The sequence below is a fragment of the Schistocerca gregaria genome, chromosome 7, assembly GCF_023897955.1.
Source record: "Schistocerca gregaria isolate iqSchGreg1 chromosome 7, iqSchGreg1.2, whole genome shotgun sequence".
Taxonomy (NCBI): domain Eukaryota; kingdom Metazoa; phylum Arthropoda; class Insecta; order Orthoptera; family Acrididae; genus Schistocerca; species Schistocerca gregaria.
The window spans coordinates 265,766,944-266,055,301 of NC_064926.1; the positions used below are offsets into that span (position 1 = coordinate 265,766,944).

The window sequence follows — 288,358 nt, forward strand, 5'->3', positions numbered from 1 at the left end:
GCAGTAATCCGAGCACAGAGACGGAAAAAACCTCTAAGGAACGAAATGACCAATCAACAAGACGAGTTCTTATTTGTATCTGTGTCTCCATGCAAACTTCGTAAGCCACCGTACGGTACGTGGAGGATACCCTGTACCCCTTTCCCCTTCCAATGGGAAAAAGAGCGAGGGAAAACGACTGTCTATACGCCTCTCCATGAGTCCTAGTTTGGCAGCAGCATAATCATTTAGCAGTCAGCTTCATTCTCTGTTTATTCAAAGCACGTACACAGCTGTGGTATGTTCCTACCGACATCGTCCCCATATAAACAGCGAGTTTCCTGTTGTATGATAGTTAAAGGTTCTGTAATTATCTCGTCGTCGACTGAACGCCAAACTCTTATCTTCCTTAGTTTGCTGACGCTTTGTAATGATACATAAGTTTCTGTTCGCCATCAAAAAGCTTGATGTGCAATTCTGATGCAACTGCAGTTTTTTATAGATATATTTAAAACTATCAATGAAGTGTGTGAGATACTGAAGACGACCTGCACTACAGTGAGAGCAACGCCGGTAAGCTAAAGTTACGTGCAGAAAACAGATACTGTCTGTCTCAGGCATCATGCAAAATCGACCCATCAGGAAACTTAAAAGAGACATATTTTTCTGTCGTTCCTATAGGAGGAGCGTGTCTCTGGCATCAACTGGCCTCAAACTGGGAGGGGCAAGTACAGCTAATTCACTGAAATCAAACCGTGCAATGTCCATATGAACGGTGGGCCTCAGTTTTCGACCCCAGGTGTTTGCGCCATTGAGGTCACAGTCACCACATCAAACGATGTTGAAGTATTTAGGTACCCTCATCATGCGTAGCGACTTCTGGTATCGTTCTTCCTCTCGTTTCTTTCACGCTCGCCATAATTCTGTGCGTTTATATCACTATTATTTGTGCACTGTAATCAGAAAAATATAGGCAGCTTTTACGTGGATCTCTCTGTTTATAAATCCTTTTACGTGACCAACCCAAATAATAGATTGTGTGTTGCCAGTGTCAAATCATTTTGCAGCTATAAAACCGGTCCACGGTCAAAACATTGCTGCCCAACTGTGCAAGTATGATGTGATCGATCCCCTTTGACCCATAACATTCCTATTTCGATTAATGTAAGTGCTTCCTCTTTCAGAGGAATCGCTGAGTGGTATTAATCTTCTTCTTCATCATCTAGTTCTTATGCACTTCAAGGATTAGACAATGTACCGCTTTCCGACTTCGCATAATTAACACAATCTCTTTCTTTGCCGTCCAATATCTCTCCTTCCTGAGGGCTTGTATCTGATTTCAGCGACTGGATTTCTATCTACATCCATCTGTTTGAGGCGTTGTTTCCATTCTTTTCTGTATTGTTTAGTCGTCTGATTTAAGTTACAAAATCCCAATTCTGAACGAATGTAATTATTTTTATGTGGTTCCTCCTTGAACAACCTTCGATTCTTCTTAAAAATCTTATTTCTGCTAACGTTATGCTCTTTTTACATCTTTTTCTCTCCATTTAGGATTCGCTGCCACTGTTTCATACAGTTTCAATCTTGAGGCTTTATTAATTTTCTTATTTGAAATCCACATACAAGCTGAAATTTTTTGGTTTGATTTTCTGTGTCTCTATTTACGTCCTGAATTATGTCACTGCCTAAATAACTAACTGCAGACTTGCTCGAGTACCTTATTTTGGATAACAATCTCAGATAGATTCATGTGATATGAATCTGTTGACCGTGTTAACGCCTATTACAGTTCTAACATGAATGAGTACACTACCAGCAGAGTTTTTATAGACTGGCAATATAATTTATATTCAATTTGGTAACAGTGTATGACAATTCACGGTTTTATCATCTGACGCTAATGATTTTATATTTCGCCTAACATGATGCTGTGAATACCTTTATGAACCTGATGATGGTCAGGCTACTGATACTGGTTGTGTAAATAAGGAATTTTATCCGCAACTCAGGGCGGTAACACGACATTTTTTCAAACATATGAGAGCTGTGGGGCACCATCTGGTGAAAATACACTCCTGGAAATTGAAATAAGAACACCGTGAATTCATTGTCCCAGGAAGGGGAAACTTTAGTGACACATTCCTGGGGTCAGATACATCACATGATCACACTGACAGAACCACAGGCACATAGACACAGGCAACAGAGCATGCTCAATGTCGGCACTAGTACAGTGTATATCCACCTTTCGCAGCAATGCAGGCTGCTATTCTCCCATGGAGACGATCGTAGAGATGCTGGATGTAGTCCTGTGGAACGGCTTGCCATGCCATTTCCACCTGGCGCCTCAGTTGGACCAGCGTTCGTGCTGGACGTGCAGACCGCGTGAGACGACGCTTCATCCAGTCCCAAACATGCTCAATGGGGGACAGATCCGGAGATCTTGCTGGCCAGGGTAGTTGACTTACACCTTCTAGAGCACGTTGGGTGGCACGGGATACATGCGGACGTGCATTGTCCTGTTGGAACAGCAAGTTCCCTTGCCGGTCTAGGAATGGTAGAACGATGGGTTCGATGACGGTTTGGATGTACCGTGCACTATTCAGTGTCCCCTCGACGATCACCAGAGGTGTACGGCCAGTGTAGGAGATCGCTCCCCACACCATGATGCCGGGTGTTGGCCCTGTGTGCCTCGGTCGTATGCAGTCCTGATTGTGACGCTCACCTGCACGGCGCCAAACACGCATACGACCATCAGTGGCACCAAGGCAGAAGCGACTCTCACCGCTGAAGACGAAACGTCTCCATTCGTCCCTCCATTCACTCCTGTCGCGACACCACTGGAGGCGGGCTGCACGATGTTGGGGCGTGAGCGGAAGACGGCCTAACGGTGTGCGGGATCGTAACCTAGCTTCATGGAGACGGTTGCGAATGGTCCTCGCCGATACCCCAGGAGCAACAGTGTCCCTAATTTGCTGGGAAGTGGCGGTGCGGTCCCCTACGGCACTGCGTAGGATCCTACGGTCTTGGCGTGCATCCGTGCGTCGCTGCGGTCCGGTCCCAGGTCGACGGCCACGTGCACCTTCCGCCGACCACTGGCGACAACATCGATGTACTGTGGAGACCTCACGCCCCACGTGTTGAGCAATTCGTCGGTACGTCCACCCGGCCTCCCGCATGCCCACTATACGCCCTCACTCAAAGTCCGCCAACTGCACATACGGTTCACGTCCAGGCTGTCGCGGCATGCTACCAGTGTTAAAGACTCCGATGGAGCTCCGTATGCCACGGCAAACTGGCTGACACTGACGGCGGCGGTGCACAAATGCTGCGCAGCTAGCGCCATTCGACGGCCAACACCGAGTTCCTGGTGTGTCCGCTGTGCCGTGCGTGTGATCATTGCTTGTACAGCCCTCTCGCAGTGTCCGGAGCAAGTATGGTGGGTCTGACACACCGGTGTCAATGTGTTCTTTTTTCCATTTCCAGGAGTGTATATTAACAGTAGATATTTCTAGAGTGAATGTTTTCGTCCCAAATTACGTAACTTCTACACGGATTGTTGTAAGTCTACCCCTGTCTTTTGTAAAACAGCTACATCATCTGCATAGGGCATAACATTTAGAGGGTAGTTCCTTTCCAGGTTTATGCCTTCGTGGACTTCCAGTTCCTTATGAAGTCTTCAATACAACCGTTGAAATGTGTCGGTGACATACCACATATCTCTCTGACACCTTGATATATTATAATCTTCTCTGTTTGTGAAATGCCTAAAGTTATGATTATTTTGATGTCATCATATTGGCTTTTGACTATCAGTATCAGGTGCCTGGAGTATCCTCCCTTGTCCATTATTATCCAGATATTAATCTGGTGATCGTTATTTATGTAATTGTTTCAGCTAGCTATACAGTCGCAATCGATCGAAGTAATGAGTCATTGGGAAGCAGTCTCATGACAGAGATAAGGATCTTTCGTACTTTCGTCACTAGTCACAGTCGCACTATGCTCTGCTGCATGTTGTGTCCGTGAGGCTATATTGTCGCTGCTAGAACTGCAGTCGATTCTTCAGTCTTTCAAGTAACTCCACCAGCAGGAAGACACCAAAGGCCGCTCATGTACATCCCTAAATAGCACTGCTTCTAAGGCGATGCGGCAGAGCCCTTTTCTGGAGGAGGAAAAAGGAAAGACGGTACGAGTTCATTCATCACCTCGCAACTCTGGCATCAATTAAGCCCGGAGGAATTCCGGCCTCTGGGGAATGACAACCATCAGTGTTTCGTCAGGCCGAGGTGCGGCAGAGGGAACAGCATTTCTTGTCGCACCTCCCTCATTCTTTGATGTGTTCCTCGGCAGCCGAGCAAATAAGAAGCATGCCGGGCATTTCTGGTGCCGGCTGGCGGCCGGGCCGGGTCGGGGAACCCCCGCGGCGGGCAGGAAGCGGGACGGGCGCTGGTGCCGCCGCGCGCGGCTAAAGATAACAAACGGCCGCCGCCAGCCCCAGATTTACGGCGTCGCAGCCTAAACACGACCGCCCCCCGCCCCCCGCCCACGGCTCTCTTCCGCCGTCTGGCCCCGCGGTCTGTTTTAATAGGCACGGCTTGCCGAGCAGCTCCGGAAAGTGTCACAAGGAAAAACAGTGCGGCAGTGCCAAAAAGCAGCGCTCCAGTCTAACAATAGCCGAATATTGTAGAGGTCAGTGCTCCAGGAAAGGTGGACGAACTGATGAGGATACGTCGTCAGATGCGTATATAGTCGTATTTCACCACACATGAAAAACACACCAAAAACAACACATACACACAAGAATGATTACGAAATACGTACGTCTCATATACAGCACTAACGAAACACTACTGGATCCTTCGGTACAAGGTGCGATTCAGCGCCACATACACAGTTACACTACCGGCCATTCAAATTGCTACACCAAGAAGAAATACAGATGATAAACGGGTATTCATTGGACAAATATATTATCCTAGAACTGACATGTGATTACATTTTCACTCAATTTGGGTGCATAATCCTGAGAAATCAGTACCCAGAACAACAACCTCTGGCCATAATAAGGGCCTTGATACGCCTCGGCATTGAGTCAAAGAGAGCTTGGATGGCGTATACAAGTACAGCTGCCCATGCGGCTTCAACACGATACCACAGTTCATCAAGAGTAGTGACTGGCGTATTGTGACGAGCCAGTTGCTCGGGCACCATTGACCTGATGTTTTCAGTTGGTGAGAGCGTTGGAGAATGTGCTGGTCAGTGCAGTAGTCGAACATTTTCTGTATCCAGAAAGGCCCGCACTCGATCTGCAACATGCGGTCGTGCATTATCCTGCTGAAATGTAGGGTTTCGCAGGGATCGAATGAAGGGTAGAGCCACGCGTCGTAACACATCTGAAATGTAACGTCCACTGTTCAAAGGACCGCCAATGCGAACAAGAGGTGACGAGACGTGTAACCACCAGCACATCACGCCGGGTGATACGCCAGTATGGCGGTGACGAATACACGCTTCCAGTGTGCGTTCGCCGCGAGTCGGCAAACACGGATGCGACCATCATGATGCTGTAAACAGAACCTGGATTCATCGAAAAAATGACGTTTTGCCATTCGTGCACCTAGGTTCGTCGTTGAGTACACCATCGCTAGCGCTCCTGTCTGTGATGCAGCGTCAAGGGTAACCGCAGCCATGGGCTCCGAGCTGATAGTCCATGCTGCTACAAACGTCGTCGAACTGTTCGTGCAGATGGTTGTTTTGCAAACATCCCCATCTGTTGACTCATGGATCAAGACGTGGCTACACGATCTGTTACAAACATGCGGATAAGATGCCTGTCATCTCGACTGCTGGTGATACGAGGCCGTTGGGATCGACCACGGCGTACCGCATTACCCTCTTGAACCCACCGATTCCATATTCTGCTAACAGTCATTGGATTTCGACCGACGCGAGCAGCGATGTCGCGATACGATAAACCGTAATCGCCATAGGCTGCAATCCGACCTGTATCAAAGTCGGAAACGTGATGGTACGAATTTCTGCTGTTTACACGAGGCATCACAACTACGTTTCACCAGGCAACGCCGGTCAACTGCCGTTTGTGTATGACAAAGTGGTTGGAAACTTTCCTCATGTCAGCACGTTGTAGGTGTCACCTCGGCGCCAACCTTGTGTGAATGCTCTGAAAACCTAATCATTCGCATATCACAGCATCTTCTTGCTGTCGGTTAAATTTCGCGTTTGTAGCACGTCATCTTCGTGGTGTAGCAATTTTAATGGCCAGTAGTGTATTATAATAAAAGAGATCGGCCGGTTTACTTTAGAAAGCTTCACATGAAATTGCGTGAAGCCGAATTTTAGAAGGCTGCAATACATCGTTGCAACTGGACTATCACAGTCATAAATATAGCAACGTTGTCAAGCATGATGGGATAGTGCAGTGGTTATCGTATAAATCCGACATGATGAAGATCGTAGGGCCGAAACTCGTCAAAAGTAGTAACATTTTTTTACTTCTACACCTGATCAAAACATTTTGATCATTCTTTATTCAGTTAATTGATTTAAACGTATTTTTTATTTCCAATACTTTCTCGTGTCATATTCATCGTCGTATCGTAATTTTTTTTCGCTGTTATTTTATTCCCATAATTCTGTTTTCGTTTGGCATCTACCTGTGTCGCTATCTGTCGCTAATGCATATCGTGTATCCAGTGTGAGGGTAGTTTCAGATAGTCAATCACAGCGAGAAATTACGATTTGCTTTTAGGGTTGAAACTGAAACTTTTTTGTCTTGAGTAGAGGCTAGCTTTACTCGCCGTGACCAGACCGATCGCTGTTTTGGTTTTGCAGGAGATGGTTGACCGCCGTTTTCTCTAATACATTGCAGACGAAGAGGTTGTGGTTAGGTTAAGACGTGAGTTTAAATTCAGGGCTGCAAAAGCGTAGTCTGACGTAGTTTAGTTACTGGTCACTTTATGTCAGCTGTAGACAGAGCAGCTCGCATTTCTGTCACACCTTGCGGCATTGCTCTACGTTCTACTGTGACACCATTTGTGAAGTGATAAGCCCTCTTTATGTGTCGCCCATAAGCGAGCGGTGGCAGGCAGCCGATGTGCCAACACTAGCAGCATTTTGAATAAACGACAAAGTACTGGTGACAAGCAAGACTATAAACATGATTGCCCATGTTCTACTCGCGAGATATGAAAATAAACAACCAAATATGTGACAGGCAAGTTTTACTTGCAACAGTTTAAACTATACTCTTAGATTCATGACTAACCACGTCCTCGGAAATAGCGACATATTCGGGGAAAACGGACGAATATTTGTGACACGGAGAAATATAAATGTCATTGCTGGTTGTTTCACTTGCACCAAATTCATCTTTAGTGTTTTAATCAGACTAAAGTTACAAGAGAGTTCGCAGTCTTAAATACAAATAACATCGAATATTGTAGATCAGACTTCCCTCACGTGAAAAACAAATTCTCAGGATGTGTTACAAACGTTAATATGAAAAAAAAAAAAATCCGCATGTACTTAATTTCGAACCTAATTGTTTCGAGTCTTCAACATTTCTTGAAGGACAGGACCGCAGCGAACATATACAATAAATTGTTTTGAAACTATTCATAGAAAATTTTCTTACGCCTTTTACAGACAGCTAATTATAACAAATCGCACCTAGAGTGCTGAATCTTCATTGCGCGTTTACCTTAAAACGAAATACTGTCGTAAGACGTAAGTTATAATACAGAAACAACCGAAATTGATTTACCCAGAGTGGCGTCTCAAAACAGTGGCGAGCGAGGTGCGTCACGTAACCGATTTCCGATTTCAACTGAATGCCAGACTCACTTCCGAATACTTGGTCACTCGTCACCATACATGATGGACTTTTACTTAGGAACTGACCTTTTGTTTTGGAGTTTGATTAAGCTCCACTACGTTAATAATAGTGGGATATTGTAGATACCAGTACTCCAGGAAAAGCTGACAAACTAATGGGAATATATACTCAGATGCGTAGATTATTATTCAAACCAAAAGTGACGGAATTCCACTAATGAATTTACCATTTGTATTGGCTTCAGAGAGATTTAGTGGCAACCACTGTCTACATCGTCCGTACTGCTGTAAGGGTATTTTGATTATTCATATGGTATTTCACGTTATGAGCAACTAGTAGGTAAAATGCATCACAGCTTACACTGTTTTGTCACGTGATTAGATTATGACCCACAGTGAAAAGAAATGAAATGTGTGTGAAATCTTATGGGACTTAACTGCTAAGGTCATCAGTCCCTAAGCTTACACACTACTTAACCTAAATTATCCTAAGGGCAAACACACACCCATGCCCGAGGGAGGACTCGAACCTCCGCCTGGATCAGCCGCACAGTCCATGACTGCAGCTCCTGAGACCGCTCGACTAATCCTACGCGGCTGACCCACAGTGACAGCAACGAATAAATATGGGTTGTTCCACCTGAAGTGCGCACTCGTGAAATTTCGACAACAGTTACAGATATTGAAATTATATTAATTATTCTCATAATCCTCGCAAATTAACCCAAGTACATATTGCCTGTAGCTGCTAACACTTGACTGTTCAGTGTGCTTCGGGACAAATATTATGCGAAAGGACTTGCTCCCCTTCCAGCAGCATTTTTTTTCAAGAAAGGTCGTTGGATAGATGCACGTAATTATAGGCCTATATCGTTGGCGTCAGTCTGCTGTAGAATTGTGGAACATGTTTCATGCTCAAGAATTATGACTTTTTTAAGAACGAAAACTCCTGTATAGAAATCAAGCTGTTTTCCTCAAACAGAGATTTTCTGAAACTCAGCTCGCTCTATTGTGCCACGAGATTCATAGTGCTGTATACAACAGCGGTGATATGACGTATTCGTTCACTTCAGGAAGTCATTTGACACTGTCCCGCACTGTCGTTTAGTGAAAAAATACAAGCTTATCGGACCAGATTTGCGACTGGATTCTACACTTCCTTGCAGACTGAATTCAACATGTCGCTCTTAACGGAATGAAATCGACAGATGGAAAAGTGATTTCCGGAGTACCCCAAGGAAGGGTGTTGGAACTACTGTTGTTTACAGTATATATAAACACTCTAGTAGAAAGCGTTGGATGCTCCTTAAGACTGTTCTCAAATTTGGAAATTTGTGGTAATATCTTATGGGAGAAGAATACTGAAGATAAGGTGGATAGATCACGTAACTAATGAGGAGGTATTGAATAGGATTGGGGAGAAGAGAAGTTTGTGGCACAACTTGACTAGAAGAAGGGATCGGTTGGTAGGACATGTTTTGAGGCATCAAGGGATCACAAATTTAGCATTGGAGGGCAGCGTGGAGGGTAAAAATCGTAGAGGGAGACCGAGAGATGAGTACACCAAGCAGATTCAGAAGGATGTAGGTTGCAGTAGGTACTGGGAGATGAAGCAGCTTGCACAGGATAGAGTAGCATGGAGAGCTGCATCAAACCAGTCTCAGGACTGAAGACAACAACAACAACATCTTATGGGACCAAACTGCTGAAGTCATCGGTCCCTAAAATTACGCACTACTTAATCCAAGTTAAACTAACTTACGCTAAGGGCAACACACACATCCATTCCCGAGGGAGGGCTCGAACTCCAACTGAGGGAGCCTGAGACTGTGCTGCTATCCCACACGGCAGGTTTTTCTCAGATGATGTGGTTGTGTATAACAAAGTAGCAACTCTTGAAGGCATACTCGATATGCAGAATTGCCTGTAGAGGATTGACAAATGGTGCATGTTCTGGCACTTGACTCTGAACGAATTAAATGTAAAATATTTCGCATTCATAGAACAAGAAAGCCATTACTGTACAACTACGCTACTGAAGAGAAACTAGTGGAAACGGCATCTACCCTAGAATATGTAGGAGTGACTGTTCACAGCGACCTTGGAATGACAATCTACAACAAAAAGAAGGGCAAGCATTTTCCCGACTGAGATTCATAGGAAGTATGTTATGAAAATGTAACTCATACACGACGGAAGCGGCTTATTTAAAATCGTCCACCAATCTCGGATCTTGACCAGGTCGGAGTGATAGAAGACATAGAGAAGGCCAACGAAGAGCGGCGCGTTTCGTCACAGGATCGTTTAGTCGGCAGGAAAGCGTTACAGCGATGCTCAATAAATTCCAGTCACAGACGTCAGGAGAGAAGCATTGCGCATCACGGAGGGATTTACCATTGAAATTTCTAGTGAACACTTTCCAGGAAAAGTGGGACAACATATTACTTCCTCCCACATATGCCTCGCGAATTGATTACGAGAAAATGAACGAAATTTGAACCGTACGATGGCTTAGCCCCGACAATCATTCTTTCCAAACGTCATTCGCGAATGGAGCAGGGTAAGGAAATCAGTTAGTGGGACCAAATACACCCTTCGCCACACACGTTAGGAGGCTTGCGGAATATGAGTTACATTTAGAATGTTAATGTTTTCAGCACAACGGAATTTGTATGTCTTCCATATTTCACATTCTGACTGTGTTTACTGTTGGAATCTGACCGCAATGGCAGTTATTTACCACTCTGCAGCATACAAACTAGTAACACTTCTACCTCGTTAACGCTTCGTTTGCCAGAAAGATCCCCCTGCATGCAATAATATCTCTGCAGCATACAAACTAGTAACACTTCTACCTCGTTAACGCTTCGTTTGCCAGAAAGATCCCCCTGCATGCAATAATATCTCGTTCTTTGTTACCTTGAATGTGGTGGCGTCGATCCTGTCTGTAGTGCGATATGTAGGTAAATAATATATTCAGATAAGAGAGACCTACGCACGTCCTTCTTATATCATAAATTATTATATCGAATTATATTTTGGGACACCAACAATTATCTTAAGCTGGAATGTCCTACAGCACCAACTTTGCACAGTTCTTTGCACTTCCGCAAAATTAAACTTGTCCGAGCACTTCTGTATTCAATGTTCAGAACTACCTACCTAGTGACTTAGTATTCTGTCTCAGCACTGTCATTATCGCCCAGCTTCTTCCCATAATTCTACATCATACCTTTCACCTCCACTCTCTCGGAGTCCGATGCCGTCGTCTCTGTTCTCCCTGCTGGTCCGTCTTGCTTGACGTTGCACTCAAGAGGTATCTCCTTTGGCTGACGCTCTGGATAGCGTCCCTACGTCATCGGTGTCGTTTGCCATGTATTACACCGTATGTTCTCACAATTTTTATGTATGAATACAACGTTCTTTCAACGATTTCGTTCTCTGAGTAATGATCTGTGCTAATCATATTACTGCAATCACTGGTATTCCTCTTCATGTTTACTTTATTTGTTACCTTAATCCTACAATGCTTCATTGTTAATCACTAAATGAAATGGAAGACGACATTGGAAATTATTGTGAATATCGTCACCATGCAAAATAAAGTTTTCGATGGACTACACGAGGGCGTGCTGAAAAGCAATGCCTCCGAATTTTTCATTCTGTTCTCAATATCTGTTGACGTGTTACTTGTGATGCATATTGCCCAGTAGACTCTCCCGCTTCGCTAACGCAAGATACAACCCTCTGCCTCCAGCAGGCTCCGAAATGCACTGTGTAGCATGGCGGTATGTAGAGTAACAACGTTGGTACGTGGGAAACAGCGTGATGTAATCGAGCTTCTAACCGCAGAAAACGTGTCTTCATTTTAAATCCATAGAAGAATAGAAACTGTGTGTAACGACGATTGTATAGACAACAGTAATGTACGACGTTGGGTTGTTCACGATCCTAATGAAGGAAACTGTAGTGCTAACCTCAGCGTGTGTGACAAAGCTCGGAGTGAGCGACCGCGTTCAACTACAGAAGAGACTCATCGGAATCAGGTTGGTTAACTCATCAGAGAAAATGGTCGGATTACAAAGAAACTTGTAAGTTTGGTGTTATCACAAGAGCGAACGGTTATCATATCAGAACTGCGGTACAGAAACCTCAGTATTTAGTAGGTGCCTCGAAAGCTCAAATTCAAATGGTTCAAATGGCTCTGAGGACTGTGGGACTTAACTTCTTAGGTCATCAGTCCACTAGAAGAACTACTTAAACCTAACTAACCTAAGGACATCACGCACATCCATGCCCGAGACAGGATTCGAACCTGCGACCGTAGCGGTCACGCGGTTCCAGACTGTAGCGCCTAGAACCGATCGGCCACTTCGGCCGGCTCGAATGCTCATTTCAGCGTGAATCACAGGAGACTGAGCATCTATCAACAATTTCTTTTGCGTTTTCAATGTGAGGGTAATAGGTTCTTAACAACACAGCGACAGTTGGTTAATGCAGGGTTCATCATTTTGACCCCGAAAACAAGAAAGCATCTGTGGAGTTACGATACAAGGGATCAACGCCGCTGACAAGGTTCAGGACCATGTAATCAGAAGGTAAAGCTATGCTCACTGTGCGGCTGCTCCCGGCAGAGGTTCGAGTCCTCCCTCGAGCATGGGTGTGTGTGTGTGTGTGTGTGTGTTTTCCTTAGGATAATTTAGGTTAAGTGGTGTGTAAGCTTAGGGTCCAAAAAATGGCTCTGAGTACTATGGGACTTAACATCTGAGGTCATCAGTCCCCTAGAACTTAGAACTACTTAAACCTAACTAACCTAAGGACATCAAACACATCCGTGTCCAAGGCAGGATACGAACCTGCGACCGTAAGCTTAGGGCCTGATGACCTTAGCAGTTAATTCCCATAATATTTTACACACATTTGAACCTATGCTCACAGTGTTCTAGGCTGCTCAAGGTGTAGTGCACTCTGAATTCGTGCCTGAAGGTACCACCATGAACTCTTCAAGGCACTACGAAACCGACAGCAAACTAAAAGCACGCAGTGAAAGAGGTGGGCCACACAGGGATCACCCACTCGCTCAGCGTGACAATGCCAGACCACTCACGAGCGCTGCACATCTGCAACAATCCGATGACTCGGGCTCACTGTCGTCGATCATCTTCCATACAGTCCCGATTCGGCCCCACCCGATTTTCATCTGTTTCCAAAGCTTCAAGAACATCTTCGAAGACTGCACTTTGACAGTGCTGATGCGGTGCAGTCAGAGGTGACGTTATGACTTCGTCTTCTACGTCAAACATTCTATACTGACGGTATCAACAAACTGCCTTCTCGTTGGTAGAAATATATTCACCGGCAGAGATGAAAAATGGAGACGTACGATGTAAATCAAGTTTGTTCTGTTCAAAAAGATTTAAGAGATGTTAGATAAAAAATTTCGAGGCAGTACTTTTCATTACGCCCTCGTAGTAACCAGCAAAGCGAGTATTTTGAACATATGAAATCAGTTTATCTTTCGCTACGTATTAAAAAAAATGTATATTCTTTGATTTATGTATTCTTCACAGAATTAGGTAACTGGAGAAGAGGGGAGTATAGTAATATAGCATGTACCTCACAAGTACGAGCCTACAGTAAATTCTAATGTATGACGTGCCGAAACAATATTGTACTTCTTTTCAACAGGCCATGTAATTATGTGTCAGCTACGAAAAAAATGGATATGTGTGAAGCAGAATAACTTTCGTATTTTGCGTCGTTCGGATTTTATTTATTTCAGTTTTGTGACTGCTTTCACGCGGCCCTCCACGAATTCTTCTTCTGTATCAACACTTTAATATAATAATAGCACTTGCAGCCGACGTCCTTACTTATTGGATATGTTAGAATCTCTTTCTTCCCCTACCCTTTAAACATCTATCAAGTACCTTATAAATTATTTCTTTATGTCTTAATACATGCCCTATTGTCCTGCCGTTACTTCTTGTTAAAGTTTCGCGGAGATTCATCTCCTCACTGATTTTGTGGAGAAATTCCTTAGGTGTTATCAGCCCAAGCAATTTTTAACATCCACCTACGAGTACAGCACCACATCTCAAACGATTCGATTCTCTACTTCTGAGTTTTCCCACAGTCCGTAATTCACTTTCATATAATGCTGTGAACGAAACCTACAGAAATGACTTCCTCGATTTAGGCCGATGTCTCACACTTTTAGGCTTCCTTCGACCACTTACGTCCTCTTTGCCTGTGCTGTGCTGTCCTATCTGCTTCGTCCGTCATGTGTTATTTTGCCTCAAAGATAAGACAATTTTTTCACTCCGTTTACTTTGTGGTCCACAATATCGATGGTTAGTTTATTACTAATCTTACTTCTGCTATTCCACGTTACTTCAGTCAGTCCATAGCATGTTGTCATTAGACGGTTAATTCCGTTTACAAGGTCCTGAAATTCATCACTTTCTTACTTAAATCCTGTCAGTCATTACTTTAATCCAACTCGTGAAGCGTTCTGTTGCTTCCATCATTGCTTTTTAGACGTATAGATTAAGCGGTAGGGGCGAAAGATTACATATCTGTCTTACATGCTTTCTAATCCGAGCACTCCTTCTTGGTCTCCCATTTTTATTTTCGCCTCTTAGTTCTCTTTTAATTCTATATTATCCATCTATTCCCATAGCTTACAGTACCAGGGTAGCGAATATCCCACTACTTCCGAGGGACCCCATGAAAAACGAATGATGGTTGCGAATGGAACTTTCTGAAAACACATTTTTGAGGACATGTGGAAGAGAAATGACGAACAAACCATCGAAAATCACATATTTTGATTTCCACATGTGAGTGTAACATACGTCAGTTGCGTCCCATGTTTACGTTCCATTTTACAAACGTTGCTCAATGTGACGACCATCCCCGACCATGACAGCCTGGAATCGCACTAGAAATTGCTCCACTGTTGCCCGAAACATCTCAGGTTGGAAGTTGGCCACCTTCCAATGGTCATCTTCAACGTCTAACGTGTGTTTTGGTCTCCATAAGCCATGTCCTACAGGTAGCCCCTACAGCCAGAAATCAAACGGGTTCAAATCTGGTGATCTTGATGACAACGCAGTTTGGAGCAATCGGCCAATGATTCTCGGTTCTTCCACATGTGTCACGGAGTAATCGAGTGACCTCACAAGCAATGTGACGTGGAGCTCCATCGTGCATCAAAATAACTGAGTCCAAAGCAGCTCTTTACCGTAGAGGCGGGATCACGTCTTGGCGAAACAGACCACTGTGACGTGTGCTGTTCACGTCGCATATCCTCGAGATCCGAGAGCCTCAAAGAAAAATTAGCCAATTGTGAACTCTGCCATGAAGCCATACCACACAGTGACCTGTTCACTATGCAGGGGAACTTCACGAAAGTTCCTTGGCGGTGACAATCGCCAAATGAGACAACTGTGCGTGTTCACTGCCCCAGTGAGCATAAAGATTCTTCACGCCACAAAATGTTTCAAGGTCACATCTCAACTTCAACCCTTACAAGAACCCTAAGAACAAAGTCTACTCGGTACTCGAATGCCTGCGTCACGTGGCGAAAGTCGGTGAGTAATGTGAATTTTTCACTGATACCATGGGACAATCGTTTGCAGCACTTTTCGAACGGTGAGCTATGGAATGTTCAATAGTCGTGCTACAGCTCGTGCGCTTCTTGAAGACTGCACATTGCTTACAGCATTCTGCGCCGTGGCAACAGTAACTTCTTCAGCAATCTTTGGCGAAATCGGACGTCGGCCTCTCCCAGGAGCGCCGGTCGGAGTGGCCGTGCGGTTCTGGGCGCTACAGTCTGGAACCGAGCGACCGCTACGGTCGCAGGTTCGAATCCTGCCTCGGGCATGGATGTGTGTGATGTCTTTACGTTAGTTAGGTTTAATTAGTTCTAAGTTCTAGGCGACTGATGACCTCAGACGTTAAGTCGCATAGTGCTCAGAGCCATTTGAACCATTTCTCCCAGGAGCAGTTTCTAAATCGGCATTTAATTCGAACTTCCGAATCATGCTCTTCAAGCCCGACGTGGAAAGAGAAGCTCTTTGTATTCCTTGAATGCGGCCACATTCGTGAAGACCAGCAGCAATATTGCTGTTGTTTTTATAAAACAGCTTTACAGTTATGCCCTGTTCACCCTATCCGAACCCATGTTGCCTGTCTGCAACTGTAATTCACACTGATTCTGCAGCTTCGCAGGCTCTTCATGATACCGTATTTTATTCCCGATGCCGGCGCTCCGTATCTGCGAATGCTGTAGAACTGAGCGTCGCGTAGGAGGCAGACGATCGTTAAATAGAGCTCAACTGTCAGCGTGAAAGAGATCCTTCAGGGAAACACAATACATCGACAGGGCACCTTACGGAGACTTGTTACTTTCCGCTAGAGGATTTCATTATGGTCTAATTACTTCTATACCTGGAAGTTGATAAATGAAGTTCTGTTTCAGGTTTTCGTTTCACAGGAAGCTACTCATTTCTCGCGCTCCAGCCAGACTGTAATTACATGAAACAGATACTGTCTCCTTTTTCTTATTTGAATTCGATCTTTTTCATAGAACAACAAAATTGGATTAAATCCTATGAGCATTGCTAGAGTTATTTCCTTTCTAGAGCACAACCATTACAAAATAAGAAGAATGAACTCTGTTGCATGACTGGAAAGATCCCATCAGCTGCTGTACAAGCATAAAATTTATTACTAGTTTCGGATTATACGGATAATCTTCTGGCACTGGTCAAGAATTCAATATGGTAATTTGCCTTTTGGTATACTATGAGTATAGTTGCTTAATTTTTGATTAAACAGACAATCTTCAGTACTTCATGTAATTAGTAAAATATTGCATATCACAATAATCGTTCCGAGAACCGATCGCGGTCCTCTGGTTTGGAGCCGAGTGGAAGGCTTAAACCAGAGGCTCAGACGATTCTGCGGAGAGCTGGGGTGCAAATTTCTCGACCTCCGCTATCGGGTGGAGAAATGTAGGGTCCCCCTGAATAGGTCAGGCGTGCACTACACGCCGGAAGCGGCTACGAGGGTAGCGGAGTACGTGTGGAGTGCACATGGGGTTTTTTTAGGTTAGAGAATTCCCTCCCTAGGCCCGACAAGACGCCTCCTGAGACGCGGCAAGGCAGGAGTAGGCAAAATGCAACAAGGAAGAACAATATTAATGTGCTAATAGTAAACTGCAGGAGCGTCTATAGAAAGGTCCCAGAACTGCTCTCATTAATAAACGGTCACAACGCCCATATAGTACTAGGAACAGAAAGTTGGCTGAAACCAGACGTAAACAGTAATGAAATCCTAAACTCTGATTGGAATGTATACCGCAGAGATAGGCTGGACAGTGAAGGGGGAGGCGTGTTTATAGCGATAAGAAGTGCAATAGTATCGAAGGAAATTGACGGAGATTCGAATTGTGAAATGATTTGGGTGAAGGTCACGGTTAAAGCAGGCTCAGACATGGTAATTGGATGTCTCTATAGGCCCCCGGGCTCAGCAGCTGTTGTGGCTCAGCACCTGAAGAATAATTTGGAAAATATTTCGAGTAGATTTACCCACCATGTTATAGTTCTGGGTGGAGATTTTAATTTGCCGGATATAGACTGAGAGACTCAAACGTTCATAACGGGTGGCAGGGACAAAGAATCCAGTGAAATATTTTTAAGTGCTTTATCTGAAAACTACCTTGAGCAATTAAACAGAGAACCGACTCGTGGCGATAACATATTAGACCTTCTGGTGACAAACAGACCCGAACTATTTGAATCAGTTAATGCAGAACAGGGAATCAGCGATCATAAAGCGGTTATTGCATCGATGATTTCAGCCGTAAATAGAAATATTAAAAAAGGTAGGAAGATTTTTCTGTTTAGCAAAAGTGACAAAAAGCAGATTTCAGAGTACTTGATGGCTCAACACACAAGTTTTGTCTCAAGTACAGATAGTGTTGAGCATCAGTGGACGAAGTTCAAAACCATGGTACAATATGCGTTAGATGAGTATGTGCCAAGCAAGATCGTAAGAGATGGAAAAGAGCCACCGTGGTACAACAACCGAGTTAGAAAACTGCTGCGGAAGCAAAGGGAACTTCACAGCAAACATAAACATAGCCAAAGCCTTGCAGACAAACAAAAATTACGCGAAGCGAAATGTAGTGTGAGGAGGGCTATGCGAGAGGCTTTCAATGAATTCGAAAGTAAAGTTCTATGTACTGACTTGGCAGAAAATCCTAAGAAATTTTGGTCCTATGTCAAAGCGGTAGGTGGATCAAAACAAAATGTCCAGACACTCTGTGACCAAAATGGTACTGAAACAGAGGATGACAGACTAAAGGCCGAATTACTAAATGTCTTCTTCCAAAGCTGTTTCACAAAGGAAGACTGCACTGTGCTTCCTTCTCTAGATTGTCGCACAGTTGACAAAATGGTAGATATCGAAGTAGACGACAGAGGGATAGAGAAACAATTAAAATCGCTCAAAAGAGGAAAGGCCGCTGGTCCTGATGGGATACCAGTTCGATTTTACACAGAGTACGCGAAGGAACTTGCCCCCCTTCTTGCAGCGGTGTACCGTAGGTCTCTAGAAGAGCGAAGCGTTCCAAAGGATTGGAAAAGGGCACAGGTCATCCTCGTTCTCAAGAAGGGACGTCGAACAGATGTGCAGAACTGTAGACCTATATCTCTAACGTCGATCAGTTGTAGAATTTTGGAACACGTATTATGTTCGAGTATAATGTCTTTTCTGGAGACTAGAAATCTACTCTGTAGGAATCAGCATGGGTTTCGAAAAAGACGATCGTGTGAAACCCAGCTCGCGCTATTCGTCCACGAGACTCAGAGGGCCTTAGACACGGGTTCACAGGTAGATGCCGTGTTTCTTGACTTCCGCAAGGCGTTTGACACAGTTCCCCACAGTCGTTTAATGAACAAAGTAAGAGCATACGGACTATCAGATCAATTGTGTGATTGGATTGAGGAGTTCCTAGATAACAGAACGCAGCACGTCATTCTCAATGGAGAGAAGTCTTCCGAAGTAAGAGTGATTTCAGGTGTGCCGCAGGGGAGTGTCATAGGACCGTTGCTATTCACAATATACATAAATGACCTGGTGGATGACATCGGAAGTTCACTGAGGCTTTTTGCAGATGATGCTGTGGTGTATCGAAAGGTTGCAACAATGGAAAATTGTACTGAAATGCAGGAGGATCTGCAGCGAATTGACGCATGGTGCACGGAATGGCAATTGAATCTCAATGTAGCGAAGTGTAATGTGATGCGAATACATAGAAAGATAGGTCCCTTATCATTTAGCTACAAAATAGCAGGTCAGCAACTGGAAGCAGTTAATTCCATAAATTATCTGGGAGTACGCATTAGGAGTGATTTAAAATGGAATGATCATATGAAGTTGATCGTCGGTAAAGCAGATGCCAGACTGAGATTCATTGGAAGAATCCTAAGGAAATGCAATCCGACAACAAAGGAAGTAGGTTACAGTACGCTTGTTCGCCCAATGCTTGAATACTGCTCAGCAGTGTGGGATCCGCACCAGGTAGGGTTGATAGAAGAGATAGAGAAGATCCAACGGAGAGCAGCGCGCTTCGTTACAGGATCATTTAGTAATTGCGAAAGCGTTACGGAGATGATAGATAAACTCCAGTGGAAGACTCTGCAGGAGAGACGCTCAGTAGCTCGGTACGGGCTTTTGTTAAAGTTTCGAGAACATACCTTCACCGAAGAGTCAAGCAGTATATTGCTCCCTCCTACGTATATCTCGCGAAGAGACCATGAGGATAAAATCAGAGAGATTAGAGCCCACACAGAAGCATACCGACAATCCTTCTTTCCACGTACAATACGAGACTGGAATAGAAGGGAGAACCGATAGAGGTACTCAGGGTACCCTCCGCCACACACCGTCAGGTGGCTTGCGGAGTACGGATGTAGATGTAGATGTAGATAAGCATAAATACTGACATTTGCCTTTTTATATCAGTATCAAAGGACGTATGTCTATACATAGGAAAGCAATATGCTATAATTAATTTTTTATTACTCTCGGAAGATGGTCCATACATAGAATGTTCCAGGAGGAATTGTCAATATTCAGCGATATGGCAAGAACAATCATTCGAAGCAAAAATATCTATTAAACACGGCCTCTAAAATTCATAGCTTAAGAAGTATCAGCTCTTCTTCATCTTCTGTACTGTGAACCAAACTATCCTACTGTTAGCTCTTTGCTTTCCACATTTTGAGAGGTGGTGGTGTGGGTCAAAACAAGAAACATTTTCTAGGAAACGCAGGTTGAAAAATTGTACCTTCAGCTCTCAGAGCACTTGTTCATTAGGAGAGAAGCGAAAATGAGAAATTGCTCATAGCTGTTAAGGTATGCATTTTAGAACCCGTGTTTACAAGAGATTTTTTCCTTGCTTTGGTCAATACTACAATATCTCATAATATGGAAGGGAAAGAGCTTGCAGTAGAAGAGATTTATTTCATACTACAGAAGATGAAAGAAGTGCTCATAATTCCTAAGGTATGCATTTTAGAGCCCATACTTACAAGACATTTTGTTTAGAATGATCGTTCCTGGAAAATTCTTGAATATTCACAACTCCTACTGGGACACCCTGCAGACTGAAACTAGTAGTATATGTTAGTAAATATCCCACAGCAGCTGTTCATAAAAATATCCTTCACTGACCATATTACAGATGTGGAACATTACATTACAAAAAAACATCAAACTTTATGGTTATACGTAGCTCGGTACGGGCTTTTGTTAAAGTTTCGAGAAGATACCTTCACTGAAGAGTCAAGCAGTATATTGCTCCCTCCTACGTATATCTCGCGAAGAGACCATGAGGATAAAATCAGAGAGATTAGAGCCCACACAGCAGCATACAGACAATCCTTCTTTCCATGAACAATACGAGACTGGAATAGAAGGGAGAACCGATAGAGGTACTCAGGGTACCCTCCGCCACACACCGTCAGGTGGCTTGCGGAGTATGGATGTAGATGTAGATGTAGATGATTCGATAAGTACGTCGAACAAAAGGATAAGAAAGTTTGAACATCAATGTGGATAAAGAAACGCATTTGTAGCGATCCACTTAATTTCTTATGTCAGTACTACAACTTGTAAAGTGGCCTACAGGAATTATGTGCCGTGTTATTGCTTCATATAGGATGCGTATTGAAGGCAATGATGGAAGCAAAAGGATGTTTCAAGAGTGGGATTGAAGTTCACATTGATAGGATTTAAATGATGAAGTGAGGAAAAATTGCAGGACCTTGCAAATATAATGAACCGCCCAAGGAGCATCTGCAGTACAGTAGGCCTAAACCGTAGAAAGTATATAGTATAACGGGACATCCTCCTCTAGCATTACTTTTCATCAACAGTAGTTGTCGACACAGTTATTATTTTTCGAGTTTTGGACAGGTCAATATTAAATCAGCTGCTTTTCTGAAAACTTTCATTTTTCTTTGATATAGAAACTGTTGTTACAACAGCGTAATTTTTTCCTCGACTTTTGCTTTTGCTTCAACTGTATTCTCAGTGTCGTATTCCAATTTTTCGACTACACATTTCTCCTCAGCCTTCCGTACTCCATGCCAAGAATGGCTGTACAGTCTATGGCCTTTAGCACTGGTATCTCAGATATTTGCTCTTATATTTCTCTTTAGATATTTTCATTCATTGCCTTGATTCGTATGAACAGCATTACACTGAACAATCAAGCTGGAAGGCTGTAACTTAGAGGTGGGCCCTTCTGAACATGAAACTGCCTATACTTGTTCTTCATATTTTATTACTTCTTTTGTAGATACAGTAGCTCACTCATATAGGGCTTTGAAAAACCTTCAGATTATACTGTTGAACGCTTCCTCTATGTGCAGAAGTTTTATGAAAGTATCATAAAGCCTGATGAGCACTGACATCACGTTTGTTAAAACTAAATGGCAATAATTTTTTTCATATAATTTTATAAGCTCGCTAAATCACGACATACACTTTCTATGAACTTTATGAATTTCGCACAAGACTTATACAGTTAGTCACGCGTCAAATAAAATACTACATACAGACATATAAACCTGAGGATGATTGTAACTGGAAGAAACAGAGGATGACATAATTTGGTGTTGCGATATAGACATCGAAAGAATTTTCATGTTATTTATTCTTCCTTCCATTATTACTACAGGTGAAATCAAAATTACTCCTCCGGTACCATTACTTTTACTACATTCAAAGTTATTATTTATTTATTCTTTGTATCAAATCTGATCTAGTATGGGCACACATAAAAATTACTTATTAGCTATTTCCAGTGGTGTCTTTATCATTCATCCCACACTATTCTTCATTTTTTCACATTGATGTTTCCTCTGTTCTTCGGTGAAGATTATTCTGCGCTTGTTTCTCTCTCTCTGTCTCTCTCTCTATCACTCTCTCTCCAAATCCAGTAACTTCTTGTATTTGGTTGTGAAGTTTCCTCTGTTTACGGTATTTTCTTCAGAATTATTAATTTTTTGTACTTCTTTTTGAGTTTCATGGTTCATATGTTTTTGTATTTAGTATTTAGTTTTCCACCATTCGTTATCTTTACTGTTACAGATAGCTTTTGGAAGGCCGCGTGCAGGATGGAAGTTGGTGGGGGGGAGGGGGTCTTGTGTCCAGTTCCTTTTTGAGGAAGGAACATCGGGTACAAAGTTTTTGGTCCTTCCTGGACTAGCGGTCATTTGTATAGCCATTCTAACATACCTATTACTGTGCTATGTCGTGGTATTGTAAGCATAGTTTGAATGATGAACCGGAGCTGGTACCCAGGCAGATTGTGCGAGTCGGGTAATTCCCTTTCCAAAACATGTTAATTGGTCTGAAGTTAATGCTCAACTAATGGCACCATTTGTATGAGGAAAGTTCGGATTTTACGTTCAAGTACGTACAAAAAACGCGTTATTCTGAGAGGTTTTCGAAGCGCGCTGCTCTACTTTAAACTTGTACGAATGGTTCAAACTTCTCACTAAGGTAGATAAATGGAAAAACAGAAAAAGAAACTTTTTATCTAACAATCTGTATCCGGTGACGAGATAAGATGGTTTAAGGTCGAGGTAAAACTATGACGTAAAAATCATTCTTACGTGAAATGAATGGGCGGAAACGGTTTAAAGTGATTAAAATAAATAAAAAAGGATAAATAAATAAAATAAAAAATAAATAAAAAAGGATAAAATTGAAAACTTGCTTTCGAAAATTTAGCTTGATTCGGATTTTATATACAGGAAACACTGTTTTTTGTGAGGTTCTCTACGCGTGCCACATCTCTATTTCAAACTTGGGCGCATCGGATCAAATTTTGTAAGAAGGTAAAGTAATACAATTAATGGTCGTCTTGTTTTGTTTTAGCCTTATCCGTTGCCACGAGGTACGCAACACGTTTCAACAGGCGATAAGAAAACCTATTCGGGGTCAGTCGTCTTCCGAGTGAAGAAAGATTTCCATCGGTTGCGAGCTATCATGGTTTAATGTCAAAATTATGGTAAAGTAAAAGCTGGAAATCAGAATGACAAATGCTCCTATCATAGCACAAAAAAGCGAGCATGTCCTGGGCAGAGGTAGATATGTAAAAAAAGGGAAAGTGCTTTTCGACTTATATGGCAGTTTCAGAGTCATTTAAATCGAAACATCTGGGCACGTTCGCTCTTTTTCAAGTGTTAACCCTACTTTCCCAGCACAGTGAGTTCTCTTCGCTGTAATGTGTTGGCACACCTGCATTTTGCAATTTATAATCTGAAGTCCCTGGTCCTGCACTCAAAATCTAGGAGAATCGTCAGCAATTGTAAACAATATATTATCTCATATGACTGAAGAACATACATGTAACCACAAAATTTTTTTCTGAAGGATAAATTTTCTGTAGCTGGATTTTTCACTTGGAGGAGGGGGGAAATCATATCATGTATCACATTATTTTACATGATATCGGTATTAATGCAAACAAGCAAAAAAAGTGTCAGTATGTTTTGATTTAAATGTCTTTGAAGCTGCCAAATTAGTTGAAAAGCTAGTTCTCTTCTTTTACATCCCTAACACTCCACAGGAAATATTTGTCTTTTTGCTGCTGTGATAGACAGTTTCTCATTCTGGTTCCATTGTGTACTATATTGTTCTGTAATTGAAAAGCTTACTCCTTTCTGTATTTTCGATCATTAAAATGCACTTTGGTAATAATGATGGCAACCCAATTTTTTTATACATTTTTGAGACAGAATCAAAGTTTTATCCAGTTCGATTAGCTTGTTCACCTAATATTCTGATGGACATATCTTTCTTGAATATTCTAAGAACTGTATGTCGATAACCGGTTTATATTAGCGAGCGCAACATAGTGGAGGAAAGTAAGTGGAATACGACGATGTAATTATTAACATGAGAGCAGCGTAGCTTCATTAAGCGGTTTCCCACAAATTCATTACACGCCGTGATATGCATCTCCTACCGATGGTTGATCTGGGAAATACTCGAAGTGAAATACTCTCTTTCGCTATCGAAATATTCATCCACATCTATTACTTGACAAAACCTTACAAGCAATATTCAGTTCACTTGCCGAGGGAGTAGAGGAAGAAGTCATTGGTTGTGCTGTAGCAATACTGAGACAAAATTTCATGTTCCAAACCAGCCGCATACATAACTGTTGTGAAGAATGTGCTGGCTCCTTCCGCGCCACAAACGAACTTTTTTGGTCATCCTCCAGTGCTGTGTTTGATTGATAATCTCGTATCGTCATCTGCGAAACATTTTTCAGTGGCTTTTTGCACGTTAGTCTGTTAGTCTGTTAACAATGAAGCATGAGAATCTCCAATCAGAGAGTTCATCTTTTCTGATGGCGTCTTAACCTTCTTCCTTTCTCCGGCGGCAGTGTTCTATATGACTTAATGGGAAGCGTCGTAAGTTCCAGTAAGACATTAAGCGGGACAAAGTTTTTAGTAACGGACCCACATTGGCCTGACGCTACGTAACATCGTAAAATAATTAGTTTTTTTTTAACTGTTGTAACGACATATCGAAAAATACACTCTAAGAAGGACCACGAAGGAATTATTCAAATGGAACTGAGATCGGTAGATGTAACGTACATGGACAGACAAACAATTACAACTTCAGAAAAACTGGATGATTCACTGAAGAGAAAGTGTTTCACAAATTCGGCAAGTCAATAACCTCTGGCATTTACGCAAAGTTATTCGGCTTGGCATTGTTGAATTTTCTCCTATAGGATATCATGCAAACTTTTGTCCAACTGGTGTATTAGAGATCGTCAGATTCCCAAATGAGCAGGCCTGCGTGACCGTGCGATTCTAGGCGCTTCAGTCTGGAACGGCGTGACCGCTAAGGTCACAGGTTCGAATCCTGCCTCGGGCATGGATGTGTGTGATGCCCTTAGGTTAGTTGGGTTTACGTAGTTCTAAGTTCTAGGGGACTGATGACCACAGATTTTAAACCCCATAGTACTCAGAGCCATTCCCCAGATGGCTGAAGGACCTTGCAAGTAATGCTGCAAATTTTCTCAATGGGAGAGAGATTCGGTGACAGACAAGCAGTAGAAACACTAATCGTATATGGGCGGGCACTACCTTGCTTAATGGTAAGCCCACGATAGCTTGCCATCAAGGGTACAAAATGGGGCGAAGAATATCATCGACGTGTTGTAAGGGTGGCAAGGAAGACAACCAAAGGGGTTATGTTATGAGAAAAACTTGCACCCCAGACCATCACTCCTGGCTGTTGGGCCGAATGGCCGCCGACAGTCCGTTTGGTACCGAACCACTGCCTGGAGCGCCTCCAGACACGTCTTAGATGTGGAGTCTCACTATCTGGAGTAGAATGATCTTTAGTGATGAGTCCCGCTTCGAGCTAAGCCCGGATGACGTGCGAAGACGAAGTCCTGTCTGGAGTCTCCCTGGACAGCGATGTGATACAAACCTGACTTCGCCTGAAGATGATGGATAAGCAACCCATTGAAACGTTGCGACTAGGAGACGACGCCACTCAGCTGATAACCCGTGAAGATTTCATAGCTGAACAAACCTGACTGTCACCCGCCATATGGTCCGACGACTGAGAGTGATGGTCTGGGATGTTTCTTCTTTTTAAATACCTGTTTCCAGTGTATGTATTGCTTTTTACAGTCAAATGAGGATACTGCTTAGATACGTCTATGCTTGCAACTGAAACAAAACGGATGTTCTCGTAATGTGCATAATCTTTTACGAAACAATACAAACAAAACTAAAGTTGTCAAAATTCCAACACTTCTTCTCCATGCTTTGCAAATAACAAAAATAAAGCATTCGCTTTCAATTCACTATTATTTTGATTTAAAACCTGCGCCGCCCATGAAAACCGCTTTTTGAGATGGAACAAGTGTCACATATTTTAAGACGATTTAATACAATTTTAATGAGGTGTGAATAATTACAATGAAGCAACTCAGTGTCTACAATTTGTGGAACTCGAAACAGCTTGTGATGGCAATATTTTTGATTTACTGTATGACTGGTTCTGATGCATGGTACCTGATGTGTGTCGCTTCCTAAACTAGTATAAAGAAGATAAAAAACTTGTAGATAAGATGTTTTGTTCACCAATTCAGCAAGACATACGTATCTAATGATGCTCTTGGTATATTGAACGTGCTCTCAAAATAAAGGAAAAAAATTACGGTCGAAGACTGTTTCGAATTTCACGAATTTTATATCAATAACACGTTTGTTTGTGTGGCCATCTTCCGCAGCAAGCATATAAATAATTGTTTTGCAAATCAAACTGCCTTTTCCTGCTGCTATTTATTTTATTTAATCCATAAGGGGTTCGGCTTCTACTGTTTTAAGGCATCATCAGTGGGATCTATAATGATAGAGTTTTGTTAGTTACAGATTACCAAACAGTTCATTTCGCGATTTTTTTGTAAAAAAAAATGTGATTATTTACGATTTTCTGATCTGCGTTTCCTCGCATCTGGTCTGGAGGTAGCACTATCACTTTTATCACTGTTCTATATTCAACTCTTCGGTGTGTGGATGGCGAAAACACGAAGAGGTGAATATAGAACAGTGATAAAAGTGATAGTGCGACCTCCAGACCAGATGTGAGGAAACGCAAATCAGCAAATCGTAAGTAATTGCATTTTTTTACAAAAAATCGTGAAGTGAACTGTTTGATAATCTATAACTAACAAAACTCTATCATTATAGATCCCACTGATGATGCCTTAAAACAGTAGAAGGCGAAACGCGTATGGATTAAATCAAATAAATAGGAGCAGGAAAAGGCAGTTTGATTTGCAAAACAAGTATTTTACAAATTTCCCACATTTTCAACTGATTTCTGTATATTCTTCCTACTGTAGTTCACAGATCAGTTGAAAGTTTGTCAGAAAGTCTCTTTTCATCTGTATTACACTTCGAATCTCGATGTACTAACTTACGATCCTGACCGTCTCTGGCGAGAAAAAATAGGAAAACGAATAAGAAGGTAGGTTCATAAAGTTGATACATTGAATTGAAAAACAACTGGTGCATCGAACTGACTAAGTATTAACAATACATTCCAATTCGATGCATCGATACTAAACATCGATGTACACCATATCGTCTATCCCTGCCCGACGACCAGTGCACGACAGTATATTACAAATAGCTTTAAGTTGTGGGCAACCGCAATTCAAGTAATCCATATTAGGCATATCAACGGCTTCCAGATGTATATAAACCTCTTCATAGGAACACCACGGATTTCGTGATGTCAAAGCACATCCATAAGCGTACTTACACCGTTAAAAAACTGAACGCACTAGATGGGATAGACGGGAACTCAACCACCTGTAAATAAAATGGTGTCACCCGCAACAGGCAGGGCGTCACGAATCAAATTCACCACTTGGAAGAGTTGACGTGGTTTGATGTCACGAAATCGCTCGTGTCCCTGTAAGTAAAGGTTCATTCGTAGCTGGAAGCGGTTTTACTCGTCAAATACGAAAGCGTATGTTAGTAGTGATGAAGAGTAGGCTGAAGTTCAAGAGATTAGTCAGGAAGAATGAATACGCAAAGAAGTGGGATACGGAAGTTCTAAGGAATGACGAGATACGTTTGAAGTTCTCTAACACTATAGATACAGCAATAAGGAATAGCGCAGTAGGCAGCACAGTTGAAGAGGAATGGACATCTCTAAAAAGGGCCATCACAGAAGTTGGGAAGGAAAACATAGGTACAAAGAAGGTAGCTGCGAAGAAACCATGGGTAACAGAAGAAATACTTCAGTTGATTGATGAAAGGAGGAAGTACAAACATGTTCCGGGAAAATCAGGAATACAGAAATACAAGTCGCTGAGGAATGAAATAAATAGGAAGTGCAGGGAAGCTAAGACGAAATTGCTGCAGGAAAAATGTGAAGACATCGAGAAAGATATGATTGTCGGAAGGACAGACTCAGCATACAGGAAAGTCAAAACAACCTTTGGTGACATTAAAAGCAACGGTGGTAACATTAAGAGTGCAACGGGAATTCCACTGTTAAATGCAGAGGAAAGACAGATAGGTGGAAAGAATATATTGAAAGCCTCTATGAGGGTGAAGATTTGTGTGATGTGATAGAAGAAGAAACAGGAGTCGATTTAGAAGAGATAGGGGATCCAGTATTAGAATCGGAATTTAAAAGAGCTTTGGAGGACTTACGGTCAAATAAGGCAGAAGGGATAGATAACATTCCATCAGAATTTCTAGAATCATTAGGGGAAGTGGCAACTAAACGACTATTCACGTTGGTGTGTAGAATATATGAGTCTGGCGACATACCATCTGACTTTCGGAAAAGCATCATCCACACAATTCCGAAGACGGCAAGAGCTGACAAGTGCGAGAATTATCGCACAATCAGCTTAACAGCTCATGCATCGAAGCTGCTTACAAGAATAATATACAGAAGAATGGAAAAGAAAATTGATAATGCGCTAGGTGACGATCAGTTTGGCTGTAGGAAAAGTAAAGGCACGAGAGAGGCAATTCTGACTTTACGGCTAATAATGGAAGCAAGGCTAATGAAAAATCAAGACACGTTCATAGGATTTGTCGACCTGGAAAAAGCGTTCGACAATATAAAATGGTGCAAGCTGTTCGAGATTCTGAAAAAAGTAGGGGTAAGCTATAGGGAGAGACGGGTCATATACAATATGTACAACAACCAAGAGGGAATAATAAGAGTGGACGATCAAGAACGAAGTGCTCGTATTAAGAAGGGTGTAAGACAAGGCTGTAGCCTTTCGCCCCTACTCTTCAATCTGTACATCGAGGAAGCAATGACGGAAATAAAAGAAAGGTTCAGGAGTGGAATTAAAATACAAGGTGAAAGGATATCAATGATACGATACGCTGATGACACTGCTGTCTTGAGTGAAAGTGAAGAAGAATTAAATAATCTGCTGAACGGAATAAACAGTCTAATGATTACACAGTATGGTTTGAGAGTAAATCGGAGAAAGACGAAGGTAATGAGAAGTAGTAGAAATGAGAACAGCGAGAAACTTAACATCAGGATTGATGGTCACGAAGTCAATGAAGTTAAGCAATTTTGCTACCTAGGCAGTAAAATAACCAATGACGTACGGAGCAAGGACATCAAAAGCAGACTCGCTATGGCAAAAAAGGCATTTTTGGCCAAGAGAAGTCTACTAATTTCAAATACCGGCCTTAATTTGAGGAAGAAATTTCTGAGGATGTACGTCTAGAGTACAGCATTGTATGGTAGTGAAACATGGACTGTGGGAAAACCAGAACAGAAGAGAATCGAAGCATTTGAGATGTGGTGCTACGGACGAATGTTGAAAATTAGGTGGACTGATAAGGGAAGGAATGAGGAAGTTCTACGCAGAATCGGAGCCGAAAGGAATATGTGAAAACACTGATAAGGAGAAGGGACAGGATGGTAGGACATCTGCTAAAACATGAGGGAATGACTTCCATGGTACTAGAGGGAGCTGTAGAGGGAAAAATCTGTAGAGGAAGACAGAGATTGGAATACGTCAAGCAAATAATTGAGGACGTAGATTGCAAGTGCTACTCTGAGATCAAGAGGTTAGCACAGGGGAGGAATTCGTGGCGGGCCGCATCAAACCAGTCAGCAGACTGATGACAAAAAAAAAAGAAAGTTAGTACAAGGCAGTAGCGTCGTAACCTCGTCAGTTCACACCCATATGGCAAAAGTCATGGGATAGTGATATACACACACACAGAGGCTTTTAACGCAGAATGGTACTTGGAAGTAGATGTGTGGTTCATTCCATTTTGAAAGTCGTTAGGGAATTCAGTATTCCGAGAAACACAGTGACAAGTGTGTGCCGAGAACACCAGATTTCAGGCATTAACTCTCACCACTGACGACGCAGTGGCCGACGGCCTTCACTTAACGACCGAGAGCAGAGGTGTTTGCGTAGAGTTGTCAGTGCTACGAGATGTACGGCGGACGTATCTGTTAGAACTGTGCGGCGAAATCTGGCGTTATTGGGATGGCAGCAGACAACACACGCGAGTGCCTTTGCTAACAGCACGACGTCGCCTGCAGCGCCTCCCCAGGGCTCGTGGCCATATCGGTTGGACCCTAGACAACTGGAAAACCGCGACGTGGTCACATAAGCACGCTCTGAGCTGGCAGGAGCTGATAGTAGGATTCGAGTGTGGCGCAGACGCCACAAAACTATGGACCCAAGACGTCAACAAGGCACTGTGCAAACTTTGGTGCCCCCATACTGATGCCGGCTGTATTTAAACGGAACAGACTAAGTACTCTGGTCCAGCAGAACAGGTCATTGACTGGAAATGGTTTTGTCCGGCTACTTAGAGACAATTGGCAGAGATTCATGGGCTTCATCTTCCCGAACAACGTTTGAATTCTTATGGATGAGAATGCCCAATGCCACCCGACCACCATAGTTCGCGAATTGTTTGAAGAACATTCAGACAATTCGATCGAATGATTTGGCCACCTACATCGCCTGACATGAACCTCAACGAATGTTTATGAGACACAATCGATACAGGTTAGTTCGTTCACAGAATCCTGGACTACAATACTTTCGCAATTATGAACGGCTATAGAGGCAAAAAAAGTTAAATGTTTCCAACAACTTGTTGTATTCATGCCACCTCAACTTGTTATACTACGACACGTAAAAGATGTTAGGAGTCATCCTATTGATTTCTGTAACCTACATCTACATCTACATTTATACTCCGCAAGCCACCCAACGGTGTGCGGCGGAGGGCACTTTACGTGCCACTGTCATTGCGTCCCTTTTCTGTTCCAGTCGCGTATGGTTCGCGGGAAGAACGACTGCCAGAAAGCCTCCGAGCGCGTTGGAATCTCTCTAATTTTACGTTCGTGATCTCCTCTGGAGGTATAAGTAGGGGGAAGGAATATATTCGATACCTTATCCAGAAACGCACCCTCTCGAAGCCTGGACAGAAAGCTACATCGCGATGCAGAGCGCCTCTCTTGCAGAGTCTACCACTTGAGTTTGCTGAATATCTCCGTAACGCTGTCACGCTTACCAAATAACCCTGTGGCGAAACGCGCTGCTCTTCTTTGGATCTTCTCTATCTCCTCTGTCAACCCGACCTGGTACGGATCCGACAATGATGAGCAATACTCAACTATAGGTCGAACGAGTGTTTTGTAAGCCACATCCTTTGTTGATGGTCTACATTTTCTCTCCCAATGAATCTCAACCTGGAACCCGCCTTACCAACAATTAATTTTATTTGACCATTCCACTTCAGATAATTCCGTATGCATACTCCCAGATATTTTACAGAAGTAACTGCTACCAGTGCTTGTTCCGCTATCATATAATCATGTAATAAAGGATCCTTCTTTTTATGTATTCGCAATACATTACATTTGTCTATGCTAAGGGTCAGTTGCTACTCCCTGCACCAAGTGCCTATCCGCTGCTGATCTTCTTGCATTTCGCTACAATTGTCTAATGCTGCAACTTCTCTTTATACTACAGCATCATCAGCGAAAAGCCGCATGGAACTTCTGACACTATCTACTAGGTCATTTATATATATTGTGACAAGCAATGGTCCCATCACACTCCCCTGTGGCATGCCAGAGGTTATTTAACATCTGTAGACGTCTCTCCATTGAGAACAACATGCTGTGTTCTGTTTGCAAAAAGTCTTCAATCCATCCACACATATGGTCTCATATTCCGTAGGTTCTTACTTTATCAGGCGACAGTGCGGAACTGTATCGAACGCCTTCCGGAAGTCGAGGAAAATGGCACCTACCTGGGAGCCTGTATCTAATATTTTCTGTGTCTCATGAATAAATAAAGCGAGTTGGGCCTCACACGATCGCTGTTTCCGGAATCCATGTTGATTCCTACAGAGTAGATTCTGGGTTTCCAGAAATGACACGATACGCGAGCAAAAAACATGTTCTAAAATTCTACAACAGATCGACGTCAGAGATGTAGGTCTATAGTTTTACGCATCTGCTCGACGATCCTTCTTGAAAACTGGGGCTACCTGTGCTCTTTTCCAATCATTTGGAACCTTCTGTTCCTCTGGAGACTTGCGGTACGCGGCTGTTAGAAGGAGGGCAAATCCTTTCTCGTACTCTGTGTAGAATCGAAATGGTATCCCGTCAGGTCCAGTGGAGTTTCCTCTGTTGAGTGATTCCAGTTGCTTTTCTATGCCTTGGACACTTATTCCGATGTCAGCCATACTTTCGTTTGTGCGAGGATTTAGAAAAGGAACTGCAGTGCGGTCTTCCTCTGTGAAACAGCTTTGGAAAAAGGTGTTTAGTATTTCAGCTTTACGCGTGTCATCCTCTGTTTCAATGCCATCATCATCCCGGAGTATCAGAATATGCTGTTTCGAGCCACTTACTGATTTAACGTAAGACCAGAACTTCCTAGGATTTTCTGTCAAGTCGGTATATAGAATTTTACTTTCGAATTCACTGAATGCTTTACGCATAACCCTCCTTACGCTAACTTTGACATCGTTTAGCATCTGTTTGTCTGAGAGGTTCTGGCTGCGTTTAAACTTGCAGTGAAGCTCTCTTTGCTGGCGCAGTAGTTTCCTAACTTTGTTGTTGAACCACGGAGGGTTTTTCCCGTCCCTCACAGTTTTACTCGGCACGTACCTGTCTAAAACGCATTTTACCATTGCCTTGAACTTTTTCCAGAAACATTCAACATTGTCATTGTCAGTATGTAGTGAAGCAGAAGGAAAGATCGTTTACTGAAACTTGGACGGCTGGTGAAAAATCGACCGTATCGAGGAACGGCAGCAGGATCGCTGTATTGTGCTAGTGCTGGCCGGGCAGTATTTCACAGTCCGAGCGCAGCGGTGCACTATGGGAGCGGCGCGGGGCAGCGCTCCGGCCCCGGGGCAGCAGGTGCGGCGCCGCAGCCAGCGCTCGGCAGGTGCGTTCCCAGCTCCGGCCTCGTGGCGCCGCCGGCCCGGATTTGTGGTCCAGATAAAGTGGAAGTGCCGAGCCTTCGACACCTGCCCGCCCGTGGGCGACGCCCTCGCCCCGGCCGCTACGGCCAGCGGAACGCCGCCGTAAACACTTCCGAGACACGGCCGTTCCGCCGGCTCCGAAGCCATACCCATTACGCTGTTGCTTTACTGCGGCTGCGTGCCGGTGCTAGCACGATCCCGCGGGGGAACTGCACCGCATTTTCTCCAGTGACAAGTTTATCTGGTACTGCTCTATTAGGACTCTGACGTCTCGATCAATTTTGTCAGTTAAATACTCTCCTGAGGCCCATATCTATTACCACTTCCTAATTGTGACATACAGCTCTGAGCTTTACAGGCATCCAAAGCAACATCCACTCACTTGTAGACAAACAGGGCGAACCAGAAGTGCCATATCATTACGTCTGGGCTGCTTAATGTAAAGTGTGCACTACGAAAATATTAACTAAATGTTTTGTCAGTGCTTGGCCGAACATGACAACAACATTAAACATCAAATACTTCCTAATGTTCTGCAAAATGTCATTTACTGTCCTTTTCCCTTCACTTTATCAGCTTATGGATTTGATATGTGTATTGAACACCTCCTCCTCTCTATATCCACCTTCACCTGCTCTGCCTTTCCACTTCATCCTCCCAGTTAATCAGTTCTCCTTGTGCTGATGGCTATATTAAGGTAAAAAAATTATAAGTTGTCCCACCTCCAACATGAATTGAATTTTATTATGTTGGGAGTTACAGCAAAATTTAAAGTAAACATCGTGTAATTGTATAGAGCCCTCAAAACTGAATATTCTTTCATCTCGTAGTCAGCTTCATGTAGTGGAGTCGATTCGTTGATCAGTAAATATTCTTAGCATTGTTGAGATACGTTTTACGAAGTAAATAACAAAAATAATTTCTACGGAAAGATAATCCTTTTCCATGTCATGATCACAGCCAGGAAGGTGTATTGACGATGCGATGAATACTTTACAAGAGAAGTAAAGTATTCTGTCTTAAAAACGTGTTTAACAATGTTATTTTGTACGATTTCTTTCTCCAGCTTAAAACAAGGGCGTGTCTGAAGCGGGTTGAAGTCAAGGAGCTCATGAGAAAAGAAGAACTGATGGAGAAGTCGGCAGGAAGTGAAGCCTCACAATTATCAACGATTAGGAAGTGCTATATCCGGGTTTCTCAAAAACCAATTAATAGCATAAGAAGTGGGGAGGGGGATAGGGCGTTAGACAGTTGAACAGTTGAAGCGGTTACGCACTCATCTAGAGTCAAACAACAGAACAAGTACATCAAGCACAAATGTTACTTTAGGCCTGTGTGGATGCTTTGGTGTGTTAACATTCTACTGTGAAGGACTGCTTCTTGGAAAGAAGAAACAAGTGTGGATTGCGAACATTCCATGCATCTTACGATCACCCATCAGGTAGTGTACTTGTTATATTCCTGTAATACATCTTTCCAACAACAAAATATGTGGAAAATGATCTGTACATAATTTTGTAATTTAGTCAAGTTATTAATTAAACTTTGTATCTACGATGCAAAAACTAACAGCATGAAGAAATCATAAGCACCGTTTCACAAACAAGAAGAAATCAAAGTCCCTAGGTCAAGAATACTATGATACAGAGAACTGAAAACAATTCGGCAATTGTTTTCATAACTGAAGGTGGAAGTGGTTTCAAATTGCTAACAGAAAGAACGCTAAGGTTTAAAAGCAAAGAAGGCTGTATGGTAAATTATAGGACTATCGTAAATACACGTCTTTGGAACATCGGAGCTCCACAGGCCGATTTGTTCCAAAGGAAAAAAAAATGGTTCAAACGGCCCTGAACACTATGGGACTCAACATCTGAGGTCATCAGTCCCCTAGAACGTAGAACTACTGAAACCTAACTAACCTAAGGACATCACATCCTGCCCGAGGCAGGATTCGAACCTGCGACCGTAGCAGTCACTCGGTTCCGAACTTAAGCGCCTAGAACGGCTCGGCCACCACGGCCGGCGTTCCAAAAGAACTTCGACCATGCCGAAGTTCATGAACACCAATTAGCGCAATTCGGTGGTTCAGCTCACCGTATCAACCAGAAGGAAACTAAATACTTATCTACAACAAGAGTGCAAAGAAGCTTTGTGCCCACAGGGTTCCGAGAGTAACGATGTCTGCATTGGTACCATCAGTGTAGCACCGACAGAAACTATTTGTTGATTGCTGACTGTAACAAAACTGGATTTTAACTGATCGGCCATAGGTCATGCACGATCCGAATGCAAATTCATTGCCGCAACACTGTGCCATTTTGCATAGTTCTAAGCTCCGAGCCCATTTGCAGTTTTTCCAGAGTAGTAACTACAAGTTTCACCTTTTTGCTTCACTCAAGTTATAATCGGCCAACGCAAAGACGACACCATACTCCTTAGGCACTTTCCACAGATACTATACAGTTATGTACCTGACATGTCATTCATACTATACACAAACATGACACTGTCGATATGCTACCTTTTTCTGAATCTGCATCGATACTCTGCAGGCGAGCATATGAAGTGGGTCGGAGTGTACTTCGTACACCACTGTCACTCTTCCCTCCTCCCCCCCCCTCCCCCCCCCCCCCCGCTCAATCTCCTCGTGGAAAGAACGATGGTTGAACTCTAATCTCTACCAACGTAACAGATGATTCATATAAGAATGAACGCTCCTGGAATTTTATCAACAAATCAGACCGTAATGCATAGCGCCTCTTTTGTAACATCTGCAACTGCAATTGGTTGAGCAATTCCATGATGCCTTCGCGCCTACTAAATGAATCTGTAACGAAACGCACAGCTCTTCTTTCGATTTTCTCTATTTCCTCAATCAGCCTTTTCTGCTTTTGTAAAGACAATATATCACATTTGTTAATACTGTCAGCAAACAGACCGTCGTTGCATCAAGTGTTACTTAAAAACCGTCTTGATTGCAAATATTTTTATTCATATGACCGGTTTCGGTTCATTCAGAACCATCTTCAGACCTGATATTTCAGTTACAGGAGTAACCCGTCCAAATCCAGCAGCTTTCACATGCTACGTAGCATTACGTTTTAAGTAACATTATAATTTCACTGATTGCTGTTGTCCCAAAAGACATTATGTCTGTTTTTGCTGAATCAAGTGTCGATCCTCTACAGGTTTTCGTGCATTTCGCTGTAGTTTTCTAGCACTGCGGCTTCTGTGTATCCAGGACGTTAGGGGTACAAACGCTAATATTTTGTTTGGTGGCAGAGGAAGCGTACTAAGCAACATTGCAGCGACATTTTCTTCATTTGCAAAGAAATAAATATAGCTATTATGATTAATATGTTTTTAGGCTGGTTAGTATCTCTAAGTACATGTGGCAAGGGAAGCAATTGTTTCCACTGGGCAGTAGGTCATGTGCCGAAGCGTGGAGTCTATACTGGCAGGTGTAGTGGTGCAGTTATGACCATGCAGAAAACACAGGTAGTGAATTATGCGACTTGTTTGTGAGAAGACTGTTAGATGCAGGAAAGAAGCAACACTGAACTGGGTACGTATTAAGGTATCAATGTTCACATTATCTGCAGTTATGCCCTATATAAAACCATCAGCTGCGGAAAGCCTCATGAAGCTTCCGACGCTATCCACTAGAATACTGGTCATGTAACTCTCCCTTGGCGTTAACACCCACCCCCCTTCGTCCCCATCACCCTCCAGTGACACAGCGTAGTGGTTAGCACACTGGACTCGCATTCGGGAGGACGACGGTTCAATCCCGTCTCCGGCCATCCTGATTTAGGTTTTCCGTGATTTCCCTAAATCGCTTCAGGCAAATGCCAGGATGGTTCGTTTGAAAGGGCACGGCCGATTTCCTTCCCCATCCTTCCCTAGCCCGAGCTTGTGCTCCGTCTCTAATGACCTCGTTGTCGACGGGACGTTAAACACTAATCTCCTCCTCCTCCTCTTCCAGTGACACAGCTGGCCTAATGTTCTGCACCTCGTATTAGACGACAGTGGAGAACTGTACTAAACGCGTTCTGGAGGCCAAGGAACACGGTGTCGATCTGCCAGCCGCTATCTACTGCCTTGCGCCACGCAAAGAACCCTTGGGAAAGTATGTTAAGTTCCTAAGTACGTATATCCAACGTTCTCCCACCACGTGCCGGCGACGAAGAAGGAAACAAAAGGCATAAGACTGTATTGTAGCCCTCGCCGCCAAAGCCGTTGTAAGCCCAGCCCGGGGGCGTTCCTTTCTTTCTCTCGCTGCCCGCCTCTCTCTTTTGACTCCGGCAGCCGCAGCCGCCGCCGCCGCGGCAAGGCGCCTGAGGGCGTCACGCCGGTGCGTTCCTTTTATGAAGCGCTAACGGAGCCGCCGGCCGCGATGCGTGCCTGCGTGTGACCATGCGTGCGCGCTTAATAAGCCATGTGTATGCGTGGCGCGCGGTCCTCCGGCTCCTCCCTGTCCAGGCAGTGGCCGAATGCGGCAGGCTCTACGCTGCTATACGACGCGACGGCGGCGCGCCCAACGGCCGTTTCTGAAAACATCTGCCATCCCGTTCATGAGTGCTAAGTTGGCGATCGTTCCCTAAACGTTTTCTCTCTTTCAACTCGAAAATGTAATTACGTGTGTTTACCGAAATAAACGGTTTTTATTCTTTTGGTTTCCAAAAGACCTTTTGACAAGGAGATCACACAGCAATGGATTTTTGTTATTTTTTACACTGATGATAACTCGAGTTCAGCACTCAAATATCAATATGTCAAAGCAGTCTGATGCAACTCTAAAATATTCTCGAGAAAATCGACTTTCAAGTTTACTGAGCGCCTTTGATACCCTAAAGCAGGCCTGCAAAGCGTGGCTCGCGAGTTACTCCCTCCAGTGATGGCGTCTCCTTCAGGTTACTCGCAGTGTACCCTCACTGCCAGACCGCAGCACACGATTGGCTTGTTTATCAGTAGTCGGGAGGAGCAGCGAACCTTCCACTGTTTCCTCAAAGCATAGTCTTTCTCACCTTAGCTAGGTGTCTACATCTACATCTACGTGATTACTCTGCTATTCACAATAAAGTGCCTGAAACAGGGTTCAACGAACCACCGCCTAGCTGTCTCTCTACCGTTCTACTCTCGAACGGCACGCGGGCAAAACGAGCACTTAAATTTTTCTGTGTGAGCCCTGATTTCTCTTATTTTATCGTGATGATCATTTCTCCCTAAGTAGGTGGGTGCCAACAGAATGTTTTCGCAATCGGAGGAGAAAACTGGTAATTGAAATTCCATGAGAAGGTCCCATCGCAACGAAAAACACCTTTGTTTTAATGATTGCCACTCCAATTAATGTATCATGTCTGTGACACTATCTCCCCTATTTCGCTATAATACAAAACGAGCTGCCCTCCTTTGTACTTTTTCGGTGTCATTCGTCAGTTCCATTTGATGTGGATCCCACACCGCACAGCAATACTCCAGGACAGGGCGGACAAGCGTAGTGTAAGCAATCTCTTTGGTAGACCTGTTGCACTTTCTAAGTGTTCTGCCAATGAATCGCAGTCTTTGGTTTGCTCTACCCACAATATTATCTATGTGATCGTTCCAATTGAGGTCATTTGTAATTGTAATCCCTAAGTACTTAACTGAATTTACAGCCTTCAGATTTGTGTGGCTTATCGTGTAATCCAAATTAAGCTGATTTCCTTTAATTAAAAAAAATGGCTCTGAGCACTATGGGACTTAACTTCTGAGGTCATCAGTCCCCTGGAACTTAGAACTACTTAAACCTAACTAACCTAAAGACATCACACACATCCATGCCCGAGGCAGGATTCGAACGTGCTACCGTAGTGGCCGCGCGGTCCCAGACTGCAGCGCATAGAACCGCTCGGCCACCTCGGCCGGTTTTCTTTTAGTACTTGTGAATAATTTCACACTTTTCTTTATTCAGGGTCAATTGCCACTTTTCGCACCATACAGTTATAGAATCTAAAGCATTTTGCAAGTCGTTTTGATCTTCTGATGACTTTACAAAACGGTAAATGACGGCATAAGCTGCAAACAATCTAAGACGGCTACTCAGATTGTCTCCTATGTCGTTAATATAGATCAGTAAAAATAGAGGGCCTATAACACTTCCTTGGGGAAGTGTCTGTTTTACTCGATGACTTTGCGACTATTACTACGAACTGTGACCTTTCTGACAGGAAATCACGAATGCAGTCGCACCACTGACGCGATACTCCGTAGGCACGCAGTTTGGTTAGAAGACGCTTGTGAGAAACGGTGTTGAAAGCCTTCTGGAAATCTAAAAATATGGAATCAATTTGACATCCCCTGTCGATAGCACTCATTTCTTCATGAGCATAAAGAGGTAGTTGTGTTTCACAAGAATGATATTTTCTGAAACCGTGCTGGCTATGCGTCAATAAATAGTTTTCTTTGAAGTACTTCATAATGTTCGAATGTAGTATATATTTCAAAACCCTACTGCAAATCGACGTTAGCGATATAGGCCTGTAATTCAGCGGATTCCTCCTACTTACCTTTTTGGGTAATGGTGTGACTTGACTTAAGGTATCGGTTGCTTTCGGCGATTTACTCAGATGTGCTCTCCTTAATACTGCGCTCTCATTCAGGTTGTCATTTTGCTTTTGCCTGTGGCTATTATTCTGGCTTCGTTCTGGTTAATACTGTGACCTTTTCTGTTGTAGTTCTTGAGAGAGCAGAAACGAAAGAGCGCTGAAAACAATGTTTTGAATGAGGTCAGTAGCATTAAGTTTTTTGTACATAATCCCAATGAAAAATATTATGTTTAAGACGTAAAAAAATATGAGCCGTTTTGACTAGGTACTGACAGCGCACTTTTACTTGTGCCACACTGTGATCGGTGGAAGTCGGCTGACTTCGTGCCGCTCCGGAATGTTTACTGTCGCTGCCAACATTAGCTACGTTACAGTAATGTGCACTGAACAATAAGCAGCCGTTGTGAATTAAGTGTTGATCACCGTGCAGTGTTGTACCTAGTGACAATATTGTTTACAAAAGTGAGCGAAGAGGCTGCAACTGGGCCAGGTACCGACTCGTCATCAACTTTCGTGTCACTTCTGCGGCGTATTAGTCCATTACACGTTCATTTCTTCTGTACGCTGTGGGCTGGCCGCTCTAGAAGAAGGAGGCGGGGCTTATCTCAGCAGCCACTGTGCTAACGAACCAATCGCAAGCTTCCACTCCCTGCATCCTCCGCTCAGGGTCAAGTAAATGTAGTAATCTAGGTCGGCAATTGTCATCGCTCCTTGAAGCAACACACAGTCGTTCCTATCATGAGGAACTATGCGTTTTAGTGCACAGCAATTAAAAAATACAAAAGATATCGGAAACACCAAATGTTAAAGCAACCTGTTTAACTGCAGGTGTGTTGTGTGTTTTAAAATTAGCTAACGATCAGAGATGCTTCAGTGACGACATACTCGTGAGAGGATCTGCAAACAGATATTCCAAAAGCATTTTGGTTACGGCGATGCTGCTCAACGTTTAAAAGCACCTACTTTGTAATGTAGCATTCTAAAAACTCGATTTCTTGGTACGGTCCACTACATAAAAAAGAAACTAAACAGTTCAATAGTGAATTTTTGGTGGACGCCACTGGTCTAACAGATCTCAGTCAACCATAAATTTTTATTTGCATTACGACAGAAGACTTTCTGTGCACTAAAAATTACTAGGTGTAATTTCGTTGCTTGGAATAACCACTATGGATATTTTTAATTCATTTTGAATGTATGTTAACAGAAGTGGTGGTTTTCAAAAGTGGTCTGTCATCTGTACCCGTAGTGCACAAGCCACGGGCGGTAGCGAAAATGACATCGTTGGCCATTTTTGAAAAAAAAAAAAACCGGAATAAATTGTTTAACTTTTCACTGTATTATTCATCAGGAATCACTACGAGGGAAAAGTGTTAGAATTATGTCCGCAACGAAAGATACAACGAAGATTACAAATACAATGCGCTGAGGAAATCGATTACTATCTCATCGAAAATTTAAGCAGTTTTTGGGAGAAGCTGACACAGAGGATGGAGATATACTTCTTCATGGCAGAAATCGTTACTCGACAGCAGGAAAGTAATTTTCAGGTTTTCAAGTAAAGAATTAAAAATAAGATATTTCGGAATTTCAAAAGAAACTGAAGGATTCACTTTTTCACCAGAATCAGCATTTCTAACATATTTTACAAATCTGGTAAATAATTCGAATGCACTAGGTAGGACTCACCATCTGCGGCGACTGGCAGTTGTCACTGCAGCCGCGTGGCTGTGGCTTTGGAGGGGCCGTGAAGGCACCTCACGAGGGGAGGTGAAGGGAACATGAACTTTTGTTTAAGAACTTACACCAGATAGAGATAGAACCCTGACCCCCGCGTGGCAGGTGAGCATTCTACCGCAGTGCCACGCTGCCTGTCCTGTCAAACCAGCGTTCTTACCTTGTGGTATTAAAGACACTCAGAAGACTCCAAAGTCAATTTTCTCTTGAATTTTTGAGAGATCCATCGAAGTGCTTTTGGAAATTCCTATTTGAGTTCTGAACTTCGCATACCACAAATATTAAAGCAAATTACAAAAATCCGTAAGCTCTGTGGTCTCCTCGTGAGCCCAAACGTGGTTTTAACGTTCTGCCTTCTCGGTTTCTGTGAGTTCATGAAATAAAACATTGTGCCTCTATGAGCATCGCATATCGACGAAAATATTTTAAAAAAAATTAATTGGTGTACGAGGCATTATTACTGTACGCCTTCAATATTGCAAGACAGGTCGACATGCTGTAGACGAAGATTAAGAGAATGATTTAATGTTTTTTTTGTCATAACCAGATGAGCATTTAAAAACGCGGTAACGGGTTTTGATCTTTTGTGGCCCAGCCCTGCACTTACCAAAACTTTGGACGAAATCGGAGCTGACAAATAAGTGCGGTAGCCTTGTTAGTCATTTTAGAACAAAGGGACATTGATGTTTCGCGAAGGAAATCTCTGCTAAACTGTTGAACGCACAGTACGACTTCGCTACTGGTGCGTGTTTTAACACCTACAACAAACCGTTCACATGAAGATCGCTGCGCTGCCTTCCTGACAACATGCAGTACATTATACTGCCTGGTGCCCAGCTGCAGTATCCAAATGCTGTGTACTGTCCTCTCAAGCCCAGTACGCTACGAGGAAACAGTGCCCTCAGAGATAAACTCCATTTCAGGAGTCCAGTGTGACCTAGACGTCAGTGTGTACCTCCCCCAGTCGGAGGTTTGATTCCTCCCTCGGGCATCGGTGTGTGTGTGTGTGTGTGTGTGTGTGTGTGTGTGTGTGTGTGTGTGTGTGTGCGTTGTCCTTAGCGCAAGTTAGTTTAAGTTAGAGTAAGTAGTGTGTAAGCTTAGGGACCGATGAGCTCAGCAGTTTGGTTCCACAAGATCTTACCACAAATTTCCAATTTCAGTATGGACCTCATATTCATTTCTAGTAATGATCATGCCCTAATGAGCCAGAACATTATGACCACCGACCTACTATCGATAAAGACCCGTGCAGGTGATAGCAGCGTCACGTGGCGAGGAATGGTGCTAGTCAGACACACGCACGATGCTTGTGGTATCAGTGTGCATGTTGGCCGTGAGTAGAATGGGAAAGACGCGCAATCTGTCTGAGTTTGACCAACAGCAAGATTGTGACGGTCCAGAGGGTCGACACGACAATTTCGAAAACTGCGTGACTTGTCGAGCGTTCGAAGAGTGCTGTGGTGAGTGTATGCCACACGTGGCGAAACGGAGGTGAAACCACGTCCAGACGTAGTAGGGTTGGGCAGCCATCCCTCATTACAAATGCCGTCCCAGACGTCGTAGGATGGCCAGACTGGGAATTCAGGACAGGGGGCGAACTGTAGTGGAACTAATAACAGACGTTAATGGTGGACAGAATAAAAGTGTATCTGAACATGCAGAGCACCGAACACTCTTAACGATGGGCTTTCGCAGCCGACGACCCATACATGTGTGAATGTTAACACCACGACATGGGCAACTACGACTGAAATGGGCTCGTGAACATCGGCACTGGATGTTGGCGCACTGGCAGAGCGTTTCTTGGTCTGACGAATCCCGATACTTTCTTCACCATGTGGACGGTAGGTCGCGAATCTTCGTCTTTGACGTCTGTACTGGTGGTCGGAGACAAGCTAGCCGCGGCTCCATTATGCTCTGAGGAACATTCACGTGTGCATCTGTAGGTCCATTGGAGCTCGTCCAAGGAGTATCGTACATGAGTTCCAGACCACGTAAACCACTTCATGACGATCATTTCCCTAATGGCAGTGGCATTTTCCAACACGATAATGCGCAATGCCACAAGTCCAGGAGCGTGATATAGTGGTTCGAGGAGCACACATACGAGTTCCAGGTGATGTGCTGGCCACCCAATTCGCCAGATCTGAACTCGATCTAACGATTCTGTGATGTGATTGATCTTAGCGTCAGAGCTCATCGCCCCCTTTACAGGAATTAGGTGACTTGTGCGTGTAGATGTGGTGACAACCCCTTCCAGCGACCTATCAAGGCCTAATTGCTTCCATGCCACGACGCGTCGCCTCTGTAGTTCGTGCGAAAGGCTATTAGGCAGGTGGTCCTGATGTTCTGGCTCATCAGTCTAAATGCAACAAATTACTTTTTTCTCTTTTGTTATGCTGATTTGGTGTATTTAATTATTGCGCCTATCCTATAGTGCCTTATTTAATGTATTCACATCATCATGTGTCTATTGAGCAGAGATACTAAGGCTCCATCTTCTTGTGAGATATAGAATCATAGCTGATTCTGCGCTAAGGGGAAGCATGGCTAAGTGAGTATTATTGACGCTCCCAATTCGAGGTGAAAATGCATCCTACCTTGAACTGCTATGTGAATGTCTTGTCAATGACCAAGTCAGTTAGCCGGCCGCCGTGGCCGAGCGGTTCTAGGAGCTTCAGTCCGGTACCGCGTGACTGCTACTGTCTTATGTTAGAATCCTGCCTCGCGCATGGATGTGTGTGATGTCCTTAGGTTAGTAAGGTTTAAGTAGTTCTAGGTTCTAGGGAACTGATGACCTCAGATGTTAAGTCCCATAGTGCTCAGAGCCATTTGAACCAAGTCACTTCGCACTAAAGCCGGGTAAAAGGTCATCTTGCTGAATTGTTCTCTGTTCTCATTGCAGAAATGTTTATTTTCTCTATTTATCGATAATATAATGGAAACAGTTCACAATAACCATTTTCCAATATTCTGGAGGTGAATCAGCATGTGTCTTTGCTGCAGAAGAAGCGATTTTCTGGATAATTAATCCTTTCAGGAACAGAGTGGGCTGTTTAAGATGTGTTGCGTTACGTGTCAGTTTTTCCACTAAACTGCCATGCAACATATACCGTGATGTTATATGCTCATCCTCTTTGGTCAATGTAATCACACTCTTGCGTTGCATCATAACTGAAAATGGTTCAAATGGCTCTGAGCACGAAGGGACTTAACTTCTAAGGTCAACAGTTCCCTAGAACTTAGAACTACTTTAACCTAACTTACCTAAAGACATCACACATAGCTGCAGACAGCATTCAGTAACTCCAGCGACTGCCTAGCTAACTACCTCTTCCCTTCTCTTTCATTATGGTTAGGGTTTGTTATTTTTCTGTAGATCTGAAAACTTCCAGGTTGGCTGGGACGAGATAGGAGGATGTTTACTGGAGCATGCGGAAGCGTCACAAATATGTTAGAGCTAAAGGCTGCGTTTCATGCAGGTGGCGAAGAACAAAAATCGCTTCGCCCATCCCCAGTATTGCAGTGGGATACGGAGCCAGCTACGAAACAGTATCGCTCGAAGAATCGTTTTAGATAAAAATTTGGGCCAGGTACAAGCTTTCAGAGATGTTGCAGCATGAGAAATGCTGTTTCGTACTATGGGGCAGGAGAGGATTCTGGCCTCCTCCCGACACCATAGCATTATTGGTTAATCATAACGAAATACGCAGCAGTTATTACTGGATGAAACTCACCATGCCACCCACTACTGGCTGGCAAGATTCTTGCTCTGGCGGAATGAACCAAGTTTCTGAGCCTTAAGTTAGAGAACGCCTACTGATTGGCACTGTAAAGAGAAAACAGTCACTGCTGGGCCATCGTAGAGAACACTTTCTACTACAGAACGGAAGAGTAAAGACTTGTTGCTACACGAGAGCTGATGTACTGTAGAAGGATGTCCCACTTTAGTAGTGCGCATAGAGAGCGATCTGAATTCAGAACCTCCAGATGTCCCTACAGCCGCCTTCTGTATTCACGCAGTACCCTACCGATTCGGTATGGTCGTGATGTTAGTTAGCTCCCATCGGAAGCCACCTGTGCAGTCTTGAAGTGAGTTCAGCATGCTCTTTGCCTGTCTTACTGGTGTTTTTACTCGTCTTTCTGCTCTTTCTTTAACCATTAACATCACTCATTGGTAAAATCGTTGAGTTATTCTCATGATTATGCTTTTATTGTGTTACCCACATGTGTCAAGGTTCGTAATATCAATTACTGTTTACTAAATGTTCGTTCATTTATCTCAGCGGATAATTCATATACTAATGCTGTACGATAATAAACCTAATTGTTAATGAGGATAGTCGTTTCTTTTACATAAAAACGGTCCCTCCTATCATTAATATATCTGTATTTGGTGTGGTACCCATATTTTCATGCATGATTGTGTTACCCCTCCTAATTATCATTCGATGTTTCCATTCGTGCATCATTATCTTTTCCTTAAAATTCGTATGACCTTATGGACTACTTCCTTTTCTGAAGGTTACAAGAGATCAGGCCATAACATCTCAGGTATGTGCTAAATAGCACAGCCGACACCCCGCAATTTCGCTCCTCGAAAGACGCACAGTGTCTTTGGACGTACAAAAACATTGACAGGAGACTATGCCGTGTTCAAAGATTTGGATGTCAGTACTTCTATTTGCCATTATGCTCCCCACACGATAACAACTGGACCTACAAAACCATCATGTTGAACGATGTTCGTGGGTGTATCATGTCTCCTCACTACTCGTCAAAATCACTACGTTGGCGGAATCTGCTCTAGTTTGGGAAGAGCAACTGATCCCACTCCTCAATGGTACAGTCCGTATGGCGTCACGTTTGTGGATCACAATGCGCGTCCGTATCGAACCTGGAAGAGCTCTTGAAATGGGGAACGGAATGGTCTGCACGTTCCCTCGATTTAAATCCCATAGACCACATGTGGGATACATTGGGATGACGTATTGTAGCACGTCCCGTGCACCAACGACCATCCTACAGTCTTTAACTGCAATGGTGGAGGGAAGGGACGCCCTACCTCAGGAATTCCTCGCCAACTTAGCGGCCAGCATGGGAACATATTTCTTTCAACTACCTTGTGTACTATCCTGTAGCCGATCTTTCTATGTATGGTCCAAGTTCCATCGAGCTATGTTACTTTGCAGTGACATCATGCGGAAGTTAGCTTCCGTCCTTAGATTCTGCAAACCAGTGCGCTTTGTGGATAGTAATTACTGAATGAACAAAGCAGTCTGTTTGAGATCACGATTTCTTTTTAATCGTCTACTTGGTGAGGGGTTCCATATCGTGAAATACTGCCTGGGGTATTACCTGCACTACCTTCGAGAAAGCACCTAACATCGTAGCGGACATACACCTCAGGGAGATTCCTAAATAATTCTAGATATCATACATACCAGTACAGCAAAGAACAGAAAACATAAAAAACAACTTACTTAGATATATAGAAACCTCCACTACAGGAACCTATTAAACCACAGATCTACTAAAAATAGCTCTAAACCAAAATTAATTTGAATTTAACCACAAAATTTACACACAAGCAGATGGAGTGGCAATGAGAAACACCATTCCCGGCACAGTTGCAGAAATACGCACCCTGGAAGAAAAGTTTTTCTACTGAAAACGTCCATTACTTAACAAAATTATATGTTATCATACATATGTAGATGACACTTAGGTAAAAATACGTGGAAACGATGAAAACATTTTATCATTTCGTCAAGATCTCAACAACTTGTCCGGCCGCGGTGGCCGAGCGGTTCGAGGCTCTTCAGTCCGGCACCGCGCGACTGCTACGGTCGCAGGTTCGAATCCTGCCTCGGGCATGGATGCCTGTGATGTTCTTATGTTAGTTAGGTTTAAGTAGTTCTAGGGGACTGATGACCTGAGATGTTAAGTCTCATTGTGCTCAGAGCCATTGGAACCATTTTTCAACAACTTGCATCCAGAAATTAAACGCACCATGGAAACCGATACAAACAAACCGATAAAATTTCTCGACCTTAAATTCAGCAACATTAACAGTCATCACGTACTTGAAATCTACAGAAAATGTAATACTGTAGACAAAAAAATTAATGGATGAACTTGTCACTCAAAATTGACAAAAATCCCTATTTTAACTCAATGATCAATAGGACAATCAATTTACCACTCGAAAGCCCAACCGAGCGACGTGGCACAGTGGTTAGGACACTGGACTCGCATTCTGGAGGACGACGTTTCAAACCCACGTCCGGCCATCCTGATTTAGGTTTTGCGTGATTTCCCTAATCGCTTCAGGCAAATGCCGGAATGCTTCCTTTGAAAGGGCACGGCCGACTTCCTTCTCCATCCTTCCCTGATCCGATGGGACCGATGACCTCGCTGTTTGGTCTCCTCTCCCAAATCAGTCAAAAAATCGAGCGCCAAGCAATACAAAAAGGGCCTACAATACTCCAATATATTGACCAAAAAAATAATTTCATTCCATGTATAGTGTACAAACTGTGTGAAAAACACACGAAACCAAAAAACCAGACCATACACTAGGACACAAAATGAACAAAAGAAAACAAAAAGAAACAGACGTACCGACAATATACTCGAGACTAATAACGAATAAAGTAAACAAAATCTTAAACAAAACAAATATAAAACTAGCATTATGAACAAACAACAATCTAAAGAAGAAAATTCGATCGGGGAAAAGCAAAATTCCTGATTTTTCCTGTCCAAGAATATAGAAAATGTCGTGTAGCGACTGCGGTAAATTCTATATTGGTCAAACGGGACGAAACTACAGAATTACATTTAAAGGACACACAAGAAATTTTGATAGCAATCAATGAAGCTTTTACCCACATCTAAAAACCAAAATCACGAAGCAGAGCATATCGAAAATGCATTACAAGTTCTACACAAAATACCAAATGGATATGCTATGAACATTCTGGATGAATCTGAAATATGTACTCACACGAAAAATCATCCAAACGATATTCTCAATGAACAAATCGACCTTAAACATAAAAATTATGTAGAATATTTTATAGACATTTTTGAAATAGAGATCGAATAAACACATACAGTAAACGAAAACAAAAGATAACCATACAGTAGATACTAACATGGAGGGAAAAACAGAGGGGATTGGTGCTGTAGGTGCTGTACTTTGTTTTAAGTGAGTGGACTAAGGCTGTCGATATCTTAAGTAGCCCAAAACATTGGCAGACAATTGTTTACGACTGCTTCTTGTGCTTTACTACTTTCGAGTGTTCGTAACACCTGTCTTAAACGTGCTTGCATGAAGAAAATAGTGTCAGATAGGCAATTTCGGTCGTTTTTCGGTTCTTGAATTGGCATTAAGTCTAGTGATACGACACATTTGGCCACAGGAAAACTTGTTTTTTGATTATATGTTTCGAATAACCAAGAGAAGTAGCATGTAATTTGAAAAGGATGGTTTCGTAATATATTTAATTTGACTTATACTGTATTTATATCGATAGTTAATGAAACTGGAACTCCGAAAGCAATGCTTATTTGCTTACTGGTACTGTTTCTTGTTTCTTTAGTTTTCAGCATTCAACTAGTACGCGCAAAATGTTTAAGGGTCACTTTTGCACAAAAAAAAGAAAAAAAACTTACCTACACCTTATTTGTTAGCCCATAAACGTGTAGAATGAAGAACGAAGCAAGGCATGCTATCGTATCTTGTGCATATCAACAAAATGAACGAGTACTGAAATGTAAAAGAAGCACAACAGTACAGAGGAATATCTCTAAGCAAAGTAGAGTTCTTGTTTTATTGGATCGTCAGTGCATTAGTCTCAAGGCAGATTACACAACTTCTCATTTTGAAACATTACTTTTGACGGGTCGTTCCATGTGTGGCCAATAATAGCAAACTACAGGGTAAAAAACCACTAAAATAAAAGTGAATAGTGCAACCACAAATCATGCAAACAAAAGAAAATATCACTTAAACGGCTCCACTAGCGAATGAAAAATGATTCCTTTAAACTTTATGATTATGATCGGGTCTATCATCACACCTGTAAACGACACAATCTGGCTTTTTTTTATGAAGTAACAACGTCTCCACACAATCAAAGCGCCACATGCTGTTTGGGTTACAACCACGAAGGCGACAGATATCCCCAACGGTCGAAACTTGGCACGGTCGCGTCAGAGTGACCTCTTGGGGGAGTAACATGTTGGTGGACCATAGAGGTATAAGTACGGTGAACCTAATGCTGTGAGCTAAGATGGACGTTGGCTTCAAGTTTGTGATGTCATGACAACTCTCTTCGTTTTTTACCCCTATGGACACAAATCAAACAAAATTGTAATTTCAATGCACAGACATACATTACTAGACTGGCAATACCCTATACAATATCGCTGGTGTCACAGAAGCCAGCAGTTTATAACAGCAATATGGCGGCGAGGGCAAAAGAGTGTAAACTACTGTTTATTTACTGATTAAACACTAGTAATAAATTGGAATAAAGTGGTTTAACTATGGTACCCTTAGAGTTTTTACATAATGGTCAATGCATGCGTCGTGTTTGGCTGTAATTTTTCTTACAGCAGACGGAAGATACAAGTAAAGGAACATGTCTCAATTCAAGCATAACTAGGAACGTGTTACGTATGTTTGCTTTAGTACTGAATGTAAGCCTAAATAATTACATTACAGTTTGTATTATCCGAAATACCGGCAGTTTATGCATATTTTATTGGTTTTAATAATGATATGCTTTTAACCAATTTTGATCAATTTCGGTCTTTCTTCGAACAGTATGCTCGTTATGAAAGTGCTCCTATAAGTAGAATGTGCTATTTGGTGTTGATAGCAAGTGTCTTTATTCATTTGAGTGTTCTTGAGAATATTATATTCTGCTTTAAACGTGTATCTATGTAACCTGAAGCTCTTCTCATAACACGATTCTACACTGTGTGTGTGAAACTCAACTAGTATGCAGATATTTATCAAGTGCAGAAATTTTTTAAACCTTCTAGTGAAATTTACAGCGCCATTGCTTTTCATTAAATCGTGTTAGGACCACTCACAAACTCTCTGATGTCGCCCTCTGACCTCACCTAGCGTCAGGTTTCAGTAAAGCTACGTCTTTGCCAGTCTCGTAGTGTATGTCTGTGTATCAATGAAACACAACTAAAATCACTGACTAGCAAAGATTTCACTGTAAACATAAAGCATCCAATAGAATAAACTGTCAATCTAGGTGTCAAAAGTACTTCTTGAAAAAATCTACACAAATAGAAATCACAAGACTTACAACAGTCTAGCAATAGACAGGCGACAGTCTACTCACTGATGCAATATGAGCGTCTATTCCAACTAGACAGAAGTATACATTTAAACTGACTTTTATGTTCAACTTTTATAAACGTAAGTAGACTCACCAACTGTAACATCTACAGGATTACTAGAGATTAGCGCTATAGCCGCTTGCCTGAAATAATTTGTTATAAAATGTTATATTATGACTATTCTATGCTGCGGATCCGGCCGAAAACATAAAGAAAAAAAAAAGGAAATAGAAGACTCTGTAATTCACCAGGCAATCGGCTGGAGAGGCGAGATACCTCACCGTTCAGTGAATGCACCGATCGAATCGACGACGCTGTGGGATGCTTGTATAGCGATATGCACCAGTGGTAATGCAGTGAGATTAGCCGTCAACGCAGGCGCGTCGGCCGTGGACTGTAAACAGCGTGACAGCCGTCCCGTCCCTTAGAGCACAAACTGAAAATGCGGTGCAAGACAAATACTTTTAATTTGAAATTAACTTCCAGCGCGTTATGTCGCCTGACACCTTCGGTGACAGAGTCCATTACGCAATGTCAACAACATTTCCCCCCCCCCCGTGTTTTATGGCATGCTGAAAATAACAGCAATGCCCGTAACGGTTAAATTTTTTTCCACTTGGAGACAAACTTTGTTACATGCACTTGTAATGTAATGGTGCAAAAGCTTCGATCGTTTAACGGAAGCAGCGATACATCCACGAAAAAAGGTATTCCGTGCCTGTAGTCCAAAAAGAAAAGAAAATGCTGCAGTTCGAATGAGAGACTACAATCTTCTTCTGAGGGTCGTGTAAGTATCTTTCGGGAATAAAATAAAAGATAACTCATCAACGACCTCGTACTGTAAAGTGCTGCTTCCAACCTGAAACACTAGGAAGCAATGTGTGTGTGTGTGTGTGTGTGTGTGTGTGTGTGTGTGTGTTGAACTGAAAATACAGTACCTATACAGTAAGAGTTTGAAACAGAACTTCAGTTCCAATTTAATGAAAAAATTATTGCAATATCTTCCACTCTATGAAGGTAACTGGAGCGGCAGTATGTAGAATATGACCGAATTTTCTCAAGTTGAAAAATCAGAGGGAGCAATCTTTCCTATTTGATTAAAGCTTTCTGCCCAGTTTGCATCAATACTTCTTTAGTTATAACAACCAATTTCGGCAGACTTTGTTGTCATCTTCAGATCTTCAGATTCTTTGTTCTTGGAAAACTTGTTTAAGGTTGTACATTATGCGCCATTTAAGGTGAATCTTCAATGATTAAAACATGTCCAGCTGATTTAAAAAGATGTGCTACTGTGCATTTTATTATGTAATGAGATTATTATGACAAAACAGTAATATGTGAGCGCTGACGAAACAGTTATATGTGAAAGCTAAATATATACGGACACGGCCATGTGCACAATGTACTTTTTCATTTTAAATGTTTTCTTTAATGACAGATCTTCTACAACGTGCTGGGTTTTAGCCATTAGCATGACAACTTGGCGTGAGGATCCACCTCAAAACGAAAATGTTTTTCCACAAAAATTTTGAAGACCTGGAGATGGTTTTGATAGACTATATCAAAACCAGTTGCTGTAAATGAAGAAGAGTTTATGCGATTTTTGCTTTAGAAAATTTTTACACTGTATGTATAGTACTCGAAATGAAAGCAGTCTTGGATGCAATCTATTCTTTTACGAAAAATGCTTTTCGGCTTGCTGAGGGGAAGCCATAAAACGGCTCTGTGCTAGATAGAAGCTCGCGTCAAATCAGATGGCTTTTGGTGCTTAAGAGGTAAAAGGAAAATTCAGAGATAATTTGAAGGTGCTCCATGAAGGCGGAAAGTGTTGTTAATAAAAGAATAAACTGCAACGCAAACTGTTTCTCATTTAGATAAGGTACATTATTAATAATATAGGAAGGTTTCATTAAAATTGAAGAGGGTATTCTGCGTGGTATTCAAAGCATCGATTTTTTGCAATTATTAAAAGATAGTAAGGATATGAGGAAAACTGAGAAACTAGACGTGATTAACGGAGTACTGCTAATTAAATCGCTCTGCATGAGAACCGACACGTCAAGATTCAGAAAACAGTGTCCAGGATGACTAAGATACAAGACTGCCAGATCGTTCTAAAGCCAAACACTCAGTAGAAACCAGGAACTTCGTGCTTTACGTGTAAGATTTCCATGAGAGAACTTGAGAAGATATCGTTTAAGTAGGTTCAACATTCCTGAATATTAAATGACACTGATGAAAGCCGGAGAAGATCCCAAATACAACCAGGAAAAGAAAACAGATTCTTTGCCCATATACTGCTCATAAACGATAGCAAGAAAGAAATGATGTTTGTTGGCTGCAAAGGCACGACTGACGATGCGCCAACACTTAGTTCAGAATGAAATACACAACAACTGGATATCAGCGCCTTTGACGAAAAGCAATAACTACAATATGCTAGCGGTTAAATGAATTAATCAAGTGCCTTTTTGTCAAGAAATACACATGGGGAAATAGAACTTCCTACTCTTAATAAAGGCGTATGGTGAATAATAAATTAATAAAGTCATAAAGAGAAGTAAATATTGTTCAAAGATACTCCAGGAAAAGCTGCTTTGTGTAGGATTCCGGATAATAAAGTTGACGCTTCAAATCTCCTCTTCAATTTCTTACATCGCAGCCTACACTCTATATTTTAAAGCACTTGCTGTGTTAATGTTTTACCGTTCATGATACCAGTGAGTAATAGGGAAGCAACATCGCAATTGCAATACCTCACTTCTGATTCGCGATTAACTTTGAGTCATCAAGTCAAAGATTAGCGTGAAGCGGAAAAGCTTTCGGTAGCATTACATCTAAGTTCCTCCACTCATTATCTACATTGTGATCACCCGTTAGAAGTATGAGTCAGATATGGACTCGAAAGAAGACACTTCACTCTCACGAACAGTTTCCTTTCAAGATGGTTAACAAGGCACGCATTACTAACATGGTCCGATGTTATTAGCTGAAGTTGGTGATCAGAACGCTAGTTTATGTTTCACATGACTGCTATGCGGAACACAAGCACTATCTCATCAGAATCTGAAAAACCTTAATTATTTTAGCGGCGAAGTTAAACACAGACCGTCTTTGGTTCGATGAGATGCTCACTACGTCCTGCTTCCACAATCCGAAATGGGAGGCCTGTTTGCGGGTAGCCAGTCAAATCTGAGATGGTTAGGAGTAGGAGAGTGATGTGAAACTCATTATTATCAAACTCTGGGCCGGTGTCTTGGATTACATTCATCTGTCCGCACTTTCTCTTGGGGTGAGGACATGTCACCTTCTTTATAATGACCCGTAATTTGTACGGTAAGTTATGCTTGTCATCCAATTTTTCTCTCTGCGAGGAGACAAGCGTAGGTGAAGGCAACGAGCTACACGTTTCATTATGTTCACAAGTTTGAAAAAGATACTGCTCTCTACTTGCAGACATTACAGTCGACCATACAGAATAGTTTCACTTTAGATTGTAACACAGAAACTGGTAAGTGATTAAAAGATATTAAGGTACGCAAAATAAACGAATGACTATAATGTCGAGCTTTGGAGAAAACCATCCGTAAATAGTTTGCATTCGAATGACAACTAATAGCCTAATTAGTGGACTTTTCACATTTACGTTTGTTTTCACCGCTGAAAATGATAATGGCTTGAAACATTTTTCGTATGGTACCACAATTTTCTAATTCATGTAAACTGATGATAATACTGCAGTCGGACCCCTCTGGCAAAACCATATACAGGATGAATCACCTAATACTTGTACAGCAAATACTGCGGAAATGTTTGTGCTGTTGATATGCGGTTTTCACAGCATGAATGGGCAGAAAGCGGCTCGTACTATAAGCCGATTTGTAATAAATCAAATGGTTCAAATGGCTCTGAGCACTAAGGGACTTATCATCTATGGCAATCAGTCCCCTAGAATTTAGAACTACTTAAACCTAACTAACCTAAGGACATCCCACAACACCCAGTCATCACAAGGCAGAGAAAACTTGTAATATTCTTACAAAGTGTTCAAAAATGTGTGTGGAATCTTATGGGACTTAACTGCTAAGGTCATCAGTCCCTAAGCTTACACACCACTTAACCTAAATTATCCTAAGGACAAACACACACACCCATGTCCGAGGGAGGACTCGAACCTCCACCGGGACCAGGCGCACAGTCCAGGACTGCAGCGCCTGAGACCGCTCGGCTAATCCCGTGCGGCTTACAAAGTGTATTTTTTGTGCAAACATAACCCTTTTTAAATGGAACAATACCTATTGACATTAACTAACAAAAATTAGGGTGAATTAGAACGTCAGGGACGTTTGTTGGAGGATTCTAATGTGAGTCGCTTACGAGATATCGTATTTTGAAAAATTTCCACACCGACGCTTGTTTGTGCCATTCAACCTGCGCAGTTGCTAGGTACGATGTTGTCATGTTTGTCCAGTGGGCTTGCGTGTGAGTGCACTACGTCTTGCTAGTCACTTAGTGTGTAAGAGTCCAATCACTAGGTCGTGAGTGGACGATGGGATTTACCAATGCAGAATAAGCCGACATGCTTATGATGTATGGAGAGTGTACGAAGAACGCAATCCGTTCTTGTACGGTGTGTGCGGCAAAATAGACGTCAACCATCTAAGCAATTATTTATCGACTTCTCCAACACGTTACGTGAAAGTGGTAGTGTAACAGCTAGACAACAAGGAGACAAGCGACGACAGAAGACGAGGAAGTTAACGTACTTGCTGCCGTTGCAGTTGATCCGCGCGTCAGTACCTGCGCAATCGCACGAGGAAGTGGCCCGAGTCAGTTATATATCGACATAGGTTCCGTCCCAGTCACATTCCTCTCCATCATGTGCTGCATGGAAACTATTATGAGAATCGTGCTAACATCTGTACATGGGCATTAAGACAGGATACTCCAGATGGATCACGTACACTGATCAGACAGAACTTTGTGACCACAAGCATGACCACCTTTGGCACGGACAATAGCGGCGACGTGTCGTGGCATGGAAGCAATGAGGCCTTGGTAGATCGCTGGAGGGAGTCTGCGTACACTTTGTCACCTAATTCCCGCAAATTCCGGTGGGAGGGGTGGGAAGGGGGGGGGGAAGTGTTATGAGCTCTGACGCAATATTCAATTGCTTCGCAGATGTGTTCGATCGGGTTCAGATCTGACGAGTTGGGAGGCCAACATATCAGTTGAAACTCGTCACTGTGTTCCTCGAACCACTCCATCACACTCCTGGCTTTGTGATATGGAGCATTATCCTGTTGGAAAATGCCACTGCCGTCGGGAAATATGATCGTCATGAAGGGGTGTACGTTTTCTGCAACCAATAAACGATATTTCTTGGTCATCATGGTGCCTTGGGGATGGGTTGTTTGTGGGAAGAGACCAAACTGGGAGGTCATCGGTCTCGTCGGACCCGGGAAGGATAGGGAAGGAAGTAGGCCGTGCCCTTTCAAAGGAACCATCCCGGCATTTGCCTGGAGCGATTTAGGGAAATCACGGAAAACATGCATCAGGATGGCCGGACGCAGGAATGGTGCCTTGCACAAGCTCCACTGTACCCATGGATGCCCATGCGAAAGTTCCCCAGAGCGCAATGGAGCCGCCGGCAGCTTGTGCCGGTCCTGATGTACAGATCTCAAGAAGCTGTTCCCCTGGAAGAGGACGGATTCGCGCCCTCCTGTCGACATGATGAAGAAGGCAGTGCAATTCATCAGACCGTGCAACGCTTTGTCAGTGCGCCAACGTCCAGTGCCGATGTCCCCGTGCCCATTTCAGTCGTAGTTGCCGATGTCGTGATGTCGTGGTGTTTACATTGACACACGCAAGGGTCGTCGGCTGCGGGGGCCCATCGCTCCAGCATTAAAGTCTACTATTAGTACCGCCACAGATCGCCCCCTGCCCTGTTTTACCAGTGTGCCTTGTCTACGACCTCTGACATCTGTAGTGAGGGGTGGCCGCCCAACGTAATGACGTCTGGACGTAGTTCACCTTTGGTTCGCCAAGTCTTGCAGACTCTCACCGCAGCACTCATCGAACACCGACAATTCGTGCAGATTCCGAAACGCTCGTGCCGAGCCTCTGGGCCATCACAATGTGCCCTCGGTCAAACTCAGACAGAAGGCTCGCCCTCCCCATTCCACATTCCACATACGGCCAGCACGCTCCCTGATTATACTTCATGCACCGTGCTTGCGTCTGACTAGTCGTCGTTCCTCGCCAGGCGCTCGTTGGATTCATCAGGTGGAACGTCAGAGTACATGCAGTGTAAACGTGGAATAGTGAACCATCAGCTCATAGGCCTGTGTTTCACAGACGGTACACTGATCGTGCGCAAGAGGCGCAGCCTGCTAACACACCATTTTCCACAAATACTAGAAGGCTTTCCTCTGCTGTCCAGCCCATACTGCACGAAGTGCTACAGCTGATCTTCACGAATTGTTTGCAGATAGTTGAATTTGCCGCAGAAGACTTGTACCTTGGCTGGCCTTTTCCCCGAGATTTAACGCCTCTAGACTTTTTTCCTGTACTGAAATCTGAAAGACGCCGTCTACAAGGACACAGCAACAAAACTCGATGATGTGCAGCGACGTATTACTGCAGAGTTCTCGGACATCTCCGCTGAAATACTAGCATGTGTTGAGCAGTCGGTCCACACTAGACTGGAAGCGGTTGTTGTCACTATAGTACTTAACATCTGAGGTCATCAGTCCCCTAGAACTTAGAATTACTTAAACCTAACTAACCTAAGGACATCACACACATCCATGCACGAGGCAGGATTTGAAACTGCGACCCTAGCGGTCACGCCGTTCCAGACAGAAGCGCCTAGAACCGCACGACCACACCGGCCGGCAGTGCGGAATAGTATAGTATACTGTAATCCTAAATAAAGGTAACCTACTTTCAGAAAAAATTATGTTGCGTTACTTATTGAACGCTCCTCGTATTGTATTTGGTGACGTCTTTGAGAACGCTTGAAACTGACCAAGTGTCGAAATGATTTCATTCCGTACTGAAGTTATACCCTGCCTTTCAAATTAAATAGCTGAACCGCCACAAACTGTTAGGGGCCTTTTCACTCTTAACAACGCCATTCTGGTTGTCTTGCACCTTCTGTAACAGCAGTATCTCCTCTTAGGATCCAGTCCCTAAGGACTTCGACGGCGATATTAGCAGATTGTTAGCGTTCGTGCTACGTCAAAAATGACAAAATAATTACTTGATCAGGGAACTGAAGTCCCTGAGAGTACGATTTTGTGACCGGGGAGGAAGGATGTGAAGCTGCGTTTTATCACGTCGTTCTGGGCCAGATAAAGAGAGACGACGACATGACACCAGCGTGCTCATCGCAGCTGACCACAGGCGCCAGCAGAGAATGGCAACGTGAGGTCGCCGCCGGTGGCCGAACGCGCCGTTCGCAACAGCTGCGGGCGCGGCAGAGAGCGCACCCGGCCTGGCCCTGCGGGCTGGTGCGGCAGGCAAGCTTGTTGCCAGAACCGCACACTGTCAACTTTACCAATTTACGCCGCCATACACGCCGTACCGGCCGTGCTTCGTACAAAATGTTATTGTCCCGCCGAGAATTTTCCGCAAACAGGCGTTGTGTTGGCGCGGGCCCCGTTGCAGTTCGCGGTTTCCCCGTGCCGGCGCCCAAATTTCCTGGCGCCGTCGCCGTCGATACATGCGCCCTAGGTGTGCGTGTTAACACCGCCGGACAGCACGCGAGCCGGCGTTTCAATGGGCCCTTCCCTGCCGCTCGGTGCCATTTTGTAAAAGGGCAAGTGCTAACCAAGACCACGCCCGTGCCATTCTCTGTTTTTTAAAGGGAGATTTACTACCTTTTTGGCCCGAAAAAAGCATGTTCTTTGAGAATTTTTTCTCAATATTTGTTATAGATATCAATGTCAAATTTAGTCAAAATGTTTATTGATATTTCCTCTAAAAACTGGAATTTTTTCGCCCGGAAATGCCGAAGAGCAAAGGCACAAGTGACGTCGGAACGAAACAAAATTTCGATGTAGACCTACACGCGTGGTATGTCTGAGGTCAGCCGGCTCGTCTGAAATCAAAATTGAATTAACGTTTGCGAAGTATGTAAGATTCTTTAGGAGTTGTACCTCGCTTAAGTTATTTGGACCATAGGAAACAAAATGGCGGCCATATGAAAAAGATAGGGTTTTCATCGATTTTTCGACATCGTGGGCCAAGTAAAAATATTATTAGTTGATGGATCGGAATAAAAGTGATACAACACCTAGACAATTTAGTTAGCTTCGTCGGGAACAAAGAATCATGCCAATTGGTTCAGTAGATTTGAATTTACCATACCGCGCGATAAAAAATGTCATTTCGAGAAAAACGCGTTTGAAGTTCTGACTACACATAAAAGCAATATTATCCAACTAACGTTCAATCTGCTATGCCAGGTCCATAAACTAGTCCTTCCTCTTCCTTATAGATGGCTCTCTCCTCGATCTGGGCCATCCTGCGCTGCTCCAGAGTCGCTCGTACAGCAGGTGACAAGCTGTTTTCGGCCGCTTGAATCCGGTGGTCGTCCGAATGCTTGGGGAACTGCGTCGAATAGAGTCCCACGGTAACGTACACCGTAGTCACGGTTTTCAGAATTGCTCAATACCAGGAAAGTCGCAATCTCCACATTCTTCGCACCAGAATGCAAATGCTTGGGGGCTAACATCCAAACACACGCGTTCACACTTTCATTTGAATATTGTGTGTTTCCTCCCAAGCACAGGTACAATAACTCGTCCTCCGAAAGGGCCTCGTAGATCACTTTTTGAACTTTTTTGGAGAGCGGCTGGTCGTATTGACATTCGTCCAGATGTCCGGCAGCCTCTGCAATATGCCACTTGGACCAACTAGTTTCCCCAGCCGGACAATTTTGATGTGGTTGGTCATCCGTCGAACACTGGTGGAAATACGTTGCCCAAATTGCCTTCTTCATCTGTCCCACCGAATTGAAATGGCGTCGGATTGCCAAGCCATAGTACGTCGTACGCTCCGTGATCACTTTACCAGTTTTAGTCATTGGCAAGCACATAGAATAATGTTTCGCGGCTACAAAGTCGAAATTCTCGAAAATAACTTGTGCGTGAGAAAGGCCGATTTCAGGCAGGTGCATTTTTTATTCAATAACAAACATTTCCGTTCCGTATTCGGAAAAACCGTTTCACGGGTCAATTTTAAACACTTTTATGAATCCAAAAAAGAAATTTAAAAATAATCGATTTTTTGAACCAAAAATAGTAACCCCCCCCCTTAAGCGAATACTGTAGTTAATTGGTAATTTATTGTAAAAAAGAAACTATTTACTTGCTCACTCACCATTCAATTAAAAAACTGAGATTTTTGTACAGTTCCGCGATTATGGTTCACCAGTGCAGACTATACCGCAATCACACACATCACAAAATGTATGTCTTTTTCACAGCTACTCGTAAACCAATGGATCGATTTCAACCAAACTTGGTGCTCCTACTACTTACTATCAGGAAAGGAATACTATACGTGTAAGAACCAGGAACCTCCTAGGTAGGAATCACAACGTGTAGTGACAAGGGGGTAGGAGAAGGACGAAGATAGAGGTAATAGGAGTATGGCGAAAGTGTGGAAAGACGAGGAAACAGACAGAGAAAAAAGCACAGGAGATGGATAGATAGAGGAGAGGACAGCACGCGAGGGGGCATGAGATGGACATAGAGTGGGAGAAGGAGATGGACAGCGAGAGGGGAGGAGCAGATAAAGGAAGAGGAGATAGAGAAAGGAGGAGAGGTAGGGGGAAGGAGGGAGATGGGATCAGAGGGGTGAGAATGTGATAGGGAGCAGCAGATGGACAGAGAGAGAGAAAAGACGAGATATATAGGAAATGGGAGGAGGAGGTGGATAGAGATGGGGAGGAAGAATTGCACTAATGGAAGGTATATGTATGTATGTTGTTTGAGGGGGGAGGAATTGTGTATAGGAGAAGGAGCTGACGAACAAAAGGAGGGGGAAAGAGCAAATGGACAGAAGGCGAACAGCAGATGGACAGACAGAGGAAGGAGGGGATAGATAGTGAGTGGGATGGATGAGATGGCCAGAGACAAGTGAAGGAGGCGCTTGACTCATAGAAGATTTGAATAAATACATACCCGGGAAACGTCAGTTACTTAGCTAGTGTATTAATGAAGCAGCATAGATGGAATAAGAAATTATTTTATCTTTTGAAAGGCTGTGGAACCCAGCAAAAAGAATCTTTGTAATAGAATCGAATTATGATTAACATTTAAACGCATTAAGGCCTGTCTTCAGATCTAAAGGAAAATCACTATGTACGAACACTTGTTAATGGTAATGTTACGTGGTAGTCTGACAAGTTACTTCGTACGCCGGCCGGTGTGACCGAGTGGTTCTAGGCGCTTCAGTCTGGAACCGAGCGACCGCTACGGTGGCAAGTTCGAATCCTTCCTCGGGCATGGATGTGTGTGATGTCCTTAGGTCAGTTGGGTTTAAGTAGTTCTAAGTTCTAGGGTACTGATGACCTCAGATGACAAGTCCCATAGCGCTCAGAGCCATTTGAACCATTTTTTTAGTTTGTACCTCTTCGCTTTATTTCGATTCTGGAGATAGCTGTTGGTCGAAATTCATGAAATTTTTCTTATTAATATATTACGGCAGAGGCTGAACAAATTTTTTTGATTTGTTACACGCGAGTCTCAGTTCCTTTTCGTGGCTACAAATTATATAGTATTGGTCGTTGCGCAGCCTCAGACTTGTAGCAGACCTCTATAGCGACATAAAACGTTTACCAGTATCTAATAGGCCAACTAGCTAGGGCGGGAAGTGAAATATTGGGTTCGCATGTGAGCATCCGCATTAATATGGTGCGGGAAAGATCCATACTATTCTCCAAGTTCGCCTGTAGACAGTTGGGCTTGAAAGTAAACGTGAGGTCAACTGCAGATTTGTAATGGGCCTTGTATTCAAGGCAAAGGAAAGACGACGGAAAGATTGATCCTAGAGACAATAAACAGGATGGTGGTAAGCCACAAGTGCCAATCTTAAGTTATGATTAACCCCAACGCAAAAAGTAGGTTAGAGTTTTTTAGTGCATTGGTGACAAGTGCTATGCCCATCACTAAACAGAAGTTACGGAAGATGTTGATGGAAGGCCGTGACATTATCAGAAACTGGATTTGACCAAATTTTATAAATATGGACTGTTACCAACGGTATTAACAAATAGAAACGCTTAAACCCCTAGACACATGTCAGTGTAAACTGGTAATCCTGTTTCGAATGCGTGTAACATTGCACTGCTACTCAACGTATCCGAAATTTTCAACTCGCTTAAACCCCTAGACACATGTCAGTGTAAACTGGTAATCCTGTTTCGAACGCGTGTAACATTGCACTGCTACTCAGCGTATCCCAAATTTTCAACTCGTTGAACAAGTGCCTCCAGCTGTAACCAGGAAGTAGGCCTAGAGACTAACAGTACGCGTGGCCCACCATGGAGCCCGATACCCTCCGGTATATTGTATGTATGTATGTATTGAACTTGGGACCTAGAAACGACGGAGAGGCTTCGTCCCCGCCGTAGCCCTTAGTTGTACCCAACCCCTGAATAGGCTACAGCAGCCCACTGACGTCACCGCCGCCCCACACAGAACCCAGGGTTATTGTGAGGTTCGGCCCCCAATGAAGACCCCCGCCCCTGCAACGTCTCATTCCAGACTAATGTAACCCAAATGTTTGCGTGGTAGAGTAATTATGGTGTACGCGTACGTGGAGACAGTGTTTGCGCAGCAATCGCCGACATAGTGTAACTGAGGCGGAATAAGGGGAACCAGCTCGCATTCGCCGAGGCAGATAGAAAAACGCCTTAAAACCCATCCACAGGCTGGCCGGCACACCGGACCTCGACACTAACCCGCCTGGCGGATTCGTGCTGGGGACCGGCACGCCTTCCCGCACGGGAAGCAGCGCGTTAGTAGTATATTACTAATATGGCTAAAAACATAAGATTCATCACATGGTAAGCATACTGCTTGAGCTGCAGCGTCGAATTCTACGAAAGCACTTGGGCAGGAGTTCCTGCTCTCCTTGTATCCGTATGTAGTGAATCCTAAATAGTTGTTGCAAGGCACGGGCTGGTACGAATTTAGGGTGAACACTGCCACGGAAGTTAGTAAAACTAGTACCACCACCCGCAGATGCACGAAAAAAACAGTCGTTATTCGGAACGCCCTCGGGAAGCTACGTGAGAAACAAACTGCCCGCATCTCGTGGTCGTGCGGTAGCGTTCTCGCTTCCTGCGCGCGGGTTCCCGGGTTCGATTCCCGGCGGGGTCAGGGATTTTCTCTGCCTCGTGATGGCTGGGTGTTGTGTGTTGTCCTTAGGTTAGTTAGGTTTAAGTAGTTATAAGTTCTAGGCGACTGATGACCATACATGTTAAGTCCCATAGTGCTCAGAGCCATTTGAACCAAACTGAGTTCATAACCAGCGGTACTGTCACACGTGATCATCCAGACTGGGCTGATTAGAAACATTTTGAATAAGCTGTAAACCAGGCTGTATTATTATTATTTTATCAGAAACCCTGCCTTTCGTCTCTGAAAGTTTTTTTAAAAATTTAAATTGAGTGATTAAGTACGAAACTCAATTATTTTCTGCAATTAGTACTGCGTGTAAAATTGATTAAAATGTCAAAAAGCGCGGTAATAAATTATTATGATTCGTCAAATAAAATAAGATATATCAAAATTAACAGATTTCAAGCGTTTCCCACGCCGTCACCCCTTACCCTCCTTCCTCACCACGCGTTCTACACATTATTTAGTAAATGGTAAAAATATGTCAAGCCACTAATGTTTTTAAAACTGCTTCGGAAGACAGCCTACATCTTACATACCTTGTGTAGTCTTGTCGCATTATATTAGATACTGCAGTAATTTCTTCGGTACTTAGGCGTGCGTCCTGGAGACCAATTCTCATACCCCTTCCTCGTTTCCACTCACGCACCATTATCTTGAGCGACACGAACGCTGATGACCGAAAACGGGTAATTGGTGTAATAACAGGCCATGTTAACACACCGACCGTATGGCAGTCACCTTGACCGTGACTAAAAGCGTTTTATCATAGTATATAATGTTTCTTGGTTGTTCCTTACCGGTAACGAAGGCAATAAAACCGCCAGAGGGGGGGAAAAAGCCCGTATTTACTGCGGCTGCTTCAGTTGTAGAATTTATTAATGATCGATAATGTGCCCCAGGATATAATGTGTGGCCCGCGCGGCTAATGTATGTAATAATAGCTCGGACGATGAGTGGGGTTGCCGAACGCGCCGCCATACATCACTTGCCGATAACATCGTAAGAAACCCGTACTCCTTCCAGGTGCTCAGCACGTGAATTATACGCCTCAATGTCAGGGAAAGGGCCGATACCACATCTTCCGATACGGAGGCCCTGTACCCAGATGCTGGGATAGCTGGGCAGAGATGTGTCTATCGCGATAGTGAATGCCGTCTGGTGCAGCTGCCGCAGCCGGAATTGACTTTTATTTTGAAGTTTAGCGTATCTGACTAGAGAATCAAAACTCTCTCGCTGTAACATTCGGCTCCCAGACGCTTCAAGAATTCCAGACGTTTCAGATCAGATTGATCTTAGCACCTTGAGGTATCCTAAATATTCTTAGTAACGTGCGAAAAATATATTCTTCTCTTATCAGGTTGAAAGACGAATATGTGGTGACAGCTGAAAATGTGTGGCGAAGACTCGATTTCGGACTTGTCGCTTTACAATGTTTGGCTACTTGTGCATTATAAATAATATAAATAATAATATAACCTAGTACGTTGAACTCAATGGTGAGTGGTCATCGGTGGTGAGGGTATCATCTGGAGTGCCCCAGGGAAGTGTGGTAGGTCCGCTGTTGTTTTCTATCTACATAAATCATCTTTTGGATAGGGTGGACAGCAATGTGCGGCTGTTTTCTGATGATGGTGTGGTGTACGGGATGGTGTCGTCCTTGAGTGACTGTAGGAGGATACAAGATGACTTGGTGTAAAGAATGGCGGCTAACTCTAAATATAGATAAATGTAAATTAATGCAGATGAATAGGAAAAAGAATCCCGTAATGTCTGAATGCTCCATTAGTAGTGTAGCGCTTGACACAGTCACGTCGATTAAATATTTGGGCGTAACATAGCAGAGCTATATGAAATGGGACACGCATGTAATGGGAGTTGTGGGGAAAGCGGATAGTCGTCTTCGGTTCATTGATAGAATTTTAGGAAGATGTGGTTCATCTGTAAAGGAGACCGCTTGTAAAACACTAATACGACCTACTCTTGTGTACTGCTCGAGCGTTTGCGATCCGTATCAGGTCGGACTGAGGGAGGGCATAGAAGCAATTCAGAGGCGGGCCGCTAGATTTGTTACTGGTAGGTTTGATCATCACGCGAGTGTTACGGAAATGCTTCAGGAACTTGGGTGGGAGTCTCTAGAGGAAAGGAGGCGTTCTTTTCGTGAATCGCTACTAAGGAAATTTAGAAAACCCATTTTTGAGGCTGATTGCAGTACAGTGTTACTGCCGCCAACTTATATTTCGCGGAAAGACCACAAAGATAAGATAAGAGAGATTAGGGCTCGTACAGAGGCATAAAGGCAGTCATTTTTCCCTCGTTCTGTTTGAGAGTGGAACAGGGAGAGAAGATGCCAGTTGTGGTAAGAGGTACCCTCCGCCAGGCACCGTATGGTGGATTGCGAAGTATGTATGTAGATGTAGATATTAACAATTTGCTTTCGCGTGTGAGGATGAGAATTCAGATTATGTAATCAATAATATTTCAAAGTATTTAGATTAAACGATATTATTTCTTTACACATTCTCTGGCGTGCGAAGAACGACATTGGTAGCTGAGGTCGTGTGCTTGCTAAGTATTTTTACATTACAGTTTGAAATATCGGACTTTTTGCCGTAAAATTGCATTGAAGTTTGACTTATGGTTCTTTTATGCTAGGAGCTTATAATTTTACATCAGGTGGCACAAATATTCTGCCATATCGTAGCTGTTTACACCATCGTTAAAACTACTAAAATGAAAAAAAGACATAGCGATTAATGAAATACACATTCAAGAACTTTCATAAGCGCATAAATTATGAATAGACACTTACATATAAATAATAATTGTTGCTTGGCAGTGTTTTAATATAAATGAGTACGTCGATGCGTCTCTTTAAATCTGCCTGTCTGGAGTTACGGAGCAATTACAAATTGCGTCTGTACAGAAACAGATTATCTCACCACTCTCAGTAGCGCGAGAGGAGAAAAAGATGGGTACAGTATTAAAACATTTGCTGATTTATCACCGCAACTACATATTGTTTGGCTCTGAGCACTATGCCACTTAACTTCTGAGGTCATCAGTCGCGTAGAACTTAGAACTAGTTAAACCCAACTAACCTAAGGACATCACACACATCCATGCCCGAGGCAGGATTCGAACCTGCGACCGTAGCGGTCGCTCGGCCCCAAACTGTAGCGCCTAGAACCGCAAGGCCACTCCTGCCGGCTGCATATTGTTTATCGATAGCCCTTCATACCATGTCTTTGACAGCGCGAAAAATTATACTATCGCTTTCGTGTGCAGATGAGCCCTTAAAGCATGCTTCTGCGCCTGCTTTGGAAATTCATTGTGACTTACATTTGAATCATCCCCATTCATCTGTTCATACAATTTCAAGGCATTTAATGGCTTTCGAGTTGAATTTATTGTTTTTCTTGGAAAAATACGTACGTAAAGTACCCGCGGGAACTATACATCTCAAAGCACGCTACAGTAGAATAGTCGTCAGGAATTAAGTAACAACCATTTTAGGGTGTAAAGTAGAGGTTTCTATACTTCTAATGAATATTTGCATTCAACCACGTAAATTACATTGCCCAGTCACATTAATATGGCCACTTGTCATAAACCTGAAAAATTTTGCATCGCGGACCGCTGCGAGACGTACAGTGAGACAGTGAAGTTCTGGAAGGTATAGACATGGATGTGGAGTCATGCTGACACGAGTGCCGTGACCAGCTGCGCTAGGTTTCTCGGATGAGGATCCATAGCGCAAACAGTACGATTGAGGTGTTTCCAGAGATACTCGATTGGCTTTAAATCCGGGAAGTTTGGTGGCCATAGGAGTACGGTAAACTTATCCAGGTGCTCTTCGAACCACGCACGTACACTGCGAGCTGTACAACACATTGTATTGTCCTGCTGGTAGATGCCATCGTGCCAAGGGAAAACAAACAGCATATTGAGGTGGACTTGGTCCCCAAGGATACCCGCATACTTGTGTTGATCCATTGTTCTTTCCAGAACGAGGAGATCACCCAGGGAATGACACGAAAACAGTCTCCAGACCGTAAGTGTTGCAGAGTGTTTGCTTCCAGACGTTTCACGCCATACACGTCAACATATACCTATCCGATTGAGCAAGAATTTTGGAACAAGTATTATGTTCGAGTATAACGACTTTTCTGGAGACTAGAAATCTACTCTGTAGGAATCAGCATGGGTTTCGAAAAAGACGGTCATGTGAAACCCAGCTCGCGCTATTTGTCCACGAGACTCAGAGAGCCATAGACACGGGTTCCCAGGTAGATGCCGTGTTTATTGACTTCCGCAAGGCTTTCGATACAGTTCCCCACAGTCGTTTAATGAACAAAGTAAGAGCATATGGACTATCAGACCAATTGTGTGATTGGATTAAAGAGTTCCTACATAACAGAACGCACCATGTCATTCTCAATGGAGAGAAGTCTTCCGAAGTAAGAGTGATTTCAGGTGTGCCGCAGGGCAGTGTCGTAGGACCGTTGCTATTCACAATATACATAAATGACATTGTGGATGACATCGGAAGTTCACTGAGGCTTTTTCCGGATGATGCTGTGGTATATCGAGAGGTTGTAACAACAGTAAATTGTACTGAAATGCAGGAGGATCTGCAGCGAATTGATGCATGGTGCAGGGAATGGCAACTGAATCTCAATGTAGACAAGTGTAATGTGCTGCGAATACACAGAAAGAAAGATTCCTTATCATTTAGCTACAATATAGCAAGTCAGCAACTGGAAGTAGTTAATTCCATAAATTATCTGGAAGTACGCATTAGGAGTGATTTAAAATGGAATGATCATATAAAGTGATCGTCGTTAAAGCAGATGCCAGACTCAGATTCACTGGAAGAATCCTAAGGAAATCCAATCCGAAAACGAAGGCAGTAGGTTACAGTACGCTTGTTCGCCCACTGCTTGAATACTGCTCAGCAGTGTGGGATCAGTACCAGATAGGGTTGATAGAAGATATAGAGAAGATCCAACGGAGAGCAGCGCGCTTCGTTACAGGATCATTTAGTAATCGCGAAAGCGTTACGGAGATGATAGATAAACTCCAGTGGAAGACTCTGCAGGAGAGACGCTCAGTAGCTCGGTACGGGCTTTTGTTGAAGTTTCGAGAAAATACCTTTACCGAGGAGTCAAGCAGTATATTGCTCCCTCCTACGTATATCGCGCGAGGAGACCATGAGGATATAATCAGAGAGATTAGAGCTCACACTGAGGCATACCGACAATCCTTCTTTCCACGAACAATACGAGACTGGAATACAAGGGAGAACCGATAGAGCTACTCAAGGTACCCTCCGCCACACACCATCAAGTGGCTTGAGGAGTATGGATGTAGATGTAGATCAAACGTGATTCATCTGAGAATGTCACTTGTCGCCACTCAGTGGACGTCCAGTTGCGGTACTGGTACGCAATTTCCAGCTTTTGCCGCCGATGGACAGCAGTCAGCATGCGTGCACAAACCAGGCGCTTCCTTAGAGATCCATGAACAGCAACGTTCGCTGAACGGTGTTTGAAGAGACACTGTTGGTAGCCCCTTTGTTGATCTGGGCGGTCAGTTTCTCAACACTTGCAGGTCTATTCGCCTACACACATCTCCGCAGCCGTCGTTTACCCCTGTCACCTATGGCCCGCGGTGAACCATACTCGCCTTAGCGCCAGTTTCGGATGGCTCCATTTTTCCATGCACTTTAGCCGCGACGGCACGCGAACAATTTACAAACTTAGCCGTTTCGGAAATGCTTTCATCTTTAGCCCGAAAGCCATTGATCATGACCGTTTGGACGGCGGATAAATGTCACCATTTCCGTATCACGACAACAGCTACAATGTTTACCGCGTGCCTCAACACGGCTTATATACCCTATACTGCTTGTGGTTATTGCAAGCTGACTCGAACATAGGAGGTGCAGTACTTGATACACACCAACTACACGTTTCAAGAGAAAATCCTCTCGTCATCATGTGGTTCATATTGATTTTATGACGTTTATTAAATAAAATAAATAAAAGTCACATTACAGTGCGAGAACTCGTCTTACATGAAAATAGTGAAAACGGAAAAGAAAGGATGAAAACTCGATTTGCCGGTGAAATGATATTCATGAAAAGAATTTCAACTATCTTCTTAATCTATAAATGAATGACAATAAAAATAGATTTTTAACAGCGTTTTGGGCCTATTTTAATGCAGATGAATGTTCGTATTTTTTTTATAATCCGCGGACATAGTAGCTACAGATTGCGAAATAACATAGTTTGGAAGTATAAAGTACGTGCTACTCATGCGGCTGTCTGGATTACAGAGCGTTGATTGGGGATCATACCCTTCACCTCAGTGAAGTAAGGAACAGACGTACGAACCTAATGTTTCCGTACATTCCGACATCGGCAAAGGGCAGATTTTGTAGTCCGATGCCTGCGAACATGTATCTTGAAAACGTACGCGCTGGTTGGCTCCTGTCGAGAGCATCTACGCAAAGAGGTTGAAGGACGGTGAAAAAAGGTGTAGGTGACTAACTGTTGGAGTCCACGCCTTATTGCGCAACATAAATATCGAGTTCTTGTCCGTCCCTGGTAGCTGAGTGGTCAGTCGGCACGGTAGCTCAGCGTGTTCGGTCAGAGGGCTATCTGCCCTCTGTAATAAAAAAAATGTGTTAATGGATCAACAACGAACTGAAACGGGTGTCTTTCGACGTCCGCCCAGAGCAGATACAACGAACGAAAGTGAACAAAATGAGATTAAAAAAATAAAAAATATAAATAAAGTGGTCAGCGCGACAGAATGCCAATCCTACGGGCCCGGGTTCGATTCCCGGCTGGGTCGAAGATTTTCTCCGCTGATGGACTGGGTGTTGTGTTGTCCTAATCATCATCATTTCATCCCCATCGACACGCAAGTCGCCGACGTGGCGTCAAATCGAAAGGCTTGCACCCGGCGAACGGTCTACCCGAAGGGAGGCCCTAGTCACACGACGTTTATTTTATTTTAATATCGAGTTCTTGCCGCTGTGTAAGGCAGTATAGTCGGAGATCTGCGGCAAATTGACGACTGAATACAATGCAGGGGCAGACGACAACTAGGTGTCCTCATGTCGACCCAGCGACATCGTCAGTTACGGATGCAGAGGGTACGATACAATCGATGCTGCACCGCAGATCAATGGAAACATTTCGCCTAGTCTGATGAATTACGTTTCTTGTTACTCGAGCTCCATGGTCGTGTCCAGATATGCCATCATCCAGGCCAAAGACTCCTCGGAAACGAGGCCGATAGAGATATTCATCTGAGCTTCCATGTGACCTATGGTAATAATGGAAGGCACTACGACAACTGTAGATACGTGGAGGACGAGCGGGATACGTAACTACTTGTAACACTATAATACAGATGTGCTACGTGACGTTTTTGCCCATTATGTTTCCTATAAATAGTATACTTGTTTTATTCTGTAGATCCTTAGATACTATGTGTTAATTACAAATGTGATGTGTGCTGTAATCTGTTTAAATTGTTTTTTATTATTATATATTTATTTTGAGTCCGCTATCTCTGGACGCGAGTGTGACGTCAGAGAAAAGCATGGAGGAGACAGATTCTGGCCCTGAGGCATAAGTGTGAACACACGCTAGTGGCGAGCCTGTCGGGACTATGTGAGGCGCAAGTGTTATTGGCGAGGTACCAAGAGCTTGACGAGTATGGACAGACGTAACAGGCTCCAATAACATCAAGATCCTGCCCCATAAATGGTCACTGCGAATCGAGGCCTGCCCGCAAAAATTACAGTGAGCAATGAGAGCACTTTAGACAACGAAGACGACGTCCCAACATCTGCTACGAACTTTCAGATCGTTGTATTTTAGTTCACGTTAGAAACTCTGTGCAGTATTACGCAGTGACGTTCTCAGTGAACTTCATTTCAATAATAATGGTTGTAAGTAAAAGTTTTGATACCTGATCTTATCATTGTACTCAGTCACTGTCAGCCACTTTGGGTCCCGTTCCCTCCCAGTTATTGAAGACCCGAGTGTCGTCGTTCTAATAGCTGAAAGAAAAGTATTAGGAGATTATGACTGCCAGATTTTTTGTTTGCTGAAAAGGTAATTGAAAGTAATTGACAATAAAGCCTCAATAAGTTATCAGAATTGTTGAAAATATTTAGAGGCAATGTCATTTTGATGTTGAGTGAAGAGAGAATAAAGTAAAGTAACTTAAAATTAAAGTAATTCTGGCAGTCTCATTTCCAAGAAAAGAATAAATGAAGTTGACGCATTTGATACTTGTCTCCGATTGTGACAAAAGTGTTGTGTGCTGCTTGTATTTCAGCGTTATCTGCTCAAAGCCAACAGTTGCTTATTTGATCTGCTAAAACTTCATAGTCATTACGATCTAAGATAAAGTCAGCGCGTTAACGGCCTTAACTGACCAAGCATACTAGGGAAAATGCCGTAGCTACGCTTTCTTATGATGATCTACTGTAGCCTACGGTAGTTTTACAATTCTACTCAGAGGATATTACGGTGCTATTAAAGCAACAGAACAGAAATTCTGGCGTCAGCTGTGGTAGAGTATAAAACGTAACAGGACACTGCACAATATGTTAAGTAAGCCACTTAATTATATAAGAGATAAACCAAATAATTTGAAACGGAAGTACCTATCTTACAGTGTTTAGAGGACTTGACGTGAGTGTAGAAGAATAATAAAGTGATTCGAATTTAAGTTTTCAGTAGCTGTCGTGTTATCATAAGCAGCTGATGTTTTGAAGCAGGGCTACGTCGGTGGCAGTGAAAATTTAATCTGTTTGCTCTTCTGTTATTTTCCTGAGACAATGATTGAGCATGGGCACTCTCCAGAGCGAATGCAGGATTGAACTGGATTTTAACAAAGTATGAGGGCGTATACGAGTAGCTTTTGTTGTGGCGGTGATTATTCAGTTCACTGCATGAAGAGTTCTTATTTCAGATTTACCTGTGACTTAAACTAATAAGCTGAAAGTCTAAAGAAACAAATGTTCTTGAAGACTATATGGTCAAAAATCTTGCATCTGTTTCTACTAAGACTGCTCTCCGATCATGTTTGTTGGCAGTTAAAGTTAATATTTTACCAAAATAGGTAGGAAGGTGTTCCAAGTCATTAGAAAGTTTACATATTTCCTTTACGTTCTACGTCACTTATGCACATTTCTCCGTTTAAAGGAAAATTGATATCTGACACATTAGCTCTATCAGTCGCTGTCCATGGCCCTTACGTGGAAATACACAAAGTGTGCCAGGAAGACTCGTCAGTGTTCAGGAATGACAGGAAAGCTCATGTGAAGCAAAAATTTGATATGGACGCCTGCCCTGTGTCGTATTCTGTTTGAGACAGAACACATCTAATGTCACTCTTGTACGTTTTTCTTGAATAACTCGAAAACTGCAGCTCCTAGCGAAATCACATCACAGTGTAAAATTAAACTACATTAAATTTCCTACAAAAAAGTTGCTATCCATTTTCTCTAGGGCTGACAGTTTGCGCGAAGCGAGCGATGTATAATAAAAAATAAAGAGACACGTACTGGTAAGCGAATGGTGGTTCAGATATTGATTCGGGTTAAGGATTGGTATCTGCTTTTAGGGAAATACAACTGTATCTTCATCCGGCTCCATTGCTGGGTGGTCAACGTAGGTGGCTGCCATGCGGAGGACCCGGTTTCTGTTCCCAGTTTTGCTAAGGATTTTTCCATGTGGAGAAGGGTGATATGGATTGTACTCCGACTCATGATGCCAAATGATGAGCTTCTTGATTGTGATGTAGCGGCTCCAGCGCCTTGATAGTCAGCAAAATGGCCGGCAGAATGGTGAGCTGATCACATGCCCCTCCATACGGCATCCGCATGACGCCGTGTGGCAGAGGACGACACAGGTTGCCGGTCGACGGCCTTTGGGATTTCAAGGCCAGGACGAGGAGCTCGTTAAATCATACTTCGATTGGATGCTTTCCTTTAGAGAAACGGCTAAACAGGGTAGGTGAGTTATTAGCATCCGAATAATAACGCCGGGCGACAATACCAGTGGGGCAGACTGGGACCACGACATTGGTGGTTTTAGGCAGTGCAACTCTGCTCTACGCCGCCGCGTACCAAACAGCGCGTGTGACTTTGAGTGCGTGCCTTTAATATGCATCAGCCGTTTAGTATTCCGCATAGATTAAAACCTCCACTGCTAATTTATATCACTGAATAATTTTGCGGCATGCCACTGCGCTACAAAATACCAGAAATGCACTATGCGTCGGTGGAGAAGGGGTGTTTGGTAGATCCGCTGAAGGGGTGGCTGTGTTGGGGGAGGGAAAAGGGTGGCAGGGACGGAATGTATGCAGAGAGGGCTCGGGAGGGAGAGGAGAGCGGGTTACGTTCGTTTTGATAGCAGCACAGAGCGAGAGTTCGCCTTTAAAACTGCGCGATACCGCAGTTCGCGAAAATCATTAGCAGCCCGCTGTGTATGTCGTGAGGCCTGCCAACGGTCACTGGCTGGTGACGGTGCTTTATTTGCGCCAGGTGAGCCTCTCGTTTCACCTAATGAGGGCTTTGTCTGGCCCCGATGTATGTTAATTGTGTGTCAGACCATGACGAGGCAAGAGAGACAGTGGGCGGGGCTGTGGAGAGAGAAGAGGACAGTGTATGTGTGTGTGTGTGTGTGTGTGTGTGTGTGTGTGTGTGACACACACACAGAGAGAGAGAGAGAGAGAGATGGGGATGGAATAAGGGGACGAAATGATGTGAATGCCTTGCGGCATATCAGTGGTACGGGCGGTTCCGTCCAAAGAGCGCGTGTTGACAAGTGGCGCATCGCTTTGTGACTCATCAGTCGTCAACTCAACCCAGCACACCGTCTACGGGCACCTCCCATCTTGAGGGGAGGGAGTCAGCGAGAGCCAGCGTGGGAGAGTTAATTACGACAGACGGTGTAGCAGAGCAAGGTGGCATCTGCATGGCAATGAGGAGTGCACAACGCGCAGTGAATTAATATGCGCAGAACTAAGTCGGGCCATTTGTGAGAGTGCAGTTGAGTACCTTTTTTTGCCATGTTGAAGAATTAAATCATGACCTGTGCGTGTTCTGCGCTACGCTGTGTACTGCAGAGCTTTCGTAGTCTTTCATTCCTAAACGTGAAATTCTTCTAACAAGCAGCGTCAGAATACATTTTTATTTCACTCAGTTTAGGTCATTTCGTGTACCTTCCTGCTCAGACCGGGTGTCATTAAATCGTTCTGCACCAAGGATAACACATAGCATTCTCGCGAGCCATATTAGCTCCTCGCTGTCCACGACAATAACCAAGAAATGGCTATACCCGGACACCTATTAGTAGACATTATATGTGGTCGTCCCCCCTTCTCCTTTATGACGGCTTCAGCTCTCTTCCGTACACTTTCAGTTAGTTATCTGAATGTCGGTCGAATCCAGATACGAACTATTTTCGCAGATAAATGCCTATTTCGACGAATAATCGAAGGAAGAATCCAGGAGGCTATACTTGGCAGTCAACGCTCTTCAGGAAGGGAAGCAACAAATATTAACTGAATTTTCCGTCGATGCTTGGCAGAACATGATAATAATATTAAATAGGAAAATGCTTCCTAATGTTCTGCAAAAGTAACCGAACCGAACAGGCTTTCGGCTTACTCAGGCTATCTTTAAGTGACTGAATATTGCAAATACAGATAAACATAATGTGTGATTTGCACGGATATTATTTGTAGAGGAGACACAAAAATGGCGGTATTTACATAGGAAAACCTTAGAATAATTATATTAACGTAAAAAGGGGTAAACAAAGTTTTTATTTGAAGATATATTGCACAAATGATGAGAAATAAGATGCATTTTTCACTTTGGATCTAGTATTTGTTACGATAACTTTATTTGACAAGGGAGAAATGGAAATAGTGTCTGATAATTTAATACTATGGTACCATTTTGTGCCATGTGCTTACTGATTTGCAGTGTTTCCAGTAGGGTCAATTTTATGCTTTGCTTGGGTGAATGTAAAGCTTTACATTCTACATCATACGAATGGGTTTTCTACTAAAGTTTGATCATCAGAGGCCGAATCTTTCGTCCTGTATTGTCATCTTATCTAACGGTCACGTGGCCTAATTGTCACAAGTTTGCCTGACTGACCAATATAATGTTTTTCACATTGTTAGCAAAAGCCAAAGAAACGGGTACGCCTGCCTAATATCACGTAGGGCCCCCGCGAGCACGCAGAAGTGGCGCTGCACGACGTGGCATGGACATGATTGATGTCTGAAGTAGTGCTAGAGGGAACTGACACCATGAATCCTACAGGGCTGTCCGTAAATCCGTAGGAGTACGAGGTGGTGGAGATATCTTCTGAACACCACATTGCAAGCCATTCCAGATATGCTCAATAATGGCTGGCCGCTGTGACAGAGCGGTTCTAGCCGCTTCAATTTGGAACCGCGTGACCGCTACGGTCGCAAGTTCGAATCCTACCGCGGGCATGGATGTGGATGACGTCCTTAGGTTGGATAGGTTTAAGTGGTTGTAAGTTACAGGGAAGTGATGACGTCAGATGTTAAGTCCCATAGTGCTCAGAGCCATGTGAACCACTTTTTTTTGCTCAATGATGTTCTTTTCCGGTGTGCCCGCATCTCGTGGTCGTGCAGTAGCGTTCTCGCTTCCCACGCCCGGGTTCCCGGGTTCGATTCCCGGCGGGGTCAGGGATTTTCTCTGCCTCGTGATGGCTGGGTGTTGTGTGATGTCCTTAAGTTAGTTAGGTTTAAGTAGTTCTAAGTTCTAGGGGACTGATGACCATAGATGTTAAGTCCCATAGTGCTCAGAGCCATTTGAACCATTTGAACCATTTCCGGTGCGTCTGTGGTCAGTGGAAGTGTTTACAATCAGAAGAGTGTTTCTGGATCCAACCTGTAGCATTTCTGGGCGTGTGGGGTGACGCACTGTCCTGCTGGAATTGCCCAAGTGTGTTGGAATGCACAATGGACATTAATGGATGCAGGTGATCAGACACGATGCTTACGTACTTGTCGCCTGACAGAGGAGTATCTAGACGTATCAGGAGTCCCATATCAATCCAACTGCAACCCCCCCCCCCCCCCCCCCCACACACACACACACACCATTACAGAGCTTCGACCAGCTTCAACAGTCTACCGCTGACATGCAGGGTCCATGGATTCATGACGTCTCCATACCCGTACACAACCATCCACCCAATTCAATTCGAAATGAGACTCGTCCGGCCAGGCAACATGTTTCCAGTCATCAAGAGTCAGTGTTGAAGAGCCACGCGAGGCGTAAAGTCTTGTACCATGCACTCATCAAGGGCTCTCGAGTAGGCCTTCGGGCTCCGAAAGCCCTAGAGATGATGTTTCGTTGAATGGTTCGCACGCTGACACTTGTTGATGGCCCAACATTGAAATCTGCTGAAATTAGCTGCAGGGGGTGCACTTCTGTCACGTTGAACGGTTCCCTTCAGTCGTCCCTTGCAGGATCATTTTTCCGGTCGCAGCTTTGTCGGAGGCTTGAAGTTTTACCAGATTCTTAATATTCACGGTACACTCGTGAATAGTTCGTACGAGAAAATAGCCACTTCGTCGCTATCACGAAGATCCTGTGTCCCATCGCTCGTGCAACACACTACGTTCAAACACACTTAAAGCTTGATTATCTGCGATCGTGGCAGCAGTAACCGATCTAACAAATGCGCCAGAAACTTGTTGTCTTATACAGGCGTTACCGATCGCATCGCCTTATTCTGGCTCTTTACGTATCTCTGTATTTTAATACGCATGTCTGTACCAGTTTCTTTTGCGCTTCAGTGTATATACACCACTCTGTGCCAAGGGCCGTATTGCTGAATAAAAATTTTGATATGTTATTGGTTCTGCGAGGCTTTCAATTTTTCGCAAGAGTGTCTGATATGTTGCGAATATACTGAATTTTGCACGAGGGTTTGTAACTACTGAGTGACTGCTGTTGGCCAGCGTACAGAAGAGGCGCAATTTTATTCTTTTTTCTTTTTCGCTGGAATTTTGTCAATCAGGACCAAGCTACAGGCATTAAAGGAAGCGAGTTCTTTGATAGTTTGTAGTTCTGTTTGAAAGGATGATTTGGATAATGGAACAGATTCAGGCGATGCACTATTGAATGCAAAGCTGTGTGTTCGTGGCTTGTGGATGTTGGGAGCTTTCAGGGATTATGATATCAGTAGCTAAAATAATGGAACGAATGAGCGATGTACTATTGATTGGGAAGCTGTATGCTTGTGGCTGTGTGGATGCTGAGAGCTTGCAGGGATTACCACATCAGTAGCTATATTCTTTTCTGTAAATGCAAAATATGTGTCTTCTTGTACTAATATCTGAGCTAAGGTCAAAGTAATCCAAAATATGTCAACATTAGATCAAAGTGTTCTTTGTCACCTGCAATAAAAGCCTTGAAGATCTGAGAAACAGTGTATGTAAGACAAGAAATGCGAAACTGGTACAGAATCCGTGATAACCTAAGTTCATCTTTAAAATTTGGTCACATGCTTATTACTATCGTCACACATCTTCGGGAGTTTGACAGTTTTGATTGTAATGTGCGCGAAGACATAAATGAAACCAAGCATGTTTTGTTGAAGTAGTATTAATCTGTTTCATCAACACCCTTTTTCATGGAGGTCAGTTCGTTTGGCGCAAATAATTATTTTCCAAGTTCCTGGTGTGTAGCCTGCCCTGCATGCCAGGTGTGTTGTGTGCACAGTGTCAGCCTTCTTAGTAGAACTATGTTGCAGCGGTTACATATGACGATGAACTGGGCTGCAAACAGGTTGAGATGAATAGGGAAGGGGATGGGCAGAGCGAGGGAGAAGAGGAAATGTACAGAGTTAGGACTAGAGGGTTGATGCATGAGGCAGGTAGAAGCTGTAGGTGGGTGGCATGTTTGTGGTAAAGGAGGGGGAAGGAGGAATTCGACAGAGGGAGGGCGAAGAAGATATTGTCAGAAAGAGGGGTGGAGGAGATTAAGAGTGAGGGGAGAGATAGGCCAATAGAGGGGGTAGGATGAAGTGTGCAAACAGAAGGAGGATTATGTGAACACAGAGTGGAAGGAGGAGGTGTGTTCAATATATGTGTCGAATGCATATACTGGCGAAGCTGCAGGAAAATGACTAATTATCTCAATATACACAAACGAGTCATCAGATAGTATCAGTAGTACTACAACATTCCTTGCTGACGATGGTGTTCACTATGGGAAATTTTTGTTGTTGGGCATAAAAGTGAACTCCATCCACAGGCCCTGCACAGCCCATCACTACTGCCCGACAGCTGCGTCATCCCCCGAAAATGAAATCGTAGTATGCGGAGAGGCAATGCTTCCTTGGCCACTGCCAGTTATCGAGAGTTGGAGCCGCTATTGCTCGGTCAAATAGTTTCTCAGCTGGCATTACGAGGCCGAGTGCACCCCGTTCCAGCTCTCGTAGCAAGGAAAAATTCCTGTTAATAACAGGAATCGAAACCGAGTTCTTAGCGTGACAGTCAACGGTGCTGCTCAATTTTTTATATTTTATATAATCTTCCCGGCGCCTAGAGGAAGTGCTGGGGGCAAAGAGGGCAGGGGTCACAAACCGAGGCTTGGCCGCAATGTCCCATTCCCTTCCACGGGAACCAAAGAAAGCATAGGAACGTGGAGAGGAGGTACAAAGCATATGAAAAAAAGCGACGTCACAGAGAAGAACATTTCAGTGACCAGCGAATAAGTACTACTACGAATGGAAAATCCGTGCATCAGTTCGTCATTGCAGAGCAATCCAATTCCAGGGTAGGTCAAGAAAGACAGACACTGCAAAAAACCTGCATTTGGGATTGCGGACAATTGCACAACTTCGTTCACTAAGGACGTGCCAAAAATCAAGGACTTATTTCCTCGCCATCAACAAAGAATTAGTGAAATGCCTGTCCAAATCCATTTCACAGGGTTAGGCTTCGTCTGTGGGAAGTACCTCGAATCCGGAAAGAGGAGCAGGTGCGGAGGTGTCTGATGAATAGTCGTACGGGTAATTAATGCCGTTATCTGTCGCACCAAGAACCCGAAACCTAGGACCAATCAGCAGACCAGGCGATACTTGCCTGTGTCATAAATCACAGGCGACACACTGTAGCGTGTCTGCAATCTAAATCCCATGAAGGCGTGAATGGCATATTTGCTTCCCGCTGACCGTAAGGTACCATGCAGATTGGACTTTAGTAGGAAGATACGTAACGCACACAGATCGCCAAACGGCACGCTGTCGACGTGGGGATGCTTCCCCTCTGCCACATTCGTTGACATGTGCTGCTGAAGAATGCCATAGAATGCCTTCGTGGAAATCAAGCGCGTTGACAGTATCGCAGAACAGACATACCTCAGTTCAAGGGAAAAAGTGGTGGTACTAAAAGAAGGATGGCAGGACGTCCGAAAACTGGAAAAGGACGGAAGAGAACGTGGTGCAAAGGCCTCCAGCAACAGGATGGTGAATATCATGGGACAACAAAGTCACAACACCATCTGAGAGCTAACACAGGCACCAATAAATATTCCATTTTGATGAAATTTTGGATAACTTTTGGGGTTACGCTTAGCAATTGAAATTGTAACAAAAAGGGATATCGCTTTTCCATGGACACGATACAGGCCTAAACCGTCCCTGAACAATGAGAGGGTGGTCTCGTACCGAATCTTGAACAGTAGACAGTAGCAAACGTGTGAACACAATGCTGCTATCATGCGGCAGTCCAGGAATGGTGAAATGGGGAGTATCTGTGGCACTTGGGGGTTACATGACGCCAAATATATATTTGCATATTGTGTCAGTTGCAAAAGATCGAGGCTTGTCACTGTTGATGAAGGAGCCCAGTCTTAATTGGGACAATGGGGGCTGGCAGTTGAGGGCAATGATGCGATGTAGATCACTCGAAAAATAGAGTTGTTAACATCGGTTGTTAGCAACTGCACGCAGTGGAGCGGCACAGCCCTCAGGAAGCCTCGAAGCTGTAGCCATAGCTTTCGATTTGCAGACGTTACGGCAGCTACCAGAAACTTGGCCCTAGGTGGTAACCCATGGCAATGAATCCTTGACTTCATCACCACTATAAAGAACAAGGGCGGCAAAACAACATAGCCACCGAGAGACATCACGGACAGGCATTGACGGAGGGCGCAATGCAATGGCTTCAAGGAGAAACCATGCAAAAGTGCACAGTGTGGGCAGCCTTGATGCACTGAATGACGGATAAAGATGGGAGGAGTGAGATGGCCACTGCAGAGTACTCAGACGTAGCTCCTCGAGGGAGACGCAGTACGACGACAACGGTAGTAGCAAAGTATCGTTTCCAGGTAGTCGTGATCGAACCTATCAACCGCCTGGATGAAGTCAAGAGTGGTCTTAAGTCCAGGCACACGACGAGCGTGAGCAAGAGCTATTATGTCTAGATAGCGACAGAGAGCAGTGCGGATGTTACTGGCGCCTCCCAAAAAAGATTGATCAGGGAAAAACCCATACAGAGCTGTCCGTTCAAACGCCGGCCGATGTGGCCTAGCGGTTCTAGGCGCTACAGTCTGGAACCGCATAGCCGCTACGCTATCAGGTTCGAATCCTGCCTCGGGCATGGATGTGTGTGATGCCCTTAGGTTAGTTAGGTTTAAGTAGTTCTTAGTTCTGGGGGACTGATGACCTCAGAAGTTAAGTCCCATAGTGCTCAGAGTCATTATTGTCCGTTCAAACCGTGCAGCCAGCAGCCGAGTAAAGGTCTTCATATCGCTGCTGAGTAATGTCAAGGGGCGATAATCGTTTATTCGAGATATGACTTGGGTTTTTTCTTGTTTTAGTTATTTCACTTTCTGTTTTGTGAATATATGTGAGATGTTTTTTACAAGTATTACCCTCGTTATCTTTATCACAAAGGAATTGATGACATAGGCTGCAAGTGGGCATTGATATAATTCAATGGGCAAAGCTGACAATTTGTGCTGAGCCAGGAATCGAACCAAGGTGTCCTGCTTATTAGGCAGCTGGACTGGCCACTGCTTCGTCCAGATACAGTAGCCATCGCAACTGCAAGGACTACCCTAGCGCGTCTCTCACCAGACCAAAACTCTCAACGTATCCACATACTGCTAATGTAGTGACCCTTTCCCATTATCCTCATTACTCATACCATTTCGCCGATTCCCATCAGAGTTTGTGCCTGGTGCACATCTGTTCTGAAGAGATCATTGCCCATCTAGCCCTACTTATATACAAGATAGCGAGGCAGGCCTAGAGGCACGTGGAATAGGACGGTGGAAGGTGAAGCAAGGAGAGTTGCCAAGACCTGGTCGGAATTGAACAAGTGGTCAAAGACAGAGATGGATGGCGAGTTCATTTAGATGCACTATGTCCCCTTGGATGTCAAAGGAATTAAGTAAAGTAAGTAAGTTTTGTTGGGTCGCTGGTTAGATTTATTAGGGTGTTCTCCTCTACAAATTTTAAGGTTTTATTTTTGTGCTGTTTGTGTTTTATTACTTCTCGGAGTTGCTCCTGTCTTTCTTCATCATGAGAGCCCTGTCACTTCCAAGTTTATTCATTACATTTCTAATTTTTTAAAATTATTTCAGTATGTTATTTGTTTTTCTTTACCATGCATCTAATTTCCTCTGCTATTAGCTGTCACGTTGAGCCTGCACTGAATTGTTGTTCATCGCCGGCCGCGGTGGTCTCGCGGTTCTAGGCGCGCAGTCCGGAACCGTGCTACTGCTACGGTCGCAGGTTCGAACCCTGCCTCGGGCATGGATGTGTGTGATGTCCTTAGGTTAGTTAGGTTTAAGTAGTTCTAAGTTCTAGGGGACAAATGACCACAGCAGTTGAGTCCCATAGTGCTCAGAGCCATTTTTTGTTGTTCATCTCTCGTTGTTTTATTACGTACTCAGTTTCTGTTATTATAGATTCTACACTGTCTTGCGTATAACCTATATGTTGACACTGTATTTGTGTCCTAATTCTCGCCGCTTTTTTCCTTGTTTTATGAGCTATATGTCAGTGAGTTTGACCAGTCAATAATGGAATATGCAGTGTGCTTGCCTGTTGTTTTTAACATTACCTGCCTAGGTGTGCGTGTAATATTTGCTATAGTTGTTCCCACTTCTTTCCGTCAGAATTTCTATGTTGTGTTTAACCTTATTATTGATGTCATTAAAAACAATGATCAAGCCCACGGAGGATAGATAAACATCTCTAAAACATGTTATGCTACATCAACATCGATTGCACCCGTACCTTATTTCTATGCACCAGGAATTGCAACCGGCCGTGGTGACCGTGCGGTTCTAGGCGCTTCAGTCCGGAAACGCGTGACTGCTGCGGTCGCAGGCTCGAATCTTGCCTCGGGTATGGGTGTGTGTGATGTCCTTAGGTGAACTGGGTTTAAGTAGTTCTAAGTTCTAGGGGACTGATGACCTCAGATGTTGAGTCCCATAGTGCTCAGAGCCATTTGAACCAGGAATTGCATGGCGACGACTTTGAACGTCTGTACAGTCCCGCCACTGGGCACAAGAGAAATTACGGGACGATGACAGATTTTTTGCACGCGTTGTATTTAGCGACGAAGCGTCATTCACCAACAGCGATAACGTAAACCGGCATAATATGCACTAATGGGGAATGGAAAATCCATGATAGCTGCGGGAAGTGGAACAACAGCCACCTTGGCGGGTTAATGAATGGTGCGGCATTATGGGAGGAACGATAATTGGCCCCCATTTTATTGATGGCAATCTAAATGGTGCAAGGAATGCTGATTTCCTACGTAATGTTCTACCGTTGTTATTACAAGATGTTTCACAGCATGACAGAATGGCTATGTTCTCCCAGCATGATGGATGTCTGGCACATAGCTCCCGTGCGCTTGAAGCGGCACTGAATAGCATATTTTATGACAGGTGGATTGGTCGTCGAGGCACCATACCATGGCCCGCATGTTCATCGGATCTGACGTCCAATGTCTCTGAGCACTATGGGACATCTGAGGTTATCAGTCCCCTAGAACTTAGAACTACTTAAACCTAACTAACCTAAGGACATCACACACATCCATGCCCGAGGCAGGATTCGAACCTGCGACCGTAGCAGTCGCGCGGTTCCGGACTGAAGCGCCTAGAACCGTTCGGCCACCGCGGCCGACGATCTGACGTCCCCGGATTTCTTTCTGTGGGGAAAGTTGAAGGATATTTACCCTCGTGATCCACCGACAACGCCTGAGAACATGCGTTAGCGCATTGTCAGTGCATGTGCGAACATTACGGAAGGCGAACTACTCGCTGTCGAGAGGAATGTCGTTACACGTATTGCCAAATGCATTGACGTTCAGAGACATAATTTTGAGCATTTATTGCCTTAATGTGGTATTTACAGGTAATCACGCTTAAACAGCATGCGTTCTCAGAAATGATAAGTTCACAAAGGTACATGTATCACATTAGAACAACCGAAATAAAATGTTCAAACGTACCTACGTTGTTATTTTAATTTAAAAATACCTACCAGTTACCAACTGTTCGTCAAAAGTTGTGAGCCGTATGTTTGTGACTATTACAGCGCCATCTACAACAAAGCGACAAAAGTGGTCCAACTAAAACATTCATATTTCTTTACGTACTACATGAATATGTAATAAAAATGGGGGTTCCTATTTTAAAAGAAAATGCAGTTGATATCCGTTTGACCTATGGCAGCGCCATCTAGCGGGCCAACCATAGCGCCATCTGGTTTCCCCCTTCAAGCTAGACAAGTCTCGTTCTTTGTAGTTTTTCTCGTTTGACGTAGGTGATCCACATGATTTCCAAAAGAAATCCGTTGGAATTCGATTACTCGATAAATAGTAGAATTCTCAAGGCTGTCAATTCAACTAAGTACTTGGGTGTTAAAATTACGAACAACTTCAGTTGGAAAGACCACATAGATAATATTGTGGGGAAGGCGAGCCAAAGGTTGCGTTTCATTGGCAGGACACTTAGAAGATGCAACAAGTCCACTAAAGAGACAGCTTACACTACCCTTGTTCGTCCTCTTAGAATATTGGTGCGCGGTGTCGGATCCTTACCAGGTGGGATTGACGGACGACATCGAAAGGGTGCAAAAATGAGCTGATCGTTTTGTATTATCACGTAAAAGCGGAGGGGGTGTGGCAGATATGATGCGCGATTTGGGATGAAAGTCATTAAAGCAAAGACTTTTTCGTCGCGGCGAGATCTATTTACGAAATTTCAGTCACCAACTTTCTCTTGCGAATGCGAAAATATTTTGTTGGGCCCAACATATATAGGTAGGAATGATCATTAAAATAAAATAAGAGAAATCAGAGCTCGAACAGAAAGGTTTAGGTGTTCGTTTTTCCCGCGCGCTCTTCGGGAGTGGAATGGTAGGGAGATAGTATGATTGTGGTTCGATGAACCCTCTGCCAAGCACTTAAATGTGAATTGCAGAGTAATCATGTAGATGTAGATTTCGTGAGATACTTGGCCCGGTCACTGTCAATGGACCACCCTATATATCATCTGATGCTGTAGTAGGTATATAAAAGCAAGCGTGTTTTCTCTATCAAAATTTCAGTGCATTTAGTGAAGAAATTTCGGAGATGTTTGTGTGTTCAGAACCTTAAATCTCCGTAACTTCTTCACCAACTGCTTTGAAACCTGGACGCAACGTTGGTTCGAATACGCGGGTGTTTTCATATTCCTACTAGAGAGCCACATATAATACACTCCTGGAAATTGAAATAAGAACACCGTGAATTCATTGTCCTAGGAAGGGGAAATTTTATTGACACCTTCCTGGGGTCAGGTACATCACATGATCCCACTGACAGAACCACAGGCACATAGACACAGGCAACAGAGCATGCACAATGTCGGCACTAGTACAGTGTATATCCACCTTTCGCAGCAATGAAGGCTGCTATTCTCCCATGGAGACGATCGTAGAGATGCTGGATGTAGTCCTGTGGAACGGCTTGCCATGCCATTTCCACCTGGCGCCTCAGTTGGACCAGCGTTCGTGCTGGACGTGCAGACCGCGTGAGGCGACGCTTCATCCAGTCCCAAATATGCTCAATGGGGGACAGATCCGGAGATCTTGCTGGCCAGGGTAGTTGACTTACACCTTCTAGAGCACGTTGGGTGGCACGGGATACATGCGGACGTGCATTGTCCTGTTGGAACAGCAAGTTCCCTTGCCGGTCTAGGAATGGTAGAGCGATGGGTTCGATGACGGTTTGGATGTACCGTGCACTATTCAGTGTCCCCTCGACGATCACCAGAGGTGTACGGCCAGTGTAGGAGATCGCTCCCCACACCATGATGCCGGGTGTTGCCCTGTGTGCCTCGGTCGTATGCAGTCCTGATTGTGGCGCTCACCTGCACGGCGACAAACACGCATACGACCATCATTGGCACCAAGGCAGAAGCGACTCTCATCGCTGAAGACGACACGTCTCCATTCGTCCCTCCATTCACGCCTGTCGCGACACCACTGGAGGCGGGCTCCACGATGTTGGGGCGTGAGCGGAAGACGGCCTAACGGTGTGCGGGACCGTAGCCCAGCTTCATGGAGACGGTTGCGAATGGTCCTCGCCGATACCCCAGGAGCAACAGTGTCCCTAATTTGCTGGGAAGTGGCGGTGCGGTCCCCTACGGCACTGCGTACGATGCTACGGTCTTGGCGTGCATCCGTGCGTCGCTGCGGTCCGGTCCCAGGTCGACGGGCACATGGACCTTCCGCCGACCATTGGCGACAACATCGATGTACTGTGCAGACCTCACGCCCCACGTGTTGAGCAATTCGGCGGTACTTCCACCCGGCCTCCCGCATGCCCACTATACGCCCTCGCTCAAAGTCCGTCAACTGCACATACGGTTCACGTCCACGCTGTCGCGGCATGCTACCAGTGTTAAAGATTGCGATGGAGCTCCGTATGCCACGGCAAACTGGCTGACACTGACGGAGGCGGTGCACAAATACTGCGCAGCTAGCGCCATTGGACGCCCAACACCGCGGTTCCTGGTGTGTCCGCTGTGCCGTGCGTGTGATCATTGCTTGTACAGCCCTCTCGCAGTGTCCGGAGCAAGTATGGTGGGTCTGACACACCGGTGGCAATGTGTTTTTTTTCCATTTCCAGGAGTGTATATATATAATAATTACTGGGGGTATCAGTAAAAGTGTAAATGTTCGTTTGTACAAAATCGTAAATTTCCGAAAGTTCTTAAGGTTTTTTTTTTTATTTTGACACTATATTCCATTCGAATACGCATATGTTTTATATACCTACTAGAGCGCCTCATGTAATAACTAAATATGTATGTAATAATTATAGAGGAAATCAATAAAAATGTAAATGGACCCTGAGTGCTTTGAAATGTTGATATAATGTTGCATTCAAATACACATACACACACACACACACACACAAATATATATATATATATATATATATATATATATATATATATATATATATATATATATACTACGAAAAGTTCTTAACTGATTCAGTTTAAAGTTTTACACTACACTCTTACGAACAATCGGACGAACGTAGGCTATAAATTGATGTATATAACTGTGAAACGTTGTTAATAGACAGAAGAGTTTGTTTATGGCTTACTGGCTCACGGTTAGAGTACTACTGCAGGAACTCACTATGCAACAACAATAAACACAGCTCAAGGTCAGGGAGAGGGAAGAAGAGGAATTGGACAGACAGGTTGGAGCAAAAGGATATAGAACGAGAAAAGAAGGAGATGGACATAGAGAGGGTGCAGGAGAAGATGCAGAGAAGGGGAAGAGGAGATGGACATAGAAAGGGGGACGGAGGTGATGGACAGAGAGAAGGGAGAGAGAGAGAGGGCAAGAGCAAATGGAGACACAGGATAAAATGGACAGAGAAAGGGTGGCAGACAAAAAGAGGTGGAGAGGGAGATGCAGGAGAAGATGGAAGATATGGGGGAGGAGAAAAAGGACAGTAGAGAGAGGATGGAGGATGTGATGGACAGAGAGAGGGAGAAGGTGGAGGAGATGGACAAAGAGAGTGGGGGAGTAGACGGACAGAAACGGGGGAGAGAAGGACATAGGACGTATATCCAATTCCCATACATATTCCAAACGTGTACTTTCTGTTTTCGTTTTTTCTATTTAACCAGACTGAGCTACTTCCTAGTACTCTGTCTACTCACATTAAATAAAACGGAGCTACTTGCTATCCTCTTGGTGGGCTTCCTGGAGTTGTAATTTTAATGCCCACCAGCTTATTCGTGGCTGTCAAAAAAATTTGGAACACCGAGAGAGAGATTCTTCGAAGAACCCACTGCACTCTGAAGCATATCCTGTCGTTAGTCGACAAAGAGGCTCATCGAACGTGCCGCAGCCCGCTTTCGAGAGAAAAACCCCAGCCCCTCGTAAGATTTCTAATTAAAAAGCGACTGTCGACTATGAACGAGCGTCCCCGGCCCCCAGACTGCCTCTAATAAATGACCCTTTCCTTCCCTACGACCATTAATCACACGCGCGGGTTATTCCGCGGGCAACTTTTTAATCAGTTTCGATTGGTCGATTTTGCCGATTCCACGCCGCAGCTCCTCTTGTCACCGACATTGGCGGGGTTCGGCGGGTGGGGGGGTGGGGGGGGGGGGGGGGGGGCTCGGAGCCCCTGCGGCTGCTTCGCCGAGAATTGAAATCCACGTAGGTGTTCCGGCTTAGCCGGCGGGGCCATTAGTCACTGGCGTCCCGCAGATGATGCTCCGGCAAGCTGCCACATCTCCCCCACCCACACCTCTCTCCGCCGGAATTAATTTCTGGCCTCTGCAGCCGCCGCACCCCCTTCCCCCCTCCCCCCTTTTGTGACTTGTCTCATAATCTTTTCTTGCCGTCGCGCGGGATTTCATAACGCGCCGACCTACCTGCTGCTACCTGCCCGTGTCAGCTGGCGGGCGGCGGCAGCAGCTCGGCCGAGGTTACCGGCTAGGCGCGTCTCCTCGCCCGTTGTTCGGCCAGAGAATTATGATTATTGGACGCCCGCAGGGAGGAGAGGGCGGCTAACACTAACGACGATAGTTCCTCGGCGTCGGCGTCGGCTCCGCGCTGAGTACCGGCAGCGGGGAGGAACTTATAATGGCTAAAAAATGAACGCCGCGAGCTTCGAGGGAGCGGCCAGGCGAGCGAGCACTCCTTTGTTCCCCGGCTGACAACAAACAGGCCGGGGGGTGATCCACACTGCGCGGGAGGATGGGGGAGGGGGCTACCGGAGCATAGCTGTTGCTTTGCGACGCTCAATTTTACTAGCGTAACTGAATGTAAACTACTGGACAGTGTATACCCGTTTATCATCTGCAATTTTAATGGCTACACCAAGAAGAAATGCAGACGATAAACGGGTCTTCATTGGACAAATATATTATATTAGGACTGACACGTGATTACATTTTCACGCAATTTCGGTGCATAGATCCTGAGAAATAAGTACCCAGCTGTGATGATTGACTCTTCGATCATATTTCGCCATCATACCTAGAGTTGTTGTAACTATGTACAGAGAAACAAACAAATTTCCGTATTCTCTTTCTTCTCTAGCGTCTTATCAAAGGAACACTGTCGCCGGCCGGGATGGCCGAGCGGTTCTAGGCGCTACAGTCTGGAACCACGAGACCGCTAAGGTGGCAGGCTCGAATCCTACCTCGGGCTTGAATCTGTGTGATGTTCTTAGGTTAGTTAGGTTTAAGTAGTTCTTAGCTCTAGGGGAATGATGACCTCAGATGTTAAGTCCCATAGAGCTCAGAGCCATTTGAACCATTTTTGAACACTGCGCCTCACATCTCTCCTCTAACTTAACACTTTGATCTGAGGAAAATGTCAGAGACACCCGTTCCCACGAGATGATAACCTTTCTGTTACGCTCCTTTCTCGAAGTCCTCCTCTGCAGCAGGAACTTGACTTTGGCACAAGCTCCCACATTGTATTAGAGAACTGAAAAATCCTCTCCAACTTCAGGAGACAGTTATGAAATAAACACTAGAGCAACAATAAAGTTTGCTATTGTCCCTTCCCTGTACGCACTTGATACCCCCTTACGTTCTTCTTCCTAGCCAGATCTTCCTCTTTTTTCAATATTTTTAGCTGATGCAGTCTCTTAGTTTTGTTTTTACCAGAACTCTCTATATCAGTATAAACTTTTCTTCTACACCCATAAATTCTTATCTTACATCTGCCACTATCATTAGTGTTACTATTATCATCATCATTATTATTATTAGTATTACTAATACCAGTACTAGTAGCGGCAGCTGCAGTACTACAAATATGCCAGCATTAACTTTATTAGTCCACAGTCAGTACTAGTTACTCAAATTGCCACTTGAAATATTCAAATCATTTTAATACTATTTAACGTATTAAAATTGTTATTTCGTACAAAACTGTGACATAAAAATGATACTGTATGTATGAAACCCTGGTAAGAGAGTGCCTGATGGCCCTAAACAGATCAGGTAAAAATAATAAAATAAATGATAATGGACGACATGTTATCGTAGGAGACTGTATATAAAAACGGCTTTTTTTTCAATGTCTCAGCTTAATATACTATACATGATCGTTAATTTCCATTATTCAATGGCCATCTTCGACTCGACGCATCGTGCGTTACATTACCTGGTCAAAAGGATCTGAACACCATTGTATGATGCAGAATTCACCATCAGATGTCACGAGAGGCAGACTCTCCAGAATAAAAGGGAGAGATGCAGTTAACACCAGGAGAAAAGAAGAACTCAGTGATCTTAAACGTGGGCTAGGCACTGGACGGCACCTGAATAATAAGTCCATCAGAAACACGTTATCCCTTTCAATGGTTCAAAATACCAGAAAGAATTTTCTTGTACAAGGAAATTTTTTAGTAAAATTGTCTTTTTAACATCTTTTATGATCTGTTATGCTTGAGTTTTGAGTGCTTGGCAAACCGTGCCTCTCATCTGCACCTCAGCTGTGTTGGCTCTACGTGATTTGTGTCCTGGTTGCCTTGGAGCTGTTTTCCTAAGATTCTGTCGTTGGACTCGACTTATGTCTGAAGTAGTGCTGGAGGGAACTGACACTATACATACCATTCATACGGTAGGGCTGTCCATAAATCCGTAAGAGTACGAGCGGGGTGGAGATCTCTTCTCAACAGCACGTTGCAAGCCATCCCAAATATGGTCAGTAATGCTCATGTCTGGGGAGTTTGGTGGTCAGGGGAAGTGTTAAACACAGGAGAGTGTTCCTGGAGCCAGTCTGTAGCAAGTCTGGACGTGTGGGAGGTCGCATTGTTCTGCTGGAATTGCCCAAGTTCGTCGAAATGAACAATGGACATGAACGGATGCAGGTGATCAAACAGGATACTTACGTACATGTTCCTGTCAGAGTCACATCTAGGTGTATCAGGGGTCCCATATCACTCCAACGGCACACATCCCACACCATTACAGAGCCTCCAAGACGTTGAACAGTCCCCTGCTGACATGCAGGGTACATGGGTACATGAGGTTGCCTCCATACCCATACATGTTCATCCGCTCGATACAATTTGAAACGAGACTCGTCCGACCAGGCAACATGTTTCCAGTCACCAACAGTCCAATGTTGGACCCAGGCGAGGCGTAAAGCTTTGTGTTGTGCAGTCACCAAAGGTACATGAGTGGCCTTCGGCTCCGATGACGATCGTTGAATGGTTCGCACGCTGACACTTGTTGATGGCCCAGCACTGAAATCTGCAGCAATTTGCAGAAGGGGTACACTTTTGTCACTTAGATCGAGTCTCTACAGACGTCGTTGGTCGTGTTCTTGCAGGATCTTTTTGAAGCCTCAGCGATGTTGCAGATTTGATGTTTTACCAGATTCCTGTCATCCACGGTATACTCGCGAAATGGTCGTACAGGAAAATCCACCTTCATGGCTACCTCGGAGATGCTGTGTCCCATCGTTTGTGCACCGACTGTAACACCACGGGCAAACTCACTTAAATCTTGATAACCTTCCATTGTAGCAGCCGTAACCTATCTATCAACTGCGCCAGACACTTGGTGTCGCATACAGGCGTTGCCGACAGCAGCGCCGCTATCTGGCTGTTTACATATCTCTGTATTTGAATAAGCATGCTTGTACCAGTTTCTTTGGCGCTTCAGTGTAAATACGCGTGTATTAATCCACACAGATTTGTCGTTTTAAGGATTACTTAACATGCTAACAAAAATGGGAATTTTATTTTTTATCTAATTTTTATTTTATCCGTGTGTGCAATTATCAGTCATTAATCAAATAGAGAGCGCTGTTATTAGGCGTTGTGCGCGACCTGATGGCGTTCGAATTGTTTACCTTCTTAACCGTGACTGTGTCGCTGCCAGTATGCATTTACACTTCGTACAAACATGTATTATTTGATGATGTACGTTGTTTTAAATTATTTGGTATGTATTACTCATGAAAATAATGGCCTTTTTACTCTCTTTATTGTGAACACTCCTCATTTTGCGACTTACGGAAATAATGTGCATCCCGTGGATATTTTCTGATCTTACAAAAACTATTTACTAATATGCGCAAAGATCAATATATCCCTTTTTCTTACTTTTTTCCTCACGACAGGTCTAATGACGACAATCGAAACGCGTAATCAAAATACGAAATTATATAGCGTGTTTTGTGTGTTTCTACCTTCTAAAGGTAACCAAGTCGACTGTTAGTGATGTGATTGTGACGTGCAAATACGAAGGAACAATCACAGCAAAGCCGCGAGTGGTTGCCGCGTGGTCTTAGGCGCATTACCACGGTTCGCGCAGCTCTCCCCGTCGGAGGTTCGACCCCTCCCTCGGGCTTGGGTGTGTGTGTTATCCTTAGCGTAAGTTAGTTCAAGTTGCATTGAGTAGTGAGCAAGTCTATGTACCGATGACCTCAGCAGTTCGTTCCCATAGGAACTTACCACAAATTTCCAACACCACAGAAAAACCAATACCAAGCAGATATCATTTACTGACGGACAGGGACGATTTAGTATTATGGATGGTGGTTGTAAAAAATTGCATGAAATCAGAGTAAGGACCCACTCGTGCGTTCCTAAATGCTGCCAGCAGTCCAGACACTACAATAACTGTGTCTAGGTAGTTAAAAAGAATGTGCTAGATTGGTCGTGCAGCTCCTCATTAAGCCACATATTTCTGAAGTCAGTGCAAGCGACAGTCGAGGCAATGTAATGAGGGACGGCACTGCACAGTGGAGTACTGGAAACAGAGATGTTTAGTGATGAATCACGCTACAGCCTGTGGCATTAAAGAAGCAATCATGGAAATGAAAGGAAGGTTCAAGAGTGGGATTAAAACTCAGGGTGAAAGGATATCTTTGTTAAGATTCGCTTATGACAGTGCTATCCTCAGTGAATCTGAAGAAGAATTACACGATCTCAAATGGTTCAAGTGGCTCTGAGCACTATGTGACTTAACATCTGAGGTCATCGGTCCCCTAGAACTTAGAACTACTTAAACCTAACTAACCTAAGAACATCACACACATTCACGAACGAGGCAGGATTCGAACCTGCGACCGCAGGAGCAGCGCGGTTCCGGACTGAAGCGCCTGGAACCGCTCGGCCACGGCGGCCGACTCAATTACATGATCTTTTGAATGCAATGAACAGGACGGAGACTGATACGAAGGAAGGCTAAAGGGACGAAAAGTGGCCGAAATGAGAGCAGTGAGAAACTTATTACAACTGAGGATAAAGAAGTAGTCGAACTTCAGGAATTCTGCTACCTAGGCAGCAAACCCATGATGCTCGGAGCGAGGGGAACATTTCTGGCGCAGGCAAGGGTACTAGTATCAAACATAGGTCTTAATTTGACGAAGAAATTCCTGAGAAGGTATGTTTGAAATACAGCATTGTACGGTAGCGAAACACGGGCTCCGTGCGAAAACCAGAACAGAACAGAATCGAAGCATTTGAGATGTGAGCTACAGAAGAATGTTGAACTTACAAGGTAAGGAATGAAGAATTTCTCCGCAGAATCGCCGAAGAAAGGAATATATGAAAAATATTGCCTGGAAGAAGGGACAGGATGATAGCACATCTGTTAAGACACCAGGAAATAACTTAGAACTTACGCGAAGCTAGAGTGAGCTGAGTAAGAATTGTAGAGGAAGAAAGAGACTGGGAACCCGCCAGAAAATAACTGCGGATGTATGTTGCAACTGCTACTCTGAGATGAAGAGGCTGGCACAGGAGAAGAATTCGTGGCGGGCCGCATCAAACTAGTCAGAACTGTCGACTCAAAAAAGCTCCTAAAAACGCATTAGGAATGGAGTCTGTCTTCAGTCTCGGTAATCCACACTGCAGGCCCCGTTTGTCAATGTGCTCACCTTTTGTGCTCTGCAGATTTAGCGGCAGCGAACATAGAGCGGTTTCTAGCTGGGAAAAACCAACTTTAAACCCGAAACGGAAGAATATATTCCGCGCGCCGTTTCGCGGAAAGGAATGAGAATTCCGGCCGGGCGCCGGAATCCGGCGGAATTCCATTTTTGCCCTGGGCTGGAGTGGTGCTGAGACCGCGAGGAATGCAGCCGCGATGGAGTCGCTGGCGGTGGTGACGCGCGACGCCGACCAGGGCGCGCATGCGCAGAGGCAGCGAGGTTTTGCAGTATAGGCGCATCCTAGGGCGGAAGGTCGCGATGGTGCCGTATCTTATGGAGGCATGCGAAAATAGGTCGACAAGGAACGTGAAGGGTCGGTACAGACAACTGATCTCGTCTGAAGGGTACGTCGTTTCAGAATCGCAAACGCAAATATTAGGTCGATGCAGAATTTCGTAGCGCTTTTGTTTTGCATGTTGGTATTTCCAGTTGCTATGGGTTTATTTGTCGACTGTCATTTTTTATTCGCAGTTCACTGTTGCTATTTGAGCATTTTGTCATTTTGTCATTTAGAGATAATGCGTGGAGCTTTGGATGCGAGAAAATGGAGTTACAAGTGGGGAAATCGGAACGTTTACGATGTATTCTTCTGTTTGAGTTGAACAGAGGGGTGTCAGTAGCAGAGGCAGCCAGAAACATCAGCGCCGTGTTTGGGGACAACGCCATTGGATAGAGCACAGCAGAAAGAGGGTTTTCTCCTGTTAAGGAGGATCGTTTTGACATTAGGAAAACTTTAGGCTTTCGGAATGAAATTTTCACTCTGCAGCTGAGTGAAAATCTCTTCCTGGAAACATCCTCTAGGCTGTGGTAAAGCCATGTATCCGCAATATCCTTTCTTCCAGGAGTGCTAGTTCTGCAAGGTTCGCAAGAGAGCTTCTGTGAAGTTTGGAAGGTAGGAGACGAGGTACTGGCAGGATTGAAGCTGTGAGGACAAGTCGTGAGTCGTGCTTAGGTAGCTCAGTTTGGAGAGCACTTGCCCGCAAAAGGCAAAGGTCCCGAGTTCGAGCCTCAGTCTGGCAGCCAGTTTGAGCCTGCCAGGAAATTTCAACTTCAGGTTTTGATGAAGGTAGTTTAAACCCATTAATCCACTGTGATCAAGGTCAGTCCACTGGATAACTTGCAAATTTGACGAACTGTGATCATTGCGACATTTGCATGCAATGGAGAAGGTTCAAATACCGGTTGTATGGGCTCCGCACACTCTTAAGTCAAAATCACATAAATCAGGCCGGTAGCCATATGTGTATTTCTACTTGCTCGTTATCAGTTGGCTAGTGGACAAGATTGACCATTCCTATCCCGTATCCTTTCCTTAGTGCTGGCGAGAAATGGTGCCTTTACGCTAACATAAGGAAACGAAATGAATGGTTGAGCCCAAACAAAGCAGCAACTCATCATCCAAAGACCTGTGTGCATCAACAGAAGATAATCTTATGCATCTGGTGAAACGGTGTGGTTTGCTACGAATTGCTACCCCTATATGTAACTATCACTGTTGTCATTTATTGTCACCAACTGCAACATCCTGCTCACGCTGTCCAAGAACAATGACCAGGATGACTGCGTGAAGTGCTGCTACTCCACGGTAACGCTCGCACGCATTATGGTAGACTGACAAAATACACTTAAACTGTTGTAGGAATTGAGCAGTGAAGTTATTTTGCACCCACCTGATTCATCTGATCCCGCGTCCTCAGATTTTCACGTTTCCCGCTCTCTATCTACCAAACTTGAAGCAACTTTCTGTTTGGATGAAAATGCACTCTGAGCATGGCTCGACGAGTTCTTTGCCTCAAAACTGTGATTTCTACAGTCCCGGATGCGGGAAGTTACCCAAGCGTTTGATGGACTGCATCTTGTGTTTATTAAACGTATGGAGAAACGCTACGAACTCACCCACCAGTCCAGCAGCAACAATTTGAGACTGTCACGTCGTACAAGTAAGGATATTACTAAACAGCGTCATGAAATTGGACGATCACGTAAAACCACTATTAGCGAAGGCCAGCGAAAGACTTAGAGTTGCTGGAAGGCTTCTGGGAAGATGCATTGCATCTGGAACACACTAACGAAACGAATACTATTTTAACAGTGTTTGGATCCCTTATCAGGTAGGCATAACAACACGCAACAAACTAATTCTGATCCGCACTTCGGGTATCGTATCATGTGGGTGTAGATCGATAAATATGGAGAACCTGAACTAGGAAAAGACAGCGCGATTGAAACCTCTTGGCAGATTAAAACTGTCTGCTGGACCGAGACTCGATCTCGAGACCCTTGCCCTTCGTGGGCATGTGGTCAACCAACTGAGTTACCTGTCCTGACAGCTTTACTTCAGCCTCGTCTCCTACCTTCCAAAGGTCTCGAGTTCGAGTCTCGGTACGGCACACAGTTTCAATCTGCCAGGAGGTTTCATATCAAGGCACACACTGCTGCAGAGTGAAAATTTCATTCTGGACAGTGCGACTAATTCTTCCCGGATGATAAGCAGTATGGTGGTAGTGGCGTCCAAAACGCTGGCCGGCCGCGTTGGTCTCGCGGTTCTAGGAGCGCAGTCCGGAACCGTGCGACTGCTACGGTCGCAGGTTCGAATCCTGCCTCGGGCATGGATGTGTGTGATGTCCTTAGGTTAGTTATGTTTAAGTAGTTCTAAGTTCTAGGGGACTAATAACCACATCAGTTGAGTCCCATACTGCTCAGAGCCATTTGAACCATTTTGAACCAAAACGCTGAGGTCGAATCTTTTCTCTTTTTCAGATTTAAAGCGAACCGTAGCAACCCTTAATCAGGGGGAGAAGATCTGCTCAAGAAGCTATTCCTATACTTCGGGCTTACTCGAGAGAGATTGTGCTCATTTAGTGACAAGTTCATTCTGTACATTTTTGAACCGTTCTACCTCTACAGCGCTTTCACGCTGATGTTTCGCAGTGTTAAGCCAGGTGATAAAGAACAGTTTGTGCAATAAAGTTGACATTATACACTCTGTAATAAATCTAGCGGTTTTGTTCAGTCCACATTCAATTGTATTGCGAGCGTAGACTTAAAACAGCGAGGCTTATCATGTATCTCTGCCGAAGGACGACTGCACATTTCGCATGGTATTGAACTCCGCCTTCTGCAAAACATCAACTGTTTTCCTCTCCAGCAAGACATATTTAATCAATATGTGCTTCGATTTATTTCTTTGGAAGTATATCTTACACTTCTGATTGGTTTATAATGTTATGTGAATGAAAAAAAAATCGATGAAGACAGAGACAGTGATCGAAAGCACGTAATTTAAAGTTTCCTTTTTCCTACGGTCACAGGCTGCCAAATGATAATTAGTTTCGGCCCATATGGGCCTACCCAAGTCCCGATTGACTGAAGCAGGGCAACAATGACCTCAGATACGTTACCCTGCACCGTAGCGCTATTCAGACGACAGAGAACATAATGGTCCCACTGGATTAATCAATCATATGTGAAGATGTGTGCGATCTTTGCTGTAAAATAAGCAGAAGTTTGATAAACAGTACTTCAGATCTAAAAAGCACATACGCAGTAATTCGCCTCCACATCAAACATTCACCACTGAGATTTTCAAAAGTGACATGTTGCAGACCAGTCAGCCCGTTACCCGTATGTTCAGGACAAATAGTCGTTTATTTTCTTTTTACAAATAATTTTTCTTCAAAAACAAATGTTTTAGGCATCAAATAAAAACAATGATAACGTGTAGCACATTTTTCCATAGAAATAAAGCAGAATCCAACATGACGGCACACAGGATCTGAAACAGGCCTAGATAGAAAATAAAAATATTTGGTGTTTTGCAGAAAGTGAAATCCAAATATCGTATTAATTGAAGAAACACGGTAAAAATATGACAGCAAGAGCTTAAACAATTTGAAAAAAAATAAATAAAATGTGGAACGATGTCCGTGGTTTGTGAGGCTAAGCATCCCACAGAGGCTGCGGAAGATTCCTGCTGACGCTGTTTCTCGCCGATGACATTTTCTGACGTTCCATTAATTGGTTTACTGTGGCTGTTTGTATTGAGGTGAAATATGCGGCGAGCCGATTATAAATTGTTACATGCAGCCGTGTTTTTAATAGGCCTAACAGCTGATCACGGCATTTCAGGGCTGAGGAAGTTTGCCAAATGGTGAAGAAAATTTTATTCAATAAAAGATTTCTGCTGGTGTCATATAATGGTACAGAAATGAGGAAGAACTTCCTGAAAGTGTAGTTCTGGAGCACAGCATTGTGAAGAGTGGAACGTAGACCATCTAGCATACAGAAGAGAAGACACTGTAGCATTGTAAATGTGGTTTTGCCGAAGAACGCTGAAAATTAAGAGGATGGATAACGTACGAAATGAATAAAAGATAATAAGAACAGGTAAAGAAAGAAGTCCATAGAAGATCGTTACTAGAGAATAGTTAACTGTTTAAAAGAGCAATAGAGAAAATATAAGAGGCAAGCAAAGAATAGAATATAGGAAAGAATTATAAATGATGTTGCTTGCAGTAGTAACGTAGATATGAAATATCAGCACAAGAGAGGAAAAGATGGACAGAATCGAACACTTTGGTAGACTCAAGGCTGAAAAGAACTCTTTCGGGCCTGATGTTTCGTTTAAATACCTGTAGACATTCGTATGAATAGGAAAAGTCAAATTAGATTAGCATTAGGAAACGAAGTTAGAAGACCTGCAGTTGTTGGGTTGATGGAGCGTAGGTCGGTATGCAGGATGCAACGGTTATAAGTGCAGATTTATCTATTGGTGACTGAGAACAATATAACTGACCACATAACAGTAGTATTTACTTCATTTGCAGACTAATAATCATAGTTATTAGGAGTAGTACATTTTTAGGTTGGTTAGTATCTCTAAGTACATGTGGTAAGAGTGAGACCTTAATGCTTATTTTGCGCTGTGCAGCAGGTCAGGTGATGAAGTGTGGCCGTGTGTACACGAAATGGTCAGATAGTACTCTGACAGGCATAATTCACTTATTGGTGAAAAAAAAAAGAAAGTTGTGCACTTTTGTCCATGCAGAAAACATGAGGTCGTAAATTATATGACGTGTGTGTGTGGGAGGGCTTTTTAGGTAACATCATGAAAAATACTGACTTTATACCACAGAGCATTCATCAAGAGTATATGTCGCGTCTTCAGTTGAACTGACGCAATATGTCGGATGTAATCACAAACTTACTTCTAGGACTATAATCCGTCACTGTAATCCACAAAATACATAAAACGGCTTCTCAAGGAAGGTACTGCAAATTTGCCGAAAATTGCAGCTGCATTCTTGCCAAATTCTGTTTGGTATATTTAGGGAAGGAAATTTTATGTAGTTTGCGGAGCAGTTCTGATGATCATAAGAAGCAGATCAAAGAAATAAGTGCGCGTACGGAAGTATACAGACTGTCATTCACCGATGGAGTCAACCCCATGTTTGAATGCTGCAATGGAGTGGGACAGACAATGGGTAGTAATGATCTAATGGCTCATCCAACATAAACTGTGTCATGCCATATGAAGGTAGAAAAAGATAGGAAGGCGCACTTTAGCATGGACTCTGCTGCTCAGTAGTTCTCACTTCTTCAATCAGGAGCAGTTAATGGCTCTGAGCACTATGGGACTTAACATCAGTGGTCATCAGTCCCCTAGAACTTAGAACTACTTAAACCTAACTAACCTAAGGACATCATACACATCCATGCCCGAGGCAGGATTCGAACCTGCGACCGTAGCGGTCGCGCAGCTCCGGACTGAGCGCCTAGAACCGCCGGCCAGGAGCAGTTAAACCACCATCAAGAAGTGAACAAGTTTCTCAGTCCGGCTGCGTTATTGTACAGGGTCAACTTCATCCCGGTCATCGATTGTCTAAGGGGTGACAATTGATCGACATGACTAAGAAAGACCACTGAATTCACCTTTACGCTTCAGTCCTTTGTCCTGCTCTTGTTAATTCACATCTTTACGGTTTTGTATTTTACGACGTTCTGTTTCCATTACTGTCATTCTGTATTGCTTCCCAACGATGGGTAAACACTTTGCATTCGGCCATTCCTTTAGGTGTTTCCAATTGTTCAGAATATATTATACCATAATTTATCAATAAGTGTCTGCTTCCGATTGTTATCGAATAGAAGGTAAGCAGTCCTTTTTCTTTTACCTTTTTTCACCCCACCCTAATTGCCACATAATACATCGAAAAAAAAAAACGGGGTGAGGCTTCGTTTTAGGATGCCCCCAGAGGTTGTTCGGAGGAAGGTATGGCTAGGGGCAGGGAGAGCCAGGAGACATGCACTCCACAAATCAGGCATAACGATCGACCCCATCTACCCCCCCCCCTCCCCTCCCAACAGCCCCACAACTGCTCAGAGTAGGAGGAGGGCAGCAAGGAACGGGGAAGATGAGCGGCCAGGCAGGCTTTATTTGTGGCTCCGTTTGCATGCTTAAGGACGACTTGCTACGACAAGGCACATGCTACCATTACGACCAAAGCAGAGCAATGAAATAGTGCAGAACTAAATCTCTGCCTTAAGCCCGTGCCTCAGAATGAGGGTAGATATTATCGTTGTTCTTATTTCTATTGCATCCTGTAAGTAAAAAGATGATTGTTGCTATTTGCAACAGAAATAATAGAAAAGAAGAATGAATGATGCATCTTAAATCAGCCAAGAAAGTTACTGAACTCTTGGAATCGCAGACAGTGACAAACATGAACTGCGGAACCAGGGACGTATATCCTTTTGAAACAGAAGTAGTGAAAAACTTTCTCATATTACAAATATTTAAGGCATTATCGAGCTATCCTGCTGTAGAACACAGAAGTATTGCTATTTCTAGGTGTGTTTAATAGGTTAAGTCGTAAATCGTTAAGTGATGAAGCGCAGTGAATAGAAGATTAAAAATCACAATTTATGGCATCATTCCTGATAGAAGCGTTATGACAGACGCCGGAACAACTTTTCCATGTTACTGCTGGAAGGTCTTCTGTTACATTCAATACTTCTGTCAAGGTAGCGAAAGACTGAGATGCGGTGTGAATTTAATGGACACAACGGTTGGCAGGTGATTTGCTGCGATCACAGAGACGGTAGATCTACAGAAGGCCCTCAGCGTAATGGAAAATACATTCAGTAACCAGTGTGGTATGAAGACGCACAAGATGACACTTAAGTGTCGGTGCACAGAACTAGAAAAAACGGGGGACAAGAGATGAGACGCCTAGAATCCTTGCGGTTTGGTGTTACAGAAAGATGTTGACAATCAGGTAGAGAGATATGCTTACCAACGCAGAAGTGCTAAACAGAATATAGGAAATGGTTTTCTTTAGAAGAACACAAGAACTGACAAACTTGTAGACACAGTTTAAGGCATAACAGCGGCATTAGAACAATGGAAAAAGGAACTCCTGACGAAACTAATTGCAATGGACTTTCAAGAGTGGCACACACGCAGCAGATTTTAAATGGTGCCGGATATGACACACACGCAGAAACATAGCCCAAGGCAAACAGAATGGTAGCATGTTGCAAAACAACATTACTTGTGAAAATTAAAGACCGGGAACGCATGTTAACCCTGATTTAATTTTGTATACACGTCGCATTGAAAGTACACTAGCTATTTTAATCGTTGTGCTTTAAGCTACTGTAGTTTCCACGGGCGGTGGAATGAATACGATAAAATTGGAAGGCACTTACCTTTATTATTGAAAATTAAACTAGATTTCTCAGAATCTGAGCCGTCCATGTTTGAATAGTGAACACGCTGCCTTCTGCTTTAGAGTGCTCGCTACAAGGCAGTTAAAACCGCGTTAAATTTAAAGTCTGATATTAATATTGCACTGAAATGCAGCTAAAGTTTTAGTACATAATTCCTTCCATTCTTTTACGTCTTTCGTTACAGTCTAAAGCTTTATTTTCCATTAATCCCGATGTTTTCTCGAAAGCGAGCTAAATACAATGTCAGTTATATCGTAGAATCACCCAACAGTCTGTTGTGAATTCCATTCTCAGTTAGTTCGCAGATTTATTTCTGACTCCCACTTTTCCAACGGAAGTTGCAGGTTAATGAGGAACTCGGTTATTAATACAAGGAGCAAATAAAAATTGCAATAAAATTTGTGATCTTGATCGATAGTATTATTATGTGAAATACCACAGGGAGTAAGATACGGTAATAATTGCCAAAGGGAGACGTGTAATTATTTGAGACGACACTGATTATTTATGAGTTTCTTCAAGGCTTGTCCAAGTGCTACTGTTTCAAAATAAAAAAGTATGAACAACAGAACTTTTCACATTTCCCGTGTTTTAGTGATTGCACTGAATGTGAACATGATCATCACACTGTCACAAATTTCCAGCCAACCGGTTGCAAATAGAATTTAAAATTCTTTAACTTTAATGTTTTGACTAGAGCGACATCACTCAAATTTCATTTTAGCCACATGTAAGGCAACAGTTTCTTCTGAAGAAGGCGCCATAGTTGGCAATGAAAACTAGTTACAGAATTTTAAATACTACTTGCAACCGGTTGACTGGAAATTTATGACACTGTAATTAATTATGGTTGCTGATCACAGCCATATTCAAAACAACATGATCATCATTACGATGGGAAACATCATCGCAGCATATTTTGTGGTATTAATTCAGATCAATGGAATTATTTGTTTTATTCGCAATTCTTAACACCACCGATCTTGCAAGAAAGATTTCTGAGACAAATTTGCCTACCATTCGGTGCACAGTAATCGCAAGATACTGTTAAGATAGATTACTGTCTGATTTCACAAACAAACCCCAGAAAGTTACCAAACGTCGCTTTTGAGAACGAACTTCAACAATTTAATAACTGTGAAAATGTCAACACAACTACGATATCAACTTTTACCTGTTGCCTCCGCAGATGTCAGTTTTCGGGCTCCTCAGGAGAAGATGACACTTACCTGAAACAAAAAAGAAAAAAATGATTTACAGGAAATCTACAGAATAAATTCTTATTCGTGCAGTGAAAAACGTATAATATGTGCAAATACGGATGGAAAAACCATGACAGATTGAAACGTTATACGCGGCTGGTTCTCAAACTCTGGTGGCTACGCGGCTCTGTCTCACATGCAGTGCTATGGAGTGAAATTCTTTCTATTTGACCTGGCATTACCCAGATTAATGTCCCACATGACATCAAGGAATGATATGTGAAGTATCAGTGTGTATTTGGCTGCGTCGAAATTGTGCCTTCCTGGAGTGTTTACTCATTCTCGGTCACAGAGTAAGGTGTTCTCTGTTACCCTAACCGTGCTATCACTCTAACAATGTTCTATGTGCCCGCCCGGATAGCCACACGGTGTAACGCGCTGCTTCCCCAGCGGGAAGGCGCCCGGCTGGTTCTGTCGGGGTTCAGTATGCCGGCCAGCCCTTGGTTTTCCATCTGCCTCGGCTGGGTTGGGTGTGGTGCGGCGGTGGGGTGGGTGGACTGCTGTGGCCTGTTGTGGGGTTGTGGACCACTGAGGGCTGCGGCGGGACGAAGCCTCTCCGTCGTTTCTAGGTTAGCGGTTCGATACACATACACACGTTCTATGTCCATACCAGCAGAATTGTATGTAAAGTAAGCCTCGCTACAGACTCGAAACTAACCGCAGTACGAAACAAAGTCTCCTAGATCCATTTAATACTGGCTCACGTTAACAAATACGAAGCGTGACATCGTTCAATAACGGTATCATTGGCTTGAAAAGGTAACAGTACCGTTTAATTGAAAGAAAACTTCTTTGTTAACTATAAGCGATATCTACATCTACATCTACATCTGCATTTATACTCCGCAAGCCACCCAACGGTTTGTGGCGGAGGGCACTTTACGTGCCACTGTCATTACCTCCCTTTCCTGTCCCAGTCGCGTATGGTTCGCAGGAAGAACGACTGCCGGAAAGCCTCCGTGCGCTCTCGAATCTCTCTAATTTTACATTCGTGATCTCCTCGGGAGGTATAAGTAGGGGGAAGCAATATATTCGATACCTCATCCAGAAACGCACCCTCTCGAAACCTGGACAGCAAGCTACATCGCGATGCAGAGCGCCTCTTTTGCAGAGTCTACCACTTGAGTTTGCTAAACATCTCCGTAACGCTATCACGCTTACCAAATAGCCCTGCGACGAAACACGCCGCTCTTCTTTGGATCTTCTCTATCTACTCCGTCAACCCTACCTGGTACGGATCCCACATTGGTGAGCAATACTCAAGTATAGGTCGAACGAGTGTTTTGTAAGCCACCTCCTTTGTTGATGGACTACATTTTCTAAGGACTCTCCAAATGAATCTCAACTTGGCACCCGACTTACCAACAATTAATTTTATGTGATCATTCCACTTCAAATCGTTCCGCACGCATACTCCCAGATATTTTACAGAAATAACTGCTACCAGCGTTTGTTCCGCTATCATATAATCATACAATAAAGGATCCTTCTTTCGATGTATTCGCAACACATTACATCTGTCTATGTTAAGGGTCAGTTGCCACTCGCTGCACCAAGTGCCTATCCGCTGCAGATCTTCCTGTATTTCACTGCAATTTTCTAATGCTGCAACTTCTCTGTATACTACGGCATCATCCGCGAAAAGCCGCTTGGAACTTCCGACACTATCTACTAGGTCATTTCTATACATTGTGAAAAGAAATGGTCCCATAACACTCCCCTGTGGCACGCCAGAGGTTACTTTAACGTCTGTAGACGTCTCGCCATTGAGAACAACATGCTGTGTTCTGTTTGCTAAGAACTCTTCAATCCAGCCACACAGCTGGTCTGATATTTCGTAGGCTCTTACTTTGTTTATCAGGGGACAGTACGGAACTATATCGACCGCCTTACAGAGAACGCATGTTACCTCTACATTTATTATATTTCGCATTTTATTTAGCAGCTGGGCATAAACGAGACATCTGAGCCATTAGTTGTTGTACCGCATGAAGTTAGTATAGGCTTCTATTTAAAGAGCTGTGACAAATAATCGTTTCTGAAATCTCTGTTTGTACTCGTTTAAAAGGGCACACTGCACTCATACAGTGGATGTCACAAAAGGAGGACAATTTTGGTCTTGATCATCGACCGATGAGAGGTCCTTACGGAAGGAGCACAGACTTGTAATGAGGAAGAATGAATGAGGAAGCTGACCGTGTCCTTTTCAGAGGAATCATTCCGGCATTTGACTTGAGTGACTCTTGGAAACCACAGAATACTTAAAAATGGTTTGAACCTCTGTCTTCCCAAGTATAAGGCGTTATCAAAAAAATTATGTTTGAGGGCGTTGCTGGAGCGTATAAGGAACGAAGTGTGACTTCGACGCGGGTATATGAGCACACACATTATGCAAGTTATTGGTTTGACGTTCGTGTCTTTCCGGTAAATGCGGAAACGTGAACTATGACCATATTATTACCAAATGTGCACCGATGTTATCAACATGCTGACGTTCCTTTCTTGGTTACGAAAGGACAACGACCGCTATACATCCACCGGAGAATGAAGAGCTTGAATGTGACGGTATGTCTGCCTGAAACTTGTGGAATGGTACAACGAATTCCGTGCTGCCCGTGGTTCGACACGAGATGTATGTAGATATGGGAGGCCAGATATCTCCCCATGCGATTATCACACCTTCTGTCCCTTAAAAAAGGCGTTAAAGGGTCGACGATTCCTGTCTGATGAGAATGTGCAACAGGCATTTACGGATTTCTTCTCAAAGGAGGACACTGTGTTTTAAAAAATGGGTATCTTCAACCTGTTGGATAGGTGGGATGATCATCCTAGTGTTCACGGCGATTTTGACTGATTGGCATACCAGTTCTGGACTTTACGACCTTCGAAACGAAACTTTTTGATTACCCCTTGTACAAGTCTGCAGCCTTACGACGACTCAGTCTCACTCGGCAGTGAGCATAAGGCAGGGGAATGGGGCTTTCGTTGAGGGCATATTTGTAAACTACACATAAACAAATGAATGTTGGACTGAAAGATGAATTTGTAAAAGCTTTCAGGATATTAATCCTTAGTGATTTATCCACCTATTACAGGCATGTTGAGGCCTTCCTCCTGACAAATTATCTATATTTTATGCAGGGTTATGTACACTTTTTTTGCGGGAACAAATTCCACTTGAATAAATGGGACATCACACAAGAGCTTTACAAGTTCAGTCGATTATACTACAAAAGTTTTCCAGTCGCAATGGTTGTGGCCGTCAGTGTAGGAATACACATGTTAGGGTATCGGGACCTTACCATAACAGATCAAGTGTTAGACATCACATGATATCCCAATTCTAGGCTATAAGAATTGGATCTTTTCTGTGCAGAGTCTGTTAACAGGCTGCAAGACTTCAAAGCTTGCGACGTGGGACAGTGCTAGTTCTTTTGGTTCCAGCTGGGTATGTTCTTTTGATTCCTACTATTTTAAGTTGAGTTTCATAATTTGTAGTCCTGAGTTTTTCAAAGGTAGCTGTTTCTCGATTTTAGCCTTTTTGTAGATGGTTGACTGTCGTACGCTTGGCGTTGTTCGTATGCGGAGGACTTAATTGTTTCAATGCATGCAGTCTCCCCATAGCTACGTAGGAGATGAGACACTAGCGAAAAAATAAAGGTGTGAGGGTGGGTAATGAGTCGTGCTCTTATAGCTCAATTAGTAGAGCAATTGTCCGCGATAGAGAAAGGTCCCAGTTTCGAATCGCGGTACGGCACACAGTTTTAATCTGCCAGGAAGCTTTTCTCCCCCTTATACCTTTACCACTGTTGCACGGAGATTCACGGATAGCAGACTCCTTGCAAATCGCGGGGTTTAGCGACTCAGTCACAACCAGCAGCGAACAAGTTGACCGGCTGGGTAGCTACAAAGACAAGTTTCCTTGGGGCTAGCCACATCAAACAGATTACCAACTACGCTACGCTATCATCACTGTCACTGGAGTACGACATCACTGTTCACCTGACATCACTCAGATGGACTCCGCCAATTTCGTCGTCTACCCCTAATGAACTATCGTGGGACTCTGTCATTAGTTCTCGACTACAAGTAACCAACAGACTCTGTAACATTTGATCATGATTTTGCATCAACCTAAGCATGTGAGGCACTGGACACTTTAAACTAGCTCACGTTTTGTGCAAGTGTCAGTAACTGCACCCTGCAGTATTTATAAACTTCAAGTGTCAGTTCCTCGAAACATGCACCCGACACAGTTTAGTCACTCTCTTGGTCACTGCCTTTACGCCTGACATCGTGGCCAACTCATGTACAAGTCTACAGTTGCCAGTCAGTGGGAGAGGGTCTGTGGGAGAAGTTTATACACTGTTCACAACACTGAAAGCGATGTGGCTGAGTGTTTTCGAAACGTACAGTTCTGACAACCGCTGACGCGTCCCTTCGTTAATCTTGAACATCTGGAGCACCGCATTACCGGCCGCTGTGGCCAAGCGGTTCTAGGCGCTTCAGTCCGGATCCGCGCTGCTGCTACGGTCTCAGGACCGAATCCTGCCTCGGGCATGGATGTGTGTGATATCCTTAGGTTAGTTAGGTTAAAGTAGTTCTAAATCTAGGGGACTGATGACCTCAAATGTTAAGTCTAATAATGCTTAGAGCCATTTGAACCAATACCGCATTCTGACTTTCTTGGTTACCTCCATCGAAGCTTTCGGAAAATCGTTTCTCAACTCTCATGTACTCCAACATTTTTAACAGAATACACATTGTATTTCGAATTGTTTGCAGAGCCCAAAAGGCGAAACATTTGGCGGCCCACGTTACTTTAAGGCAATACTTACATAGGATCCGTATTTCTTCCGTCCCGATGCAGAGCGATTGCGCGATTGCGCGCTTCTTTGTCGCCGGTGTCGCGAGTGCGAACATTTGCAGTTTATTGAGAGGGTACCAAGGATGACTAAGGGTGATATTTTTTGGGTTGGCTTCTGCTGGAGAAGAGTACAATCCTTAATGAGAGACTTAGAAATAAGGTATGGACGCAACACTTCAATCGAAAGAAGCCTCAGGGAAAGCTACTTTTTTAAAACCTGTCAACTGTGAAACTATCGCTAAGCATAAAGCATATCCATGATGCTAACAAGATCTAAACTTGGTGATACACGTTAAATCATGTGAAATGGTAAGACAAGTCACGCAACATCCACTGTTGAACATATGAATTTAGACAAGGTGACTCTTAAGTACTAAAGAAGGGTACCATAGCTCACACAAGTATAATGAGGAAAGGTTTATCAAACTATGGAATGAAACTAAAGGTCACAGTAAAGTCCAGTTTTTTACTAAGATGCATTCACTTGATTTCAGCCACTGAATAGGCAACGTAGTAATTATAAAGTGCTCACAGGATCAAATGGATTTCTGATCGGAGTGGCCGAGAGGTTCTAGGCGCTACAGTCTGGAACCGCGCGACCGCTACGGTCGCAGGTTCGAATCCTGCCTCGGGCTTGGATGTGTGTGATGTCCTTAGGTCAGTTAGGTTTAAGTAGTTCTAAGTTCTAGGGGACTGATCCCAAATGTCGCCTCCCGTCCTTTGCGAAACTCTTATCAGAATGCCGGACATCGTCTATGACAGCACTTGTCTCTGACACATCCTGTCTCTTCAGTGTGTACCTGGTTGGTACCCTACCTTTCAGTTAGGAATAACTATCAGTTGAACTCTCCCACAGTCAATGAGTGGACCGTCTTACAGAAAAAAATTGCACATATCCTTTCTAGTATAAAAATAAAACAAGGACGTACGTGTTAGATAAGCAAATCACTGATGTTTGTTTCAGTTACATGCATACTTTCATGCATCGCTAGTAATCTGAATTGTTTGTTAGTCTAGTATGAAGAAAGGATTATTAATTGAGGGGGGTGGGGTTAGAAGCAAAGAGGAATAAGAACACTTCTTGTAGTTTTGAGAAAACTGAAGTTAAAATCCAGAACGTTTCAGAATCGCCCTGAGACTGCAAAATGGAATTTTAAACTTTTTTGTATTTATTAGACACAAAAATAATTTACAGCATTTTCTCTTTGAATGTTGAAATAACAGAGTGATATAAATGATCAGTTTTATATTACAATTCCTGACTGTCTGTATCCACCTGTATCTCTTTGCTTCCAAGATATTGTGAATCAAGGAGAATTCGACTTTTTTCTTTGGAATTAAGTATTGGTTGTTATCAACTCAGTTATCATAAAATTGCTCTTAAGAAATATAACAATACATTTATGTAATGCTACATGTACACCGTGCTTTTTGGGACTTACAGTAGTGAAACAACAAAGAATTATCTCATTACTGAAAATATTTTGCGCTGCCGCGGTTACTTCCCTATTCTCATGTATCATAAAAAGCTTATTTAGACAATATACATCATAGAAAGCTCGCATAGACCCACGTGATCATAATTCATTTTGCTGATATAGCATTTCGTTCGCCAGGGAGCAGCACAGAATGGGATTTCACTTGTATGCTTCTCCGTGCCCTAGATGCATTTATCTCATCCTTATGGGAAATGTTATTTGTACCCCTTTTCTTCTGACCCCCTCAATTAGGTTATGTAGCAGTTGTCAAAAGCCGGCTGTTGTGGCCGAGTGGTTTTAGGCACTTCAGTCCGGAACCGCGTGACTATTACGGTCACAGGTTTGAATCCTGCCTCGGGTTTGAATGTGTGTGATGTCCTTAGGTTAGGTTAGGTTCAATTAGTTCTATGTTCTAGGGGACTGCTGACCTCAGATGTTAAGTCCTATAGTGTTCAGAGCCATTTGAACGATTTGAAGTTGTCGAAAAACAACTGCTCCGCAAGACACCCACTACGAAATTATCCAGATAAATTGAAGGGGTATCACCGTATGATCATAGAAACGTTAAAAGACGTTTTTAAAGGCATAAGAAACAATATAACTGCTCAGTCTAATTTCATGCCCAGAAAGAAAAAACTGGTTATCACAAGTGTACACTGTTTTTTAACATTTCCGCCCAAGCACTGTGCATTGAGGTGACAGAAGTCATGGGATAGCAATATGCATATAAAGGGTGTTACAAAAAGGTACGGCCAAACTTTCAGGAAACATACCTCACACACAAATAAAGAAAAGATGTTATTTGGACATGTGTCCGGAAACGCTTAATTCCCATGTTAGGGCTCATTTTAATTTCTTCCACCTACGCTCAATGGAGCACGTTATCATGATTTCATACGGGATACTCTACCTGTGATGCTAGAACATGTGCCTTTACAAGTACGACACAACATGTGATTCATGCACGATGGAAGTCCTGCTCATTTCAGTCGAAGTGTTCGTACGCTTCTCAACAACAGATTCGGTGACCGATGGATTGGTAGAGTCGGACCAATCCCATGGCCTCCACGCTCTCCTGACCTCAACCCTCTTGACTTTCATTTATGGGGGCATTTCAAAGCTCTTATCTACGCAAACCCGGTACCAAACGTAGAGACTCTTCGTGCTCGTATTGTGGACGGCTGTGATACAATACTCCATTCTCCAGGGCTGCATCAGCGCATCAGGGTTCCATGCGACGGAGGGTGGATGCATGTATCCTCGCAAACGGAGGACATTTTGAACATTTCCTGTAACAAAGTGTTTGAAGTCACGCTGGTACGTTCTCTTGCTGTGTGTTTCCACTCCATGATTAATGTGATTTGAAGGGAAGTAATAAATTGATCTCTAACATGGAAAGTAAGCGTTTCCGGAGACTTGTCCACATAACATATTTTCTTTCTCTGTGTGTGAGGAATGTTTCCTGAAAGTTTGGCCGTACCTTTTTGTAACACCCTGTATAGAGATGACGATAGCACCGCTTACACATGGTATAAAAAGGACAATGCATTGGTGGAGCTGTCGTTTGTGTTCAAGTGATTCGTGTGAAAAGGTGTCATATGTGATTACGACCGCACGGCAGGAATTAACAGAATTTGAGCGCGGGATGGTAGTTGCAGCTACACGCATGGGACCTTCCATTTTGGAAATGTATAGGAAATTCAATATTCCGAGATCTACAGTGTCAATAGTGCGCCGAGAATACCAAACTTCAAACATTACCTCTCACCACGGACAAGGCAGTAGTCGACGGCTTTCCCTTAACGACGGAGAGCAGTGGCGTCTGCGTAGGGTTCTCAGTGCTAACAGACAAGCAACACTACCTGAATAAGATTGCAACATCGATTGTAACGCCTCTCCTGGGGTCTTCATCATGTCGATTGGACTCTAGCCGAATGCAGAACCGTGGCTTGGTCAGCAGAGTCGTGATTGCAGTTGGTAAGAGCTGATGAGAGGGTTTGACTGTCGCGCAGAACCACGAAACCATCGATCTCGGTTCTCAAGAAGGCACTGTGCAAGCTGGTGGTGGTTCCATAATGGTATTGGCTGCGTTTACATGGAGTCGACTGGGTTGTCTGGTCCAGATGAACGGATAACTGACTGGAAATGGTTTTGTTCGGCTACTTGGACACCATTTGCAGCCAGTCATTGATTTCATGTTTCCAAACAATGATGGAATATTTATGGATGACAATACGCCGTATTACTGGGACGCAATTTTTCGAAGAGCATTCTGAATAATTTGAGCGAATGATTTCCCCACCCGAATTGCAAGTCTTGAATCCCATCGAACATTTATGGGGCATATTCGACAGGTCAATTCGTGCACAAAATCCTGCACCGGAACACTTTGCGATTATTGCCTGCCATAGAGGCAGCATGGCTCAGATTTCTACAGGGGGCATCCAACGACTTGTTGATTCCATGCCACGTCGAGATTCTTCACTAAGCCGGGCAGAAAGGTCCGACACGATATTAGGTGGTATCTCATGACTTTTGTTATCTCAGTTTATGTTATTAATAAAGAAGTGGTAATGAGTAATTATGTATAAGCTAGAGGCGATAAATTTTCGCCGTCATTATCTACCTTCAGGTTGAGATATCCAACTAGAAGCTAACATGTTTTATTGTCAACTCGTCGGTCGGTAATAGATCGTTAACAGCAGTTGTCGTATCGGGTTTCCGCTTCCACTGTAAGCATTCACATTGTAGCCTTGGTGTTTTCATTGCGATGTCATCCAGTGGTTGCCCGATTTCGAATAAGGAGTACTACAAATACACTGTAGATGTAGCCTTTTGCTGGATAGGTCATGACCGCTAACAAGGAGGACATTCCGCGAAAATTGGGACATCTAGTAACACTGTTGCCATCGGAAAATACACGATACCAAATATCGACGAGTCGTTGACTACGAATTGGTCGATAGCGCGCTTGATGACGGCGCGGTATTCGGGTCTGGAAAAGGCGTCCGCGTACATGAACTAGGGTCGCTGGCAGCTAATTACGCGCCCGGCTGCAGCCATTAATGCAGCTAGCGGTACGAAACGGCCTTTGCGGAGAGTGCTCACAGCACAGCCGGCTGAATGCCCGCGAGCACGTGAAAAGATCAAACGGCGATAGGCCGGCCACGGAGCCGATAACACGACGCCCCAGTATTATTGTCCCGTACTCACTCGCCGGTTAATTATTTGGCACGGCATCCTTTGGCCGTCAGAAGCGAGCCCTCGCAAAAGCGGGCGCGCGCGCCGTAGCGCAGCTTTGGCCGGCGCGTCGTCCTTGGCGGGCAGTGTTAAATGAGGCGCTCGCTTATTGAGGGAGGCGTCCGGCAAAGGTCACCCAGGGCAGGGCCGCCTACGGTGGCCGCTATTGTTGTCGTGCGTCGACACATCTAACGTTTCTCTCCGCCGCGCTCCTTGCGCTACGAATTACGACTCGTATTGCCGTGCGGGTCACGCAAAGTCCAACGAATAGTAGCAATAGTCAGCTCTGAACCCCACAGACGATCGATCCGTAACCTGGAAAGTCACAGCTTTCAACACGACTCGAACCACTTCCTCCGGACCAATCTACTAGAGCTAACACACGAAAACCTTAGTTGTAAACCACCTAAGCTTTCAAGTCCCTCCAAAATTACTAGCTGTCTCATCGAAACTCAGGGTTGCTACAAGCTATACTAGGAAAATCAATACGGAATCTCCTCAGGATGTTACTCGCTTTATCCGTGTAGCATAACGCTGTACAGCAATTTGAAATGGAATGAACATGTAAGCATTGTAGCAGAGATAGTGAATGTCGACTTCGGTTTATTGGAAGAAGTTTAAGAAAGTGTGGTTCATCTAGGACACTAGTGTGACCCATTCTTGAGTACTGTTCGAGTGTAAAAGTAAAAAGAACGGGGTACACTGATTTGTACCTCCCTACGTGCAACCATTGCATTAGCTGGACTGCTTGTAATAAACGGGTGATACCGAGAGAGGTGGCGCAGTGGTTAGACACAGGACTCGCATTCGGGAGGACGACGGTTAAATCCCGCGTCCGGCAATGCTGTTTTAGGTTTTCTGTGATTTCCCTAAATCGCTCCAGGCAAATGCCGGGATGGTTCCTTTCAAAGGGCACGGCAGACTTCCTTCCCCGTCTTTCCCTAATCCGATGAGACCGATGACCTCGCTGTCTGGTCTCCTTCCCCAAAACAACCAACCAATAAACGGGTGATTATTCTCGTTGATTTCATTGGATCCTTACAAGCAGCCTGCTCAGAGCTCGACAGTCACTGTCCACCAGGACATGGGATCTACCTAGCCTGGGTTCAGCTGTGGTTGGTCTTTCGCATTTCCACACCACAGTCACATCACCGACTCTCGCGCTGGGCTGCTTCAGAAGGACTGAAACGCTACTCATGGATCTGTGACACAGGTGACATCCGATGACAGTTAGATGTCCAGAGCGTCCCACTTTGCTGTTATTTCTTCTCTGCTGAGAACACTTTTGTACTGGCTGGTCTGCTTCTCGTGAAAACAAGTAGTGAAATCCGCATTGTTAGGAGCATCCGGAGACTTTTGAGCATATAGTGTACACCATATAGTAGAATATGGACAGTTAGTCTGAAATGCATTTCACGTGTTCTAGCCTTTGATGCACTCTGTATCTAACGACGAATTTTGAATAGAAACTGGTTTCAACAAAGAGGTACTTGGTAGAATTAAGACGTTTTTTAGGGTTCCGTATCTCAGCCGGAAGAAACAGAACCCTTATAGATTCAATCTGTTGTCCGTCTGTCTGTCTGATCGTCCGACTGTTGAAAACCCTTTTCTCAGGAACGGGTAGACATATGAAGTTGAAATCTATGTCAGGTAGTAAGGTATTTGGTCTCTTGGCGGTGTAAAACAATGAAGCTTGTAAGCCAATCCAATCAAAATATACGGCCATTTATTCATTATTTTGATACTTGAATACTCAGTCATCAAAACATATAGTGTGTTTCCCGTTGGCCTAGAATCACTAAATTTGGCACAAACGAAGTTTTGAAAGAGCACCCGAAGGTAAAATTCCGAAAAGTGTAATTTGTAATTATATCACACAAAAAAGTTTGTAATTCTTTAACTCTCTCTCAGTCTGTTCGTCCTTCGGTTCTCAGGAATGGGTAGACATGCCAGGTTGAAATTTTTGTTACATACTAAGGTCGATAGTCCCTTGGCGTTGTAAGGAACGTTAACTTCTAAATCAATTGCAAAGAAAAGATGTGTCCATTTATGTGACATGGTTTAATACTCGCAAACTCATTCATTAGAACCTACAAGGTATTTCCCGTTCGGGTTGAACCATGAAATGTGGCAAAAAGCAAGGTTCCATGATACAAGTAAAGGAAAAAAATATGAAAATTGTTAATTTGTAATTATGTGACACGAAAAAAATTGTCCGACGTTAAACTGGAAATTAAAACAACAAGCAGATCTGCAAAGTCTGCAAGTCAAAGTGAGCAATAGAGTCATCCCTTGCCTGATGTTAGACTTTGAGAGATAGCAGGGCACTCTCACTTCGGATTTGGTGTAGGGAATACGGTCTACTGCGATTTGACTTCATACATTGTGATGAAATGGGGGGCAACAACTTATGGTCTTGTTTGCATGCTCTAGGGGAAAAAATACGGTAAGCTTTACGTGCGTTCAAAGTAACATGGTGCCAACTTAAACGACTGCAGTAAAAGCACGGCGTTGGTGGCGCGACAAAGCACAATTTTTATGGAGAACGATGAAGATACATTTCCAGACGGCCCCGCGCCGTGGTCGTATTGTGCAGAAACACAGTAAGCTTGGCGTCACGGAAAGGGGCAGACGTCCAGGTATACAGCCTAGCGCCGAAAACTCGCTGACAGCGCATTGTAGGCCTTGTTAGCGAGAAAGCCGTCAAAAGAAATGTAAACGTTCTGCAAATGCCCATGGGACAGGAAAACTGGAGCCCAAACGTCCAGACTCTGTTTCAAAATATCTTTTGTCAATGCATGTTTATGGCCATTCTTTGCAAACTTTGAAATGGACAAGCTGTTTATGAAGGGCTGTGCTTTCACCCTGTATTGTGTTAGCAAAATACACGGCAAACATGTGGGAAAGAGGCTGCGAAGCTGTATTTTTTTCTGTTTTCCGCCCATTAACTTTAAGTCTCTGATTGGTCAAATCGGTTTGCAGTGCAATGACCATTCACTGAGCTTAGAATGCCGGGCTCCAACTCGTGATTGGCTTTTCCTAAATTGGGGGAAGTCAAAAAGAAGAAATGTGCTTTTGGAACCGAGCAGAGGAGGAAACACTGAGAAAGGGTGATCGGCACTCTTGTACAAGTCTCTTGTACTGGCACTTCGCTAGTAAAGAACTGCAGGTCTCTACATAAACGGTGAGACTTGTGTCCTTTACTATGGCGTGACTTAGAACCTGTGCCAGTCACCTTCTGTACCATCAGGGGTACTACTTATATCACCACTGTGAGAACGAGTGACGTGTGGGTGTACTTTTTTGCCTTGAGTCGGCCGTCTAAACACTTGACGTATTCAGACACGCTCAGTCGTGGCAGGGAGTCGAGTTGGTTTGGCAGACCACCAAATAGATCCACCTGCACACTGGAATCCGTTGGGGCTTCAGAGGCCCTTAGGGAAGTACCTGCGTTCTGACTTAACCGAACGGGAGACCGCGTATTTGCAGTTTTCGGGAACGCGCATTTAATAACTCATTGCCGCCGTCCATGACTTCAGTCGCCGAACGCATCGTACTGTGCCACCTTGACCAGTAGGATGGTAAAGTATTCGCTGCTGCGACGTAGGGCTATAATATCTACTTCTCAGCACCCTGTTCTTTCGAACCACATTTTTCCTTTTTTTGTATGTTAAAATACAGATGCTTGGTGGTGGCGTAGTTTGATGCCATAACCTGGATTCACGTGTATGAAGTGAGATAAAGCGAGTAATGTTCTGGTTTGTGTCCTGTGTCGATCCCCAGCAGGTCACTTTGTCCATCATAGATCCCATTTTAGTAAGACTTCTGTTAAATGAATATTTTTTGTATGATGATTTTGTTGTCTTGTCTTGTTTAAGATCAATAAATCTATTGTGAATTAGACTACTACTTCTCCCTGAGTTCTGATTAACAGTTCCTTCGCATTTTTATGGCAGTCTAGATCAGAGACATAAGGAGTAGCTTTTTCATTTGGTGTCCACTGCGTGGATGTTATACTTAATTAACTGTAATCTTCTTTCAACTTTTACTATTGCGGCCCAGTCAGCCTGAATGAAGAACTCCTGATTATTACAGTGGCCACCTGCCTCCGGCACAACTTTATGTCACATTTATATGACTGAAATTAAAACATTCTCGAAAATCTTGTGATCTCTGGGATCGATATCTTGCCGGTATCACTGTCGGCAACAGGGACAAATGGCCGATATTCTCTATTCCCGGAGTTGAATAACAACATACATGCATAATTAAGTCTGTATGGAACCCTCAGTGCTCGGGTCCTTCTCGCACCTCGCTAATTTATTTAAAAAGAAGTGTTGTTGATTTATGCTGTTCCCATTTTTTTAGTCATCTGCTGTGGCCTGACAGGAAATCGCGACCCAGCGATGTCAGCTCCGTTACGAGATCGCGTTAAAACAAGTCGCGGCAGAGTGGATGCGCCCGAGCAGGTCGGTGTCTTGATGGCGGAAGTGTCGCCGACAGAGCAAAACAGCGCGGCACGCATCTGTCACTACCGCGGCGCCGGCGGCGCTACGGCCGTGGGCCGGGGGCCGGGGAGCAAACAGAAACAGGATGCAGCACGCGGCGCTGGGCTTCCGGCACCGCCGCCGCCCCCGCCGTCAGCTCCACGGAAGCTCTCCAGTTGCCGTGGTCCGCCGCCGCGCCGCGTCGGCTAAATTGAGCTCAATTACCGTGTGCTGCTAATACGACCGCGGATGCTGCCCGCCTGATAAGGGCAATTCAATCCGCCCTTAATGCGCCACTTAACGAGGGATCCGCGGACGCCCCTTATAAAAGGAGCTCCCTTAAGTACCGGCAAAAATAGAAAATCCTCGCTCGCGTTTCCGACGAAATTTTATAAGGCACCAGCGTCGAAACTGCCTCCCTTTTTTGTGAGGAATCGCTTAATCGGAGAGAAATCGGATGTATGCACGATCCGGTCCTTTCTATTTCTTTACCGTCATTCATAACAAGCTGACCGTGTTTCACCGCAGATGAATCTACAAACGTCTGGCCACAGCTTTGACTTCTCCGATTTCTCTGGGAGATCGCTCACTGGAATAACAACAGATGAAATATTACTTCACTTTTTGTGCTGGCGTAAGCTGTCTCCAGCACACGGGTCGGGAGAGATGTAGCGCGAAGATTGACAGTAGGCGCTGTATAAAGCGCGCCCATAACGAGAGAGGCTAGAGGCACATCGACAAGCAACATGCCGCCTACTCCCTCTGGACAGCATGTATTTAGGCCGCCGCCACTCATTTGAAAGCCTCACCAACTCAGTGACTTGACTCAGTATTCACATTCCAGTCTGGGGTCTGTCAGTATATTCGCAGTTCACGTCACAGGCAACGATAGTAGATAACGACCAGAATTGTGACTGTAGCAAGATTACTGATATTGTCTATAAGAGGATTATTACTGATGAGCTTGTACCACAACACATGGACTGTCTTCAAGTTAAGTTCAAAATGGTTCAAATGGCTCTGAGCACTATGGGACTGGACAGCTGAGGTCATCAGTCCCCTAGAACGTAGAACTACTTAAACCTAACTAACCTGAGTACATTACACACATCCATGCCCGAGGCAGGATTCGAACCTGCGACCGTAGCAGCATTGCGGTTCCAGACTGAAGCGCCTAGAACCACTGGGCCACTCTGGAGAGCTCAAGTAGATAAAGAACTGTGTTAATCTACGTGTGCATTTGTGTTGTAGGAAGAGTATACCGGCCACCCATAACAACATCTTCTTCCTTGCTTCAAGCCACTGCAGTGGTGACGAGGATACTACAGTGGCAACGAGGACACAACACTTTATTACACGCATATATGAAAGCATTGTGTCTGTTCTTTTTGACATGTCCGAAAGAACACACACCATGAATTCATATAATTGATTCACCTCGATGGACACCGAATCCAACATCTTCAGTAAGGATACGCAATTGCTTTCGCCCTCCCGCAGGAATCTCAGTACAGCGATCACGGAGGACATGGATGTGGTCTCCAGATAAGAGGCGCTACATGAGGATGTCGGTCGGCCGAGAGATGCCCAGAGACAGTCCGCGCAATTGCGATAAGCACTGTGTTCGGATGGCGCATGGTTAATGCAACTGCCTAGTAAGCAGAAGATCTCGGGTTCGAATCTCAGTCCAGCACATATATTCTCTCTCATCACTGAGCGCGCATGAAGTCCCGATGCGCTGGCATCAAAAGTTTCTTCTCTTTCCTTTCCTTTCTCCCCCTCCAGCTTCAATTTACAGAATATAAAAAGATTTTCTTAACTCGATACAGTCCTTTGCCACGTGAGTGCTTCATAGTTTTAAACTGTCATTGGCTATTAAAGCAACAGTTGATACATATGGCGTGACAATTATTGAACTATATGAAATAAATTCGTCATAACTTCTGAACGGTTTGCGCTAGGACGTTCAAACTGCACAATTGCCCGCGGGGCATGATGGGAATTATTTTATCGTGGTTTAGCGACGAAGACCACTTTCATTAGGATGGGTTCGTCAGTAATCAAAATTGGTGCATTTGGGGGACTGAGAATCCGCATTTCGCGATCGAGAAGTCTCTTCACCTTTAACGGGTAACTGAGTCGTGTGCAGTGTCCAGTCATGGACTAATCGGTGCGATATTCCTTGATGGGACGGAGACTACTGAATGGTACGTGAAGGTTTTGTAAGATGATTTCATCACCATTAACCAAAATAACCTTGATTTCGACAAGGAGTGGTTCACGCTAGATGGAGCTGGGCCCCATCAAAGCAGCAGAGTGTCTGATTTCCTGGAGGCGCACTTTGGGACCGCATCTCGGCTCTGGGGGTACCCAGACGCCATTAGCATGGACCTAGATTGGCAGCCATATTCTCCGGATCTGAACACATGCGTCTCCTTTTTGTACGACCATACTAAAGACAAGGTGTACAGCTATGATCCCAAAACTACAGCTGAGCTGAAAACAGCCATTCAGGAGTTCATCGACAGCGTCGATGATCCGACCCTTCAGCAGCTCATGCAGAATTTCGCTATTCGTCTGCGCTACGTTATCACCAATGGTGGCAGGCTTATCGAACGTCATCCGAGTATCTGTAGTGGCGCTGAAATGTTGAATGAACCGTGTGTACGCCGTAGTTTATAGCTCGTTTCTTTCTTTTCATATAGTTAAATAATTTTTGGCTTGGCTCCGAGCACTATGCGACTTAACTTCTGAGGTCATCAGTCGCCTAGAACTTAGAACTAATTAAACCTAACTGACGTAAGGACATCACACACATCCATGCCCGAGGCAGGATTCGAACCTGCGACAGTAGCGGTCGCCCGGTTTCAGACTGTAGCGCCTAGAACCGCACGGCCACTCCGGCCGGCAGTTAAATAATTATCACGATGTACAGTTACTGCTCTTCTCTTGTAGTAAAATATTCAACATTTACAAAAGTAAATTTCCATCTGAGACTTGAATAACACTTTAATCCTACTCAACCTATGTCGACTGCTTCAGCTGAGGGCACAGACTGGGGAGAGCAAGTCCATGGTTGGCTCTACATTGACCTCCATGCGAGGCCGCTGTTGTGCTGAGAGACAGAGCATGTGTTCTTCAGCCTCTTCCATTTATCGTCGCGCACTGCAGCGAGGCACAGTCAAAATCTGTGGTACTAATATGCGTTGCCCACTGCGGTGTGACACCGTGATCTTCGGACAACACCACAACAATAAAGCGTTCAGAGTATTTTTTTTTCTTTAATGGAGCAACATGAATAATGAAGCATCAGTGACGGGCTTATGAGCTCATATATTTTTTCTTAGGAGCTGCAAACACGTGATTCGGAAACTTATTGCAACAGTGTTGAGAAATGCCAATTAGATGCACAAACAACACGCATCATGAAGGTCAGGAAAGTGCAAATATTTTGCATGAAGAACTTTCAGTGGAGCAGAAACGAGTCTTCGATACAAGTTACGAATTGAATATTGAAAGGGATATAATTAAAACGAAGCGACAGGCAACATTAGAAAACTCGTGATCAAATATTGGGCAAGGAGTAGATAACATTCCTTCGGAATTTCTAAACTCATTGGAGAAGTGGCAGCAAAATCACTATTAAAGTTGGTTTGCAGAACTATCAGAATGGAGAAGTACTATAAGTTATCTACACAGTTATGAAGATAGCAAGAGGATATAATTGTGAAAATTCAGAATGAGATTTTCACTCTGCAGTGGAGTGTGCGCTGATAAGAAACTTCCTGGCAGATTAAAACTGTGTGCCTGACCGAGACTCGAACTCGAGACCTTTGCTTTTCGCGGGCAAGTGCTCTACCAACTGAGCTACCGAAGCACGACTCACGCCCGGTACTCACAGCCTTTGGAGGTAGGAGACGAGATACTGGCAGAAGTAAGGCTGTGAGTACCGGGCGTGAGTCGTGCTTCGGTAGCACAGATGGTAGAGCACTTGCCCGCGAAATGCAAAGGTCCCGAGTTCGAGTCTCGGTTGGGCACACAGTTTTAATCTGCCAGGAAGTTTCAATTGTGAAAATTGTTGCACAATTAGCTGATGCATCCAAACTGCTGACAGGAATAAAATATACCGAACAATGGAAAAGAAAATTGAGAATCTAATAGATGACTATGATTCCGGCCGTAGGAAACGTGAAGTTTCATCAGTACTGACATTGCGTTTCAGAGAGAAAGGAAAACTTATGGAAAATCAAATTCCAATTATTAGAGACCTAGAAACAGTGCACGACAATGTAAAATGGTGTAAGATGTTCGAAATTCTCAGCATAAGAGGCGTGTGTAATAGGGAGTGGTGGATAAAACTAGAAAAGTCAAGGAGGAACGATAAGGATGGAAGTCCAGGATGAAATTCTCCTATTTAAAATGGTAACAAAACAGGGACATGTTCTTTCTACTCTATTCTACAACTTACGTTTAGCAGAGGAATAATATTCTTAGCTATGACAGGATTCGCTAGCTGCATTGCTGTCATCAGTGGAAGTTAGGAAGCATAACTGCTTCTGTTCATCAGTCTAGTGAGAACAGAATATAAACTGAGTGAAAATCGAAGAAGAGTGGATTTAATGAGCAGCGGTAAAAATAGATTTGCAATTGACTTATCTCAAAGCTGGTAGGGGCCAAGAGAAAGACGAAGCGAGTGAATTCTACTAACTTGGAAGTGAAATAAGGCATGATGGATCAAGCAAGGAGAATACAAGCAGCAAACAAGACCTGGCAAAAGTGTCTATTAATGTCAAACAATTTCAGAAAGCAATTTTGAATTTTCGGGCGTGGATGTTAACTCCACTTCTGCTGAATGTAAGTCCAGCTTAGCAGCACCTTGCTACCGCAGCAATCATATTTGGCATTTTGTTAATGAATGTCCGTCTTGACCTCACTTTTTTACATAATCACAATATTAACGGTTCCAGCTTTCTGCCACGATCAGACCATTACATATTCTGATAGGAGTATCAACACCACCTGCTTTGTAAACGCACTAAACAAAAAAAAAAAAAAAAAAAAAAAAAAAAAAAAAAAAAAAACCCGATGGGCTGAGGTTGCCCTACACTTATGCAAACAAGAGTTATAGCCGCTAAAGGGTGCTACTGATGTGTTAACGTTAGGTGTCTTAAGTGTCGAGCATCACAGACAGATTCAGTAGTTCAGTGCCATAATTCCGTGCGTCGCGAATTCTCATAATAACAAAGCGACGGTAATAAACAGAAGTTTAATTCTTCATAGTGCCAGTGACGGTAGGTGTGTATTCTGTAGGTACAGATCAATGCCTCTGACATGTTCTTCCGTCTCCCAAGTGTATCGTGCACTAGAATAGCGACTTCTTGTTCGCTCATTTGTTCGCAACACATACACAAGAAATTATCGTCATTATTAAGACAAATTTACGTTTAGTTCCGAAAATTATTTACTTATTTGTTGTTTGGTGTCTGTGGCGTGACGAAAATAACATTTTTACTCAATAAAGTAGCTGCACGTGCAAATGAATTCGAAAATACTGTGTGTGTAAATTACGCGTCATTAAGCGTTTGTGTACCTCTGTGGACGCATGCAAGAGATGAAATCAGGGGCAGTGAGTGCAAATATTTCCGTTGATTTGTAGCACCAAAATACTTCAATGGCCAATTGTGTTCATTATTTCCGTGTATGTACTTTAATTTAATACAAGTGTCGAATAATTCATATGAATATCCGACCTGAACGCTGTTTTGACTGATTACATTTCACTTTTATTGCGCTGTGGAAATTATAATGAACTCTGAAGCTTTTATTTTATCAGCAATGGACACCCGAGTTGCATACTATAAGAAATACAGATGGAGATTTCATAGCTAGTGCTCCACCTGTGCAGGACTGTGACAGTTTCAAATTCCCCCGTATTAAAAAAAAAAAAAATGGTCTGCTCTAATTCAAATTCAGAACAGCAGTGGCACTCTACGAGCGGGTGGAAGACATGACAGTTTAAAAGAAAGATAGGCCTTCAGTCATTATAGAGACAGATCTTCTAGACAAGTAGGATCATGGTCCAGGAAGACCGGTTCCAGATAAGTCTACCTAAAATAATGCAGTTGGTCATTGGCCTCAGGTGACAGACATAAGGCAAAGGCCTAAAGTACCGCACTGTAAAGGGTAGACAGTATTCATGTGTTGTAAGTGTAACATTCATATGTTTGTAGACAAGAGAATACACTGTTTCTGAGAATTTCACGAGTAATATAAATCGTGCCACTGTGACACCAAAGAGAATGCACTGTTTCTGAGAATTTCACGAATAATATAAAACGTGCCATTGTGTCACCAAAATGTTTAAAAAATCTTTTATTAAATAAAGTGTCGTAAGTGTTCAGTTTCTCGAAGGTCTACAGTCACACATATGATACATACTCAATTTTACATAACAGGTATAACATATCTTAGATTTGACGATACGTACTCTAAACTCCTCATTACTGACTACGAAAGACGAGTTTTGATTTTCTGTCTTTCGAGTAGAGATAACTTCTGGAATTAAGGGTTTAAAACAGATTGTTGATAGAAATTAATTAAAATGTTTTCATATGACAGAAGCGTATACGTATCACCACAACATGAGATACTGGTACACAAGCGACAGCAGGAGATATCTAATATGCACCAAAACAGAGTGCATAAAAATGGTATTCTTCTAAGGCTCATACTTCGGATTCTATTGGTGATAAAAAAGTAGGGTCAAATGTTCTGAACAGCTCTTGAGCCAGAGACCATTTGTGTACCCAACACAATGATCGTCTTAATGCCACTATTCTACAGTAAAAGGTCAATTTATGAATATTAACAGTTCCTGCTGCGTAGGCAAATGGAGCAAATCGGTTGAATCTTTTTGCATTTTTGTGGCCTTCAGTGAGCCTTAAAAGGCTTATACAGGCACCATTAGTTCATTGGCGGTTCATTAGGAACCTCCAAAAATGCTTTTTAATCATTTTAGTACCAAAACCGAGCTGCGGATTACACAGCAGAAAATGGATGCAATTGATACGATATATTCCTATGATTCCAATCTCAAAACGGCTTGAAAATTTTCTTGATATCTTTATCCGTTTCTGACATACAGAGGTTCCATGTTATCCTACCTGTACATGTAAAATAGCATGTGAGGTGAAAACTCAGTTTATAAAGAGACGTAATACTGAGAAATTTGATGTGAAAGGTCTCCAAGGTCTCCATTATCATCGGGAGGATTCTGGGAACCTCATCTTGAAGGACTAGGAGCACATGGAAAATTGTTTGCACCGACAATCTGGTCTCAGGCGTAAAATTAGTTTTGATTTACAGCAATTTCACACAAGTAAAATAACAAATTATTACTGAAAGATAAAGTTCACTTGAAACATGAATGACATCCCCTGCTATGGCAGGAAAAAGAAGGGAGCCAGGAGAAGAATGCCCCTATCGGAGCACCTAAAAAGGGGGATGTGCTCCTGCTTAAAACTCTCTGACTGAAAAGTCAGATCCAGCTGACTCATTCTACCGTCATCCCCACATTTAAAAACTTTCCCAAAAATTTAGGCATGAGAACATATTCGCGCCTTGTTACACTTAGAGAGAAGAAAACAGTGGCAATGGAAAACAAACGGAAAAGTAATAAATATCGTAAGATTGTAGACAGAGGTTGTGCTACAGAAAGAATGAAGTATACAGTGACATTGTGATAGAGAGAGAGAGTCACAGTGGCAGTGGAACATAAGTGGCAGTGACAGAGACTGAACTGTGCTAGGAATAGAATGAAAGAGGCAGTGCCAGTGGGAAAGGAATAAAGAGGAGGAGGAGGTGGAAGTGGATGAGAGCCAGCGATAGTGAGAGTCCATGAGAATGACAAAGAGGAAAGGAAAGTTTCATTGATAAGAGACAGCAGTAGAGGCAATGAATGAATGAGATAGCAGCAATGAGATGGGGACAATAAGAGAGGGCAAGAGGGAAACAGTGGTAGCGAGGAGAGACGATAGTAGTAGGACAGGACAAGGGAGACAGGAGACAGAGACAGACACAGAGTGAATATGAAAATGAGGTGGGCAGTATGCGTAAGTGAGGATGGGCAAGGAGGTGAGAATGTGTGTGAGCGAGTTAAGTTAGGGGAGTTTGTGGGAGTGAGAGGTGAGTTGCATGTAAGAAATGACGAGATCGAATATGTTCTCATTCCAAAATATTTGGGATAATTTTTAGCGGTGCATAGGAAGATAGAAATAAGGTGCTATCCTAGTTTTTAATGAGAGTGTTTACAGTAGGGACATATTCCATTTTTGTGCTCCGATAGAAGCATTTTTACGCTTGTAATTCAATGTGTTTCAACAGTATCCACACTTAAAATCAGAATAAAATGTTTAACATTGATCGAAGATACTTATAGTAAATCTTATAGTACTACAAAGTACACAGAAGCGCCAAAGGAATTGGTAGAGGCATGCGTATAAAAATACAGAGATATGTAAACAGGCAGAATACGGCGCTGCGGTCGGCAACGCCTATGTAAGATTCTTAGATCGGTTATTGCTGCTACAATGGCAGGTTACCAAGTTTTAAGTGAGTTTGAAAGTGATGTTATAGTCGGCGTACAAGAGATGTAACGATGAAGTGGGGATTTTCCCGTACGACCATTTCAAGAGTGTACCCTATCAGGAATACGGTAAAACATCAAATGTCCGACATCGCTGCGGCCGGAAAACGATCCTGCATGAACCGGACCAACGACTACCGAAGAGATTCGTTCAACGTGACAGAAGTGCCACCTTTCCGCAAATAGCTGCAGATTCAATGATGGCCATCAGCAAATGTCAGTGTGCGAATCATTCAACGAAACGTCATCGATATGGGCTCACGGAGTCGAAGGATCACTCGTGTACACTTAAGAACTGCAGGACAAGAAGCTTTACGCCTCGTCTGGGCCCGTCAACACCGACTTTGGAGTGTTGATGACGATGGGAGCTCGGGGGGGGGGGGGGGGGGGCGTGCGGCAGGAGTAAGGTGAGACCCACAGCACCTCTGAAAAGGCGGACATACTGGTGCAAAATGACGTCCCAATACACCTGACCTGTTACAGTTCTTCTGCCAAAGACATGCAGGGGCGTACGTGCACCAATCATGATCCCACCCCACTCCATCAAACCACGACCTCCATGCAGGTCACTTTCAAGGACATTAAGGGGTTGGTATCTGGTTCCTGGTTCACGTCAGATGAAAACCCGACGAGAATCACTGTTCAGACTATACCTGGACTCGTCTGTGAACATAACCTGAGATCACTGTTCTAATGACCATGTACTATGTTCTTGACAGCAGGCTTTGCGCGCTCTCCTGTGACCAGGGGTCAGTGGAATGCACCTTGCAGGTCTCCAGGAGAACAAACTATGTCTGTTCAATCGTCTGTAGACTGTTTGTCTCGAGACAACTTTCCCAGTGGCTGTGGTAAGGTTCATAAATGGCTCTGAGCACTATGGAACTCAACTGCTGTGGTCATTAGTCCCCTAGAACTTAGAACTACTTAGACCTAACTAACCTAAGGACAACACACACATCCATGCCCGAGGCGGGATTCGAACCTGCAACCGTAGCAGTCCCACGGTTCCGGACTGCGCGCCTAGAACCGCGAGACCACCGTTGCCGGCTGCGGTAAGGTCCCGAGCAAGGCTACCTGTAGTACTCCGTGGCCGTCTGCGGTCACTGATGGTGAGATATCGGTCTTTCTGTGGTGTTGTACACTGTGGTCGTCCCGTACTGTAGCGTCTGGACACGTTTCCTGTCTGCTGGAATCGTTGCCATAATCTTGAGATCACACTTTGTGGCACACAGAGGGCCCGTGCTACGACCTGTAGTGTTTGATCAGCCTCCAATCGCCCTAGTATTCTACCCCTTATGACGTCATCAATATGTCTTCTTTGAGCCATTTTCAACACACATTAGCACGTCTGAAGGCGTCTGCACACTTACTCGCAGAACCGTACTCTGACATGCACTAACACACCTCTGCGTATGTGGACTGCTAGTAGCTCCAACGTGTGATGACCGCAGGTCATACCCCGAGGTGATTGAAACCCGCAAACCGCCCACCAGAGCGTTGTTTCACCATGTATCAGCATTATCCTTAATTTATGAGCATGAATGTAGTAACCAACGGAATAGCGCGAGATGTGAATGCTAGCTACTCTCTCTCTCTCTCTCTGTTCATTAACCTTAGATTACTAAACCCTCATAAAATTTACGACTACACTAGGATACAAAACAGAAAATTTTGTACTTAATTTGGTATGTAACATATCATTGGCGATGTAATAATGGTAATTAAGTAATGGATAACCTGTAAATTATGACTTGTTCTGAATAAAATGTGGAGGAGTAACCTTTACGATGATTTAGCTGAAATGTAACATTTTCCCACCTTCAAGTGTTCTAGGGTTAAAAAGTAAGTCCGCTTGCCGTTTCCAATGTACTTTCATCTCAATATCCTCCAATGGGTTTAACAACTGTCCTTTCTATGCTCTAGGCAACACCTAAATTATGCTACATGTTTTCTGCCACATATATTTCCCTAATGAAGTGCGCCCCAATATTGCTAATTGTGTGTTCTCTGAATCTAGCTTAAAATTACTTCCCGTCTGATTAATACAAAATTTTCACAGTTGGCAGTTATTTTATAGACCACAGATCCCAAAATATTTATAGCTTTTGTAGACCACACTGTGGCGTAGGCTGGAGCCAGTTCAACCGTTCAGTTTGTCTTTTCTTTTCCCAAAAACATTGTGTAACTCTGTCGGAGACTACACCATTGAAAGCCATGTCAACAAAGCTCTTATTACGTTGACCAACTTTCTCCTCATTATCGTGAGTTTCTGACTACAGTTTGTTATACATGTTCATTACATAACGGTCCCAGGATACTTCTTTATATTCGGCTCTTCCCCTTCATCGTTTCGGTGAGCAACAGTTTTAACACCATGTTAGTCAAGATTATAAAATATGCCCTTTTGTACTCTTTAGCACGGCAGGATTTCGAATTAATGATCGTATTAGTAGCTGTCAGTTTTGTAAATATTCAAGCTTTGTGTCACTCTTTCACACAAAGTTCTCTTTTATGTACTTTTCTGATACCAAAGCGTTTATCATAAATAGCTTGTATACCACTTTTACACATTTTATTCTGATCTGAAGTGTGGATACTATTGCTACATAATGTATTGCAACTTACGTTTTAATATCAGACACTCACTTTAGGCATGAGGAAACATTTTAACTATTGACCCTGACTATTTTGTTTTGACTGCTGAACCTTTGATTTTGGAGACTAAAATTACTTCGTCTTTAGCGACCTATAGTAGCTACAACTCGTGTTTGCGTAAGTACAGGGCGTCCTCAGGCCTTCGTTAGCATTTGCTCATGTATGTGAATGTGCAAAACATTCGACACCGACTCTCGTATCAGAATACTGATAAATGCAGGTAGCCGGAATAGTTAATATTGTGAATTACACAGGGTGTTAGGGCTATAGGTACAGATACTGTGATGATGATTGGTGCCTTAACATTTGCTCACTTCAGTGTGTTAGTTGTTTTCTCTCCTTCTAACAGCCTTCCCACAAAAACATCACGTAATTTACTACCTGATTTTTTCTGAACGGTCGTAACTTCGCCACTAAGCGGATTACGCCTGTCTGTACAGACTGTCCGTTCTGTGTCCACGTGTCCGCACTTCAATACCTGCCCTGCTGCCCTGGGGAAACTAAACAATAGTGACCTGCTTATTGCTTGAGTGGACTTGAAGGTACTAACCAACCTAAAACCATACTATTCGCAATAGCTCTAACTGCTAGCTTGCAAATGGAGTAAATACCAATGTAAGGCTGTTCAGTACACTATTCTCAGTCATTAAATAGGAAGCAAGATTGGGTTTAACGTTCCGTCGATATCGAGGTTATTAGAGACAGACCACAAGCTCGGATTTTGTGAAGAATGGGGAAGGAAAGGAACCATTCCGTCATTTGCCTGGAGCGATTTAGAGAAATCGCGAAAAACGCAAATCTGGATGGTCAGATGCTGATTCATTAACAGGAATATCTGTATTTATACCCCTAATACGCTGCATAATAAAGTACGATCGAGACAATCAGTTGTAAATAAAATGCTAAGTACGATCAGTGACAACCGTACAGACTTTGCCGTCAACTGATGAGTTACACTCTTCAAGACACAATCCTTAAAAACAATGCTGAGTTTACATCCGGTAATTTATGTGTTGTTTCCATATTTAATACGGTGTGTATCATCGTTTGATAGACTACCTGGATAGGATTCGTGTCCATAATTTGTTCCTCTAGGAATTTTCCAAATATCTAGAAAATACAGGTATTATTTTCAAACATTCAGTACTTTAATAAGCCTGGGCACAATGGTATTTCCTCCTCGGGAGCTAAGGTTCCTGTTTGTTGTAGGGAATTCCGTAAACTAAAAACAAATTACGAACATGTGTATGATTTATAAGACTGTGACAAGCTAGTAGAATAACTGGACAGCGAGAAGCTGTAAACAACCTGTGAGTGGAACACCTGCTGTGAGCATATGGTGCTTAGAAGACCGGCGTGGAAACATCTCACACTACATGAAAACAAGCCGCTGACAAGGAGCACGGCAACGTCGTTAATAAAGCCCATTAACTTTCTTAGATGCTACTACTAATACAGCGTCCCAGCATCCATTCTTTGTAAAAGACTGAGTTTCTCTCTACTGATTTACGATTCTTCATTGAAATACAATGTTACAAAATGAGAACTCCAAACTCACTGGAACTCACCTAAAAAGGAACTCTTTAGTAGCTGAATATATTTACTGACTCACATATTTTAACATTTTTATTGTTATTACCAATTGTCCGCGAACACGAGAATGAATTAACTTTCCTATTATTTAGATGCCTCTAAAATGGCGTATATAAGATTCTGGTAATTTATTTACGCTTATTATACATCTTAAAAGCTAGGTAGTATGAATGTGTTTCAAATTGTTCTGTGAAGTTAACAGTCGAGTAGTTACAGATAACACTCTCCTTCCTTATGAAACAGGTAGAGTATACACACTCGTTGCCAATGGAAGGGGAAAAGGAATGTTAGGGTTTAACATTCTATCGATAACGACGATATTAGTGATACAGTACTATTTGAGACAGGATGTGGATAGAGAAAGGAAGTGTAATGTTCCTTTTCAGTGGAAACATCCAGACTGTCCCCTTATTCGATTAGATAAATTTCGGAAAACGAGTTCAGTGACCTGTTACTTCACTAGAAACAGTATCTCGGTTAGATACAGCTGCCTAATACTGTGTAGCACACCCATTCCCCCTGACGATGATTGTAATAACGACACGTCGTGGCATGGACCCCGCTCCTAGTTCCATGAGTCAGTGGTGAGGTGGACAACATCTCGTGATCTTGTGGTTGGAGTTTCTGACCCTCGATCACGGGGCCCTGGGTTCATTTCCCAGTCGGGATGTGGATTTTCTCCGCTAGGGACTGGGTGTGTTTTCTCATCATCATTTCTTCTTTACACACATGCAATTCGCGTAAGTGAGTCAAATAAAAAGACTTGCATCAGACGGAAGGGGATTCCCAACAAACAATGTCATACGCACATTTCACTTTTTTTAGGGTTAATTGAAATTATATGTAACGAGTCCTGTTACTGTCATATTACGCATAGATGTATATATGCGTACATGCTGACCAGTCTTTTATTTATTTATTCTTGTTATACAGGTGTATATTTAGTAATTCCTACCAAACATCTTTTACGTCTATCTACAGGGTGTATCAGAAAAAATCATCCAATTTGGCACGTCTATATTTCTGAAACTAATAAAAATATACAATGAATTTTTGTTTTTGGTGAACGGGAAACTAAAAAAAAATTTTCATGTCTTTTCAGAGTTGTTGAATATCCCCCCTTGAGATGCACAGCATGTCAGTACTGTAGTCAAATTGTTCCCACTCTGCGGCGAGCATTTCTGGAGTTAAACTCTCCACAGTGCTATTACGCGATGTCTCAGTTCATTCATGGTTATTGGTAACTCAGGCACGGTTCACTTTTCCATTTAAATTGCCTTGTCATTCAACACTAAGCGTGGAAGGAAACAGATCCTCCATCTTGCCTAGAACGAAATTACAGAACTCCACAAGTTGTTGTTAGTCACCTTCACGAAGAGCTTACAGTAGCTGAATTTTGTGTGGTTTCATGCGTAAATTTTGACGCAACACACACCAGACCGACATCTGGGGCATGTTGAGCTGCCCGCGAACGGATTTCTGCGGGCTCCTTGTGAAACTATGGCGAATGCGTTCGACGTCTGTGTCAGACACTCGGGGACGGCCCTGCGATTTGCCTTTACACAAACAACCTGTTTCTCGGAATTGTTCATGCCATCACCTAGTGCTCTGTGCTGTAGGAATATCCACACCATACCTAGTACGAAAGTCACGCTGAACAATTATTAGTGACCCGCACTGCACAAAACGTAGAACACAAAACGCTTTCTGTTTTCCCGACACCATTCTTGCTAGAACTGAAGTGGGCGCGCACTGCTGCTACCTAGCGGGAACCACGCAAAACTCGAGAGTTAACGCTTTCCAACAGTAGGCCTACGTTGTTCACGCACATATCTCAAATAACTTAATAGTTATGTTTTTTTATAATCGGATGATTCTTTTTGACACACCCTGTATGTTATTAAGTCCTCCATCGCTTTTCTCTGTCGTATTTGAAAGTTAATCTCAGGAACCACTGTACTGATTTTCATATGGCTTTCATCAGTATATAGAGTGATTCACGAGGAAGCTGTGTGTTCATAACTTATTACAGCTATGGGAAACTAGTCAGTACTGATTTTCATATGGCTTTCACCAGTATATAGAGTGATTCACGAGGAAGCTGTGTGTTCATTACTTATTACAGCTATGGGAAACTAGTCATCCCGCAGTAGATACTTAGTGCTACTAGTACGAAGCCGAGAAATTCTTCTAATATTCATAAGGAGTTCTCAAGCAAACATTTTATCAATTTGTGTTCAAATTTAAATTTCCACTCTGTCAGTTTATAGCATTTGGAACATAATCAGCAATTTTGGAGGCAACAATTTGCGCTACAGGAAACGTTAGTGTGGAATAATGTCTATAATTTTTTTCTTGTGGCATTCTTTGAACTATAATAATAGATTGTTTACAATAAACGTAATGATGGGATACAGATATTATGGGGAAGTAATAAAAATACCTAACATATTAAACAGGTTTCTATAAAATGATCGGCCGGCCGCGGTGGTCGAGCGGTTCTAGGCGCTACAGTCTGGAACCGCGCGACCGCTACGGTCGCAGGTTCGAATCCTGCCTCGGGCATGGATGTGTATGATGTCCTTAGATTAGTCAGGTTTAAGTAGCTCTAAGTTGTAGGGGACTTATGACCTCAGAAGTTGAGTCCCATAGTGCACAGAGCCATTTGAATCATTTTTATAAAATGATCGTGTATAAGCACCACATATGTTGTTAATGATGATCTACCCGAGAACATCATTCCATCAGTCATTATTAAATGGAAATAAGCAAAATACGTTAATTTACGTATTTGTATCTCCCCAAGTATTTCAATGATTCGAAGAGCAAATTCGGTTGAACGTAGGTGATTTTCAAGTTAATAAACGTGTTTCTTCCCATTTATATTCTCATTAACAATCGCACCTAAAAACTTTCAAGTTTTTCTGTATAGGTATTATTTCTTAACCAAATGTTACATTTATCACTGGTGTAGTGTCATTAGATATGCTGTCGTTTTTATATTGATATTGAGAGTATTTAGCTTGCTCCAAGATGAAGCTCTTTTATACATACGGATTCAATTCCTGAAAGAACAGGCGGTAGAGAAGTTACTGGAGGAAGTACTAATTGGCGCGCCAAGAGAAGCCGCGGCCAGTCAGTGGACAAGAGAGGGAAAATTTGAAATACTGTTCAGGAAAAGTCGGTGTGGCGGTAATAATACATGAAAGAGGAAGCCAAGCTTCTCATTGTTTTTAAATGTACCGATTTGGCAGGGGTCAAGGTGTCCGTTTAGTTGATCGGCTAATGGTAACCTCTTGCTAGACATTAGCGTAACATTTTACTGGTTACATCAACGATGCATTCAAAAACTCTATGATGCAATGACTGAGAGTGCAAATGTGGCTGAGCAAAGTTGAGATATGAGTTCAAAAATATCTTTTCTCCAGTTTAAATTCTCATTGATAATAATACCGGACATTTTTGAAGTTACCACTCTCATTATTGTTTCCTCGTCATGTGCTGCTTTATCATTCGTGTGGTACCTCTACACCTGCAGAACTGAAAGCATCGTGTTGTTTTCTGGTAGCAGGAGCATTTTCAAAAACCACTCACAATGCCTTTAAGAACATTAATTACGATTTCTTCTTTTGCTGTCAGCGTGGGTGTATTCACTAAAATGCTACTTCTGTGTGCAAAATAAATTCATTCTGTGTGTTGTATAATAGATGGAAGGTCTTTTAGATGTATGAGAAGCAATTATGAATACAAGATTAAGTCCTGCAAAACTCCGTAAGCGATTTCTCCCCAATCAGGAGAATCTCCCCTGCTCACATTGGTTGAATTATTACGCATAACTTTCTGCGTTATTTGGTTAAATATGATATTACCCACTCTTTGGTTCTACCGTCAGTTACAAGATATGATTCACTCTGAAACCATTGGGAAGCGGTCCTGATCAAAGACCATTCAAAAGCCTCCCACAGCTCATAAGTATTGGTAAGACGTAGTCCCAACGCGTTCATCTGCCCACATGACGTTCCTTATGTGTCCAATAATCAAGTGACCTTCGGGTCTCTGAAGCACACTCATGCAGAAGAAATGATCCTCAAAGCGTTCTCACACAAGTACGAAGCGATCGGTTGATGCATTGCATTCCTTAAGGGACAGTTTGACGTCCTGGTGTTGCTCGAGAACTAATCGGTACAACAGTAACCTGTATCGTTCGCCGGTGAAGATGGCAGACATTATTCAGGGCGAACATTTTCCGTAGTTTGTAAGTTGTGGGTAAAGAGTGTTCCCGAATGTACCATTTGAGAGGGTTCTCATTCCTGGGTATTTTTAGATTCTAGTGAACAGTCACCGTAGCTGTAGTAAAGTTATCAGTTGAATATGCAAGAGCTGAACTCGTTGTCATATGAAAAAAATTCCATGCAACCGCCCCACATGGACCAGTATGGTCAGATACGGCAGTTGTGCAATACGTCCGTCAGCCTCTTCCGTGACAGAGTACCTCCCGCGCACTTGCTGTAGCCCTGTTAAAGCCCTTGTTTAACGCTGTGAGCTATCGAAAAGCCGGCAATTTGCAGTACGCTGAAAACCGTAGCGGTTGAAACGAAGGAACTGGAGGATCACGACTCTTGCCAACTCCGCCAGAGTCGTATCGAAAATAGTGCGAGAAGGAAAACATGGAACGGTTTAATTCCATGAGAATAATAAACTGGAGGAAAACGGGACCTATCGAGTCGGCACGAACGTGCGGAAAGATGACCAGCGACTGCGAAACGTTTTCGTTACTCCGAATCCGCCGAAGGTAAGGAATTGGAAGAATACGAAAAAAACCGTATCAGGCGCGAACTGTGTGGGGGGAAAGAAAACATGAGTAACGAAGCGGTACTTCGAGTCTCGTGAAACATTCGTTCATTAGTAAAAAATACAGGGTGAGCTAGAAGCTGCGCAATCATCTGTTAAAAAACAAATCAGTTCAACATTAACGTACTTGTAATATATCTTTATATATACTCGAGGGTTTTCAGAGCGCCAACATCTGTCGTTCTGGCAGTTTACATAGGCATTTGGAGGAAATCATGCGTCGTCGGAGTAGAAAATATAATTTACGTAGCCACTTGGGTGAAACCATGTGTTGCCAAAGTAGAAAAAAATATTGCAAAACACACGAACACAGTTGCAAATAAAACGCAAAAAGCGTTGACAATAATGTAGTTTTTTTCCTATATCTGTTTCGGAGTTTCAGCTTCTTTGTAACTTGCGAGCACTTCTCTTAGACATTCCAGATTGCTGAGACGGTTTTCATATCGACTTTCGTGGTCAGTGTAGCAAGGAAGCGACTATATTTTCCAGAGAGGCATCACTGAACACTGAATGACAATCGGAACGTTCACAATACCAGTTCTTCTAAAATGAGCGGCTATGTGTGAAATCGTTGATTTGTTGAGCGAAAAGCTGCTCTAAAATCTTCCTGATATTTTAAGAAAGATCGCGATTTAAGCTAACTTTAAAAAATGAACAAACTCTCAGCCTATAGAACACACACGTCTGTTCGTATACAGCTAATTTAAACTGACGTCAAAATGGAGGAAAACTGCTTGCATATCACGTGCCATACGTGTCCCGCGAAATAATCCGTTGCCAACACAAACATTCCTACTTGTAAGAAACTCAATTCCTCACCATACCACTGTTTCGAATTAATGTTTGCGTAACTTCCACCTCTCTCTGTGAATACGGTATTAAACAGCCCTACGTGACAGCGAAACCGGGTTTGCCTCATTAACGGCAAAGAGCATCAACAAATCAAACTATTGTCCGAAAATTCCACGCATGTTTGACTGCATTATATGTATTATACCCTCTGATTATCTGAAGTTCCAGGATATCTGATGATGGGAAACGCCGAACCGCATTGTATTGGATTAATGAAGTCATTTTGCATTCAGTCAATGTCTTTCCCCTCAGCGACCTCTTCAAAATTTTGCTAGACTACGCATACTTTTCAACATGGTCGCATACCTCCTTCGTGTCTTTGTCACGGCTATGTTCTTTTTCTCCACTATAAAAACTGTGGCCGAAGGGTGCGTTCACTTTGCGGGATGGAGTTTGGGGGAGTGGGTAGATAGAAATAACCATTTGACAAGCGGGCACAAGAGAGAAACGAAGTGCTGATACAAGGAAGACGAAACTAGTTATATACAGGGTGTTTCCTTAATATCTTGCAAAAATTTAATAAGACATAGTGGATGATTCACTGAACAATTTGAGATAGGGAACCGGGCATCGGAGAAACCAGTTTAACGAGATACTATTAATAAAATCACATTTCCGTGTACATTTTTATTTACATTAAAGAACTGCAAATGCTATCATTGACGTAATGGACGTACCATTTGTACTGTATCTTACATAACGTGCTGAAACCAGCGCCCATCAATCTCAATGCAAACGTGATATCGGCGAACAAGTTTCTGACGCACCCTGACAAACCCCCTGATTTGTTTTGAATCACGTCACAGGCAGCTACAATTCTAGCAACTAATTCCATTTCCTTATCCACTGGAATCTCGTACACAATTGTCTTTAGATATCCTCCTAGTAAATAATCGAGGGGATTGAGGTCAGGTGACGTCCCAAGTGATGGAATAGGACTTCCCGTTCCAATACAGCGACCAGGAAATACTGCACCGGTACAACTCCATCGTATTGTACTGTACGTCACTGAAAAGCGCTAAGTAATGAATGGGTTTGTCGTTGATTCATAGAACGTTCTGTCATGAGACAATGTAAACACGATACAACAGAGCCACCTTATGGGCAAGTAAAGTAAACAAATCTGCATCATGACTTCCTTGTAATCAGGCTCGTGGTCCTTGTTTCCTTGCAGGAAAAAAGAATGTACATGTAAATAGAGAGCAAAGTACGTGTAAACTTGTAGGCATGTTAGTTGTAAATAAGCTGCAGAACAGTAATGTTAGACAAAGCGGTAGACAAATTTACTTCCATATTTTCGTAAGATGGATGTGTGTGATGTCGTTAGGTTAGCTAGGTTTAAGTAGTTCTAAGTTCTAGGGGGCTGATGACCACAGATGTTGAGTCCCATAGTGCTCAGAGCCATTTGAACCATTTGGCCGGAAAGCTAGTCAGCTCCGACGACGAGGCGAAAGAAGAGGTTCATAACTTCCTGAACAGCATGGCGGCGGTCTGGTATGACATGGGCATACAAAACTGTCACAGCGTCTACGAAAATTCATCGACAGAAATGCTGATTATGTCGAAAAATAGCTAAATGTTCAAGCTGTAAACTGATGTTAACCATTGTAGAAGTAAACAGGTCTATGTACTTATAAAAAAATAGGCAACCTTACTTTTGGGATTACCCTCGTTTCTAAATTTGTACCTTTCGATTCACAGTGCAAGATGGACATCGCTCTTCCAGTTGGTCTTGGGGAATGATTCTCGCTAGCTAAATTACATCCTAGTTCGTTACTACTACAACATATAACTATTATGTCCACTGGTTACTTCAAGTCCCAGGATATCTGATGATTACAAACGCCGAAACGCATAATACTAGTTTAATAAAATCATTTTCATTCAGTCAGTGGCGTTCCCTCAACGACCTATCCATCATTTTCCGGACCATACGCAATTTCAAGGTGATTGCACACCTTCTTCATGACTTTTATGTCATGGCTATGTTAAATGAATTCCTCTGCCGGCTTACGTCTCTGTAGCTCGCTGTCGGAGCGAGTGCTAAGGGGAAAGGAGAAATGTTTCTGCGAGCTCCGGACAAGAGGTGAGCAGCCGCTTCCGTGCGCTCCCGACGTTAGCGGGCGGTCGCGTGATCGACGCTCGCTTAGCGACGGATACTTTCGCAGCTATCATTCTGTGCCATCGTGGCCGACGCGGCCTTGGCTGGATCGAGCTGCGCTTAGTTGTCGTGGCTTGCAGCCAGCTAAAGTGACCCGCGTGCCCACGAAGGGTACAGATTTAACTGCACCCGCGGCCGCAGCACGCTAACAGAGACCTCGTCTGTAATGTACAGCACATTAGTCGGCATGCAAGAAATTACTGCATCAAATGGTACTTGTTATGACGCTGTTAAAGCAGCACGCCCCCTATTACCCCACATTCACTTGCGAAATATGGTCACAGTTAACGGTAAATGGTATAACAGAAACACGAAGTGATAAAATAGAACGAAATCAAAATCCGTGCACAATGTATTAGACACAAAACTTCAAAGTTGAATAAGAGATTAACTACTAGAAATATAGACTGAGGTGAGAAATGGGATGGCGATATGCATATATACGGGTAACGGTAGTGCCGCGTAGGCAAGATATAAAAGGGCAGTGCATTGGCGGAGGTGTCATCTACACTCAGGTGATTCATGGGAAAAGACGAGAATTAACAGACTTTGAACGCGGAATGGTGGTTGGAGCTACAAGCATGAGACCTTTTATCTCGGAAATCCTTAGGTGATTCAGTACTTGGAGATTCACACTGTTAAGCGTGTGCCGAGAATACCAAATTTCAGGCATTACCTCTCACCACGGACAATGCAATGGTCGGCGACCTTCACTTAACGACCGAGAGCAGAGGCGTCTGCGTAGACTTCTTAGTGCTAACAGACAAGCAACAGTAAGTGAAATAAGAGCAAAAATCAATGTGGGGCATACAACGAACGTATCACGCAGGACAGTGCGTCGAAATTTGGTGTTAACTGAACACGGCAGCAGACGCCCGACGCGAATGCCTTTGGTAACGCACTACGTCGCTTGTAGCGGTTTTCCAAGGGTCGTAACCATATCGATTGGACCCTAGATGACTGGAGACCATGGCCTCGTCAGTTGAGACTCGATTTCAGTTGGTAAGAGTTGATGGCAGGGTTCGACTCTGGCGCAGACTCACGAAGCCCTGGATCAAAGTTGTCACTGTGCAAGCTGGTGGCTGCTCTGTAGTGGTGTGGGCTGTGTTTATATGGAATGGACTGGGTCCTCTGGTCAAACTGAACTACTTGAAGATCATCTGTGCTTCCAAACAACGATAATCTTTTTATGGATGAGAGTGCGCTATATCACCAGACCAAAACTGTTCGCGATTGCTCTCAAGAACATTCTGGACTGTTGGAGCGAATGATTTGGCCACCCGTAAAGCCTGACATGAACCCCACCAAAAATTTATGGGACGTAATCGAGGGGTCAGATCGTGCACAAAACGTGCTGAACAGCAGCACTTTCGCAATTAGTGTGGACCGCTATTGGCAGCATGACTCAATATTTCTGCAGGGGAGTTCCAACGACTTGTTGAGTCCCTGCCACGTCGAGTTACTGCACTACGCCGGCAAAAGGAGGTGCGACACGATATTAAGAGCTGTCCCACGATTTTTATCACCTCAGTGTATTAACGATTTGTAATACTACACTTGTTTTGTTTGAGAATTAAATTTGGAAGTATCAGTTGTGATTCGACAACGTCAATTTGTTATATTTTACATGTTTACTCGGCGAGCTATAATTCCTGTCATATCTGCGTCCACTGACTATTTTTCCGCATGCTCATTGCTAGGTCTGCTACACTGGGCTGTCTTACCTAAATTCTATGAGGCGAGAGCAGCGTTGGCCAATGAGAATTGAGGGCGCCGACACCTCACATAGGTTGCAGTTCTTACGGACGGCATAGTAATACTCTTCATGTCTATTCTGCTTAGGGGGGGGGGGGGTTCTGGAGTGACGATGTGCTTTTGCTTGTATGTTATATATAGCGTTTTTTAACAGGGATTCAATTAATACACCGAGAAACACGAAGAGCGACATTTAAAAAAAACTAATGGTTTATACTCATGAAGCAGTTTTCAGAATGATACGTAACTTTCCTCTGTGCGTCGACTCAATAATACAAGGTAATGACTTAATTTAGGAATTAGTGGGCCATATTGGAAGAGTAAAATGCCATGGTTACTAAAGCAAGATGCATAGTAGAGTGGTATTCGTGATTACGATTAATGTGAGGCAGCTTCCTTTCTGCTTACAAGCTGTAGTGCTTCGTAATCAAGTTTAGTAAGCTAATACTTCATTCACCGAAAGTTGTTCTAATTGTTTAATCACCGACTATCAAGAAGAAGAGGTCTTTGCATTATAGTGGTAGTGGTGTATGTGTGTGTGTGTGTGTGTGTGTGTGTGTGTGTGTGTAGGGGGGGGGGGGGGAGGGGGTGGCTGTAGCAGCGGGAAACTGACACGCAACATAGAATCGTATTCACCTCCAAGATATTCAGGGCGGTTCAATCCCGGTATTGACAGATTAATGTAGTCAGTGTACCTAATTTTTTGCAGATGACTATTTTGGCGTCCGTATTTTGAGGAATGAAACATCAGGATGGAATGGGGCACTCTGATACAACAACAAAAAATCTGTGATTCCAAACACCGCCAAAGAGAGGTGTGTGTGTGTGTGTGTGTGTGTGTGTGTGTGTGTGTGTGTGTGTGTGTGTGTGTGTGTGTGTATTGAACTAGTACCTAGAACCCACGGAGAGGCTTCGTCCTGCCGTAGCCCTCAGCTGTTCACAACCCTACAACGGGCCACAGCAGTCCACCCACCTCACCGCCGCACCATACCGAACCCAGGGTTACTGTGCGGTTCGGGCCCCAGTGGAACCCCACGGGAACGTCTCATTCCAGACGAGAGTAGCCCCAATGATTTCGTAGTAGAGTAATAGTGGTGTACGCGTACGTGGAGACAGTGTTTGCGCAGCAATCGCCGACACAGCGTAGCTGAGAGGGAACAAGGGGAACCAGCCCACTTTCGCCGAGGCAGATGGAAAACCGCCTAAAACCCATCGGCAGGCTGGCCAGCACACTTGACCTCGACACTAATCCGCCGGGCGGATTTGTGCTGGGTTCCGGGACGCGTTCCCGCTCGGGAAGCAGCATGTTAGACCGCGCGGCTAGCCTGTCAATAGAGGGGAGGTTTTCCTAAACCGTATTTGTAAACACTTGTGTTAATTTCATCGTCGACTCTGTACATTGATTAGAAACCAAACGAATGAAAATAGTTCTAGATCTTCACACCTTCTGCGCAAAATTCTACTGTCTACATAACACATGTAAATAGCGTTAGCGAGGTATCTATATTTACCTCAACCCCTACAGCTTCCACCTGAGTGGCTCATCTTGTATCGTTGATCATCAGCACAAAAAACATTCTTTCGTTTGTAACGATAGAGTATATTACTATAACTATGCTTGCACATAACTGTTACATTACTTAATTTACATGAAATAGTCATCTGCAGCCCTTTTTACCCACACGTACACCATTGAACTGTGCGAACTTCAATTACTTTAGTAGTGTCAGCATAACTACGTGTTTTCGGACTCTGAATTATCCTTATTGAAAAACTTATATTCATGCATTTGTAAATACATTGATCCTGGGTTTACGATCTGTCCTTGATAGATATTGGCCTCTAGGTGTACCTGCAATATTTGTGCTTTTGAACATTTAAGTTTATCTGAGGAACTTCAGTTCTCCACTGATTGTATCTTGTACTGAGCAGAAGATTTTTAAAAGTTTTGTGCTAAGAAAGAACAAGGTTATTAGGTATATCCTATTTCGATGCAATACTGCTCTCATATCCATACATCTCTACTGGCTACTTCAGTGTCCCTTTAATTTCGAGTTTGTGTTTGCTTGTTACACTGTCCTTCATAAACAGTTTACTAAGTCTGTCTTCTAATCTCGTTTTCGACTTTGATATTATCCGTTGCCTATCCTCTCCCAGATACTTGAGTTCTCTGACTTTCTTGGATTAGATTTGAACTCTTAGGGTGAGGTTCAAGGGCGCTCATACGAGAGTTTGTTGTAGGGGAATGGGCAGACGTGGATGTATAATGTATTTTTAATATTTTGGAAGACGAAGGGCGACTTGTAAATAGCCATAAAAAGCTCCACGTCGACCCTGCTAAAAGCCTGTGTAATAGTGATTTTTAAATCGTTTTCTTGAACGTAAAAGCTATACGTGGGGGTCCCCCCTTGGGCATTGGCATGGGCGAGCATGGTGAAGGCAGTAAACAGTCGTTGATATACACTCAGGTATAAGTGTTTCGGAGCATACTGTTCAGTGTACTTGCTGAACACGAGATTCATAGTAGACGATCCCTATGTGTAACCATGTAGATCCAACCACAGCATCAATTACGACTGCAGTGGACACGGGACATCGAGACTGGATAATGGATCAAAGGAAAAGTGTCTCCTGGTCGGATGTATAACGTTTCCTCTTACACCAGGTCGTTGCCCGTGTCGGACTACTTGTCATCCTCGTGAACAAGTGGTAGAACCAGGCACTCTACTAAGGGCAAAGGCCAATGGGGCAGTATTGTGGTACGTGGGATATTAAGTCCCATAGTGCTCAGAGCCATTTTTTGGGACAATCTGTGCTTCCATCGAAGATGTGGTAGTAGTCGAAGGCATCATGACATCTGTAAACGACGTGAAAATTATTGCGGACACCTTCATCCTTTTATCCTTGATGTCTTTCCCGACGTTGGTGGTAACTTACAACACGTTAACAGTCCATGTCACAATGTCAAAATCGTGCTAGAGTCGTTTGAGGACGTCGAGAGTGAACTTACATTGATGTTTTTGAGAACAATTTCGCCTGATCTGAACCCAACAGAACACATTTGGGGCTCTATCTGGTGTCAGTTCTTTGCACATAACTCAGGTCAACAAATTTACACTTTTTCTCTTCATTTGGTTTCTTAGAGACGGAATTTTCCTAATTGTAGGATGCCAAATTCATAGATGCAACTAGATTTACTGTAAGATGTCACGTTTATGAGATACACAGGAATAATTAAATCAATTTTCTTTTATTTCTAATATGTGGTGAACATCAATTAAATCAAAGTATAACACGCATTGCGAGAAAAATTATTCAAACATTTTACAAAACAGCAAAACAATCATCATATTATACAAAAAGTGGCATTTAAACCAATAATAGTAATTAAAAATGTCAATGTGTTATAGAGTTTTAGTACCAATTTATATGGAAAAATGGGATGATAATGGTTTGCTTTTGTAAGATGGCTCATTAGTGCCTCCAAATAAAAAAAAGGAAAAAAGAAACTAATAATAGCGCCGTATTATTGTACTGCTCTAGCATCTCTGATAGCTATGTTCAGTGTTGATAATGTCTTAGAGGAGTCTTCGCCCTATTGGTCATAAATAACAAGCATACTTCGTCAGAAAAAAATCAGGGCGCTAATGTCAGAAGGGTATTTATAGTGTCATTTCGTAACTGATACAGTGATTTTTAAAAGGGCCTTATTTCAGATTTTAAAAAAAATGAGTTAAGATCGGTACCAGGTTCTATACACATAGACACAGCTATCTGCTTGAAAAGGGCTTTATTCGAGGCATTGTACATGTACTTTCGCGACTTCGTTACAGCGACGTCATTTCTGAAAGCGCCTTATTCCTGGAATAATACCCTTTCAATGGTGATCATCTTCGTCAGCCGTGTGTCGAACGCCTAATGCACTATGCATTATGTTTCGCTTTTCGTAGTTCAAGTAATTTGTTGAACGATGGTGCTAAATTGTAGCCATAAAGTGAAGAATGACGCCATAATGCGTGTATACCATGAAGGCGTTGCGAAGAAAGAAGCAAATGAAGTGTCCTCCTTCCGATGTGTGCAGAAAATGTCAAACAACTAGGTTTGCTTTCAGAAAGTTGCGTTGTGCAAACTAAGAATCCCTGTAAAATTCTAGTATGTGCATCCTTGTTGGACACTAAGCATTTTGATAAAGTGGAACAATGTTCTCCTATTCCTTGACATTCCTATAACGTATGTGACAGGAAATATTCCATGAGTAGACGGGTAACCAGAAGAGCTTACAGGGTATATACAGTAAAAGAATACTGTGAAATCATTGCAAATGCTTCCAAACATCGTAAACTGGCCGTAAAGATAATACAAACAGAATATATCTACAGCGTCTCCAAGTGGCGGCCAACGTCTTAGAGGGAAGTGCTGTTGTCGAACGATTCAAAACTTACACCTGTACCAAAATATCAGAAAGTCACGTTGCAGTCATGTTCCTTTATGCATCTAAACGTTGTAAGTTACGGAACCATAATTTGATATTTTATTTCTGGAAGTGTCTGCTTTTAATTTTGTAAAAGACTTCAACTGGACCAGTGGCTGTTAACAGGGACAAAATACAAGACCATCAACGTTTACTTGATTATATTCTACATGAATATAGGTTTTTCTCTGTGATTTGGTGAAATGACCTGTATGTAACACTGCTGCTGCCACTGCTGTAGATGATTATCAATCAAATCATTTTGTATGTACTTTGATTAGAGTTAGAATATTGTGAAAATTTATGAATGAAAAAGAAACATCTTAAAACTGCCCTTAAATTTCAAATTAAACATGCGTATGAATTACTTCCTCAAGAAAAGGAACTGATTCCAAGATTTTTGACTTTCTTTTTTCAAAGGAGATTGCAAAACCTAGCAATTGCAACAGTGCAAAATATCCATTTCATTCTGTCCTTTAAACAATGGAAAGCCCATCCTCTTACATTCCATATACTCACCCACACGATCTTTACCGTCGTTCCTGAAAATTTAAGATTTTGGAGTAAGTTCCTTTCAAAACGGACTATGTCAACTGTCTACCAATTCACTGACTATAAAAACACAGTGGTTCTTTCTCCTGCTATCCAGAAAGCCATGACAGATGGCCCTGCAGGAATACCAAGCAGGTAACTCGAGTCTCAGGCCGTTAGCATCAAAGATCTCATAGAGCAATAATTTTCTGATTTGTAACCGACTAACACTCGTTCTTTGAGCTTGACCACAATGGTCTTAGGAAAAACGCCTTCTAAATGATTGAGAGCTTCACCCTGTTTATCATATGCCTTTGCAAAATTGTTCGCAATGCCTAGCTTAATATGTAGTGCTGATAGCATGATTTTATTTTGCACGACTAAAGGTTCGTTCTTAACATTTTCCTTTCCTGTAATATACATTTGTATCAAAGGCCGTTCCTTGTCGCTTTAGTAGATTTTGTAGACTCGGCTGTCCCACAAACCAAATGATTATAAATTGAAATACCTTGAAAATCTTAAGTGACACCTAATTTCTGGTGGTATATTTTTATTCTACAATCAAAAATATATGGGAATGATATAAAATATACCAGATATAGAACGATTGTTGATCAGTGTAATTGACGGGAATTTCGTGTCCTGTGCATAAAGATATGGTGCCACGTACCTCCGAAAACCTACCAAGAACTTCTCGAATACATGCACGTGCCGAGTCGTAATGCGTCTGTCCTCGCGAATGACATCAGCAGCTCGCTGCAACATGTCGGGTGTGACAGCCGTGGGTGGTCTCCGCGACCTCTGCAAATCGTGAAGCTCCGTCAAACCGCCTTCTGATTACCTCACCCTCCGTGCCCAGCGACTAACTGTTCCACTGTCAACAGCAGATGCTCCACAGACTTTGCACAAGCGTTTGTGAATATCCCCAATTGTTTCCTTCTCTACAGTGAGAAATTCATTGATGGCAGATTGGTTGTAACGTACGTCGCCTACAGACGTCATTTTGAAACTGTCCTGCAGCTACGCTATCTGTTGGGAGTGACGGAAACTTGGCGCGCTCACTCAGGAGACTTCAAATCTTTGACCATAGATAATAGTAGACTGGCCTCGCTGTGCAGAAGCTATAGGGATGGTGTGGTTCCAACATAAACCACGTGACTTTTAGCAAAACGTGGCGGGATTTCAAATCAGCAGCCTGCCATCCTATGTTTGTATCGTATTTTACCCACATTTCTTACTTGACTGCCAAACGCTTCCAACAAAAATTACTTTTTATTTGCGAAAAATTATGTCAGAACTACATTTGAGCTGGATTTGTTCACAGTACAATTTATAAAATCTAACAAATACATCGAACGCCCCTCTGGTGGGCAGCGGGACGAAATTACTATAAAAATCAGTTAAAGTAAAATGTCGTTAAAATTCTTTTAAACAGTAAGAGTGGGCTCGCGTCAAAAATTTAAACATTGGATTCGCCGCGTTTTGAGCTCTAGTCACTTATAAAAGAAAATGGGATATGGGAATTATGTCAACTATAGGTGCCAAAATTGTCTACTTTAGGAGCAAGTCCATTTTAGAGTATCAATTTTAGGTGCACTTCAGAGGTTCAGTTCCTACTACTTTTACAAAAGTTTAAACTATCAGTTTAAAAGAAAATGATATTTTAGATGAAAGGTGAGACTTTGAAGTTTCAGAAAATATTTTTGGAGCCAACATTTATTTAATAGAGTTAGAAGGTAGAAAAAAATTCTCTTCATGTGTCGACTATAGGTGCTCTTACCTTATTATAATCTCACTTGTACATGAAAAAGGAGCGTATGTGCAGATGGCTTAAAGTTTTTCCGTTTCAGGTCCTGTATCCAAAGCTGTCTTCGTTTTTCATCCTTAGGGAACCTATGAGTAGGAACGAGAAACAGTTACACTTACTTGTGTAACCGAATTATCACAGATACTTTCCAAAATGTAATATGAGTCTGACTTTACAGGCATCACTTTCAACACTTTAATTTACGTGATACTCTATTTCAAGTGTAAAAAAAAAAAAAATATAAAAGTCACGTCAGCAGATTTCAATAAACGCATCTGCACTATCATAGAAACACTTACACGTGGAATGTAATGCCATTTCCCCCGACAAAACGTTGAGTACAGCCAGAAGCGCAACAGGAAACAACCATGTTTGGCCAACATTCACGTGACTTTAGCCAAGAGATGTTGGAGCCACGAAAGTGACGTCGGGGCCAGACTATTATATTTATGGTCGAAGGTTGTAACATACATTACCTACAGACGCCATTTTGAAACTGTCCTGCAGCTACGCTATCTGTTTCGAGTGACGGAAACTTGGCGCGCTCACTCAGGAGACTTCAAATAAGATATACGTAACGTTTCGCATTCGTAGCACTGTTTTCGGCAGTACTTTCTGGGCAACACTCGTGTTAAAGAGGTGGAAACAATGTTTGGCTGGTCAGTGTAAATGATGAGCCCTAGTTCGCTCTCATGATGACTTATGGATAAGAAATATGTGTCACGGTCACTTGTACTATCAAAATATTGTCTTCCACAGCGAATTTACAGAGAAAAGGAGGACAACTGCTGGTATATCGCAGCAGTGTAGAAGTTAACCAGTGATGAACGATTCAACGTGTGCAGCCAACATCTAACAAAGAGGGAGTGGCAAACAGCGTATGCTACGAAAAATTAGATCCCAGCCCATGGCATCACGTAGCCGGCCCAGGCAGCTGGGAGCGGCGTAGGACGGCAGGCAGTTCGAGACACAGAAGCGGCGTGCGTGTCCCGATAACATACGTCACGGGGCCCGATACCATCTCCGCGCCGTCTGCCGCCGCCGCTGAAATGTGAGATCATAATTCCCCCCTCCAGGAGCCATTGTGGACTGCTGCCGTTGCTACTGCTGGTTCCTTTCTTTCTTCTCCTCTGCCGTTGTCTCCCCGCCCACCGCCGCTGCTTTTCTTTTCTACTTTGATTCAGCCACCGACTGCCACGCTTCCCTGCACGAAGGCTGGGGAGGGTGGTGTCTCGCAGCGGACGGCGGGAGCGGTCGAAACTGACCGCAGCCCGGCAAGTCGCCTTTCCGGCCAATTAATCATCCTCGTCCAAAAATGGGAGGCAGGAAGTCGTACAGGGCGAGACCGAGGAGCAGACACCGCCAGCAGGACTCGTTAGTCAAAGAGATAAGGCTTTAATTGAGACGGCTGCAGTCGTCACCGCTATTGGCTCATCAGTTGGGTGGAAACGAGTATTTCGCGGAAGGGCACGCGCCGATGAGTCGAGTCGCTTGCCTCATTACCACTGATGTAAGACAGACGGTGGTTCACCATTGTTTCTTTTGCGCTAAAACCGGTCCCTGGACTGACGAAACTTATTCGACAGCGCTGTTGTCCCTCCCGGGGCACAAAGGACTCCGTAGGAATCAGCATGGGTTTCGAAAAAGACGATCGTGTGAAACCAATACCGACTCAAAGGAAGGCCTCGGCGCTTGTTGGTGACGTCACGTCAGCTAGGCACGGCGAACGCCAGGTCTGTTGCAGGCAGAAACACCTGGGCGTGCTTATCATTACAAATCTCTTATTTTTGAACAAAATGTTTGGTATTGTTTTGAATTCTGCACTTTTATTTAGATGAAAGATTTTCTTTCTATCGTAAAGCCGAAAATAAATATCATAGTTCTGTATTACTGAATCCTGTGGAAACAAACGTAGATCAATATGAGAAGATGCTTTGCCCCATTGCAAGTTTCGGAAATTTTACATTCAAATAACTATATTTACTTGATCCATTTTGCTACCGAAACTTACCCCAACCCTCTTACTATGAACTTGTTTCTTTTATTCATTTTCGTTTGACACCGTCACTGGAAAAAGGAACTAATTTACATGTGTAAATGTCCAACTGTTACCAGTCATTAGATTACAGTCGTTTTCAACGACATGAATTCTAAATAGGAAACAAAATAGTTTCATATATCGAAAAACTGCTGAGCTTAAACTTTTTTAAACATGCACATTAGAAAAGATAAATATTCCCCTCTTGCAACTGAAAGGAGAAACTTTATAAGATAAAAAAATTTTATTTCATAAAACAAGTATCTCTCTTTTTCCTCTTCTTCTGTCCCCCACCCTCTCTCCCAAAATGTACAAACGCAAGATGTTTCATTAACATTCAGTGCTCCTTACCCCATAGTCAACCAAGATACCTAAAGAAGAGCACCAATATGTTCACAGTTTCTTGTAAAAGCAACCCAGTACAAACGTAACTTCCTCACACTTACAAATAAGGTAAAGAAGCACAAATTCTGTTGCTGCTAGGCCATGAATTTGTTTTTGTATGTCAATCTTTAAAACAGGTGCAAATTTAAGTTCAGGAGTACACCATTTGTTAAGAAGTGTAATGAATTGCACAATTAATTGATTGCAAAATCTCTCAGAACAATATATGTTGGTCAACTAGCGCCAATAGTTTCACATTTTCCTGTGTCCGAGAGAGCCACCACCATTATGAGTATGCCTGCAACAGATCTGGCGTTCGCCGTGCCTAGCTGACGTGACGTTACGAACAAGCGCCGAGGCCTTCCTTTGAGTCGGTATTGGTGAAACCCAGTTCGCGCTATTCGTCCACGAGACTCAGAGAGACATAGACACGGGTTCCCAGGTCTATGCCGTGTTTCTGGACTTCCGCAAGGCGTTCGAAGCAGTTCCCCGCAGTCATTTAATGAACAAAGTAAGAGCATATGGACTATCAGACTAATTGTGTGATTGGATTGAAGAGTTCCTATATAACAGAACGCAGCATGTCATTCTCAATGGAGAGAAGCCTTCCGAAGTAAGACTTATTTCAGGTGTGCCACAGGGGAGTCTCGTAAGAACGTTGCTATTCACAATATACATAAATGACCTTGTGGATAACATCGGAAGTTCACTGAGGCTTTTTGCGGATGGTGCTGTGGTATATCAAGAGGTTGTAACAATGGAAAATTGTACTGAAATGCAGGAGGATCTGCAGCGAATTGACGCATGGTGAGGGAATGGCAATTGAATCTCAATGTAGACAACTGTAACGTGCTGCGAATACAGAGAAAGAAAGATCCCTTATCATTTAGCTACAATATATCAGGTCAGCAACCGGAAGCAGTTAATTCCACAAATTATCTGGGAGTATGCATTAGGAATAATTTAAAATGGAATGATCATATAAAGTTGATCGCTGGTAAAGCAGATGTCAGACTGAGATTCATTGGAAGAATTTACTCTGTAGGAATCAGCATGGGTTTCGAAAAAGACGGTCGTGTGAAACCCAGCTCGCGCTATTCGTCCACGAGACTCAGAGGGCCTTAGACACGGGTTCACAGGTAGATGTCGTGTTTCTTGACTTCCGCAAGGCGTTTGACACAGTTCCCCACAGTCGTTTAATGAACAAAGTAAGAGCATACGGACTATCAGATCAATTGTGTGATTGGATTGAGGAGTTCCTAGATAACAGAACGCAGCATGTCATTCTCAATGGAGAGAAGTCTTCCGAAGTAAGAGTGATTTCAGGTGTGCCGCAGGGGAGTGTCATAGGACCGTTTCTATTCACAATATACATAAATGACCTTGTGGATGACATCGGAAGTTCACTGAGGCTTTTTGCAGATGATGCTGTGGTGTATCGAGAGGTTGCAACAATGAAAAATTGTACTGAAATGCAGGAGGATCTGCAGCGAATTGACGCATGGTGCAGGGAATGGCAATTGAATCTCAATGTAGACAAGTGTAATGTGATGCGAATACATAGAAAGATAGGTCCCTTATCATTTAGCTACAAAATAGCAGGTCAGCAACTGGAAGCAGTTAATTCCATAAATTATCTGGGAGTACGCATTAGGAGTGATTTAAAATGGAATGATCATATAAAGTTGATCGTCGGTGGAGCAGGTGCCAGACTGAGATTCATTGGAAGAATCCTAAGGAAATGCAATCCGACAACAAAGGAAGTAGGTTACAGTACTCTTGTTCGCCCAATGCTTGAATACTGCTCAGCAGTGTGGGATCCGCACCAGGTAGGGTTGGTAGAAGAGATAAAGAAGATCCAACGGAGAGCAGCGCGCTTCGTTACAGGATCGTCTAGTAATCGCGAAAGCGTTACGGAGAACACTCTGCAGCCGACCGCATTGGCCAAGTGGTTCTAGGCGCTACAGTCTGGAACTGCGCGACCGCTACGGTCGCAGGTTCGAATCCTGCCTCGTGCATGGATGTATGTGATGTCCTTAGGTTAATTAGGTTTTAGTAGTTCTAAGTTCTAGGGGACTGAGGACCTCAGATGTTAAGTCCATACTGCTCAGAGCCATTTGAAACTTTTTTTTTCATTCATTTTAACACTCTGCAGGAGAGACGCTCAGGAGCTCGGTACTGGCTTTGTTGAAGTTTCGAGAACACACCTTCACCGAGGAGTGAAGCAGTATATTGCTCCCTCCTACGTATTTCTCGCCAAGAGACCATGAGGATAAAATCAGAGAGATTAGAGCCCACACAGAGGCATACCGACAATCTTTCTTTCCACGAACAATACGAGACTGGAATAGAAGGGAGAGCCGATAGAGGTACTCAAGGTACCCTCCGCCACACACCGTCAGGTGGCTTGAGGAGTATGGATGTAGATGTAGAATGATGTCAATCTATTCCAGCAGCTGTTGTTGTGAGGTTAAATGCAACAGTTATTCTATGGTGTTCGCTACATTTGAGTGGAGGCAGCCCACGAGAGGTTGCTTGGTTGATTTGGAGCAGGGGATCAATGTGCGATGTCATCGATCCCGTAGGATTAGGCAAGGATTAGGAAGGAAGTTGCCCGTGACCTTTCAAAGGAACCATTCCGGCATTTGCCTGTAGCGATTTAGGTAAATCACAGAGTACCTGAATCAAGATGGCCGCACGCGGGTTTGATTGGTCGTCCTGCCGAATGCGAGTCCAAATGTGCTAACCACTGCGCCACCTCGCTCAGCGCCACAACAGGTCTGTAACCTCTCACGAGAGTTTAAAAGCCGCTTGTGGCCGGCCTCCAATCACATCCACATCATACTCTGCAAACCACCTAACGTTCTGGGGTGGAAGGTATTTCTGGTACGTCGTGGTCATTTCGCGGGGTATATATCGGAAGAAGCAATATGTTGTCCGACCCTCTCTACCTGCATTAAATGTGTTTCCTTGAAATTTCAATAGCAACCCTCTCTGTGATGCACAACGCCTCTCTTGTAACGTCTGCCGCTGCAGTTTTTTGGGCATCTCCGTAACGCTCTCGCGTCGACTAAACTTTTCCGCGACGAAACGCGTCACTCTTCGGTGGCTCTTCTCTATCTCTTCTAACAGCCCCTCCAGGTGTTCACCCCATATTAATATACACTCCTGGAAATGGAAAAAAGAACACATTGACACCGGTGTGTCAGACCCACCATACTTGCTCCGGACACTGCGAGAGGGCTGTACAAGCAATGATCACACGCACGGCACAGCGGACACACCAGGAACCGCGGTGTTGGCCGTCGAATGGCGCTAGCTGCGCAGCATTTGTGCACCGCCGCCGTCAGTGTCAGCCAGTTTGCCGTGGCATACGGAGCTCCATCGCAGTCTTTAGCACTGGTAGCATGCCGCGACAGCGTGGACGTGAACCGTATGTGCAGTTGACGGACTTTGAGCGAGGGCGTATAGTGGGCATGCGGGAGGCCGGGTGGACGTACCGCCGAATTGCTCAACACGTGGGGCGTGAGGTCTCCACAGTACATCGATGTTGTCGTCAGTGGTCGGCGGAAGGTGCACGTGCCCGTCGACCTGGGACCGGACCGCAGCGACGCACGGATGCACGCCAAGACCGTAGGATCCTACGCAGTGCCGTAGGGGACCACACCGCCACTTCCCAGCAAATTAGGGGCACTGTTGCTCCTGGGGTATCGGCGAGGACCATTCGCAACCGTCTCCATGAAGCTGGGCTACGGTCCCGCACACCGTTAGGCTGTCTTCCACTCACGCCCCAACATCGTGCAGCCCGCCTCCAGTGGTGTCGCGACAGGTGTGAATGGAGGGACGAATGGAGACGTGTCGTCTTCAGCGATGAGAGTCGCTTCTGCCTTGGTGCCAATGATGGTCGTGTGCGTGTTTGGCGCCGTGCAGGTGAGCGCCACAATCAGGACTGCATAAGACCGAGGCACACAGGGCCAACACCCGGCATCATGGTGTGGGGAGCGATCTCCTACACTGGCCGTACACCTCTGGTGATAGTCGAGGGGACACTGAATAGTGCACGGTACATCCAAACCGTCACCGAACCCATCGTTCTACCATTCCTAGACCGGCAAGGGAACTTGCTGTTCCAACAGGACAATGCACGTCCGCATGTATCCCGTGCCACCCAACGTGCTCTAGAAGGTGTAAGTCAACTACCCTGGCCAGCAAGATCTCCGGATCTGTCCCCCATTGAGCATGTTTGGGACTGGATGAAGCGTCGTCTCACGCGGTCTGCACGTCCAGCACGAACGCTGGTTCAACTGAGGCGCCAGGTGGAAATGGCATGGCAAGCCGTTCCACAGGACTACATCCAGCATCTCTACGATCGTCTCCATGGGAGAATAGCAGCCTGCATTGCTGCGAAGGGTGGATATACACTGTACTAGTGCCGACATTGTGCATGCTCTGTTGCCTGTGTCTATGTGCCTGTGGTTCTGTCAGTGTGATCATGTGATGTATCTGACCCCAGGAATGTGTCAATAAAGTTTCCCCTTCCTGGGACAATGAATTCACGGTGTACTTATTTCAATTTCCAGGAGTGTATAATATTCAAGAATCTCTCAAAAACCACATTCTAAGCTATTTCCTTCGTGGATGAACTACGTTTCCTTAATATTCTTGCCCGCATCTCGTGGTCGTGCTGTAGCGTTCTCGCTTCCCTCGCCTGGGTTCCCGGGTTCGATTCCCGGCGGGGTCAGGGATTTTCTCCGCCTTGTGATGGCTGGGTGTTGTGTGATGTCCTTAGGTTAGTTAGGTTTAGTTAATTCTAAGTTCTAGTGGACTGATGACCATAGATGTTAAGTCCCATAGTGCTCAGAGCCATTTGAACCTTAATATTCTTGCTACGAATCTCAGTCTGGCATCCGATTTTCCTACCATTTGTTTAGTGCGTTCATTCCGCTTTAGGTCGCTTTGTATAGTTACTCCTACGTATTTTACGGTAGATACTATTTCCAGCAAAATATGGAATTTATTTGATTTCTTCTTATTTTTTTAAAAAAAGTTTAACAATATCGCACCTTTCAATACTTACAGACTTAAAAGTAATTAAAAAAAGGCCCGCCATGAAGTCCTCTCCGGTGCCAACCTCTTCATCTCAGAATAGTACTTCCACCCCACGTCCTCAATTATTTGTTGCATGTATTCCAACATCTGGCTTTTCCTGCAATCGTCTCTAGTACCATGGAGCTTACTCTCTGACGTCTTAACAGATGTCCTACCAAGCTATCACTTCTTCTGGTCAATGGTTTCCATACTTTCCTTTTCTCACCAAATCCGCGGAGAACCTAATTTTTTACGTTATCGGTACACCTATTTTCCATCATTACTCTCTATCACCCCATCTCTTCTGTTCTGGTTTCCCGACAGAACATGTTTCACAACCACACAGTGCTGTGCTCCAAATGTACATTCTCAGATATTTGTTCCTCAAAGTAGGACCAGACTTCTCTTGGCCAGGAATGCCTTCTTGCCAGTGCTAGTCTGCTTTTATGTCCTACTTGCTCTGTCCATCTGGGTTCTTCTGTTGCCTAGGTAGCAAAAGTCCATTACTTGATCTACTTCGCGAGCACCAATCCTGATGTGTAAGTTTCTCGCTGTTCTCACTTCTGCTATTTCTAATTGCTTTCGTCTTCCTTCGATTTACTCTCAGTCCATATTCTGTACTCATTACACTGTTCATTCCATGAAGCGTATCCTGTAATTCTTCATCACTGTCACTGATGATAGCAATGTCATAATCGAATCTTATATTTTATATCCTGTCACTTTGAATTTAAATTCCACTCTTGAAACCTTCTTTTAGTTCCGTGATTGCTTCTTCTATGAATAGACTGAAGAGTTCGGCCGAAAGACTGCAACCCTGTCTTACACTCTTTTTAATCCGAGCACTTAGTTCTCTTTCTTCCACTCTTATTGCTTCCTCTTGTGCATGTTTTATCTTACCCGTCTTTCCCTACAGTTTAACCCTATTTTTCTCACAATTTTGAGGTTATGACATATAATTTTGAAATATTATTAATTTAGAATTTTTTTAAAAAATTACAACATTCTTGCATTTAAGAGGCAACGGCCTTGCCGCAGTGGATACACCGGTTCCCGTGAGATCACCAAAGTTAAGCGCTGTTGGGCTTGGCCGACACTTGGATGGGTCACCATCCAGGCCGCCATGCGCTGTTGCCATTTTACGGGGTGCACTCAGCCTCGTGTTGCCAATTGAGGAGCTACTCGACCGAACTGTAGCAGCTCCGGTCAAAGAAAATCATCTTAACGACCGAGAGATCGGTGTGCTGACCACACGCCCCTTCTATCCGCATCCTCACCTGAGGATGACACTGCGGTCGGATGATCCCGATGGGGCACTCGTGGCCCTAAGACGGAGTGCTTGCATTTAAGAAGGTTAAATAAAAGATAACAGGGAAGTACATAGACTTGTGTTACAGATCTCACCATCTACGTATTTCGGATGCAAGGGCTCGGCCTATCATTGAGCCTGTCACATTCGATAAAATATATCTTCAACATTCATTTGATAAATTTATGTGTACCGACGAGTGTTTCAATTACCCTCATACTATATTCAGAAATGGCTCAAACGGCCCTAAGCACTGTGAGACTTAACATCTGAGGTCATCAGTCCCCTAGACGTAGATCTACTTAAAACTGACAAAGCTAAAGACATCATACATCGATGCCCGAGGCAGGATTCGAACCTGCGGCCATAGCAGCAGCGCGGTTCCGGACTAAGGCGCCTAGAGCCTCTCGGCCACAGCGGCCAGCTATTATATTCGTTACAAGTCATATTTAGTTTACACAAGGTCTAACTGGCACATTATTTATGTACCTTTGACTGTCTGAATCCACGTGTCATGTATAAAACAGCTGATCGATTTTTGTGTTCCTTAAATTTGTCTTATCTTATTGTAGCTCCATATGTTAATCTCACTCTCTCTTTCAGCACCTGAGCCTTTGTCTGTCATTCCAATTATCTTGGCCGGCCGGAGTGGCCGAGCGGTTCTAGGCGCTACAGTCTGGAACCGCGCTACCGCTACGGTCGCAGGTTCGAATCCTGCCTCGTGCATGGACGTGTGTGATGCCCTTAGGTTAGTGAGGTTTAAGTAGTTCAAAGTTCTAGGGGACTGATCACCTTAGAAGTTAAGTCCCTTAGTGCTCAGAGTCATTTGAACCAATTATCGTGTTGCCGCAATTGTGTGTTTGCCCTTATTCGAGAATTTCATGTGTTCTTGTTTGTATACTTCGCGTAAGGTACGTGACACAGTATCGATTATGTCATTCAGTATGCTCCGTTTGTCCCCCTGTCGTAGTATTTGTCATATGTTGTCATACTTAATTTTCATGTAAGCTTATATATTTAATTATTCACTACTTAATAGAAATCAGCGTAAATCACGTGATGGTTGTCGTTCGACACGGGAAGAGTCTTTAGCCGGTCATTTGTACCGGATGGTTTAGAATCGCGTCCTCACTGGCCCCGCAGCGGCGCACACAGAGCGGACGCCCCCTTCCCCCCCCCCCCCCCCCTCCCCCGGGCTCCATCCTCCTGCACCTGTCCCCACCCACTCATCGGCAAGTGGTGCTTCATCAGCGCTGGCGCCGTCGGCTGGAGTAGCGACGAGCGCTGCCGTCATAAACTGCACCAACTTACTGCGAGCAGCTACGTTTACGAGTACAGCCGGCTCTGTGCTCGCCCATCCCTCAACACGGCGGCCTACTCAGCTCAACAACCACGTTCTCACGCTTTACCGCCTGTCGCACTACGGGAAACAGTCGTTCTCGTATCGTCAGCTGAGTGGCCTACGGAACACAATATAGCACGGTCTCTGTTCTTCTTCATTCCGGGATACACTACTTCTGGCACATCAGATTGGTGAAGTGACCAACTTATTTTTGAACAATTATGTTAGTAACGTCATTACATGGCCCGCCCGGTTGACCGTGCGGCTTTCCGAGCGCTAAGGAGCGCCTGGTCCCCGGCACGAATCCGCCCGGCGGATCTGTGTCGAGGTCCGGTGAACCGGCCAGTCTGTGGATGGTTTTTAGGTGGTTTTCCATCTGCCTCGGCGAATGCGGGCTGGTTCCCCTTATTCCGCCTCAGTTACACTGTGTCGGCGATTGCTGCGCAAACAAGTCCTCCACGTACGCGTACACCACCATTACTCTACCACTCAAATATAGGAGTTACAGTAGTTTCGTGTGAGACGTTCCCTGGGGGGTCCACCGGGGGCCGAACCGCACAATAACCCTGGGTTCGGTGTTGGACGGCGGAGGGGTGAAGTGGACTGCGGTAGTCGTCGTGGTGTCATGGACCACTGCGGCTGCGGCGGGGACGGAGCCTCTCCGTCGTTTCTGGGTCCCCGGTGAACATACAATACAATACAATACAATACAACACAACGTCATTACAGAAAAATGATCAGTGCCCAGTTGTGAAATTGTCTCCTTCAAGATAAGGTAAACGTAAAACTGCCGTCAACCCAAAGCTTGGCTTGAACGTCACAGTGCTTATTTATTTGTGTCACAGTGCTATCAGTCATAATTATATTTCTCGTCTGGTGTGAGAGGTTTCCTGGGGGTTCCACGGGGGGCCGAACCGCACATTAACGCTGGGTTCGGTGTGGGGCGGCGGAGGGGTGAAGTGGACTGCGGTAGTCGTCGTGGGGTTGTGGACCACTGTGGCTGCGGCGGGGACGGAGACTCTCCGTCGTTTCTAGGCCCCCGGTTAACATACAGTACAATACAATACAATACAATACAATACAATACAACAGAACGACATTACAGAAAAATGGTATCATTGACCAGTTTAAAAATTGTCCTCTTCAAGATAAGGTAAAGGTAAAACTGCCATCAACCCAAAGCTTGATTCCAACGCCACACTGCTTAATTATTTGTATTAAAGTGCTATCAGTCATATTTACATTTCCTTTCTGTTAAACGTAACATAACACTACAAGTTTTGAGCAACTTTTGCTCGTCTACAGACGTTAAATTGCCAGGTACAGGGTATTAGGTGATTAGGTGCAGATATTGTAATCATTGGTACATTAATGTGTTCCCACTTCATTGGGTTACTTGTGTTTTCTCTACGTCTAACCGTTTTCCTACAAAATACGTCACATAATTTATGACGTGATGTTTTGTGCACGGACGTAACTGGACGAATAAGTGGACTACGCCTGTCAGTGTAGGGTAATCGATTTGTGTACATGCGTTCACTCTTCAACGCCTGACCAGCTGCCTAAGGGAAAATAAGCATTAATCGATTTCTCTTGACATACGTCCTTGATGGTACTGACCAATCTAAAAATATACTACCTCTAACAGCTATAATTATTAGTCTGCAACCGAAGTAAATACTTATTTCTCTACCGGCCGGTGTGGCCGAGCGGTTCTACGCGCTTCCGTCTGGAACCACGCGACCGCTACGGTCGCAGGTTCGAATCCTGCCTAGGGCATGGGTGTGTGTGATGTCCTTAGGTTAGTTAGGTTTAAGTAGCTCTGAGTTCTAGGGGACTGATAACCTCAGATGTTAAGTCCCATAGTGCTCAGAGCCATTTGAACCATTTCAACTTATTTATCTCAGCTTCTATTTCACAGTTTATGCACCTGCTGTCTTACAGTAAACCATTACTCCTGCCCGATATTACATACTAACATGAGCAGATTCTGCATATAAACTATTATATGTAGAAAGCAAACTAATGCAATGATGCTCTGAATTACTATATAGTTGGATAAATGTAATTATGTAAGCTGGAAGTTTGCTTTATTTCTGTCTACTGGAAGTAATAAAAGATTTGTCTGTTTTATTTGCCCCACATTCTCGCATACCACAGCTCGAATGGCATCTGTCTCCTTTTTCCCGTTTGTTTCTTACAGAAATCAGAAGACGGTAACATTGAAAACGTGATCATGTTTATCACAAGCTTCAAATGCTGGACACAGGCTGTTACCCATTGTACACAATTAGTGGACTCTTCCTTCATATGCAGTGTGTTATGGTAAAGGTACAGTCCTGGTGATAACTGGTACCATTATATGTACACACTTCAGAGTGTTAGCTGTCTTTTTCTTGGTATCTAACAGTATTCCCCGAAAACACATCACGTAATTTACAACCTGGTGTTTTCTGCATGGTCATGACTATTCCACGAGGTGGACTATGCATGGCAGTATAGAGTAACCATTTTGCTTCGTGTGTACACACTTGAATACCTGACCTGCTGTCCAAGAAAAATAAACACCAATGGCTTGCTTGTGCCACATGTATTTGAATGTACTAACCGGCCTAAAAACATTTTGCTCGTAATGCCTATTATTATTAGTGTACGAATGAAGTAAATACTGATGTAACGTTGCTCAGTACACTGTCCTCAGTCGCCAATAAAAGTATCTGCACTTACAGCTGTAATACCCAATATGTTGCTTAACGATAAAATATTTTAATTAATCTAAATAAACACAGAGATATTCTATAATTTTCTTCATATAGGGTACCACATCCATACGTTTTTTGAAAGACATTGGAAGGTTTCCAGCTCTGCTGTTACTTACGCTTATTCGCTTTACTAAAACTCCCACAAATGTCCAATTTCGACATTAGAGGCTATTGTCAAGTGCTATAGGTACCAAAATCTTGCAATATTACTCCTGTATTTAACAGTGGACATAGCAGTTCTGAGAGCGAACACAAGCGTATACTTTAAAAATAGACTGCTTCCTGAATGCAGTAACAGTCATTATCGAAACAAGTGTCTCGCTCTCAATAATATACAATGACCTACTGCATGGTAAAATGTTCGAGAATGACTGTTGCAACATTTAGTAAAAATTATGATTTTAAAGTTGATGCTTATATGCTCGCTCTGAGAACTGCTAAGTCCGCTGTTAAATAACCGAATAATATGCCGACATGTCGACACTTACAGCACCAGCAAAAAAAAGCATGCAAGGCCGAAATTGACCAGTTGTGTGAGTCTCAGTAAAGTAAATACGTGTAAACAATAGCCGTTGTGGAAATTTTACAATTCTTTGGACAGAAATACAACCGCTATAATTTGTGTACTGTTCTGCTGACGATGATGCATTTGGAAGTCGATGTCCAGTTGTATCTGCTGCTATTATTTTGATGTAGAAGTCAACTGAATGTATCTCGTCTATTGAGTGGGACAACACAACCCGTGTGGGATGATTGCAGATAGTTTTGTATCAGCTGATATGGTGAATTATTGCTTTGTTACCACTTTGACGTCTCAGTTATTCACTTACGATTCTTCGTTCCAGAGCTTTATTAGCATTGTATTTTCTTCTGGCACACTACCGATAATTTTATGTAACATCGCGCTACAGAAATAATACTTGCTTGCATGTATTTCATTGCACAACACGGCTTTAAGTGAAGTAAACTTTACTCTCGTGTAACAATATGACAGTCTTGTTGTTTGTGGCTGGGTATCAACTGTCACTTCTTTCACAACGATATTCGTAATACGAATAGTAAGTCGGTCATCTGTGTCGTAATGGCGCGTTTTAAGTCTATTACATTAAATCGGGCTTAAGGCTATTAAGGAATCCTGAGTTTTTAAACACAGTATTCTTAATAGCGCATCATCTGTGGTTTTCGTATTATGGAGTATTATTTTCAGATTGACTTCTATCTTTCAAAATGTATGTGTATCTAATACGTGTAGCTACCGTTGATTTTCTACATTTCTCCAGTCTGTAGCAGACTTCCTCAGTAACTGCTAATGTACAGAAAATAATTAGACAATATAATCTGTAATAAGGGTAGAAATCATGAAAAAATGCATACAAGATACAAAGGGTGAAGTAATCAACAATTGCTACTAAATGAAGCAGAAGTAACAAAAGAGGAAAATCGTGGAAGACAAAAGGTGTATGTACGGCAGAATTATGGCTTACGTTGTACATTGAAGCATAGCTGAAGGTAGAAATATAAAGTTTCTGGAACGGAGTATATATTTTCAAAAGGAGCAGGTAACATTGATTAAGTTCACGGATAGCGTAGGTATCCTTACACGAAGTAAGGGCATGGGAGTTTCGAACGGAACAGGCAGAAAATTCAGGTGTAAATGTGGATTCACGTGAATCTAAGCTGACACTAAAACAGGGAAGAGTAATAAAAAAGTAAACAGCCATTCGCTAGAGATAGAAACCGGGGTTCGTGTGAAACTACTCTGTTTAAGATGCTAGGTTACGATGTAACAAGGAATACTATGAATTATATCGCTTTTGTCGAAGAACGTTATATTCAACTACAAACCATTATTTGCAACAAAAGAGGAATACAATAAAAGAAGAAACTTCAGGAGAATAACACTACGTAAACAGTGGGGAAACCGGAAAAGAAGACCCTAGTAGTGTTCGAAACACGGTGTAAAAATAAGGATGTTGAAAAAATGAGCGAGTACATCACAAAGGAGAAAGAATCGACGAGAGGAAATAAGTCTTTCCAAAATTCTTGCCAGCGGTAGGGACGTACTAGTAGTACAAGTTTTATGCAATCTTATGACTGTATGCTTGCAAGGAGCAAAAGCATGGAAAAAATTCATTCGTTTGGATTCAAATATATATAAAACAATTTCTTTTGTTTCGAATTTGGGATCACATAATATACATTAGTATCGTTTGTACTGCAGCTACTAATGTCATTGTTGTGTATAAAAATATTCTCCCAGAAATACGTATAGGCCTCTCGGTTGGGGACAGTTCCATTAAAATCCATCTAGATGTGCTATTGTGCCTTTTATGATTTCGGTTAAAATACATGCCTAGTGGTTTCTTGTGCGGTGTTTATCAGTTCTGGAAACAGAAAAATAGGCTCTGAGCACTATGGGACTTAACATCTATGGTCATCAGTCCCATAGAACTTAGAACTACTTAAACCTAATTAACCTAAGGACATCACACAACACCCAGTCATCACGAGGCAGAGAAAATCCCTGACCCCGCCGGGAAGGAAACAGAAAGTTGGCTGTAAACAGTATCCTTAGTCATTCTCTATAATCTGTAGTATTAACTGAGAATCTTTAAAATAAATCTGTCTATGGAGCTATCCTCCGCGCACATCGAATATTAGTAGCAGACCCTAAGAAATAAAGCGCAAAGCACATAAAATGGAAGGACCTGCCTCTATTGCACGTTAGTCGTTCATTAAGCAACAGCATTAAGGTGAGTACTTTCTCCGTCAAACCCCGAGTTCCGCACCACCATGATAACTTAATTTAGGACGTCGGTCATTTCGGTACGTATAAGATACATCTCCCCTCTGAAATGTGTTATTAAATTTACCGGATTTACAGGTAATATGAAAATTTAATCCAGTTTCACTTAATTACTGAAATAAAGCACAGCCTCTTTAATTGCGAATAAAGTTTGGTAATGCAGACGAAATCGAATATTGAAGACTATTAAATCTTTAATTTCGAGACTTATTTAACTCAAAGTTTCCATTAAATGGAAATTAAAGGCAAGGAACTTATAACAGACTATCTTTCAATAATGGTCCAATGACCGAAATTCGGTACTCTCGGGCAAAAGCAAAGCTGTGATTAAGTGCAGCAATCACTAATTAAATTTTGCTTTGAGCACCGTAGTTGGGCGCGACTTATGTTATATCCACATATGCAGGGTGTGTCTGAAAGCAATGTAGAAAATTATATGGCTGGTAGACCGAGTCATAACAAGCTTATTACACATGAGAATCCATGTGGGCATCCCTTAGCGTACGGCGCTAGGTGTCGTGTCGTTGAACACCGTCGCTAAGAGGGTAGACACACAACCTGCCCTCCGAACAGTCATGGTAGCAAGTCTGCAGGGCAACGTTCTGAATGTATTTGTGGCATCAAGGTAAAAGAGAAGTCGTGGTGAAGTTTTATAACCTTTATCTAAAAAGAGTTATAAAAAGTCCTCAAAATTACGCCCTCCTGCTAGAACGCACACTCTGCAACGATGCTGGAGTGACTGTCGCCCTCTTTCATACAATCCTGGCAAAATGAATATTGCACCGGAGGCTGCCATAATGCGCAGTATCAGCTATTCATCAGTCTCGATGGACGTTTCATGCCCTCTATGCAACACCAATCAAACATGCATTTGTACAGCCATAGTATTATCCCGCCTGGAATATCCGCAACTATGTCAACTACAGGGTTTATAAATAAAGGTCATAAAACTTCAACCCGACGTATCTTTCATCTTGGTGTCACAAATACACTGAAATCGTTGCCTTGCATACCTGCTACCATGACAATCCGGATGGTATGCTGTGCGCCTACCGTTATGGCTGCGCGCGACCCTGTTCTACGACGCCTACCTCCATAACCTGGGGGATGCGCACATTTGTTGTTGTATAAAATATGCTCGTTATGACCCAGTCTACCAGTCCTCTGATTTTCTACATTCATTTCGTATACATCGTGTATATGAGCACGAATTACTGTAACTTAACTATGGTGGCTGTTCTACGAGACATGCGCTGTGATCTAGGAATAAATGCTCCAGGAATATACAGAGTAAGCCTTTACGTGATGATCAGCGTTTTTCGTGTATCACACCTAAAGGAAATGAAGCTAATATTGGACCAGTATTTTTTCCCTTCTCTTTTTTTTCTTTTTCTCTTTTGTGAAGTAGCCTATCCAGGAAGACCAATTTCAAAGCGTACGACGAACTATCTGAAACGTGGTGAGTACATGCTCACCATTAGTATATTCAATATGTAAACTTGTATGTTGGTGTAAAGTTCAGTTATTTGGAAGTATTCTTAAGATGGACATCTAAAATCCTTGGAAATTGACAAAATAGATTAAAATAGAAAATGGTTCAAATGGCTCTGAGCACTATGGGACTTAACTTCTGAGGTCATCAGTCCCCTAGAACTTAGAACTACTTAAACCCAACTAATCAAAGAACATCACACACATCCATGCCCGAGGCAGGATTTGAACCTGCGACCGTAGCGGTCGCGCGGTTCCACACGGTAGCGCCTAGAAACGCTCGGCCACCTCGGCCGGTAATTAGAATGGAATGCAATATATTGTCCGTAGGTACTGGAAGAGTAACAATAGGAGCTATGTGCTTGCGCAGCCCGTGTATTTTCCTGAAAGCCACATCCCGCAGAAAAACGCAGAAGTAACGCGAGCGATATCTTTATGAATGCACACATGAAGGCAATGAGATATCGAAGAAACAAAGATGACGTATAACCATGCTGGGTAGCCAGGAAATTCAACTTTCGTCCCTGGCCGGAGTGGCCGTGCGGTTCTAGGCGTTACAGTCAGGAGCCGGGCTACCGCTACGGTCGCAGGTTCGAATCTTGCCACGCGCATGAATCAGTGTGATGTCCTTAGGTTAGTTAGGTTTAATTAGTTCTAAGTTCTAGGCGACTGATGACCTCAGCAGTTAACTCGCATAGTGCTCAGAGCCATTTGAACCATTTTGAACCAACTTCCAACTTGAAAAAAAAAGAAGCTAAAGATGCACTCTAAAATCTACTACGAACAGCTTACAGGTGACAACTATTTTTTTTTGGAGAAAAAGCTTTTTGATATCTGTGATTATTTAGTCTCTTTTCAGAGAATGGTCAGCTTTCTCTTCATCACGGAATTTGAATTTGCGAGGTATCCGGCATTTTCATACATCATCTTTCTTACTTCGGCATGTCTTTCATTTAACGTTTACGGGCATGAAGAGCTCACTAATGTTACTTCTTTGTTTGTCTGCGGGACGTGGCCTTCAGGAAGATACACAGGTTGAAAACGCATAGGGCTGTTATTAAGACGCTGTTAGTATCTATCGACAACATTTTGTCGTTGCGCTTTCATCTGTATTACCAACTGCTGGAGATGTGGATGTACACCTTAACAAAATACAGCTGCAAGGAAAGTAAAATGTTAATTCATTCTCTTTATTGCTCTTGTTTATGTTTTATGTCGGTCGCTCTTAGAGGGTTCTTGTATAATAATTGTGAAGATCAAGACTTAACCATCGACAGGGGTAAATTCTAGTGTATTTTACCCTGTAAATAGGTGGCTGAGTCAACATTTTAACAGTTATATTTACAAACACGATGTCATATCGATTACGGATAGAATCAAAGTTACTGCATGCTGAGTTTTTTCGTATGTTCTCCCTTACGTGGTTCTCTTTTTACCGTGGTTGTTTGGCCATTCTCGTTTATATTTTCCATCCATGCAACAATCATATACTCCGCAGGCTTCGGTGTAAGTGCACTGTTTCTTCAGCCATTTTTGTATGCTGATATTGTTAGTCATCTATTTACTGTTTCTCTGTAATCTACTGATATCAAATGTTCATCAACGCATGGATAACTAAATTTTAATTGCGTCTGGGTAGGAATGTACGGAACTGACAATCCTTAACTTCAGCAAAAAAAGAAAAAAAAATTGGTTGTGAAAGTAATCTAAAGAAGCCACATCCATTCGAATCAAGGTCGAGACCTGAGAATTACCCTCGTTGATAATTATTAAATCTGTTATTCCATTGCATGCTGATATAGCGATACTTTCTTTCTTCTTCATCAGCGACGTTTTCAATCATCGATGACACTAAGGTACATCGTTGTATTGGAAAGAAATATTAACAAGGTTAAAACTGACCAGACGGTACGATTACCAGGGTCTTCACTCCATGGTCTGCGGCACTGAACAATTGTCATCTGGAAAATTATTCATGCTTTTAATGAACGATGTGATATTTATTGTTAATCGAATTTTTGCCGATTGTAATGTGCAATATGGCTTACATTCTACTTTAGCGTAGCCCATTGCGTCGTGACTGCGGGGTAGCACATGGATACTCAAGTGAACTCTTTTCCCGCCTCTCGTGGATTGGTCGCAACAGGTCTTAAGGTAGCATTGTCTTTCCCATACACTATCCACAGCTAAGAGAGAGAGACTCCACTGCAGCTTCAAAATAGTTGGGTACCGTTAGTTGCTGCTAACTACCTTTACTGAGGTGACGTGACTCTCAGAGAGGATTTTCGTTATATGAGCAGGGTATTTCTTTCTAATGTTGTGTTGTTCAACTTTAAATACATTTCAGAGAGTTTGTGACTTACGTTCAGTCGATAAGATCAAATCAAGCAGTTATATGTGCAAATATATCGTACAGTAGTTCATTATAGTTATACTGCAAGTGTGTAGCAGGGTATAATTGTGATTGTACTAGTCACTGTGTTAACTGTTGCATCAGACATTACGACGTGGAATAAATTACTAGCCTCCCCTAAAAATTACGTACTCATCACTGAAAAGTAGACTTGCATATCTATAGGGAAAATTCAAAAAGACAATCCAGTAACGGAACCACGAGCGTGAGAGAGCTTCTATGAGACGAGACACAACTTTAAAAGGCGCAATCTGAGCCAACAGAGCTTAGGTGATGTGTATATGATAGTACAAGCCCACTTCCACCCCCGACGTGAACTGCTAGGCTGTCACCATCAGCCACACTATCGTGTATTGAGACATTGAAACCTCTGCAGGACAACGCTGCAGAGGAAGGAAGGTTAAGGTTTTAGCGTCATGTCGACGACGACGTCATCAGAGGCAGAGCACAAGTTAGGGCTAGATAAGGACGAGAAAGGGAATCGCTTGTCTCCATTGCAAGTGAACCATCCGGCATTCGCATCTATCGAATTAGGCATCAACGGAAATCCTGGATCAGTGTGACCAGACCGTAACTGAAACCCAGCCCCTCTCCAATGACAGGGCGATGCCATTACCACTGCACCTCTTCGTACGACGCCAGTGTATTAATGCTGCAGTGTTGAAGTCTCGTGTAAGTGAAATGAGTCTGTAACTACACATTCCGCTATTACATACGAATAGTCTCATTACAGTATTTCAGTATGTACTAGTATTTGTGGGAACCACACACTGCAATCAAGAACTCAGCTCTAGCAGGTAAATACTGGGTATTGCACTTGAAGTTCAGCTGCTCGCAGAGGTCCACTATGGGTTGTAATTATCGTATGGTACCTGAACTAAATAGATATTCTACTGCGTTAAGGCAGAACCGATTTGCGCTGGGAAAAAGAAATTGTTCCTACTTTGGCCTCCAGGTGCAAATCTGGCGCTGTACAGCGTCTCTGGCGCTTATGTTAAATAAATAGTGTAAATGGTGGATGATAATAATATCAGCGTTATGCCTTTTTCACTTGTTTGTCCTTTTCTTGCCACGTCCCGTTCCTAATCCATTACATATCGAAACAACTGTAAGCGTCTCTGGATGCCAAAACTGCAAACCAATTTTTCCTGCGTAAATCGGTTCCGCATTAAGTCATTAGAATATATATCAAGATTCACAGTCATACGATAATTGCATGTCACACTTGACCTCTGTGAGTAGCTGCACTATAGTTATAACCTCCTGGTATACACACCGAGCAAGGTGGCGCTGTGGCTAGTAGACTGGACTCGCATTCGTGAGAATGACGGTTCAATTCCGCGTCTGGCCATCCTGATTTAGGTTTTCCGCGATTTCCCTAAATCACTCTAGGCAAATGCCGGGATGGTTCCTTTGAAAGGGGGATTTTCTTCACCGTCCTTCCCCAATCCGATGACACCGATGACCTCGCTGTTTGGTCTCTTACCCCAGTATACAGTGATGTGAAGTCATGGGAATGCGATATGCACTTCCACAAATGGCGGAACTACCGCGTGCACAAGATGTACGCACACTGATTTTTATTGTCTCCTCTCGTAATATTGCGCATCTGAACAGTTACATACGATTCAAGTACGTAATGGTCTACAGGTGTTGAACCAAACTTCTGAAACAAAAACAAGAGGAGAAAGAGAAATTGAAAGCTAGTAAATATCAACTGGGTGAATGGGTTGGGGGGGGGGGGGGGGAGGGATGTGAGGCTACATCGCCACAGCTTGGCACCCAGTTTAGAAGCTGCAGTCTTGGGTGTAGCTCTTAATTTTCAAATGGGAAACGGGTAGCGTGATGTATCAAACAGATAGTGAATTGCACGAGAGAAGGAATGGTGTCTTTCATCTAAGTATATTCATTCTTCAATGATCAGGCAGGCGTCATGCGCGAAACTGCTGCCCTCTTGAGTGTGGAGCTAAAGCACGACTTGATTGAGCTATTATCATGTGTGCTTTTAATCGCTGGAACGTAAACTGTCGAAGATTATTCGTCTTCATTTTAATATGTGTGTACCTTCCTTGGAACACATTTCTGGCCATACGTCTCAGGGATCGTTTCCTGCAGTTGTCCCCATTTAGCAAAATCACCTTGTCTAATGGGCCTGAACAGCTTCAGAGGCTAATGATGGCTATGACAGGGTCGGATATGCTGCATGTTCGTGGGAGACAGCGCTATCGGCACCTGACGGAGTTGGAAACAAGCCTTCGTTGCAGGTCTCCGTGGCCAGCTTCGTTGGGCACTCAGATGTGACGCTGGCCTGACAGTGGACTTCATCTTAACGTGAGGAAAGTCATGCTTCTCATCAAGCTTCTGATCGACCACGTCTGATCACCGCAAGGGATGATCGCCTTACTGTGCGCCAAGTATGTAACACCTTCAGACCTGTGCCTGCCAGCCGAGAATAAGTAATGTATTCCCTGCAACATTCTGTCTCTTCCCACCACATTATTGTTCAGAGATAAGCAAAAGCCGGCCTAAGGATTTACCGATCCACGCGTCGCCTGCATTTAGAACCACAACACGAACGGTTGCATTTGCACTGATGCTGTGACGGAAGCATGGACTGCTGATATGTGCCATAGCATTGTGTTCAAAGATGAATCGTGGCTCTGCACAATCTCGAACGACCATCGTCGGCGTATATGGTGGCGACCAGGGAGAGGTCAGATTACTCCAATGTGGAGGGACACGGTGGCGTTACTTCTGGCGTCATTGTCTGCAGAGCCATCGATCTTCAGGTCACAGTTGGTAACGATTGACAGCACAGTTATGTCACGGCTATCATGCGACAGTATCGCAGCGCCATTTTTCAAAAGGACAGTGCCCATACACAATGTACGCATCTCTATGAACAGTTTACGAGATGTTGAGCTACTCCCGTAGCCAGCAAGATCTCCACATTTGACCCTGTTAGAACATGTCTGCCACGAACTCGGTGGACGACTCAATCACAATGCTAGTATAAAGGATATCAAGGAGCAGTTACAGTAGTTGCGGACCAGCTTGCCTCTGGAGAGGATACAACGACCTTCCCAACAGATTCTGAGCATACACCCAACCCAGAGGGATACAACGTCATAGTTATAACTGGGCTCATACGGTCAAGTTCTCAGTAAATCTGACTTCATTTTATAATAAATGAATTAACATCACCCACAGCCTCCCAACCCGTCAAGTTTCATTTAGATTCCTCCTCACTTTCTGGGTGTTCCACTTTCTTTGTCCAGCCTTGTATTTCGGTGCATCAGCAAGTCATCGGATTTACTCGCAAACTACAAGTCGAAAGTTCATGATGCTGCCAAGAATATTTGTATCTGTACGGAAGATTGCGTATATCGTATCTGATGCGTCTTGCAAAGTGTTCAGTCATAATTTAATCTTCAATATCTCCTGCTATACGAACTAGGATTTAATATCTATTTTTTCATAGTTACTCTGGTAATTAGAAATTAAAATGCAATTCAATGAAATAATTAGAGAGTAATTTTAAATGAAAATGTAGCAATTTCTTTGTTACAATACACTGAGTTAAAAAACCCATAGGTACACTAAATTTGAAAAACGCAAGGCAGTTGTTACCTCTGCTTTCGAAAACATTTAAGTAAGACTTGCATGGGGGCTTAATTAGAAATATTAATGAATAAATGCAATAATTTTAGTAGCTGTGTGACCGGTTACGAAATCTCGTAACAGGTTGGCCCTGACTAGTATTAGCACGCGATCTGAATGCATAAAACAAAAATAAACAATGACAAGGAATTTCCATTAACACAATTGATTAATTAAGTCCCTTGCAACTATAAAAGCTACGAAACAACAAAGCACAAGTGTAACTGTTCTGTGTGTGGTAGTGTGACTCAACGTACATGTATTTGGCTCGGTTCTTTCTCAATACGACAAATATTTTAAACACCATTTACAATGAACTAATTGAAAAACCAGAAATACTATAACTGCACATAGAAACCAGAATTACAAGTCTAATAAATGAACACGAGCCAGATGCCTTGTTGACTGTACCTGTGAGCAAGAGGCATTGTCATTACAGAAAACTTTAATACCTTTTTACCTCATTATATATTGACGAAAATTTTCCATTACACCAGCATCATAAATCAAAAACCCATCTCCTTTCTCAAATGCACTCTGACAATTGCAACTTTTTCCATCTATACATTACACCCCCGAACAGCATCTACTCTCTCGCTCAACAGAACAACAACTGCCCTACACATCCTCTGAACTACTACGGCACCAGTGGAGGCTGCGGAATAATAAACTTTGGCGCAGTCTCTGGCGCTGTGACTCTGTGTAGCCACCTTTCAGACTTTATAAACTACGAATGATGTGGAACACAGCTTACATTTCCGTGTTCATTCTGCTTTAACCAGCGAGTCACCTCTTCAGAATTTCTTCATGAACAGGGTGTTGATCAATCTCCCTAATTCCTGTGTACATTTCGCTGAAATTGTCGAAAGCGGATCATACGTTCCCATTCTCATTCAATCGCGGCGTTACTTCGGGAAAGTTTTCAGTTAGACTGTTTCATTCATTACATTTTTATGCATTATAGTTCTGCTCTAGGTGAATTTTGATAAAACTGATTTCTTGGTAAGTGTAGTGCAATTCCCGCAATCACTTTTCACGTATGTAGACTCTTCACTTTAAGTTTTTCCTCCTTACACGGCGAGAATCGGACAGTAACTCATTTCTTCAGCTACTCCGAAGGGTTAAAAAGACTACCACTGTACGAGCTGCGTATAGAGCCCAGCTGATAGCTTAGAGTCGGCATCGGGAGAAGGGTCGGGGCATTTCATATTAAAGACAGTATTTCAAGCCGCAATCTCATTCTGGACCGCCATCCATTGCGCGCAATGCGCCCGGCGCGCCCGGCGGGAGAAACTCGCGCTGCCTCCGCCTCTCGTGCCAGCGGACTGCGTCGAAACGTGTGGCCATCTGGGGTAAAAGGGGTGCGGGGGTGCGGGGCGGCGAGCGATTATATTTCAGCCCCTGCTCCTGCCCCCGAGTCGGCAGTGAACGCCCCCTGCCCCGACGTCAAGTTCCTCCCGGAGCTCTGCTCAGCCCGGCGAAAGTTGCTGCGCTTGCAGCTACCCCCCTGCTCTGCGTGCGTTATTGCACCTAGCTACGCGCCGGGACGTCGTGGTATATTTTACCACCCCGCCTGGGACCGGAGTGGCGAACCCTGCCCGGCATGGACGTGGAGGGCTGTTTGCAGGGGTGAAGGAGCGCAGATGCGCAAGAAGGGCGCATGCTGCTCTAACTTATCCACCACACACACACACACACACACACACACACACACACACACACACACTCATACGTAGAAAATACAACTTCAAAATGCGCATTGGTCGAACAAATGGTTCATAGCATGAGGGACGATCAAAAAGTTTCCGCTTAAGAGCACTGCTACAGCGTGCATTCAACTGTGGGTATATAAACACCTACATGTAGAGAAGGTTCAAATGGTTCAAATGGCTCTGAGCACTATGGGACTCAACTGCTGTGGTCATTAGTCCCCTAGAACCTAGAACTATTTAAACCTAACTAACCTACGGACATCACACACATCCATGCCCGAGGCAGGATTCGAACCTGCAACCGTAGTGTAGAGAAGGGATTCATGTCTTTCCGACGAGCAGCGCAGTAAATGCTGAAAGGTGAACTCGCCATTCTTACCAGATAATTCCAACCAAGAGCACCGTGCTAAAATTCTTTTCTGGGCGATGGAAGGCCAAACAACTGTAGACATACAACGGAGAATGATGAATGTATGTGGAGCAGCATGTTTGTCGAAAACCACCATTGTAGTACTGTGCGCCAGGGGTTGCTGCTGCTTCATGATAACGCGCGTCCCCATATCACCAATGGCGTAATACAGAAGTTAGGCCAACTCAAGTGGAAGAAACTTGAGGACCCCACCCATGGACCCGATCCCTCCCCATGAGGTTGTCATGGCTCCCATAAAAAAAAGACCTTAAAAGGTCGATAATTCCGGTAGGACGAGGATGTGCAGCAGGCAGTTACGGACTTCTTCACGCACCAAGACATATTTTGGCCGAACGGGTATCCTCAACCATTTGTAGCGGTGAGAAGATTGCCTCAGTTTTCATGACGACTTTGTCTGATCAGCATACCAATGCTGAACAGTACGGCGCCGGCCGTAGTGACCGTGCGGTTCTAGGCACTACAGTCTGGAACTGCCAGACCACTACGATCGCAAGTTCGAATCCTGCCTCGGCCATGGATGTGTGTGACGTCCTTAAGTTAGTTAGGTTTAAGTAGTTCTAAGTTCTAGGGGAGAGATGACCTCAGAAGCTGAGTCCCATAGTGCTCAGAGCCATTTGAACCATTTGACTGTACGGCCTTTGATGTAGTGGTTGCTGTTCATATTGTCCTCAATACTTAGGTCAGGTCCTATATTACTGTCAACTGTGTCCCCCCCCCCCAATCATTTCTACATCCACATCTACGTGATTACTCTGTTATTCACAATAAAGTGCCTGGCAGAGTGTTCAATGAACCACCTTCATGCTGTCCCGTCGCAACGAAAAACGCCTTTGTTTTAATGATTGCCACTCCAATTCACGTATCATGTCTGTGACACTATCTCACCTATTTCGCGATATTACAAAACGAACTACCCTTCTTTGTACTTTTTCGATGTCATTCGTCAGTCCCACCTAAGTGCTTGTCCACTATAATGTATGACAATGCAGTCCACCTGATTACTTTCACCATAGTAGCATCTAACACGTACACAGCCACTACTGAAGCACAGGTTGAGGAAGTACTCAACCAAAAACACTATATTTCACATACTGAATGCCAGTGATGGGTTTATATGCCCAATGCAGTCGTAGGATTTGGTGGTTTCTAGCCAGTGGGAACTGACACAGTGGTATACATCCCACCAGCTCAGTCAGCAGATGGAGTCGAACCGTGATACAGGCACGTCTTTACCCACATTGCTCCAAGAATGGTTCAAATGGCTCTAATCACTATGAGACTTAACATTAGTCCCCTAGACTTAGAACTACTTAAACCTAACTAACCTAAGAACATCACCCACATCCATGTCCGAGGCAGGATTAGAACCTGCGTCTGTAGCAGCAGCGCGGCTCCAGACTAAAGCGCCTAGAACCACTCGTCCACAGCGGCTGGCTCCCTTGCTCTATCGTTGAGTAAACACTGTGGGCGTAGCTTCTGCCTGTTACAGCCATGCGATCAAGATGGCATTCATTCCACACTACGGTCACTTTGCGTGGTCTGTTACCACCCAGTTACCGCTGTGTGCAACCCACCTTAATCCACTATCTACACACATGCATCACTGTCATAGCAGTGTGCTCTGCGCGAGCCGCAGTGTCACAGTACAAGTCCGTTTTCTGGAGATGAACCGTTCTACCCGGTTTGAACTCACATGCTGAAATCATTCCCTTTGACGTCGAGGCATACTAGCATTTGGTTTTATGTTTCCGCTTCATTTGACGACCGTGCCCCGTCTGAGAGAGACATAATACTACAGGCACACATAAAAGGGTGCTGCTGGACGTAAGAGTGTGTCATTTCTCTCAAATCTTTATCACACGTTACATTTCCACTTACTTACACATCCACTGACTTTGGGGTGATCTAGCCTATTCCTTCTGAGTATGGCAATTTTCCTGGACAGTAGTGTGTATCAGACATACGTGTTCAAAAGAATCTCTGTACACATATGTCTAGATTGCGAGCAGGGAAGCAGCGTAACATTCCCAAGGAGCCACGTATTCTGGATGAGAAATAACAAAAACAAATGATGAACTCATTGATTTTATATGAGCAAATTTACAGAATATTCTGTGTGATGGTCTCATAGAAACTATGAATCTGTCTTACGACGGTAACCATGGTAATGAAGAGACTGTGGTACTCAGGTGTTTTTGTCAGCTGTAGCTTTATTGCCTTTATCTATTGCGAATTCCGTATACAACGGAGATTCTTGCAATGTTTTTCATATTGTGAATTGGCCAATAAACAGAACTATCTTACCCGTGATGTGAACGACAAAATCAATGCATCTATTTGTTTAGGTAAAGGTCCTTTTTATTGCTTGTGGGACGTGGTTCAACAAAAATTAAACACCGTTGAGTTACATGAGGTGCGCTTAATGGAAAAAGTGTTTTTTTGCTTTAATGCCAATAAAAATTATTAAATAATTCACTAACTATCAGAGATGGCCCTAGCCTATCTGTTGTCACGGTGTAAGCAGGACCTAAGCGATCTCAGCTGATGCTGAAATTAAGATTATTATCCAATAGAGGTCAAGTATTTTTAATTAATTAAAAGGTTTTAAGAACAGCATTATATCATGTACAACACTGAACTACATAATTAAATATTTAATTTAAGAAACATTTAAATTTTTTACAGAAAATCCACTTCCTGAGCTTTACTAAATACAAAATCCTTGGTCGTTTTACTAATTTCAGTATGACCATCGTGTTTTCAGTTCTGCTTAAGGATAAACTGGTTAGTTTGCTTTGCAATAGCTTCAACAACAGGTGATTAAACATTTGAGTCACAAGTGTTTATAAGTCTGTCACTAACATAATATGTATCTGTTGTCCCTGCTTGTATGTAAAATGAAATTAGTGATATAGTCGCTTTGAGTAGAGATTAATAATTCGCTTAATGATGGATCGAGTGCTGAAACATCGGCACCCCTGCAACCTAGGCCCGGGTGTGGTGCACCTATTGCTCCCCCGGCTGGAGCCCCTTTCATAAGAATCTAAAAGAAATGCAACATCTGTGGACCACCGTGACTAACCTGTTCACTGCGTGAACCCTCCAGCTTGTGCTCTTCTGCGGCAGCGCGAATGGGCAGTACGGTTCCATGTATCGGTCAAGATCCGTCAGCACGTGGATAGGAAACTTGTGAACTATCTACATATCTATAATTTGCAAAACCACTGTGAAAATCATGGTAGAGGGTATCTTCCAACGTAACATTATTAAGGCTCTTCCCATTCCATTCACATATGGAGCACAATAAAAAGATTGCTCAAACGCCTCTGTGAGTGCTGTAATTACTCTGATCTTGTATTCCTTATCCCAACAGTATTTCTTTCTTAAAGATGGCTGGCGAAGATTTGTGAGAAGGGTTTAACGGTGTGAAATGGCTCTGAGCACTATGCGACTTAACTTCTGAGGTGATCAGTCGCCTAGAACTTAGAACTAATTAAACCTAACTAACCTAATGACAGCACACGCATCCATGCCCGAGGCAGGATTCGAACCTGCGACCGTAGCGGTCGCCCGGTTCCAGACTGTAGCGCTTAGAACCGCACGGCCACTCAAGCCGGCAGGGCTTAACTGTGTAATATGCATCTGTCTTACAGTGTCTGTTAGTTCACTGTTTTCAGCATCTCCGTGACACTCTCCCATGAGTCAGAAAAACCTGTGAGTTTGTGTTGACTTTCTCTATATAAGTTCAGCATCTCCTGTTACTCCTATTCGTTAAGGTCCCACTCAACTAAGCAATATTCTAAGGTGGGTCGCACGAGTGTTTGGTAAGCAATTTCCTATGTAGACTGACTGCATTTCGCTAGTACCCTACCAATGAATTCTAGTGTATCTATGATTGAACCTGTGTGACCATTTCATTTCATATCAGCACAAATTACTGTTGTATGAATTACGTGATTATTTGATTGTGGCTCTGCGTTTTGTCAAATGTACAGTATTACTCTTCCGTACATTTAAAGAAACTTACTAGCGTTTATATCATTATCAAAAGTTATAAAAAGCTAACTGAATACGTGTGCAGCTTTTTCAGACGGAACTTCATTATAGACAACTGTGTCATCGGCAAAATGTCTGCTACCATTAAAACTGTTTCTGACTTGGTAGGTAGGCACATATTGATTGTGACAGTTATCTGGGAACATTTTTTAAAACATGTATTGCCATTTTGATGTTTGCTATTAAGATCAGGAACTTTCAGTGTAGCCTAAGTAGGCCATAGACCAGGCTTGAGAATTAACCAGTTGGTTCGAAACTAGTCGCTAAACGTACGTTCTACAACTCTGACAGTATTGTTAATAAACGCTTCATGAATATTAAAAAGGGTGCTGGTCTTGTTTCAATAAAATGATGAAACTGAGAAAGAACTTTTAAACTGACTGCAAGGTATTAGAACACAAAATGAACAACTCGTATTTAGTCTGTTAAAAACTACCTAAGGATTAGCAGTTGCAACGAAAGCATTCAAGTTAAGCCCACGCAGGTGGTGCGACTCATGTTCCATCAATGCTACAATACCTTTAGCCGTCGAAACCAAGCACGGTTTGCAAAGCCCTTATCCCACCGTCACAATACATCCAGTTGACACTCTCATTCATTTTCATGCTGCTTGCCGTCCGGTGTGATCGCTCTTTGCGTCCTACGATTGTGTTTTCGTTATCAAGTTGCAGGAACTGTTGTTGTAATTGTTGCTATCTTTGTTTTTGTCTGGTACGAACAATGCCAGAAGAAAGTATCTCGAACGTTCTGAGTGGAAGTCATCGACATAGTTCGTTTGGCCAGTTTCGACTTTTTAATAAGTATGCCATTATCAGCAAATAATGTTCATCTTAGGAATACAGACTCTATCACACGAAATAAATATCACTGTTTGCAGTACAATTGCTGCTCCCCTGACGTAACGCTGTTTTCGTGTCTCTCAATACCGGCTGGACTATTTAAGATAAGCTTTCTTATCACAATAAACACACATACATATTATTTTTGGTAATGTCAGAAATACTTAGACGGATTAGTAGGCTTAATAACAGGTTAGCTATAAATCCAGCGATTTGTTTCTTATCAAGGTACCATGAGGAGGGCCGCTTAGTACTTGACTCGCGAGCAGACAGTTGTGCGACTCATTTATCTGAAATTATCACATTTTAGTAAACTCTGACTGAGTTCCTATTTATATCAAACGAAAGTATGATGTATTTTCAAGATTTAGTTCCCATAATATGTTCACCCACCTTCAACAACAAAAGGTTTTCGTATGTTAAAAATTTGATATCTAAAATATATTTTCTGACGAGAAAACATATTTTTGTTAACTGTCTACCTGAGATAACTTTGAAATATGGAAAGGTCTTGATCGAACAATCCCATATTAAACGTTACCCGTTTCAAAATTTCATCATCAGATAGAAACTTTGCGGTAAAGTGTACAAGCCGCGCGGAGTGTCCGTGCGGTTTGAGGCGCAATGTCACGGATTACGCGGCCCCTCCCGTCCGAGATGCGAGTTCTCCCTTGGGCATGGGTGTGTGTTGTTCTTAGCATGAGTTAGTTTAAGTAGTGTGTAAGTCTAGGGACCGATAACCTCAGCTGTTTGGTCCCATAGTAATTCACACACATTTTTTTACAGTGTACAATGATATTAACTGTTGTATAGCAAAATACACTCCCGGAAATTGAAATAAGAACACCGTGAATTCATTGTCCCAGGAAGGGGAAACTTTATTGACACATTCCTGGGGTCAGATACATCACATGATCACACTGACAGAACCACAGGCACATAGACACAGGCAACAGAGCATGCACAATGTCGGCACTAGTACAGTGTATATGCACCTTTCGCAGCAATGCAGGCTGCTATTCTCCCATGGAGACGATCGTAGAGATGCTGGATGTAGTCCTGTGAAACGGCTTGCCATGCCATTTCCACCTGGCGCCTCAGTTGGACCAGCGTTCGTGCTGGACGTGCAGACCGCGTGAGACGACGCTTCATCCAGTCCCAAACATGCTCAATGGGGGACAGATCCGGAGATCTTGCTGGCCAGGGTAGTTGATTTACACCTTCTAGAGCACGTTGGGTGGCACGGGATACATGCGGACGTGCATTGTCCTGTTGGAACAGCAAGTTCACTTGCCGGTCTAGGAATGGTAGAACGATGGGTTCGATGACGGTTTGGATGTACCGTGCACTATTCAGTGTCCCCTCGACGATCACCAGAGGTGTACGGCCAGTGTAGGAGATCGCTCCCCACACCATGATCCCGGGTGTTAGCCCTGTGTGCCTCGGTCGTATGCAGTCCTATGTGGCACTCACCTGCACGGCGCCAAACACACATACGACCATCATTGGCACCAAGGCAGAAGCGACTCTCATCGCTGAAGACGACACGTCTCCATTCGTCCCTCCATTCACGCCTGTCGCGACACCACTGGAGGCGGGCTGCACGATGTTGGGGCGTGAGCGGAAAACGGCCTAACGGTGTGCGGGACCGTAGCCCAGCTTCATGGAGACGGTTGCGAATGGTCCTCGCCGATACCCCAGGAGCAACAGTGTTCCTAATTTGCTGGGAAGTGGCGGTGCGGTCCCCTACGGCACTGCGTAGGATCCTACGGTCTTGGCGTGCATCCGTGCGTCGCTGCGGTCCGGTCCCAGGTCGACGGGCACGTGCACCTTGCGCCGACCACTGGCGACAACATCGATGTACTGTGGAGACCTCACGCCCCACGTGTTGAGCAATTCGGCGGTACGTCCACCCGGCCTCCCGCATGCCCACTATACGCCCTCGCTCAAAGTCCGTCAACTGCACATACGGTTCACGTCCACGCTGTCGCGACATGCTACCAGTGTTAAAGACTGCGATGGAGCTCCGTATGCCACGGCAAACTGGCTGACACTGACGGCGGCGGTGCACAAATGCTGCGCAGCTAGCGCCATTCGACGGCCAACACCGCCGTTCCTGGTGTGTCCGCTGTGCCGTGCATGTGATCATTGCTTGTACAGCCCTCTCGCAGTGTCCGGAGCAAGTATGGTGGGTCTGACACACCGGTGTCAATGTGTTCAATTACCGGAGTGTATACATTCCAAAATAATTATGTACGTTAATGATACGTATACAGAATTTTCAGTGAAGATCATACGTACGTTTAAATCAAACTTAAGTAAAAGTTTGAGCACATAGATTGAATATAATACAGATCTCGTATCACATAGACATACTTGACCGTGCCGTTGTCTGTCAAAAGAGAGCTGGTGGCGATTCAGATATCAAAGAAGTAAACGAAGGCCGGTAGGTGGCGTTGGCATTGATCACAGAACTAAAATCAATGAGTAACTTCACAAAGAAACCATACACAGAGACAAACTACCTACCAGAACATCTTGACCACTTGACGAATATACTTTTAGGTGGTTCTTACATAGAGAAGAAATTCATATTGACATTAGCTGAAATTACACAGCCGAAATGCCCATCGGAATGTATCATTGCGAATTATGTAAGAGAAATATTCGTTAGTGAATAATCATACAACATATTTGCGACCATTAACGAGTGGAGTTACAATGCAAACATAAAAGCAATCTAAATCAAAAAATAGACTGTAATGTAAGTTGTGAAAGTTTCCAACCATCACGAGCTACCGGCCTTCATATACTTCTGAGATCGTCACAGTCAGTCTGGCACTGAATCTCTTCGAATAGACAACGGCAGTATGTCTGTATGACAAGAGATCTGTATTATATTTAGACTATGTTCTCGCCTTCTTGAGCCTTTTACTGATCATCGATTTAAATGTGTGTATGATATTAACTGTAAATTCTGTGTATCGGTCGCTAATATTTGTACTTACCTTTGTATGTACATACCTGTTATCGTCATTTCTTTTGTACACTTTATCCCACGTGTATGAATATCAAGAGCTCAGATGGCAGCCCAGTTCTAAGCAAAGAAGGGAAGGCAGAAAGGTGGAAGGAGTATATAGAAGGCTTATACAAGGGCGATGTACTTGAGGACAATATTATGGAAATAGAAGAGGATGTAGATGAAGACGAAATGGGAGATACGATACTGCGTGAAGAGTTTGACAGAGCACTGAAAGACCTGAGTCGAAACAAGGCCCCCGGAGTAGACAACATTCCATTAGAACTACTGACGGCCTTGGGAGAGCCAGTCATGACAAGACTCTACCAGCTGGTGAGCAAGATGTATGAGACAGGCGAAATACCCTCAGACTTCAAGAAGAATATAATAATTCCAATCCCAAAGAAAGCAGGTGCTGACAGATGTGAAAATTACCGAACTATCAGTTTAATAAGCCACGGCTGCAAAATACTAACGCGAATTCTTTACAGACGAATGGAAAAACTGGTAGATGCAGACCTCGGGGAGGATCAGTTTGGATTCCGTCGAAATGTTGGAACACGTGAGGCAATACTGACCTTACGACTTATCTTAGAAGAAAGATTAAGAAAAGGCAAACCTACGTTTCTAGCATTTGTAGACTTAGAGAAAGCTTTTGACAATGTTGACTGGAATACTCTTTTTCAAATTCTAAAGGTGGCAGGGATAAAATACAGGGAGCGAGAGGCTATTTATAATTTGTACAGAAACCAGATGGCAGTAATAAGAGTCGAGGGGCATGAAAGGGAAGCAGTGGTTGGGAAAGGAGTGAGACAGGGTTGTAGCCTCTCCCCGATGTTATTCAATCTGTATATTGAGCAAGCAGTAAAGGAAACAAAAGAAAAATTTGTAGTAGGTATTAAAATTCATGGAGACGAAGTAAAAACTTTGAGGTTCGCCGATGACATTGTAATTCTGTCAGAGATGGCAAAGGACTTGGAAGAGCAGTTGAACGGAATGGACAGTGTCTTGAAAGGAGGATATAAGATGAACACTAACAAAAGCAAAACGAGGATAATGGAATGTAGTCAAATTAAATCGGGTGATGCTGAAGGAATTAGATTAGGAAATCAGACACTTAAAGTAGTAAAGGAGTTTTGCTATTTAGGAAGTAAAATAACTGATGATGGTCGAAGTAGAGAGGATATAAAATGTAGACTGGCAATGGCAAGGAAAGCGTTTCTGAAGAAGAGAAATTTGTTAACATCGAATATAGATTTATGTATCAGGAAGTCGTTTCTGAAAGTATTTGTGTGGAGTGTAGCCATGTATGGAAGTGAAACATGGACGATAACTAGTTTGGACAAGAAGAGAATAGAAGCTTTCGAAATGTGGTGCTACAGAAGAATACTGAAGATAAGGTGGATAGATCACGTAACTAATGAGGAGGTATTGAATAGGATTGGGGAGAAGAGAAGTTTGTGGCACAACTTGACTAGAAGAAGGGATCGGTTGGTAGGACATGTTTTGAGGCATCAAGGGATCACAAATTTAGCATTGGAGGGCAGCGTGGAGGGTAAAAATCGTAGAGGGAGACCGAGAGATGAGTACACTAAGCAGATTCAGAAGGATGTAGGTTGCAGTAGGTACTGGGTAGATGAAGCAGCTTGCGCAGGATAGAGTAGCATGGAGAGCTGCATCAAACCAGTCTCAGGACTGAAGACAATAACAACAACAACTTTATCCCGCAGCTTCTGTGGGGATGCTGATATTTTGAAACAGGCAACGAGTAATACAGAACTGTGTGATCAAGATCTTTTCATATTTCAGAGTTGTGTCAAATCTGAATGTTCGCCTGCTTCTACCATAGACGTATTTCTCTATCAAGCAATGGGAATGTCAGTATAATGTCTCGATAATTTGTTGCTACAAATAAACTGAATTGAAGACATCGCACAGCACTTCCAGGACACATCGACGCCAGTTTCATGTTTCGTGCAGTGTATAATATACTTGCTTTATCCAGTTTCAGGAAGAATAAGAACATACTTGGGTCCATTGCGATCCATGGTAACTTCTTACCGTTTCTTCGTGTGCTCCTGCCGAGGTGTCAGTCCCTAACTAATTTTGAACTGACTACAGATTTTGTCTGTGCTTCAAACATGTGTTGTTCTAAACACTACTGACACTTCGCAATAATTTGCCTCGTCAGTACACATTTGCTACTGACAAGAGATCGATCTTTTTCTGCTCCTCTCTTACAGGCCTGCCTCATTCGCCTCCCACCACATTTTCAGTCGTGTACGCCGTGTCTTTTCTTTCTAGAAGAAACCCTCGCCGTCGTTTTTCTTCCCCTGCGCCTCTACACGCGGCAGAGACCCACCTTTTGTCGAAGGGGTTATTGCAGTGTTGTCGAGAAGTGGCTGTGGTTCCTCGGGGAATCCCCCCCCCCCCCCCCTTCAGCCGCCGCCACCACCTCCACCGCCACCACCTCTCTCTGTGCCCCGGGTAGGGTGTGGCAGCCTGAGGGTGGTGCTTGTAGCACGCGACGAGGCGAGGAGCAGCTCGGTTCCGGCGGGGGCGGCGCGGGTGGATTTTCTTAAAACTGTTAAGTTTGTTAGCCGACGTCGCCGCCGCAGGGGGAGGCGAAGCCCTGGTAATTACACGCATTAATGGCACTGTTTGCCCCGCCGCGCCGCGCCGCGTCGCGCTTATGAGCCGCCCTCACCCGCCCCCACCACCACCCCAACCGCCCTCGCCGTCCCCGCGGCCGCCATTCTTTTAATGAATGGCAAGCAGCGGCTCCAGACTCTCAGTCCTCCGTATACGCTGGAATTTAGTCGAGCATCTCTCTGCTCTTTCTTCTTGCCGTTTTACACTCTTACAGTAATTTTTCTTTCTCGGAGGCTCGACAGCGATGACGGTGTACACGGTTCTCGCACGAAACCTCGCATGTGCACACATTTTAGTGTGGCACTATATGTCTCCTTAACCGATTCTCTGGAAAGGGAACATCGTTATTCGCCTTAAGATGATAGGAAGCAGTGACTTAACACTCTTTTGTAAGTTCACAGTAACTAGACCGGTGTCCAAAATTAAAGCGACAAACGGAAATTTTTCAAGGTTGCGTTTATTTTGCCACAAAACAATATAAATTGGAGATGGCAAAGTAGAAACAGTGTACAGAATAGCTGGCCGGTGTGGCCTAGCGGTTCTAGGCGCTTCAGTCTGGAACCGCGCGACCGCTACGGACGCAGGTGCGAATCATGCCTCGGGCATGGATGTGTGTGATGTCCGTAGGTTAGTTAGGTTTAAGTAGTTCTAGGCTCTAGGGGACTGGTAACCTCAGAAGTTAAGCCCCTTAGTGCTCAGAGCCATTTGAACCATTTGTAAATGATAAAGAACGTAAACATTTGCAAGATGCATGGCGAAAGACAAAAACGTTATTCGTATTTTCCAACTTAACGGATTCGGACACACATTACTATAACTGGTTAACGTGCTCCGTATGGGGTGTGACCATCTCTGGCAGTAATACAGATCTGACAGCGACGGGTCATGCTGTGAATTACCTTATCAATCTCATGTTTGGGCAATAATCCCCATTCTTCTTTCAGAGCTGGCCGCAAATGTTGGAGAGTGGTTGGTGGACGCTGACGTGGCCTCCCTAAAACATCCCAGACATGCTCTATGAGTCTATGGCTTTCAAATCGGGAAAGCGAGTAGGTCACATCTTGCGGCCTCCCTAAAACATCCCAGACATGCTCTATGAGTCTATGGCTTTCAAATCGGGAAAGCGAGTAGGTCACATCTTGCGTGCAATATCTCCTCTTTTTAAGACAATATCTACCACAAGCGCTCTATGAGTTGGAACGTTATCGTCCATCAATACGAAGTTTGAGCCTACAGCACCTCGCAACAACCTTGCAACGGAGGTCCAAGATTTCGTCACGATACCTGATGGCAGTTAAGGTTTGGCGATTCACTCGTACCATTTCATAAAGAGGTTTTCGAGGGGCAACATACTCCCTGCCCATAGTGATCCCCCACGATATCGATATCTTACCACAAGGTCTGGGTCCCGAAATCGTGTTCCACGATCCCCCCAGATGCGAATCCGTCCGACCGTAGCAGTCGCACAGTTCCGGTCTGAAGCGCCTAGAACCGCTCGTCCACCGCGGCCGGCTTTCAGTGACAACGGCCACGAAAGCCTGGAGAATTACATGTTTCTTTCTAACATCTATCACGCATTGAATAACCACAGAGGTGAAATCAGAGAAGGGAGGAGACGTTCTGGCTGTTGTTCTTTCTGCACAACCCATCTGTGAATGGAACAGAAAAGGAGAACAGTGATAAAATGGGTCACATATATTATGTACTGTTGACCGAATTGTACGTCTGTGAAGATGTAAACAAACACTCTGTTACACCGGCCGGTGTGGCCTAGCGGGTATAGGCGCATCAGTCTGTAACCGCGCGACCGCTACGACCGCAGGTTCGAATCCTTACTCGGGCATGGATGTGTGTGTTGTCCTTAGGTTAGTTAGGTTTAAGTAGTTCTAAGTTCTAGGGGACTGATGACCTCAGATGATAAGTCTCATAGTGCTCAGAGAAATTTTTCCTTCTCTCTGTTACACACACTCACATACGTACACGCACATGCACAAGTACACGCACACACACACACACACACACACACACACACATACACACACACAAATGCATATGGAACACAATATCCATCGAACTAATCATACATATTTCGTTCTACAGCCTCACAGAATGTGCCACTCTCACTTGAGCAGTAAATATCGGGTAACGAGTTCATCGTGTTGTGTGTGACGACCGATCGTTTCTCCGAATACCGCACAGAAGGCATCTAGCACAGAAAGCGAGGTTCTTGAATTTTTAACTTGCATGTAATGCAGGAACAACGAATACATTCCGAGCAGAAGAAGTGTTCCGTGCAGCGCAAAGTGTTGCGTGCTCCTGAGCTGTCGTGCGGAGTAATGATTTCCTGCGTGCCAGAACTCTTTCTTTTGCTTTGCAGCCAACAGCGGAGGCATGCCGGGCAAAGTTCACTTCCACGATACTACTGTGGCACTGCTTTTTCTTATAAAGATCGATGGGCGTACTATTTGTAAGTTAACTCTGGCTATTGTAGAAATCTCTCTCTTTCTCTCTTGGTAGCATTGGAAAAGTTCCCTGTGTACATAACTGTCGTTAGATGCAGTAATGGAATTTATTTTCGTGTTATCTTTGTAACTGTGGAGAAATATGTAATCATACTGCAGTAATAGTAATGAATTCAAAGGATATAAAACAACTCAAGTTATTTCGTGTGAGACGCTCCACTTAACATGAAAGTTATATACATAAAAATAACATCATCAGACTAGAAGTTAGTCGCCCTCATGAGAAATCACACAAATATCGTGGAAAACGCATTCTCGCCTTGATAACGGCGTCAGTTGGGCGATTTTTCGGTAATGCCACAGACGCAGGAGGCCACTCGTTCATGATAAGATCAAAGAGAAGAATGAACAACTTTAATCCGGCGGCCGTATTTTGTTCAGTTTTTACAGCTAGCCGTACAGGCACATTCGATCGCATTAATGAGTGACAGGCAGATTTGCAGGCGAAAACCGGTTGATGGGCACTACCACACTCGGTCACAGATATTGGTCTCGCAGGTGGGCGGAAAATACAGGGTGTTAGAGGCGTAAATGCAGATATTGTTATCACTGGTATCTTTATACGAACCCACTTCACTGTGTTTGTTGTTTTTTCTCTGCCTCGAACATTCTTCCCTGAAACACGTCAGATAACTCAATACCTGATGTTTTCTGCACGATCGTAACAGCACCACTAGATGGGCTACACCTGTATAACACTAACCGTTTTGCGTCCACGCATTCACGCTTCAGCACCTGAACTGCTGGCCAGGAGAAAATGAACATTAATAGTTTGCTATTGCCACATGTATATGGAGGTACTAACCAATCTAAAAACATCCTGCCGGCCGGGGTGGCCGAGCGGTTGCAGGCTCTTCAGTCTGGAACCGCGTGACCGCTACGGTCGCTGGTTCAAATCCTACCTCGGGCATGGCTGTGTGTGATGTCCTCAGGTTAATTAGGTTTAAGTAGTTGTAAGTTCTAGGGGAGTGATGACCTCAGATGTTAAGTCCCATAGTGCTCAGAACCAGCCATTTTTGAAAAAACATCCTATTCCTAATAGCCGTATTTATCAGTCTGCGAATCAAGTAAATATTGATGTATTGTTAATCAGTACGCTGTCCTCAGGCGCCAATAGTAATATCACCACTTACACGCCTAACAACCTTTATATTACTATGTGTCTATCTTTACAGGCCTTTAATACGTCGACGTAAATTACACTACTGGTCATTAAAATAGCTACACCACCAAGATGACGTGCTACAAACGCGAAATTTAACCGACAGGAAAAAGATGCCGTGGAATGCAAATGATTAGCTTTTCAGAGCATTCTCAAAAAGTTGACGCCGGTGGCGACACCTACACCGTGCTGACATGAGGAAAGTTTCCAACCGATTTCTCATACACGAACAGCAGTTGACCAGCGTTGCCTGGTGAAACGTTGTTGTGAGGCCTCGTGTAAGGAGGCGAAATGCGTACCATCACATTTCCGACGTTGATAAAAGTCGGATTGTAGCCTATCGAGATTGAGGTTTATCGTATCGCGACATTGCTGCTCGCCTTGGTCGAAATCCAATGACTGTCAGCAGAATATGGAATCTGTGGGTTCAGGAGGGTAATACGGAACGCCATGCTGGATCCCAACGGCCTCGTATCACCAGCAGTCGAGACGACAGGCATCTTATCCAGATGGCTGTAACGGATCGTGCAGACACGTCTCGATCCCTGAGTCAACAGATGGGGACGTTTCCAAGACAACAACCATCTGCACTAACAGTCCGACGACGTTTGCAGCAGCATGGACTATCAGGTCGGAGACCATGGCTGCGGTTACCCTTGACGCTGCATCACAGACAGGAGCGCCGGCGATGGTGTTCTCAACGACGAACCTGGGTGCACGACTGGCAAAACGTCATTTTTCCGGATGAATCCAGGTTCTGTTTAAAGCATCATGATGGTCGTATCCGTGTTTGGCGACATCTCGGTGAATGAACATTGGAAGCGTGAATTCGTCAGCGCCATACTGGCGTATCACCCGGCGTGATGGTATCGGGTGCCGTTGGTTACACGTCTCGGTCATCTCTTGTTGGCATTGACGGCACTTTGAACAGCGGACGTTACATATCAGATGTGTTACGACCAGTGGCTCTACCCTTCATTCGATCCCTGCGAAACCCTACATTTCAGCAGGATAATGCACGACTGCATGTTGCAGGTCCTTTACGGGCATTTCTGGATACAAAAAACTGGCTCTGATCACTATGGGACTTAACATCTGAGGTCATCAGTCCCCAAGAACTTACAACTACTTAAACCTAACTAACCTAAGGACATCACACACATCCATGCCCGAGGCAGCATTCGAACCTGCGATCGTAGCAGTCGCTTGGTTGCAGACTGAAACACCTAGAACCGCTCGGTCACACCGGCCGGCTTTCTGGATACAGAAAATGTTCGACTGCTGCCCTGGTCAGCACACTCTCTATATCTTCCACCAATTGAAAACGTCTGGTCAATGGTGGCCGAGCTACTACATCGTCACAATACGCCAGTCACTACTCGTGATGAACTGTGTTATTGTGTTGAAGCTGCATGGGCAGCTGTGCGTGTACACGCCATCCAAGCTCTGTTTGACTCAATGCCCAGGCGTATCAAGGCCGTTATTACGGCCAGAGGTGGTCGTTCTGGGTACGGATTTCTCAGAATCTATGCACCCAAATTGCGTGAAAATTTAATCACATGTCAGTTCTAGTATAATATATTTGTCCAATGAATACCCGTTTATCATCTGCATTTCTTCTTGGTGTAGCAATTTTAATGGCCAGTAGTGTAGGAACTTTTTTTGGTTTGGTATCGAAACATCTTTCTGCCTATGTTCAAAACAACGAAAACTTTGATGGAGATGTTTACAGAATAGTATTGAGGGGAAGAGAGAGAGAGAGAGAGAGAGAGAGAGAGAGAGAGAGAGAGAGAGAGAGAGAGTAACGTCATATGATGTATGATTCTGACACCTTAACTACGCTAAAATTATTCCTTTTGGTTTTTACGTAGTTTATTTTCTTAATTAAAGTGAAAGTACATATAATAAAAATTTACAAAATTAATTTATTGTTCATTGCTGTAGCAGTAATGAAATACACAGATCCACTCACACTTTAATTTTACGTTTACTCAGTTTAATTTTAAGTTTACTCGGAAGTTTGTCATTGCTTGGTTATCTACTGAAAAAATAAGACTTCAGTAACAGTTCATCACATTTCAGTTATTTAATTCAGAGAAACGTGTGAAAGCAGGTTATTAAAAAAGGAAATGGAGGGAAATGCATACAGAAAACTTAATGGCAATTCGCCCAGTTGCAAGAAGACCTACATAGTCAGGTATTCAAATTGCTGATAGCGAACCAACAGCCAGTATCTAACGATAATCCAAATAGATTTTTCGGTGAATACACTCCGGCAATTGTCGTTTCTTTAATTCTGTTTTACTGAGAGTCTCTTACGTGGGTAACAGTTTCAAGCGCGGGGAACATACGAGTAGCGCAAGTCACTACTTCTCACAAAAAGTCTCATTACGAACGTACAAAACTTCACACGAATGTTTGACAGTAGACCGACCTCTGACAGTAGTAGCAAACCGATGTTAGAGTAGTCAGTGAGGCAAATAAGTCTGCGGCAGTACAACAGTGGTTGCCAGTCTTTTCTCCTCGGTGCCTCACTTCGCAACTCCAGACTACCTCACCCTTCCCAGTTCCCTCTCTCCATATCTTTATTTAATTCGCTTCCTTCCTAAAACTTTATTTGACAATAATCTGCAATCTACACTTTAGTAAAAGATGGTTATCAAATGCGGAGTAGTAAAATGCTACAATATTTCAAAGAGCGAGATAGCCAAAATAGAAATTTCTTTATATCATACTTAAATACCAAATGACATTGTTTTCGCTTGTACAAAAACTTTCAGATCTAACATTTTTTAAGTGTTGGAACTCACAAGAAAAATTCAGGACAGCAATGAGAAATTGATTGTCTCGAAGCAGTTCCTGAATGCTTGGTTTTAAACTAGTTAAAGCACATCTGAGGTTTCCCTCTACGTTCAGACGACTGCGGAGTTTTGCCTTCATGATGGCTAGTCCAATTTCATGCAATTTAAATAATTTCTTTTTTCCAATAAAAAATTCCTCTGGTTTATTTTTAACGCTAGGTGAGCTGTTGTTAGATGACGTTCCAGACACAGAGGCCGAAATGATTCGTTACAGATGACATTGTGGCACACAACACGCTGTGGCCGGCCGCGGTGACCGAGCGGTTCTAGGCGCCTCAGTCCGGAACCGCGCTGCTGCTACGGTTGCAGGTTCGAATCCTGCCTCGGGCATGGATGTGTGTGATGTCCTTAGGTTAGTTAGGTTTAAGTAGTTCTAAGTTCTAGGGGACTGATGACCTCAGATGCTAAGTTCCATAGTGCTCAGAGCCATTTCTGAACAACACACTGTGGCACTTGGATACTGTATTGTACGGAGAACAACAGGCTTAATGCTGAGTTAATAACGCAGGGCGAATGTATTGTGTCACCAATAAATTGATGGCGCAAGCACAAAGCTGATGCTACTAAGTAAAAAAATTGCACTCGCTACTTGTAATAAGAATACAAAATTATAGACATTGTCTGACCACACGTGTCTGCTTTATTCTGAGCTGTCTACACCTCCCCTCAATCTATAAATCACTTACGCCCTCCCCCCATCCTCCCCCAGAAGAGCTCACGCCCCCAAAGTTCAGAATAACTGCGCTATAGTATGCAGAGATTTTGGGTAACGAATGGAGTTTGGACCTGGTTCCTCAAAATTACAAATCCGGAAGATCCGTCTCGGCGTTCCCTTGCACGGCAGCCTTCATCCTATTCTCGCTGAAAAGAAGGGCGGGGTGAGAACCCGATTAGCATGCTGGTAGAAGAGGAATAATTCGAAGTTTTCGGTGACAACCGAGGGACGGTCCAAGGAGAGACCTGCGACCGTCTGGGTCGGATACCGCCCATAAATCTGGACCGTACCGCACATCACAGCACACAGCAGCCGTTATTAACAGCTGACGTGGCGAGAAGAGACGGTCGTTATTACGCTACCCAGCAAGAGCTGTGCCAGGGCGGGTCGATGTCAAACTATGGGTCGTCTGCCAGCCCGAAGGCGCATCTGACAGGATTTATGACCGGCGTGGGGATCGGTTGCTCTCGTGAGATATAATACAGAAAGCTAGTAGATTTTTCTCTCTCTCCTATCCACTAAACGTTCAGGTACTTTCATCGGTATTTAAAAGAAATGCCGGGTGTTTGAAATAGATGCATCTGACTTCACAAGATTGAACACTAAGAAAAAAATAAGAAAAAATAAGAAAAAAAGGACCAACGCACCAAGAAGCACTTTTCCGACTGCAACGGAAATCGGTGATGTGATCTATATGTACAGATAAACATACGATAACAATTTCTGAAAAACTGGGTGATTTATTCAAGAGAAAGAGCTTCACAAATATAGATAGTTCTTACGCAAGTAGTTATTCGGCTTGGGATTGGCTGATAGAGTTGTTGGCTGTCCTAACGGATATCGTGTCACGTTCTGTCGAATTGGGCGTTAGATCTTTAAAAAAATCCTGAGATTGTCAAAGGGTCCTGCCCATAGTGCTCCAAACGTTCTCAAGTAGAGAGAGGTCCGGCGACCTTGCTGGCCAATGTAAGGTATGGCATGCACACATAAGCAGAAGAAACTCTCGCCACATGCGGGCGGGCATTACCTTGATGAAATGTAATCCCAGGATGGCTTGTTACGCAGGACGTGTAGGATAATGTCGACGTCCCTCTATGCTATAAGGGTCCCTAGGATGTCAACTAAAAGGGTACTGCTATGAAAGAAACGGCACCCCAGATCAGCACTCGTGGTTGTCGGAACGACAGACAGGTTGGTATGCCACCGCTGCTCGTCGCGCTTGGCTTGTCATCCGGTATCAATTCGGAGAGGGACTCATCATTGAAAACAATTCTACTATATGCAATGAGATTTCAGGACGAAAACTTGTCTGAGACGCCCTGGAAAGCCGTAGGATACCAGCCAGAATATCGACTGCCACACGACCCACCAACCAGAAGTGATGTTCTGGGGGGCATTTCTTTTCATAGCAGGACCCATTTGGTTGTCTTCGTTACCCTTACAGACTTTTGCCGTTGCTAATCAATGAAATATATTCCTCTCTTGGAATGGGTAGCGGTTCCCCACTATGTAACAGATTTCTAGTTGTTGCTACCAAGAAGGGATCTACATAGAGACGTGAGGGAGCTCTCTGCCACTACCAAAAGAGCTACTGTGGGCCGGCCACATTTATCCTTAGAAAAGTTTGAACAAACATTCCAGCTGGCCTGCTTTTGGGCCAGCGGCTGGTCCCACTCTTGCAGTTAACGCCTTCACTTGTTCTTCAGATTTCTATCTTTGCTAAAACGGATCATGTTTGCTTCATGTGCACCACAAGGCATTACATTTCTGCACTCGGTCGACGGAACACTCTACCCTGATTTTACCTGCACGAGACTCTGGCTTTCAGCAGATACATCTTTAAGATTGCCCCCTAGTGACTCTTGCCTTTTGGGCCAGCTGGGGTGGCCGAGGGGTTCTAGGCGCTACAGTCTGGAACTGCGCGACCGCTCTGGTCGCAGGATCGAATCCTGCTTCGGGCATGGATGTGTGTGATGTCCTTAGGTTAGTTAGGTTTAAGTAGTTCTAAGTTCTAGGGGACTGATGGCCTCAGAAGTGAAGCCCCATAGTTCTCAGAGCCATTTCATGCCTTTTGTCAACTAGCTAAAATCCTCACGATTGCAATAATTACAAGACTCCTTCACTATATCAACAGAGAGTAGACAGAGTTAATCAATGTAAGGATGCAGAGTCTCGTGGAAGTAACATTGAATAAGATGTTCATGGCAAGACTGCCCACACTCGCCGGCCGGCGTGGCCGAGCAGTTCTAGGTGCTTCAGCCTGGAACCGCGAGACCGCAACGGTCGCAGATTCGAATCCTGCCTCGGGCATGGATGTGTGTGATGTCCTTAGGTTAGTTAGGTTTAATTAGTTCTAAGTTCTAGGCGACTGATGACCTCAGATGTTAAGTCCCATAGTGCTCAGAGCCATTTGAACTTTTTTTTTTTTTTTTTTTTTTTTTTTTTTTTGCCCACACTCGCAAGGCATCATTTAGATTTCAAGTGTTCTGAGACCTGCTGCGTCTTTAGCTGGTCTCAGTAATTGACGGATTTTTGTTGGAAGAGTGAGGACCGATTTGCTCTTGCTCTTGCCTTCAGCAGGCAGCTTATCTTGCCCGACATGGAGCCACATAACGAAAAAAAGGATGAAATCGATCTTCAGACTTCTGACAAAGACCTATCCATTAGTGAGACCAGTTAAAGGCGGAAGAGGTCTCATAACACCTGGGGTCTACAAGGTACCCTGCGAGTGTGGCCAGTCTTAAGTCGGACAGACTTTACGCAGAGTGGAACAATACACGATGGAACATGGGACGTTTCATCGCCTACGCTATCCAGAGAAATCCGCTTTAGCTGAGCATGCTTTAGAAAACGGAAACTGCATAAAATTTGACCAAACATACATCGTGGCTCGCACTAACTGCTTTGGGGATTGTGTAATTGATGAAGCCAACAAACAAAGACCACAGGTAACACTGTTAGCAGAGGCGGCGGCCTGCAGCTCAGCAAGGCGTGGAATCCAGCGATCGCGCGACTGAAGCGAGCACATCGAAGGCGATGTCAACGTGTGCCCACACATGGCAATGCCGCGGGCACCAGTGATGTCACAACCAGCAGCCAGTGCATGTAAGTGGCATACCAGCTGCCCACTGCCAATCTTACCATTTGACAATGGCCAAGGAGCGCTTGGCCGAAAGGCAGTGTACTTTTAATTAGTTGGCACGGCTGGAAACCAGAGAACGTTTTATTCAGAGCTATCATTAGCAGTTGTTATTATTTTCATGTAGCGTCAATGGTTTCAACATGGTACAGATCAATACGAAGTGTTTCGCTTATTGCTGCAAGGGATCTAATATTTCGTAACTATGAATATTTGGCGGCTAAGATGTCGTATTGCAATAATTTTGCTTTTATTTTATTTCTTCAGTGTCTGGTTTAGAGCCTGGCTGACATAAATATGTCAAAACAACCTTTGGTGAAATTAAAGGCAAGGGGTCTTGTGTAATGGCGTAATTGAGGAAGAAGTGGGAGCCGATGTGGAACACATAGGGGATCCAATATTAGAGTCAGAATTTGATAGAACTCTGGAAGACTTACGATAAAATAAGTCAGAAGGGATACGGGATAAGTAACATTCACATTCAGGTTCGTATGTATAATCTGTGAGACTGTCGGGGTACCACTAGACTCCGGGAAAATTATCATCTGCACAGTCCAAAAGATACCATGGTCAGATTAGGGCGAGAACTATAGCATCATCCGCTTAACATCTCCCATATCCATGTTTCTGGCAAAAATAACAAACGGAAGAATGGAAAGGAAACTCAGGAGCTGACCGATGATTATTAGCTACGCTTTAGGGAAGGTAAGGGCACCAGAGAGGAAGGCCTCACTTTTCACTTGAGAATGAATACATGAGTTCAGAAAAATCAAGGGATCTTCATAAGATTCAGCGAACGACAAAAAACGTTCAATAACAAGATGTTAGAAATTCACAGAAAAATAGCAATTACCTATAGGGCAGGAGGAATAATATAGAGTATGTACCAGAACAAGAGGGAAAACAAGAATCGAACATGAAGAACTAAGTGCGAGGATTAAAATGGTTGTTCAAATGGTTCAAATGGCTCTGAGCACTATGGGACTTAACATCTTAGGTCATCAGTCCCCTAGAACTTAGAACTACTTAAACCTAATTAACCTAAGGACATCACACAACACCCAGCCATCACGAGGCAGAGAAAATCCCTGACCGCGCCGGGAATCGAACCCGGGAACTCGTGCGTGGGAAGCGAGAACGCTACCGCACGACCACGAGATGCGGGTAAAATAGTTGTAGTCTTTTAGACCTAGTCTGTGTCGCCTGGCCACCAAGAGGTGTTGCAGGACGACTTGATTCACGGACCCAGTTATATGACTCCTCCTGTGTATAGCGATTTTACGACTATGACGAGTGGGGCCTGAAGATGGGATCAATGTAATGCCGAAACTGGTAGCACACAGAAGATCATAAAATAAAATATATGTCTACAAAACTGGTAGCACACGGAAGTTCATAAAATAAAATAGATGTCTACAATACATACGGCTGTTGGTAAATTATTAAATCAAGAAGTTCATGCCAGCCGTCGTCCCACGATCGATAATGGATCAACGAAAATTGAATGGATGCAGGTGATCAGACAGGATGCTTACGCACGTGTCACCTGTCAGAGTCGTATCTAGACGTATCAGGGGTCCCACATCAGTACAACTGCACACTTCCCACACCGTTACATAGCCTCCACAAGCTTGAACAGTCCTCTGCTGATATGCAGGGTCCATGGATTCATGAGGTTGTTTTCATACCCGTACACTTCCATCCGCTCGATGCAGTTCGAAACGAGACTCGATCCAGAGGCAACATGTTTCCAGTCATCGACAGTCCAATGTCGGTGTTGATGGGCCCAGGCGAGGCGTAAAGCTTTCTGTCGTGCAACCTTTAAGGGTACACGAGTGGGCCTTCGCCTCCGAAAGCCCATATCGATGATGTTTCGTTGAATGGTTCGCACACTGACACTTGTTCATGGCCCAGCATTGAAATCTGCAGCAATTTTCGAAAGGGTTGCACTTCTGTCACGCTGAATGACTCTTCAGTCGTTGTTGGTGCCGTTCTTGGAGGATCTTTTCCCAGCCACAGCGATGTCTGAGATTTGATGTTTTAGCGGATTCTTAATATTCACGGTAGACTCGCGAAATGTTCGTACGGAAAATACCCACGTTATCGCTACCTCGGAGATGCTGTGCCCCATCGCTCGTGCGCCGACTACAAGCCGTCGGCACACGAACCGTGCATCCGAACGTTGAGCGTTGAGCGTGCCGTGTTTGTGACGACATAGCGTGGAATACCACGTTCTGGAGTCTTTACGAACGTGCAGAGCAATATCTGGCATGTCACATGTTCTGACCGTGCGCCTGAGCGTTGACCAATCGGATGGCACAACGCCACCTACGTCACACGCACGCCGTCCCCCTTCAGTACAGAGTTGTGAGGCGCCATATTGGCACTCATTTCAAGCGTTTATGTTTATATGCCGTTTCTGAGCATAAGAAATTTGAGAATCACTGGAAAACCCTTTGTTAATTGTGTGATTCGTGCGAATAAAATAATGAGAAACATCATGTTCGTGGCAAAAGAATTATTGTAACTTGCTGATTATGAGAGTGTGCTATTTGAAGGCAGCGACACACTGAAGATCCACCCAAAACGCATTGTTATTGGTACAATTTGTTATAATTAAATTTCAATTAGTAACATAATTATCTACGATTATCGTTTTTAGCAAGGGGTAACACAATATGCATGTTGTTGGTTTAGCGTAAAGAGTAGCGTCTTTGTCCAGAATTGAGTTTTTGTTGAGGTGGTTAATGGCGTCGTAACACTTCCAATTTTTTTCCTAACGTTCACGTTTTTATTAGGTTTTGATACATTTCTACTAGTTTAATATAAGTATATGCTATAATATGTGATGTTATGTAAATATAAGTTCATCTGTTTTTGAGGGGTGACTGTTCGATTGGCTTAATCTACAGGACAGCTTGCGCTACTTGTATAAGACATTTTGCTCCTTTTTCTTTTACGCTTCGTAATTCATAAGTGGCAAAGATTCTGCTACTGGGAAAAAACAATGATCAAGTAAGACTGAGCTTGGGGTTTTACTAAAATGTGGGAATGATGAAATAATGTTTATCTTATGCGGAGAAGTATTCCAAATTTGTACCGCACTGTTTGTGATGGAACTTTTATAAACCTGTGGCCTTATTGATAGGACATGGTACTTTCCTTTTCGCGGACGATGGAGGAAATGTGCGTTTTAATAGAGCTAACGTGGGAATTTTACGCGCGCCCGTTGAGTAAACGGTGTTGTTTACGAACTAGAAACATCCCTCAACTGCCACTGGAGTGCGTTGCGATCGCATACATCACGTTGGGGCCTGCGTGCCGTATGCACGAGCGTTCGGCAGCACGTTGAACTTCGCACGCTCAACGTTAACGTTCGACAGCACGATCCGTGTGCCGACGTCTTAAGACCATGTCCAGACTCACGTAAATCTTGGTAGCCTGCCACTGTAGCATCAGTAACCGATATATTAACTGTGCCAGACACTTGTTGTCTTATATAGGCTTTGTCGACCGCAGCGGCGTATTCTGTCTGTTTACATATATTTGAATACGCATGCGTATACCGGTTTCTTTGGCGCTTCAGTGGATATTTGTGCTTTTGACGAATATACAATTAAAGAATGCAAGTGCTGCTCTGACCGCCCCCAGTTTGCGTCCATGAAAGCCGACCTCGGGGAAGATCAGTTTGGATTTTGTAGAAATGTTAGAACACGTGAGGCAATACTGAACATACGACTTATCTTAGGAGAAAGATTAAGGAAAGGCAAACCTACGTTTCTAGCATTTGTAGACTTAGAGAAAGCTTTTGACAATGTTGACTGGAATACTCTCTTTCAAATTCTGAAGGTGGCAGGGGTAAAATACAGGGAGCGAAAGGCTATTTACAATTTGTACAGAAACCAGATGGCAGTTACAGTAGTCGAGGGTCATGAAAGGGAAGCAGTGGTTGGGAAGGGAGTGAGACAGCGTTGTAGCCTCTCCCCAATGTTATTCAATCTGTATATTGAGCAAGCAGTAAAGGAAACAAAAGAAAAATTTGGAGTAGGTATTAAAAAATAAAGAAATTAAATCTTTCAGGTTCGCCGATGACATTGTAATTCATAGACAACAAAGGTCTTGGAAGAGCAGTTGAACGGAATGGACAGTGTCTTGAAAGGAGGGTATAAGGCGAACGTCAACAAAAGCAAAACAAGGATAATGGAATGTAGTCGAGTGAAGTCGGGTGATGCTGAGGGAATTAGATTAGGAAATGAGACACTTAAAGTAGTAAAGGAGTTTGGCTATTTGGATTTGGGGAGAAAAATAACTGAAGATGGTCGAAGTAGAGAGGATATAAAATGTAGACTGGCAATGCCAAGGAAAGCGTTTCTGAAGAAGAGAAATTTGTTAACATCGAGTATAGATTTAAGTGTCAGGAAGTCGTTTCTGAAAGTATTTGTGTGGAGTGTAGCCATGTATGGAAGTGAAACATGGACGATAAATAGTTTGGACAAGAAGAGAATAGAAGCTTTCAAAATGTGATGATACAAAATAATGCTGAAGATTCAGAAGGATGTAGGTTGCAGTAAGTACTGGGAGATGAAGAAGCTTGCACAGGATAGAGTAGCATGTAGAGCTGCATCAAACCAGTCTCATGACTGAAGACCACAACAACAACAACTTCTTTAAGGTTACTAGCGCACCAGCTGTCTGTCAAGAACACTGTGGCTAGAAGCGTCCCTCACGACTGTCGCGTAGACGCGTTAATCGATGGACGAGGGCAATGGTCGGGGAGAGGAGCGCACGTCCAGGGGGGGTGGGGGGGGGGGGGGGGCTGGGTCTGGTCGTGTAACCAAGTAACTCGCAGAGCAGGGCAGAGCAGAGCGGAGCGGGGCAGGCAAGAAACTCGGCCATCGCCTGCCAGGGCGCCGCATGAATAGTGATGAGGAGGTCTGGCGGCGGCGGGCGGCCCGTCAAACGGCGGCACGCGAGAGAATCCCTGGCCGCACCTGGCGCTGGTCGATGCCGCGGCGTTGCGTGGCGTGGCGAGGCGAGGTGTGGGAGGAGCCGACTCAACTCACCTCAGCTCTGGCCCGCTGCTTCTGGAAACGCTCGTCAGTCAAGTCGCCTCCAACAGCCTGTACACTGTCCGATCAAAGGTATCCCGACACCCATTAGTGGACATTATCATGGGGTATGTCCGCTCTTCGCTTATTATGACTCCTCTAGTTCTGCTGGGGACGCTTTCAGAGAGGTGTCTGAATGTCTGTGTAGGAATGGCAGATCAATCTGCCCCAAGAGCCAAGCTCAGTGAAGATATTGATGTTGGAGGCTGGGTTCTAGAGCGAAATCGAAGGCGTTCCACTAGGCTCATGCAGGGACTCTCAGCAGACCAGTCCATTTCTAGAGTGTTACCGTCCACATAGCACTGTCTCACAGATGCTGCTTTACGAAGGGTGCACTGTCATGTTGAAACACTCACTGGTTATCAACTGTTCCTCTACTGTACCTAATACGTCTTTGAAACCGTCGACTTTGACAGTTTACCAATCCCAATTCCTCGCCAAGTGCATTGCAATGCTTTCCCTTATATCTGCCGTCTTGCCATGAATGCGTCATGACATTATACCAGACTAAATTTCTCGTCAAGTGCAGTGGGATGATTTCGCTCATACGTGACATCTCGTCAGGAGATTGCGTCAAGTCCGGCATTATAAAATCACAGATGAGGCAGGTAGTATCAGGTGTCCCCCAGCGTTCGGTGTTAGATCCTATAATCTTTTCATTGTACGTAAATGATTGCCATCAATCGTATCCTGTTGCAAATACCAAACGTACGCTGATGACCTCAAACTGTATCTAAGTGCTAAACCTATAAATCTGAAGACAGCTAACGAGACTGACCGGCGTACACTGTCAAAACGGGTACGGGATACAGTGTGACAGCTCAAGCCTTCCAAAACTCAAGCGGTATTCGTTGGCCAGTCTACGCACATTAGAACGAAATATAGGGAATCTCTACCATCTTTATCCCTAAATGTGACAAACATCAATTTCTCTGCTTCAGCAAACAGTCTAGGAACAATAGGAAATGAAAATCTATATTAGACTGAACATGTAACTGTAATGTGCAAGAGGGCATCAGCATCTCTCTATGCTCTACAGAAATGTAAAAACCTCTTCCGCCTTGACCTGGAAAAGAACACACACTTCCAATTATTGATTACAACGGCGATAACCTGTAACATGTTTCTGAGGAAAGCTCTTGGCGACTGGAAGAGATTAAGAACGCCTATGTTCGATATGCCTATGATGTTCCACTCTTCGATTACATTTCACCGTCATATGCACAGCTATCCTCACTACAGACAAGCGCAGAGATAGCCGCACACATTGTCTTCTGTACTGTTTTATCAAATGAGCAGTGTACCTCATGTTTCCCCTCTACCTTAACGCTTTTGTCTGAACAACACGGCAGGAACGCCACTTCTCATCCTTCTGTCTCACCCTATCGTTCAGCCACCTTCTCGAAGTCCTTCTCACTCCCGAACCCGACTCTGGAACAACGTCTCGCATTATATTAGAGTACTAAAAAACATCTCCAACTTAAAAAAACCGTAATGAAATGTCTACTAAAGCATCAATGAGATTATCATTGTCCCTGTACACACGTGCTAACCTCGTGTATCCCTTTTTCCAACCTGTTCATCCTCATTTCCCAGTATTCTTAGCCGATGTAGTGTCCTTAAATTTCCTTTTTCCAGATTTCCTCTACCGATTTACGATATCATCAGTAGCATGATAGACGAGCAATTAAAATGCTCGTCATGCATCAGTTAAAGAACTGACAACAGTATCAGCTTATAACCTGAATAATCCGAAGGTTTGGCCACTGTATTACAACGGAACACCGTCAAAATTGTACGATAAGACATATGTAGAACTTCATGTCAGATACCACAGATAAATATGATAGTCACCAACAAGTAGAATAGCGGTACATAATATATGTTGCCCGTTGGGGAGCACTGAGACAGAAATCTGTACGATCCCTGCTCTGTTCAACGCCACCGTGTGCGTCATAGGTAGAATTTCTTTCTTTTAATTTTGGTGTATGTTATGTATTTTATATTTTACTGTTATTATCACATTTCCCTTTAAATTCGTTCTGCCCTTATATTTCAGTGTAATATGGTCTGACGCTGGTCACTTTCTAAACTAAACCCGTCACCATTACCAGTAAATACTTCATTGCGGTCAAGGCTGTTTTTAATTCCATTTTAAAGTATTTTATCAAGACCACTGCTATTCTCCACGAGAAATGTTCTCTGAAATTAATTTATATAGATTCTTGCCTCCTATCCTATATAGATTTTTGCCTCCTACCAGGAGTACCAGACCGTATCGTAGTCGCTATGGTAGCTCCTGAGACTAGACCGGACTTGCAAAAAGAAGCTAGCAGTGGTCTTCAGTTTGTATATTTAGAGAGAGAATATTTAATACAATATTTTTATTCACTTATTAGAACATGACTACAAGTGTCATTTTACGTTTGCGAGCAGTAATATTCTTCTGTTATGCTTCTGACGAATGCAGTGTAACATATAATGGCAAAAATATATTTAGTTTATGTCGTATAATGGCAATTAAACTAGTTTTCGGGTGTTTTCCTTTTACTTGTACTGTGGAAGTTCGCTTCTTGCCAATTTGCATGAGTCTAGGTCAAGGAGAAGTATCCTACAGGCTCTGATGAACGAGCTGGCGAGTATCAAAATATAGGTGGTAGTTGTTGTTGTTGTTGTTATTGTTGTGGTCTACAGTCCTGAGACTGGTTTGATGCAGCTCTCCATGCCACTCTATCCTGTGCAAACTTCTTCATCTCCCAGTACCGACTGCAACCTACATCCTTCTGAATCTGCTTAGTGTATTCATCTCTTGGTCTCCCTCTACGATTTTTACCCTCCACGCTGCCCTCCAATACTAAATTGGTGATCCCTTGATGCCTCAGAACATGCCCTACCAACCGATCCCTTCTTCTGGTCCAGTTGCGCCACAAACTTCTCTTCTCCCCAATCCTATCCAATACTTCCTCATTAGTTATGTGGTCTACCCATCTAATCTTCAGCATTATTCTGTAGCACCACATTTTGAAAGCTTCTATTCTCTTCTTGTCCAAACTATTTATCGGCCATGTTTCACTTCCATACATGGCTACACTCCATACAAATACTTTCAGATATGACTTCCTAACACTTAAATCTATACTCGATGTTAACAAATTTCTCTTCTTCAGAAACGCATTCCTTGCCACTGCCAGTCTACATTTTATATCCTCTCTACTTCGACCATAATCAGTTATTTTGTTCCCAAAATAGCAAAACCCCTTTACTGCTTTAAGTGTCTCACTTCCTAATCTAATTCCCTCAGCATCACCTGACTTAATTCGACTACATTCCATTATCCTCGTTTTGCTTTTGTTGATGTTCATCTTATATCCTCCTTTAAAGGCACTGTTCATTCCATTCAACTGCTCTTCCAAGTCCTTTGCTGTCTCTGACAGAATTACAATGTTATCGGTGAACGTCAAAATTTTTGTTTCTTCTCCATGGATTTTAATACCTACTCCGAATTTTTCTTTTGTTTCCTTTACTGCTTGCTCAATATACAGATTGAATAACATCGGGAAGAGGCTACAACCCTGTCTCACTCCCTTCCCAACCACTGCTTTCCTTTCATGCCCCTCGACTCTCATAATTGCCAGCAGATCAGGTGTAGAAGTGTGGACACGTGGGAGGCGTATTCCACTTAGTGGCACAGTTACGACTTTGCAGAAAACATCGGGTAGTAAATTATGTGACGTGTTTGTGGGAAGACTGCCAGATGCAGGGAAAAAACAACTAACGCCCTTGTTGGTACACGCTAGTGAAATCAAGATATAGGGACAGTAAAACTTCTGCCCACACACCTTTATTTTCACAACGTCCATTTACAGTGAAGTCGTTGTATATCCGCTGCAGAAGGCAGCACAATCTGCAGTCTTAACACAACACCAACCCATGTCGTGAGAGTCTATTCCCCGATAACACTGAAGTGCGTAGGTATTAAGGAACCAATGATGAAAATATATGTACTTATATCCCTAACACACTGTACATCGATGCGCCAGCTGACCAAATAGTGGTATGTAGCTCTTCTTTAGTTTTTTAAAAAACTATTTTTATGTCGCTTTTTTTCCTCGTGAGCACCGTAATGCTTAGTTATACAAGCACTTTTGAAATTATGTTGAAATATTATTAAGTGTCATATTCATACAAATTCATGTGTATTTTTTTGTCTGATCTTGTACCTAGATAACAGAAAAAAAGACAATGTGAAGTAAATAAATATCGGAGATGTCATATATGGAGTGTACTTCATCATAACCGAAAGCCTGGGAAGCCAATATGCAGTATTAATTACGTGATAACAGCCAGTTCAATACGCTAAAAGCAAATATTTCGTTATAGTCGCGGATGAATACGAACAGGTGTTAAAGTGTTGAGTATTTTAGTGAGACAACGACATAGTTGCTCGAACTCTTGAGTGAATATACTCGCGGTAAGTCAACGAGTATGGAGGAAAAGTAAATAGTGTTAGAAAGTAAAAAAAGTAATGATAACAATAATAGCGAAATAGTGTCAAGTTTAGACCACTCAGCGGACTGCCGAGTTCCGTAACTACTTGTTGAGTAGCACGGTTTGATAACATCACCAAGATGTCAGCTTGTTTCCCCTCGGTCGCAGTGCTTTTTAAATGCACACTGCACTCAGGAGGGACGCAGATGCTCAGTGTTTGTCGCCAAGACATTCGAGCGGATTGTTAGGTATTGCCGTTGTGAGTCATCTGTAGCATGACCAGCGTTTTTATTGCTCGAGCTGCGTCGCAATAAAAGCCTGACTGTTATGATGCAGGCTACATTACTAGGCGGCCGTTATTAAGCAGACACGCCATCTGCTAAGCGTTAACGCGTCGGCAGCAAACAGGTTCCACAGAGCCTCGCACCGCAACAGGGACATACGAACTAACGAGCTGGATATATGTGTCGTCTGGTATAAACTCACTCTGACCTCTTTACTTCACTTCGCCGGCCAATACAATGCAGCAGTGTTCTAGTACTAATTAAGAAGGAAGGATGGCTCCTACCTGTACTGTTTTTAAACCACATTTCAGCTATTAAAACTGCTATTTGCAATTTTGTCGAAGTTACAGTGAAAAATGTCCTTTATTTGTGGTGACTAGCTTCAGTCAAGAAGCACAATATACGGAAAATCATCGCCTTCGTCGTAAGTACTGAAACATAATACAACAAAGTAGCCTTGTGTAACATGCACAAAATCATCTACAACATATTATCAGTCCTTCTTGCTGCACATCAGTGTGGCAGGAGGCACTAGCAGTATTGTAGATAATGTTGTACGATTGTGGCTACTTGCAAATGTACTGGTTTTATTACGTTGCAATATGTACGATGAAGGCGATAGTTTCATAATGGACGCCTTGTCCGAAACTAGTCGCCGTGAATAGAGGTAACCTTTCATTACAACTTCGACAGAATTAAAAATATTAATTTTAATAAAAATAAGTTGTGGCACTTTCTTTTTGCATCAAGCTGGAGGTTCATAAATATTTCAACTATATTTGAAGGAGTTTCTCTAGATAGCGAATGTAACAGTTCCTTTGTACGTAAAACTGTGATACTGAACATGTACTAAAATCCTCTTCTTTTTAAAATAATAAGCCTATTTTCAGGTTTGACAACTTCCACAATCTCTTCCTCTCTAGTGCTGGTCCTTACGTCTCTAGTGTGTACCTCCTCTCTCACAACCTACTATCCTCTTCTTAGTCATCCGCAGATTCTCCACTGCCTACCACAGTTTCAAGTGTCATGTTAACCACAAAGATCTGGTAGCACTTCTATAACTACCTTCTCTAGGCAGTTGACCCTACAGTTTTTGAGTGACTGAAGCAGCTGGCCGCTGTGGCCGAGAGGTTCTAGGTGCTTCAGTCCGGAACCGCGCTGCTGCCACGGTCGCAGGTTCGAATCCTGCCTCGGGGATGGATGTGTGTGATGCCCCTAGGTTAGTTAGGTTTAAGTAGTTCTAAGTCTAGGGGACTGATGACTTCAGATGTTAAGTCCCATAGTACTTAGAGCTATTTGAGCCATATTTTTGACTTTAGCAGGATACAAGAAGCCCTTGGATAAAATTTCTATTCCGTATGACCAATGGTAGCGCGCTCTAAAACTGGGAATATGCAAGCTGATGGAAATGAGTGGCTAAAGTAAATCCTGTAATATTCAGTGCAGTATCAGTGGCTTGCCGCTTGACACAGTAACCGCAGTTAACTATGCAGGCGTAACGTTCGAAAGTGACAGGAAATGGAACGAGCACGAATGCGAATGGTCAACTACCATTTATTGGGAGAATCCTAGAAAAGTGTATTTCATCTACACTGTCCCATCACATTTAAGAGATCACCTTTCAAAGTCCGCCCCCGGTAGCTGAATGGTCAGCGTGGCGGATTGTCTGTCCTTTGGGGCCGGGTTCGATTACCGACTGGGTCGGGGAATTTTCTCCGCCTAGGGACTGGGTGTTGTGCTGTCATCATCATCCTATCATCATCATCGACTGCAGGTGGACGAAGTGGTGTCAAATTGAAAGACCAGCACCCGACGGGGGGGGGGGGGGGGGAGGGGGGGCTAGCCATACGAAGGAATAAATAAATAAAACCACCTTTCAAAAGCACGAGTGACCGTCTTTTGCAGCGCAGACCGCTACGAGGCGTGATGGAAGAGTGACGGTGAGGCACCGGCAGCGATGTGGAGCCATCTGGACACCAGCGCCGTTGCCACCTGCAGTAGGTTTCTCAGTCGAGGATCCATGGCATGAACAGCTACATCGAGATGAACGGACAGATTCTGGTTTGGGTTTAAATCCGGGGCGTTTGGCGGCCAGAGGATTACGGTAAACGCATCTTGTGCTCTCCGTACGACCTACAAACACTGCGAGCTGTGTTACCCGTTGCATTGTCCTGCTGGTAGACGCTATCATACAGAGGGAAAACGAACTGCGTGCATTGGTGGACATAGTCCGCAAGGATATTTGCATGCTTGTTTGATCTGATGTCCCTTCCAGAATGTGGAGATCACCCAGGAAATGCAGCAAACACGTTCTACAGACCATCAAACTCCGACCACCGGCCTGGACCCTTCCGACGAGTATTGCAGAATGTTTGCATTCAGTTGTTCCCCGCCAATGAAGCATAAAATACCATTCATCTGGAGAGGTCACCTATAACCACTTAGCGTACGTCCAGTTGTGGGACTGACGTGCAAATTCCATCCTTCGTAGTCGATGAACAGCAGTAAGAAGGAGTGGATGAACCAGGCTGCTGCTCGAGAGGCCCATACGTTTCAATGTTCGCTGAACAGTCGTTGAAGAGACACTGACACTGTCGGTACCCCCTTGATTCGTCTGGGCGGTCAGTTGGTCAACAGATGCACATCTCTTTGCCTGTACGGATCTCTTGCAGCTGTCGTTCACCCTTGTCATCTATGGCCTTCAGTGCCTTGGTGCCGGTTTTCGGTAGCGCCATTTTGCCACGTACAGTATACTCTAAGATGGTGGCATGCGAACGGCTTACAAACTTAGCCTTTAGAAAATATTTCCACCTTTGATCCGAAACCCATTGACCGTGCCAATTTTGGCGTCATATAAATCGCTCCTTTTCCACACTGTTTTCCCCGTGATCTGCCCCCCCCCCCCCCCCCCGCCTACCAACACAGTTGCAAAATGACAGTGTGGACGATGTGGCCTATTTTACATATTTTACATCATACTTTAGTTCTATGTAACGATGCTCCGCTGAGTGTATTCATATGTTCTGAAGACGCCATTAAGGCTGTATCACATTATGACATTGTGTAGAACAGATGTGAAGATTGTCATTACTGACTGAAACCGGTCATCGTCGAAGGAGTTTATATTGTATTCAAAAACTGAAATAAAAAAAAACATTTAATAGTGAATGGATCACTGTTTGTATTCGCGACTGTGTCACAGCTTGTCAGATAAGAGAGTAAACTCGATAACTCACTGGAAACGTATAGTGTTGGGTGAGGAGCACTCACATGTAAATGAGACACATGGGAAAAAAGTAAGTAAACTGTTTATTGTTTCAAAAATAATCTCCATGATCCCAAAACGTTTATACCACTGTGAGTGAAATTGGTCAATGCCTGCGTAGAAAAGTGTTTACTGTTATCTACGTATCTATGATTGCATCATTGTACCCAGTAGTGCACCTCTTCGTCAGAAGCAAATTGACGGCCACCAATATTTTTCTTCGGAGCTCTAAAAATTTGGAAATCGAATGGGGAGAGATCGAGAATGTAGCCTATGGAGGATGTGTAAGGACTTTCTAGCGGAACTTTTGCAGCGTACTGTGAGATGGTCAACATTTTGCCGAGGATGTTTCGACTACACTGCAGAAGTTTTGTTGGGAAGCTCTTGCACATCCTCCTTATTAGTTCCGCTCTCTCCCAATGCTACTTCCATGTAGAAAGATATTCGTGTCCGTCGATTTGGTCCATACCTTGGTATAGTCATTGTTCCCCAGGCAACCGCAGACTTCCTTTCACAGTGAGATAAGTGTTTTAACAGTTACGACGATTACTTGTTAAACAATGAAGAGTCCACAATTTCTTTTCCATCTGTCTCGTTTTCACTTGACTGCTCCTTACAGCACCGCAAACCTGGATGCAAATGCCGAAATAGACCTTTACGTTGATGCGAGTAGTGATTAGGTCAAGTACAATAGAGCGCAAACGATGTGAAAATGAAAGGGAGACAAAGCGAAGATGGGGCGTAAGGAGAATGACGCAGCGTCGGGAGCAGCGAACGCCGGCTGTGGTCCCCTTCTGCAGGAAATTTCCAGCCGGAGCGGAGGCTGACCACGAAATACGTTCCCAGGGCGTGCCCTGGGGCGCCTCGGATTAACCCCTTCCAACTGCGCTCCTGGGGCGCCAAAAATCGCTGCAAAGAGCGGCCACAGCTCGCGGCTGCCTTCCTAACCGTTTCCAGCCAACTGTGAAACATACAGTGTGTTACCCTTAACCCCACAGAAGCGCATGCGGTATATACACTATCTGGAGGCAATAATAACGCCATCTTCGTTTCAAAACATTTCAGAATATATTTTCTGACTTACGTGTAACACACTGACGTTTGTCTGTATTCGTCCACGAATGAAACACCCCCAGTGTATCTGTGTTACTAGCTATCCAACCGGGTTAGACTATTAGTTCATGGCTCGTGGCTCATGGATTATTATTCCTGTTGCAGGTTGCCTATCTAACAGTTTCCACACTACAGTATAAATTTGGTTTTCAATATTTCATATAATTACCAACGGAAATTAAAAATCCTAAAAGCTGTCATAATTTATTATATAAGAGATGTGTTCCTACAAGGAAGGCTTAATACAATTCAGACAGATATTACGGTTAGAAATTGCCTGTATGTATTTCAGTAGTGTAGCTGACTACGCGCTGATTACCCAGACTATACGCATCCAGTATTGAGAATGAGAGGACCTAGTGACTTGCTACAAAAATTGTATAAAATTTCATCCTTTTACGAAAGTTTCTGCTGCCGACATCGTCCGCAAAATGATGAAGATTTTTCACTGTTTTTGCAGTAATACTTCAGAATCAGACATTACGTTTTAATTTATTACCTACTTATTACTAACTCTGTTCCTAACAAGCTATGCACACAGTATCCACACATTGAATGTACCTGCAAAACTGTATCATCAAACGAAACATAGTCCAGGAGACACGACGTCGTAAATACTTAGGTACATAAAAACGAGCTTGTCCTTAAAACGGAGTGCAAACGACCCAGAATACATTCACACAGTGTTGCGTAACAAGAGCACTTAGCCACTTACAACCAACATTCTTTTTTCAACTTTTTCTCGCTTAGGTGCTTAACGTCAAGTAATTAACACATTAAGTCGTCCTTAAAGCACGAGGGCGTCTGGAAAGTAATGCCTCCGAATTTTTAATATGGAAACACTTATAGCTTTTTAATAAAACGCAATTTACTAACACTATTGTATCCCATAACAGAATGTTGTACATTGGCTTGGCTCAACATTACTCACATTAGTCGCATTCATGCCCAAATACATCAAACAATGCGTTTTACAGTAGGCACAATAAATGTGACACCAACCTACTGGCAACCCGCACTAAGCAATATAGCTCCTCACCATCTGCGACTAAACGATCGAGGAAAAGCCTATTATACAAATCCGTCCAGACATCCCCGACAGTGAGACAACTAGTCTGGGCTGAAGACATCCAACCTTAAAGAGTGGAACCAATTTTGGATGAAAGTGGATTCAGTCCTAGTGAACGCTGGAGAGAGATGTGGACTAAAAAGATACCTCTTCTCTTTCATAATATGCCTTGCCTCCCCACCACACCATTTGGATCGACAAACCTCGAAATATATGGGCCAGTCTAAACAGAATACGAACAGACTGTGGTTGATCTGCTGAGTCGCCATATTCATGGGGAAAAATAGCTTCTCCCAAGAGCTATTGTGGCGCTGATAGGGAAACAGTCAAACGTATCGTTGAACACAGCCCACAGACAGGCTTTAAGGTGATCGCTCTGAATTCTTCGACGCCACCGAAAGGGTGGTGGAATACATCAATGACGTAAACATTTAGCTGCAGTTGTGTTCCTATATAGCCGGCCGGAGTGGCCATGCGGTTCTGGAACCGCGCGACCGCTACGGTTGCAGGTTCGAATCCTGCCTCGGGCATGGATGTGTGTTATGTCCTTAGGTTAGTTAGGCTTAAGTAGTTCTAAGTTCTAGGGGACTGATGACCTCAGATGTTAAGTCCCATAGTGCTCAGAGCCATTTGAACAATATTTTTTTGTTCCTACATATTTTGTGGCTGTACATATTTTGTGTAATTGTACATCTATTATTTTTTCTTTCTATATGACCTGTATGTCTCGTGCGCATTCTTAATGTCTTTATTACAGGCTACTTACATTTATCTGATGTTCTACGCCGCAAGCTAAATATACAAATAAATGAAATTAAATACGTACTGTCACGAAAGTGACTACTGAGCACATACAGTGATCCTCAAAAGTAGCGTTCTCTACCAAATGCACTTTAACGATACCGCAGTACAAGTTTATATTCGAGAATCACTAAGGAAATTGTGCAAGGCAGACCAGCTTATTCCATTTGTGCAGAACATAGCGAAGATGAAATTTAGAAACGAATGGAAGAAATCGACTGTCCAAAGGAGAACTGAAAATAAATTAAAGTAAGACTAAATTAAAGTCTAATCGACACGTAGAATTGAAAGCTGTAAAAATTAACAATGAAGTCTTATAACTAGTGGACTATTTTTTTCTGTTTAGTGCAGGAAAAGACAAAAAATCGAATGAAGTCAAAAGCAGTAGGAAAGTAAGACTTCTTTTGTAAACCAAGGAGTTTTAAAACCAAAGCTTCCAGTGCGCATGAAATGAAATTTTTATAGTATGTATTAATAGTTGTGACTGATGGCACTAAAATACAAAATAATTCATAAGTGTAAGGGGGCGATCAATAAGTTTCCGTTCAAACGCCGTACAGTCCAGAATCGATACGGCAGTCAGGCAGAATCGCGGTGAGGAGTAAGGAAATCACCATATAACTGCTTTAGAATGTCTTCGTCCGACAGAAATCGTCGACCCTTCACATCCTTCTTTAAGAGACCTATGGCGTGATAATTGCATGGAGAGAGATCAGCACTTTAGGGCGGGTGCTACAGTGTCTGCTACTTGAGATGGCGCAACGTCTACGTTACGACATTTGTGATATGGGGACGTACGATATCATAAAACAGCAGCACCCCTTGTGCTGCATTCATGTATTCGACAGACGTGCTACCCATATAGATTATTCAATTTCCGCTGGATGTCTACCTGTGTTTGTCCTTCGACAGCAAAGAAAGTGATTAGGTTCTCTTTGGACGTATTTGGTAGTAGCGTTACCGTAGTTCACGTTTCCGCATTTACCGATTTACCTCACGCACATCGGAAAGACATGAATGCCACAGTTTATGTATCTGCGGTGAGGGGCAGTATGTGCAGTCTGTGGCAACCGTGTTACTCGTAAGCGTTGCAGTGCCTGCGCTTTCTGTAATTTTTAGCATTGTGTTGCTTCAGGGTTTTCATGTAACAGTGAAGTAACATCAAAGGTTCCGTATAGTCACTCTATTGACCCAGGGAATGAGACAGCTCAACGTAGCAGCGAATGTCGCCGTGATTCCGAGTGATGTCTCTAGAATCTGGAACAAGTTTCTAGCAATGGGACCATGTATTTAATAGCAAGCAGAAACCCTCAACTCAAGGATACACGTTTACGGAGGCAGTTCCACACAGCTAAAGGAGTTAGTTCATGTGACGACAAAAACGATACGAAACAGGCTCCATGATCAGGGATTACGTGTCAGAAGATCTCTCAAGGTCCTCCTCTAAATCGGGTTCGAGGAGCGGCTCGTGCCACATGGGCTCCAACCACTTGTGGATAAAGCAGCAGTAGGCCACAACCCTCTTATCTAATGAGACCCGTATCTGTCTCCACCTCGATACACTGATATTCGAGTGTTGGAGGCAACGAGGACACTGGTTACATACGAAATGTATCAGATGTGGCCACCGTTATCTAGCCGGGTCATCAGGCAATTTTTGGGATGGAATCATGTACGGCTGCAGGACTCCCGTTGTGCCACTGGAATGACTGGAGCGAAGCATGCGGACGACTTCTTTACACGCACTGAGGTTCCATTTGATGAACATATTGGAGCAGAATCCACACTGATGGACGACTACGTCCGCTTCCATCATCACAATCTTGTCAACACTCTCTTAGTGGGTCATATAGTCAGTTGGATGGACTGACCTCTTATCCTCCAGATCTTAGTTGCATTGAGAATATTTGGGCCAAGCTAGCCGCGCCGGATTAGCCGAACGGTCTTGTGGAGGTTCGAGTCCTCCTTCGGGCATGGGTGTGTGTTTTTATCCTTAGGACACTTTAGGATAAGTAGTGTGTAAGCTTAGGGACTGATGACCTTAGCAGTTGAATCTCATAAGATTTCACACACATTTGGACATTTGATTTTTGGCCATGCTAAGACGAGTGGGGTGAAATGGTATACTAGAGATCTTATAGGGCATCATAGAGCCAGCTGTAGAGGGATGGGACAATATTCCACAGGCTTGTCTGGATGATTTGGTAAGGCGTACGCATTCAAAAGTATTTCAGATTACGAGGAGGGGCAGATGGTACGTAAAAAAACGTATTATTGCAAGTAAGAGTGAAAAGGAACTTCAGTGTTTGCAGTGAAATCTTTCATTACGCTGTAACATCGAAAATGCATATAAAATAAAAATTTTCGACGTTTAATATCCGCTGATAAAGTGTACTGTACTTCTGATTCTGAATGTGTAAGCTTTATTACAGAAACTATATTTAATACTTAATCGATGTAACTGTGTTGAGCCGAGTGCGGCTCGTGTTCGTATCCTTTGTTGTTTAACATCTCTTTGCGGCAGAGCCGTCTCATTTCTTATTCGATTTACTGGCGTCACTAAGTTGCTGGTTTGCTTGCCCGTGGGTGGCAGCATCAGCGCTTATCGATAAGTGCACTGTCATACCATCTCTGGAGCGACCGCTAGTATTTCCGGCTCGTCGTCTGTCGGGAGTTCACTTGGGACGGAGCGCCAGTGAGGTGCAGACAGCAAGTACTCGCTGACCGCTGCCGACACACATGCACTGTCCGACGGAAGGAGACTAGAGCGGGAGCGACCGTTGGTCGGTCGTTCGGTCGGTCGTCTCATAGGACGACGTGTATTTGGTTTTTTGACCGTTTCTGGCCTCGTCAGTTGGTCATCTTACCGGACGTGAGCCAATTCCTTTTTTGTGCAGAGATGATGGGTGGCTAATGGGCAAGGGTTCTCTCTTCATGGTTGGGTCCGAGCCAGTGTGTCCAGGTCATCGTGTCTCCGAGTTCCGAACGGACATCAAGGAGGAGGGATGGAGCTCCAGTGAGCTCTCCGCAACCAGAACTCGCCCGATGGCTGGCGACACAAATGCACTGTCCGATGGAAGGAGACTTGAGTAGGGACGACCTTGGTTGGTCGTTCGGTCGGTCGTCTCATCGGACGTGTAGTTGGTCGCCAACCGCTTATGGAAACTCTGTGTGTGTCGACTTGTGAGTTCCCCTTGTGGTTCCACAGTGATTGGTTTTAGGATTGTCGGAGTTCTTGGTGCAAGTGTTTAAGTGGAACTGTGAGTAGCTTCTGTGATTTCCACTGAGCAGTTATGAATGCTGTCTGCGTACTGGAGTAGGCAGTCGGTCGGTTGGGTCAGAGCAGCGAGTGTGTATTTCCTCGCCGTGTTGATGCTGTCCGGCACGGCATGTAGTTCGACAGCCTTTGGTGTTTGTCAATATTATTGAGTGGTTATAGTGCCTTGGCTGTATTTAGACGTCAATATTTGACGACGTAGTGCTACTGGTATCTTAGTCCTCGCTGACATTTTCCATTGTCGTGCCGTTGGTCAGGCGGAAGGGAATTGATTAGGTTGTTGGTCGGTCCTTCAGCCGTGCCTGGGTCGGGTTACCAACCGATTATTTAATCATGCTGGGCTGCCTGTCTCAACTGACTTTACGTTACAGTTACCTCTTCAGGCCGACCCTCGGAACGCTTCTGAGCACTACTGTTTTGTTGGTTTAAGATAGTGATTTTCTTTTAGTCTGAAGTACCGTGAGAGGCTTTCAGCCGTCTGTTAGTTTAGTTTGTTTTAGTCTTAAAATGAGGCCTTCAGCTGATTTAAAATAAGCTTTCAAGATTGATTTGTTAAAACTATTTTAAAGAGAAGATTTGGCTCCATTTTAAGTCTTTGTTATCCAAGCCTTAAGCCTTGAGTTGTTCGATGTTCAGTATATGGACTTCAGCCGAGCTTTTTACATGGAATATTTCTTTTTTTTTTTAGATAAGGCCTTCAGCCGCCTTAAATTAAAATTCTAAAGATTCTTTGTTTAAACAAATGTTTTAAGAAAGTGTGCGGCCTTCAGCCGAGTATTTAGGTTTTTTTAAATATTTTTTAAAAGAAAAGTCTTTAGCCACATGTATTTCTTAAAGCAATTTTAGTAATCTGTGTTCGGCTTTCAGCCGTATTGTTTTGAATCCTTTTAAGGTCATGTGTGATTAAATGTTAAGTGTTTGTTGGAAAATAAAGTTGTGTGTTCTATGCATCTAACAGTAACTGATTTTGGTCCCTTTCCACAACCATAACCTGATCCGCTCTGTCCTGCGAAAACAGATTTCATTTGTATTTATTTCTGACTGTATATAATTGATTGCAATTATAATGAAAGTACTGTGAATTGCTGGGTAATAGCCAAGGGAACTTTATTTAAATGTATCGATGGTAACGACGAAATGGCAGTAGCTGTGTATTTGATTTTCTTTTCGTATGAAGAGTCTGTCCCGTTGCGAGCAGAGAGCAGAGCAGCTTGAGTGATGAAAGAGTGCGGAAGTGTTTGTTGGGCGCTCCCGCAGAGGGGGTGTGCAGCTATGATCGCGCCTGTGCAGACGTGCCTGATTCGTTAATCCTCGAGTATTGAGAGAACGGCAAGAGTCGACAGGCGGAAGAAGCTGCAATTCTAACTATTGCTTGCAGCATGATTATCCGTGGCTCTGGAGACAACTTGGGGTTCTCAAACAGTAGCAGTAGCAGCAGCGGCAGCTGAGATCTGTCGTCGGCTACATTATTCCTCGTCCACACAGCTACAACAGCGTAAGACTTAACTGAAAGGTATAGTACTGTGGAGGCTTTACTTAATTCAATTTTTTTCACAAAGTGTGAATAACTTGAATAATAACCTGGAACAGCTGAAATTTGTAGGGCTCCCGTGTTGGCATTGTTCTCAGACATTACAACCAAGCAGAGTCGTTTTCCTTTCCATGCAATCACCAAGTGTCATAAGAATATGAATACTCATTACCTATTTACTGTCAGTTTTGTGTGTTTGCTAATGACCAGTTTCAGTCTAAATCTCCTGCGGCAGTAACTGTTCATTCTTGTATTTCATAACAAAGTCTTAACTGAAACTTTCTGGCAGATTAAAACTGTGTGCCCGACCGAGACTCGAACTCGGGACCTTTGACTCATTCTGGAAAGTTTCAACTATTTTGCAATTTTGAGTATTCACATCATTCACTTAAATTAACGTAATATTTCACTGGCAAAACCAATAACTGAAAATACAAATTAAGAGTGCACGATTTCATATTTAGCTCAGCGAATGACGTCTGCTAGCTTGGTATGTATTTTATCGTTGTTATATTAAAAGTAAAATCAATTGCTCATTTGCTTAAAGTTGATTCAATTCAATGTTTTAATAACCAAAAGTAAATTGCTTGCCTTTTTCTGCACTATACATTACGTTAGACTGACTTTATTGAAAAATAATTCTTTTTACATGACAAAGTTTAACTTAAGCCAGTCATTTATTTAACCTACAACTTCATTTACTCTACTTTCAAAATTTAATACTTCGAAATAAGCAACTGCAAACTCAGTACTTTCTGATTCATTTATTTTCTCGTGAATTGTTGCGCTGTGGAAAATTGTGGTAGCCTTCAGATGCCACACCACTGATCATTTGCTTAAAATTCTTTCCCATTACCTCTCTCAAGATTCTGGAAATTCATTGCCCTAGCAGACTGGCGATCGTTTAACTATCCCTTTTTCTAGCTAATCAGTTTTTTCTTTGTATTATCAGTATTTTTTTTAGTAAATATTACGTGGTACCCTTCCCCTCCTCCCCCTCTCCACCCCCCCTTCCTCTCCCCCATGTGATTCGTGAGCGTTTGCACTATATTCGACCCATTTCAAAATTATAATCAGTATTTAGATTAGGTTTAGAATAGATTCTTCTTTCAGAAGGGTCTGTTGTACACTTTCCTCCAACTAACCGGGGTTACACAATGGTTAAGGCTTTCGTGGCCACTTGTTCACAAACTGCCTATTGGCTTCTGTCTCGGGTTCTTCGGCTGACGTTCATCTAATGATTTTACTGGCGTTTCGCCAGCACGAGTGGCTGGCATTGTCAAAGCTTCACCCTCCAGTGCCGGTGGTGAGCTGGAGCCGAGCCGCTATAGCTTCTTCTTCAGAGAACACCCTCTTCCCCTGGTTAGGCGGAGTCCTTGCAGGATAACCCTGCATTGCCTCCAAATCTTCTCGTTGACGATATGTAGGTTATCTTTTCTTCTCGTTTGGTTGTTGTCAGCTCTTTGCCCTTTACAGGAATGGAAGTCAAGGTCCTCATGGGGAGAAAAAGCGCTCGGCTTGTGGTGTGCCCTCACGAGCACGTTTACTGGCGCAGATGCACCTTCTTCTGCTTCCCACAATGGTGGGGGCGTGATTAGCGCCTGCGGCTGTCTTCTGCGTCCCGGCTGTTGCCTGCCGCCTCGCCGGTTTTGCGCCTGGGCGCGGAGGGCTGAGGGAGCGGCTGGCAGGCTTCTGTGCTGGCTGCCCACGCTGGCGAGCAACCGCGGCTTTGAAAACTTCACAGCCGCGATAACTCGCCACATGCGGACCGCCGCAATTAGCACTTTTTGGTGTGTGCGACCTTGGAAGTGGGCACAGCCCACTTGCGTGTGCGCCAGCGCACTTCACGCAAGCCTCGGGAAAGGAACAGTAGCGGGTCACGTGTCCCATCCCCTGGCAGCGGAAGCACTCCACAAGTCCTCTCTTCTGTTTGAGGCTCTCCGCGGTGACCGATTTGTTGGCCACCTTCTTCAGCTCGAAGAGCCGTCTGCTCTCCGGTGTGTCGGTGGCGATCACCAGCAGGGAAGGCGACTCTTTATGGCTGACGTGCGACTTGAACCGCGTCACGTTCCTGACGTGGAAGTCAAGGTCCGCCAGCTCTTCTTTGAGCAGGTCTGGTTCAGCCGCCAAGGGGAAGCCCTTGACGACTACCTTCACTAGGTTCTCGGGGACAGCGGCGTGCGTGTACCAGTGCAGGCCCTTGTTCGACTCCTCCGACGTCACCTTGATGTAGTCCTGCGTGTTCGCGACCTGCAGCCGAACAAGGTTTCCAGAGGCAGCTCGCAATGTGAAGTCGCCAGTCTTCCACTGCCTCACGAGCTGCAGGAAGCCCTTATAGTCTTTGCTCTGCTGAGCGATCCTCTGAACTCCGGACGACAGCACAGATTGAATCTCCTCAGCCATTCAAAAAAAAAAAAAAAAAAAAGTTTGCATATGCCCACGACATCTCTGCTCGCTGCCGGAGCGACGACAATGGAGCCGAGCTTGCGGCCTCAGACTATATGTACCTGGCGCGCCAACGTCCGAGGGCTTCTCCGCGGTCATTTCCGGTGCGGTTCTCCTCTTGCTACCTGCGACGGTCGTTCGCTGCAGTACGGGAAGCCAGGATCCGTTTACCTTTAGGCTTTTCTCTTTCTTGTTGAAACTGTTCGGGTGTTTTTGTATTTCTACAGCATCTCTGAACAAGCCCGTGTGATAGTGCTGCTCTACAACTGGAACTTCCGTGTCAGCGAATTTTATTACGTGGTTGTTCTCACTCTGTGCGTTCTCGGCCACGGCCGATTTCTCCACATGCCGCAACGTGCAATGCCGCTTATGATCTTTGATCCTGGTGTTGATTGATCGTCCAGTAATTCCGACATAAACTTTTCCGCATGTGCATGGCATACGGTATATTCCCGACATTGCGAGTGGATTATTTGTCTTCGGTAACGGTAGTCCTGTGCCAACGGCCTTGCTGCAGTGGTGTCCGCCCCGATAGCTGAGTGGTCAGCGTGACGGATTGCCGTCCTACGGGTCCGGGTTCGATTCCCGGCTGGGACGGGGATTTTCTCCGCTCAGGGACTGGGTGTTGTGCTGTCTTGATTATCATTTTCGAAGTGGCGTCACATCGAAAGACTTGCACCAGGCGAGCGGTCTACCCGACGGGAGGCCCTAGTCACACGACATTCATTAATTCAGTGAAGTACAGATGCAAAGCTCATTCAGACAAGAAACCAAACGAATACCAGGGTTATTCTAAATGATGGACGCATTTTCAAAACTTCGTAGTTATTTAAATACAAATCAAAAATGAACAAGCTTCATATCAATGAAAAGAGGAAGTAACAAAGTTTTTTTCGTTGTTTTTATATAAGAAAAAAAAAAAGTGGATACATCGGTTCCCGTCAGATCACTGAAGTTAAGCGCTGTCGTGCGTGGTCGGCATTGGGATGGGTGACCATCCGGGCCACCATGTACTGTTGCCATTTTTTCGGGGTGCACTCAGCCTCGTGATGCCGATTGGGATGCTATTAGGCCGAATAGTAGCGGCTCCGGTCAAAGAAAACCATCATAACGACCGGGAGAGCCGTGTGTTGACCACACGCTCCTCAAATGGTTCAAATGCCCGAGTCAGGATTCGAACCTGATACCGTAGCGGTCGCGCGGTTCCAGACTGTAGCGCCTAGAACCGCTGGGCCACAAGGGGCGGCGCACGCCCCTCCTATCCGCATCCTCATCTGAGGATGATACGGCGGTCGGATGGTCCCGATCGGCCACTTGTGGCTTGAAGACGGAATGCTAAAAACGGTAGTCTTACTCACTGTTAAATTTCGCTAGGCAAATGCGATGACGGTCAGTTATATCACTGTGCAGTAGGCCAATTAGGAAGGGGGAGATTACAAGGTTTCGTTTCTACTTTTATTAAGTGGAGAAGTGTTTATCTCCGTTATCTTTGTTTTTTACGACGCACCTGTGAGAACCAAAATCCGATTTTTTCCTTTTAAGCAATATGCCAAATTTATTTTGACCACTGCATGTTGAAACGCCGGTATTACACTATCAAATTTCTTTGTGAAGGATATTTGATGGTGTAATAGGGAACTTTGTCAAATGTCGTCCAATATTTGATCAAATCTAGGGCCTTGTTGTAGATTTGATCAAAGAAGTCGCTTGTCTTCTGTTCACTGCAATGTGGCATGTTACCACATGGAGCGCTAGCATCGCTGCATTGTGCCGTCTGTAGTGTTTTTATAAACATTTGGAGTAAATATAATTTGTGTGTGCCGACAACTACAAAATTAATGAGATGTATGAAGGTGATGAGGCACTTTACAACGTGAGCCACGCTGAATACAAAAATAGATTACGAAGATTGGAGACCTGACCTGACCAAACCTAACCTAACCCTCTCCTGCAGCAAGGAATCGGGGTGTTACAGTGAGCCTGTCTTCTGCAGATTTAGCAGTTCTTAAGTGAATATTGTGCTTTGTGATAAGAGGATACACTTCATTGAGCACATACAGAAATGTATGCTTATCCATTCTTAAGTAATTGATGTACGACTTGACGTCCTTGACTATAAGCTCACGTAACAAGTTTTGTTGAATGGTTTTTTTTTCGTGTCGTCGTAAAACCCACGGCTTCACCCTGCTATGTTTCCTTTTTTTTTCGCCGCTTCTCTTCCGCATATGCACACAGTGCAATTGTGGTACATGCAACGGCTGCGGTTAATAACAAGTTGTTGTTGTTGTCAGACATCTTGAACGTTGACGAAAAATATGATGACAGTGTAATACCCCATCTAGCGCTGCGTCAAAGATCTTTGTCAAATATATTTGATCACATCTTTGATCAAATCTTTGACAAAGAAATTTGATAGTGTAATACCGGCCAAAAGCATGTAGCCTGGTAGGTGAAGTACGTGTACGGAGAGCCGGCGGAGGTAGCACCACGCGCTGCAATAGGAGCAGACGCAGCGGCGATGTAAATCTGCTGATCAGCTCATTTCTCCGCGAAGCACGCTAACAGGCTGCGCGGTAAACATTGTTTGCCTCCGAGATGGAGAGCGGAATTCATTACGCAGCCTCGCACACTGTCTCCGGAGCGTTACTCACCGCAGAAGCGATCTGAACGGGCGGCAGCCGCTGCTTCTCCGAAGCAAATAGTTTCTGCCTATTACCATTCTAATGAAAGCAATAACGAGGCCGCCGCGCGCGATTGCTTGTTTAGCGAGCTCGCGGGCGCCCAAGAGAAGGAGCGGGCGTTTCCGGCGCGAGGCGCGGCGGGATGCGTGTGGTCTGCGGCCGCTGGCAGAGGGTGCTCGCTACCGCCGAGGAAGCCGGCCGGCTAACGAAGATATTTCGGTGCAAATCTCGCCGGCGGTAACAGACTTAGCCCGACTGCCTGCTGCCGGCGCCGCAGACGACGCGGCTCCGAGCACCGACACTGTCCGCCAATCCGCGTAATCACTCATTTATATTCATCTGCGGGCGTAATCGCGTTCCCGCGGCACCGCGCTCGCACTGCTGACGCTGGCTCGCGCGCTCGGGCAGCCTTTAATTAAAACCCCGTTATCTCCTCGTCGCTGCCGGCCAATATGTATACAATTGTAATAACGCGCGCAGCCAGCGGTGGCGGGAAGCTGTACTTTCCGGTGCCGAGTCCGACCGACGGAACGAGGAGAAAGAGGACCGACTATTGTGGCGGTACGGGAACAAGCTAGGGGAGACGAAATGATAACGTCTAGGCAGTAATTAAATGTTTACTGCGCATACAGTCTTTTCCCCCTCGAGTGAATATACTTGCATTGAGTCTTCCCCTTACTGAAGCTCGGCTGCTAGTACCGTCGTTTCCACAGATCTTTTGTCTCCATTATTCCATTATAGAATGTAAAGTGCGGCTTCGTCCAGAGATCGCAGAGAAAGACCAAAGGGGACAACGCGGATTGATACGACAGTCATTAGCGAGGGCACACTGCAGTCTGCAAAGATTTATGGAAGACGCCCTTTAAGACTGCACCTTCCCTCTCACAAGGGAACCTACCCATCGCAGCCCCCTCAGATTTACTTATAAGTTGGCACACTGGATAGGCCTTGAAAAACTGAACACAGATCAATCGAGAAAACAGAAAGAAGTTGTGTGGAACTATGAAAAAATTAAATTGTACAAACTGAGTAGTCCAGCGCAAGATATGCAACATCAAGAATAGTGTGAGCTCCGGAGCGCCGTGGTCTCGTGGTTAGCGCGAGTAGCTGCGGAACGAAAGGTCCTTGGTTCAAGTCTTCTCTCGAGTGAAACGTTTACTTTCTTTGTTTTCGCAAATTTATGGTCTGTCCGTTCGTTCACTGAGGTCTCAGTTCACTGAATTAAGTTTAGTGTCTGTGTTTTGCGACCGCACCGCAAACTTACAGTTCGGAAAATATTCATCGACCTTGCAATTGAAGTCGCGAGCTATATTTGCTGGATTCACATTGCCCACGGAATACATCTCACGTATTTAATGCACTCTCGTCCAAAGTAGCGAACAGTCAACTGCCAGCCAGGGAGCCTCGTTAGCAGGAATGCTCTCTCTTCCATGAGCCGTGGTCGACTGACGTCTTGTGTTTCGATGTTTGTTTAGGTGTAGCGTCTCCATACTACGGCGCACTTGCCTCGCATCAGTCGGACGGACGGACAGATAATAATTGTCTGAAAATAAAAAATTAAACTTTTCAGTCGAGATAAGACTTGAACCAATGACCTCTCGTTCCGCAGCTACTCACGCTAACCACGGGACCACGGCGGTGCTGAGTTCATTCTATCCTTGATGTTGCCTATGTTGCGCATGGACTACTCAATTTGTATATTTGGCTTATTTTTCCATAGTTCCACACAACTTATTCCTGTTTTCTCGACTGATCAGTGTTCAGTTTTTCAAGGCCTATCCACTGTGCCAACTAAATCTGACGGGGGTGCGATGGGGAGGTTCCCTTGTCAGTGCAGCAGCTTCCTCACACCGGAGGTCAATATAGGCGGAAATGGAGACACTTCGTACACTGCTACCGCAGTGTAGTACATCCGTTGTTCGAAGATTACTGGTTCCAAAAGTCGTATTTTGCCATCATATGATTTTATGGAACTTGTTTTAAAATTACCGTGCTGCATTACATGAAATCAAACCTTAAAAGTCACTCCACATGTCTACAAAAAATGTTCAAATGTGTGTGAAATCTTATGGGACTTAAATGCTAAGGTCTTCAGTCGCTAAGCTTACACACTACTTAACCTAAATTATCCTAAGGACAAACACACACACCCATGCCCGAGGGAGGACTCGAACCTCCGCCGGGATCAGACGCACAGTCCATGCCTGCAGCGCCCTAGACCGCTCGGCTAATCCTGCGAGGCTACACATGTCTACACGTCTTGATAAGTGTGGTGTCTTCGCCAGACACCACACTTGCTAGGTGGTAGCCTTCAAATCGGCCGCAGTCCGTTAGTATACGTCGGACCTGCGTGTCGCCACTATCAGTGATTGCAGACCGAGCCACACGACCGGTCTAGTCTAGAGAGACTCCCTAGCACTCGCCCCAGCTGTACAGCCGACTTTGCTAGCGATGGTTCACTGACTAAATACGCTCTTATCTGCAGAGACGACAGTTTAGCATAACCTTCAGCTACGTCATTTGCTACGACCTAGCAAGGCGCCATATTCTTCAAGAATGTATTCTGAATAGATAATATTGTGAATCATGTACCGTCAAGAGTGACGTTCATCATTAATGGATTAAAGTTAAGTATCAAACTAATTACGTCCGCTTTCTGAATTCTAATTCCTTGTCATGTTCCAGACCTCACGTCAGTATAGTCCTTCCCTCCCCACGCCAGCCTGCGTGAGCTAAAATGCGTGCATTTCGGCCTCGTTTAGTAACACGGTGTTGGCTCTTCTGCCAACACAACAATAAAATGGATTTCTTTCTTTCTTTCTTTCTTTGGTTCGCTTACGCCATAGTCCCGCGGCGATAGCAGGGTCGGAGCGGTTACAACGGATTTGGCGAGGTTAGTTCGAGAGGTGGCCGGATGCCCTTCCTGCCGACACCCCGTACCCCCCGGGATGGAATCTACATCTTCATTTATACTCCTCAAGCCACCCAACGGTGTGTGGCGGGGGGCACTTTACGTGCCACTGTCATTACCTCCCTCTCATGTTCCAGTCGCGTATGGTTCGCAGGATAACGACTGCCGGAAAGCCTCCATGCACGCTCGAATCTCTCTAATTTTACATTCTTGATCTCCTCGGGAGGTATAAGTAGGGGGAAGCAATATATTCGATACCTCATCCAGAAACGCACCCTCTCGAAACCTGGACAGCAAGCTACACCGCGATGCAGAGCGCCTCTCTTGCAGAGTTTGCCACTTGAGTTTGCTAAACATCTCCGTAACGCTATCACGGTTACCAAATAACCCTGTGACGAAACGCGCCGCTCTTCTTTGGATTCTTCTGTATCTCCTCCGTCAACCTGATCTGGTACGGATCCCACACTAATGAGCAATACTCAAGTATAAGTCGAACGAGTGTTTTGTAAGCCACCTCCTTTGTTGATGGACTACATTTTCTAAGGACTCTCCCAATGAATCTCAATCTGCCACCCGCCTTACCAACAATTCATTTTGTATGATCATTCCACTTCGAATCATTCCGCACACATACTCCCAGATATTTTACAAAAGTAACTGCTACCAGTGTTTGTTCCGCCATCATATAATCATACAATAAAGAATCCTCCTTTCGATGTATTCGCAATTAGTTACATTTGTCTATGTTACAGGTCAGTTGACACTCCCTGCACCAAGTGCCTATCCGCTGCAGATCTTCTTGCATTTCGCTACAATTTTCTAATGCTGCAATCAGTGTACCCCAGCTGTCTGCATCTAGTGTAAATAGTGAAATAGTGAGAACATGTTATAAATGTCTGCGACGCGTGTAACTGAGGCGGAACGTTGGGACCAGCCCGGTATTCACCTATCGAGATGTGGAAAACCGCCTATAAACCACATCCAGGCTGGCCGGCACACCGGCCCTTGTCGTTAATCCGCCGGGCGGATTCGATCCGGGGCAGGAGCGCCTACCAGAGTCCAGGAAGCAGCGCGTTAGCGCTCTCGGCTACCCTGGAGGATCCAATTGATAAAATGGATGCAGGTGATAAAATCCTTGTATAATCCATATATACTGGAGGTGAACATGACTCTCATAAGCTTGCTGCACAGCAATATGCCTATCTTGTAACAATGAAAGTGTCTACACTGCGATCACGACATACAAAGTGTGTTCATTCCAACCACACCGATCGCCCGACAGCACAGCGTGAGTACTTTGAATATACTGTAGAGTATGACAGAGTTCAGCTCATTTCTTGATTTCAGTTACAGCAGTTAGCATCACAGTGCAGGACTAACGAGTTATTAACGTTCAGATGAACTTCTGATGTCGTAAACTTCGATCATTGTACCTCAGGAGAACGGTTTTTACTTAGTGTATCAAATGTGATTTCACAGACAATGAGAGTTGTAAATTAACGAGCAATCCTGTGGCAAAGAAGTTTGTCAAAGTTTAGTATACCTTTTATTCTTTTATGTAATAAAGTGAAATATTATTGTATGTGTTTTAGTTTGATGAGCATTCTTCCAGAGCAATCATAGAACTCAGTGTTTTGGCCGGACAAAAGTAGTTTCGTGTGGTCACAACATAAAACGCTCTGGATCGTATCTGAAACACTAATTGACTCTGTTCCACTTCTTTCGTCTTCTTGTTCTTTTTCTTCAGTTCATGGAGTAGGCCTATAGTATGTTACATCTTCACCCAAGCCATCTGTTCCTCAGTCGACTTACGTCTCTGTCTTCCCCACTGGTTTATCATTCATTACCTTTTTAACAAGGTTACCCGTTTTGTTCTGGTGTCGTACTTTTTCCACCTACTTCCGAACAGTCCGTACAACCGAGCGAGTTAAACTGCGACTTTCGGGTTTCCGGGAAGCGAGTCTACTGCAGACTGAAAACGCCTCCAGGATTAACAACGAAGGCTGGTGAGCGGATCGGCCAGGATGTCATTTTTAGGCAGTTTCCGAACGAAAACTATGTAAATACCACGATCCGTCTTAGATACACTCTACGAAAACCTTTAAAACACTTTCGCACACTTGAGCGTTAGATTTATTCTAGACGCAGACGTGTACAGATTCCGTCCCAGGGGAGTGGTGGCGTTATGAAGGGCACCCGTTTACCAGCTGCCTCTAAATTTCCAAATGATGCCGACTCCACAGAGAAACGAGAAAAGGCATAGCAGAAGAAGATCCTTGCTCCATTTTCATTCAATACGTAGGGTGTTTGGTGTATAGGTACAGATAATGTGATCATTGCTACCTTAATATCTATGCACTTCAGTGTGTATCTTGTTTTCAAAGTGTCTAACAGTGATACTGCAAATTCATGACATAATTTACTACGTGATATTTTCTTCATGGTCGTAACGGCATCGCGAAGTGAAATACGCCTGTCAGTATAGACTTGCCATTTTGGAGCCACACGTCTGCACTTCAATACCTGACCTGCTACCTGCCCAGGGGAAAGTAAGCACAAATGTTTTATATTTACTAAGATGGTATCTATTCTTTCGGTTCAAGTGGCTCTGAGCAGTATGGGACTTAACATCTATGGTCATCAGTCACCTAGAACTTAGAACTACTTAAACCTAACTAACCTAAGGACATCACATAACACCCAGCCATCACGAGGCAGAGAAAATCCCTGACCCCGCCGGGAATGGAACCCGGGAACCCGGGCGTGGGAAGCGAGAACGCTACCGCACGACAACGAGAGGCTGGCTTATTCTTTCGGATATGTCCGAAAGAAGAGATACCATCTTAGTAAATATATAGTTAAGGCTCACCGGCCACTTGACCATCTTCTTCTTCTTCTGAGTGAATGCATAAACAGTGCCCGAACTCTTACGGGAATCGGCAACGCGCCGCGAGTAATGAGTATAATGGGCGGGGGCACTACGAATGTAGTGCGGGACGATACGTTGAGAATGTGGGTTTCGCGGAAGGCGTGCCAGAGATAAATCCCTGCAGTCGCACTGTTCTCGGTGGCTCAGATGGATGGAGCGTCTGTCATGTAAGCAGGAAATCCCGGGTTCGATTCCCGGTCGGAGGACATTTTCATCTGTCCCCATTGACTATGTCAACCTCTGTAAGCAGCTAAGGGCGTTCCTTTCATTGTAACAAATGTCTTACTTGTGCACTGCTTTCTTGAAGGTACGAAGCAACATAAAAACATTATTTATAACAGCTGTAATTATTGTTAGACTGCAAATGAAATAAATATTGTCATCAATCGTCAATCTATATATTAAGCTCTCTCTAAAATTTTCGAGTGTTTCACCCGCACTCTGTTCATTTGAACGTTCAGGTGAAATTTGAGAGTCAATACACTGACGTCTAACAGTTAAATGAAAAGTTTAGCTTTAACCAAAACTGGGGCAAAGTAATAATTTCTATACGATGAAATTTGACTCCGAAAGTTCTAACCAGAAGAGTTAATGGGCACTCAAAAAAGTTTGTAACTAATGGAAGTAATAGGTTAACTTCAGTGATGCTCCAAAACGACAAATATCTAAAATAACGACTAACAACCGAAGCTTTATAGGTACTCAAATAATTATTATAATATTCATTTACTATGTAAACAACTCAATACGACTAAAACAATTAGGTGCTTAATGTCTGAGTGTAAGGAAACTAAAATTCATTGGACAAAGATGACTCATACTTATTTTTATCTATAATGTAAACAGCTTTCAACGAAGGACTGAGGAAGAATGCCTGCAAATGGCAGTTATAAAATTTTTGCTTTGTTTTACCACGTACTCTCAGCTAAGTCAACTGAAGTGATATGGAAATGAGTACGCGGTTCAGGAACCGTCGGTCACAGGAGACTTAGAACTGTGCGTTTGTGGGGATAGCAATGCGGCCAAGCCGTTGATATTTAACAGGCATTCTCGCAAACGCTGACGCAGATGGGGTCGGCTCCATTAGCGGATTAAATACTGCTCCAGAACCAAATATATATATATTGCGAGGGAGCCTTTCACAGAAACTTTTCCCCCCCGCTCTACATACGTAAATCTGAAAGCACACAAAGAAACCGACGTCGGTAAAATACTAACTCCATCCGACCACTTCCATCAGAAAAACAAAATCGGTGATCGTGAACGCAAGGAGCGCCGCACGGCCGAGCCGGCGCTAAGATTATAAAAGAGTTCGCTAGCCCGTGTCCCGGCGCTGCTGGCGGGACGTGAACACAAACTTCCCTTTTAATTCCGCTTTGAGGCAGCAGGCCGCCGTCCGCGCTCGCTCTATAATCTCCGCTTTGCCAATTTCTTTCCCATAAAAGAGCAGCGGGGCTTCAAACGCAGGGTGGCGGGGGCGCTGCCCCTGGCGTGGGCGGCCGGTCGGACCAGCTAGGGCCGTCTCATTAAAAAGCACTGCGTGGCCAACAGGGGGCATAGGGCGGCTAGCAGCAGGGGCTGCGTCTGACCTGCCACCGGATGCTGGCCCAGGGCGACACGTTATAGCCACAGCTAGCTCCTGTGGATTGCCGCGTTAGGCCTTAAAACCGTCGCCACACGGACCGTGCATCCGAGCGATGAGCGTTGGGCGTGTCAAGTTTCTGACGCCATAGCGTGGAATAGCACGCTCGGGAGTCTTTACGAACGTACAGAAAAATATCTGGCTTGTCAGATATTCTGAGCATGCGTCTGAACATTGACCAATGAGGTAGCACAACGCCAACTAAGTCACAAGCACGCCGTTTTGTTACAAAAAGGTACGGCCAAACTTTCAGGAAACATTCCTCACACACACAAGTAAAGAAAATACACTCCTGGAAATGGAAAAAAGAACACATTGCCACCGGTGTGTCAGACCCACCATACTTGATCCGGCCAATGCGAGAGGGCTGTACAAGCAATGATCACACGCACGGCACAGCGGACACACCAGGAACCGCGCTGTTGGCCGTCGAATGGCGCTAGTTGCGCAGCATTTGTGCACCGCCGCCGTCAGTGTCAGCCAGTTTGCCGTGGCATACGGAGCTCCATCGCAGTCTTTAACACTGGTAGCATGCCGCGACAGCGTGGACGTGAACCGTATGTGCAGTTGACGGACTTTGAGCGAGGGCGTATAGTGGGCATGCGGGAGGCCGGGTGGACGTACCGCCGAATTGCTCAACACGTGGGGCGTGAGGTCTCCACAGTACATCGATGTTGTCGCCAGTGGTCGGCGGAAGGTGCACGTGCCCGTCGACCTGGGACCGGACCGCAGCGACGCACGGATGCACGCCAAGACCGTAGGATCCTACGCAGTGCCGTAGGGGACCGCACCGCCACTTCCCACCAAATTAGGGACACTGTTGCTCCTGGGGTATCGGCGAGGACCATTCGCAACCGTCTCCATGAAGCTGGGCTACGGTCCCGCACACCGTTAGGCCGTCTTCCGCTCACGCCCCAACATCGTGCAGCCCGCCTCCAGTGGTGTCGCGACAGGCGTGAATGGAGGGACGAATGGAGACGTGTCGTCTTCAGCGATGAGAGTCGCTTCTGAATTGGTGCCAATGATGGTCGTATGCGGTTTGGCGCCGTGCAGGTGAGCGCCACATTCAGGACTGCATACGACCGAGGCACACAGGGCCAACACTCGGCATCATGGTGTGGGGAGCGATCTCCTACACTGGCCGTACACCTCTGGTGATCGTCGAGGGGACACTGAATAGTGCACGGTACATCCAAACCGCCATCGAACCCATCGTTCTACCATTCCTAGACCGGCAAGGGAACTTGCTGTTCCAACAGGACAATGCACGTCCGCATGTATCCCGTGCCACCCAACGTGCTCTAAAAGATGTAAGTCAACTACCCTGGCCAGCAAGATCTCCGGATCTGTCCCCCATTGAGCATGTTTGGGACTGGATGAAGCGTCGTCTCACGCGGTCTGCACGTCCAGCACGAACGCTGGTCCAACTGAGGCGCCAGGTGGAAATGGCATGGCAAGCCGTTCCACAGGACTACATTCAGCATCCCTACGATCGTCTCCATGGGAGAATAGCAGCCTGCATTGCTGCGAAAGGTGGATATATACTGTACTAGTGCTGACATTGTGCATGCTTTGTTGGCTGTGTCTATGTGCCTGTGGTTCTGTCAGTGTGATCATGTGATGTATCTGACCCCAGGAATGTGTCAATAAAGTTTCCCCTTCCTGGGACAATGAATTAACGGTGTTCTTATATCAATTTCCAGGAGTGTATGTTATGTGGACATGTGGCCGGAAACGCTTACTTTTCATACATGCATCCACCCTCCGTCGAGTTTTTATTAGGTTCTGATACTTCATTATTAGTTTAATATAAACATATATACTTCAATATTTGATGTTACGTAAACCTTTTTTTTGAGCTGTGACTTTGTTCTATTGGTTTAATCTACAAGACAGCTTGCGCTACTCGTATGAAGATTTTTGCTTCTTTTTCTTTTGCACTTCGTAATTCACATGTTGCAAAGAATATGCTACTGGGTAGGAACAGTGATCAAGTTATGCTGACCTTGGGTTTTTATTAAAATGTGGGAATGGTGAATTAGTGTTTACCTTATGCGAAAAAGTATTACAAATTTGTAGTGCACTGTTGGTAATGGAACTTATATAAGCCTGTGTCCTTATTGATTGGACATGGTTCTTTCCTTTTCGTGGACGGTGGAAGAAAATGTGCGTTTTAACAGAGATAGCGCGGGAATTTTACGCGCGCCCATTGAGTAAACAGTGTGATCTAGAAGCATCCCTCAACTGCCGCTGGAGTGCGTTGCGATCGCGTGTACCACGTTGGTGCCCACGCAGCGTATGCACAAGTCGCATCGTTCCTGAGTGTTCAGCAGCACGTCAATCTTGGCACGCTCAACGTTAACGTTCGACAGCACCGTCCGTGTGCCGACGGCTTAACGTTGTGCGTGCCAAGGTCAACGTGCTGCTGAACGCTCAGGAACGATGCGACTTGTGCATACGGTGCGTGGGCCCCAACGTGGTACACGCGATCGCAACGCACTCCAGTGGCAGTTGAGGTATGTTTCTACTTCGTAAACCACACTGTTTACTCAACGGGCTCGCGTAAAATTCCCATGTTAGCTATATTAAAACGCACATATCCTCCATCGTCCATGAAAAGGAAAGCACCATGTCCGATCAATAAGGACACATGTTTAAAAAAGTTCCAGTACAAACAGTGCGGTACAAATTTGGAATACTTCTCCGCATAAGATAAATATTATTTCACCATTCCCACATTTCAGTAAATCCCCAAGGTCAGTCTTACTTGATCACTGTTCCTACACAGTAGCAGAATCTTTGTAGCATGGAATTACGAAGCATAAAAGGAAAAGGAGCAAAATATCTTTATGCGTGTAGCGCAAGCTGTCTTGTAGATTAAACCAATCGAATAAAGTCACCCCTCGAAAAAAGTTGAACTTATATTTACATAACATCAAATATTATAGTATATACTTATATTAAACTAATAACAAAGTATCAGAACCTAATAAAAACGCGAATGTTAGGGGAAAAAATTCAGAAGCGTCAAGATGCGAACCATGGCCCCAACAGAAACTCAGCACAGGACAGCGACGCTACGCATATTTTTTAAAATCTCATTTTGTTCGTTTTAGTTCGTTTCGTCTATTTGGGTACAATATGTCGCGTAGTGGACGACGTACGTTATTAAAATATATACAATAGAAAATAAGGAACTTAAGTCACATGGAAAGAATGTGTCACTGCCCTGATAACCCGTTCGGAAATATTACCTAAAAATAAATCGTTCTCTGTTGTCTGCGTCTTTTTATGTTAGGTTACGTTTCCCTTTCCTTTTTTTCTTTTCTTCATGGAGCGATTGGAATAGCAGTCGCTTATTGCAGTCCACTCAAGTACAGTTTTAACGACACTTTTCCTTTATGATTTGCCTCCCAGAAAAAAAATGTTATGCTATTACATACAATTACATTTGGTGATTATGAAGAACTTAACTGCAGCTATGGTCGCTAGTAAGACTGTGGTGCCATGGAGCGAGTACGCTGGAAGTGTGCAGATCGGGACCGTTGCAGCGTTTAATCTTCAAAGTTGGTTTCACCCTAAATTTTACACAGAAAGGTAGGAATAAGGTTCCATTTATTTCAGCAGAAAAATTGCATCCAGATTTTTTAACGAAGCAATCTATTTTCATCAAGTAGGAGCATTGGGTGTGTCAGGCCAACAAGTCGTTCATAATCGCTTTTAAGGCAGGAGCATTATGATGACAGTACAAAAAATTTGAAGTTCAAAGTTACTGGTATACTGTGAAAGGGATGCATGTGTGCAATCCTTTTTCACAAGCATCTGTCTTCTGTGTTCCGTTAACCAGAACTGATGAACCTGAATCAGATCCGATGAAACCGTTTCAGGTCATCAAGCCAGCACGAGTTCTGTATCACGTATTGTGTTTCACCCCTCTATAAAATCCTTTACCTAGTTCTCCAAAGACTAATTGCACAACCGTGTGAACTGAATCCTATCGGTTCGGTACAAGATCTGACAAGGTTCCCCTCGGCAGTACTCATTAAAAGACTAAAGCCAGCCACGACAACTTATAGTTACTGGAAACGACGTGGCTCAGAGCCACAGTCCCGTTTTCAGGCGCCTCTGATTTTGGAAAATCTCAGATTCAACAGAATAATCTGAAGTTTTGGGATGAAGAGTACGCCCAGAGATCGCCAAAGAAAGACGCAGAGAAAACGATTTAAAAAAAATTCAGGAAGCCTAACGGCATTACGTTCATACGAACTGAAATCATCCGAATCAGCTAATGCTCCAAAATGCGTCACTTCTCATAAATACACAATTCTGTGAATGTTTTTTGTCTTGTGTCGCCTTAACAGTTTGACACAGAATTACAAACACTGTCAACATAACGACCTCTGCTGTAATTGAGAAATTTCTCTGAAATTTGATTCGTATAATAGAGTGGTTCTCCGCTTTTAAATGTCGAACCTAAAATGTGGTGGGTATTGCGGTACTGAGATTCGAAGTGGAATCTCCTGTTTACCACGGGCAGCTGCCTTAACCAGAAAGGCGGAAAATTCGGTTTCAGTTAAATTTTCTATTCCCCTGAACAAACAACCAGAATTAATCATTTTGGGTACACAATTACCAAACTATTGGTTTGTTTAACACTCTGGAAGTAGATGAACAACTCAAGAAAAACTTTCTTTATAGTCTAATTAATCTGTCTTCAAGAAATCTGTAGAGACGATAAAAATGTTAAAAAGATAAAGACGGGAACTTTAAGTTCCAGAGAATGGAGCGATTTCAGTTTTGAAATATGAAGGAATTCAACCTAATGACAGTAAAATTTTTGTCTAAAAGGAAGACCATTTTTAGTGTACCTCTAGAACGACCTCAACATTCAGTGTCACTTAAGTTTTCTCTCCGTTTTTCGAGCACACAACCAGACGTTCTTACTTCGGAGATATTTGCCCAGTGCCATTAGCGGAGGGAGAGCTTCTGTCCGTTTATTCATTAAAATAGGAGGAAAACTGAAAAGTGCCGCTAAATAATTCATTCGTTCCTACAGGTCATTCACATAGAAAAATTGGTTAAATCAATTGTTTGCAATAAGTAGCTGATCCAGTTCCATATCGCTCTTTGTCACAAATTTTCATTTGTCACGTCATATTAATTATACTGCTGGTTGAGATTTTCAGAACGGATTTCATTGATACCATTTAATATCAGCGCACTTATTTGATTTCATTTCCATTCGTTCAATTCATTTATTTAAGTTTATCCTATAGAACTCGCTAGACCTCGCACAATTATCTCTGCCGATTCATTGTGACGTACAATCCAGCCTCTGATGTCGAGTAATTGTCCTTCAATCGTATATTCTCTCACGCATATCCTGACGTCACACAGAGTGCATGGAATAGTGCCTGGGAGGTCATGTAACCTATGAGCGATTGGTAAACACCAAAGAAGCAACCTTTTAAGTCAGTGGAATTCCACATTTTTCTAGTCATTTCGTTTTCTGGCTACAAACTTTTCAGATATGGAGATAGGAGGAAATGAATCAGAAGTCTTCTTATTTCAACACCTATGGATGTCATATAGTTGAAGATTCAACATCGAAAAATTAATTATGATGGCACAGTCTTATAAATTACTTAGAACAATGAATCACACACAGCTTCAAAAAGGATTTATGGACAGAACTACTTTCTAGATAAAGGTAACACCTGAACTGCTGTATTTCACCCAATACATTTTGTAACACAGTAATGTGTGGTGTCTACGGAGAAATAATAAATACTGTGGGACGTGGTAGTACAGTCTAACTAGGATAAAACATTCCACATAACACCAGTCCAATTTTTATTGCTTACAAAGATACGAATTTTAGAATAGAGCCCAAACGAATAATGACAGGGTACAGTTAGCAAAGGCGAATGTTTAAGTTCAAGGTGGATATCAAAATTTCACCAGCAATCAGAATGAATTTTCGAATTCTCTTGACATATAAAATAACGTGTAGCTATTCCAAGGCAGTCGTGGCGGTATTTTATAAGGCGTGCACAATTCAAAATCCGAACGCCCATTCGTCTCTAGTGCGTAAATTTTTTTGTAGACTTTGTCTTTCAGCCATCTCCACAGTCAAGAATCTAAAGGCTATGGCATCTTGGCATCTATACTGGGTCATTGCCACGTGCAATCAAGCCTGTGATGTCTAGTAATTGTGCTTCAATCGTATATCCTCTTACGCATATCCTGACGTCACACAGGGTTAATGGAATAGGCTCTGTGGCGACCATTTCTACCGATACATACTCCAGGTAGTGTTAAGTTTACGTTACGTATTACCAGACGACTATAATTTACAGGGGCCCATAATGCTGGAGAAACATACATACTTATCCTTGTAGCCAAGGGAATCTCTAACTATAATTTTGGGAGCTCATTTTTAGGAAGTTCAGATAACTGACTCTCGTTAAGACGGTGTGGTAACATGACAGGCCCGTTCATTCTCTCTCATACCACAACACACATTTACAAAGAAGCTTTCTTCAAAATGTGTCTCCACAAACACCTGTGGGTTTCCTGTGGACCAGTGATATGAACTACGACTGTTACTGATAATACCACGAATGAAAGTTGCTTCACCAATGAACAATATGAATGAGATTACTCGGGGATTTGCGATTAGTCAACGAAAAAGGCCAGAAGTCAACCTCCTTCTCCTTCTCAAAGGTGTCGAATCCTTTACAAATGACGAGGATAGAGGTCGTCTATACGTAATTTCCACGATATATCTGCATGTGGAACGCCGATACTCGTGGAAATTCTGCATGTGCTTTTTCAAGAATACCGTTCCACCAGCTGAATAATGTCTTCTGCTTCATCCACACTCTTCATTTGCACGTTGAAATGAAATATAACTGCTGGACACAGAACCAGTCTCGCATAGTTTAGTGAAAATACGAGTCAAAATTTTCTGTCTCTGGTTATCTGCCGTTAGGAAATCGTTTACCATATTACTTCCACGCAGCGCCAGCGCTTCCATTACAAAATCGTTCATAAATAATATATGAGTAGAGTTCGACTGTACCAAAACTACGTTTCGGTAGTTTTGATACAGCACATGAATCACGTAGTAAATGAAGGATTTCCCGTAGTGTTGGTAGCATTGGTAGGGACGGCCCGCCCGGTTGGCCGTGCAATCTAAAGCACGACTTTCCGGCATGAATCCGACCGGCGGATTTGTGTCGAGGTCCGGTGAACCGGCCAGTCTGTGGATGGTTTTTAGGCGGTTTTCCATCTTCCTCGGCGAATTTGGGCTGGTTCCCCTTAATCCTTCTCAGTTAGACTATGTCGGCGATTGCTGCACAAACAAGTTCTCCACGTACGCGTACACTACCATTACTCTACCACGCAAACATAGGTGTTACACTTGTCTGGTGTGAGACGTTCCCTGGGGTGTCCACCAGAGGCCGTACCGCGCAATAACTCTGGGTTCGGTGTGGGGCGGCGGAGAGGTGAAGTGGACTGTGGTAGTCGTCGTGGGGTTGTGGACCACTGTGGCCGCGGCGGGGACGGAGCTTCTCCGTCGTTTCTAGGTCCCCGGTTAACATACAATACAATAAAATTAGTAGGGACAGGAACATAAATGAATGTGGCGGGGGGGGGGGGGGGGGGGGAGAAACTGGGAGCCGACGACTTCTCTTCGTTTTTCACATATTTAGAACCGCTCATCGTTCAGTGTCAGCCCATTGTGTACTTTATATCCTTGCGAACATAAATTGAATAATCAACGTATTATGCGGCGTGAGTTTCAGGTGGTTCAATGTTTCCAGTTTCTAGGGGAATCAAGTAACGCACAGATCGCATGCGCAAAGAAAGTGATCGGAACACTCTTAATGCACAGGCAACGCAGTTTCTATCTTAACTAACCAAGGATACTAGGAAAACTACCATATCGACGTTTACTTATAGCAGTCTGCGGTAGCACACGGTAGTTTTACAACTCTATGTGAGAATACTAAGAATGTGAAAGATACGGTACAAGTGGGCAACAAATAACAAAATGAACAGCCGTTAAAAAATTCAATTTTGTACACTCAAGCTCAACTTCACAACTGTAAGTTCGAAACAGAAATGACAGTCGACAGGTAAATCCACAGAAACTGCCGTACTAATTTCCATAATGAAAATCTATCTGTGTAATCAATGAAACATGGGCCAACGTTATATGAAATAGGCTATTCGAATTAGTCTATTCTGCCACTTCTAAAATATAAAACTTTTCTCCTGAAACAATTTATGCCATCTGTCTACCAGCCCGAGCACTTTTCAGTCTGCTAACAACTTCGTGTCTCAGGCTGTGGCTGCTGGAGTAGAGAAGCAACGCCGGAACTGAAGTGATATGATGATAATCAAGTCCCATACTGCGTGACAGAGTGTAGGGGAACGATGCGGGAGACCCACACCGCCATACTAGGCAAGGTCCTAGTGGAGGTGGTTTGCCATTGTCTTCCTCCGACCGTAATGGAGATGAATGATGATGATGAAGACGACTCAACAACACCCAGGCATCTCGAGGGGAAAATCCCTGACCCTGCGGGAATCGAACCCGGTACCCCGTGCTCATATAGTAGCCTATTTTCCTGTCGTGTAACGATGCGATGAAATTGTTTAACATCTGGAGAGGTCACTGTGGTAGACTGGCTCTGCAGAAGTTGAACGGCCGCCGGAGGTCATGAACATAGATTGCCGTCACAGGATACAGTCTCACGCAACACTGCACTGCACGAGCTGCAGCATGAGCGTGCAACTGGTCTCGCCACGTAAACACGCCGGCCAACAGTGTTTTTCGTGGCCGATATAAATATGGTCGCACAGCGAGTGGTCAGTAATTCCTCCAAATCCACCTCAACTAGTTTACCTCTTGGTGTAACCAATGGCTCCTCAAGATCAACCCTTACAAAGCCCAGACAATAATTGTTGGACGAAACACCCGTACCTTCCGCCTCCATGACTTTCACATTACCATTTACGACCGTCCTTTTCAGTTAACTAAAACACGAAGATTTCTTGGGCTAACCCTCGACCGGTAAGTAACGTGGAAACCTCGCCTTTTAACCATCCAACAGAAAGCCCACAGCAGACTAAAATTACTAAAACTACTAACAGGCCGCAATTGCGGATTCTGCACCTACATTATTCTCCACACCTACAAAATCACGATCTGATCCATCCTCAGCTGTGAAATGTTACGAGGATCTCCACTCTATCTACGTTCTTTGAGTCTCTCAACAATGTTCCAATGTGCATGAAATCTTGTGGGACTTAACTGCTAAGGTCATCAGTCCCTAAGCTTACACATTACTTAACCTAAATCATCCTAAGGACAAAAAACCACACCCATGCCCGAGGGAGGACTCGAACCTCCGCCGGGACCAGCCGCACAGTCCATTACTGCAGCGCCGTAGACCGCTCGGCTAATCCCGCGCGACTCTTTCAGTCCCTCCGATCCTCGAATGCAAGTCACTCTGCGATATCTGCATCCATTTACCTTCCCCATATAGATCGTCTACCATCTTATCTAATTCCCACCCCTCCTCACACGTACAGAACAGCACTGCATCTCTTATATCATTCAAAAAACCCATTGTCTTCGTCTCTGGTCATCAATCTTGGTATGCTGCCATGCCTTCACAAAGACATCCCTCCATCCCGGCACCTACACACACTTCATATCCTAATGCAACTTCAACCAACTCCCTCTCTCACATAATGAGATCCGCCACGATATTTATCCCTCCTACCAACTTTATCCCACTCCACATCATAGCTCCTCTCCTTTCTCCTCATCTCTCGCCCCCATTCTTCTTGTATCACTATCTCCCCACACACCATTACCCATCCTTACCTTCTGTCCTTCCCACCATCTGTATTCCCAATGTCTGCTTCACCTCCTACTTATCACCTCCATAGTTTCCCCGCATCCCTCAATCTCTATAGAACATATTCTGTCCCACAATACATCTCACCCAGCGCCGGTTCTTCAGATGTTGATTGAAAGTTTAGTCCTCTAGTCCGCCGGCCGGAGTGACCGAGCGGTTCTAGGCGCTACAGTCTGGAACCGCGCGACCGCTACGGTTACAGGTTCGAATCCTGCCTCGGGCATGGATGTCCTTAGGTTAGTTAGGTTTAAGTAGTTCTAAGTTCTAGGGGACTGATGACCTCAGAAGTTAAGTACCATAGTGCTCAGAGCCATTTGAACCATTTTGCTCTAGTGCTTTTGTCATTGAAGAGTATCACCCCATCGCAACGGTAATTATTAAACTGTAATATAAAACGTAAACAGTTCTCATATATTTCCTATCACCTTTGTTATGTCTTTATGAATGCTCTTGGCTGAAGAACGGGGTACTGTACCACTGACAGCCCGTCTCCCGGTAATATGGGGCGTGGGGGATGAAATAACAATAAAGAAAGAAAACGGTTTGTCAGTTCTGTACTCGCGTCTGTTATTATCGATGCTCTTTCTTTCTCATCGCGATTTGTATTATGTTTTTGTTTTTGACTTGTTAACACCATTGTGGCGAAGGTTTCCACAATGCAATTCGTTGTTTACATATATTGCTTTTCACTTATTGCTGAATGTGTACTGTCCGCCATCGGTTAGCGGTGTTTAGCTCGGCTACAGCTTAGTTTCGGCCGGCCGTTGTGGTCGAGTGGTTCTAGGCACTTCAGTCCGGAACCGCACTGCTGCTACGGCCGCAGGTTCGAATCCTGCCTCGGGCATGGATGTGTGTGATGTCCTTAGGTTAGTTAGGTTTAAGTAGTTCTGAGTTGTAGGTGACTGATGACCTCAGAAGTTTAGTCCCATAATGCTCAGAGCCATAACCAGCTGCACGTTCTCTGAGAAAACCAAGACTGAGAAATATTATTCATAGCTTGCCAGATGGTTCAAAAGGCTCTGAGCACTATGCGACTTAACTTCTGAGGTCATCAGTCACCTACAACTCAGAACTAATTACACCTAACTAACCTAAGGACATCACACACATCCATGCCCGAGGCAGAACTTGTCAGAGCCGAGTTACAAGCGAGAAGAATCCAGACTCACAATGTGAAGTGAACTAGACGTTACATCTAAAAGAGTTCAGCGTCAGCTGCATGATCGTAGCTGAGTTCACGACATTGCAGCACATCAGTAAGCGCTCGGAAAACTGCGAATAGCTTTAGTAAAGTCTGGAGCCGGTATATTCGTCATGAAAAATCAGAAAATATTTTGATACTTAATTCTTGATTAATATATCGTTTATCTTTTGTTCTAGTTGCACATTTTTATACACTATGATTAGTTTCGATCTCCCTGGATTAACTTAAAAATGTTCAAATGTGTGTGCATTCCTAAGGGACCAAACTGCTGAGGTTATCGGTCCCAAGACTTGCACACTACTTAAACTAACTTAGGCTAAGAACAACACACACACACACACACACACACACACACACACACACAAACACACCCATTCCGGAGTATAGACTCGACCTCCGGCGGGAAGGGTCGCACAATCCCTGATATGGCGTCTCATACCGCGCGGCCACTCCACGCTGCTAGATTATCCTTAGATCTACAGTATGTAGTTGCGTCAGCAATCCGTCGTGTCTGTAGCGGTATTACACATCAAAATACTGTCTTCTGATGTTTAGTCCCGATAGAGACACAACGGACTGCCGACGCAAGTATGTAGATCTGAAGACGATCCAGGGGTCATACAATATATATATATATATATATATATATATATATATATATAAGCTCAACTGGGACTGAAAATAAACCACATTTTTGTGTAATAAAGTCGTTCGTAGGGTTATAAATGAAATACTGAAAGTTATATCAACGAGCTGCGACGACCCAAGGTCCAATTTTTTTGTGTGGATGTGCACAAATCCCGATTTATAGCGGGAATCCGGAATGGCGAGTGAAGGTTCACAGGTACGCAAAGCTACGCTAGTCGTGTGTGACATGTTGAGAAGATGTGTCTGATGGAAAGCGTGCTCAGAGGGCCGCGGCGGTTTCAGTTACCACTCACGACCAGCGGGAGATCCGTATTCGAGTACCGGTTAGGCACAAATTTTCAGCTGTTACCATTCTTTCATTTCAATACATAAATGCCGCTAACGTCACTGAAAACTTTCGAAATACTGAAAGCTTTGTAACTATTATCTGTTGTGGTTTTTCTGATATGGAACGTAGTAATCTTTACCATCAGTGCCGAGAAAGTTTTCCACAGTGATTCATTATCTTCGCCGGATCGGACAACAACGGAAAGCTGATTATGCATAATTTTTACAATAGTTGTTGAATGACGAATGTCTCTAGTAACCAGTTTTGCCCCACATTACGTCAGTCTATTGTACATAGTCGACAAAATTCAGAAAGGAAAGACGTCAGGTCATACCACTAAACCCATCCAATGTTGTTATCAGCAGAGTGAATTGGCAATAGAATTGCTGTTATTACACTTCATAACAATTGTACCACATTTTCTAATACCAGCCCAACGTATCTTTGTAACTTTAAACTGTAAACAGCTCTAGATTTTCTATATAAGAATATACAGCCTACAGTTGCAGGTTAACTTTATCGTTTACCTAAGTTTCAACGTTAGTAATAACGTCTTCTTCAGAACCTTGCAAAAAGTTAATATTATAATGTGCTAGTCAATTATATTAGATATGCTCATCCTACAGGATGCAACGTGTAGTACTTACATAAAATATTATTTAAATGTTTGCCAAAAACAAGCCATGTCCTAAGTCAACTTTATAAAACTTGATGCATAATCATAAGGTTTTGTCACTTCTATTAAACAAGCTATAGCAAATTCACTTTAAGCCCGTTGTATGGGCCTCGTCGTGTGACTGGAGACTGCGGACCGCGAGGGCTTCGCGGTCTGCCTCACAGAGGGCGGCGCGCGTGCGCGAGACGTATAGAATAAAACTCTTATTACGCACGTTTACTATTGTAAGTTAATTACAGTATCCAGTATTTCTACGTTTTACATTCTACTACAGAGCATTATAAACTGACCAACAAATCTCGTATGAACATCTGTAGGAAAGGTTCTATTTTTACAGAAACTGTAATGGTCACATGCATTATGAATTATTGTAAACCTAATATAGGCTGGAAGCCTTAGAAGTATGCCCTATTTTTAGATGCAGTTGATCGTTAAGTAAATTGCCTCTATCTGTAATTAGGTGTGCATAAATTTGTAGATCCTCAAGCGAGTTCAGTCTATAGCCCTGAACTTCATGACGTAGTAGCTCTATGTCACGTAAGGGCTTCATGTATGAGCCATTTGCACCAGATGTTCCGCAAAGGCTGACCCCCCGTGTTCCTACGCCCTTTATAGGAAGATGTTCTTTAAACCTTTCTGCTATAGCTCTGCCTGTTTGACCTATGTAATAACATGGGCAATCATCACATATAATCTTATATACGCCTGATTTCGCTGACTTATCACCGTCTCAAGAGTATGAACCAAATTTCGCTTTAAACTATTACTCGTTGAGAAGGAAATTTTAAAACCTAAATTTTTCAACAGGCGCCCTATCTTGTAGGAGACATTACCTATATAAGGAACCGACAACCATTTTGCCTCACTATGTTTGGATCATAGCCTTTTCTTCTTACTCGTGTGCATTATACTCTTTTATCTATATTTAGTGTAAGTTGCAATTAGTTATGTCAAATGCATGTTGATCTAAAATGGACAATGATTAAGGTGCAGGACTCGCATTTCGAAAGAGAGGTGCTTGCATTTCCAAGGAGCCATCTCACTTTGGTTTTCATGGTTTCTGTGTACCATTTAACGCGAAAGCTTAGGGGGAGGGGGGGGAGGTTCCTTTGAAAAGGTAACGTCCGATATTTCCCCAGTCGTTGCCGTATGTAAGACTGTGTTCCAGATCTAATGGTTTAGTATACCCACATAAAAAACTGGATCAAATGGCTCTGAGCACTATGGGACTAACATCTGTGGTCGTCAGTCCCCTAGAACTTAGAACTACTTAAACCTAACTAACATAAGGACATCACACACATCCATGCCCGAGGCAGGATTCGAACCTGCGACCGTAGCGGTCACGCGGTTACAGACTGTGGCGCCTAGAACCGCACGGCCACACAGGCCGGCTATACCCACATATTTAGTCCCTACTTTCATTACTCTTCTTAGTCTCCCAGAACTTCCAGAACGAGAACTTTTGTACTCAGTATTAGTTTCTGCCTGCGATCTGGATGTGATTTTAACAGTGACTCGTCATTCACATACATGTGAATTTTGAAACATGTTCATCGTTAACGAACTAGCTTCTAGAGCATATGAACTTAACCCACTCTGTCTCCTCAAGAAGGGCAAAGTAACATATCGGTCTCACATCGTATATTACGGAAGAACAAAAAGAAAGGTTCTTTGGATCGCCCGACACATCATCGAGGCGACAGAAATTTAAGGGGCGAAACAGCGTCTCGTCGAAAGGTTCGACAGCGAAGCGGTGGGGCGACGGAAAAGTAGGGTGGGGAGTGAGACAGCAAGAAATAAAGGGGCGATGAAGGCGGTCTTCGGAAGAAAGTGTTCCCTTTGTCTTTCCTTTTTTATCCGCCCTTTGTCTGTTTCCGGACGCCCTGCCACCCCCCTCATCCGGACGCTAAAAGGCGCCACAAATGGTTCGATTTTTGCGGCGGCCGCGGAGCCGTTGGGCGAGCACAATGCGCCTCTGCGCTGCCCTTTGTCCTTGCGCGGGATATGCATATGGGCCCGACCTTTACACTTACTGCTGTCGGCTTGGTGCAGGAAGTTGGCTGCGCTACCGCAGAATGTCACGTTAATCAAGGACACAGACAGTTGCAAAAGCCGATTCGCTACAGTTTACCTGTAACTACCATACTTCACCCTTATCACAGAGATTTCTCGGCTAAAGCGACTGCAAGTCATATGGCTCTAAGCACAGCACGCACACAACATACTACGCTGGCGTGATAAAGCTCATAAGCAACTCATTGCACACTCTACGACAGAACAATAAGCCATGCATGTATTTACGAGTTATGCAACAGCCAATAAAGCTAAGGACTACAGATTCTAGTCCATGTTCGATTGGTGTTGAACACGCAGCAACCGGGAGTGCCAGCGCATGTTAAACAGAACGCTGTGCTACTAAATCAGTCATTCCATATGATTAACAGGTGCCTGAAGCTAATGTCAGAGTTACATGTGCACTTGCAACTGGCATTAACAGACAACTCTCTTTTGGGACGGATACAAATCGACAAGTGACATAACCTAAGCAACTACCTTACAGGCATAGGCCAACCATACGAGAGTGAGAGCGAGAAACAACCATAAACTCTTTGCTGCGGATGGGGGGTGGGGCTTGGTGGTGCCGTAGTTACGAGTTGATCTTTCAGCTGGTCCATTGTATTCCTAATAGCTAGCTGGTCAACTCATCACCTATGAAAAAGTCGATGCGCTTGTTTTTATCAACAGTATTTCAATTGCTCAGTAATTTTGCTGTTGCAGACATTACACAAGTAAGATGCAATATTCCTTCGGTCGTGCAGGCATTTTCGAAGGAACATTGATTCGTACTTCTGAACATTACATGCACTGCAATGTCGTACATACTGCAGACACCGGCAAGTGACTTTCCATAGGAAAGTCTCCGCCGTAAGGAAATATACATAATGAATGTACGAATGTAACACATAGAGACGTGGTTGACGACATGTGGAAGTTTAGGTGTGGCCGTGAGCCGTGCTCGGACAGTCTAACGATAAGGCGACAGCTCGCAAGAAGCGGAAAATCCGGGTTCGCATCCCCATCCGATATAAATTTTAATATTTTCATCATTCCATTATAAAGCTGATGGCTGTCCGTATTTGTAACTGCGAATTATTACAGGCTACGTAATCTCGAAACTCAGCTAATCGAACTTTAAGCCACTTGCCTACCAACAAACTGTCGTGTCTGAAGGAGAATCAGCAGGAAATATGTAACAGAAAATCTTTCTGTTTATATAATAATGCGGATGAATTATGGGCATAAAAGCAAAACATATTTATCGGATGTAGTAAGAATAGCAGCGGCATTAACATTTTTCTATTAGTTTTTGGTTTTATTTGGAGCCGGCCGCGGTGGCCGAGAGGTTCTAGGCACTTCAGCCTGGAACCTCGCGACCGCTATGTCGTAGGTTCGAATCCTGCCTCGGGCATGGATGTGTGTGATGTCCTTAGGTTAGGTAAGTTTAAGTAGATCTGAGTTCTAGAGGATTGATAACCTCAGAAGTTAAGTCCCATAGTGCGCAGAGCCATTTGAACCATTTTATTTTGGGTGTTTCCATGCAGACATCTCAGCAATGGAGAGACGATACGACAGTGGGTTTCGACAATTCAGAACATTTAGAGTCAAGCCGTGCCTTGGTACGAAGTTACATAATCTTGCACTTGTCATGTGACACCATACACGTGGTTTTCTTGTCAGTCACGACGATACGCAGATAAAGTTAACCCAATACCCAATCTCTGAGTGGAGAAAATCTCCGTCCCGGAAGGGCAACGTAAGCGGAGCCCATTGGTCAGCTATCTGCCACGCTGTGGCACTAACTTGGTTCTTTAGATGTTATCAACACCTCCATGACAGCATAAACGGTAAAAAAAAGTTAAGAAGAAGTTTGCTGGAACACACTTATTTGAAGCGCAATCTTAAGTGAACTCATTCGCAGCCATAATAATAGTAATAATGTGATAGTAGTTGCAGTCTGTACACAGAATAATATTTCAACAACCTTCTACATGAATAGAAAACAGTCAGTGATAAACTGTGCTATTCAAGAACATTTTAAAGCCTTTGCAGTGTCCATCAGCGTCTGTATTGTCGTAAGTCTGGCTAAGGCTGGTTTAACTGAGACTAATGCCGAAGTAACTAACGTTGAAATTAATGGAAACCATGAAACATTCTTGTTAAAATTAATCTAAGTGAAAGCCGAAATCAATAATACGGAAAGATTGTAAACTAGCTCATTTAGTGTCATCACATTATTGTATTTATTACTGTGCTTTGTCTTGTTCATTTCAATTATGGACTAAGTTTATCATCGCTAGTTTACGTGATTCTTTTGACGTTGAATGCAGAACTAATTAACTTTCCACAGTAAGCTTCCGTCTATTCTCGTGAACATGTGACTATTACTTTTCTGTACGTTCGGTCTTGGAATCTCTTGATTTCACTGTCGGTCTCTTTCTAATCTGTTATTATTGTTATTATTAATATTAATTCTAATAATTTAGTAATTACTCATTAGATATATTAAAACGTACTAATATAGCATATTAGTCTTAATGGAGAGAAATCATCGGCCGTAAAAGCGGAAATTCCATGATGCAGTTTGCTGATGATGCTAGTGCATACAGAGATGTCTCAACGCTAGAAAATTCAAACAAAATGCAGAAATACCTGCAGAGGAGCAACTCCAAATGCAGTGACTGAGAGTTGACTCTCAACATAAAAGCAGCCTGTTGCGTATAAACTGGCTGAATGGCCCATTCTTGTTCGATTACACGTTTGCATGGCAATGGCTGGAAGCAGTTACATCCATTAAATATGTGGGTTATGTGCACGGAATGACTTAAGTTAGAACGACCACATAAAACTAGTTGCAGGTAAGGCAGATTCATGGAAAGAGCCCTTCAGAGGATGGCAGTCCACATGAATACAACTGAAAAACCAAAAAAAGTGACTTCAAATGGCTCTGAGCACTATGGGACTTAACATCTGAGGTCATCAGTCCCCTAGACTTAGAACTACTTGAACCTAACTAACCTAAGGAAATCAAACACATCTATGCCCAAGGCAGGATTCGAACATGTGACTTTAACAGCCACGCGGTTCCGGACTGAAGCGCCTAGAACCGCTCGACCACAGCGGTCGGCATGCCAGTTGCAACTATTGTTAATATATAACGAAGACACAAACAGAATTTAGGAAATATAATTAAATAAAACAACATAAAATGAAAGTAATATACACTCCTGGAAATGGAAAAAAGAACACATTGACACCGGTGTGTCAGACCCACCATACTGGCTCCGGACACTGCGAGAGGGCTGTACAAGCAATGATCACACGCACGGCACAGCGGACACACCAGGAACGGCGGTGTTGGCCGTCGAATGGCGCTAGCTGCGCAGCATTTGTGCACCGCCGCCGTCAGTGTCAGCCAGTTTGCCGTGGCATACGGAGCTCCATCGCAGTCTAACACTTGGTAGCATGCCGCGACAGCGTGGACGTGAACCGTATGTGCAGTTGACGGACTTTGAGCGAGGGCGTATAGTGGGCATGCGGGAGGCCGGGTGGACGTACCGCCGAATTGCTCAACACGTGGGGCGTGAGGTCTCCACAGTACATCGATGTTGTCGCCAGTGGTCGGCGGAAGGTGCACGTGCCCGTCGACCTGGGACCGGACCGCAGCGACGCACGGATGCACGCCAAGACCGTAGGATCCTACGCAGTGCCGTAGGGGACCGCACCGCCACTTCTCAGCAAATTAGGGACACTGTTGCTCCTGGGTTATCGGCGAGGACCATTCGCAACCGTCTCCATGAAGCTGGGCTACGGTCCCGCACACCGTTAGGGCGTCTTCCGCTCACGCCCCAACATCGTGCAGCCCGCCTCCAGTGGTGTCGCGACAGGCGTGAATGGAGGGACGAATGGAGGCGTGTCGTCTTCAGCGATGAGAGTCGCTTCCGCCTTGGTGCCAATGATGGTCGTATGCGTCTTTGGCGCCGTGCAGGTGAGCGCCACAATCAGAACTGCATACGACCGAGGCACACAGGGCCAACACCCGGCATCATGGTGTGGGGAGCGATCTCCTACACTGGCCGTACACCTCTGGTGATCGTCGAGGGGACACTGAATAGTGCACGGTACATCCAAACCGTCATCGAACCCATCGTTCTACCATTCCTAGACCGGCAAGGGAACTTGCTGTTCCAACAGGACAATGCACGTCCGCATGTATCCCGTGCCACCCACCGTGCTCTAGAAGGTGTAAGTCAACTACACTGGCCAGCAAGATCTCCGGATCTGTCCCCCATTGAGCATGTTTGGGACTGGATGAAGCGTCGTCTCACGCGGTCTGCACGTCCAGCGCGAACGCTGGTCCAACTGAGGCGCCAAGTGGAAATGGCATGGCAAGCCGTTCCACAGGACTACATCCAGCATCTCTACGATCGTCTCCATGGGAGAATAGCAGCCTGCATTGCTGCGAAAGGTGGACATACACTGTACTAGTGCCGACATTGTGCATGCTCTGTTGCCTGTGTCTATGTGCCTGTGGTTCTGTCAGTGTGATCATGTGATGTATCTGACCCCAGGAATGTGTCAATAAAGTTTCCCCTTCCTGGGACAATGAATTCACGGTGTTCTTATTTCAATTTCCAGGAGTGTAGTTAAAGCCATAGGTGAGTAACATTCAACTTGAATTGTTACAACTGTTATTGACTGCCTCAGAAGGTTTGTTGACTTACAACAACTGTACCTGCATCTAGGTCTATTAGTACTGTACTATTCTACATTGCCCTACTGATATGTGCGTGCCTTGTCAGCCCTAGGGTCTACACATACCAATGTGGGTGGGTATTACATTTCTTTTTTGGTTTATCTTAATTGCATTTTAGTCATGCCTCCAAATTTCCTCTAGTGCCTGAACAAGTCCTGCAATTTTTCTACTTTGTTCCTCGGCTCTATTGCTTTTAGTTTGATATTCAAAGCGTCCATTCGTTCCTAAAGATGGATAGTTGAGAATTTGGGTTTTGGATACGCGATGCGCAAATAAATTTACTGTAGTCTATAAATCTTGTCCTTTTACAAAAATTTTCAAATTACTTTCCAATTGTCTGTATTCCCTGTCCACCTGGAAACGAGGGCAAATGGAAAGGAACGTGTCTCAGAGAGACAGCCATTAGTTTTATCTCCAGGATCGTAGGCCTCTTTGATTAGAAACTGGAACGCTGGTTTGACCTTGCATGGGTAGCATTACATATCTGCGATCGGATGACTTGTGTGGCTTAGCGTAGTCTGTTTAAGGGCGAATGCTTAGAGTTATGAATAAATTTCAGAGAACAGCGTTAAGTGACTAAATATCATCTCTTTGATATAACTTATAAAATTTAAGCGGCGTATTTCAGGAAAGTTGTCTGGTGGCGTGTCTATTATGTGTTCCATGTTGATTTGCCGTTTGGACGTCTCATTTCAGTGAAGGGGGCACTTCGTAATGTAAGCAATATGTTCACGACCGATGTGAATACTGAATGTGAATCGTGGGTGTATGTGAGTCTGAGCGATTCAATATGTATCGTCGTCTGGCAGAGGTAGCACAAATAAATAAAAAATAAGAAAAAAACACGCATGATGTATACGTTTAGCTCGTTCTACAGCAGTCCTCTTGTGTAGCTTAGTACGCAGTATAATGTATTATTGAGACTCACTGCCACAGTCCTTTCTTGAGGAATCCTTATGGCAGAGTTCTTCGATCTGCCATGTAAAGAATCGTGTGCACATCAAGGTTTGGTTCAAGGAAGTCAGAAAGCTGGAAGTTGAGTCACCTGTTGCAGTGCTGAAAGAACGTACTGTAAGTAAATGAAGCAAAGTTGATGAAGTAGTTTTTCGGAAAACGTTTTACTTGTAGCATAAAACACCATCTGTTTTGAATTTGCACGTTCTTTCGCTACGCAGTTTTTCTCAAACGGTTTCAGTGAAACTATTGGTTAAAAATATTTGATTATTTCAATTTGTAAGGCTCACATCACAACCTGATGATGAGGTTGTTATCTGTCCGTTATCACTCATGTTTATTTCTATACTTCAAAAATGATTACCTTATTTACCACTGTTCGAAGAATTTGCAGTGAATTAAGACTGTGATTGCTAATACGAGGGAAGCATAAATCGGAAGTCTGAAATTGTGCTCATAGTATAAAACGCATATCTCCTCGTGAAAGTTAGTTTACACGGCAGAATAAAAGAGTAACCCCACTGGGATTCGAGCGCACAACGTTTTGGTATTCAGCCACACGATCTACCGCCTTCTTTAATGAACCGCTGACGCAACAGGATGGCAGGTAGAGCGGGAGAAGGGTGGAGGGAGGTAAGGGGAGGGGAAATCGACTCCCCAGGCTGGACCATACCGTCATCCCACCAAAGTAATGAGCTCTAGGATCAGGAAGAGGATGAAGCAGGCTTTTTTATTTATTCCTTAAAAAATAAAAAGAATATTCTACGACTGCCGTAACAAGCAGCCGTCCTTTTGTCTGTTGGTAGAGGTTCCCCATATTCCTCCTGTAGGGTACCAATACGCTCCAGGAACCTTCTTCAGTAACCGTGTCTCATACAACCCAATGAAATAAATAAAGAATCTAAATAATTAGCAATGTGGGACATGTACTTCGTATTCTGTAGGGATCACATTGTGCTCATGTGAGAGCTATTTAGATGCTTGTAACTGAATAAATTGGTAGCCAAGATAGCAGGAATTCTTTTCATTCCATGATTTCCGGTTTCGGTGGCACTAAAACCGCCATCATCGGATTTTAGGACACATACAATTTACAACATCAAGGCTCACAATGGTGATGTTAATAGTTGCCTGTAACACGCAGGCCTTACAAAATTGTCGTGAGTAGCTCTAAGATCCGATGATAGCAGCTTTAGTTTCGCCGAAATCGGTATTCATGGAATAAAAAGAATTCCTGCGATCTTGGCTACCAGTTTCTTGTGTTACATGTACTTAGGGTGGCTGCTAAAAGCCGCATGTGTCGTCACAAGTAGGGACCAAAAGTCGAGTGAGCTTTTGTTTGCAACGCAAAATATGTAGTGAATGGCGAAGCCTTTCAATCAATTAACGGTGTTCGTCCGGGTTGTTGGAAAATATACTCTGTCGGGAAGCAATATATCGCCAGGATCCACTAGATCCCCCTCACCCCCCCCCCCACACCAGACGCAAATGGTAGATCCCACTTGCTGCGATCTTTAAGTGGTGCTGCTCTCTCGAGTAATGACGGCCGTCTTCTAGGTGATTATGGCATCGTTTTTACAGCATAATGCCGGTCGTTGTGGCCGAGCGGTTCTAGGCGCTTCAGTCCGGAACTGCGCTGCTGCTACGATAGCACGTTCGAATCCAGTCTCGGGCATGGTTGTGTGTGACGTCCTTCGGTTAGTTAGGTTTAAGCAGTTGTAAGTCTAGGGGACTGAGGGACTGATGACCTCAGATGTTAAGTCCCATAGTGCTTAGAGCAATTTGAACCATTTTTTTACAGCTTAAATTAGTTCCTCATAATACAGACAATTCGTACGAAGTTTTTATAAATTACATGCAGTAACAGCTGTTGGAAACCAATGTATCTATTAGTCGAAACTGGATGCAAATCTCTACAGCAGTTACTGAGACTAGCCTGCATAGCGAGAAGAGCGTGGCAAGCGACTTCAGTCTTCATATAGAGATACTCGTATACTCGATCATATTGGTCACCCTCAGAATCAGCAAAATATTGTTCAGTAGCGTACCATGGCGTCCAACGGACATTTGCAGAGAAACATCAGTAAACCCTTGAAAGCGGCAGTGGGTGTGGCTCAGGAGTACAGTCCTCTGTATTCGTCACCGTATTATTCTGTAGCACTGCAGTGGAAGGCGATGCGACGAGTCAGTGGCAACGAAATCCACAAGGTGTTGGAGGTAGCTACCTGATGCGACCGTAAAAAAAGCAGCGGCAATCTTATGCATAATTTTCACAACTTTCTGAATGAAATGGTCTGCACATCCCGTAAGCACAGTTGTCTCGCCGCAGCGAGACCATTACTCGATTCCTAAGTAGCTCTGCGCGAAGCGGCCACGTGTGGCCCTCCGCCCGTACCGAAGATCTGCGAAACAGACGGAGATACAGCGGGAAGGGGTTATAAAAATGCCGAGGAGTGCGAGCACTGCGTAATGATGCGCGGCCGTCCAGCGGAGCGCCGAAGTGGAGCGGCGGCTACCGCCTGCTCGGACATCGTTAGGCTGCGGGCGGGGGTCTGCTTTTGAGGATGCCCAGCGCGGGCCGCGGAGCCGCCCTCGAACGCCGGGGCGGCTGAAAGGCCAGACCCGGCGGATTCGCGCGTAACGAGCGGTCCGCAGCGCCGGGCTCTCCAGCCCCCACTGTGCTTTTGCCCCGCTCTGGCGGGCGCGCTCGTCCCAGCCACGCCAATGAAGCACCTGCGCACCGTTCCACGCACACTCGGAGCGCATACTGCTAGCAGCGTGTTCCCGTAGAGGATATGCAAGTACCATCTACTACTGCTTGCTCCGAGGGGCTCAATTCGCCTCTCTCGACGAGAGTCGTTGTTTCTGATGGAGTAAATTACGAGGGCGCAGCAGCATAAATTTATTTCGTTTTTTTTCTAATACTTTGGCAGTAAATCTACATCTAGATCTACATATACACTCCTGGAAATGGAAAAAGAACACATTGACACCGGTGTGTCAGACCCACCATACTTGCTCCGGACACTGCGAGAGGGCTGTACAAGCAATGATCACACGCACGGCACAGCGGACACACCAGGAACCGCGGTGTTGGCCGTCGAATGGCGCTAGTTGCGCAGCATTTGTGCACCGCCGCCGTCAGTGTCAACCAGTTTGCCGTGGCATACGGAGCTCCATCGCAATCTTTAACACTGGTAGCATGCCGCGACAGCGTGGACGTGAACCGTATGTGCAGTTGACGGACTTTGAGCGAGGGCGTATAGTGGGCATGCGGGAGGCCGGGTGCACGTACCGCCGAATTGCTCAACACGTGGGGCGTGAGGTCTCCACAGTACATCGATGTTGTCGCCAGTGGTCGGCGGAAGGTGCACGTGCCCGTCGACCTGGGACCGGACCGCAGCGACGCACGGATGCACGCCAAGACCGTAGGATACTACGCAGTGCCGTAGGGGACCGCACCGCCACTTCCCAGCAAATTAGGGACACTGTTGCTCCTGGGGTATCGGCGAGGACCATTCGCAACCGTCTCCATGAAGCTGGGCTACGGTCCCGCACACCGTTAGGGCGACTTCCGCTCACGCCCCAACATCGTGCAGCCCGCCTCCAGTGGTGTCGCGACAGGCGTGAATGGACGGACGAATGGAGACGTGTCGTCTTCAGCGATGAGAGTCGCTTCTGCCTTGGTGCCTATGATGGTCGTATGCGTGTTTGGCGCCGTGCAGGTGAGCGCCACAATCAGGACTGCATACGACCGAGGCACAAAGGGCCAACACCCGGCATCTTGGTGTGCGGAGCGATCTCCTACACTGGCCGTACACCTCTGGTGATCGTCGAGGGGACACTGAATAGTGCACGGTACATCCAAACCGTCATCGAACCCATCGTTCTACCATTCCTAGACTGGCAAGGGAACTTGCTGTTCCAACAGGACAATGCACGTCCGCATGTATCCCGTGCCACCCAACGTGCTCTAGAAGGTGTAAGTCAACTACCCTGGCCAGCAAGATCTCCGGATCTGTCCCCCATTGAGCATGTTTGGGACTGGATGAAGCGTCGTCTCACGCGGTCTGCACGTTCCAGCACGAACACTGCTCCAACTGAGGCGCCAGGTGGAAATGGCATGACAAGCCGTTCCACAGGACTACATCCAGCATCTCTACGATCGTCTCCATGGGAGAATAGCAGCCTGCATTGCTGCGAAAGCTGGATATACACTGTACTAGTGCCGACATTGTGCATGCTCTGTTGCCTGTGTCTATGTGCCTGTGGTTCTGTCAGTGTGATCATGTGATGTATCTGACCCCAGGAATGTGTCAATAAAGTTTCCCCTTCCTGGGACAATGAATTCACGGTGTTCTTATTTCAATTTCCAGGAGTGTATACCCCAAAAACCACCGTATGGTGTGCGGTGGAAGGTATCCTGTGCCACTACCAGTCATTTCCTTTTCTGAGATCTTAACTTGCCTCACGCAGGAATCATTTCCAACAGGATTGGCCGTATTTTGCGGAAATATTATGTGAAATGTGTTTTTCGTCCACCTTCTAAGATTAAGGCGCTGATGGCGTCCGTAAAAGATGATATTGGTTTGCGTAAGGCTGGTGTCTATCGTATATATGTGCCATATATATTGGTCAGACAATCAGGACTGTGGAAGACCGCTGTATTGAACATAAGCGTCACGCACGCTTACAACAGCCCAGCATATCCGCTATTGCAGAACATTGCTTCCACACTGGTCATCCTATGGAATACAGCAACACGGAGATTCTGGTTTGCACGTCCAGCTATTGGGATAGTTTTATTAAGGAAGCTGTTGAAATCAAACAATCAAGCAACCTTATAAACAGAGATAGTGGATTTTGTTTAAATGCTACTTGGAATCCGCCTCTGTCTCTCATCAGAAAACAGAGGGACAGAATTAGTGCTACCTCACCTGTTGATTTATAGTCACTATCGATATTTCTGATGTTGGTTATCTTTGGTTGTGTGTTGACTCTGCGGTTACTTGTTCTGTATATGGTATCTTCCTTGTGTCTCCTCTGTGAACCGAGGTATTTAATTCCCTTGCACATTGCTTCCTCCTTGCAGTTGTGCCTTGAGAATGGCAGGGTGTGCTCCTGTCGAATTATCGGCGGTGGTCGATGACGTCACCCGGCAGAAAACCCGTAAGTTATGAAACATATCCTTTTCTGTTCCACTCGCAGACAGAGCGAGGGGAAAACGACTGTCTGCATACCTCCGTAAAAGCCCTAATCTGCCTAATTTTATCTTCATGGTCCTTTGTACGAGATGTACGCTGGCGGCGGTAGAATCTTTCTGCAGTCAGTCTCAGATACGTCAGTCTCAAATACCGGTTCTCTGAATTATCTCAATAGTGCTACTCGAAAATAACGTCTCCTTCCCTTCAGTGACTCCCTTTTTAGTTGCCGATGTTCAAATTGGTCTGAGCACTATGGGACTTGACATCTGAGGTCATCAGTCCCCTAGAACTTAGAAGTACTAAAACCTAGCTAACTTAAGGACATCACACACATCCATGGCCGGGGCAGGATTCAAACCTGCGACCGTAGCAGCAGCGCGGTTTCGGACCGAAGCGCCTAGAACCGTTCGGCCACTGCGGGCGGCCGGATTATTAAAGCAGTTTCCCGCCACTTTGACGTCAGTTTTGATTAGAAGTATGCGAACAATCATGTGTGATACATAGACTGAGAGTGTGTTCATTCTTGAAAGTTAGCTCAAATCGCGATCTTTTTAAAATATCAGGAAGCCTTTCGGGCAGCTTTTCCTGTAACAAGGTTGCCCAACAAATCAACGATTTCACGCATAGTCGCTCGTTTTAGAAGAACTGGTAGAGTGAAAGTTCCGACTGACATTCGGTGTTCAGTGATGCCTCACGGGAAAAATATAGTCGCTTCCTTGCTGCGCTGACCACGAAAGTCTATATGAAAACCGTGTCAGCAAACTGGAATGTCTAAGACGAGTGCTCGCACATTAAAGAACTACGGTTATCCCAAGCATCAGCAGTAAACCATGTCAGTATCTTCTGTAAAATTGTCCGGAGATAAAATAGTCCCCCAATCGGATCTCCGGGTGGGGACTGCAAAAGATACAGACAACGTGAAGAAAAAGAGTCCAAAAATGTTCAAAGGTGTGTGAAATATTATGGGACTTAACTGCTAAGGTCATCAGTCCCTAAGCTTACACAGTACTTAACGTATATTATCCTAAGGACAAACACACACACACACCCGAGGGAGGACTCGAACCTCCGCCGGGACCAGCCGCACAGTCCACGACTACAGCGCCTTAGATCGCTCGGCTAATCCCGGGCGGCGAAAAGAGTCCCAATTTTAACATAGCCACTTGGAATGCTTCAGTGTAGCAGGCTAGAAAATGTAAAACTTGAAATCGAACGATTGGAAATCGATATCCTAGGCATATCGGAGATGAGATGGCCCCAACCAGGTGACTTCTGGTCTGGAGAATACAGAGTCATTCACACCGGAACTGATCAAGGTAGAACAGGAATGGGAGGAGTTGGAATAATTTTGAGGAAAAACTATGGCTCACGTGTCAAGGGATATGTGCAACATAGCTCTCGAATAATACTAGTCAAACTTGAAACTAAACCAAATGTCACTCTGATTATACAAATGTGCATGCCAACATCAAAAAGAAGAAGATGCAGTCATTGACGAAATATACTAAGAAATAGGTAATGCGATGAGATATGTTAAGGGAGGTGAAAACCTGAGTGCCACGGGGGACCGGACGCGATTGTGGATGAAGAACCGGAGGAAGGAATTGTTGGCAAATATGGACTTGGAAAAAGAAATGAAAGAGGACATCGACTTATCGAGTTCTGCTCGAGGAACCCATTAGTTGTTGCATACACACTTTTCAAACATCACAAACGAAGGAGATACACATGGAAGGACCCTGGAGACCTGAGGAGACAACAGAGTGATTACATTCTAGTGAAACCATGCTTTAGGAACCAGATGAAAGATTGCAGGACCTATCCATCAGAGGACACAGGCAGTGATCATAACCTGGTCCTGATGAAAAGTTCACTGAGACGCAAATGTTTGAAGAAGAAGCCAGTAAAACTTAAATGAGAACTAAAAAACTGAAAACTGAGGGACTGGCAAAGCGCTATGCTCATGAAACAGACAACCTAACTAAGACTTTTCAACATGGTGGAGTAAATGAAGACTGGATCAAATTAAGTCTGGTATACACAACGCAGCAGAAAAGATAGTTGGAAGAACAGAACCCAAAAAGAAGAGGAAGTGGATTACAGCAGATACTAATGAGCTTATAGAAAACAGGAGATTAAACAAAAATGCAGCTGATGAAAAAGGAAAAGCTGAATACAGAAGACTAAGGAATTTAGGTAATAGATAAGCTAGGAAAGCAAAAGAAAATTTTCTTGAAGAAATGTGCAGAGAAGTGGAAGAAAATATGCAAAACGGAAGAACTGATTTAGCCTACAGAACAGCAAATCAATTTTTTAACAAGCGTACAACAACACTCTCAGGCACAATAGAAAATAAAAAGGGGAAAATGCTGTTTGGTGAAGACATGGTGAAGAGATGGATAGAATACGTATAGGATTTGTATGCTGGAACACCTCTTTCGGAGGAAGTAATGGAAGAGAAGAGCAAGTAGAAGAAGGTGACAAGGGAGATGACATTCTGCAAGAAGAGTTTGACAGAGCTCTAAAAGAACTACGGGACAACAAAGCAACGAGTATTGATGACATCCCTGCAGAACTAATAAAGAATGCTGGTGACAGCATGAAAATGATGCTGCTTAAACTTATTAGGTACATCTATAACACAGGAGAGATACCGACAGACTTCCAGAAATGTATCATTGTTCCTATACCAAAGAAGGCAGCAGCTACAAAATGCGAACAGCACCGAATATACTAATACTAATATCACATGCATAAAAATTCCCATAAAAACAGTTCTGAAGAGAATTGAAGAGAAGGTGGAAGATATGCTGAGTGAAGATCAGTTTTTTTTCAGAAGGGGATTGGGAAAAAGAGAGGCGATGCTGGCACTGAGACTCATTATCGAAAAGTAATTACAGAAAAATAAACCAACTTATATTGCCTTTGTAGACATGGAAAAGGCATTTGATAACGTTATCTGGCAAAAGATGTTCAGTGTGCTGAGGAAAAGTGGAATAAAGAACAAAGACATCCGTATGATACTCGGTTTCTATAAGAATGAGTTGGCAGTGATTATGAACTGTCACCATGAACAAGAAGCAAATATTAGAAAAGGGGTAAGGCAAGGATGTGCTCTCTCTCCTCTTACATTCAATGCTTGCATCCAGGAAGCTGTACACCAGGTTCGAGAAACCTCTGAGGTGGGGATTAAAATTAATGGGCAGAAGACAGACAGACAGACATGCTATGTTACGCAGATGATATTGCTGTAGTTACAGACAAAAGAAGATCTAGAGGAAGTCCCCAGAACAAAGGAAAAAATTCAATGCAATCAGTATGGAATGAGAATAAACAAGAAAAAGACTAAAGTGATGGTTTGCAATACAGGAGCAGAATATAAATCTCTGAGAATGAGAATTGGAAGAGAGGAGCTGGAAGTGACAGTGTAATTTACTTACCTGGGAAGCAAAATCACAAAAGATGGCACAAGTCGGAAAGGAATTGCGACTACAATACAAAAGGACAAAATTGCACTTAATCAGAAAAGGAACTTACTCACCAGCAACAACATCAGTCTGAAAATTAGGAAACGTATCATGAAGCGTTTCGTTTCGAGTGTGGCCCTATACGGATGTGAAACTTGGACAGTTGGAAGTGAAGAGAGAAGACGGCTAGAGGCTCTGGTGGTGTAGTGCTATAGAAGGATGATGAAGATCAGTTGGAGAGACAAAGTAACAAATGAAGAGGTGCTTAGAAGAGTAAAGGAAACCAGATCACGGCCGCTGTGGCCGAGCGGTTCTAGGCCCTTCAGTCCGGAACCGCGCAACCGCTGCGGTCGCAGGTTCGAATCCTGCCTCGGGCATGGATGTGTGTGATGTACTTAGGTTAGTTAGGTTTAAGTAGTTCTAAGTTCCAGGGAATTGATAACCTCAGAAGTTAAGTTCCGTAGTGCTCAGAGCGATTTGAACCATTTGAAACCAATCTCTGTGGAAGCACATCCAAACAAGAAGAGACAAACTTGTAGGGCACATCCAACATCATTGGAACAATAGCAGAATGAGCTATTGAGGGAAGGAATCGGCGGGGGCAACGAAGGATATCATACATGCAACGGATCATGAATGACGTTGGATGTAACACAAACGTGGAAATGAAGAAGAAGGCAGACAGAAGAGACAAATGGCGCTCTGCTGCAAACCAACCTCAGGGTTGAACACTAAAAGAAGAACATTCTAAGAAGTCTTGGAGTTCCTCGCACCGATATTTTGCCAATATCAGTATCGAAACACGCAAGAATCGTCGAAATTCTTGATTCCCAATATGGATGAACTTATTGTCTATACAAATATTAAAGTTTTTAATCGAACCCTAAGAGCACGAGTCCAACTAGCACCTGGCCAGTTACTTTCAAAAATCTATCTCTTTTACATTTGACTATACGTACGTACATACACCTACATCTACATAAATACTCCGCAATCCACCATACGGTGCGTGGCGGAAGGTACCTCGTACCACAACTAGGATCTTCTCTCCCCGTTCCACTCCCAAACAGAACGAGGGAGAAATGAGTGCCTATATGCCTCTGTACGAGCCCTGATCTCTCTTATTTTATCTTTGTGGTCTTTCCGCGAAATATAAGTTGGCGGCAGTAAAATTGTACTGCAGTCAGCCTCAAATACTGGTTCTCTCAAGTTCCTCAGTAGCGATTCACGAAAAGAACGTCTCCTTTCCTCCAGAGACTCCCACCCGAATTCCTGAAGCATTTCCGTAACACTCGCGTGATGATCAAACCAACCAGTGACAAATCTAGCAGACCGCCTCTGAATTGCTTCTACGTCTCCCTTCAATCCGACCTGATAGAGATCCCAAACGCTCGAGAAGTACTCAAGAATAGATCGTATTAGTGTTTTATAAGCGGTCTCCTTTACAGATGAACCACATCATCTGAAAATTCTACCAATGAACCGAAGATGACTATCCGCCCTTCCCACAATTGCCATTACATTGTTGTACCACTTCATATCGCTCTGCAATGTTATGCCCAAATATTACGGCAAGATACATGAGATCCAATCACAGGCGGCTGCAAGGGAATGATCAGAAGCATGGGGATCATGACGCTCCCCCAAAAACATACATACCTCCATTTTTATAACATATAGACCAACTTCTACTAAAATCCTTTTTGGGTGGCTGAAGGGGGGGGGGGGGGGGGGGGGACGGTTATAAGACGACGAGCAGTACGACCACTCCCGACCCGTGGATCCTCTCGTGCTGTGGTTTAGCAGCAGTTTAACAGAGGAGCATTGAATACCGGAGCCGGCGAGATCCCACGGGCAGGCGCGGTTGACCGCACGCCTTATAAGGCGGCCGCCGGCTCGACCAGCCAAGTGGTGGAAATTCTCCGCCTGCTGCGTGCGCTTTGATGCCCGGACGACAAATGAAGCGCGAGGATACTCCGTCACCGCCGCTGCCGCTGCCGCTGCCTTCCTCCCGGACCCCATTTTTATTTTGCTTTCCTTTTCCGCCTTTACCCCTTCTGCGTTCTTTTCCCAGAGCTGATCTCGAATTCAAGCCGCGCGCAGTGCGACCGCCGTCCGCCGATGGCGGTCCCGGCCGCCGCTGCTCCTCCGCTTCTATCTCCTCCCTTGCCGTTCCTCCTCCCTTCCTCCGCTCCGCAGCCTCGCCGGAGGGAAAAGTCGTTCGCTTTCATTGGCTGTCTGTCGCCGCGGCTGCGACCGCCTCGCCTGCCTGCATGATTCAATATGCGTGTGCGCGGGCCGCTGCGTGTGAGTGCGTGTCGCGGCCGCGTGCAGTTTGGACGCCGTGTGACGCTGATGTGACGGACACTGCTCCCCTGGAATTCACTCTTCGTCGCTGCGTCCGCCGCTGCCGATACACGGCTGGAATCTTTACACCTGCGACGCGCTTGCCAGTCACATCTGACTGCCTGCGTATCAAAAACGTGTTTACTTACGCAACTATAAATACTACGCATTGTACGGCAAGGAACATCAGATCCAATCCCGAGCTGTTGCAAGGGAATGATCAGGAGCATGGGGATCATGACGCTCCCCCAAAAACATTTTGGTATAAGCATCTAGCAGATTCAAAATTTCACAGCTAACTGTCATAGAATCAAGTGCTGTGAATACTAAGAGCCTAAAAAAAATCTAAGCGAATCTAGAAATTACAAGCCACCTTTAACATAGAGCACTTTTGTTGCTTTCTGTTGTGTACATAGTTCCGCGTAGTCAGCGCGTACACAACTTTCCCACTAGAGCGCGCCTCGCTAAGTACAACAGCGCAGGCGCAGCGCTCGTCCGTCTCCGCACTACGAGATGGCGCTGCCTTAGAGACGGACCAAATTCTGCTTCCGCTGATCCACGTATTAATATGCAATATATGAGATTACTGCTAACGTAGAACCTTTTCTCCTCGCGGATCACACTCGCGCAGTGATACCTGAATGCGCGAGGCATTATAATGAGTGTACAGACCTCCGATTAGTCAGTCTGCATTTGTCTGCATTGGTCTATACCAGTCTGCATTTGTCTGTACCAGTCTATAGTCAAGTTTCAGTCTGCGCCTAATAAGATTATCATATTCCTGTACATAGCCATGAAGAGAAATGTATAAACACTTTGTCAAGTATCAGAGATATGTGAGAATAAGATTAACGTACCAAGACCAACGGAACTTTAGATTGTCAGTTGTAAACAGCATCCAGAATCAAGTTGCGTAATGTTTATGCTTGTTATTATTTTAATAAATGTGTGTGAAAATTAACCAAATTCTGTTTAAAGTTGGTCCCCGTCAATCTGCTACTCTAAGGGTGCAAGTGGTATTTCTATTGTCTGACCTAACGGCAGAAGATAAACACGCCACGATAAGACCACGAGACATATTGCTGACATTCGCCTACTTCGTTAGAGCGACAAATCAAATAATCTGATAGTGTGTGTACCGAAGGTCTTACACTACGCACACCACACTTTCATGAAGGGCTGCACACGTGGGTGTCCTCGTAGCCTGACCGCTAACACTCGCGACAGGTATAGGCGCACATAGCTGCTGTCAACAACAAATCCGACACGGCTCATTAATAAGAATGAAGAAATACCCAAAAACGAAAATTAAAATTTTTTTTAAAAAAGGATCTTGAGAAATGCAAGTCAGGAAGTAAAGGCGACCACATTAAAAAAATCCCAAAAGACTGTCTTCCGATACATCGATAGAAACGACTGAAAGAAACAGTTTTCCACTTATTTATACACTCCTGTAGCCAAAGATTTAGTAGACTTGTGTCCACAATCGCAGTGTTCGGTAAAATGGGGATAATGGCGGAAGCACACTTCGAAACTGGTTCAAATGGCTCTGAGCACTATGGGACTTAACTTCTGAGGTCATCAATCCCCTACAACTTAGAACTACTTCAACCTAACTAACCTAGAGACATCACACACACCCATGCCCGATGCAGGATTCGAACCTGCGACCGTAGCGGTCGCGCAGTTCCTGACTGAAGCGCCTAGAACCGCTCTGCCACACCGACCGGCGCCCACTTCGATTTTCTAATGTGTAAATTACGACATTATCAAAGTTTTGGAATTTCTTGCTAACGTAGTTCTTAATTAATGACGTACACACTTCTCAATTTCTCAAACGTACGCTTTTCAAATCCTTTATTTTTGTAACTGAAAAATCATAAACATACGGTAATGCACAGTAAAGAAAGTGTCAGATTAAAATGTTGTTATGTTTTGTTGTAATTGCACAGTTTCTTCTTCTTCTTCGCGGATGGATCACTTAGAACCACGCGTAATCAACATTTGTTTGGCTTTCTTTTCGCCCAGTATTCCTTCATAAGCAACGAATCGGCTAGCCTTCGTTGCGTAGATCACGTACGTCGGTTAGTTTTTCTCTCTTCTTCCTGAAAACCCCGTGTCTTTGTGTGTTTCTGATTTCATTTGCCGGCCGCAGTGGCCATGGGGTTCTAGGCGCTACAGTCTGGAACCGCGCGACCGCTACGGTCGCAGCTTCGAGTCCTGCCTCGTGCATGGATGTGTGTGATGTCCTTAGGTTAGTTAGGTTTACGTAGTCCTAAGTTCTAGGAGACTGATGACCAAAGAAGTTAAGTCTCTTAGTGCTCAGAGCCATTTGAGCCATTTGATTTCATTTCTGTCTTGTAGATTTAGAGACCCTAATTCTCTCAAGTCTTTTTCCGTCTGTTTGTACCAGTCCGGTCTTGTAGTTCTGTTCTTTAAAAATGTATGGATTTTGTGTTTTAACCTGTTTGAGTCCATTCTTCCTAAATGCTCCATGAATTGGATTCTTCTCATGCGCGTAGTGTCTGTTATTTTGGAGACATTTTTATATATTTCTGCATTGGGTTTTGGATAATGCACACATTTAGTTCTTGGTCCTTGGATTTTTCTCATTATTTTACGTTCTTTCACTTCTAATTCCCCTTTTAGTGTTCTGTGTTGAAGGTTTAGTGTCTCAGGTGCGTAGAGAACTTCGGATTTATTATTAGTATTTTAAAAAATATTTCAAATTTTATTATTATTATTATTACAATCGTAGGCGTATCTGGCGCGCTCCGTTACAAAGGTGAGGATTACTGCAAGTTGTATTTTGGCGGCGAAAACCGTAAGAAAATGTGACCCCTTCCCAGAACCGATTACCCTATCCGCGCTTGGGCTCAGTCATATTAAAGCAGTACTAACTTTCAGACGACTTCAACGATATAATGATTAGTAAATTGAGAAGTGAGTAACTTAGGAGTTAAGTTGAAGTTGCAAGGTTTCGATTTTCTTTTTCATAAAACAGTTACCCAAAAAACTGACACTTCTGTCATTTCACAGCGTAATCTCCCTTCCGTCGGACACACTATTCGTAACGTAAATACCATCATTCTGTGGCATTTGTAGAAGCTTCTTTTCTAATTTGTTCTGAAGACTGGAAAATTGCTGTCCGCCCCTGGTAGCTGAGTGGCCAGCGCGACGGAATGTCCTTATCATCATATCATCGCCACCGACACGGAAGTTGCCGAAGTGGCGTCCACGCGGCATTTATTTACTGGAAAATGGCTGATGCGATAGCTGCCGGACTGGAAAATGTTTAACTACGTATTGTTTCTTACATCGCTGTTAAAGGCAATAGTCGCTAGGAGCCAGGTCAGGTGAATAAGGCGCTTGGTAACCACTTCAAAGCTGCTTTCAAGAAAAAATTCCATCGTCGCGTTTGCCTGATGCGCCGATACAATCTCTGGGAGAAACGGAACACGAACAACCTATCCTGGCTGTTTTCATCACATATATGGAAGGAGCTCCTTGATCTTCAAAACATCTGCGTAACTCACATCTGTGACTGTAATGCCGTTTGGGACACAGTGAGTGAGGATTACGGCGACGAGGACAGAAAAACGGCATACATATTTCGTCCACTGTCCGAACTGCTGGAAAGGAAGTCTGTTTGAAGCCTTCATCACTCGCAGCATACGTGGCATCCGTTTGGGTAAAACTTTCCGCAGTTTCAGGTCGTATTTGCAGAGCTCTCACGGAAATGTAAACTACGGAGCAGATCTCTGTCATACTCAGTCAGTGATCCTCCACAACAGTCATTTCTTCACTTTCATGACACCATCAGTCAAACGTCACACTCAACTAGTGGCTGATTTCAGTGGATGTCCCACCACATACGTGGAGGAAACCAATGCCTACTGGCTGTTCTTGTAACGAAAATATAACAATTTCTTGCATCAGAATCACTCCTTACTTTCAGCCGCTACAGTTGTTTCTGCCGGACACTGCTACCGTATGTGTCAAGCATACGTAAAGGTTACTGCATAGCTTAGGCCGAACTAGAAGTTTCTCTCTGTCCCCAGTCCTCAGAAAGAAAATCGGAGACAGAATTTGAACACAATTTGTACAACGATTCAAACTGAGCCACAGAGTACCTCTGTGTTCAGACCACTAGAGTTCTGTTTCAAAGTTGTCACCGACATTATTTTAAGTTTCAGTGTGTTCTCATATGGGGAAATTTTTTTAAATAATAAAATGGGTCAGAAGAATGATTATAAGGTGTCTTCAAAACGGGCAAATCCATTTTCTTCACAACGCCACCCTTTCCTCCTTGCCTGTCTCTAATGCTCTACGATTACATAAACTAAAATACAATTTTTCTTCACAGGCTTCCGAAAAGCGTTCAACTACTTTTACTTCTCTAAGAGTGGGCATCAACTATTTGAAAGAATGATGACCGTATAAAGAAACGCCATCTTTGTAAGATTATGTTCACGAACGTATGGTTCGAATTTCTGACGTTAACGTTGGCTTCGTTTCAAAGAGGTCGAAAGTATACTGCCAACTTTCCCTTAGCCATGTTTCACGCTCAGGACAAAATCCCTCTCGTTGTTACAGCTGTTAAAATATCATTATTACCTGCCTCGTAGGTAGAGATATTGACATATTTCCGTATACTCAGACAACTTCTTTAGTTCGTTAGCTACATGAATCAGTTTTCTAGCCATTGTGAATGGGGCTAGCTTTCAGTGTTTATAGGTAAACATTCCGCACTTTTCTGTAGATTGTACGTCAACAGTTACCGATTTGTGACAAAACAGTGTCAGTGGAATCTTACGAAATTTCTACATTTTGTATCATTGTAAGCCACTTTTCACTTTAGGGCTTTCCACCATTCCCTTATAGTACACACACTACCCGTGATACTTCCAAAAAAAAATAATCATCATCAACATTTTATACTGATTATGCCTTTCAGCGTCCAGTCTGGAGTATAGCCCCTTATAAAATTCCTCCATGATCCCCTATTCAGTGCTAACATTGGTGCCTCTGCTGATGTTAAACCTATTACTTCAAAATCTTTCTTAACCGAATCCAGGTACCTTCTCCTTGGTCTGCCCCGACTCCTCCTACCCTCTACTGCTGAACCCATGAGTCTCTTGGGTAACCTTGCTTCTCCCATGCGTGTAACATGACCCCACAATCTAAGCCTGTTCATCCTGACTGCTACATCTATTGAGTTCATTCCCAGTTTTTATTTGATTTCCTCATTGTGGACACCCTCCTGCCATTGTTCCCATCTACTAGTACCTGCAATCATCCTAGCTACTTTCATATCCGTAACCTCAACCTTGTTGATAAGGTAACCTGAATCCACCCAGCTTTCGCTCCCATACAACAAAGTTGGTCGAAAGATTGAACGGTGCACAGATAACTTAGTCTTGGTGCTGATTTCCTTCTTGCAGAAGAGAGTAGATCGTAGCTGAGCGCTCACTGCATTAGCTTTGCTACACCTCGCTTCCAGTTCTTTCACTATGTTGCCATCCTGTGAGAATATGCATCCTAAGTACTTGAAACTGTCCACCTGTTCTAACTTTGTTCCTCCTATTTGGCGCTCAATCCGTTTATATATCTTTCCACTGACATTACTTTTGTTTTGGAGATGCTAATCTTCATACCATAGTCCTTACATTTCTGATCTAGCTCTGAAATATTACTTTGCAAACTTTCAGTCGAATATGCCATCACAACTAACTCATCCACATATGCAAGACTGCTTATTTTGTGTTCACATATCTTGATCTCACCCAGCCAGTCTATTGTTTTCAACATATGATCCATAAATAATATGAACAACAGTGGAGACAGGTTGCAGCCTTATCTTACCCCTGAAACTACTCTGAACCATGAACTCAATTTACCGTCAACTCTAACTGCTGCCTGACTATCCATGTAAAGACCTTTAATTGCTTGCAAAAGTTTGCCTCCTATTCCATAATCTCGTAGAACAGACAAGAACTTCCTTCTAGGAACCCGGTCATATGCCTTTTCTAGATCTATAAAGCATACATACAGTTCCCTGTTCCACTCATAACACTTCTCCATTATTGGCCGTAAGCTAAAGATCTGGTCCTGACAACCTCTAAGAGGCCTAAACCCACACTGATTTTCATCCAATTGGTCCTCAACTAATACTCACACTTTATTTCCAACAATACCTGAGAAGATTTTACCTACAACGCTGATTGAAGAGATACCTCTGTAGTTGTTACAATCTTTTCTGTTTCCATGTTTAAAGACTGGTGTGATTACTGCTTTTGTCCAGTCTGATGGAACCTGTCCCGACTCCCAGGCCTTTTCAATTATCCTGTGTAGCCATTTAAGACCTGACATTCCACTGTATTTGATGAGTTCCGACTTAATTTCATCCACCCCAGCTGCTTTATTGAACTGCAATCTATTGACCATTTTCTCCACTTCCTCAAATGTGATCCTATTTCCATCATCATTCCTATCCCATTCTACCTCGAAATCTGAAACATTGCTGATCGTATTTTCACCTAAATTGAGCAACTCTTCAAAATATTCCCTCCATCTGCCCAAGGCATCCACAGGATTCACCAGCAGTTTTCCTGACCTGTCCAAAATACTTGTCATTTCTTTCGTACCTCCCTTTCGAAGACTACTAATTACACTCCAGAATGGTTTTCCAGCAGCTTGACCCATAGTCTCCAACCTGTTTCCAAAGTCTTCCCAAGATTTCTTCTTTGATGCTGCAATTATCTGTTTGGCTTTGTTTCTTTCTTCAACATAACTTTCTCTGTCTACCTGAGTTCTAGTATGTAGCCACTTTTGATACGCCTTCTTTTTCCTTTTACAGGCTGCCTTGACTGTGTAAGTCCACCAAGCTGTTTGCTTCATCCTACTTTTACACACTACTGTTCCAAGACATTCTTTAGCCACTTCTAGTACTGTGTCCCTGTACCTTGTCCATTGCTTTTCCAATCACTGTAATTGACTATATTCAACTAACTGGTACCTTTCTGAGATCGCTGTTGTGTACTTGTACCTGATTTCCTTATCCTGAAGTTTCTCCACTCTTATCCTCCTACATATGGACCTGACCTCCTGCACTTTCGGCCTCACAATCCCAATTTCACTGCAGATTAAATAATGATCAGTGTCATCAAAGAATCCCCTGAATACACGTGTGTCCCTCACAGCCTTCCTGAATTCCTGATCTGTTATTATATAGTCAATGACAAATCTGGTTCCCCTGCCTTCCCAAGTATACCGGTGAATGTTCTTATGTTTAAAAAAGGAGTTTGTGATTACTAAGCCCATACTGGCACAGAAATCCAAGAGTTGTTTCCCGTTCCTGTTGGCCTCCATATCCTCTCCAAATTTACCCATAACTTTTTCATGCCCTTCTGTTCGATTTCCAATCCTGGCATTAAAATCACCCATGAGCAGAACACTGTCCTTGTCCTTTACTCTAACAACTACATCACTGAGTGCCTCATAAAAAATATCCATCTTATCTTGGTCTGTCCCTTCACAATGCGAATATACTGACACAATCCTAATTTTCTTGCTAGACACTGTCAAATCTATCCACATCAGTTACATACCTTATTGCAACTACGCTGGGTTCCATTTCTTTCCTGATGTAAAGCCCTATACCCCATTGTGCTATTCCTGCTTTGACTCCTGACAGGTAGACCTTGTATTCTCCCACTTCCTCTTCTTTCTCACCACTTACCCGAATATCACTCACAGCTAAAACGTCCAGCCTCACCTTGATCGCAGCCTCTGCCAGCTCTACTTTCTTCCCAGAGTAGCCCCCATTGATATTAATAGCTCCCCATCTCATTACCATTTGTTTGCCAAGTCGTATCTTAGGAGTCCCTGGTTTGTCAGTTAGAGGTGGGACTCCGTCACCTCCAAAGGTCCGAGGCATTTTGCTCTGATTGTTGCCAGCATCATATTTAAAGTATCGGGGAAGCAGGTTGCTAGCCTTACTTGCCCCGAGTCCCATTGAGTTTTACACCTAACGGTTGAGTGACTAACCGGTGGATTTGGTAGTCTTTGCCGTATGAGCACAAAGCTGACCACGACTCCGAATATGTCCGAGATGCCCAGCCTTATTACAAAGTAACTGGTATCCCGACTGTCGGGACCACTTACTTGGCCACTCATACGTTGCCCGTGGTTCATGAACAAGGACATGACTACAGGAACCCACACCATGAACCAAAAAAAATCGGAATGTGATGGCCATGCACAATTTAATGCGAATAAAAATCTGGAAGTAAGTAACTAACATAATACTTTCTCTTAATACTTTCTCTCTCTCTCTCTCTCTCTCTCTCTCTCTCTCTCTCTCTCTCTCTCTCTCTCTGTGTGTGTGTGTGTGTGTGTGTGTGTGTGTGTGTGTGTGTGTGTGTGTGTGTGTATGTGCTACGTAAACTAAAGAAATATGGAATTTGTTTTCTCTTCGCTCTACATATTGATGTAACGCGTTCATGAAATAATTTTGTTGAATGTGCAGTGACGTGTCACTTTTGTATTACTTCATAAAAGACGTTCAGTTCACAACGGTGGCCTTGTATTGTGAAAGTTCCATAAATGAAGCGCGACTACGCGCGGCAGTGGCGGCATGGCTAACTATTTTGAGCTGAAAACAGAGATCTACATACAGATCGTGAAGGTGAAAGACGGTCCTCGTGTAATTTATAAAAGAGTTCTAATCGAAATCGACTGAAATAATCTTGCGGCGTACAGCATAAACTGTGAAACGAAAATGTATCCCGCCTATGCCGGAACTGGTTTTATTTCATGTTGCACAGTATTTACTTTAAATGTTTTTATAGGTCAACGGAACCCAATAAAAAGAGAGAGAGGATGGATTTTATATTTAGATTACATACAGTTTGGGCAATTCGGGGCATAGGAAACACAAATTAACACAATAAAATATTTCCGACTCCGATAAATATTTGATACTTTTAGAGGTAAATTAAGTATGGCATGGCACTGGTTCTTGAACCCTGAATTTAAAACCTAAATTGAATGAGGCAGGATCAGTTCTCTCTCTCCTTTTTCTCTTCTCCCTCTCTCTCTCCCTCCCTCTGCCTCTGCCTCTCTCTCTCTCTCTCTCTCTCTCTCTCTCTCTCTCTCTCTCTCTCACACACACACACACACACACACACACACACACACACACACACATGCCCGCTCTCGTGTACATATTGCTTATAGGCCTATTGATACATGCTTTCGGAGGCTGAAATTTCGAAAATACTGTTAGCACTCTGTGCGTAGGTCCCTTGTGGTAGGTGCGCGACGCTGGAAGTTGTGCGAGCTCTAAACCCATTAGACTCTAAACTGAACAACGTAATAAAGACTACAGGTGATAGGTAAATATTTTTCATACAATGAATCACAATATTTTCCATTCTCAAACTTCATTTCAGTTTTTGTTACATGTTTTTCGTATTTTCTAAGGATTGGTTTTCGTGCCAGTTAGTAAACCGGCAGGGTTTTAGTGTGTGCAACGTTGGCTAGCCAGTGCTACAGTGAACAGACACAGTTGTTTAGAAAAGTAGACCATTATGCTGATTCGTCTTATCGCTCCGCTCCCACTGCCAAAGAAAGTTCTACCGTCGCTTTTTCTGGATGCCGAGAATAAGTACAACACAGGAGTGGGAAAAATGAGAATGGTTTTCCACCGTTGCAATCAAAGTGAAGCACGATGTTTCTGTTGCGCAAAAAAAAAAAAAAAATAAAAATAAAAAAAAAAAAAGATGGAGGAAAACGAATTCGCGTTCGAGAGATGTCTCTTCAGCGGACAAAGAACGCCCTTTACGCACATTTTCTAGGGCGCCCGAAGATTTTCTGCGAAAGACAGGTAGCAAATCTCTCGGCGGAAATACAGGAGCGATGCTGAGGAACCTGGTGGCCTGAGGTGTGAGGGCGGAAGATGGAAGTCTGCCGCAGGAGACACCGTCGACAATGGACTGCGGTGGTCCTGGGGGAAGCCGCTGCGCCGCTACACGCGCGTGCGAACGCCACCATAAAGGGATGCAGAACTATCTCCGTTTAGAAATGAGATTCGACGCAGGAGCCGGGGATGTTATCAGGGCGGATAAAGGGAGAGGGGAGTGTACGAACCGACCACGGACCACGCGAACAGCCAATGTACTGTCCTCCTCGCCGGAGAAAGATTACTACCGGAAGCAGGGAAATACATATATTTCACCCACAAACGCGCTCCTACGGAATGAAATGTTGCAGTGTGCCAAGCGAACCTGAGGGTGGGTGATAAATTTTCCGATTCCGCTTATCGCTCCTGACAGTTCCAATCACAGTTCATCTGATTTTGGCAGGTTTAAGATCGTCGAGGAGTGAAGTTTCGCTCACTTCTTATTGCATCCTTTGTGTGTATTATTATGTTCAAAAGTTACGGTTTTCAACCAGTAAACACTCAAATCGAATGTACGTGGAATAAAGTGATAATATTTCGACTGACAGCTTAATGCATTTTTATGTTTTGGCTAATAAGGACAGAAGGGAAAAAAGAAAACATGTCAATAGTGTAATCAAAAGACCAGCGGAGGACAAAAGTGCCGGGAATGCACGAGATTTTTACAGATCAGTCATATTTTTCAGAAAGAAATATATATAATACGGATGTATGGCATTAAAGATAAAAGTGGCAATACAGTGATGGAAAGATCAAAAGGTATGGAAATTTGGGGTTGTAACAAAACAATGGCAATACTATTCGTTGATTTTAAGAAAGCCTATGACAGTATAACCAGAGATAAATTGTTGGACGAAATGCGGAAATTCTGAATACCGAAGAAGATTATAAATCTTGTGAAAGTGACACTGAAAAGCTCGAAAGGAGTAGTGAAAATGGATGGAGAGTATTCCAAGGCGTTTGACAAAAACAGGAGTCAAGGAAGAAGATTGGATATCAGCCCTCTCGTTTAACACAGGAAGCGCTGGGAGCAGCAAGTCAAGCAGAAGAAGAAACTAAAATAGGAACAAAAATAAATGTACTGGCCCTTTCGGATGACGTAGCGCTAATCACTGAAAATCCGGAGGACCTTAAGTTACTTACAAAAAGAGTCGTTCAAAAAGCAAAGGAAGATAGATTAGAAGTAAATGATGTGAAAACAAAATTCCTGAGGTTAGAAAGAAACTACAGAAAAAATACGGAAAACTCTGCAGATCGATAATCACATGATTGAAGAAGTGGATGAGTTTAAATATCTGGGGGCAGTAGTAAACAACAAAAAAGATGAGAAGCAAGAAACAGAGGCGAGTATCAAAGCTGTATCCTGAGTATGAGGAGCAAGAAACAGGTGAGGATCAAAGCTGTATCCAGAGCATCATACTCACTCAACAAACTACTGTCGCTAAATTTTTTTCAAAAGAAACCAAAGTGAGAATATATAAAACCATAATCAGACCAGTATTACTATATGGGTAGAAATATGGAGAATAGATAAATACACGAATAGAAAGATAAATGTTTTTGAAAATAAAATCCTGCGAAAGATATTTGGACCTATCTACGAAGGAGGAGAATGTGGAAGTAGAAAGAACAGGCAGCTCATGTAGCATGTCTCCGAAATATCCTTTCTTCCAGGAGTGCTATTATTGCAAGTTTCGCAGAAAAACTTCTGTGAAGTTTGAATTGTACGAGACGAGGTACTGGTGGAAGTAAAGCTTTGAGACTGGGTCGTGCATCATGCTTGGGTAGCTCAGTCTGTAGAGCGCTTCCCTGCGAAAGGCAAAGGTTCCTAATTCGAGTCTCGGAACAAAGTTTTAATATGCAAGGATGCAAGGAAGTTTGTTCCTCAGATAGTTTACATCTGTCTTCAAGAATCTTCCATTTCAGTTCCTTCGAATTGTTTGTCTCCACTTTCTCTACACCACTACTGTACGTTGTAAATAAATATCGTTTACACACGGTACACGGCATGAATCAGAGCTCCACCGACAAAGATTTAGAGATTGTTCACGGATATCTTCTGAGTATTTTGATATAACTGACGCAAGGTCTCTGTCGTCTCATTACGTATTAATAATTCAATAATTATTTATTGCGATTATTAACGCAGTCACCTTTTTTCCGTGAAAACACCTTAATAACACTGGAGAAGCCTGTAATATACAATAACTGAAAAGTACAACAAACAACACAATACTGCAACACTAAAATATAATCTACGCTTTTGTCACAGTTGCCGGTCGAAGTGGCAGAGCGGTTCTAGGCGCTACAGTCTGGAACCGCGCGACCGTTACGGCCGCAGGTTCGAATCCTGCTTCGGGCATGGATTTGTGTGATGTCCTTAGGTTAGTTAGATTTAAGTAGTTCTAAGTTCTAGGGGACTGATGACCTTATAAGTTAAGTCCCATAGTGCTCAGAGCCATTTGAACCATTTTTTTGTCACAGTTTGTTTAATCTGTTCTGTCAGTGTACAGTACAACATGTAAAAAGGATAACTATTCCGTTACAGGTATTATTGAAAGTTTCAACCACCACGATCACTGTAGAATGCACAGCGTCACGCCATCGACTGTCTTGCACGCGCAAGAATTCCAGGAATTCGGCATGCTACATCTACGGCTGCGATATTCCTAGTAGCCAGGTCCGGGCGGGTAGTGATCGGTGTCTCGTAAACTAGGCATTTCGCATACCACCAGAAGAATACGTCCATTGGTGTCATGTCTGATGACAGGAACTGCCATGGAAAAGGACACTGCCACCAATTCATTGGCGTCAAACGAAATTCAATTATTCTGTAACGAACGGGCGAAGACCTCAGGTTCCCTATACCAAAATACCCAGAAGGTATCTCTGAACAACCCTACTTCCATACTCCGCAAGCAGGAGGGCACTTACGGTATCACTATGACTTCTCGTCTTTCGTGTCCCATACGTTTTAAAGCTGCTAGTTTTAGAAACGTATATATAACCACACGACAGTATACTATCGCTTCCGTCAATGTTCCAACGACCAGTGCGGTAGGCACGCAGTAACGGCCAACTTACAACTCACGGCTGGCCCGAGACGTAATTCCAGCAGCGCTTACAGCTTTTTGTAGCAGCGAAATAGCTAGAAAGAAGAGAGATCTGGCGCTGTGTTACTCGTTCATCCAGAAATAAATATTTATTTGTGAAGATCACTTCAAAATACTAAATGAACACTTCCCGTAAAAAAAATTAAAAATATAAAAAGCAGCAGTAAATAATTTACATTCAATGTAAACATGGAATTTTTTTCTTTGAAACAAGCCGCCTTTCTTCTTCCAAAACATAAACATCAGAAATAGTTGTGGCTTGTGAGCGATTTAGTCTGCCACTCAGAGTTACGACTGCGCGTTCTTGTATGCCACGCAATAGCTGCAGTTATTTAGAGCGTGCCATGTCCTAGTCACAACACAAACGCGGTTAACACGGCTTTCTACAGTAAAACACCGTATTAGAGAAAATGTGAGCACTTGTGGGAATCGACCTTCACCACACATTCCTTCTCTCTCTCTCGCTCTCTCTTTCTTTCTCTCTCTCTCTCTCTCTCTCTCTCTCTCTCTCTCTATCTCTATCTCTCAGTCTGACGCCTGTAAATAACTCAGCGCGTTGAAATATTTTTGTATCTCCGTGTGCGTTGCCAACTTAGCAGTCTCAGTTAGGCTGCACGTAGGTGTATAAAGAGCCATCTTTCTCAAAACTCCGAGACTTTCATACTACAGTGTTATACAAAGAATGCACAGGCTTATCCTCCCTTTATTACTGTAGAAGTGAAGCGCCACTACGTAAAGTCAACTCATTGTTCTCATGCCAGGAAAAACTAAAGGACTCATAAATATTTAACTAAAGGGAAACAAAACAGGACACGTTGTTAGTTAGCTGCATAATATACATTCACATCAAACATTTACGCGAACTGTTTTCGTAATCCCTTGTGGGCTCCCGCCAGGTTAAATAGGAGAGTAGAAACAGCGTGAGTCTGGAGAACAATGGCTGTACTGAACTATTCAGTTCGGGTCAGATGCAAGCTCGTGGACACTAGCTGAAGCGAGAAGTTTCATCTGTTTCACGTACGCAGGTGGGCTCGCGACCAATTTGAATCGGACTGCTTAGAAACTATCTGCAACAAGCACTAAAGGTTCATTTATGGCGCCGGCTGGGGTTCTAGGCGCTTCAGTCTGGAACCGCGCGACCGCTACGGTCGCAGGTTCGAATCCTGCCTTGGGCATGGATGTGTGTGTTGTCTTTAGGTTAGTTAGGTTTAAGTAGTTCTAGGTTCTAGGGGACTGATGACCTCAGATGTTAAGTCCCATAGTGCTCAGAGCCATTTTTGTAACAACTGTGTTCCGTGGAGTGCAATGCACGGACACAAAATTAAAAATCCAAATTTTCATGAAAAGACGATGGAGGATGTTGCATTTACTAAATAATGAAAAAGAGACTATCATTCAAAAACTATACTGACACTCTGAGACCTTAACAACTGCAACCACCTTTACAGAGGTATTTCTCGGCCTTGAAATTAATTATTGAAATAGAAAAAGAGTGATAAATGTATAACTTCTGAGTGCCAGACGTATGAACTGATAACGTTAGTTAATTATGTCAGAATAATCGAAGTAATCAACACAAACTGTAAGGTGTCAGGCAAATCCAACACCTTCCATGAAAACCCTGACATGATAAGCAAATCCAGTAGTATGTCACATAGCTCCGAATAAATCGTGACATTAAATTAACCAAAGTAATAAGAGTAACGAGTGAGCAAATGGAATACCACAGACTAACACAAGAATGCCTAAATGCATGTCTACCTTCCCACTGTGAGGCAGACGCAGTTCCGAGGGCAGAAACGAGAACAGAAGCCGAGAGCAGAAGTGTGTTAAGCTAGAAAGCCCTACGATAAGGGACGGACTGGACACCCACGTCGCCTGCCTACCGCTAAGACTACCACCCGCACGTTTTAGCGTGACACTTTTTCGCGTCTCTGTTATGTCAAGGACCACCCCCATCCGATGTTAAAAGCTAGAGCCCTCCAGAAAAACAGTATAGATCTTACGATAACACAAAAAGAGCCACTACCACCTACAAGTTTTAGCGTGAGACTTTTTCGCGTGTCTGTTACATTAGGACCACCCGCCGGCCCATGTTAAAAGATAGAGCCCGCCAGAAGAACAGTATAGATCTTACGATAACGCTAAAAGGACCACACCAGCTGCAGGTTTTAGCTTGAGACTTTTTCGAGTCTCTGTTACGTTGCAAACTTTAAAAAACATTGCCCCACGATGAAAAGTATAACGTTCCTCATTTGATAGACAGAATTTTTGTAGGCGGAAATAAAGGTTAACATTGAGACCCTGATTGGTCAGATGAAAACATAGCCGGATTTTTTTTTAAACCAACTTCGGTAAATGTAGTAAGGAGAAGTTAGAGAGAGTTGCTTCCGAGATGGCGAGGTGAGCGGAGCTGTGCTGCCCGCCGCTGCCCTGACGCTGCCTAAACACCGACAAGGTAATGAACGCACGTGATGCCGCATTTTTGAGCGCATAAGGCTTCACTCAGAACTACAGAAGTCTCATCTGTTACACCCCCCTTTTGCGTAATACTAGTGTCGATCGTTAATTAAAACTCATGGTGTTCACATTTGCCACTTGAAGAGCAGATCTGAAACGCGATGATTTTTCTTTTATATAGTTATTGAGAAGCAAATTCAGCCACTGTAATTTACGACAAGTTAGATAAGTAATTAAAGATAATTTAGGGTCACTGTAGACTATTTTGATAGTTTTCACTTTTGTGAAACTTAAATTAAACCTAGATTATAGATGTGATATGGCATAGGTCATCCTTCGATCGATTGTAGTACTTGGAAACCCATTCAGGGAATATTCGTTCACATTTTTGTTGAACGCAGTTGGTTTTTACCATCCTGTATTAAAACATTTCCTTTTATCAATAGTGCAATTTATAAACGCTGTTTTGTGAGTAGAATAAAATTTCCAATGGTAAACTTAACTGCTATTTCGACGTTATTTTACCAGCTAACTAAAAATAGGAAAGCCTTGAACCCCTTCTACTAAATTTAGTTAGTATTAAGATTCTTTTACAGGGAGTGCAGTGGAGCTGACGCTGAGCTCATTTAGTATTTGGTTATATCATCGCTAGTCTCACTGAACTCTTCTGAATTCTACATGTCATGTGTGGTCTGGCGTCTCCTTACCAGCAACAGGTCCCCAGGTTCAAACTAGTCAATTCCCTAAAAAATACGCTCCGAGCGTCGTTGCGCAAAAGTGGTAGGGAGACAAGATATAAGACAGACAGACACCACCATGGATGTTTAGAAAACTAATAAAGAAAAATCCCGCTAAAACTATCCGTTTTCCAAATACATCATAAATTACGTGCAGGCAAGCAATGCAGCAACAACATTTCCTGTAAATCTTTACACTTCTCAGCACAATCTTTACCATATCATATTTCCGAAATTCTATGCTCTGCAAGCTATTTCCAGACAGCTCTACAGTGTGGTCAACACCCGACCCTCTCACTCACTTACTTGTCACAGAACGCTATTATCAACGGCAGTGCTACCAACAACCAGAGATCACCATGCTAGTACTCAGATATTCTGTGGCATATCATATCGGCTATTGAAAACCACCATTTGAGAAAAGTATCCAGAGCACAGACTGAAAATACGACACATCGAATGTAAACAGTGCACACACCACTCTCACTGCATGCCAAAAATAAACTAGAAATCTTGAAAGTGTCGTATAAAGTCATGTATTATAGTTGAGGGAAATATTCACTGCTGGAGCCAGCGAGCCATGACCATTAATACCTGAATCAAATAAGGTTAGCTTCCTGTACTGTTTGAGATCGCGCTGCCATTGTTTTCAGCCTTTGATTATACTTACGGCTGTCGGTTACGAAGCTGAATTAGCGTCATATTTCACTCAGTAAAATACAGTTAACAATTCATACAGTAATTTTCTAATCACAGTTTCATTTATGATAGCGCGTGTATACATTAAACAGAACGAAGATAACAGTTCGACGTCCCATCGACAACGAGGACAGGGTGAGTACGGAGGGGGAGGGGGGGAGAGGGAGGGGTTGGGGCATATGTACAGTATCATTTTAAAAGGAGAGCACGGGAGACCTAAAATATGGATAACCGGTCGGGGGGCGAAGGGGCGGCGGTAACAAGATGCGTGGCGACACACAAAGGATCGGGATTACGTAACTGTGCATGATCTCGCAATTTGGAAAGTTAATATCTTGCGAAATCTACGTGTATTTCATCAGAGTCTGTATTTATTAGGGAATCAATGAGAGCCATGTTATCTTCCTGACCGTTTTCTATGGGTCTCTTAATAACAAGACCTGCCCCCGCAGTCCGGGACGAACAAGTTTTCGACTAATCACACCTAAAATGTAGGATGGATGGCCTGTAAAAACGGAAGAACGAGCTAGACGCACTGGAAAACATTTCGCTCTACAGGAAACGTTGGCACGGTTCTCAGCGCACCTGGCGGAGAATTTTGCTCCAGAAATTTTTTTAAGGTGTTGTGGGAAAAGAGAGGTACGCCCTGTGACCTGCCTGTGAACTAGAGCTCAACAGAGTATGTTCTCACAACTTACAACTTGTGTTATTCGACAGTTATGACTTGTAAGGGTGTGATGGTGTAAAAATGGTTTAAATGGCTCTGAGCACTATGCGACTTAACTTCTTAGGTCATCAGTCGCCTAGAACTTAGAACTAATTAAACCTAACTAACCTAAGGACATCACACACATCCATGCCCGAGGCAGGATTCGAACCTGCGACCGTAGCGGTCGCTCGGCTCCAGACTGTAGCGCCTAGAACAGCACGGCCTATCCGGCCGGCGCGATGGTGTAAGGATTTTGCAAATTACCACACGACGTAAGAGGCTAATAGAGAAATCTATTACCTAGTGTTTTCACAACATGCACACGCGTTTGACTGACGTCCCTTAAGCTACGTAAAACGCAATTCAATTCTATTCTCAAGCGATGATCATCATTAACGTTCAATTAGTTTTCGCATTATTCACTCCCTCTGAATGGATGCGGAAATAGATGTTAACCAAAACCACAGTTTATATTTTCTTTTACGTTAAAAATATCACGCTCTTTCAGTTTACCGTATATATACCAAGGTTTCTGGACATGGAATAAGTAAATGTTGAACAAGCGCTCACCAAAATCAAGGTTCTACATAATTTTATGCGTTATATAACAATAATGCTTCATTTGAGAAAATAACTTCCTGGTAATGGAATATGTAAGTGGGCGACAAACCTCACCGTACGTGAGGTACCACAGTGTATTACGATTTTCACTAGCGGTAGCCTACAATACGACATAAAATTTGTCTTTTTACGGAACCTCGTCCAAAACTGTTTTTCATTCCAAATGTAAAACTATTTTTTTAACAGTCTTTCAATCGAAAAGTCACAGAGGATTAATACAAGAATACATCCACTTGTCTTACCAATTGACATAATTCGTGACATGAAACAGCTATCTAACGTTCTGGTGACTTGTGATTCTATACGTCAACGACGAAACAAAAATCCAGCTTACGATAAATGCAAAATGATTCCGGTAACCAATCACATACGTACCATTTGTAATATTGCATTACTGCATCATCTATATAAATTTTAACCTAAAAATTGTTAAGGGGGTCCGCAACCTTCCAAAGAGATTCTTCCCTTCAGCAATATTTAATTAAATAACGGTAAGAATTTTCTAAAATATCTGTCACAGATAAAAGGACGTTCTTCTTTGGTTTTTGATGAAAATGCGCATTGTTATTGCATGTGTATTTGTGTATGTACCTCTTGGCCCGGTGAGTAAATGACCCCGTGGTTACCATCGGAAATTCTGTGAGGCTGTTCGCTGGTGATGCTGTTGTATAAAAATGTGAATCGCAGAAATCTGTTACGAAATGCGGGAAAAGGATCAATGTTTGGTGCAGCGACTGCCAGCTAATTCTCAACAACAAATGTAGTGTCATGCCCATAAAGATATGGAAAGAGGCGTTATTGTACGTTACTGAACAAGAACTGGAAACAATGACGTCCATTCAATATCTGGGACTAAGTACACAAAGTGATATAAAGTGAAACAGCCACACAGAACTAATTGTAGGGAAGGCAGTGCCTAACCGCTTGAGAAATGCTTGTCAGTAGGGGACCCACAGCAGGAAAGGCTGGTAGAGGAAGCAGAGAGGATCCAAATACAAAAACAGTATATTTTGTCACAGGTTTGTACAGTAAACTCAAGAGCGTCATGGAGATGCTCAACCAGTTACAGTGGCCGATGGTACAAGAGAAGCCTTGTGCACCATGGTGTTGTTTGCTGTCAAAATCCCGTGGGCATACTTTTCCAGAAGAGTCAGTGAATATACACGGTGTAACTAGTATAAGTGCAGATATTTTTATATGTGGCACTTATAGGTACACACAGTGTGCTGGATGTTTTTCTCTGCATCGAACAATGGTCCCACAAACGCGTCACAGATTTGACGACCTGATGTTTTCGGCATGGTAGTACCTGCATCATTAAATGCACTACGCCTGTCAGTACAGACTAACCGTTTTGCGTCCTAGCATTCACACTACAGCACCTGACCTGCTGCCCAGGGGAAAATAAGCATCAATGGCTTGCTCTTGCTATACGGAGGTGCTTAACAACCTAAAAATATATGACTTGTAATAGCTATAATTATTAGTCTGCAAATGACGTAAATACTGGTGTAATGTTGTTCAGTACAGCGTCCTCAGTCGCCAATAGAAAATCCGCACTTATACCCGTTACACACTGAACTGCTACCTTGTACCTATACCTCGCGAAAATACAAAGAAGGTATAATTAGATTCGGGCTCACACGCAATCTTACCTGTAATCGTTCTTCCCGCCCGCCAGTTCTGATGGAATAGGAAAGGTAAATAAAGTACTCTCCTCCACACACCAGAAAGTAGTTTGCGGGGTATAGATATCGATGTAGGCAGATGTTCCACTCCAACCCACTCTCATTTGCAAACCAACTGTTGAGAATATAAGCGGGAAGAACTGACAGGTAGTGCGGCACACGAATCGAAGCTGTAGGACGTTGTTACTGGCAGCTACGTGCCGTCCCCAGCCAACAAGGTGGAGTGCGTAACGAGGTATTCAGCTGTAAACAGCGCTCCCGATGCCGCCGGCTTGCTAGTGAGCATTACCGCCATCATAGCCACTGAAGACGGCCTTCAGGTGCGCTAGGCCGCTCTTATGCGCGATGACCGGCAAATTACAGTGCCCCACCTGGCAGCGTAACCGGAAATTTCCGTCGGTATTGCCCTCTACATTATTCATGTCCTCTGCATCAAGGCATCCGCTCGTCGAGCACGTAATATAACGACAGCGTGACAAAAACCGGAGCCTGTTGTCTACTGTTTGCACGTTAATGACCTCATTGGCGAGAGACGAATCCACCGTCCGTGGGAGACGGCGCAGCTATTCCAAGTCTGTGACGGAAAGAACGCTGAGTGACTATGGCCCTTTTTCCAAGAGGGGACCAGATTCTAAAATCTGCAGTTTGATATAATTGATTTGGCGATTCTGTGGATATGTCATGCGTCAAGAACTAAATTTGACAAAAATAACACGAAAATTATTGTATCTGAAACGACTTGTGTACATCTTTTTATGTTTCCAGAATGAGATTTTCACTCTGCAGCGGATTGAGCGCTGATATGAAACTTCCTGGCAGATTAAAACTGTGTGCCGGACCGAGACTCGAACTCAGGACCATTGCCTTCCGCGGGCAAGTAGTCTGCCAACTTTTTTCTTTTTAAATCTCATTTTGTTCGTTTTCGTTCGTTTTATCTGCTCAGTGCGGCCGTCGAAAGACACCCGTTTCAGCTCGCTGTTGATCCATAAACTCAGTTTTTTTTATTTCAGAGAGCAGCTAACCCTCTGACCGAACACTGAGTTACCGTGCCGGCATAATATTACAGGGCAGTGTCGCTACTCATTACGCTAAACCAACACCACAGCTTTGAGGACGGGGCGTGAGTCGGACTTGGGTAGCACACTTGGGACAGCCCTTACCCACGAAAGGCAAAGTTCCCGAGTTCGAGTCTCAGTCCGGCACACAGTTTTAATCTGCCACAAAGTTTCATCTTTTTATGTTATTAATAATGTGGACGTCGTCATTTTGATTCAACGATCTGAAATTACACAGTCCTGTGAACAGATCTGCATCTGCATCTGCACCTGCATCTAGAGGCCTACTCTACAAATCACACTTATTGCTTAGTAGAGGGTTCCTGGAATCACACTTAAACTCTATTATTCCACTCTCGTACAGCGCGCGGAGTAAACAAACTCCTATTCCTTTCAGTGCAAGCTCTGATTTTCTCATTTTATTATAATGTTCGTTTCTACCTACGTACGTCGGCGTCAACAAAATATTTTTCCATTCGGAGGAGAAAGTTGGTGATTGAAATTTCTTGAGAAGATCCTGCTCTCCGAAAGACACCTTTGTTTTAATGATAGCCACTCGAAATCCTACATCGTGTCCGTAACACTCTCTCCCCTATTCCTCGATAATACAAAATGTGCTGCCCTTCTATGAACTTTCTCGATGTACTTCCTTAATCCTACCTGCTAAGGATCCCACACAGTGCAGAAATACTCCTAAAAATGACGAACAAATGTAGCGTAGGCAGTCACTTCAGTTGATCTGATTCATCTTCTAAGTAGTCTTTGGGTACGCCTTCGCTACAGTATTTCTACGTGTTCTTTAATATTTAAGTTGTTAGTAAATGTAATTCGTAGGTATTTAGTTGAATTTACGGCCTTTAGATTTTATTGATTTATCGTGTAACCGACGTTTAACGGATTCGTTCTAGCAAAAAATGGTTCAAATGGCTCTGAGCACTATGGGACTTAACAGCTATGGTCATCAGTCCCCTAGAACTTAGAACTACTTAAACCTAACTAACCTAAGGACAACACACAACACCCAGCCATCACGAGGCAGAGAAAATACCTGACCCCGCCGGGAATCGAACCCGGGAACCCGGGCGCGGGAAGCAAAAACGCCACCGTACGACCACGAGATTTTTTTTTTTTTTTCGCAAAACACTGAATCAGGTTCCACCGAGACTCGAACTCGGATCGCTGGATTCAAAGTCCAGGGTGCTAACCATTACACCATTTTTTTTTTTTGCCGAATAGTCCCTGAATGCAGCGCCTTAGACCGCTTTTTTTTTAAAAAAATAAGACGCTACCCTTTTTTTTTTTTATCTGGACAGGAAAGGAAAAACTACAAAAAAAATGTCTATTTGCCACCGCCACTTGTATTCTAACAAAAAAATAAAATTAAATGCACCTCTTCAGGCGTTGGCACCTATCTACACCTATTCCAAAACAACTAACCTATTACTGCAAAGGTGTAGGAAAGGAAGAAAGTAGGGGGGAAGAAACATAGAGAGTAGCGATAAAAAAATGAAATTTGTTGTGAACAGGAACTTTTTTGTTTTTTTTTTAGTTTATTGTATTGCATTTTTGTTTTCTTTATATTTTCTTTGTTTTTTTTTCTTTTTTTGTATGTATGTTTTTATTTATTCATTTTTTTGTATTATGGCAGTCGTTGCACCAGAATTCTAGGAGTCGCTTGCGCCGTCTGATTGGCGGAACATCCAAACGTGTCTTCTCGAAATTTTAGTGGGGATTCCGTGTGTAGTACGTTCAGAACATCATATCGGCAAAAAAGCATCAGCATCTCATGGCTTGGACGTTCCAGCTGGAAGGCGGGTCATGAAAGGCGCTCCGTAGAAAATTGGAAAAGAACTGCTTGTATCTGGGGTTGCGAACAAGTGCACAATGTCGATCGTTAAGGTACGTCCAATAACCTAGTTCTGATTTCTCATCGGGCCCAAAAAGGTAGCGGACTGTATGACCGCGTATCCAATTCACGGCATTAGTTTTTGTTGTGGGGTAATGAATCACATCCGGGAATAGAAGCGTCAGGAAAATAATCTGAGCAGGCGGCTGTCGGGTGAGGAAAGCCAGGATACGCTGCGCGAGCCTCCAGACGTCAGCAGACGGACCACATGAGAACCGATGAGCGTCCGTGTCCTCTACACCACAGTGAACACAGAGTGGTGTGTCAGCAAGGCGGATGCGGTGCAAACGAGACTGGTTGACCTGTTTGCCATTGACGGTGATATACCAGATGGACTGAACGCTGGTGTCGAGGTAACCAGCATGCACTGCTTTCCACACACGGCGCCATATGATCTGGGGAAACTTGTGTTCAATGGGGTTGGGGGTTTGACACATTTGTAAGGTGTCGTATACAGTCTTTGTCTGGAGTATACAGAACGCAGCACGTCATTCTCAATGGAGAGAAGTCTTCCGAAGTAAGAGTGATTTCAGGTGTGCCGCAGGGGAGTGTCATAGGACCGTAGCTATTCACAATATACATAAATGACCTGGTGGATGACATCGGAAGTTCACTGAGGCTTTTTGCAGATGATGCTGTGGTGTATCGAGAGGTTGCAACAATGGAAAATTGTACTGAAATGCAGGAGGATCTGCAGCGAATTGACGCATGGTGCACGGAATGGCAATTGAATCTCAATGTAGCGAAGTGTAATGTGATGCGAATACATAGAAAGATAGGTCCCTTATCATTTAGCTACAAAATAGCAGGTCAGCAACTGGAAGCAGTTAATTCCATAAATTATCTGGGAGTACGCATTAGGAGTGATTTAAAATGGAATGATCATATAAAGTTGATCGTCGGTAAAGCAGATGCCAGACTGAGATTCATTGGAAGAATCCTAAGGAAATGCAATCCGACAACAAAGGAAGTAGGTTACAGTACGCTTGTTCGCCCAATGCTTGAATACTGCTCAGCAGTGTGGGATCCGCACCAGGTAGGGTTGATAGAAGAGATAGAGAAGATCCAACGGAGAGCAGCGCGCTTCGTTACAGGATCATTTAGTAATTGCGAAAGCGTTACGGAGATGATAGATAAACTCCAGTGGAAGACTCTGCAGGAGAGACGCTCAGTAGCTCGGTACGGGCTTTTGTTGAAGTTTCGAGAACATACCTTCACCGAAGAGTCAAGCAGTATATTGCTCCCTCCTACGTATATCTCGCGAAGAGACCATGAGGATAAAATCAGAGAGATTAGAGCCCACACAGAAGCATACCGACAATCCTTCTTTCCACGTACAATACGAGACTGGAATAGAAGGGAGAACCGATAGAGGTACTCAGGGTACCCTCCGCCACACACCGTCAGGTGGCTTGCGGAGTACGGATGTAGATGTAGATGTAGATGTAGAAGGGGTAAGGAGTGCAGAATGTAACTGATTTCAAAGAAGAAGTACCGAAAGTGATAAAAGGGGGGTGGAATGTCGGATAACATGACCGGGGCTGACATGGAGACTGGTGCGTATTCACGCAAAAGCAGTCCGGTCAGGCTCGTCGGGCAGCGACGCCAGACTTTCAGTTGGGAGCTAACAAAAAGTGCGGTAACTCTGTCTGGCACATGGAATAAGCCCACTCCACCACGCTCCCGCGGGAGGGCAAGGGAGGAATATTGAACTTTAAATAACATCCCGGCACAGACAAAGGATCCCATCGCCATCAACATACGACGTGCGAGGGTAATCGGAACCGGGAACACTTGTGCCACATGGGGGATGCGTGAGGCGTGATAAACATTCACGTATTGCGCGCGCTGTATAATGTCGAGGGATCGAAGCCGGTGGTCCACAAGGCCAGCCCTGATCGTTTGTAGGAGACGTCGACCGTTGGTTGCCGCTGAGCGACGGAGGTCATTCATAAAATCAATGCCCAAACAGCGGACACTGGTAGCCACACTTAGAGGAGCGACAGATCTTTCTGGTAGACCCTCACCAATGAGCAGAACCTTCGATTTGGAAATGTTAAGAGAACTGCCCGATGCCTCCCCATAAGTCGTCACCCAAGTCAGAGCAGCGCGAACATCGTCTTCATTGTGGAGGTAGAGGACTAGATCGTCAGCATAGGCTGTACAACAGAAGCGGTGCCCATGCAATGTCAGGCCCACCAGGCGTTGGCGAAGCCCCTGTAGGAGGGGCTCTAATGCCAAAGCATACAGTATCGTGGAAAGTGGGCATCCCTGTCGGACAGAGCGCTCGATCGCTAGAGGCGCGGTGAGACGACCATTACAGAGTATTCTTGAAGTTGCGCCGCTCAAGAGCCGCATTACCACGGTGATTGTACGAACCGGAAAACCCATGTGTTGGAGGACCGATTTCAGAAAAGTATGGTCGACACGGTCGAAAGCTTGACGGAAGTCAAGCGATGCCAATGCGCCAGGTAAATGTCGCAAGCGCGCGAGCGCAATCATGTCCCTATAACGGCAAAGGGCCGTATGGATGTTGTTGTCACCGCCCAACGAAGTCTGATCAAGGGAGGTGACGGATCTTGCTGCCTTCTTGAGGCGTGAGGCCAACAAACGGGTGAAAATTTTCATGTCACTGTTGAGTAGAGTGATGGGCCGGTAATCACAGATCCGTGATCGCCCATGTGGCTTAGGGACCAGGATGATGACCCCATCAAGGAAGGTGGCTGGGATCATCGTTGTGGGTGACATCAATTCACGACAGATGGACGTGCAAGCAGGTAACAAAAGGTAGCTAAAATACTTGTAAAAGTCGAGGGGGAGGCCGTCAGGTCCAGGGGACTTGTTGGCAGCCCCCACCTTGATTGCATCTAGGACTTCATCAGAGGTCACTTGTTCCTGAAGTTCTTGAGCCACATCCTCTGGCATGGTGTTGACAGTCATTGCTGCCACCTCCTCAATTAAGGTCGGGGGATGAGGGACGGCAGCGAACAGTTGACGGAAATGAGAATAGAAAGCGTGACCAATGTCGCATTGCGTAGTGTGTCGTCGTCCTTCCGCATCTGTGAGATCGTGGATGAGGGTTCGACGACGACGTCGGCGTTCCCTGAGAAGGTGGTACATCGATGGCGTTTCATGAGGCATATGGTCACGGGTGCAGGATCTGACAAGAATCCCTTCTAAGCGCCGTCGCGTGAGGGAAGTGATCTGCGCTTTAGCACGATGCACCATCATCTGACGATCAGGAGAGAAGGCCATCGAAGTGCAGTCACGAAGGACTGCATAATAAAAGTCCATGGTGCTCGCTTGCCAGGCTTTGAAGTCTTTGCCATATCCTATCAGCGCCCTGCGCAGAGCTGGTTTCGCGCATGATACCCACCACGATAAGGTGGATGCGTAGGCGGGGCGACGACGATGACAGAGGGCCCACGCATCCTCAACGATTCGTCGGCAGTCAGGGACAGTCAGGTGGGAAACGTTGAATTTCCACAAGCCGCGGCTGTGCCACACTTGTTGGCGGGCGAGGACGACATCGCAGATGTAGGCGTCATGGTCAGAGAAAGCCAGAGGCCATACTTCGGCATGTCGAGTGTCGGCAGCAAGGGAACGTGTGAGGTATATACGATCGAGACGACTAGATGAATGCGCCGTATAATATGTGAAACCTGCACGGGTGCCATGCACCTTTGTCCATGTGTCAACAAGCTGGAGTCTGTCGATGATGACGGAGAGGGCCGCACAAGGGGAATGATGCGGTAATTGATCTTCAGGCCTTTGCGTGGAGTTGAAATCGCCACCGAGGACCATATCATCTAGGGGACCCTCAAACAGCGGCGTTACCTCGTCAGCAAAGAAAGTGTGTCGATCACGACGTCGACTGGAGCCGGACGGCGCATATACATTGAGGATACGGACGCCGAACAGCGTGAGAGCCATACCCCTAGCATTAGCAAGGTACACTACATCTTCAGCAGGGAGTCCAGAACGGAGGAGGATGGCAACTCCACTACCGTTGTCAGAAGCATGGGAAATGTGTGCCACGTAGCCAGTGGGGGCATGGAAATCGGCGACAAACACTTCTTGGAGGAGGGCAATGTCGACATCAGCAGCATAAATGGTCTCACGGAACATTGCCAGTTTATGGGGGGCCCGAATGGTGGCCAGATTCATCGTCGCTATGCGGTAATGTTGGGGGCGTGCTCCCACCATTGGCACAGATGTTCCGGCAGAGATGTCTGGCTGGCGTGTAACATCTGACGTAGTCACCGTTGTCGTAATCACTGGCTGGAAGGTGGGTCAGGCACCTCCATGGGGCACTGCCTGATGGGAGGACCACCATCTCGAACTGCTCCTTCGTCGATATCATCAGCCCAGGAGACTGGAACAGACGGTGAGCGACTGTCACACTCCTCGAGGGCGAGTTGTAGCGACGCTGCTGTAGTGGGGTCCAGGGAGGCACCCTCCTTGGAATCCGTCATATTCGTGTGAGATCGTTCTTCAGATGGGACATCAGGAGCAGCCTCTCCTGTCGTCAGAACGCTCGAAGGGAGATCACTGTCGTGTATCAGCTCCACTGCCTGTGATGCCACATGAAGAAGTGTGTCGTCAGATGGCGTTTGACTCCTCTTCTTCCGTTTTCTGGGCGACCGTTGCTTTCGGAGGTGCTGTTCTGAATCAGAATGTGGATGTTCGATGTCCGAGGTCGCGCCAGTCTGAAGAAAGGCAGAGGTAGGCACCGCATTCGCGTCGATGTCCATCGAGCTCTGGAGAGTTGGTGGTGTCGTAGCCGTCAGAGGAGATGGTGCCGGTGAGGCCATGGCAGCACCGTCATTTCCAGTGGGGAGTGCCGGGTGGAGAAGAGGTGCTTCCTGAAGTGACGCATCGGGGCTGCGTACGGCTGTGGCGTAGCTATCTGGTAAAGAAGCGGCCGTCACTTTGGGAGCTGAGTCACTGGTCGGGACCTGGAGCAAACGTCGGCGGAGACATTCTGACCGAACATGGCCCTCCTGTCCGCAACCGGCACACGTCCGCGGCTGGCCATCATACATAACGATGGCTCGCACGCCACCTATCAGCAGATAGGATGGTACATGTTTGGAGAGTTCGATTTTGATTTGGCGGACACCATTCAACACATTGTATGTCGTGAATGTCTGCCATTTCTCCGCGATGTGCCCCACAACATTGCCATAGGGTCGGAAAGCTTCGACGACCACATCTTGCGGCACTTCGAAAGGGAGCTCAAAAACCCGGATTGTTCGAAGTCCGAAACCAGCGTGATCGACCGTCACCTCTCCAATATGCCCGTCAGAATGTTTGAACTTGAGTCCGCGTGCGTGTTGTCGAACTACGTTAGCACACGCTTCCTCCGTCGTCATCTTAATATAGACGATGCTGCTAGTGGTAGAGAAATGAATACCTATCACTTCCTGAGGGTCCAGACGTAGCTCTTCGCGAATGAATTGCTCAATTTCAAAAGCGCGTGGTCTAGCATGTTCGGCTTGGAATGTTACTTTAACTGTCGCTCGGCGGTAACAGTGCGCCATGAGGTGCAATAGAAATGGACGCTACACAACACGAAATACCGCGACGCGGAAGTAAACAAACTACGGTGCGCTGTCCGGCGCGCGGAGCCGGTCCGCACGCGACCACGGCCGAAAGCCGACTCGATGAGTTGCGATTCGTTCTACCACTGGCATGAATGACCTCATATTTTTCATTATTTAGGGTCAACTATCAGTTTTCGCACAATACAGATATCTTACTTAAATCGTTTTGATCCTCTAATGACTTTACTGGACGATAAAAGACAGCATCACCTGCGAACAACCTTAGACGGCTGTTTAGACTGTCTCATAAATCGTTTATTTTTAATAAGGAACAGCAGAGCGCATATAACACGTACCCTGGGAAACGCCTGAAATCCCTTCTATTTTACTTCATCACTTTCCGTGCTTTATTACCAACTGTGACCTCCTGGCAGGGAATCACAAATCCTGTCGTATAACTGAGACGATAAGCACACAATTTCCTTACAAGCCGCTTGTGGGATATGGTGTCAAAAATTTTCTGGAAATCTAAAAATACGGAATCGATTTGAAATGTCTTGTCGATAGCGCTCAACATTCACGTGAGTAAAGAGCTAGTTGTGTTTCACAAGAACGATGTTTCCTAAATTCGTGTTGACTATGTGTCAATAGACCGTTCTCTTCGAGGTAATGTTGAAGCACAATATATGATCCAAGATCCTGCTGCATATCGATGTTAATGATATGGGCCCGTAATTTAGTGGATTACTCCCATTGCCCTTCTTGAATATTGGTGTGAAGTATGCAACTTTCCAGTCTTTGGGTCCTTCGTCGAGCAAGCGGTTGTGTATGATTGTTAACTGTGGAGCTATCAGCATACTCTGAAAGAACCTAACTGTTATACAGTGTGGACCGGAACATTTGCCTTTATTAAGTTGTTTCATTACTCCGAGGATATCTACTTCTAAGTACTCATGTTGACATCTGTTCTTGATTCGAATTCTGGAATATTTACTTCTTCTTCTTTGGTGAAGGAATTTCGGAATGCTGTGTTTAGTAGATGTACTTTAGCAGCAGTCATCGATAGGGCAGATAAAGGCATTGATTGTTTGTTTCCGCTAGCATATTTTGCACAGTAACAGAATCTCTATGAATTTTCTGCCGGCTTTCGAGACAACTTTCGTTATGGAAACTGTTATAAGCATCTCGCAGTCTCTCTCCCCACATCCACCACTGCTGGCTACTTCCGCTTTTTTCTTCTGGCTGATCTGCTTCAGCTTGGTGGTGCAGGGTTTACTTGTAAGCATTTCCTACTTCTCTCAGGGGGGTAGGTTTGTGTTGAACATCTTTATTTGTTTGTGTGTCATGGGTGTGGGCGGGCATGAATCAGTTTCCATCTTGGGTGCAGATTCCGTCGTATTTCGGATTGTTTTCTTTTTACATTTTTACCTTTCAAGGATGGCAATGGGTCGCGCATAGCGTTCCCTTAGCTGAGGCGGTGCTCCAAGGTGTCGTATCAGTGGGTTGGTCGAAGTTTCAGTCCTGGCATAAAATCGTCGTGCAAGCTGCTTATGTCTCTGCGGTACCTCCAATTCTTCGGCTGCTTCATGAATGTATCGGTGAGGAAACTGCGGGGGAACGTGGAAAACACGGCGAAGTATCTTATTCTGGAGCGATTGAAGGCGCTGAAGATGTGTCTTTGCTGCATTGCCCCATACCTCACAGGCATAGTCAAAGATGGGGCGAATGTACATCCTGAATATCAACAGTCCGTTGGCTATCGATAAGTCCGAGCCTTCGTTGATGAAGGGGAAAAGTGCCCCTATCCTTCGTGACACGTTAGCGCGGACGTCGTCGATGTGGCGCTTCCATGTAAGTTGTTTGTCCA

The 288,358-nt window shown here is 44.0% G+C and overlaps 1 protein-coding gene across 1 annotated transcript; it reads left to right on the forward strand.

Annotated features, from left to right (window-relative positions):
* The first annotated feature begins 171,025 nt into the window (after positions 1 to 171,025).
* Positions 171,026 to 182,580, forward strand: LOC126282367 (myelin regulatory factor-like). Its single transcript, XM_049982026.1, has 2 exons — positions 171,026 to 171,314; positions 182,417 to 182,580. Exons 1-2 carry the CDS (start codon positions 171,026 to 171,028, stop codon positions 182,578 to 182,580), a joined length of 453 nt encoding a protein of 150 aa, XP_049837983.1.
* The last annotated feature ends 105,778 nt before the right edge of the window (positions 182,581 to 288,358 follow it).

Excerpts from the sequence above, each read along its gene's own strand:
- LOC126282367 (XM_049982026.1), top strand. The coding sequence starts at position 171,026 with ATGCGCCCGGCGCGCCCGGCGGGAGAAACTCGCGCTGCCTCCGCCTCT. Across the intron at positions 171,315-182,416 it reads CTACGCGCCGGGACGTCGTG|CCGACGTCGCCGCCGCAGGG; the intron begins GTATATTTTACC and ends TAAGTTTGTTAG.